This window comes from Nicotiana tomentosiformis, chromosome 10, assembly GCF_000390325.3.
Source record: "Nicotiana tomentosiformis chromosome 10, ASM39032v3, whole genome shotgun sequence".
Taxonomy (NCBI): domain Eukaryota; kingdom Viridiplantae; phylum Streptophyta; class Magnoliopsida; order Solanales; family Solanaceae; genus Nicotiana; species Nicotiana tomentosiformis.
Genome location: NC_090821.1, coordinates 56561164 through 56849521, shown reverse-complemented (window position 1 = coordinate 56849521; position 288358 = coordinate 56561164). Strand labels below are relative to the sequence as shown.

The following is a 288358-nucleotide window of genomic DNA, read 5'->3' as shown; positions in this document are numbered from 1 at the left end:
AGTAAATTGAAGAACTTGAAGTTCTTAAGTTTGAATCAATTTGGTTTAGGGTATGATTCTTAGATTTGATATTGTTTTACACGTTCCGAGAGTTCGAGCGAGTCCGTTTTATGATTTCGTACCTGTTGGTATGTGCGGGCGGGTCCCTGAGGGCCCCGAGTGTTAATCGGATGAGACTCGGACCAATTTTGGAAAAATTGAGCAAAGACTAAAGCTCCCAGCTACTGTCATAATCGCACCTGTGCTTGGACAGCCGCAGGTGCGAGCTCGCAGGTGCGAGCCACCATTCGCAGGTGCGAAGGAGAGGATCCTGCACAACCATCACAGATGCGAAGCAATTTGGAGCACCTGCGAACGCGCAGGTGCGAATGAATGGGCGCACCTGCGCTTGTGCAGAAGCGAGCAGCTCGTCCGCAGGTACGGAGCCAGTCCAAGTGGAAAAATCTCGCACTTGCGAGGCATTTCCACAAGAGCGAAAGCCGCAGGTGCGAATACCTTCCACATGTGCGAAAAATCTGTTTGGGCAGAACCTTAAAATGGACGAAGCTCAGTCCATTTTTGTTTATTTTTCTTCCATGTTTGGGCGATTTCAGAGCTCTTTGTGAGGAGATTTCAACTAACAACTTGGAGGTAAGTTAATTCTACATACCTTGAGTTAAATACATAGATTATATGTAGATTATAACTAGTAAATCTTAGAAATCAAAGGTTTAGATGAAAAACCTAGATTTTTATAGAAATGGGATTTTAACCACGAAAATGATTATGGAATTAGGTAAAAAGTATATATTTGAGTTCTTGATATTATGGGTAACGTTTTCATCCGAAAATTTCCAGAATCCGGGCACGTGTGCCCGGGGTGAATTTTAGGAATTTCACTATTTTGGTTAGGGTAATTTATTTAATAGCTTAAATTCGAATTATTGAATACATATTAATTATTTTGTATAACATTTGGATAGTTTCGAATTTTCAGCATTGAATCAAGAATTTAACGCGACGTGGTGATCGAAAAGTGGACTTTGAGACAATGTAAGTCTCTTGTCTAATCTTGTGAGGGGGAAATTATCCCATAGATAATTAAAATAATAATTGTTGCTAATTGTGGGGGCTACGCACGAGGTAACGAGAGTCCGCGCGTAGCTACTATTAATGCTAAAGTCCGGGTAGCTTAGGACTCACAGTATGAATTATTTGTGCAAATTGTATTCTTTGTTAATATATATATATATATATATATATATATATATATATATATATATATATATATATATATATATATATATATATATATATATATATAGTGAATTGTTAGATAAAAATATTAAAGGATGAAAATCTCATATGCTTAATTTTCTGTTTAAATTAATTAATTATTAAAAGAAATTATTCAATTCTCCCGAATTTATCTTAATTTTCTGTTTTAATTAATTAATTATTCCGCACGTCCCTTGGCAATGTACACGACACCCTGGATCGGGCCGTATGACCTCGGCAGAAATCGTGCCTAATAATAAAAATTACACGATATTTTGATAGTTTATTGTAGCTTGTGAAGATAATCGATAAATGGAAAATCTTTGGAATTTAAAGAATTATTATCCCTGCTTGTTAAAGATTTATTGTTATCCCTGTAAATGAGACTAATTGATAAATTAGAAATTTATTGGAATTTGAGTAATTTAATTAATATATTGAGAATTGTTGCATTTGAAGGAATTTAATTATTTTGGCTGATTAAATAAAATTATTGTTGACTTTGTGAATCATGTTGCGTTAAATAAATTCTATTTTATGCTATTTAATATTGTTGACCCTTAGTGAGTGTTAAAGTTGACCATCTCGTCTCTACCACTTCGAGATTAGGCTTGATACTTACTGGGTACACGATATTTACGTACTCATACTACACTTGCTGCACTTTTTGCGCAGGATCTGAGACAGGCACTAGTGGAGGATCTATCATCGCATATCCATGTTATCCAGAGGCGTAGTGTTGAGCTGCCTTTCTGAGCCATTCTGCAGCTACCAATGCCTTTTCTTGCATTTTTATTCTGTCTATTCTTATTTCAGACAGTATTTGAAGTTTTGTATAATCTACTAGATGCTCATACACTTGTGACACCAGGTCTTGGCATACACATTGGTAGAATTTGGAATTGTATTATTTTCTTGGATTTAAGTTAATAAGTGTATTTTAAAATTTCTTTAATATTTCAAGAAAAATAATAAAATTAATTAAAAAAATTATTCTGAAAATAATTGATATATGTTTAATTTATTTGTTGGCTTGCCTAGCTGTAGTGTTGGGCGCCATCACGACCTATAGGTGAAATTGGGTCGTGACAGGAAAATACACACAATTGAAGAAGAAATAAGAATCCCTCTTCCTCTCTTTGTTTCTATATCTCTTAGCTTATTTTTCCTTTTTCTATATTGTTACTTTGAGTAATATTTATAATACGTTATCAGCATGAATTAGCTTCTACTCAACTCAGATCTAGCACACAATAGCTACCACCACTCTGCTTTCTGGTATGTTTCTTTTAAAGTTGTCATATCATTGTTATTACGCCTGGGGTTTTTTCTTTTTTCCAAGGTTGATTGCTAATCTGCACATATACCAGTTAATTTAGATTGTAAGATCATTAAAAAATTATTATTAAGATATTATAAGAAAATATAGAATATGTATATTAAATTATTTCGTAACAAGACTTTGCCATAATTATAGCTGAGCTTTGACCTCTATTTCTTTTTATTTTTCTCTTAATTTAATTAAGAATTTTCCATAGAAAGTTTCGGTTAATTTTATTGATTGAAAAATTTGGCGAATTCTGTTTATATAAATATGAATACCATATTACATGACTTATTATTTTTTTTTCTTGTTTCATAATTACCCAAATTGCTTCCAATTTATCTATTTTTTTTAATGATAGTTTTCATTATGTCGAATTTATCAAAGCTTGAATTTGTGGCACTTGACATCTACAGAAAGAATTACTTATCATGGGTCCTTGATGCAGAAATTCACCTTGTTGCAAAAACTCTTGAAAATACTATTATACAAGGAAATGAAACATCAAGCCAGGATAAAGCAAATGCTATGATTTTCCTTCGTCATCATCTCGATGAAGGGTTAAAGACCTAATACTTAGCCCTAAAGGATCCATTTGAATTATGGAGCAGTTTGAAGGAACGATATGACCATCTTAAGGCAACAATATTGCCAAGAGGTCGATATGAATAGATTCACGTACGGTTACAAGTTTTTAAAACTGTAAGTGAATATAATTCTGTTGTATTCAGGATAAATTCCCAACTTAAATTATGTGGGAAAATTATGAATGATGAGAATTTACTGGAAAAGACTCTTTCTATTTTTCATGCATCAAATATGGTATTGCAGCAATAATACCGTGAAAAAGGTTTAAAGAAATATTCCGAATTAATATCATGCCTCCTAGTGGCTGAGCAACATAATACCCTTTTAATGAAAAATCATGAAACTCGTCCCACTGGATCTGCACCATTTTCCGAAGTGAATATGATAGCAGCTACTCAATAGTCTGAAAGAAGACAAAATCATTATCGTAGTCGTGGCTGTGGCCATAGTCGTGGACGTGGACAAGGACATGTAAGGGGACGAAATAGTTACCGTCATCATGGCGGAAATAAACAAGAGAACAATAAGGATCCTCAAAATAATCCTTCGAAATGCAGAGTTAATATTTGCCACAGGTATGGTATGAAAGGTCATTGGGCACATGTTTGTCGTACACCTGACCATTTTATCAAACTTTATCAAGCATCTTATAAAAGAAAAGATAACAATGTGGAGGCACACTTGATTTTTCAAAATGATGATGATAAAGCAGGCCCCTCAAACAAATATGATGATGCTGAGGCAAATCTTGTATATATAGATTATAATTTTGGAGGTCTTGCAAATATTACTTATTTAGAAGCTGGAGACTTCTTTGAGGATATTGACTGAGGAATTGATTATCTTACTGGGGAATACAGTCATAGCACCCTGGCACAGCTGTTCAAACTCCGCGCGCCATGAGTCTCTGAGGCTCTGAGGGATATACTCTCTCAAAAATATGTCCAAGAACTGAGTCCACGTAAGTGAAGCTACCTTATCCAGACTACTCAACTCATAAGCACGCCACCACTGATAGGCTGCCCCTCTAAGCTGGAAGGTGGTAAAAGAAACCCCACTGGTCTCTGCTATGCCCATAGTACGGAGAATACGATGACACTCCTCCAGAAAACCATGAGCATCATCTATAGCCAATTGGCTGAAGGAATGTGGGTGGTACTTCTTGTACCTCTCAAGTCAGAGCTGCTCCGCCTCAGAAGCTGCTGCCCTAACCTCGGGCTGAGTTGGAGCTACCGGTTGCATTGGTACAATCTCTGGAACCTGGTCGACCTGAACCCGCTGCTCTGGAGTACCGGCGACGGGAGTCTGTGCTCCTCCCCCGGCCTAAGATGTTGCAGGAGCTAGTGGAATCAATCCATCCTGAGCTAAGGTGCTGAACATGCTGAGAAACTAGGCTAGAGTCTCCTGGAGGGATGGTGCAAAAATAGGTGCCTCAGGTGTGTGCCCTCCAGTTGGAGCTACTGGGGGCTCCTCTGTAGCAGCTCGTGTGGATGCTCTGGCTGCACCACATTGATTTCATCGACCTCCACCCCGGCCCCGGCCTCTCGCGGCTCTAGCAGGGGGCGCGGGTGCCTGGTCATCAGATCCGCCTGTACGTGTCCTTACCATCTGTGAGAGAATGGAATACAAAAGTTTAGAATTTTCTTGATGTCAACAATTTTTGCACGAAAAGGAATCAAAGTAGTGAAGTTTTCCTAACAGTTCCATAGCCTCCCAAAGATAAGTGCAGATGTCTCCGTACCGATCCGTGAGACTCTAATAAACCGGTTTGTGACTCACGACACCTATGAACCTAGAGCTCTGATACCAACTTGTCATAACCCAATTTCCCTTATGTGTGACGTCGTGACGACACCTAGTCTCTATGACTAGGTAAGCCTAACATTTGCGGAATAATGAAATAAAGACATAAATTTAACAACTAACTGGGTACCATGCCGCTTGGCAGGTACAATAACCAACTATTCAAAAATACACAACAATCCCAAAACCTGAAACAACGTGAATCACAAACTATAGAAGGAAAATCTAGTGTCTCTATACATCAGAGTCGAACAAAAGCAAAATACAGAAGATAATTGACATGGGGAAGAGTAGAAAGAGACTCCGAAGTCTGCGGACGCGACAGATATACCTTGAAGTCTCTAAAGTTGTCCCGGCTCACTGATAACGTGGCTGATAAGGAACGTCTGGATCTGCACATGAAAAACATGTGCAGAGAGTAGAATGAGTACACCACAATCGGTACCCAGGGTACGACCTCGGCAGAAATCGTGCCTAATAATAAAAATTACACGATAATTTGATAGTTTATTGTAGCTTGTGAAGTTAATCGATAAATTGAAAATCTTTGGAATTTAAAAAATTATTATCCCTTCTTGTTAAAGATTTATTGTTATCCCTATAAATGAGACTAATTGATAAATTAGAAATTTATTGGAATTTGAGTAATTTAATTAATATATTGAGAACTGTTGCATTTGAAGGAATTTAATTATTTCTGCTGATTAAATAAAATTATTATTGACTTTGTGAATCATGTTGCGTTAAATAAATTCTATTTTATTCTATTTAATATTGTTGAGCGTTAGTGAGTGTCAAAGTCGACCATCTCGTCTCTACCACTTCGAGATTAGGCTTGATACTTACTGGGTACACGTTATTTACGTACTCATACTATACTTGCTGCACTTTTTGTGCAGCATCTGAGACAGACACTAGTGGAGGACCTATCATCGCACATCCACGTTATCTAGAGGCGTAGAGGTGAGCTGCCTTTCTGAGTCGTTCTGCAGCTACAAGTGCATCTTCTTGCATTTTTATTCTCTCTATTCTTATTTCAGACAATATTTGGAGTTTTGTATAATCTACTAGATGCCCATACATTTGTGACACCAGGTCTTGGCACACACATTGGTAGAATTTGGAATTGTATTATTTTCTTGGATTTAAGTTAATCAATATCTTTTCAAATTTCTTTAATATGTCTAGAAAAATAATAAAATTACTTAGAAAATTATTCTGAAAATAATTGATATATGTTTAATTTATTTGTTGGCTCTCCTAGCTGTAGTGTTGGGCGCCATCACGACCTATAGGTGTAATTGGGTCATGACAGGAAAATACACACAATTGAAGAAGAAATAAGAATCCCTCTTCCTCTCATTCTCTCTATATCTAATAGCTTATTTTTACTTGTTTTATATTGTTACTTTGAGTAATATTTATAATATATTATTAGCACGAATTAGCTTCTACTCAACTCCGATCCGGCACACACTAGCTACCACCACTCTGCTTTCTGGTATGTTTCTTTTAAAGTTGTCATATCATTGTTATTACGCTTGGAGATTTTTCTTTTTCCCAAGGTTGATTGCTAATCTGCACATATACCAGTTAATTTAGATTGTAAGATCATTATAAAATTGTTATTAAGATATTATAAGGAAATATAGAATACATATATTAAATCATTTCGTAACAAGACTTTGCCATAATTACAGTTGAGCGTTTACCTTTATTTGTTTTTATTTTTCTCTTAATTCAATTAAGAATTTGCCACAGAAATTTTAGGTTAATTTTATTGATTAAAAATTTGGTGAATTCTGTTTATATAAATACGAATACCATATTACATGACTTATTATTATTTGTTTTCTTGCTTCATAATTACCCAAATTGCTTCTAATTTATCTATTTTGTTTAATGATAGTTTGCATTATGTCGAATTTATCAAAGCTTGAATTTGTGGCATTTGACATCTCCGGAAAGAATTATTTATCATGGGTCCTTGATGCTGAAATTTACCTTGCTGCAAAAGCTCTTGAAAATACTATTATACAAGGAAATAAAACATCGGGCCAGGATAAAGCAAAGGCTATGATTATCCTTCGTAATCATCTCGATGAAGGGTTAAAGACTGAATACTTAACTCTAAAGGATCCATTTGAATTATGGAGCAGTTTGAAGGAATGATATGACCATCTTAAGGTAACGAAATTGCCAAGAGCTCGATATGAATGGATTCACTTACGATTACAAGATTTTAAAACTGTAAGTGAATATAATTCTATTGTATTCAGGATAACTTCCCAACTTAAATTATGTGGGGAAATTATCAATGATGAGGAATTATTGAAAAAGACTCTTTCTACTTTTCATGCATCAAATATGGTATTGCAGCAACAATATCGTGAAAAAGGTTTAAAGAAATATTCCGAATTAATATCATGCCTCCTAGTGGCTGAGCAACATAATACCCTTTTAATGAAAAATCATGAAACTCGTCGCACTGGATCTGCACCATTTTCCGAAGTGAATATGATAGCAGCTACTCAAAATTCTGAAAGAAAACAAAATCATTATCGTGGTTGTGGCCGTGGCCACAGTCGTGGACGTGGACAAGGACATGGAAGGGGAAGAAATAATTACCGCCATCATGGCAGAAATAAACAAGAGAACAATAAGGATCCTCAAAATAATCCTTTGAAATGCAGAGTTAATAGTTGCCACGGGTGTGGTATGAAAGGTCATTGGACACATGTTTGTCGTACACCTGACCATTTTGTCAAACTTTATCAAGCATCTTATAAAAGAAAAGATAACAATGTGGAGGCACACTTGATTTTTCAAAATGATGATGATAAAGCAGGCCCCTCAAACAAATATGATGATGCTGAGGCAAATCTTGTATATATAGATTATAATTTTGGAGGTCTTGCAAATATTACTCATTTAGAAGCTGGAGACTTCTTTGAGGATATTGACTGAGGAATTGATTATCTTATTGGGGAATAAAGCTTTAAGAAAAGTTGTTATTTTCATATTATGTCTTTATGTAGTTTGTTCTTCTTAAGTGTACTTTCCTAAAGTATCATATAAGCTAGTTTGTATATTACTCGTGTAATTTCTAATGTTTTTTTTATTTATAGTATTTCGTATTTCTTATGATGTACTTTTTGTTTATTTATGAAGAATATGGAAATTCCACAGTCTTCAGTTAGATCCAAGATCAATAAAGATGATATATGTCTTTTGGATAGTGCTACAACACATACTATTTTAAGAGATCCAAGATATTTCTCTTATTTGGCGATGTAAGAAGCCAATGTTAATACAATATCTGGCAGTAAGAGATTAATTAAAGGCTCAGGAAGAGCAAATTTATTACTACCCGGAGGAACATCCTTCTTCTGCATAAATAAGATAAGAGCACCCCAAGGTGACACACTGAGCCAAATGAAGCCCTTATCAAGCAATTCCTGTAACTGGTCCTTCAACTCCTTTAACTCAGGAGAATCCATATGATATGGAGGAATAGATATGGACTGAGTGTCCGGCAACAAATCAATGCCAAAATCAATATCTCTGTTGGGCGGCATGCTCGGAAGATCAGTTGGGAACACATCAGGAAAGTCCCTCACTACTGGAACTGACTCAACCGTAGGGGTATCAATACTGACATCTCTCACATAATCTAAATACGCGTCACACCCCTTCTCAACCATTCGTTGAGCTTTAAGAAAAGAGATAACTCTGCTGGGAGTATACTCTAAGGTACCTCTCCACTCTAATCGTGATAAACCTGGCATAGCCAGCGTCACGGTCTTAGCGTGATAATCAAGAATAGAATAATGGGACGACAACCAGTCCATGTCCAAAATAATATCAAAGTCCACCATGCTGAGTACTAATAAATCGGCTATGGTCTCAAAACCACTAAGAGGAATCAAACACGACCGATACACGCTGTCCAAAACAAGAGAATCTCCCATAAATAGGGGAACTCAAAGAATCCCGAGATACGCTCAAATACGGGGAAAACTAAGAGGACACATAAGAATATGTAGATCTTGGGTCAAATAATACCGACGCATCTCTATGACAGACCGGGACAATACCTATAATGACAGAATCAGAAGCAACTGCCTCTGTACGAGCAGGAAGGGCATAATATCTGGCATGGCCTCCCCCTCTAGGGCGACCTCTTCCTCCCCAACCTCTACCCCGGGCTGGCTGAGCAGGTGGGGTGGCAGCTAGTGCTATAATCATAGCGTGAGGACCCGGTGGAGAACGATGTGGCTGAGAAGCCTGTGGAGATGCACCCCTCCTAAATTCGAGGCAATTCCTCACCATATTGAGAGTGTCGCCACACTCAAAACAAACTCTGGGAGGGCGTAGCTGCTGTGACTGGCTCGGGCCAGGTCTGCTGGACTGGCCACTAGGAACACCCCGTGAAGGAGGCACACTAGATACTAGCGGTGCATAATAAGGCTCCTGGGGCCTAGAAGGAGTTGTAACACCACTGTCGGATGGAAGAGCTGAATGAACGGGTCAACTCACATAACCCCTACCATGGCAAGCTGCTGGGACACGAGCTTCAGAATAATAACCAGACTCTCGAGACCTCTTGGCCTCTCTCTCCTCTCTATCCCGGGTAAGCATGCCCTCCAATCTCCTGGCAATACTCACAACCTGCTGATAAGAAATATCCATCTCCAACTCCCTGGCCATACTAATCCTGATACTGGTGTGGAGTCCCTCAATAAACCGTCAAATCCTCTCTCGGACTGTGGAAACTAAGGACGGTGCATGTCGGGCCAAATTACTGAAACGGACTGCATACTCTGATACAGTCATAGCACCCTGGCACAGCTGTTCAAACTCCGCGCGCCATGAGTCCCTGAGGCTCTGAGGGATATACTCTCTCAAAAATATGTCCAAGAACTGAGTCCACGTAAGTGAAGCTACCTTATCCAGACTACTCAACTCATAAGCACGCCACCACTGATAGGCTGCCCCTCTAAGCTGGAAGGTGGTAAAAGAAACCCCACTGGTCTCTGCTACGCCCATAGTACGGAGAATACGATGACACTCCTCCAGAAAACCCTGAGCATCATCTGTAGCCAATTGGCTGAAGGTAAGTGGGTGGTACTTCTTGTACCTCTCAAGTCAGAGTTGCTCCGCCTCAGAAGCTGCTGCCCTAACCTCGGGCTGAGTTGGAGCTACCGGTTGCATTGGTACAATCTCTGGAACCTGGTCGACCTGAACCCGCTGCTCTGGAGTACCGGCGACGGGAGTCTGTGCTCCTCCCCCGGCCTAAGATGTTGCAGGAGCTAGTGGAATCAATCCATCCTGAGCTAAGGTGCTGAACATGCTCAGAAACTAGGCTAGAGTCTCCTGGAGGGATGGTGCAAAAATAGGTGCCTCAGGTGTGTGCCCTCCAGTTGGAGCTACTGGGGGCTCCTCTGTAGCAGCTCGTGTGGGTGCTCTGACTGCACCACATTGATTTTCTGGACCTCCACCCCGGCCCCGTCCTCTCGCGACTCTAGCAGGGGGCGCGGGTGCCTGGTCATCAGATCCGCCTGTACGTGTCCTTACCATCTGTGAGAGAATGGAATACAAAAGCTTAGAATTTTCTTGATGTCAACAATTTTTGCACGAAAAGGAATCAAAGTAGTGAAGTTTTCCTAACAGTTCCATAGCCTCCCGAAGATAAGTGCAGATGTCTCCGTACCGATCCGTGAGACTCTAATAAATTGGTTTGTGACTCACGACACCTATGAACCTAGAGCTCTGATACCAACTTGTCATAACCCAATTTCCCTTCTGTGTGACGTCGTGATGACACCTAGTCTCTATGGTTAGGTAAGCCTAACATTTGCGGAATAATGAAATAAAGACATAAATTTAACAACTAACTGGGTACCATGCCGCTTGGCAGGTACAATAACCAACTATTCAAAAATACACAACAATCCCAAAACCTGAAACAACGTGAATCACAAACTATAGAAGGGAAATCTAGTGTCTCTATACATCAGAGTCGAACAAAAGCAAAATACAGAAGATAATTGACATAGGGAAGAGTAGAAAGGGACTTCGAAGTCTGCGGACGCGACAGATATACCTTGAAGTCTCCAAAGTTGTCCCGGCTCACTGATAACGTGGCTGAAAAGGAACGTCTGGATCTACACATGAAAAACATGTGCAGAGAGTAGAATGAGTACACCACAATCGGTACCCAGGGTACGACCTCGGCAGAAATCGTGCCTAATAACAAAAATTACACGATAATTTGATAGTTTATTGTAGCTTGTGAAGTTAATCGATAAATTGGAAATCTTTGGAATTTAAAGAATTATTATCCCTTCTTGTTAAAGATTTATTGTTATCCCTATAAATGAGACTAATTGATAAATTAGAAATTTATTGGAATTTGAGTAATTTAATTAATATATTGAGAACTGTTGCATTTGAAGGAATTTAATTATTTTTGCTGATTAAATAAAATTATTATTGACTTTGTGAATCATGTTGCGTTAAATAAATTCTATTTTATTCTATTTAATATTGTTGAGCGTTAGTGAGTGTCAAAGTTGACCATCTCGTCTCTACCACTTCGAGATTAGGCTTGATACTTACTGGGTACACGTTATTTATGTACTCATACTACACTTGCTGTACTTTTTGTGCAGTATCTGAGACAGACACTAGTGGAGGACCTATCATCGCACATCCACGTTATCTAGAGGCGTAGTGGTGAGCTGCCTTTCTGAGCCGTTCTGCAGCTACAAGTGCATCTTCTTGCATTTTTATTCTCTCTATTCTTATTTCAGACAATATTTGGAGTTTTGTATAATCTACTAGATGCCCATACATTTGTGACACCAGGTCTTGGCACACACATTGGTAGAATTTGGAATTGTATTATTTTCTTGGATTTAAGTTAATCAATATCTTTTCAAATTTCTTTAATATGTCTAGAAAAATAATAAAATTACTTAGAAAATTATTCTGAAAATAATTGATATATGTTTAATTTATTTGTTGGCTCTCCTAGCTGTAGTGTTGGGCGCCATCACGACCTATAGGTGTAATTGGGTCATGACAGGAAAATACACACAATTGAAGAAGAAATAAGAATCCCTCTTCCTCTCTTTCTCTCTATATCTCTTAGCTTGTTTTTACTTATTCTATATTGTTACTTTGAGTAATATTTATAATATATTATCAGCACGAATTAGCTTCTACTCAACTCCGATCCGGCATACACTAGCTACCACCACTCTGCTTTCTGGTATGTTTCTTTTAAAGTTGTCATATCATTGTTATTACGCTTGGAGATTTTTCTTTTTCCCAAGGTTGATTGCTAATCTGCACATATACCAGTTAATTTAGATTGTAAGATCATTATAAAATTGTTATTAAGATATTATAAGAAAATATAGAATACATATATTAAATTATTTCGTAACAAGACTTTGCCATAATTACAGTTGAGCGTTTACCTTTATTTGTTTTTATTTTTCTCTTAATTCAATTAAGAATTTGCCACAGAAATTTTAGGTTAATTTTGTTGATTAAAATTTTGGTGAATTCTGTTTATATAAATACGAATACCATATTACATGACTTATTATTATTTGTTTTCTTGCTTCATAATTACCCAAATTGCTTCTAATTTATCTATTTTGTTTAATGATAGTTTGCATTATGTCGAATTTATCAAAGCTTGAATTTTTGGCATTTGACATCTCCGGAAAGAATTATTTATCATGGGTCCTTGATGCTGAAATTTACCTTGCTGCAAAAGCTCTTGAAAATACTATTATACAAGGAAATAAAACATCGGGCCAGGATAAAGCAAAGGCTATGATTATCCTTCGTAATCATCTCGATGAAGGGTTAAAGACCGAATACTTAACTCTAAAGGATCCATTTGAATTATGGAGCAGTTTGAAGGAATGATATGACCATCTTAAGGTAACGAAATTGCCAAGAGCTCGATATGAATGGATTCACTTACGATTACAAGATTTTAAAACTGTAAGTGAATATAATTCTATTGTATTCAGGATAACTTCCCAACTTAAATTATGTGGGGAAATTATCAATGATGAGGAATTATTGGAAAAGACTCTTTCTACTTTTCATGTATCAAATATGGTATTGCAGCAACAATATCGTGAAAAAGGTTTAAAGAAATATTCCGAATTAATATCATGCCTCCTAGTGGCATAATACCCTTTTAATAAAAAATCATGAAACTCGTCCCACTCGATCTGCACCATTTTCCGAAGTGAATATGATAGCAGCTACTCAATAGTCTGAAAGAAGACAAAATCATTATCGTGATCGTGGCTGTGGCCATAGTCGTGGACGTGGACAAGGACATGTAAGGGGACGAAATAATTACCGTCATCATGGCGGAAATAAACAAGAGAACAATAAGGATCCTCAAAATAATCCTTCGAAATGCAGAGTTAATATTTGCCACAGGTATGGTATGAAAGGTCATTGGGCACATGTTTGTCGTACACCTGACTATTTTATCAAACTTTATCAAGCATCTTATAAAAGAAAAGATAACAATGTGGAGGCACACTTGATTTTTCAAAATGATGATGATAAAGCAGGCCCCTCAAACAAATATGATGATGCTGAGGCAAATCTTGTATATATAGATTATAATTTTGGAGGTCTTGCAAATATTACTCATTTAGAAGCTGGAGACTTAATTGATTATCTTACTGGGGAATAAAGCTTTAAGAAAAGTTGTTATTTTCATATTATGTCTTTATGTAGTTTGTTCTTCTTAAGTGTACTTTCCTAAATCATCATATATGCTAGTTTCTATATTACTCGTGTAATTTCTAATGTTTCTTTTATTTATAGTATTTCGTATTTCTTATGATGTATTTTTTGTTTATTTATGAAGAATATGAAAATTCTCCATTCTTCAATTAGATCCAAGATCAATGAAGATGATATATGTCTTTTGGATAGTGCTACAACACATACTATTTTAAGAGATACAAGCTATTTCTCTTATTTGGCGATGAAAGAAGCCAATGTTAATACAATATCTGGCAGTACAAGATTAATTGAAGGCTCGGAAGAGCAAATTTATTACTACCCGTAGGAATAAATTTGGTTATTAATGAAGCATTATGTTGTAGTAAGTCTCAAAGAAACTTACTAAGTTTCAAAGATATTCGCCAAAATGGATATCACATTGAGACTACAAATAATGATAAGATTGAATATCTTTATATTACTACAATAAAGTCGGGTAAGAAATATGTGCTTTAAATATTACCTGCTCTGTCCTCCGGCTTATATTATACAAGTATTAGCGGGATTGAAATGCATGCCATAGTAAATGAAAAGTTTACTAATCAAGATAATTTTATTATTTGGCATGACCGGTTGGGTCATCCTAGTTCTACTATGATATGTAAAATAATTGAGAATTCACATGGACATTCAATAAAGAATCAAAAGATTTTCAATTTAAGGAATTCTCTTGTGCTGTATGTTCTCAAGGTAAATTAATTATTAGACCATAAACTATTAAAGTTAGGATGAAATTCCCTACATTTCTAGAACGTATACAGGGTGATATATGTGGGCACATTCACCCTCCATGTGGACCATTTAGATATTATATGATTTTGGTAGATGCATCTTCAAGATGGTCACATGTGTGCTTTTTATCAACTTGCAATATGACATTTGCGAGATTGTTGGCTCAAATAATAAATCTAAGAGCACAATTTCCAGATTATACTTTTAAGACAATTCGTCTTGATAATGCTGGTGAGTTTACATCTCAGGCCTTTACTGATGAGCATCCGGTTGCTCATGTTCATACACAAAATAGTCTAGCAGAATCACTGATCAAACGCCTCCAATTAATTGCTAGACCAATGTTTATGAGAACAAAACTCCCTATTTCAGTATGGGGTCATGCTATTTTGCATACAGCAACACTTGTGCGGATACGACCTGCAAGTAATCATAAAGTCTCCCCATTGCAATTGTCTTTTGGTCAGGAGCCAAATATTTCCCATCTTAGAATCTTTGTGTCACGACCCAATTTCTCCTCCGTATGACGTCGTGATGGCACCTAGTCTCTACGACTAGGTAAGCCTAACATTTGCGGAATAATAAAATGAAAACATAAATTTAACAACTAATTGGGTACCATGCCGCTTGGCATGTACAATAAACAACTATTCAAAAATACATAACAATCCCAAAAATCGGAACATCGTGAATCCCAAACTACAGAAGAAAAATCTAGTGTCTCTATACATCAGAGTCTAACAAAAGAAAAATACAGAAGATAATGGACATGGGGAAGAGTAGAAGGGGAATCTGAGGTCTGCGGACACGACAAATATACCTTGAAGTCTCCAAAGCTGTCCCAGCTCACTGATAACGCGACTCATAAGGAACGCCTGGATCTGCACATGAAAAACATGTGCAAAAAGTAGCATGAGTACACCACAATCGGTACCCAGTAAGTGCCAAGCCTAACCTCGGTCGAGTAGTGACGAGGTCATGTCAGGGCCCTATTGGTATATATATAATAAAACAAGGCAAGAATGAAATATCAAAGTAAAATAAAGACTGAAATTTAACAAGAAAGAATTCATAGAAGGTAGCAACTCAATAAACAGAAATACAACAGGGAATCTCCCGAGATACCGTCTCGTAGTCCCAAACGTAAATGTGTAAGGGGATCTCTCAGAATACCGTTCCGTAGTCCCAAAGTAAATATACAAGACATGAGGATATCCAGGAATACCGTTCCGTAGTCCCAAAGTAAGTATGCAAGACAGGGGGATCTCCCGAAATACCGTTCCGTAGTCCCAAAATAAATATGCAAGACAAGGGGATCTCCCGTAATACCGTTCCGTAGTTCCAAAGTAAATATACAATACAGGGGGATCTCCCGGAATACCGTTCCGTAGTCCCAAAGTAAATATGTAGGGAGAACTCCCGAGGAACCGCTTCGTAGTCTCAAAAGTAAATACACAGATCAAACGACAAATTTAATAGTTAATAGTAAGATTTCTACGGCTATACTGATGAAGAACAAGGAAAAAGCAGGAAAACAACTAGGCATGCTTCACATAGTTCATGTAAGCAGTTAAAGCACGTAGACAGGCGATATTAGACTAAACAGGATAGCTACACATATTGTAATAACTCAATTAATAATGAAAACAGGTTAATACTCATTAAAATGGTATAACTCAATTTAAAAGAAGAACAAATTACTACTTAGTAAAATAAATCGGGGTTTTTACAACAATTAGCTTCTGTACGTACTCGGTACCTCATGTACACGGCGCTCACATATCACAATAGTTCTAAATCCTATGGGGATTTCCCCCACACAAAGTTAGGCAAGCCTCTTACCTCGAGTCAAGCTCAATCAATCCGTAAGAATGCCATTTCCTCGATTATCTGACTCTAAATGGCCCAAATCTAGCCAAACACAATTGCATATCATGAATACAACCATAATAGACTCATATAATTAATGGGCCCACATATCGGAATCAGGTCAAAGTTACAAATTACGAACACCCATTCACTCACGAGCCTAACCATACAAGAATCACTCGAATCCGACATCAAATCGCCTTCCAAAACTCGAAATTATGGCCTATGAGGTTTCTACCTTTTTCCCCAAAATTTCCAACTCAAATCCCTAATTAGAAGACAAAAATAAGGATATATTCATGAAATATAAATTTAAAGATGACACTTTGGGTCATCACATTCTCCACCTCTAAAACAAACGTTCGTCCTCGAACGGAGTTAGAAAAAAAAATACTTGAGCTGGTGAATAAGTGTGGATATTTACTCTGCATGTCCGACTCGGACTCCCAGGTAGATGCCTCTACCGGCTGACCTATCCAATGCACCCGAACCGAAGGATAACTCTTAGACCTCAACTGCCGGACCTGCCGTGCTAGAATAGCCACCGACTCTTCCTCGTAAGTCAAATCTTTGTCCAATTGGACTGAGCTGAAATCTAACACATGGAATGGATCACCATGATATTGCCAGAGCATAGACACATGGAACACCAGATGAACTGCTGATAAACTAGGTGGTAATGCAAGCCGGTAGGCTACTTCACCCACCCTTTCAAGAATTTCAAAGGGTCTGATATACCTAGTGCTCAACTTGCCCTTCTTTCCGAACCTCATTACACCTTTCATAGGTGAAACCATGAGCAATATTCTTTCTCCAACCATGAATGCAATATCACGAACTTTACGGTCGGCATAACTCTTTTGCCTAGAATGAGCTGTGCGAAGTCGATCCTGAATAATCTTGACCTTATCTAAGGCATCCTGTACCAAATCGGTACCCAACAACCGAGCCTCTCCCGGTTCAAACCAGCCAACTGGCGAACGACATCGCCTTCCATATAATGCCTCATATGGAGCCATCTGAATACTCGACGGGTAGCTATTATTTTAAGCAAACTATGCAAGTGGCAAGAACTGATCCCAAGAACCTCCAAAGTCTATAACACAAACGTAAAGCATATCTTCCAATATCTGAATGGTGCGCTCTGATTGTCCGTCTGTCTGTGGATGAAATGTTGTACTCAACTCAACCCGCGTACCTAACTCATGTTGTATAGCCCTCCAGAAGTGTGAGGTAATATGCGTACCTCGATCTGAAATAATAGACACGGGCACACCATGAAGGCGGACAATCTCACTAATGTAAGATTTAGCTAACCTCTCTGAAGAATAGGTAACTACCACTGGAATGAAATGTGCTGACTTGGTCAACCTATCCACAATGACCCAAAATGCGTCAAATTTTCTCTGAGTCCATGGGAATCCAACAACGACATCCATAGTGACACGCTCCCACTTCCACTCAGAAATTTCTAACTTCTGAAGCAAACCACCAGGTCTTTGATGCTCGTACTTAACTTTCTGACAATTCAGACACTGAGCTACATATGCATCTATATCCTTTTTCATTCTCCTCCACCAATAATGTTGCCGCAAATCTTGATACATTTTGGCGTTACCTGGATGAATAGAAAACCTGGAACTGTGGGCCTCTTCCAGAATTAATTCATGAAGCCCATCCACATTAGGCAGACAAATACGACCCTGCATTCGCAGAACTCCATCGTCCCCCAAAACAACCTGTTTGGCATCATCGCGTTGCACCGTATCCTTAAGGACAAGAAAATGAGGATCATCATATTGCCGCTCTCTGATGCGCTCATATAAAGAAGACCGAGCGACTGTGCAAGCTAGAACCCGATTGGGTTCTGAAACTTCTAACCTCACGAACTGATTAGCCAATGTCTTAACATTTGCAACTAACAGCCTCTCACCAACCAGAATATACACAAGACTGCCCATACTCACAGCCTTTCTACTCAAAGCATCGGCCACCATATTGGCCTTTCCAGGGTGATACAAAATTGTGATATCATAGTCTTTCAACAATTCCAACCATCTTCTCTACCTCAAATTAAGATATTTTTGTTTAAACAGATACTGAAGGCTACGATGATCAGTAAATACCTCACACGAGAAACCGTTGAGGTAATGCCTCCATATCTTCAGCGCATAAATAATGGCTGCCAATTCTAAGTCATGAACAAGATAATTCTTCTCGTGAACTTTCAACTGCCGCGACGCATATCCAATCACCCTGCCATCTTGCATTAATACTGCACCAAGCCCAATGTGAGATGCATCACAATATACTGTATACGATCCTAAACCTGTGGGTAATACCAACACTGGCGCCGTAGTCAAAGCGGTCTTGAGCTTCTGAAAGCTCAACTCACACTCGTCTGACCATCTGAATGGGACACCTTTCTGGATCAGTCTGGTCAATGGGCTTGTTATAGATGAAAACCCTTCCACGAACAGACGATAATAACCTGGCAAACCCAAGAAACTCCGGATCTCTGTAACTAAAGTAGGTATAGGCCAATTCTGACCAACCTCAATATTCTTAGGATCCACCTTTATGCCTTCTGCCAATACAACATGCCTCAAAAAGGCGACTGAGTCTAACCAAAACTCACATTTTGAAATTTTGGCATATAACTGATTATTCTTCAAAGTATGAAGCACACTCCGAAGATGCTGCTCATGCTCCTCTTGACTGCTGGAGTAAATCAATATATTATCAATGAATACAACCACAACAGAATACAAATAGGGCTTGAACACCCGATTCATCAAATCCATAAATGTTGCTGGGGAATTTGTCAACCCAAATGACATCACTAGGAATTTGTAATGCACATACCGAGTTCGAAAAGTTGTCTTAAGGACATTAGATGCCCTAATTTTCAACTGATGGTAACCAAACCTCAAATCGATCTTCAAAAATACCTTGGCACCCTGAAGCTGATCAAATAAGTCATCAATTCTTGGCAACGGATATTTGTTCTTAATAGTAGCTTTGTTCAACTGCCGATAATCTATACACCTTCGCATTGAACCATCTTTATTCTTAACAAATAATACTGGTACACCCCAGGGCGAGACACTAGGTCTAATGAATCCCTGATCAAGCAAGTCTTGTAACTGCTCGTTCAATTCTTTCAACTCCGGCGGGGCCATACGGTATAGTGGGATAGAAATGGGCTGAGTGCCCGGAGCCAAATCAATACAGAAGTCGATATCTCTGTCGGGTGGCATCCTAGGCAAATCTGCAGGAAATACTTCTGGAAATTTACGAACAACTAGTACTGAGTCCATAGAAGGAACATCTGCACTGGGATCTCGAATATAAGCCAAATAGGCTAGACATCCTTTCTCGACCATACGCCGAGCTTTCATATAAGAAATAACCCTGCTGGCAGAATGACCAGGAGTTCCTTTTCACTCTAACCGAGGTAACCCCAGCATGGCTAGGGTTACTGTCTTGGCATGATAATCCAATATAGCATAATAAGGTGACAGCCAATCCAGACCCAAGATGACATCAAAATCTACCATATCAAGAAATAAAAGATCTACACTAGTCTCAAGACTACCAATAGTAACCACACATGAACGATAGACATGATCTACTATAACAGAGTCTCCCACCGGTGTATATACACACACAGAAACACTCAGAGAATCACAAGGCACAACCAAATATGAAGCAAAATCGGAGGACACATAGGAATAAGTAGATCCTAGATCAAATAGAACTGAAGCATCTCTATGGGAAACTGGAATAATACCTGTGATCACAACATCAGATGACTCGGCCTCAGGCCTAGCTGGAAAAGCATAAATTTGGGGTTGAGCCCCACCACTTTGAACTGCGTCCCTGGGACGGCCTGTAACTGGCTGGCTTCCACCTCTAACGGTCTGACCTCCACCTCTAATAGTCTAACTTCCACCTCTAGCTGCCTGACCCCTACCTCTATCTAACTGAGCTGGTGGCGAAGTAACCGGTGCCGGTATGATGGCACGAGAATCCTGCCGAGATCTGTTACTCGCCAACCTAGGGCAATACCTCCTGTGTGACCAATGTTCCCATACTCATAACACACATCCTGATTTCGTGGCTTCTGAAGCTGAAGCTGACCCGAATGGGCCGGATAACCGTTGTAGTAACTCTAGAGTGGTGGTGCACTGATAGGGGCTGAATGTGCACTAAATGCTGGCTTCCCAGAGTAAGGAATAATAGGACCGTGACTCCCTAAAGCACCGTGAGAAACGGTATGGGAGGATAACCCCTACCAAAATTACCCCTGCCTCCATGCGAGGCACCACTAAAACTACCAAACTGACGAGGCCTCTTATCAGACCTCTGCCTACTCTCCTATGCAAGAACCATCTAAACCCTCCTCGCGACATTAGCAGCTGCCTGAAAAGAAATCTTACTTCCGGTCTCCTTGGCCATTTGAAGCCTGATAGGGTGAGTGAGTCCCACAATAAACCTCCTCATTCTCTCTCCCTCAGTAGGTAGTATAAGAAGAGTATGATGGGCCAAATCCACAAAACGGGATTCATACTAAGTAACAGTCATACTGCCCTACTATAAACGCTCAAATTGCTTACAAAAATCCCCTCTCAGTGTGATAAGAAGGAACTTCTCCAGAAATAACAGAGAGAACTGCTCCCAAGTAAGTGCAAGCGATCCAACTGGTATGTTCAATGTATAATCTCTCCACCACCTCTTGGCGGAATCCGTCATCTGAAATACAGCAAAATCAACCCCATTAGTCTCAACTATACCCATGTTCCGCAGCAGCACATGGCAACGGTCAAGATAATCATGTGGGTTCTCAGAAGGTGTACCACTGAAGTGAACTGGAAAGAGCTTAGTAAACTTATCCAGTCTCAATAAGGCCTCAAAAGACATGGCGTGCCTATTACCGTTCTGTGCCGCAACAACTGGCTGAACTACCCAACTGGTGGGGCTGTTGGAGCCTGATTCTGGGGAGCCATCTGCTCGGGAGCGGGAGTAATGGGAGTCTATGCTCCTCCCCCAGCCTTTGAGACGGTTGGTGCAACTGGAAATATACCATTTTGAGCCACGCCCTCCATAAGACTCACCAGACGGACTAGAGCATCTTGTAGCACTGGAGTAGCTATAAATCCTTCCGGGGCCTGAACTGGTCCAACTGGTATATTCTGAACTGGAATCGCCTCCTGAAGATCCACCCGAGGTTCTACAATAAGTGCAGCTGCTCGAGCTCTAGATTGAGCTCTACCTCTGCCTCTACCTCGGCCTTTAGCACGACCTCGACCCCGACCTCTACCCCTGGCCATAGTTGCCACCGGGTGCTCTGGTCCCTATCCATCGGTAGATGTATTACGTGTTCTCACCATCTGCGAGAGAAAATAAGAGTAGAATCATTCAATTATCTATGATAGAATAAAATCGCACGACAGAATAAGAAAGAAGTGATATTGTTCCTAAACTTCATAGCCTCTGAGAGATAAGTACAAATATTTCCGTACCGATCCTTCAGACTCTACTAAGATTGCTCGTGACTCGTGAGACCTATGTAACCTAGGGGTCTGACACCAACTGTCACGACCCTAAATTCCCACCTTCAAGACCGTGATGGCGCCTAACATTTCATTTGCTAGGCAAGCCAACGTTAGAATAATATTAACCATTTTTAAATAATTTTAAAATTTATTTAATAACAAAGAAACAAATGCGGAAGTAAGTTTGAAATGAAGTGAATAATCCATAAAAATAGCGGAGTCTAAATACCATCCCAGAATTGGTGTTACAAGTGCACGAGCTTCTAGAATAATAAAAATAAGGCCTGAATAAAATAAAGCTGTCTGGAAACAAACACACGGCTAAAGTAAAGTAGACGGGGACTTCAGAACTGCGGACGCCGTGCAGTTATACCTCAAGTCTCCTCTGGTACCTGAAATCCGAGCAAGTCTATGGTACGCCGCTGGGACCAACTCCGAAATCTGCACAAGAAGTGCATAGTGTAGTATCAATACAACCGACCCCATGTACTGGTAAGTGCCGAGCCTAACCTCGACAAAGTAGTAACGAGGCTAAGGCAGGTTACTTACATTAACCTGTACGCAATAATAGTAATAACCACAATAATAGAATTAAATTAGGTAACTCATTTCTAATAGTTGAAGCCAACTCAACAGTCATAACCAATTATTATCTCAATCAATTTCCGTTGCAGCGTGCAACCCGCTCCCACAATATATTCATTTTCAATCCTCCCATATATTTATTTTAATTAAGTATATATAGACTTTCAAATAAGTCTGTTGCGGCGTGCAACCCGATCCCCCATTATGGACTTTTAATAAGTCGGTTGCGGCGTGCAACCCGATCCCCCATTATGAACTTTTAATAAGTCTGTTGCAGCGTGCAACCCGATCCCCTAATATATTCATTTCATTCAATTCTGTTATGGCGTGCAACCCGCTCCTCCAATATATTCATTTCAATCAATTCTGTTGCGGCGTGCAACCCGCTCCTCCAACATATTCATTTACCAATTCTTACAAAAGAAATTGCCCAATAAATGCAACAATTAATATAAAAATTATAAGACAACAAGTATACTATAATTATGATTTAATTATGAAGCAAACAATGACAAATAGCAATTTATTATGGAAATCAGGGAGTAAATAAGCAGTTTAATATTTAGTATGCTAAATGTCAAATAGAAATTAATGTACATAAATCAAATAAACATGTAGCATTTATTACAGGAATTCAAGAATTAATATTTGGCAAAGAATAGGAGAGAAATAATTATTATAATAATTAATTCGTGTATTAAAACAAATTTAGGATTTTCAAATAATTATAAAAATAATTAATTTGACGACGTATACACACTCGTCATCTCGCCTATACGTCGTACACATGTATTTCACATAACAAATAATTTAAGGGTTCTATTCCCTCAAGTCAAGGTTAACTACGACACTTACCTCGCTTTGCAATTTCAATCAATTACTCGACCACATCTTTTCCTTTTAAATTTGTCTCCAAAAACTTCAAATCTATTCACAAACAATTCGATATACTCAATACAAATCGTAGGAATTAATTCCATACGAATTTACTAATTTTTCGGATAAAATACGAAATTCACTTTAAAAATTGAGAGTGGGGTCCACGTCTGAAATCTCGGAAAAACTTATGAAATCCGAACACCCATTCCGAGACGAGTCCAACCATACAAAATTTATCAAATTCTGATGTCAAATGGACCTTCAACTCTTAAATTTTATTTTTGGAAGATTTTACAAAAATCTGTTTTTTCTCCCAAATTTTTACGGATTCATGATATAAATGAGTATGGAATCATAAAATATAATCAATATAGGATAAGGAACACTTACCCCAATGTAATCCCGTGAAAATCGCCCAAGAATCGCTTTACCCGAGCTCAAAAATGGAAAAGGGTTGAAAATGGGACGAATCCCATTTTCCAGAACTTAAATTTTGTTTCTAGGATTTTTACCCTTTGCGAACGCGGTCAGTGCCTCGCGTTCGCGAATCACAAATTTGGGATGTCTAATTTTACTCTTCGTGAACGTGATAGCTATCTCGCGAACACGAAGCTTGCATGGCTTGGCCTTCGCGAACGCGAAGGCAAATTGCCTGGCCAACCTCTTTCCCTTCGCGAACGTGAGGCTTCGATCGCAAACGCGAAGCTTTGCACCTTAACTCTTCGCGAACACGTTCCCTCTGTCATGAACGCGAAGCACAAAACGTGCCTGCCCAATTTACTCTTCGCGTTGGCGAGATTACCTTCGCGAACGCGAAGAAGAACATACCAGTAGCCTAAAGTCTGCAAAAAACCAGATTTCCTAAATTTGAAATCATTCCGTAGCCTATCCGAAACTCACCCGAGCCCTCCGTGCTCCAAACAAAATATGCACACAAGTCTTCAAATATCATACGAACTTGCTCGCATGATCAAATTACCAAAATAATACCTAGAACTATGAATTGAACACCAAATCGAATGAAATTTTCAAGAAAGCTTCAAAACTTATATTTTCACAATCGGACATTCGAATCACGTCAAATCAACTCCGTTTCTCACCAAATTCGACGGACAAGTCATAAATATTATAGTGGACCTATACCGGGCTCAGAAACCAAAATACAGACCCGGTGTCAATAAATCCAACATCAGTAGATTCTTAAAAATCATTAAGCTTTCAAACTTTTAATTTTTCAAAATTAAAATTCCATATCTCGGGCTAGGGACCTCGGAATTCGATTCTGGGCATACGCCCAAATCCCAAATTATGATACGGACCTACCGGAACAGTCAAAACACCAATTTGAGTCTGTTTGCTCAAAATATTGACCAAAGTCAACTCAGTTGAGTTTTAAAGCTCTATTTCACATTTTAATCCATTTTTTACAGAAAAACTTTCCAGAAAATTATACGAACTGCTCACGCAGGTCGATAAATGATAAAATAGTATTTTTCAAGGTCTTAGAACACAAAATTAATTATTAAATTTAAAGATGACACTTTGGGTCATCACATATTACTACTCAGTAAAATAAATCGAGGTTTTTACCACAATTAGACCGTGTACGTACTCGTCACCTCACGTACACGACGCTCACATATCACAATAGTTCCAAATCCTAAGGGGATTTCCCCCACACAAAGTTAGGCCAGCCACTTACCTCGTGTCAAGCTCAATCAATCCGTAAGAATGCCCTTTCCTCGATTATCCGACTCTGAATGGCCCAAATCTAGCCAAACACAATTGCATATCATGAATACAACCATAATAGACTCATCTAATTAATGAAATCAATATTTTAACAAAAATTCCGAAATTCGCCCTAAAAAGTCGATCCGAGCCCACGTCTCGGAATCGGGTAAAAGTTACAAATTACGAACACCATTCACTTACGAGTCTAACCATACAAGAATTACTCGAATCCGACCTCAAATCGCCTTCCAAAACTCGAAATTATGGCCTATGAGGCTTCTACCATTTCCCCCCAAATTACTAACTTAAATCCCTAATTAAAAGACAAAAATAACAATATATTCATGAAATAATATAACCCAATCTGAGTTAGAACCACTTACCACAACAATTTCCTTGAGGAAGCCTCGAAAAATCGTCTCCCACCGAGCTGTCAAACTCCCAAAATCGAAATGGGAAATTAACTCTCGGAACCCCTCTTTTCTGCCCAGCAAACTCGCTTATACGAGCCTTCAACTGCACCTGCGGTACCACACCTGCGGAAATTCCATCGCAAGTGCGAAAATCACTTAAGGGGGACTGGGTCTGCATCTGCGAACAAGGGCCGCTTCTGCGAGTCCGCATCTGTGCTCCTCTTCCGCACCTGCGCGTCCGCTTCTGCGGACCACTCGCTGTACTTGCGGCCCCAGTTGGACATGGCCAATTCCGCTTCTGCGGTTCCATGGCCGCTTCTGCAGCTCCGCATCTGCGGCCCAATGTGCCCAGGTGTGATTACACCAGGTGCAACAGCTTCAACAATTACATAAGTCCAATTTTCCATCCGTTAAGCATCCAAAGCTCACTCGAGGTCCCCGGGACCACAACCAAACATACCAACAAATCCTAAAATACCATGAGAACTTAGTCGAGTTCTCAAACCACATGAAACAACATTAAAATCACAAATCATCCTCCAATTCAAACTTAAAGAACTTAGAATTTTTCCAAATTCAACAGTCGATGCCGAAACCTATCAAACCACGACCGATTGACCTCAAATTTTGCACACAATTCATATTTGACATTGCGGACCTACTTCGACATCCGGAATCGGAATCCGACCCTGATATCAAAATTTCCACTACACAATCCGGACACGCCCCTACGTCCAAAATCACCCAACGGAGCTAACGGAACCGACAAAAATCCATCCCGGAGTTCTCTTCACAGAGTTCCGACTACAGTAAAAATCCTAAGACTTAAGCTCCCGTTTTAGGGACTAAGTGTCCCAAAACACTCCAAAAAGTGAAACGAAGCCTCCCAACAATTCACATAAGTAGAAAAAGATGCAGGGGAAACAGTAAATAGGGGATCAAGGCTATTACTCTCAAAATAAACAATCGGGTCGTTACATCCTCCCCTTCTTAAAACAATCATTCGTCCTTGAATGAGTATAGAGACATACCTGAAGTGGTGAAAAGATGAGGATAACGGTTGCGCATATCCTGCTCGGTCTCCCAAGTCGCTTCCTCTACCGGCTGTCCCCTCCACTGAACCATCACAAAAGCAATGTTCTTTGACCTTATCTTTCTAACATGACTGTCCAAAATAGCCACTAGCTCCTTAACATAAGATAGATCCTTGTCCAACTAGACTGAGCTGAAATCCAACATATGGGATGGATCGCCGTGATACTTCTGGAGCATCGAAACATGAAATACCGGATGAACTCCTGCTAGGCCGGGAGGTAAGGCAAGCTCATAAGCAAATTCCCCAACTCGCCGCAATACCTCAAAGGGAACATTAAACCTAGGGATCAGCTAGCCCCTCTTTCTGAACCTCATAACACCCTTCATAGGCGAAATCGAAGCAAGACCCACTCTCGAACCATGAATGCAACATCGGGAACCTTTCAGTTCGCGTAACTCTTCTGTCTGGACTGGGATGTGTGAAGTCTATCTTGAATCACCTTAACCTTCTCCAAGGCATCCTAAACCAAGTCTGTACCCAATAATCTAGCCTCACCCGGCTCAAACGATCCTACCAGGGACCGACACCGCCTATCATACAGAGCCTCATACGGTGCCATCCGAATGCTGGACTGATAACTGTTGTTGTATGCAAACTCCGCAAGTGGCAAGAACTGATCCAAATACCCCCAAAATCTAGCACACATGCACGGAGCATATCCTCAAGTATCTGAATAGTGCGCTCGGACTGTCCGTCCGTCTGAGGGTGAAATATCGTGCTAAACTCAACCCGAGTACCCAACTCCTACTGTACAGCTCTCCAGAATCGTGATGTAAACTGCGTACCCCGGTCAGAGATAATAGATATCGGTACGCCATGAAGCCTGATAATCTCGCGGATGTAAATTCGAGCTAGCTGCTCAGAAGGATAGGTAGTCATCACATGAATGAAATGAGCTGACTTGGTCAGCCTATCCACAATCACCCAAACTGCATCAAACCTCCGCTGAGTCCGTGGGATTCCAACAACGAAATCCATAGTGATCCGCTCCCATTTCCACTCCAGAATCTCTAACTTCTGAAGCAACCCACCCGGCCGCTGATGCACATACTTCACCTGCTGGCAATTTAGGCACCAAGTCACATACTCCACTATGTCCTTCTTCATCTTCCTCCACCAGTAATGCTGCCTCAAGTCTTGATACATCTTCGCGGCACCCGAATGAATAGAGTACCGCGAGCTATGAGCCTCTTGAAGAATCAACTCACGCAAACCATCTATATTAGGCACACATAGCTTGCCTTGCATCCTCAATATGCCGTCATCCCCAATAATGACCTCCTTAGCATCACCGTGCTGAACCATGTCCTTAAGGACAAACAGATAGGGGTCATCATACTGACGCTCCCTGATACGATCATTAAGAGAAGACCAAGAGACCACATAAGTCAATACTCGACTCGACTCAGAAATATCCAATCTCACAAACTGGTTGGCTAAGGCCTGAACATCCAACGGCATGGGCCTCTCTGCTGCTGGTAGATATGCAAAACTCCCCAAACTCTCCGCTCGGTGACTCAAAGCATCGACCACCACATTGGCCTTCCCCAGGTGATATAAAATAGTGATATCATAGTCCTTAAGTAGCTCCAACCACCTCCGCTGACGCAAGTTAAGATCCTTTTGCTTGAATAGATGCTGCAAACTCCGATGATCGGTGTAAATCTTACAAGGAACATCGTACAAATAATGCCGCAAAATCTTCAAGGCATGAACAATAGCTGATAACTCAATGTCTTGGACATGATAGTTCTTTTCATATACCTTCAGTTGTCTGGATGCGTAGGCAATCACCCTATCGTCCTGTATCAACACCGCGTCGAGACCAATCCGCGATGCATCACAATATACAGTATAAGACCCTGAACCTATAGGCAATACCAATACTGGGGCTGTAGTTAAAGATGTCTTGAGCTTCTGAAAGCTCTCCTCACATTCCTTTGTCCACTTGAACGGAGCACCCTTCTGGGTCAGCCCGGTCATAGGTGCTGCAATAGATGAGAATCCCTCTACAAAGCGACGGTAATACCCCGCCAAACCAAGAAAACTCCGGATCAGTGTAGCTGAGGATAGTCTGGGCCAACTCTGCACTGCTTCAATCTTCTTCTGATCCACCTAGATCCTATCACTCGATATTATATGACCCAAGAATGCCACTAAGTCTAGCCAAAACTCACACTTTGAAAAAAGCGGTACGTTTCAACCAATTAAACTATAAGCCCCTATGGATCTCTACATGCATTTTGCATATAACTTCTTTTTTCTCAAGGTCTGAAGTGCAGTCCTCAAGTGTTGCTCATGATCTTCCCGAGTTCGGGAGTACACCAGAATGTCGTCAATAAACACAATGACGAATGAGTCAATATAAGGCTGAAACACACTGTGCATCAAGTGCAAAAAAGCTGCTGGGGCATTGGTCAACCCAAAAGACATAACAAGTAACTCATAGTGACCATATCTGGTCCTGAAAGCAGTCTTCGGGATATCTTGCTCACGAATCTTCAACTGATTATATCCTGAACGTAAGTCAATCTTGGAAAATACTCTGGCACCCTATAATTGATCAAATAAGTCATCAATATTAGGCAATGGATACCTGTTCTTCACTGTGACTTTGTTCAACTGGCGGTAATCAATACACATCCGCATAGAACCATCCTTCTTCTGCACAAATAAGACAAGAGCACCCAAGGTGACACACTGGGTCGAATGAAGCCCTTATCAAGTAATTCCTCTAACAACTCCTTCAACTCCTTTAACTCAGGAGGAGCCATATGATATGGAGGAATAAAGATGGGCTGAGTGTCCGGCAACAAATCAATGCCAAAATCAATATCTCTGTCGGGCGGCATGCCCGGAAGATCAGCTAGGAACACATCTGGAAAAATCCTCACTACTGGAACTGACTCAACCGTAGAGGTATCAATACTGACATCTCTCACATAATCTAGATACGCGTCACACCCCTTCTCAACCATTCGTTGAGCTTTAAGAAAAGAGATAGCTCTGCTGGGAGTATACTCTAAGGGACCTATCCACTTTAATCGCGGTAAATCTGGTATAGCTAGCGTCACGATTTTAGCGTGACAATTAAGAATAGCATAATGGGGCGACAACCAGTCCATGCCTAAAATAATATCAAAGTCCACCATGTTGAGTAATAATAAATTGGCTCTGGTCTCAAAACCACTAAGAGCAATCAAACACGACAGATAAATGCGGTCCACGACAAGAGAATCTCGCACAAGAGTAGACACATAAACAGGGGAACTCAAAGAATCCCAAGATACGCCCAAATACGAGGAAAAATAAGAGGACACATAAGAATATGTAGAGCCTGGGTCAAATAATACCGACGCATCTCTATGACAGACCGGGACAATACCTGTAATGATAGAATCAGAAGCGACTGCCTCTGTACGAGTAGGAAGGGCATAATATCTGGCATGGCCTCCCCCTCTAGGGCGACCTCTACCTCCCCGACCTTTACCTCGGGTTGGCTGAGCATGTGGGGGTGGCAGCTGGTTCTGTAATCATAGCCTGAGGACTCGGTAGAGCATGTTGTGGCTGAGAAGTCTATGAAGGTGCACCCCTCCTAAATCCGGGGCAATACCTCACCATATGGCTAGTGTCGCCACACTCAAAACAAGCTCTGGGAGGGCGTGGCAACTCACATAACCCCTATCATGGCAAGCAGCTAGGATACAAGCTCCAGAATAATAACCAGTCTCTCGAGACCTCTTGGCCTCTCTCTCCTCTCTATCCCGGGCAAGCATGCCCTCCAATCTCCTGGCAATACTCACAACCTGCTGATAAGAAATATCCATCTCCAACTCCCTGGCCATACTAATCCGGATACTGGGGTAGAGTCCCTCAATAAACCGTCGAAACCTCTCTCGGACTGTGGCAACTAAGGACGGTGTAAGTCAGGCCAAATCACTTAAACGGACTGCATACTCTGACACAGTCATAGCACCCTGGCTCAACTGCTCAAACTTCTCGCGCCATGAGTCCCTGAGGCTCTGAGGGACATACTCTCTCAAAAACATGTCCGAGAACTGAGTCCACGTAAGTGAAGCTGCCTCATCCGGACTACTCAACTCATAAGCACACCACCACTGATAGGCTACTCGTATAAGCTGGAAGGTGGTAAAAGAAACCCCATTTACCCCACTCGTCTCCGCTACGCCCATAGTACGGAGAATACGATGACACTACTCCAGAAAACCCTGAGCATCATCTGTAGCTAATCTGCTAAAGGTATGTGGGTGGTACTTCTTGTACCTCTCAAATCTGAGCTGCTCCACCTCAGAAGTTATTTCCCTAACCTCGAGTTGAGCTGGAGCTACCGGTTGTATTGGTACAACCTCTGGAACCTGGTCGACCTGAACCCGCTGCTCTGGAGTACCAGCGACGGGAGTTTGTGCTCCTCCCCCGACCTGAGATGTGGCAAGAGCTAGTGGAATCAATCCAGCCTGAGCGAAGGTGCTGAACATGCTCAGAAACTAGGCTAGAGTATCTTGGAGGGCTGGTGCAGAAACAGGTGCCTCAAGTGTCTGCCCTACAGTTGGAGCTACTAGGGGCTCCTCTGTAGCAGCTCGTGCGGGTGCAGGATCCTGGTCATCAGATCCGCCTGTACGTGTCCTCACCATCTATGAGAGAATAGAATACAGAAGTTTAGAATTTTTTTGAAGTCAACAATTTTCGCACGACAAGGAATCAAAGTAGTGAAGTTTTCCTAACAGTTCCATAGCCTTTCGAAGATAAGTACAGACGTCTCCGTACCGATCCCCGAGACTCTAATAAACCGGTTTGTGACTCACGACACCTATGAACCTAGAGCTCTAATACCAACTTGTGACGACCCAATTTCCCTTCCGTATGACGTCGTGACGACACCTAGTCTCTACGACTAGGTAAGCCTAACATTTGCGGAATAATGAAATAAAAACATAAATTTAACAACTAACTGTGTACCAAGCCGCTTGGCATGTACAATAACCAACTATTCAAAAATACACAACAATCCCAAAACCCGGAACATCGTGAATCACAAAGTACAAAAGGAAAATCTAGTGTCTCTATACATCAGAGTCTAACAAAAGAAAAATACAGAAGATAATGGACATGGGGAAGAGTAGAAGGGGACTCCAAGGTCTGCAGACGCGGCAAATATACCTTGAAGTCTCCAAAGTTGTCCCGACTCATTGATAACGCGGCTGATAAGGAACACTTGTATCTGCACACGAAAAACATGTGAAGAGAGTAGCATGAGTACACCACAATCGGTACTCAGTAAGTGCCAAGCCTAACCTCGGTCGAGTAGTGACGAGGTCAGGTCAGGGCCATACTGGTATATATATCATAAAACAAGGCAAGAATGAACTATCACAGTAAAATAAAGATTAAAATTTAACAAGAAAGAATTCATAGAAGGTAACAACTCAATACATATAAATACAACAGGGGATCTCCCGAGATACTGTCTCGTAGTCCCAAACGTAAATGTGCAGGGGGATCTCCCAGAATACCGCTTCGTAGTCCTAAAGTAAATATGCAAGATAGGGAGATCTCCCAGAATACCGTTTCATAGTCCCAAAGTAAATATGCAAGACATGGGGATCTCCCAGAATACTGTTCCGTAGTCCCAAAGTAAATATGCAAGACATGGGTATCTCCAGGAATACCGTTCCGTAGTCCCAAAGTAAATATGCAAGACAGAGGGATCTCCCGGAATATCGTTCCATAGTCCCAAAGTAAATATGCAGGGAGAACTCCCGAGGAACCGCCTCGTAGTCTCAAAAGTAAATACACAGATCAAACGACAAATTCAATAGTTAACAGTAAGATTTCTACGGCTATACTGATGAAGAACAAGGAAAAGGCAGGAAAACAACTAGGTATGCTTCACAGAGTTCAAGTTGGTAGTTAAAGCACGGAGACATGCAATATTAGACTAAACATTATAGCTACACATATTGGAATAACTCAATTAAGAATAAAAATAAGTTAATACCCATTAAAATGGTATAACTCAATTTAAAAGAAGAACATATTACTAATCAGTAAAATAAATCGGGATTTTTAAAACAATTAGCTCGTGTACGTACTCGTCACCTCACGTACACGACACTCATATATCATAATATTTCCAAATCCTACGGGGATTTCTCCCACGCAAAGTTAGGTAAGCCACTTACATCGAGTCAAGCTCAATCAATCCGTAAGAATGCCCTTTCCTCGATTATCCGACTCTGAATGGCCCAAATCTAGCCAAACACAATTGCATATCATGAATACAACCGTAATAGACTCATCTAATTAATGAAATCAATATTTTAACAAAAGTCCGAAATTCGCCCTAAAAAGTCGACCTGGGCCCACATCTCGAAATCGGGTAAAAGTTATAAATTATGAACAACCATTCACTCACGAGTCTAACCATACAAAAATCACTCGAATCTGACCTCAAATCGCCTTCCAAAACTTGAAATTATGGCCTATGAGGTTTCTACCATTTTCCCCCAAATTTCCAACTCAAATCCCTAATTAGAAGACAAAAATAACTATATATTCATGAAATATAACCCAATTTGAGTTAGAACCACTTACCCCAACAATTTCCTTGAGGAAGCCTCAAAAAATCGTCTCCCACCGAGCTCTCAAACTCCCAAAATCGAAATGGGAAATTAACTCTCGGACCCCCTCTTTTCTGCCTAGCAAACTCGCTTTTGCGAGCCTTCAACCGCACCTGCAGAAATTCCATCGCAGGTGCAAAAATCACTTAAGGGGACTGGGTCCGCATCTGCGAACAAAGACCATTTCTACTAGCCCATATTTGCGCTCCTCTTCCGCTCCTGCACGTCCGCTCCTGCGGACCACTCGCCACACCTACAACCCCAGCTGGACAAGGCCAATTCCACTTCTGCGGTTCCATGGCCACTTCTGCGTTTCCACATCTATGGCCCAATGTGTGCAGGTGCGATTACACCAGGTGCAACAGCTTCAACAATTGCGTAAGTCCAATTTTCCATCCGTTAAGCATCCGAAACTCACCCGAGGTCCCCGGGACCTCAACCAAACATACCAACAAATCCTAAAACACCATGCGAACTTAGTTGAGCCCTCAAACCACATCAAACAACACTGAAATCACAAATCATCATCTGATTCAAACTTAAAGAACTTAGAATTTTTCCAAATTCGACAACCAATGCCGAAACCTATCAAACCATGTCCGATTGACCCCAAAATTTGCACACAAGTCATATTTGATATTATGGACCTACTCCAACTTCCGGAATCGGAGTCCGGCCCAAATCTCTAAAAAATTCGACTTTCGCCATTTTAAGTCTAAATGGGCTACAGACCTCCAAAATACAATCCGGACATGCCCCTACGTCCAAAATCATCCAATGGAGCTAACGGAACCAACGAAACTCTATCTCGGTGTCGTCTTCACACAGTTATGACTACGGTCAAAATCCTAAGACTTAAGCTCCCGTTTAAGGGACTAAGTGTCCCAAAATACTCCAAAAAATGAAACGAAGCCTCCCGACAATTCAGATAAGCAGAAAAAGATACGGGGGAAACAATAAATAGGGGATCAGGGCTATTACTCTCAAAACGACCGGCTGGGTCGTTACACTTTGGATGTGCGGTATATGTTCCAATTGCTCCACCACAACGCACAAAGATGGGTCCCCAAAGAGGTTTGAGGATATATGTTAGATAATGAATCTCCTTCTATTATAAAATATCGGGAGCCTATGACTGGAGATTTATTTACTGCAAGATTTTCTGATTGTCATTTTGATGAATCAGTATACCCAATATTAGGGGGAGAAAATAAGCAACAGAGAAAGGAGATAGATTGGAATGTATTATCACTATCTCATTTAGATCCTCGAACAAATCAATATGAACAAGAGGTTCAAAAGATAATTCATTTGCAAAATATTGCAAATCAATTGTCAGATGCATTCACTGACCTGCCAAGGGTGACTAAGTCACATATTCCAGCTACTAATGCTCCAATTCGAGTTGATATCTCAGTAGGACAATCAATTAAAACAAATGAGTTTAAACTACGCTTGAAACGTGGTAGACCAATCGGTTCTAAGGATAAAAATCCTCGAAAAAGAAAAGGAGAAAATGATCATAATACGGAGGTAGTGGCTCAAGAAGAGCACAGAGACATAATAAATGATAAAACCTCAAGTGAGGTTCAGGTACCTGAAAATGATGAGAATGGAGAGATCTCAATAAGTTATGTCTCAACGGGAAAATAATGGAACCGAAATAATATTGTTATCGATAATATTTTTGCTTATAATGTTGCTGTTGAAATAATGCAACAAGATGAGGATCTTGAACCAAAATCTGTTGCTGAATGTAGACAGAGAAATGATTGGCCAAAATGGAAAGATGCTATCCAAGCAGAATTAACTTCACTTACGAAACGTGAAGTTTTTGGGTCTGTAGTCCAAACACCAAATGGTGTTAAGCCTGTTGGCTATAAATGGGTATTTGTACGTAAAAAGAATGATAAAATTGAGGTACAAAGATATAAGGCACGCCTTGTTGCACAAGGATTTTCACAAAGGCCGGGTATCGATTATGAAGAGACGTATTCTCCTGTTATGGATGCTATAATATTTCGTTATCTCATTAGTTTTGTTGTCCATGAAAATCTTGACATGCATTTAATGGATGTAGTTACAACCTACCTTTACGACCCACTTGATAATGAGATATACATGAAAATTTTCGAGGGATTTAAAATGCATGACACACATAATTTGAAGTCCCGGGAAATATTTTCAATCAAACTGCAAAGATCTTTGTATGGTCTAAAGCAATCAGGAAGAATGTGGTATAACCGCCTTAATGAGTATTTATTAAAGAAAGGTTAGATAAATGATACCATTTGTCCATATATTTTTATAAAGAAAACAACATCGGAGTTTGTTGTACTTGTTGTATATGTTGATGACATAATCCTTATTATAACTCCTACAGAACTCCAAAAGGCAATTGATTATTTAGAGAAGGAATTCGAGATGAAAGATCTCGGAAAGACAAAATTATGTCTTGGTTTGCAAATTGGACATTTGGCAAACGAAACTTTTGTTCATCAATCTGCCTACATAGAAAAGGTATTGAAACGGTTTTACATGGATGGAGCACATCCATTAAGTACTCCGATGATTGTTCGATCACTTGATGTGAATAAGGACCGGTTCCGACCTCAAGAAAAGAATGAAGAGCTTCTTGGTCCCGAAGTACTATATCTTAGTGAAATTGGTGCACTAATGTATCTTGCTAACACTACAAGGCCCTGACATAATTTTTTCAGTTAATGTCTTAGCAAGATATAGCTCTGCTCCTACAAGGAGACATTGGAATGGAATCAAACACATATTACGGTATTTAAAAGGGACTACCGATATGGAATTATTTTATGGCAATGATTGCAGTCCCGATCTTGTTAGTTATGTCGATACTGGGTATTTATCTGACCCACACAAGGCTCGATCTCAAACAGGCTATGTGTTTACATATGGAGGCACTGACATATCTTGGCGAGCGACTAAGCAATCAATCATGGCTACTTCATCTAATGATGCTGAGATAATTGCTATTCATGAAGCAAGTCGAGAATGTGTACGGTTGAGGTCTATAATACATCTTATTCGAGACAAATGTGGTTTGAAGTGTGACAAACTACCCACAATTTTGTATGAAGACAATGCAACATGCATAGCCCAATTGATGGGAGGATTCATAAAAGGGGATAGGACAAAGCATATTTTACCAAAGTTATTTTTCACACATGATCTTCAAAAGAATGGTGATATCAATGTGCAACAGATCCGTGCAAGTGATAATATGGCTGATTTGTTTACCAAATCTCTACCGATGTCAACCTTCAAGAAACTAGTGTACAAGATTGGGATGTGAAGGCTCAAGGATGTGAATTGATGCTCTCATCAGGGGAGTTAATATGTGTTGTACTCTTTTTCCCTTACAAGGTTTTGTCCCACTGGGTTTTCCTTGCAAGGTTTTTAACGAGGCAACCAAAAGGCGTATTTCGAAATATGTGTACTCTTTTTCCTTCACTGGAATTTTTTTCCCACAGAGTTTTTTCCTAATAAGGTTTTAACGAGACACATTATCTATGGACATCCAAGGGGGAGTGCTATAAGAAAAATCAAATTATAGTGGATGTCTACTCTTCCTCCATGATCTTCTCAAATGCTTAATGATATATTCAATGACATATTTCTATGCTTAATGACATATTCAATGATATATTTTTTTTCACTTTTCATGCCTATATAAAGGCCTTGTAATAGATAGGAAAATACACACAATTAAAGAAGAAATAAGAATCTCTCTTCCTCTATTTCTCTCTATATCTCTTAGCTTGTTTTTTCTTGTTCTATATTGTTACTTTGAGTAATATTTATAATACGTTATCAACACGAATTAGCTTCTACTCAAGTCCGATCCGGCACACACTAGCTACTACCATTCTACTTTCTGGTATGTTTCTTTTAAAGTTGTCATATCATTGTTATTACGTATGGAGAATTTTGTTTTTCCCAAGGTTGATTGCTAATCTACACATATACCAGTTAATTTAGATTGTAAGATCATTATAAAATTGTTATTAAGATATTATAAGAAAATATAGAATACATATATTAAATTATTTCGTAACAAGACTTTTCCATAATTGCAGCTGAGCATTTACCTCTATTTTTGTTTATTTTTCTCTTAATTCAATTAAAAATTTGCCACAAAAAATTTTGGTTAATTTTATTGATTAAAAAATTGGTGAATTCTGTTTTTATAAATATGAATACCATATTACATGACTTATTTTTTTTTTCTTGTTTCATAATTACCCAAATTGCTTCTAATTTATCTATTTTTTAATGATAGTTTTCATTATGTCGAATTTATCAAAACTTGAATTTGTGGCACTTGACATCTCCGAAAAGAATTATTTATCATGGGTCCTTGATGCTGCAATTCACCTTGCTGCAAAAACTCTTAAAAATACTATTATACAAGGAAATGAAACATCAAGCAAGGATAAAGCAAAGGCTATGATTTTCCTTCGTCATCATCTCGATGAAGGGTTAAAGACCGAATACTTAACCCTAAAGGATCCATTTGAATTATGGAGCAGTTTGAAGGAACGATATGACCATCTTAAGGCAACGATAATGCCAAGAACTTGATATGAATGGATTCACTTACGGTTACAAGATTGTAAAACTGTAAGTGAATACCGTGTGAGCTTCACAGGAATTAAAACGACGCCTGGAGTGTCTGATGAACCAAGATATAGTGGGCGTGTATACAGAATTGTTGATTCCACCATGAATGAATCTCTTATTCAAAAATAGGGAGAATTGAAAACTGAAAAATGTCAAAGAATCATTTGACAATTGAGAATTTATCTGGCTCGTACCCGCTCTGATACCATGCAGGAAAATAAATCAAAATAGTGGTCGAACATAGTGGCCTCAAAATGGATCATTTGTGAAAATTCGCTATTATTTATATCATATCAAATACTATTAAAATTTAACAGTTAAAATTAAAGTAACAAAAAATCCTACTATTTAATTATGATTTTGGCCTCTCTGGAGCCAATTCATGAATTCACCCTTGGAAAAATAATTTTGGAATAATTTGAGAAAAGCCCGCAGTGGTCCCTCATCTTTGACGATACATTCAAAATGATCCATATCTATATAATAGTCTTTTTAGAAATTTTTTATTTTGCGCATCACACAACTGATATTAATTGTGTGAGGTCTTTTTTTTTGTCTTACAATTTTGTGGATCCAGAAATGTAAGATATAAGTTTATAAATTTATGAGATAAAAAAAGATCCCACACAACTAATATCAGTTGTGTGACGCACGTCATAAAACTTTTCGTCCTTTTGGGTGTATCAAAATAAAAAATGTTCTAGTCCTGCCTAACAGAAACCGTCTATGTGATACGCTACCACTTCAAAATTCCAGAATAGTTCTTTACCTTTTGATAACATTTTAAAGTGGTTCTTAAAATCAGCCACAAATAATGCATGTGAACTATTTCCACAAGTTACACGATTAACAAATTACACTAACATTTTTAACAATATATTTTCACATTTTTAACCTCTCAAAAATGCATTTATCTTTATCCCCCCATATCAACTTGGTTGCGACACCACATTGAAATCGTTTTAAAAAGCACTGTTAGTTCTTTCCAATGTAAACAGTTCTTTTACAATCATTCATAACACAACAATAGATCATTTATACTTCTTTCTTTCCTATAAACACTAAAGTAGTACATATGAATTAATTTTCGTCAATGAAAACATATTAAGTGATGAACATGTAATTTCCTTTAGCTTTATTTATAAAGTTAAAATTAATTTTATTTAGCTCGTTAAATTATAGTATAATCTTTCTACACTTGGTGGTGCAATATAAAATTATTTTGGCTTCTAGAAGTTAAATATAAGTGTATTATAATTCATTGTGTTACATAATAAAAAAACTTGGTTAGCTAGAGACGATAATTAGTTGCCAATTGCTATTGTATATATCACTATTTTATTATGAATCTGCTACACGTGAACCATATTAAGATGCACAGTTTCAGAAAATGAACCAATCGTTTATTAAATAGCTACTGATGTATATGCATTTAACTTATTATTAATCTCACCAACTGCATAATACCACTTTCATAATTGAGATACTTGTGAAATCAACTCTGAAAGTTAAACGAAAATTTTGATCTCTAACATACGAATTTTTTTTTTTTTTTTTTTTTTTCACAGAAAAAGGAGTACTACTAAATGTAGCAAACCATTAATTCCATGATAACTTAGACTAGCTTTTGTACCAGCACCAGAAAGAGTAATTCGGTGTACAAAGTATCTTACGTTCACGCATGATTTAGGGAAGGGCCGCACTCCAAAAGTGTGACGTAGACAATTCATCATATTGCAAGCATTAGTGTCTGCTGATTCTGCAGCTCTAACCCCTAACCTTTAGGTGAGACACTACATACGAGCACCATTAAGACATAAAATAAACTTTGACATATCTTATTGTTATGGTGGTCTTAATATGCACAAAATTGGGTGCCAAAATTAGTTGTGAAGTTGTGTTTGAAGTAGTAAATTATAATTCTCTCTACTTCATGTAAATTTGGGAGGGCCACCTTATTCCACCACTGTTGAAATAAAAGAGCAAAATTGATGCCCACAAGGTGTTTGCTAAAATATTTAAGAGAGTAAATTTGAACACTGGTAAAGTCTAAGTAGCCGAGTGTAGTTGTATATAAGGTTGGGCAAAGTGTGAAGTGTTTGGGGGTATTGTATCTTGTTGTAAACTCTTGTAAGTAGTAGTTAGTGTACTAAATTAGTGTAGTAATGTAGATTTTAGCTTTGTTATACTTGCACCATAGTTAAGTTACGGTTATGTTAGACTATTTGAATTGTATGGCATAGGGATGTCTTGAGTACCTATAGCCTTGTGATGACACATTGGTGCATGTTGAATCAATATTATGATTCGATACATAGCCTTCGACTTTAAGTGTTAGCCAATTGTACAAAACATAAAGCTCAAACACCTCAACATTTTATTTGTATCTTCTAATTAATCAAACATTTCCAGAATCAATCTTTGCTAACATCACCATTTTTCTTAGTACCATTACTCTCTGACTTCTCATTCTTGTTTACACCATCAGTATCCTAGGCTTCTTCAGCATCAGCTGCTAATTCTTTCTTTTTCTCCTCTTTCTCTTCCTTCTCCTTCTTGGCCTTAGCTCTCTCTTCTTCTTCTTCCTTGGCCTTCAATTTTGCTTCCTCCTTTGCAATTTCAAGAACTTTAATCAATCTCTTCAAGCAAGTGTCTGCATTTTCCTTTGAAGACTTAGGCATCAAATTCTCAGCAATATCAGCAGGAGTCATATTAGTTTCCCCCAACAAACGACGAATCTCAGGAAAATGATCATGGGATTCGACGTCTAGATAATTACGTGCAAGCACCTTGAACGACTCAAAGCAACAGTAAGATAACACAATATGTTTATCCATTCTACCCCTCCGAATTAGAGCAGGATCAAGCTTTTCCACATAGTTAGTAGTGAAAACAATAAGCCTTTCACCACCAATAGCTGACCATAAACCATCAATGAAGTTCAAAAGCCCAGATAAAGTTACCTCACTTTTCTCTTTCGCCTCTCCTTTTTTCATCTTTTCCACAATGGCATCTTTCTCATCTTTTTCTTTATCTTCCTCGTCTTTCTTCTTCTTCTTCTCCTCCCTTTGACCGGTAAGGTCAAGGGAACAATCAATGTCTTCTATTACAATAATAGACTTACTTGTAGTGTCTATCAATAACCTTCTTAACTCGGTATTGTCCTTAACCGCTGTCAGTTCAAGATCATAGATATCATATTCCAAGAAATTAGCCATAGCCGCAATCATGCTGGACTTACCTGTTGGGATCGAAAATAACATAGCATCAAGCGGAAGCTAATAAAACAAACAGTAAATCACATGACAAAGAGAATTATACTAAAATGACATAATATACTATAATATAGTTACGCCAATTAACCTACATCAATCTACTATAAAAGAAAAAGAAAAAAACTTTGAGAGAGAATAAAAGAAACTCTCTAAAAGACTACATTGTGGATATTGTTATTCTTGTGAGAAGAAGCAGAGATCCTCAATTTATAGATGAGCAAGACTTTTTCGCCAAGAAAAGAATAAAGCATATGAAAGAAATTTATTCCTTTTATAAGTCTTTTTTCATTCTTTCAAGAAAGAAATTTCTAATAGATTAAAGATTCAGAACAAAATCCTAATATTACCTGTCCCCGGAGGACCATAAAGAAGATAACCACGCTTTCACGCCTTGCCAATCTTGGCATAATAATCTTTTGATTTGCTAAATGTTTGGAGATCATCCATAATCTCTTGTTTCTTGTTTGGATCCATAGCCAAAGTATCAAAAGTTGATGGATGCTCAAACACTACTTGGCTCCATATCCTCCAACCCCTATATCTATAACCACCTGACTCCCCCTTATTGTTTGTGTACAACTTCCTCTGCCTTTCTCTAACAGCAATCGCCTTCCCTTCGTCCAACACATATTTCAAGTATGAATTTGTGATAAGCTCGCGATTCTTTCTGTGAAATTTGAGCTTGAAATACCTCTTGTCATCCTCCTTCCACAAAGAAATTGTCTGTTTGTTGGCTAATTGTTGGCTCGAAATCCACCAAACTTTCTCGCCTTTATATTCATCGGTTATCTCCTCGTGATCATCCATTGTTAGGACAAGAGATTGACCATCTTTCACTACGTTGGCTTTGAGACGCTTAGCTTGTGTGCAGGAGTTCTTACTCAGGTATCTTTCGATTGCAACATAAGCTTTGCTCCGCTCGAACCAGCCATCAGTATCATACTCATGAAAAATAATGTGCATATAAGGGTAGAAATAGCCCACGAGTTTATCAGTGTACCTCCTAATATATATATATATATATATATGCAAAGAAACTCACGGGGGCTTAACAATATTTGTGGTCTAAAGCCAAAGTTTAATTGGAGGCCTTCAACTTAAACAAAAACTTTTAATTTTTATTTGAAGTCTATTTTTTAGTTTTTTGAGATGCAAAGTTATTAATAATTTTTTTTATAATCGATTTCTTCTAATAATACTCTCTCGAATGATAATATAGCTAATCTTTTTAATCTTTCTTGAGACATTGTTGATCTTAGGCAATATTTTATTACCTTTCGGTGAGGCAACTGTTACATAAACAGTTAATATTATTCTATAAGCAATATAAGCATTTGAGGAAGAATCAAGTTTTATTATCTAATTGAATATAAATCAATTAGAGTATTATCTTCAACTTGACTCGATTTTTAACCACAAAATTTAATCTTTCTTGAGACATTGTTGATCCGTTAACCATCCGAAACTCAACCGAGCCCCTCGGGACCCCGTCCTAACATACCAACAAGTTCCATAACATAACACAGACCTACTTCAAGCCTCAAATCATATCAAACAACATCAAAACGACGAATCGCACCTCAAATCAAAATCTATGAACTTTGAACTTTCAATTTCTATATTTTGTGCCGAAACACATCAAATCAATCCGGAATGACTTCAAAGTTCGCACACAAGTCATAAATGACATAACGGAGCTATTCAAATTTCCAAAATCAGATTTCGATCATGATATCAAAAAGTCAACCCCCGGTCAAACTTCCCAAAAATAATTTCCGGATACGCTCCTAAGTCCAAAATCACCATGCGAAACTATTGGAATTATCAGAATTCAAATCCGAGGTCTTTTACACATAAGTCCACATCCGGTCAACTTTTCTAACTTAAATTTTCAATTATGAGACTAAGTATCTCATTTCAATCCAAATTCCTCCTGGATTCGAACCAACTAACCGGGTACGTCTTACAACGATTGTGAAGCATAAATTAAGCAGTAAATGGGGGAACGGGGCTGTAATAATTGAAGCGTCCGATCGGATCGTTACAATAGTACTCAATATTTTCTGCTAAATAGTAATTTAAATTTCCATACAAAAAGAATATATAAGCCTACTATTTCTAAAAATGGAGCCCTCAAATTTGGGAGCTTCCATCACGTTGAACCGCCCCAGAAGAAACTGCTGAGTAAATGCCACGGTGGGACTAGTGTTTTACCAGTTAATCTTGAAATACTCTAGTAGTACAAAATTTCTTGTCCTGATCAGGAGACTTATTCATTTATAGTCAAGTTCCTTGAGAAAATTAAATTAAGATTAAGACCCAGAGCTGGATCCACTTATATACGAATGCATATGAACATTTTGTCTTTTTCCAAGGGGATCATATATCATCTTAATTAAGATGTCATTGTGCTTACGTTTGGTAGATTGAACAATGATCATATTGCTAATAAAATAGTAGTTTTTATTTTAACTATCTGGTATTCGATGTTCCAAATGCACAATATTGAAAAGACCAAAGAGGGGTCACAAAAGTTAGATAATTAACGTACCATAAAGTTCAATCTTTTATAAGAAAAATCAAGATGGATGTCTACTCTTCTTTCATGATTTTCTCAAATGCTTAATGATATATTCAATGACATATTTCTATACTTAATGACATATTCAATGACATATTTTTCTTCACTTTTCATGTCTATATAAAGGCCTTGTAATAGATAGAAAAATACATTAATTGAAGAAGAAATAAGAATCCATCTTCCTCTCTTTCTCTCTATATCTCTTAGCTTGTTTTTTCTTGTTCTATATTGTTACTTTGAGTAACATTTATAATACATTATCAGCACGAATTAGCTTCTACTCAAGTCCGATCCGGCATACACTAGCTACCACCACTCTGTTTTCTGGTATGTTTCTTTTAAAGTTGTTATATCATTGTTATTACGTCTAGAGAATTTTTTTTTTCCCAAGGTTGATTGCTAATCTGCATATATACCAGTTAATTTAGATTGTAAGATCATTATAAAATTGTTATTAAGATATTATAAGAAAATATAGAATACGTATATTAAATCATTTCGTAACAAGACTTTGCCATAATTACAGCTGAGCGTTTACCTCTATTTTTGTTTATTTTTCTCTTAATTCAATTAAGAATTTGTCGCAGAAATTTTTGGTTAATTTTATTGATTAAAACATTTGGTGAATTCTGTTTATATAAATATGAATACCATATTACATGACTTTTTTTTCTTGTTTCATAATTACAAAAATTGCTTCTAATTTATCTATTTTTTTTAATGATAGTTTTTATTATGTCGAATTTATCAAAGCTTAAATTTGTGGCACTTGACATCTCCGAAAAGAATTATTTATTATGGGTCCTTGATGTTGAAATTCACCTTGCTGTAAATGTTCTTGAAAATACTATTATACAAGGAAATGAAATATCAGGCCAGGATAAAGCAAAGGCTATGATTTTCCTTCGTCATCTTCTCGATGAAGGGTTAAAGACCGAATACTTAACCCTAAAGGATCCATTTGAATTATGGAGCAGGTTGAAGGACCGATATGACCATCTTAAAGCAACGATATTGCCAAGAACTCGATATGAATGGATTCACTTATGGTTACAAGATTTTAAAACCATAAGTGAGTATAATTCTGTTGTATTCAGGATAACTTCCCAACCTAAATTATGTGAAAAAATTATGAAAGACGAGGATTTACTGAAAAAGACTCTTTCTAGTTTTCATGCATCAAATATGGTATTGCAGCAATAATACGGTGAAAAAGGTTTAAAGAAATATTCTGAATTAATCTCATGCCTCCTAGTGGCTGAGCAACATAATACCCTTTTAATGAAAAATCATGAAACTCATCCCACTGGATCTGTACCATTTTTCGATGTGAATATGGTAGTAGCTACTCAAAAGTCTGAAAGAAGATAAAATCATTATCGTGGTCGTGGCCATGGCCATAGTCATGGACGTGGACAAGGACATGGAAGGGGACAAAATAATTACCGTCATCATGGCGAAAATAAACAAGAGAACAATAAGGATCCTCAAAATAATCCTTTGAAATGCAGAGTTAATATTTTCCACGGGTGTGGTATGAAAGGTCATTGGGCACGTGTTTGTCGTACACCTGACCATTTTGTCAAACTTTAGCAAGCATCTTATAAAAGAAATGATAACAATGTGTAGGCATACTTGACTTTTCAAAATGATGATGATAAAGCAGGCCCCTCAAATAATTATGATGATGCTGAGGCAAATCTTGCATATAAAGATGATGATTTTGGAGGCCTTGCAAATATTACTCATTTAGAAGCTGGAAAATTCTGTGAGAATATTGACTAAGGAATTGATTATCTTACTGGGGAATAAAGCTTTAAGAAAAGTTATTATTTTCATATTATGTCTTTATGTAGTTTGTTCTTCTTAAGTATACTTTCCTAAAGCATCATATATGCTAGTTTCTATATTCCTCGTGTAATTTCTAATGTTTCTTTTATTTATAGTATTTTGTATTTCTTATGATGTACTTTTTTGTTTATTTATGAAGAATATGAAAATTTCCCAGTCTTTAGTTAGATCCAAGATCAATAAAAATGGTATATATCTTTTGGATAGTGCTACAACACACAATTTTAAGAGATACATGATATTTCTCTTATTTGGTGATGAAAGAAGCAAATGTTAATACAATATCTGGTAGTACATGGTTTATTGAAGGCTCAGGAAGAGCAAATTTATTACTACCCGGAGAAACAAATTTGGTTATTAATGAAGCATTATATTGTCGTAAGTCTCAAAGAAACTTACTAAGTTTCAAAGATATTCGCCAAAATGGATGTCACATTGAGACTACAAATAATGAAAAAATTGAATATCTTTATATTACTACAATAAAGTCGGGTAAGAAATATGTGCTTGGAATGTTACCTGCTCTTTCCTCCGGCTTATATTACACAAGTATTAGCAGGATTGAAACGCATGCCATAGTAAATAAAAAGTTTACTAATAAAGATAATTTTATTATTTGGCATGACCAGTTAGGTTATCCTAGTTCTACTATGATGCGTAAAATAATTGAGAATTTACATGGACATTCAATGAAGAATCAAAAGATTCTTCAATTTAAGAAATTCTCTTGTGTTGTATGTTCTCAAGGTAAATTAATTATTAGACCATCAACTATTAAAGTTAGGATGGAATCCCCTACATTTTTAGAACGTATACATGGTGATATATGTGGGCCCATTTACCCTCCATGTGGACCATTTAGATATTATATGATTTTGGTAGATACATCTACAAGATGGTCACATATGTGCTTATTATCAACTCGGAATATGGCATTTGCGAGATTGTTGGCTCAAATAATAAATCTAAGAGCACAATTTCCAGATTATATAATTAAGACAATTCGTCTTGATAATGCTGGTGAGTTTATATCTCAGGCCTTTACTGATTATTGTATATCAGCATGGATAACAATTGAGCATCTGCTTGCTCATGTTCATACACAAAATGGTCTAGCAGAATCACTAATCAAACGCCTCCAATTAATTATTAGACCAATGCTTATGAGAACAAAACTCCCCATTTCAGTATGGGGTCATGCTATTTTGCATGCAACATCACTTGTACGGATAAGGCCCACAAGTAATTATCATAAAGTCTCCCCATTGCAATTGTCTTTTGGTCAGGAGCCAAATATTTCCCATCTTAGAATCTTTGTGTCACGACCCAATTTCTCCTCTGTATGACGTCGTGACGGCACCTAGTCTCTACTACTAGGTAAGCCTAACATTTGTAGAATAATGAAATGAAAACATAAATTTATACATCTTATATAGAGTTCTATAATATATATATATATATATATATATATATATATAGAGAGAGAGAGAGAGAGAGAGAGAGAGAGAGAGTTCTATAATGTATATATAGTATAGTGTATATATATATATATATATATATATATATATATATATATATATATATATATATATAAAAGCTATATTCGATAAGCTATATATATACGTCTTATATAGTATAGTATATATACTAAGTTTATAGTATTAAGATGTATAGTATAGTATAGTATAGTATATATATATAAAAGCTATATTCGATATTAAATATTGAATATTAAAATTTAGGATGTTAAATCAATTAAATATTATGTACATAAATGTATATATATATCAATTAAGTATTAAATATTATTTATTTAAAATCTATTTATATAAAGGTTGACAAAAATCGACCGACAAATGTCGGTAATATTATTAAATTTATATTTTAATTATTTTAAAATTATTTTTCCGACTGAACTCGGTCGGAAATATTTAATTATAACTTATTCTGATTGATAAATTAAATACATATAATTTTTGTTATATTAAAAATCAATTGCCTTGGGCGGGAAGCATAATTTTAAATATTCCAACCGAAATCAGTCAGAAATTTTGAAAATATTTAATAAAAAATTATTTGTGTAGATTATATACAAGTATGACCAGGTTTTGGCCAAATATTGACCAAGTTCCAATCGAAATCGGTCAGAATTTTTATTTTTTTGCCGTGGGACCACTATTTTCGTTGTGAGAAATATTTTCTTTGACTTTTGCGACCAATTTACTTAATTTCGGACCGATTTCGGTCGTATTTTTTTCGACCGACTTCGGTCGGTATTCTTTGGATGAATTTTGCCAGTTTTCTAGTAGTGAAACTTTTAATTTTTATTTGAAGTCTATTTTTAGTTTTTTGAGATGCAAAGTTGTTAAAAATATTTTTATAATCGATTTCTTCTAATAATACTCTCTCTAATGATAATATAGCTAATCTTTTTAATCTTTCTTGAGACATTATTGATTTTAGGCAAGATTTTATTACCTTTCGGTGAGGCAACTGTTACATAAACAGTTAATATTATTCTATAAGCAATATAAGCATTTGAGGAAGAATCAAGTTTTATTATCTAATTGAATATAAATCAATTAGAGTATTATCTTCAACTTGACTCGATTTTTAACCACAAAATTTAATCTTTCTTGAGACATTGTTGATCCGTTAACCATCCGAAACTCAACCGAGCCCCTCGGGACCCCGTCCTAACATACCAACAAGTTCCATAACATAACACAGACCTACTCCAAGCCTCAAATCATATCAAACAACATCAAAACGACGAATCGCACCTCAAATCAAAATCTATAAACTTTGAACTTTCAATTTCTATATTTTGTGCCGAAACATATCAAATCAATCCGGAATGACTTCAAAGTTCGCACACAAGTCATAAATGACATAACGGAGCTATTCAAATTTCCAAAATCAGATTTCGATCATGATATCAAAAAGTCAACCCCCGGTCAAACTTCCCAAAAATAATTTCCGGATACGCTCCTAAGTCCAAAATCACCATGCGAAACTATTGGAATTATCAGAATTCAAATCCGAGGTCTTTTACACATAAGTCCACATCCGGTCAATTTTTCTAACTTAAATTTTCAATTATGAGACTAAGTGTCTCATTTCAATCCAAATTCCTCCCGGATTCGAACCAACTAACCGGGCACGTCTTACAACGATTGTGAAGCATAAATTAAGCAGTAAATGGGGGAACGAGGCTGTAATAATTGAAGCGTCCGATCGGATCGTTACAATAGTACTCAATATTTTCTGCTAAATAGTAATTTAAATTTCCATACAAAAAGAATATATAAGCCTACTATTTCTAAAAATGGAGCCCTCAAATTTGGGAGCTTCCATCACGTTGAACCGCCCCAGAAGAAACTGCTGAGTAAATGCCACGGTGGGACTAGTGTTTTACCGGTCAATCTTGAAATACTATAGTTGTACAAAGTTTCTTGTCCTGATCAGGAGACTTATTCATTCATAGTCAAGTTCCTTGACAAAATTAAATTAAGATTAAGACCCAGAGCTGGATCCACTTATATACGAATGCATATGAACATTTTGTCTTTTTCCAAGGGGATCACATATATCATCTTAATTAAGATGTCATTGTGCTTACGTATGGTAGATTGAACAATGATCATATTTCTAATAAAATAGTAGTTTTTATTTTAACTATCTGGTATTCGATGTTCCAAATTCACAATATTGAAAAGACCAAAGAGGGATCACAAAAGTTAGATAATTAACGTACCATAAAGTTAAATCTGTTATAAGAAAAATCAAATTATGGTGGATGCCTACTCTTCCTCCATGATTTTCTCAAATGCTTAATGATATATTCAATGACATATTTCTATCCTTAATGACATATTCAATGACATATTTTTCTTCACTTTTCATGCTTATATAAAGGCCTTGTAATAGATAGGAAATGTAATGACTCAACCGGTCATTTTTACAATTAGAACCCCGTTCCGTAAAATAAAACTCCATGTATGTGCTTTTATTGATTCGGGATTTGGAAGTGTTTGGGTTGAAATCGGAACACTTGGTTCTTTAAGTTAGCCTTGAAAGGGAAAGTTTGACTTCGGTCAACAATTTGAGAAAACGACCCCGGAATCGGGATTTAACGGTTCCAATAGGTTCGTATGATGATTTTGGAATTTGGGCGTATGTTCGAATCAGATTTTTGATAACCCGAGAGCGTTTTGGCGCTTAATGGTGAAAATTAACTATTTGAAAGGTTTAAAATTCTTTAAATTTAGTTTGGAGTAGATTTTTGAGAAATCTAAGTCCGTTTGGAATTTCGAGTTTGGGAATAGTTTCGTATTAAGATTTAAGACTTGCACGCAAATCTTCGTAGCATTCCGAGTAGTTTAAGTATGTTTCGGCGCATTGGAAGTAAATTGAAGAACTTGAAGTTCTTAAGTTTGAATCAATTTGGTTTAGGGTATGATTCTTAGATTTGATGTTGTTTTACACGTTCCGAGAGATCGAGCGAGTCTGTTTTATGATTTCAAACCTGTTGGTATGTTCGGGCGGGGCCCCCGAGTGTTAACCGGATGAAGCTCGGACCAATTTTGGAAATATTGAGCAAAGACTGAAGCTCCCAGCTACTGTCATAATCGCACCTGCGCTTGGATAGCCGCAGGTGCGAGCCACCAATCGAAGGTGCGAAGGAGAGGAGGCTGCCCAGCCATCGCAGATGCGAAGCAATTTGGCGCACCTGCGAACGCATAGGTGCGAAGGCCTTGTGCGCAGAAGCGGAGGGATGCGCAGGTGCGAAGGAATGGGCGCACCTACGCTTGCGAGGCTTTTCCGCAGGTGCGAATACCTTCCGCAAGTGCGAAAAAATTCTCTGGGCAGAACCTTAAAATGGACAAAGCTCAGTCCATTTTTGTTTATTTTTCTTCCATGGTTGGGCGATTTCAGAGCTCTTTGTTAGAAGATTTTTACTAACAACTTGGAGGTAATTCTACACACCTTGAGTTAAATACATAGATTATGGGTAGATTATAACTAGTAAATCTTAGAAATCAAAGGTTTAGATGAAAAAACTAGATTTATTGAGATTATGGGTAACGTTTTCATCCTCAAATATCCAGAATCCGGGCATGTGGGCCCGGGGTGAATTTTAAAAATTTTACTATTTTGGTTAGGGTAATTTATTTAATAGATTAAATTCGAATTATTGAATACGTATTAATTATTTTGTATAACATTTGGATAGTTTCGGATTTTTCGGTGTCGAATCAAGAATTTAGTGCGACGTGGTAATAGGAAAGTGGACTTTAAGACAAGGTAAGTCTCTTGTCTAATCTTATGAGGAAAAAATTACCCCATAGGTAATTAAAGTAATAATTGTTGCTAATTGTGGGGGCTACGTATGCACGAGATGACGAGAGTCCGTGCGTAGCTACTATTAATGTTAAAGTCCGGGTAGCTTAGGACTCACTGCATGAATTATTTGTGCAAATTGTATTCTTTGTTTAATTGATATTATTTGATATATATATATATATATATATATATATATACACACACACACACACACACACACACACACACACACACACACACATCTCATGAGCTAACTTTTGGGGTTGAGTTAGGCCCAAGGTCTATTTTCTTTATTATTGTGTGATCAAGTATCCAACGTGGCAGCTAACTTATGGGGTTGAGTTAGGCCCAAGGTCTATTTTCTTTATTATTGTGTGATCAAGTATCCAACGTGGAAGCTCTATTGTTAGATGTTAGTTTTAAGTGTGTCAGCTCATAAGTTAATAGTTAGTTAATTAGTTAGTTAGTGGTTTGTACAGTATAAATACAATGTAACCAACTGAGAATGAAATGAGAATCATTTCACAAAATATCTGCTTCTTCTTTGTTTCTCTGCTCCAGAAGCTTTCGCCGTTGGAGAATCATATAGCTCCTCTAAATCTTCTCAGTGAAGGTACAGATTTTAGCATGGTATCAGAGCGGATACAAACCAGATAGATTTTCAATTGTCAGTTGATTTTTGACATTTTCGAGTTTTCAATTCTCTCTATTTTTGAATAAGAGATTCATTCACGGAGGAATCAACAATTCCGTATACACACCTACTATATCTTGGTCCATCAGACACTTCAGACGTCGTTTTAATTCCTGTGAAGCTCACACAGTGTGAGGTTATGAAGTAGAATAATGAAAGTTTCCCTGTTAGAGAAGCGGAAAGGTTTTGTGAATAGTACATGCAAGAAGAAATCATATAAAGCAGAGTTACAGGACCAATGGGAGACTTGCAATGTAATTGTTCTCTCATAGCTTATAAACACAATATCTACAGAACTCTTTTGTGAAAATGTAATGACCCGATCGGTCATTTTGAGCATTTGCATTCTGTTTAGTTGTTTGAAGTGTTGAGTAGATTCATATGACATATTATGACTTATGTGAATCGTTGGGTGGTACGGGATTGATTCGGAAGAAGGATTCTCATGTTAGAAGTTTTGAGTTGGAAGAGTTGACCAAGTTTGACTTTTATTTATTTGACCCGGACCGGAAGTTTTATGATTTCGTTAGGCCCATATGGTGATCTTGCATAATTTCAATCGGGTGCTTCTAGAAGGTTTTGGCGCAATTTGGCGAAAGTTGGCAATTTGGAATTTTGGAATGTTCATAAATTTGACCGGGAGTTGAGTTTGATGATATCGGGTTTAGATTTTTGTTCCGGGAGTTGAAAACGTTTCGTTATGTCATTTGGAACTTGAGTGCAAAATTTGAGGTCATTCCGAGTTACTTTGAAATGGTTCGCCGCGAGTTTTGGAAGTTGAAAGTTTATTTACTTTGATTTGAGGTATGATTCGTGGTTTTGATATTGTTATGCATGATTTGAGACCTCTAGTAAGTCCTTATTAGGTTATGGGACTTGTTTGTATGTTTGAGAGGGGTCCCGAGGGGTTCGAGTGTATTTCAGATTGATTTCGGACCATTTCGAAGTTGCATTAGATTGCTAGTTTACTGGTGTTTCAGATGTGCTTCACGTTCGCGGGAGAGGGGACATGTTCACGATGGGTATTTTTGTCAGTGGAGCTGTTTGCTCAACGCGTTCGCAAAGGAGACATCGCGTTCGCATATAAGGAATTTGGTCGGAGGAGATTCGTGATTCGCGTTAGCGATGGAGCTTACACATTCGCGGAGGGTAGCCTGGTTTGTGCATCACATTCAGGGGAGGGGGGGGGGGGGACTATACCACGAATGCGAAGGGTTATTCAGGAGCTTTGAAGATGTGCTTCGCGAACGCGAGGCTGTTACTGCGTTCCCGAAAGGTATTGCCGGGCCTTGGTTATATTGCGGTTTTGATCATATTTCGTGATTCCATCTTCATTTTTTGGCATTTGGTTATGATTTTAAAAGAGAAATTGAGGGGTTTTGTCTAAACTTTCCTAAAGTGAATTTTTGAGTTATGAATATCGACTCGGAGTCGAAATTGAGTAAAATTAGTATGGTTGGACTCGTAATTGAATTTCGGCATGTGTTGTGAAAAAGGTTTAAGTTATATATACTTAATAGTGTAAATAAAACCCTATTCCACTAGATATTTATTCAATTATTCTTTTAATTCCTTGAACTTTGATGGGCCATTCTGTATGGTGGAATTAATATAGGTTGTATCCGATAAAACATTGATACCAAGATCAATCTCCCTATTAGGTGGTATTTCGGGAAGGTTCTCTGGCAAAACTTCTGGAAACTCATCCACAACTGGCACTGAATGAAGAATCGGTGCTTCAACACCGGTATTAGTAACCTGATTTAAGTGGTAGATACATCACTTGGTAATTATATTTGTCGCCTTAAGGTATGAAATATCCTTTGGCATGACATAACTTCCCTTACATTCGACAATAGGTTTATTCGAAAATTCGAACCTAGCAATTCTGGATCGACAATCTAACTTGGCATAGTATGAGTAGAGCCAATACATTCCCATAATTACATCAAAATCTATCATTCTTAACTCGATGAAGTCGACAACGGTGTTTCGGCTATACATTAACAATACAATTCCTATAAAACTGCATGGCAACTATAGATTCACAACCAGAATAGATATAGAGAACGGCTCACGAACATGTTCCTATCCTATCCTGAATCTCATGGCAACATAAGGGGTGACGTAAGACAATGTGGAGCCCGAATATATGAGAGCATACACATGAAGAGAGTGAATAGTTAGTATACATGTGATGATGTCTAGAGATGCCGCTGAACTTTGATGACTCGTCATTGCATAGAAAAGCTCAGGTCCTTCTGAACCCTGTGCAACACCTCTAGTTGCGCCCCGCCCAACAGGCGTCTGAGTGCCACGAACTGGGAGAGGTACCGCGAAATGAATGCCCCCAACCTCTGATTTTGTCAAGTTTCTAAAAGTGTTAAACTTAGAGTTCACCATAATTGATTCTTTTCCAACTGAGCTAGTTTTCTTGAGGTATATATTTTGCTGCATGAACTGCTCGGAAGTCAATTACGTCATCCGTTCGGAACCTGGAAATTTTGATCGTCAAACCAATGGGAAGAGAATTAATACCGCCATCACAATTTCAAGATGGTTAAATTGAGACGTCTGCATATTTACAACAAAGCCAATTTCACTTTAAATGTTGCAAAAGAATTACGTGACTACTCAAAATTCAATTATCTGGAAACTCTTTCCTTTCCATGTTTTGATTGTTGGGAGGATGCAGAACTGATGTTGAGAAGACCACCTAATCTTCAGAGGCTCATTTGTGTATTGTCATTGTCTTGGTCTTGTAATGAATTTTTTAACACGACTTGAGACGCTTAATGTTTCTTCTGGAAGTAATGTATCCAACTTTCCACCAAATCTCAGAAAATTCACCATCCAACTTTACTATATATCAGTCGATCACAAATGTAATGAATATATTTCCTTTCGTATGATTTAGATTTATCTTTTTGAATATTTAATCTTCTATATACTTTATTCTTGAATCCAAGCTTGGTTTATATCTTTCCACTCGTGTGATTTTTATTTTCTCTGTATTTGCTTCATGTCATTTATGCTGCTATAAAATAGTTGATGGATCTGTACTCTAGCCATCTTTCATATTCTCTTAATTCATCACATTTTAAACCGTAAAATGTCTAGAGAGTTTTGCTAAGTCCTATAAAAGTACGTATGTTATTGCATTTTACTTCTACTAGTGATATTTGCTTGACATTTAAAAAAATAATCAAAAATTAATCGAACCGTACGGATACCGAAGAAACCGACATGATTGGAACGGTTTCAAATAGTCTAATTTTAATTATACATAATAGAATAACCAAAAAATTAGTATGATACAAATTTTATAATATAACCGGCCAAACTGAAATATTGACACCCCTAGAATTGACGAGAAAATGAAGATGGAATGAGAAGTAACCCTAGTGTCTAAGACAGAGAGAGAAGATATTAGACACATAATGTAAATAAAAGAATGATTCTCATTAACTAAAAATAGAACTGATGGTTCTAGTTATATGTACAGTGTTGGTCTAGTGTAGTAAGTAAACCGGACAAGGGCCACGTCCATAAAATGAAAATAAGGCCCAAATGATAAGAGGCCCAATATGAAAAAGGCCAGCCTACATCTGGGCTTAATAGTTGAACTCTATCACCCCCCTCAAGCTAGAGGGTGAGAACACACCCAGATTGCACATCAATATGTGAAGAGGGACATAACGCACATAGTGACAATCAACCTCAATATGCTTGGTATGCTCGTGGAACACTTGATTTTTAGCAATGTGAAGTGCAGTCTGACTCTCACAAAAAAAAACAGGAATAGGGGAAGTGATCGCCATGCCCATATCAGAAAGTAAACGAACCAACCAGGTTACTTCAGCAACAACCTTTTTGAGAGCTCGATATTCAACCTCTACGGTAGATAAAGAAACAGTCTGCTGCTTCTTAGATTTTTAGGAAATGGGAGAAACCCCAAGAACAATGTAGTACCCCGTGACAGACTTCTTGGATATAGGACAGGCAGCCCAATTTGAATCAGAGTAGGCCTTCAGAGAAATATCAGTGGTGTTGTTGAGCAAAATACCCTCGGCATGATCAGTGAGAAGATATATAAAGAGAAAAATCAGTGGTGTTGTTGAGCAAAATACCCTCGGCAGGATCAGTGAGAAGATATCTAAGGACTTGTAGTGAAACCAACATGTGAGGCACATTAGGAGAGATCAAAACTTGGCTGAGATGTTGTACTGAAAAAGAGATATCTGGCCTTGTATGTTGAAGGAAGTTGAGCTTGCCAATAAGCCTCATATACAAGAAGGGATCAGGAAATGGATCCTCAATATTAGGTGAAAGCTTAGAGCGTGGATCAAGAGGAGTAAGGTCAAGCTTAACATCAAGGCAGTGAAATTCCTGGAGAAGATCCATTGTGTACTTGTGTTGATTGACAATATAACCTTGAGGAACGTTGTTGACCTCAAGACAAAGAAAATACTGTAATAAACCAAGATATTTTATCTTAAATTGTTGGTCCAGAAAATACTTCACGGTAACTATTTTATTAGTGTCATTGCCAGCAAAAAGTATGCCATCTACATAAACAGCCAATAGAACAATGGTGGAAGCAGACACTTTGGTAAACAAAGAAGAATCATTCTTGCTAGGTGAATAACCTCTTGAAATGAGATAGGCAGAAAGCATGGAAAACCGTTGCCTTGAGGCCATAGAGAGATTTCCTCAACCTACAGGCCAAAGGAGGATCATAGGATGTGGTGTTGACAGTGATACCCAAGGGGGTTTTCATGTATACCTCTTTATGAAGATCACCATGTAAAAATGCATTGTTGACATCCAATTGGTGGACAATTCAGTTATGATTGATTGCAATAGTCAGAAGACATTTGATTTTACCATTAGACTGAAAGTTTCATTATAATCTATGCCTTCCTATTGAGACTTGCCCATGATAACAAGCGTGACCTTATACCTTTCAATGGAGCCATCACTCATCTATTTGACTTTATACACCCATTTGCAAGGAATAACCTTCTTGCCAGATGCCAAAGGCACAATATCCCAGGTATGATTGGCATCCAAGGCCTAAAATTCCTTGAGCATAGTATCTTCCCATGCAAGATAAGGTGCAGCCATCTAAAAATGTTGTGGCTCATGTAGAGGAGAAGGTGGTAGAGAATGTTTGGATGGAGCAACATGACTGACAGATGTGCAGATGTAGTCCTTAAAGTAACTAGGAGGATTAGAGACTCTAGTGGATTGTTTGAGAGGAGCTAGATCTGGGCAAGAGGCAAGAGGAATGACAGAGAAAGGAGAAGCTAAAGAAGGATGAGGTACCTCAGGAGGAGGAGGAGAAGGAATTTTGAAATATTTTGTTAGTTATACTTTTTACCCCACTGCTACTGTTGTACTTCATATCTATTTTTGATTTATCATACTGATTTATTGGACCACTAGTAAGTATCGATGTTGAACCCTCGTTACTACTTCTCCGTGGTTAGTCTAGATACTTATTAGGTATGCGTTGATTTACGTACTCATGCTACACTTCTGTACTAAATGTGCAGGATCTAACAGGTTTATTTAGCGGTTATCTTGGTGCGTAGGCACACCTGCTGAGGAGACTTTATGGTGAGCTACATTCCAAGCTACGTATCGTAGCCCACAAAATCTCCACCGTACTATTTACTTTATCATGTCTTATTTACATTCCAGACAGATTATGTATTATTGTTGTACTCCTTAGTAAATGCTCATGCACTTGTGGCACCGGGTTCTGGGGATATTCTAGTTGATGCTTACGGATTCGCATATTATCAGCACCTTTTATTTTTATACAATACTAATTATGTATGTACCCGTGATTTTAAAGGTGAAATTTTCTTACTTAATAAAATTTATGATTTCGAAAGTAAAAAAAATGAACAACTAACATGATATTTCACCGTTGGCTTGCCTAACGACGATGTTGGGTGCCATCACGACCTATAGTGAGTTTTGAGTCATGACACAATTTGTCCTTGAAATTATAATTTTACATTTATGAAAGTTTTCACAAAATTCTCATTTTTTTCTCATTCAATTAACTAATTTAATGATAAAAATAATTATAGAATTGTGAAATATAGTCAATTTCGGATAAATAACACTTACCCAAATCCAACACGTGAAGAACCTCTCTAAAATCGCCTAAACCGATGTTTACAGCTCAAAATATGACTTCATTTCTATGACTGCCTTCCTAGCCATTGAAAGACTGAGCGAGAACGGTAAAGGGCGACCCAGTACAACAAAGTAATAGAAGAGAGTTAGTGCTCATTTAATTGACCTCCTTTTCGAAGTCAATGAATTTCTTTCTTTTACTTTTATTTTATTCAAGTTGCTTTAGTGAATGAAAATGCTCAATAAAACGGGTAGGTCTTACTAGCCCTTACACTCGTCAAACTTATTTACTCATTCTCCACAGATTTTAAGCGAAGTTGGGTCTTCCGGTATGCTTTCCCAAAGGTGTAAAAGATGTTTTTAAGTTTGATCCTTTTTTCAGTGCAACACAGGAAAGCGCCCTCTTTTTGTCATCCCTGCAGCTTTTCAGATTTTGTTCCCACCAGGGAATCACTTCACTCCAGCGCCTCGTTAGTCTTCTTGCATCTTTTCCAGCTTTGAAAATCGACTAAGCATTGCGCCAAGCCTACTTGTGAAGAGAAGAGTCATCGGGCTATTGCAGAGTGAAGGAAGGTGTCTTGTCTTGGCCTAGGCCTACTTGTGTCAACACCCATAAATTTTCAAAAATTTGAATTTTGGATTTTGTGACTGAAAATCCACATTTGATGTTTCAATAGAAAGGTAAGAGAAAGCTTTGAACATTATGAATTTGGAGATAAACTCAGTCGAAATTAAAAAGATGAATCAAACCCAATCAAAAGGGAAGTAGGATTAGGATTTCTTTGACTTTTAATCGAGCATGTTATCCCATTTTGAAATTGGTTTATTCTGCAGCGTTTGACTTTGAATGCCGAAACCTTGAAAGCAAGGAAGGGCCTCTTTCCATCCATAGAATATCTTCCTTATGCTAGCAGATATTTTTTTCAGGGGAGGACTTTCTTGATCGCCTCATTCTTCAACCATGGGTTAAGAGAAAGAAGTGGGCTATTTCTTTGCAAAACTTAAAAATAGGCAAACCCTCGAATTTAAATCTTCATGCTAGAGATTCCGCATTTGCGGACAAAGAAATGCATCTGTGCTCTAGCACCTGCGAGAAAATGCTCGCATCTGCGACAACATCCTACTAGTCCAAACTTCGCATCTGCGCAAGGAAGGTCACACCTATGACACCGCAGAAGCGAGACAAAAACCACAGAAGTGGACAGTCACCATGAGCCACAAACTCACATCTGCGATGGGCATACCACAGATACGGCCACGCCCCTGCGTTCACCAACCCGCAGAAGTGGAACTCCCTCCAAGGCCCAACATCGCAAAAGTGACAAAAAATTTTGCACAAGCAGCTCCGCACCTGCGCTCCAAAAATGCGCAGGTGCGACACACCAGAAACAAACTTGCAAAAACATGGGAACAAATTCGAAACTCGTCTTAAACACACCCGGGCCCCCGGAGACCCTGTTCGAACATACCAACAAATTCCAAAATATAGCGTGGACCTGCTCGAGGCCTCAAATCACATTGAGCAATATCAAGAATACGAATCACACCACAAATCGAACTTAATGAACTTATGAATTCTCAACTTCTTCAACTCGCGCCAAAACATATCAAGTCAATCCGGAATGACGTCAAATTTTGTATGCAAGTTCCAAATGACACAATGGAGATATACCAACTCACGGAATCGAAATCCGAACCCGATATCATCAAATTCAACTCTCGGTCAAACCTCTTAACCCTCTAAGTCTTCAACTTTTCAACTTTCGCCAAAATGCATCAAATCAACATACGAACCTCCAAATTTAAATCCGTACATACGCCTGAGTCCAAACTCACCATACAAAACTATTGGAATCATCAAAATAACATTCCGGAGTCGTCTACACAAAAGGCAAACTCCGGTCAACTCTTACCGGTTAAGCTTCTAAAACAAGAATCCTTCTTCCAAATTGATCCTGAATCATCCGAAAACCGAAACCGGTCACACACACAAGTCATAATACATAATATGAAACTGCCCGAGAACTTAAGCTGCCAAACGGGACGCTAATTCTCAAAACGACCGCCAGGGTCTTTACAGTGCTCAGAGCAGAGGATTGACTTGACTACTGTAGTTGATGTTTTTCTTAGGACTTGTTGTGTTAATAAATTTGTTTGTTCACCTATCAAAATTAAGGAAAATAATTAAAATAGTTTCATTTGTACGATAATGAAGTTCAGCTTTTGTGGATGATCGTATTCTGGTCTACACCTTTTCTTTATGCCTGTTATGCTCTTCGCCTAATTTGAATGCTTTCTTTTATCATGGATTGAGGGTGTATCAATGGTTAAAAGAAAATCATGAAGTCAATTTAAGCCTTCATATTCAGAGGCGGCTCAATAACGCTTGGGCCTAAAGCCAAAATTTAATTGAAGGCTCTTAAATAATAATTTATAGATATTTTTATTTAGAATCTATTTTTTTTAAACTTTTTATGATAAAGAGTTGTTAGTTAGTTTTCTATAATCGATTTCTTCGAATATATATATATATATATATATATATATATATATATATATATATATATATATATATATATATATTTACATATAATCCATTTAATCTTCTTCTTCTTCTTGGATTTATATTATCATCTAGCTCAACTAGGTTAGTCATGACTTGTTCATCTAAAAAACACTCCCCTGTATTTTTTAATTTAGTTTTTCTATTATTATGAAAAATTTATCAAGAGCTCTTTTTTGAGATTGTATCAAATTTTTTAATTCTTCTTTTTTTTTTTTATGACAAGATTTATATTTTCTAATTGACATATTTTAATTCTAATAAATATCTAAAACATATACCTATGAAGTGAAATAACAAATATAAGATAAAAAGATACTAGAAAATTAGAATGAAAGAACCCGATTCAAGAAGTTTGAAAACTTAATTTCAAATTTGACATTGCTGCTTCAAATATTCTCCGCATGCTTTAAACGTGAGAAAGAATACAAAATGAGATACAATATATTGTATCGAAAGTAAACATTAACTATGTTTTTGCAGAAGCAATAGAAATTATCAGAAGTTTTGAACAACTAATAGTTGGTCTTAGAAAAAGTAAGAAAGGATATAAGACAAAGTATGTAAATTGATCGAAAATGTGAAATGAAAGATTGTGGCTCTTGCATAAACTAAGAAAGAGAGTGTAAAGTTTTAATATGTTTCTTACTAAAAAAAGTAAAAAATTAAATAATATATAATTTTCCTTATCAAATCCATTTCTCATTAGTGTTTTGTTGATTTATAAAGTTATTCGTATTTTCCTATTTTTTAAGTTAAACATTCACTTATTCACAAAGCTAAAATTTTGGCTTTCCTTTGTATGAAAATTTTAATTTTCTTTTGAGTAGTACTCAATATTTTTCCACGAAAAGAAAATATAAGCCTATATTTCTAGAAAATGAGGCCCCCAAATTTGAGAGCCTAAAGCAACAACTTTAGTTGCTTCATGGTTATGCCGGCACTGTTCGTATTTTTACAAGATCGCCGTTTACTGTTATGTTTTGGAGCCAGATGTATAATGAATGAGTTGACTAGTGGTTTCTGTATTCGGATGATTTTAATATTTTCATTTATCATGGATTGAGGGTGTATCAATGGTTAAAAGATAAAATGTAAGAGCATGGTGTTTCACCCGCCAATGTCAAGCTAGTTAATTACACGATTTCCGAGTAAATTCTTCTTCTACTAGTACTGCTACTACTATTAAAGACGGAGTAATACAAAGGTATGATTTTTTTTTTCATCTGTCTAAGTCGTTATAGACAGGTAGCACTGATGGAACGGGCAAGCTGGCCCGGACTGATTATGACTTGGTTAAAAATTGGGATTCCTATTCTAAAGAGCACGACATGATTCATGCATGTTAGTTAAGCATTTTCCAGGAAACTGCGTGCATGCATGCGTTACTAAACTGCTGTAAAGAAACTGTGTGGCATACCCCTTATTTTGTTGTTATTAGAGATCATTAGCATTTTAATATATTAAAAGTGATAATATTAAATTGTGTGACCTTTTCATATATCTTAGTAGCTATAAAATTTCATGACCTTTCATAATTTCTGATTTTCTTCCAAATACTATCCAATGATCTTTTCCTGATCCATCCATTTACTATCCCATATTAACTTATTATTCACCAATCCATGATCTCATGTTGTTTAACTTTACTACTCTAATACCTTCTTATTTATTCGATAGATGAAACCTACACCTATAAATACAAAATTTTCTTCTTCTTTTTTGTTAGTGGATGGAAAATGTGGTAGTGTGTATCAAAAGTGAGGTGTAAATTGAGTTTTGAGAAATAGAAAAGGTCTAAGCCTACAACTTGTTCACCAAAAAATGGATACTATTATTTGTTGAAGGAATTTGTTTTTGTGTGTGATGGTGCTTTGGACTCAATATAATTGGTCTAGAGTTTATTTGAGTAATTTGTATCTTGAAAAGGACAAGTCAGAAATTAATACTCGATCACTGAAGATTCTACTGCAATGCACTTGAATCACCTTAAAAAGATTTTCGCACCGACCAGCATGACAATATGAATAACTTTTATGGATGTTTAACCGTAAAATGATACCGTTGAATTTGTACATGGTTTATAGACAAGCGAATTGATTTGATCTAAAAATAATAAATAAATTAAATAAAAATATAAAACTTAACGTTGAAATCGAGATAAGACAGCAGATAGCTTAGTTCCGGGAGTAGAGCTTCTGTAGGAATTAATAATAATTCCAATAGACAAGAAATAAAGTGTTATTGAGCTTAGAATAATATGTAGCATACGTTTGTCAGAAAATTACTCCCTCTAATGGTTGTAGAAGCCACTATTTATAGTTTCACCTAGGGAACAAGGTCCTAGGATCAAGCCCCTCTTAAATGACAAGTGTGGGGGCTATTGAAGAATGTGTAACGACGGGCTATGAATGTCATATTCTCTATAACGGACTATGTACTTAATACTGCAGAATATTATTCATTGAATGCTATCGGGTGGCAGGCATTCATTTGTTTTCATGAGCAATATTCCCTTTCGGGGGCTTTCCGGTGCCAACCGAAATTACTGCCCCCGGTCTTGATTTTGACTTGTCTCGTTTTTCATCTGTCTCTAGTTCCACGTGTTACTATATTATACGAGTATTTAATATGAACTAATTTTACCATATACATATAGCCCCCTGCTTTCCGATGGCACATCTTTGTGTCATCGAGAAGTTGGTGAAGATACCTTTCTTGGCGGAAAATTTTCTGATCCCCTCTGAAAAATTTCTGACGCTTGATTAGACGCACGTCTTTCCGCATTTAATGTCCGAAACACGTGTCACTCCACGATTCAACAATACTTTCTCCGGTTCTTGAGGTAATCATGGCCACGATTTTAGCCGCCTATTCCTTTACTTATACGCCTCATTCTCCTTCATTTATACTTCATAATTTATCGAACTCTCTTAACTTTTCTTACTAAAATCTCTCTTGTTTTCATATTTCTTTAACCTTCTTCTTCAAAGAAATTCTCACTTGCTTCTGCTAACCATGGCATCCACTTCCAAGAACTCTAGCTCTTCAAAGAACAAGGAAAGTACTGACAATACTGCTCCTCCTACGGTGAGTACCATTATCCCCAGAAGGCTTAATACAGCCAAGGCTTAACATAGGTTGTTTGTGTATACCCCTCTTCCATCCGTCCTTCTAGCATTCTTTATGTAAAGAAAGACTGTGGTTGCCAAGACTTGAACATCATCGCTCCCGATCTGGTGGAGTGGGTAACCTTCCCTAGGAAAGGTTTTACGTATGTTTACATGTATTCCTTCACCTTGGCCCCATTTCCATTGAGCGAGAGACTTGACCGAGTAATCTTGGAATTTTGCTTTCACTATCAAGTCTACTTGGAATGGGAGAGCCCTTCTATATGGTGGAAGGTAGCTTGTCTTCGGCGGTTATGTCAGGGGATAGGAGAAGAGCTCTCCCTGGCTCGAATGATGAACTTTTATTCCCCCAAGATTTTCCGTGTGGGAATGATAAACTTTAGCAAACTTGGTCACAATGCTTTGCTCACTAGCATGGATGACGACAATGACACATATGGATTGAGCAGTTCGTTGTAGTTTTCACCAAGGATATCATCTCCACAACAAATCCATCCTTTCCTGAGTATTGGACTCGTACACGTAAGTTCAACGTCTATCTTTTATCTTATTAAAGAATGTTTCATGTTGTTATTGATCTTTCTTTTTTCATTATTTTAACAACTCAGTGGACACCACCAAGGGTTGAAGGCTTAGACCAGTGGGTCCAGAAGATTTTGGATATTACTACACCTGAGACCCGCTGGTAGAAAGAACTGGACCTCAAATACAGGTGGAAGGCCAAATATTAAGGTAAGTTGATTCCAAACTAATCTGGTTTTTACCTTGCGTATAAGAAAACTAACTAACTTCTCTTTTTGTTTAATCCAGGTCTTCTGCGGGGTTCTATTAACGTCTCCGAGGAGAATGTTTTGACTGATCCCACAGATGCAGTGAGGTTGCTGCAAGAGGCCTTCGTGCGAACGGGTGTCACCGGACCTGCTTCCGGTGCAGGTGCTTCCTCTCGGAGTCCCCGACTGGAGAACAAGCAACCAAAAAGGCAATGTTCCTCTACGACCAAGGGTAAAAATAAAGGGTTGAAGAATGCCGTGCTCGAGCCAGCCACCGCTAGTATGGTGATTGATTATGATAAGGGAGCTAGTGATGAAGGGGCTTCCCTACAAAGGAGACAACAACCTTCATCAGCTTAACAGAATGCTCAGTCTGAAGAGTTAATAACATCAACCGATGACGATGTCCAAGTGCTCTGGGAGAGTGTGATATAGTGAAAGATGCTAATTATCGCTTTCGATCCCCAGTCATTGATCCCGGTACTATGAGGCTGCGTACCGAGCCCCTTCCGTCTTCAGTTTATGAGCAACCAATATCTAGCACTGCTTTTGATGCATCTGCTTCTTAACCCACAATGTCATCAGCTTCATCTCATTTTTTGCCAACCATGCCTTCGCCACTAGCAACGACTACATCATCCCCACCCGCCATAGACATCCGAGAGGAGGATGTCCCTCCTTCCCAGTCCCCAGTCCATGGGAATTTGGGGAATAACTATTTGCCCCCCTCCACAGATCCTCGGAGGATGAGGAGCGTCTCCCTCTCTCTATGTACCAAGTTCCATCTTTTGTCCCGGCAGGTGGAACTCGCCAATTACCTGAAGTCTCTGGCTTTAGAGAAATATAGAATAAAATACATTCTCTCTCGTGGGAGTGTATGATAAACAATGCCATGCACAACTCAGCAGTGGCACGATATTTGTTCCCTTTATTGTTTCTTCTAGATTCTTTATGACGTGATTTTTTATTTGAACTTTTTCTTTGCAGGATAACTTCCTTGCTTCTGAGGGACTTCATAGGTTGATCCTTGATAAAGAGAAATTCACAAATGAGCGGGATCAACTGTTGGACGAGCGGGAGAAAATTGTTGCTCGCCTCCCGCCATTGGAAGCACAGGTTGCCGAAGTCATTGACTTGGAGGCTCAATTGTAGTAGAGCGAACAAGAGGTGGTGACCCTCATCCAAGTGGCCTCCTTGTTAAGGGTACAATTTCAAGAGGCCAAGGAAAAGTGGCACGAGGTCCAAAATGATGTTCTTGTTGCTGCCGAGTGTGAGGTTGCCTCTACTAAAAGACTAAATAACTTGGAGGCAACCTTGAACTCCAAATATGAAGAGGCTGTTGCTACTGAGGAGAAGCATGCCTGTATGGAAGAGAAGTGTAAGAAGGTCATGGAGCACAATAAATTTTATAACTCCACTATCCGTGACCTTGACGTCAGCCTTCAGGCCACTAGATTCGAGCGGAATAACCTTTCAACTTAGGTTGACCATCTTAAGGAAGATCTTCAGCACCGAGCGGCTTCCCTGAATATTGAAAAAATATATTCTATGTATAGCATGAGGAGAAACACCTTGGAAGAGGCCAAAGCGGGCATCATTGAATTTGATGCCGAGATCGCAAAGGTCCGTGAGCTGGAGTCAACTGCCAAAGGGTCAGCTTCATGTAATTGACTCTTTTGGTTTCGGTTCAACATTCTCGAGAATGGAGGAGGAACTTGAAGGGGATAATGATGAAGGCCAAGGTCATGAGCCGGCGGCAGATCTGCCTACTTCTCCTTGGGGTGCAGATGCTTCTATTTTCCCAATTTGTGGGACGAAGTAGTTTAGCCTTTTATTTTCTTTTCCAATTGTCTTTCTTTTTTATACTTTTGTACTTGTGCTGCTTGGCACATTTTTTATATATAAAAGTGCTTTTTTGCTTAAGCATTGCGCAAATTTTACTTTTTTGCATCGAGTTATACAAGGCTTCGGGTATATTTTTCCTCGATGATATTTGTATTCCGGGCATAAGTTCATCCTCAACCAACCCTTTATTGTGAGGGTTTTATAAGAGAGGGCTCTCTTATATTTACGGTGCTCTTGAAGAGTACGTCTCGTGTTTATTCCGGCACTAGCATTTGAAGTACTTAATTAATTTTCAAATGATAAAATTAACTCATTGTTTGGAGAAGAAACAAGATAAAAATAAAAGAACTTTATATTATTCCTTCCATTTTCAAAAGTATATAAGCATTTGTTGTGCTAAAAAGAAATTGTCATTACTTGCGGCTAATTTGTACAACTTGTTTATATATAACTGGTCGTGCAATCCTCGATCCTGATGATACTTCTTTGTTCCCAGCTTTCGTAGTCCCGGTTTATGTGGCAATCATGTTACCGTATTCTCATATCATCCCCCCTAGTATTCTAATGCGTAGAATGGGAATTTGAACACTGAAAGTCTTACTCCTTTGAATATCCCACTAGTGAATGGTTGGATAATTTTTAAGTCCTATAGCAAGCTTCATTTCCCGTTAGGAACTTTGCAATAGAGTCAAATACTATCGAACCACCCCCCCAGTGGCTTGCACTCGTGAGCAGTCGGGTAACCTTTGGCCCGATAGCAAACTTTATTTCCCAGTAGGAACATTGCTATTGAGAAAAAGATTATCTAACTGTCTCGTAGTGGTTCGTTGCTTCCATGACTTGTCATTTAAAGGTCTTATTTCTATTGATAGCATTTCCTTCGTAGTATACTTTCCGTTGGTACCTCGTTAAAAACATTGCTAGAAAAATCCGATTGGGATAAAAATTGGACGAAAGGAAAAAGAGTGCAGCACATACTTTCAGTATGAGTTGTCCCCATCAGCAATAGTACCTTTTGGGGTGGTCTACGTTCCAGTTGCTCGATAATTTTACTCTATCTTGATTTTACAACTCGTATGACCCTTTCCCTGTATAGCTGAAACCCGGTAGGGGCCTTCCCACGTTGGACCTATCTTTCCTGCGTTGAGCTCTCGGTTGTTTTGAGTTACTTTCCTTAAAACCAAGTCTTCTACTTTTAAATAACGGAGATTGGCTCTTCGATTGTAGTATCTTTCCATTCTTTATTTCTGGGCCACCATCCTTATATGTTCCAAGTCCCTGAATTCGTCGAGCAGGTCTAATCTGACCAATAATGCTTTGTTGTTTGCTTCTTTGTCCACCCGGAAGTATCTCATGGTAGGTTCTCCCACTTCCACCGGGATTAGGGCTTATGCTCCGTACACGAGAGAGAAAGGTGTCTCTCACGTGCTTAACTTGGTCGTCATTCTGTATGCCCATAGCACTCCTGGTAACTCTTCGGGCCACTTACCTTTAGCTGTTTCCAATCTATTTTTGAGATTTTGAATAATCACTTTATTTGTTGATTCTGCTTGGTCGTTTGCGCTCAGGTGGTATGGCGATGATGTGATTCTTTTAATTTTCAAGTCTTTAAGGAATTTTGTTACCTTTGTGCCTATAAATTGCGGCCCATTATAACAGGCTATCTCTTTTGGTATCCCGAACCTGCAAATTATGTTCTCCCACAGGAAATCGACCACTTCGCACTCGTCGATTTTCTAGTAATGACCTACTTCAACCCACTTAGAAAAGTATTCAATAAAAATCAAAAGAAACCTTAAGCATCCAATACCGAGTGCATAAGCTACACGATCGTACCACAGTCTGATCCCTTCATTTTCGTGGACGAGCCCAGATTGGCAAGTGCATCTGCTTTCGCGTTTTCATCCCTCGGGATGTGGGTGATTGACATTTCCTGAATCGTGCGAGCAGAGTCTGGACTTTTACTTCATATTGTTGCATGCGTTCTTCTTTGTTGTCGAAGATCCCATAGACCTAATTTACTACCAGTTGGGAATCACATTTGATTTCTATGACCCCCGGAGTCCAGTCCCTGGGCTAACTCGAGTCCTGCAATTAAAGACTCATACTCGGATTCATTATTAGTCAAGGAAACAGTTCTTATGACCAGTCTCAGGGTTTCTCCCGAGGGCGTAATTAGTACTACACCGAGCCCTAACCATTTCACATTAGAATCTTTGTCCGTGAACAAGGTCCAGACTCCCGATGTTGATTCTGACACCATCACCGCTTCTTTGGTGGCCTAAGGTAGCAGTCCATGACTGAAATCGGTCACAAAGTCTGCCAAAACTTGTGTTGAATATAGTCCTAGGTTTATACTCTATGTCAAATTCACTCATCTCGACTGCCCATTTGGCTAGTCAACCTGAAAGTTCAGGTTTGTGAAGGATATTCCACAGGGGAAAGGTTGTCACCACGGCTATCAGTGTGACATTAAAAATAAGGCCTAAGCTTTAGAGTGGCGACTACGAGAGCTAAGGCCAATTTTTCAAGGTGCGGGCAGAGAGTTTCCGCTCCTGTTAAAATTTTACTAACATAATAGATTGGAGATTGCGTACCTTCATCTTCATGGACTAAAATGGCACTTACCGCTGCCTCCGAGACTGCTAAGTAAATCAGCAAATGTCTGCCTTCCTCCGATTTCGATTGTAACAGTGGGCTTGATAAATACCTTTTCAAATCTTTCAGAGCCTACTGGCATTCCGGAGTCCATTCGAAATTGTTCTTCTTTTTCAGAAGTTAGAAAAAATGATTGCATTTTTCTAAAGAATAGGAAATGAACCTGCTCAACGCATCCACTCTTCCTGTTAAACTTTAAACCTCCTTCATATTTGATATCTGGACGGGAATGTCCTCGACGGCTTTAATTTTATCGGGATTGACTTAGATCCCCCTTTGTGACACCGAAAACCCCAAAAACTTACCGGAGCTTACTTCAAATGCACATTTTTCGGGGCTAAGCTTCATGGTATGCTTCCTTAGGATGTCAAAGGTTCCGTGTAGGTGTTTAAGATGATCACTTGCGTTCAAAGACTTAACCAGCATATCATCTACATACACTTCCAAGGTTTTCCCTATTTATTTTTCAAACATTTTATTAACAAGCCTCTAATAAGTGGCTTCGGTGTTCTTAAGCCCGAAAGACATCACATTATAGCAATATGTGCCAAAGTTCGTTATGAACGAAGTTTTTTCCTGATCCTCAGGGTTCATTTTAATTTGGTTTTACCCAGAATAGGCATCGAGTAAACTCATCAACTCATACCCGGTCATCGCATCAATCATTTGATCAATATTTGACAATGGGAACGAGTCTTTTGGCCATGCATTATTCAGATACTTATAATCTACGCACATGTGAAACTTATTATTCTTTTTTGGAACTACTACTACATTAGCAAGCCAGTCAGGATACTTTACCTCCCGTATTGAACCGATATCAAGCAATCGAGTTACCTCTTCTTTGACAAATTTGTTTCTGACCTCGGCAATAGGGCGTTTCTTCTGCCTTACCGGATGTATGTTAGGATACAGACTTAACTTGTGCACGTCCACCTCTGGTAGAATATATGTCATATCTGCATGCGACCACACAAAACAGTCAATTTTAAATTTAAGAAATTCTATAAATCCTGACCTGAGCACGGGGTTTAGTCCTGTCCCCAAGTGAAACTTCCTCTCCAAGAATTTCTCGAACAATGCGACTTGCTCGAGTTCTTCCGTTGTGGAGTTGGTTGCGTCTGTTTCTTCTGGTACCTGGAAATATCTTAGTACCTGATAGGATTCCGATGACTCCTCCCCCTTAATAACTTCGTTCGGCTCGAGAGCAGGTGTCGGTTCCTGTAATTGCTATGCCGCATTCACCTTCCCTTTGCTACTAAAAACTGAGATCGCGTTCATCTCCCTTGATGCCGGTTGATCTTCTCTTATTTGTTTAATTCCCTTTGAAGTTGGGAATTATAGAAGTTGATGGTATGTTGACGGCACAGCCCCCATATCGTGCAACCACGGTCTTCCAAGAATAATTTTGTATCCCACATCACCATCTACTGCTTCAAAAAGGGGTCGTCTTCATTACTCCTTCGGTATTCGTGGGCAGAAGAAATTTCCCTCGGGTTGTCACGCGTTCTAAATTGAACCCGACGAGAAGCTTTGTGGCCGGAATAATGCTTCTGCTTAGCTTGGATTGTTCCAACACTCTCCATTGGATAATATTGGTTGAACTCCCCTCGGCCAAAATACATTTAATTTTAAAATTTAAAACATTAAGAGAAATTACTAGGGCATCATTGTGCGGTAGTAGGAGTCCATTTGTGTCCTCCTCTATGAAGGTGATGTCGTCCTCGGTGACTTACCGTAGCCTCTTGCTATGGGTCATCGATACATTTATCTTTTTCGCTGCCGAAAAGTTTTCACCATTAATCTCGTTCCCTATGAAAATCATGTTGATAGTTAGACGAGGAGGATGGTCTCCTGTTTTCAAGGATTCCGTATTTTCCATGTTGCGGGCGTAGTTTTTCTTAGCCCGGTCGCTTAAGAATTATCTAAGATGGTCTTTCTTCTGCAATATCGTCACCTCCTCACACAGATTTCGGCAATCCCCAGTCCGGCGGTTATTGGTCCTATGGTACTCACACCATAGATTAAGACCCCTCTAACTGGGATCAGATCTCATCGACCTCGGGAATCGTACTTCCTTAATGTCCTCATCACCGATACCAGTTCCACTACACTGACATTGAAGTTATATCTGTACAACCGGTTAGGTGGAATCCCGGGAGCCCGATACCTCTTTATCCTGCAATGATCTGTTATTTTGGCCACGATCAGCTCTCATATCGGTATCGAACCTATCCGCCGACTGGAAAGCCATGTCACGTCCTTCGGCCCTTTCGTAGGTCAAAACCTAACCTCTAGAAGACTGTCGAAATAAACTTTCACCTTTTCCTTATTCTTTTCTCGGTCCCGACCCTTGGTTGATTCCGGAAAACCAAGTTGGTCATCCTCTATTCTTATCTTCGACTCGTAGCGGTTGTGGATATATGCCCATGTTGTTGCCTAGAACTCGAGCAGACTTTCCTTCAGTTTTTGGGAAGCGTCTGAAATCCTCGGATTCAGTCCTTTAGTAAATGCCTCAGTTTCCCATTGGTCCGGCATGGCCGGTAGCAGCATCATATCCTTCTGAAATCTGGTCACGAACTCCCGTAGCAATTCGGACTCTCCTTGTGCAATTCTGAATATGTCAGCCTTTTGGGCATGTACCTTCCTGGCCCCGGCAGAGGCCTTGATAAAAGAATCCACGAGCTTCTCGAAGGAATCTATTGAGTGCTCGGGCAAAAATGAATACCATGTCAGGGCCCCTTTAGTGAGGGTCTCCTTGAACTTCTTCAACAAGACTGACTCAATCTCGTGTAGAGCTAAGTTGTTTCCTTTCGCCGCCATTGTATAGGTGGTGATGTGCTCCTGAGGATCCGAAGTCCCATCATATTTTGGCACGCCTAGAATTTTGAACCACTTCGGGATCAACTCCGGTGTCGCGCTTGGTTTTAACAGCAACTGGTTGTATTTCTTTGAGTCTGTTCCTTTCAACACTCGTGGTGCGCCTAGGATTTGATCCATTCTAGCATTTATTTCCCTCATAAACCGCATGAGTTTGGTTTTAAAGGGATCATTCTCGTTATTATTCTACCGTTTCCCCCAGCCTTATCGAAGACGACCTCACCCCTCGGGGTGTTGTTATCAACCCTTTGTGTTGTCTAGTTTGCGGGAGCACCGGGAGGAACTAGACCTCTTCCATTTGTGTTGTTGGAAGCACCCGACAATGCCTGCCTCAATTCCATCATGACCTGATCTTGTTGCAAGAGATAGCCCATAATAGGATTCTCAGGATTCCTTTGGGATTCTTACTGTTTCCGCGACATGCTCGTCTTCAGCATAATCCGGAGTTGCCTCCCGAACATGTCATGGATATTTCCTTCCATGGACCAGTGTGGCCTCATCCCCCTCATTGCTGGTATCACTAATCGAATCTTCGTGTTGAGGCTGATTTCCTTGGGTATCAACATTGTACGTGATGTTGATATCGTTATATTTGCCTTTTTCTTTTTACGGTTTTTTGCTTAGAAACAAAGAATTAAACAAGTTAGTAATAAATGCAAGGATCAACTCAATTATGCAACTGTCTAAGCCCCACGGTGGGCACCAAACTGTTTACGCGAAAAACGGTACAGTTAAATTTGTTCGTGGTTTATAGACAAGTGAATCGATTTGATCCCAAAATGATAAATAATTAAATAAAAATGCAGATTCCGGGAGTAGAGCTTCTGTAGGCAATAATAATACCAATAGACAAGAAATAAAGTGTTATTGAGTTTAGAATAATATGTAGTATAAGTTTGTCGGAAAATTCCTCCCTCTAATGGCTGTTGAACTCATTATTTATAGTTGTACCTAGGGAACAAGGTCCTAGGATCAAACCCCTCTTAAATGACAATTATGGGGGCCATTGAAGAATGTCTAACGGCAGGTTATGAATGTCATATTCTCTTTAACGGATTATGTATTTAATACTGGAGAATATTCTTCATTGAATGCTATCAGGTGACAGGCATTTATTTGTCTTCATGAGCAATATTCCCTTCGGGGGCTTCCCGGTGCCAACCGAAATTGCTGCCCTCGGTCTTAATTTCGATCCACTTTTCTCATTTTTTATCTGTCTCCGGTTCTACGTATCACTCTATTATACGAGTATTTAATATGGGTGGATGGGTGGGGCACCTTCACCTAAACAAAGTGTAGTCTTATGTAATAAATTAAACAAAGACAATAATGAAGACTGAACTATATGATACATTAATTATCTAACTTTTGTGACCCTCTTTTTGGTCTTTTCAATATTGTGAATTTGTTTTTGTTGGGTTCGTGAATTTGGAATATTGAATACCAGATAGTTAAACAAAATTATTTGATTAACAATATGATCATTAGTTACTCTACCATACGTAAGCACAGTGACATCTTTTAAGATGATATATGATCCCCTTGGAAAAAGACAAAATGTTCATACGCATTCGTATATTAGAGGATCCAGCTCTGGATCTTAATCTTAATTTAATCTTCCTATTTCTCAAGGAACTTGCCTATGAATGAATAAGTCTCCGACAAGAAATTTTGTACTACTATGTATTTCAAGATTGGCCGGTAAAACACTAGTCCCACCTTGGCATTTACTCAGCAGCTTCTTTGAATATATTTATGTATATGGTCAGCACACCCAATTTTTTAATAAAGAAATCTCCCCATATACCAATATATGTAAAAGCAACGCCCACATGCGGGGTCCGAAAAAGAGCCGAAACATATGGGTTTATTGTACGCAACTTTACCATGTATTTCTGCAATAGACGGTTTTCACGGTTCGAACTCGTGACTTATATGTGATAGTAATTTTTCTTTATACTTTGTCCCAAAAGAATGATATATTTTTACATTTAGAAACCATTTTAACTTTAAACTTTTATACCACAAATTTCAAAAAATCTTTCGCTCTCTTCGATTTTTTAAACAACAAAACATCACATAAAGTATTGTTCAAACTTGGCGAGCAAGGAAGATACAACAACGCTGGTGTTTCTTATATAGTACAGTACTATATAAGAGACCATCATTTAGTGAACAAACATTCGCATACACTTGATCAAGTGTTGTTATATATTATTTCTAAGTGAAAAAAGGAGAGAAATTAATTAAGAAAATGATGATGCAAGATGTTTGGGCTCAGTTGGGTCCAACCATTGCAGCAATCATGTTCACTTGGACTATGTACCAGAACTATTTTCCTCACGAACTTCGTGGTCATATTAGGAGGTATACCGATAAAATAGTGAGCTATTTCTACCCTTATATGCACATTATTTTTCATGAGTATGATACTGATGGCTGGTTCGAGCGGAGCAAAGCTTATGTTGCAATCGAAAGATACCTGAGTAAGAACTCCTGCACACAAGCTAAGCGTCTCAAAGCCAACGTAGTGAAAGATGGTCAATCTCTTGTCCTAACAATGGATGATCACGAGGAGATAACCGATGAATATAAAGGCGAGAAAGTTTGGTGGATTTCGAGCCAACAATTAGCCAACAAACAGACAATTTCTTTGTGGAAGGAGGATGACAAGAGGTATTTCAAGCTCAAATTTCACAGAAAGAATCGCGAGCTTATCACAAATTCATACTTGAAATATGTGTTGGACGAAGGGAAGGCGATTGCTGTTAGAGAAAGGCAGAGGAAGTTGTACACAAACAATAAGGGGGAGTCAGGTGGTTATAGATATAGGGGTTGGAGGATATGGAGCCAAGTAGTGTTTGAGCATCCATCAACTTTTGATACTTTGGCTATGGATCCAAACAAGAAACAAGAGATTATGGATGATCTCCAAACATTTAGCAAATCAAAAGATTATTATGCCAAGATTGGCAAGGCGTGGAAGCGTGGTTATCTTCTTTATGGTCCTCCGGGGACAGGTAATATTAGGATTTTGTTCTGAATCTTTAATCTATTAGGAATTTCTTTCTTGAAAGAATGAAAAAAAACTTATAAAAGGAATAAATCTGCTTCATATGCCTTATTCCTTTTTTGGCGGAAAAGTCTTGGTCATCTATAAATTGAAGATCTCTGTTTCTTCTCACAAGAACAATAACAATATCCACAATGTAGTCTTTTAGAGAGTTTCTTCTATTCTCTCTCAAAGTTTTTTTCTTTTTCTTTTATAGTAGACTGATGTAGGTCAATTGGCTTAACTATATTACAGTATATTATGTCATTTTAGTATAATTCTCTTTGTCATGTGATTTACTGTTTGTTTTATTAGCTTCCGCTTGATGCTATGTTATTTTCGATCCCATCAGGTAAGTCCAGCATGATTGCGGCTATGGCTAATTTCTTGGAATATGATATCTATGATCTTGAACTGACAGCGGTTAAGGACAATACCGAGTTAAGAAGGTTATTGATAGACACTACAAGTAAGTCTATTATTGTAATAGAAGACATTGATTGTTCCCTTGACCTTACCGGTCAAAGGGAGGAGAAGAAGAAGAAGAAAGACGAGGAAGATAAAGAAAAAGATGAGAAAGATGCCATTGTGGAAAAGATGAAAAAAGGAGAGGCGAAAGAGAAAAGTGAGGTAACTTTATCTGGGCTTTTGAACTTCATTGATGGTTTATGGTCAGCTATTGGTGGTGAAAGGCTTATTGTTTTCACTACTAACTATGTGGAAAAGCTTGATCCTGCTCTAATTCGGAGGGGTAGAATGGATAAACATATTGTGTTATCTTACTGTTGCTTTGAGTCGTTCAAGGTGCTTGCACGTAATTATCTAGACGTCGAATCCCATGATCATTTTCCTGAGATTCGTCGTTTGTTGGGGGAAACTAATATGACTCCTGCTGATATTGCTGAGAATTTGATGCCTAAGTCTTCAAAGGAAAATGCAGACACTTGCTTGAAGAGATTGATTAATGCTCTTGAAATTGCAAAGGAGGAAGCAAAATTGAAGGCCAAGGAAGAAGAAGAAGAAGAGAGAGCTAAGGCTAAGAAGGAGAAGGAAGAGAAAGAGGAGAAAAAGAAAGAATTAGCAGCTGATGCTGAAGAAGCCAAGGATACTGATGGTGTAAACAAGAATGAGAAGTCAGAGAGTAATGGTACTAAGAAAAATGGTGATGTTAGCAAAGATTGATTCTGGAAATGTTTGATTAATTAGAAGATACAAATAAAATGTTGAGGCATATTTGAGCTTTATGTTTTGTACAATTGGCTATTAGGTGTACTTGTGAAGTTTATTTTATGTCTTAATGGTGCTGGTACATAACTGTGTGACTTATAGGTCAGGGGTTCGAGCCGCAGAAGTAGACACTAATGTTTGCATTAGGATAGACTATCCACGTCACACATTTGGAGTGCGGCCCTTCCATAGACCCTGCGTGAACGTGAGATACTTTGTACACCGCACTACTCTTTTTTGGTGCCGGTACAAAAACTTGTCTAAGTTGTCATGGAATTAATGGTTTGTTACATTTAGTAGTACTCCTTTTTCTATTTAAAAAAAAACATTTTCGTATGTTAGAGATATCAAAATTTTCGTTTAACTTCCAGAGTTGATTTCACAAGTATCTCAATTATGAAAGTGGTATTATGCAGTTGGTGAGATTAATAATAAGTTAAATGCATATACATCAGTAGCTATGTAATAAACGATTGGTTCATTTTCAGCAACTGTGCATCTTAATATGGTTCACGTGTAGCAGATTCATAATAAAATAGGGATATATACTATAGCAATTGGCAACTAATTATCGTCTCTAGCTAGCCAAGTTTTTTTATTATGTAACACAATGAATTATAATACATTTATATTTAACTCCTAGAAGCCAAAATAATTTTATGTTGCACCACCAAGTGTAGAAAGATTTTACTATAATAACGAGTTAAATAAAATTAATTTTAACTTTATAAAATAAAGCTAAAGGAAATTACATGTTCATTACTTAATATGTTTTCATTGACGAAAATCAATTCATATGTACTACTTTAGTGTTTATAGGAAAGAAAGAAGTATAAATGATCTACTGTTGTGTTATGAATGATTGTAAAAGAACTGTTTACATTGGAAAGAACTAATGGTGCTTTTTAAAACGATTTCAATGTGGTGTCTCAACCAAGTTGACATGGGGGATAAAGATAAATGCATTTTTGAGAGGTTAAAAATGTGAAAATATATTGTTAACTTGTTAGTATAATTTGTTAATCGTGTAACTGATGGGTCCATCTCATTCAAAAGCCAAAGTAATAGGCATTTGTATAAGGAAAATATTTAGCTGGGATTTTCTTTGGTTTGGAAACTAACTTAGTTGAATTTCTTTGATTTAGTAGTCAACTTTGTTGAATTTCTTTGGTTTGGTAGCCAACTTTGTTGAATTGTCAACATTGAAGAAAAAAAAAGAAAAGTATGTGCAAATTGTCAAATATAGTAGGCTTTAGAGAGTGAGGCTTCGGCTATAAAAGGAGAGCTTCGACTCTCATTTCTATACACCAACAAAGAGAGAAATAAAGACTGAGGTTTCACAAACAAGATATAAGAAAATAGTGTGTGAGAAAACTAGAGAGTAAGCGATATTGTAATGCGGTGGGAATTTCAAAAGAGGGTTATTTCTTTTGAGTGTTGTAGTGATCTTTGGAGTATTTTACTCGGACCTACAAAGTGTAAAATTTCTTGCTATAGTGATATCAGTTGCTCGTCTCGGGGACGTGATTTTTTTCCTTATTCAAAAGGATTTTTAACGTAAAATTCTTGGTGTCGTTGTCACTCTTTTATTCTTGTTAATTATCCTATCTCGGTGTTACGTTATTATTCCGCTTTTATTACTGTGAATATTATTTATATAGGGGATTTATTCAACGGAGGGATCTACTCATTCAACAAGGATTACACAAGGTACTTGATGCTGATGCCAAAAAGCCTAATACCATGAAAGCTGAGGATTGGGCTAACTTGGATGAAAGGACTGCAAGTGCAATTAGGTTGCACTTATCAGATGATGTGGTAAATAACATCATTGATGAAGACACCGCACGTGGCATTTGGACAAGGTTGGAAAGCCTATACATGTCCAAAACGCTGACAGATAAATTATACCTGAAGAAGCAGCTATACGCCCTATACATGGGTGAAGGTACGAATTTTTTGTCATATTTAAATGTGTTTAACTGACTAATCACACAGCTTGCCAACCTCGGAGTGAAAATCGAGAAAGAAGATAAAGTCATCTTGCTATTGAACTCGTTGCCATCTTCGTACGATAATTTGGCAACAATCATCCTGCACGATAAGACTACCATTGAGTTGAAAGACGTTACATCGGCTCTTCTACTCAATGAGAAGATGAGAAAGAAGCCTGAAAATCAAGGACATGCTCTCATCACAGAAGGTAGAGGCAGGAGTTATCAAAAGAGTCCGAGTAACTATAGTAAATCCGGAGCTCGTGAGAAGTCTAAGAACCGATCCAAATCAAGAGCTAGAAATTGCTATAATTATGATCAACCGGGTCACTTTAAAAGAGATCGCCCAAATCCATGGAAGGGCAAAGGTGAAACCGGTGGGCAGAAGAATGCCGACAATACAACCTCCATGGTGCAAAACAATGATAATGTTGTCCTCTTTATAAACGAGGAAGAGGAATGTATGCACTTATAAGGTCCAAAGTCGGAATGGGTAGTTGATACAATAGAATCTTACCATGCCACACCGGTAAGAGATCTTTTTTGCACATATGTAGCATGTGATTTCAGCACTGTGAGAATGGGTAACACAAGTTACTCAAAGATTGAGGGGATTGGTGATATTTGTATCAAGACAAATATCGGATGCACATTTGTTCTAAAGGAAGTGTGACATGTACCTGATTTGCGGATGAACTTGATCTCGGAAATTGCTTTAGACCGAGATGGATACGAGAATTATTTTACAAATCAAAAGGGGAGACTCACCAAGGGATCATTGATGATTGAAAAGGGAGTTGCTTATGGCACGTTGTACAGGACAAATGCAGAAATATGTCAAGGTGAATCGAATGCGGCACAAGATGAGATTTCTGAAGATTTGTGGCACAAAAGGATGGGTCCTATGAGCGAGAATAGATTGCATATTCTTGCCAGGAAATCACTCATTGCTTATGCCAAAAGGTACAACGGTAAAACCTTATGACTACTATTTATTTGGTAAGCAGCATAGAGTCTCATTTCAGACATCGTCTGAAAGAAAATTGAATATACTTGATTTGGTATATTCTGATGTTTGTGGTCCAATGGAAATTAAATCGATAGGCGATAACCAAATTTTAAATTTTCCAGAAGTTTCATGCTATGGTGGAAAGGGAGACACGCCAAAAGCTAAATCATCTCCGAAGTGACAATGGAGGTGAGTACACTTTAAGGAAATTTGAAGAGTACTGTTTGATCCATGGGATCATACATGAAAAGACAGTTCCTGGAACCCCATAACACAATGGCATAGTCAAAAGGATGAACCGCACAATTGTGGAGAAGGTGAGAATCATACTCATAATGGCTAAATTGTCTAAGTCATTCTGGGGTGAATCAGTTCAGACAGCTTGTTACCTGATCAATAGGCGTTCATCAGTTTTGTTGGTGTTTGACATCCTAGAGAGAGTTTGGACCAACAAGGAGGTGTCCTACTCGCATCTGAAGGTGTTCAGTTGTAGAGCTTTGCACATGTACCAAAGGAGCAGAGAATAAAGTTGGATAATAAATTTGGTCCCTAGATATTCATCGGATATGGAGATGAAGAGTTCAGATACAGATTGTGGGATGCTGTAAAGAAGAAAGTCATCAGAAGCAGAGATGTAATCTTCAGAGAAAGTGAAGTTGGAATTGTTGATGATATGCCATTGAAGGCAGAGAATGGTATAATTCCTAACCTTGTCACTATTCCTTCTCGTTCCAACTCTTAAGTTTTAATATTATAGTTTTGTTTGTTTTATTTACTTTGCTTGATTAATTAAGATGGCTTATTCCCTAAAAAAATATTTAGTAAAAATAAGGGAAAATCCAAGAGTGGTGAATCTAGTGGCCAATATGTTCCTCCTCCACTTCCCCCGGCTCCCCGGCCGAAACCTGTTACCCGTCCTATACCTGCTATTCTTGATAGCGATAATAGTTTATTACAATTTATCGAGAGTCAATTTTGCCATAATATTGCACCCGGTGAACAATTAAACCATAAATATATGAATGCTCTTTATGGTAATCCAACTATTGATGAAAATGATGATGAAGAAATAGATTTTGATGAAACGCAACCGGATGACGATACACCCACTAGTCCTGCTCCTGAAGTTAACTCAACTAATAATAATTCAAATGATCCCCCGTCTGACCCTCCTGTTACTGCCCATACTCTTTCTAGACAACCTTCTAAACTTGCAGAAATATCTCTTGTTTGGCCATTTTTTACTCAACTAAGAGAAAAAAATAGGGCTAAGTGTAAAACTTGTGGCAAAGAGTTAGTTTTTAAATATGTTGAAAGTCGGGAGGGAGGAGGGGAGTTTGACTAGACACATATTGCTACACCCTCAAGATAAAGCTAGATATTTTCGTATGAAAGTTTTGGCCGAGGGGACAAGTGCACCTAGTATGGCTGACCTTAGTACCAGGTCAAATCAATTTCAACCGGGAATTAACACTGTTACTGGTGGTATTTTATATTATGATCCAAAAAAAGATCGAGAAGAATTGCCAAAAATGGTTACTGTTATGTGCTTACCCTATAGTTTTCCTTCTAACCCTCACTTTGTGCATTATATTAGAAAAGTTTATAATCCTACTTATAAAGGTTTTCCTCGCACAACCGTAAAGAGTGATATTTATAAATATAAACATGAATATGAACAATATTTGCGCTATTTATTTACTCATATAAATTATCGTGTTGCTATTACAACTGATATTGGTAGAAGTGGTAATGACTGTGATTACCTTACTGTTACCAGTCATTGGATTGATGAGGATTGGATAATGTAAAAATGCATTATTGCTTATAGAATAATTAATTCACGTCACACAGGGCAGTTTATTTCTAGCACGATTATAGATATTTGTAGATATTTTTGTATTAGTGATAAAATAATGTCAGTTTCAATAGATAATGTTACTAGTAACATAAATATTGTAGCATTGCTTATCACTACACTAAGTCCTGCATTTAGTAACATTTTTCATGTTAGATGTATTTGTCATATTTACCATTTAATTGTGGGTGATGATATGCGAATTTTAAATGTTGAAATTGAAAAGGTTAAAATGGCTATTAATTGGCTTTTTTATTCAAACCGTAGAAGTAGACTTAGAGAATATTTTAAAAGATGCGATGAATTTGGCCTAAGAGAAAGAAAGGTTCCTAAACCTTGTCCAACTAGATGGAATTATATGTATGAAAGTTTAGTTATTGCATATGAATATAGAAATCCCATAAACTCAACGTTTAATGCTCATGTAAGTGATGATGATGAGCACCTTACAAATGCGGATTGGGCTAATGTTAAAATGCTTGTAGATTTATTAAAAAAAATTTATATTGCTACAAATGAATTTTTTGGGCAATATTATCCTACTATTTCTAACTGTTTAGTTTATATTGCAGAACTTGCAAATTTGTTTGATCATTTTTCAGAGGGTGGGGAAATCTATCAACTTGCTATTGATTCCATGAGAAAAAAATTTAAAAAATATTTTTTTCCTATTCCCCTTATTTATGGTGTTGCTGCATTGTTAAATCCTACTATGAAATTAGGAGGTCCTCAATTTTTGTATGAAACTGTTTATAATGGTTTAGCACTTGAAGATGAGGAGTTGTCTAAACTTCCGAACGCAATAGCCTCAATTAAAATAAATGTTCAAACTATTTATAATGCTTATCAAGTTGCATTAGATCATGCTAGACCAAATGTTCCAACTCCTTCTTCTTCTAGTTCTCAATCATCTAAAAGAACTGCGGGAGTAAGAGCACTTAGTGCTTGGGCAGGGTTCAGGGGTTCTCAAGGTTCTAGTACTAGTGATTTTTCACAACTAAATGAGCTTGAAGTTTATTTGTCACAGGGAATTGAGGAAGTGAATCCCGACGGCTCCTTTAATATTTTGGAATATGGAAGGACAAAGAAAAATACTTTCCGATTCTTTCAAGGATGGCCCGAGACATTTTAACTATTCAAGCTTCAACAGTGGCATCAGAGAGCGATTTCAGTCAAGCAAGACTTCAACTCGGTGATTATAGAGCGTCTATAAGGGAGAGCTTGGAAAAATCAGTACTTTTCAGAGATTGGATCCGTTCGGAAAGAAGAAATTTTGGACTTGCTGAATCACAACAAGAGGTAGACGAAACTTATGAAGAAATGCTAGCTGAACTTGCGGAGGATGATGCTTCGCCTGGATTTCTGCAATAGACGGTTTTCACGGCTCGAAATCGTGACTTCTTGCCATATACCAATATATGTGATAGTAATTTTTCTTTATAGTTTGTCCCAAAAGAATAATATATTTTTACATTTAGAAACCATTTTAACTTTAAACTTTTATACCACAAATTTCAAAAATCATTCTCCCTCTTCGATTTTTTAAACAACAAAACATCACATAAACTATTGTTCAAACTTGGCGAGCAAGGAAGATACAACAACGCTGGTGTTTCCTATATAGTACAGTACTATATAAGAGACCCTCATTTAGTGAACAAACATTCACATACACTTGATCAAGTGTTGTTATATATTATTTCTAAGTGAAAAAAGGAGAGAAATTAATTAAGAAAATGATGATGCAAGATGTTTGGACTCAGTTGGGTCCAACCATTGCAGCAATCATGTTCACTTGGACTATGTACCAGAACTATTTTCCTCACGAACTTCGTGGTCATATTAGGAGGTATACCGATAAAATAGTGAGCTATTTCTACCCTTATATGCACATTATTTTTCATGAGTATGATACTGATGGCTGGTTCGAGCGGAGCAAAGCTTATGTTGCAATCGAAAGATACCTGAGTAAGAACTCCTGCACACAAGCTAAGCGTCTCAAAGCCAACGTAGTGAAAGATGGTCAATCTCTTGTCCTAACAATGGATGATCACGAGGAGATAACCGATGAATATAAAGGCGAGAAAGTTTGGTGGATTTCGAGCCAACAATTAGCCAACAAACAGACAATTTCTTTGTGGAAGGAGGATGACAAGAGGTATTTCAAGCTCAAATTTCACAGAAAGAATCGCGAGCTTATCACAAATTCATACTTGAAATATGTGTTGGACGAAGGGAAGGCGATTGCTGTTAGAGAAAGGCAGAGGAAGTTGTACACAAACAATAAGGGGGAGTCAGGTGGTTATAGATATAGGGGTTGGAGGATATGGAGCCAAGTAGTGTTTGAGCATCCATCAACTTTTGATACTTTGGCTATGGATCCAAACAAGAAACAAGAGATTATGGATGATCTCCAAACATTTAGCAAATCAAAAGATTATTATGCCAAGATTGGCAAGGCGTGGAAGCGTGGTTATCTTCTTTATGGTCCTCCGGGGACAGGTAATATTAGGATTTTGTTCTGAATCTTTAATCTATTAGGAATTTCTTTCTTGAAAGAATGAAAAAAAACTTATAAAAGGAATAAATCTGCTTCATATGCCTTATTCCTTTTTTGGCGGAAAAGTCTTGGTCATCTATAAATTGAAGATCTCTGTTTCTTCTCACAAGAACAATAACAATATCCACAATGTAGTCTTTTAGAGAGTTTCTTCTATTCTCTCTCAAAGTTTTTTTCTTTTTCTTTTATAGTAGACTGATGTAGGTCAATTGGCTTAACTATATTACAGTATATTATGTCATTTTAGTATAATTCTCTTTGTCATGTGATTTACTGTTTATTTTATTAGCTTCCGCTTGATGCTATGTTATTTTCGATCCCAACAGGTAAGTCCAGCATGATTGCGGCTATGGCTAATTTCTTGGAATATGATATCTATGATCTTGAACTGACAGCGGTTAAGGACAATACCGAGTTAAGAAGGTTATTGATAGACACTACAAGTAAGTCTATTATTGTAATAGAAGACATTGATTGTTCCCTTGACCTTACCGGTCAAAGGGAGGAGAAGAAGAAGAAGAAAGACGAGGAAGATAAAGAAAAAGATGAGAAAGATGCCATTGTGGAAAAGATGAAAAAAGGAGAGGCGAAAGAGAAAAGTGAGGTAACTTTATCTGGGCTTTTGAACTTCATTGATGGTTTATGGTCAGCTATTGGTGGTGAAAGGCTTATTGTTTTCACTACTAACTATGTGGAAAAGCTTGATCCTGCTCTAATTCGGAGGGGTAGAATGGATAAACATATTGTGTTATCTTACTGTTGCTTTGAGTCGTTCAAGGTGCTTGCACGTAATTATCTAGACGTCGAATCCCATGATCATTTTCCTGAGATTCGTCGTTTGTTGGGGGAAACTAATATGACTCCTGCTGATATTGCTGAGAATTTGATGCCTAAGTCTTCAAAGGAAAATGCAGACACTTGCTTGAAGAGATTGATTAATGCTCTTGAAATTGCAAAGGAGGAAGCAAAATTGAAGGCCAAGGAAGAAGAAGAAGAAGAGAGAGCTAAGGCTAAGAAGGAGAAGGAAGAGAAAGAGGAGAAAAAGAAAGAATTAGCAGCTGATGCTGAAGAAGCCAAGGATACTGATGGTGTAAACAAGAATGAGAAGTCAGAGAGTAATGGTACTAAGAAAAATGGTGATGTTAGCAAAGATTGATTCTGGAAATGTTTGATTAATTAGAAGATACAAATAAAATGTTGAGGCATATTTGAGCTTTATGTTTTGTACAATTGGCTATTAGGTGTACTTGTGAAGTTTATTTTATGTCTTAATGGTGCTGGTACATAACTGTGTGACTTATAGGTCAGGGGTTCGAGCCGCAGAAGTAGACACTAATGTTTGCATTAGGATAGACTATCCACGTCACACATTTGGAGTGCGGCCCTTCCATAGACCCTGCGTGAACGTGAGATACTTTGTACACCGCACTACTCTTTTTTGGTGCCGGTACAAAAACTTGTCTAAGTTGTCATGGAATTAATGGTTTGTTACATTTAGTAGTACTCCTTTTTCTATTTAAAAAAAAACATTTTCGTATGTTAGAGATATCAAAATTTTCGTTTAACTTCCAGAGTTGATTTCACAAGTATCTCAATTATGAAAGTGGTATTATGCAGTTGGTGAGATTAATAATAAGTTAAATGCATATACATCAGTAGCTATGTAATAAACGATTGGTTCATTTTCAGCAACTGTGCATCTTAATATGGTTCACGTGTAGCAGATTCATAATAAAATAGGGATATATACTATAGCAATTGGCAACTAATTATCGTCTCTAGCTAGCCAAGTTTTTTTATTATGTAACACAATGAATTATAATACATTTATATTTAACTCCTAGAAGCCAAAATAATTTTATGTTGCACCACCAAGTGTAGAAAGATTTTACTATAATAACGAGTTAAATAAAATTAATTTTAACTTTATAAAATAAAGCTAAAGGAAATTACATGTTCATTACTTAATATGTTTTCATTGACGAAAATCAATTCATATGTACTACTTTAGTGTTTATAGGAAAGAAAGAAGTATAAATGATCTACTGTTGTGTTATGAATGATTGTAAAAGAACTGTTTACATTGGAAAGAACTAATGGTGCTTTTTAAAACGATTTCAATGTGGTGTCTCAACCAAGTTGACATGGGGGATAAAGATAAATGCATTTTTGAGAGGTTAAAAATGTGAAAATATATTAGTGTCATTTGTTAATCGTGTAACTTGTGAAAATAGTTCACATGCATTGTGTAATTAATGGCTGATTTTAAGAACCATTTTAAATGTTATCAAAAGGTAAAGAACTATTCTGAAATTTTGAAGTGGTAGCGTATCACATAGACGGTTTCTGTTACGCAGGACTAGATCATTTTTCATTTTGATACACTCAAAAGGACGAAAAGTTTTATGACGTGCGTCACACAACTGACATTAGGTGTGTGATGCATCTTTTTATCTCATAAATTTATAAACTTATATCTTACACTTTTGGGTTCACAAAATTATAAGATAAAAAAAAAAGACCTCACACAATTAGTGTCAGTTGTGTGAGGCGCATAATAAAAAAAAATTAAAAGAACTATTATAGATATGGGTCATTTTGAATGTACCGTCAAAGATGAGGGACTACTGCGGACTTTTTTCAAATTATTCCAAAATTGTTTTTCCAAGGGTGAATTCATGAATTGGCTCCAGAGAAGCCAAAATCATAATTAATTATTATTTATTGTTACTTTAATTTTTAACTGTTAAATTTTAATAGTATTTGATTTGATATAAATAATAGCGAATTTTCACAAATGATCCATTTTGAGGCCACTATTTGGATTTATTTTTCGCATTCAGTGGCCGAAACTAAGATTTTCACCGAGAGGTGTCAAAATATAAAGAGTTATATATGAAGAAATCAAGAGGAGACAACATATATATAATCTTCACCTTATGAGCTAGCTTTTGGGGTTGAGTTAGGCCCAATGTCTATTTTCTTTATTATTGTGTGATTAAGTATCCAACGTGGCAGCTCTATTGTTAGTTGTTAGTTTTAAGTGTGTCACTTCATAAGTTAATAGTTAGTTAGTGCTTTGTACAATATAAATACAATGTAACCGACTGAGAATGAGATGAGAATCATTTCACAAAATATCTGCTTCTTCTCTGTTTCTCTGCTCTAGAAGCTTCCGTTGTTGGAGAATCATATAGCTCCTCTGAATCTGCTCAGTGAAGGTGCAAATTTTAGCATAGTATCAGAGTGGGTACGAGCCAGATAGATTCTCAATTGTCAGCTGATTCTTCGACATTTTCTAGTTTTCAATTCTCTCTATTTTTGAATAAGAGATTCATTCATGGCGGAATCAACAATTCTGTATACACGCCCACTATATCTTGGTCCATCGAACACTCCAGGCATCGTTTTAATTCATGTGAAGCTCACACAGTCTGAGAATTACAGGTTATGAAGTAGGACGATGAAAGTTGCCCTGTTAGGGAAGCAGAAAGGTTTTGTGAATGGTACCTGCACAAAGGAATCATATAAGCAAAGTTACAGGACCAATGCGAGACTTGAAATGTAATTGTTCTCTCGTGGCTTATAAACATAATATCTATAGAACTCTGTTGTGGAAATGTAATGACCTGATCAGTCATTTTAAGCATTTGTATTCCGTTCAATTGTTTAAAGTGTTGAGTAGATTCATATGACATATTATGACTTATGTGAATCGTTGGTTTTGGTTTTTAGGTGGTTCGGGATCAATTCAGAAGAAGTATTTTCATGTTATAAGCTTTGAGTTGGAAGAGTTGACCAAGTTTGACTTTTGTATATTTGACCCCGGACTGGAAATTTTATGAATCTGTTAGGCCCGGATTGTGATTTTGCGGATTTGCAATCGGGTGCTTCTAGAAGGTTTCAGCATAATTTGGCGAAAGTTGGCAATTTGGAGTTTTGGAATGTTCATAAGTTTGACCGGAAGTTGACTTTGATGATATGAGGTTCAGATTTTTGTTCTGGGAGTTGAAAAGGCTTTGTTATGTCATTACTCCAAGTTAATTTGATTTGGTTCGGCGCCAGTTTTGGAAGTTGAAAATTCAAAAGTTTATTTACTTCGATTTAAGGTGCGATTCGTGATTTTGATATTGTTATGCGTGATTTGAGACTTCGAGTAAGTACTTGTTAGGTTATGGGACTTGTTGGTATGTTCGGGCGGGGTCCCGAGGGCTCGGCTGTATTTCAGATTGATTTCGGACCATTTCGAAGTTGCATTAGATTTCTTGTTTTCTGGTGTTTCAGTTGTGCTTTGCGATCGCAGGAGAGGGGACGCGTTCACAATGGGTATTTTTGTCAGTAGAGGTGTTTGTTCAACGTGTTCGTGAAGGAGACATCGCGTTCGCATATTAAGGAATTTGGCCGGAGGAGATTTGTGATTCGCGTTCGTGATAGAGCTTACGTGTTCGCGGAGGGTGGCCTGGTCTGTGCATCGCATTCGCGGGGACTAGGATGCGAACGCGAAGGGTTATTCAGGGGCTGTGAAGATGTGCTTCGCGAATGCGAGGTTGTTACCGCGTTCCCGAAGAGTATTGCTGGAGTAGTATTATAAAGTACTCTAGTTGGAGGTTTCAAACATTTTATCATAATTTGAGCTATGGAGCTCGGATTTGGGCGATTCTTTAGGTAATTTTCACCACATGAATTGCGATTTTGATTATATTTCGTGATTCCATCTTCATTTTTGGCATTTGGTTATGATTTCAAAAGAGAAATTGATGGTTTTTGTCTCAACTTTCCTAAAGTGAATTTTTAAGTTTTGAACATCGATTCAGAGTCGGAATTGAGTGAAATTAGTATGGTTAGACTCATAATTAAATGAGTTGTCAGATTTTATGAGTTTCGTCGGGTTCCGAGGTGCGAGACCAGGTTTGACTTTTTGGTTGACTTTGAGTAAATATGTAAAGATTCAACCTTTATCGATTGGGTTTGCTTCCGATGGCATTATTTGATGATTTTGAGTTGCTTTTGGCTAGTTTCGAGCCGTTCAGAGGATGATTTGAGGGGGATGGCGCTTCTAGTATATTGACTTGGCTTGTTTGAGGTAAGTATCTTGCCTAACTTTGTTGGAGAAATTTTTCCTACTAATTGTCGTTGTTTGCTACATGGGGGTGATGCATATATGAGGTGACGAGTGTATATGCATATGCCAGGGTTAATCATTTTCACGATCCCAAATTCCCTCTGTAGGATGTCGTGATGGCACCTAGTCTCTAAGACTAGGTAAGCCTATCAATGCGGAAGAATAATAAATATCTGAAATAAATAAACTACAGTTCAAACAATTTCAACTCCCAAAACCCGGTAGAAATAAGTCACAAGCTTCTAAGAATTTTATCCTCAATGTCTCTATATATCAAGGTCTAAAGAAAAATAAGGAAGCAACATAATAATAATAGAAGGATACTCCGGAGTCTGCGAACGCTGGCAGATATACCTCAAAATCTCCTCGTATAGTTAGTTTACTAATGCTTGATCTGATAAGATGTACCTGGATCTATACAAAAAGATGTGCAGAAGCGTAGTATGAGTACACCACAGCGGTACCCAGTAAGTGCCAAGCCTAATCTCGGTAGAGTAGTGACGAGGTCAGGTCAGGCCCTACTGGAGAATAACTGTCACGACCCGAAATTCTCACCTTTGGACCGTGATGGCGCCTAAGATTTCACTTGCTAGGCAAGCCAACGTTAGAATAATATTAACCATTTTTAAAATAATTTTAAATTTATTACTAACAAGGAAACAAATGCGGAAGCAATGTTTGAAATATAGTGAATTAATCCATCAAAACAACTGTGTCTAAATACCATCCCAGAATTGGTGTCACAAGTGCACGAGCTTCTAGAATAAATACAAATAAAGGTCTGAATAAAATAAAGCTCTCTGAAAATAAACACACAGTTAAAGTAAAGTAGACGGGGACTTCAGAATTGCGAACGTCGTGCAGTTATACCTCAAGTCTCCTCTGAATAGCTGAAATCCGAGCAAGTCTACGGTACGCCGCTGGGACCAACTCCAAAATCTGCACAAGAAGTGAAGAGTGTAGTATCAGTACAACCGACCTCATGTACTGGTAAGTGCTGAGCCTAACCTCGACGAAGTAGTGACGAGGCTAAGGCGGTTCACTTACATTAACCTGTACGCAATATTAATAACAACCACAAATAATAGAATTAAATCAGGTAACTCATTTATTATAATTGAAGCCAACGCAGCAGTCATAATCAATTATCATTTCCATCAATTCTGTTGCAGCGTGCAACCTGCTCTCACAATATATTCACATTCAGTTCTGTTACAGCGTGCAACCCGCTCTCACAATATATTCACATTCGGTTCTGTTGCGAAGTGCAACCCGCTCCTCCAATATATTCATTTTAAATAAGTCTGTTGCGGCGTGCAACCCGATCCTCCAATATGGACTTTTAATAAGTCTATTGCGACGTGTAACCCGATCCTCCAATATGGACTTTTAATAAGTCAGTTGCGGCGTGCAACCCGATCCTCCAATATATTCATTATAATCAATTCTGTTGCGATGTGCAACCCGCTCCTCCAACATATTCATTTACCAATTCTTATAGAAGAAATTTCCCAAATAATTGCAATAATTGATATAAAATTATAAGACAGCAAGCATACAATAATTATGATTTAATTATGAAACAAACAATGTCAAATAGCAAATTATTATGGAAATCAGGGAGAAAATAGGCAATTTAATATTTAATATGCTAAATGTTAAATAAGAATTAAAATACATAATTCAAATAGCATTTAACAATTAATGCAGGAATTCAAGAATTAATATTTGGCAAAGAATAGGAGAGAAACAATTATTATAATAATTAATTTATGATTTTTCAAGTAAGCACGCAAACAATTAATTTGACGACGTATAGACACTCGTCACCTCGCCTATACGTTGTTCATATGCAATTCACATAACAAATAATTTAAGGGTTCTATTCCCTCAAGTCAAGGTTAACCACGACACTTACCTCGCTTTGCAAATTTCAATCAATTACTCAACCACAACTTTTCCTTTTAAATTTGCCTCCGAAAGCTTCAAATCTATTCACAAACAATTCGATATATTCAATATGAATCATAAGAATTAATTCCATATGAATTTATAAATTTTCCGGATAAAAATCCGAAATTCATTAAAATATTCGGCAGTAGGACCCACGTCTCAAATCCCGAAAAAATTTCCGAAATTCGAACACCCGTTCCGATACGAGTTCAACCATACAAAATTTGTCCAATTCCGATATCAAATGGAGCCTCAAATCTTAATTTTTCATTTTTGGAAAGTCTTACAAAAATTCCAATTTCTTCCATCTAAATCCGAGATAAATGATGAATATAGATATGGATTTGTGAAATATAATCACTTTTAGTTAAAGAACACTTACCCAATTTAAAGTCGCGAAAATCACCCTTGAAATTTCCCAAATCCGAGACTTAAAACTCAAAAATGAATAAAAATGGCGACTTCCGAATTTATGGGTTCTGTCCAGTCATTTTCGCATCTGCGGACAAAAGTTTCGCATTTGTGATACAAAGCTCGCATTTGCGATGCCAGGCTGCCAGTGAAGTTCTGCATCTGCGGACACCCCTGTCGCACCTGCGCAAAAGGGCCGCACCTGTGAAGACCACATTTGCGATGGGAGGCTCGCTTCTGCGAGCTCGCACATGCGGTCAAAATTCCGCAGGTGCGATTACACCAGAACCCAAAATTTCAGATTTTGCTTAAGTCCAATTCTTGTTCCGATTTCGATTCGAATCACACTCGGGGTACTCGGGACCCAGTCCGAATATACCAGCAAGTCCCATAACATAATATGGACTGACTCGGGGTCTAAAATCACGTCAAACAACACTCGATTTACAATTCACACCCCGATTCGAACTTTGAGTTTTAAACTTTCAATTTGCAAATCTCGTGCCAAAACATATTAAATGAATTCGGAATGACTTCAAATTTGGTACACAAGTCATAAATGACATACCGGAGCTGTTCAAATTTCCAGAATCGAATTCCGGCTCCGATATCAAAAAGTCAACTCCGTGGTCAAACTTGGAATATTTAGCCTTTAAATTGCTAGTTCTGTTAAATGGTCATAACTTAAGCTAGGGACCTCCAAATTAAATTTCGGGCATACGCCCAAGTCCCAAATCACGATACGGAGCTACCGGAACTGTCAAAACACTGATTCGGGTCATTTTGCTAAAAATGTTTACTAAAGTCAACTCACTTGAATTTTAAAGCTCTATTTCACATTTAAATTCATTTTTTCACATGAAAACTTTTCGGAAAATTTTACGGACTGTACACGCAAGTCGAGGAATGATAAATGATATTTTTCGAGGTCTTAGAACACATAATTACTTATTAAATTTAACTAATGACAATAGAAATAAATCAATTAGTATGTCACATTTAACTAAACCAAATAATGGCAATTAATATCTCTTGGAAACAAAATAAAATTTCCTTTCAACTTCAAGAAAATCACAACATATAATCAAAGGCAAATGCGGCCATAAATCAATATCAACAAGGGAACTCCCGAGATACTGCCTCGTAGTCCCAAATCATAAATAAATTCACAATATCTCATTTTCTTATCTCACCGCGGGAGACTTCACAATTTATTTGAAAGAAAATATTTTTTCCGAAATAGCATCTCGCGTTTTAGCCATCCTTATCACACCGCATGACTTCTAGTAGTTCTCTCTACTAGCCACGCATATCAAGCCACCCTTATTTCACCGCATGCGTTTCAATACCCAAACCTTATACCACCGCATTTGTATCAATATCACAATATATCACAATTTACACCTCAAGTGCTCAAATAATTTAACTTGCCAAAATAAATCATAAATAATATTTTTCTACAATAAAGAGCTCACGGCTCCATCACAATGAGTACGAAAATATTACAAAAATATTCAGGAATAAATAATTTAGGAAAGTAATATTTTAAAATCTTTAATACGTTGTTTCAGTATCAAGTTTACAATTGTCAAATACTTCATATTAAAAATATTTAATTTAAAGAAAATCAACCTTCAAATAATGCACAGAATAAAAGAAACTAAGTTTCAACTAAACATGTAAAACAATTAGCATGAAAAGGTCAAACAAATTTAAGGTATATATTTCAGATCAATGATGAAGAATATAACAAGATAAAATAATTTAATAAATATGCAACAGTGATCTACACAATTTAAAAATATAATCTTTCACATTTAGGCCGTGTACACACTCGTCACCTCGTGTATACGACTTTTAACACATTTCAATAATCACATCAATACCAATCCTAGGGGAAATATCCCCCACACAAGGTTAGATAAGTCACTTACCTCGACTTGCTCTAATTTAACCAAGTATTATGCTTTTTCCTCGATTTTCCGACTCCGATCGACTCGTATCTAGTCATAATTAATTCGATACAGTCAACAAAAATTATTGGAATCAATTTGATAAGAAAATATTACATTTTTCAATAAAAACCAAAATTTGCTCAAAAATTGCCCATGGGGCCCACGTCTCAGAATCCGGCAAAACTTATAAAATCCGATAACTCATTCAATTACGAGTCCAACCATACCAGTTTCACTCAAATCCGACTCTGGATCGATACTGAAATCTCAAAAAATCGTTTCTATGAGATTTCTAAAAAATTTCCAAATTTCTATCTCAAAACACTAATTAAATGGTGAAAACAATGATATATTCGTTTATATTGACCAAATCTGAGTTAGCATCACTTACCCCCATGTATTTCCTTGAAAATATATCAAAATCGCCTCTCCTCAAGCTCCAATTCGTAAAAAATGGCAAATAGGACGAAGTCCCCTGTTTTAAAACTTACAAATCTGTCACGGAGCCCGATTTGCCAGGGAACCCGATTTGTCAGGGAGCTCGATTTGTCCGGGAGCCCGGTTGTCACGGAGCCCGATTTGTCAGGGAGCCCGATTTTGACAGCATTTCCAGCAGAAATATTGCAGCAGCTTTTGCAGCAGCTAAGTCCCACTTTTGATCCGTTAACTATCCGAAACTCACCCGAGGCCCTCCTGACCTCAACTCAATACACCAACAAATCCTAAAATATCATGCGAACTTATTTGAAACCTTAAATCAAATCAAACAACGCTAAAATCATCAATCACACCCCAATTCAAGCTTAATGAAACTTAAGAATTTCCAACTTCTACATTCAATGTCGAAACCTATCAAATCAAGTCCGATTGACCTCAAATTTTGCACACAAGTCATAAATGACATAACGGAATTGTGAAAATTTTTAGAACTGGATTCCGACCCCGATATCAAAAAGTCAACTCCCCAGTCAAACTTCCAAACTTAAATTCCTATTTTAGCCATTTCAAGCCTAATTTCACTACGGACTTTCAAATAAAATTCCGATCATACTCCTAAGTCCAAAATCACCATACAGAGTTGTTGGAATCATCAAAATTCTATTTCGGGGGTCGTTTGCACATAATTAGATATCCGGTCACTATTTGAACTTAAACTTTTAATATTTTATCAAAATTCCATATCTCGGGCTAGGGATCTCGGAATTTGATTCTAGGCATACGCCCAAGTCCCAAATCACGATACGGACCTAGCGAAACTGTCAAAATACTGATCCGAGTCTGTTAGCTCAAAATGTTGACCAAAGTTAACTCAGTTGAGTTTTAAAGCTCTAATTCACACTTTAATCCATTTTTCACATAAAAACTTTCTGGAAAATTTTACGGAATGTGCACGCAAGTCGAGAAATGATAAATAGTGCTTTTCGAGGTCTTATAACATAGAATTAATTATTAAATTTAAAGATAATATTTTGGGTCATCACATTCTCCACCTATAAAACAAACGTTCGTCCTCGAACGGAGTTAGAAAAAGTACCTGAGCTGGTGAATAAGTGTGGATAACAGTTGCGCATATCATGCTCGGTATCCCAAGTCGCCTCTTCGACCGGATGACCCCTCCACTGAACCTTCACGGAAGCAATGTTCTTTGACCTCAGCTTTCGAACCTGCCTCTCTAAAATAGCCATTGGTTCCTCAACATAAGGTATATCCTTGTCCAACTAAACCGAACTGAAGTCTAACACATGAGATGGATCGCCATGATATTTCCGAAGCATAGAAACATGGAATACCGGATGAACTGCAGAGAGACTAGGTGATAGTACAAGTTTATAAGCCACCTCTCCAACTCTCTCAAGAATCTCAAAAGGCCTAATATACCTAGGGCTCAACTTGCCCTTCTTCCCGAACCTTATCAAACCCTTCATAGGCGAAACCAGAAGAAATACCCGCTCACCAACCATGAATGCAATATCATGAACCTTTCGATCCGCATAACTCTTCTGTCTAGATTGGGCTGTACGAAGCCGATCCTGAATCAACTTAACCTTTTCCAAGGCATCTTGAACCAAGTCTGTACCCAATAGTCTAGCCTCCCCTGGTTCGAACCAACCCACTGGAGACCGGCACTGCCTACCATACAAGGCTTCATACGGAGCCATCTGAATGCTCGACCGATAACTGTTGTTGTAAGCAAACTCCGCAACACACGCACGAAGCATATCCTCCAGTATCTGAATAGTGTGTTCGGACTGCCCGTCCGTCTGAGGGTGAAATGTTGTACTCAACTCTACCCGAGTACCCAACTCATGTTGTACTTCCCTCCAGAACCGTGATGTAAAATACGTACCCCGGTCAGAGATGATAGATACCGGTACGCCATAGAGTTTGACAATCTTGTGAATATAGACCTGAGCCAGCTGCTCCGAAGAGTAAGTAGTAACCACAGGAATGAAATGAGCTGACTTGGTCAATCTATCCACAATCACCCAAGATGCATCGAACTTTCTCTGAGTCTGTGGTAGTCCAACAACGAAATCCATAGTGATCCTCTCCCATTTCCATTTTGAAATCTCTAACTTCTGAAGCAATCCACCCGGTCAATGATGCTCATATTTCACCTGTTGACAATTTAGACACCAAGCTACATACTACACTATGTCTTTCTTCATCCGCCTCTACCAATAGTGATGTCTCAAGTCCTGATTCATCTTTGCAGCACCCGGATGAATGGAGTACCACGAACTGTGACCCTCATAGAGAATCAACTCGTGCAATCCATCTACATTGGGTACACATAGCCTGCCCCGTATCCGTAATACACCGTCATCTCCAATAGTGACTTCCTTGGCATCACCGTGCTGAATTGTATCCTTAAGGAAAAGCAAATGGAGATCATCATATCAATGCTCCTTGGTACGATCATAAAGAGAAGACTGAGAACCCACACAAGCCAAAACTCGGCTCGGCTCGGAAACATCCAGTCTAACAAATTGGTTGGCCAAGGCCTGAACATCCAAGGCTAAAGGTCTCTCTGCTACCGGTAAATATGTTAAGCTGCCCAAACTCTCCGCCTTACGACTCAAGGCATCGTCCACTACATTGGCCTTCCCAGGATGATAGAGAATGGTGATATCATAATCCTTAAGCAACTCCAACCATCTTCGTTGTCGCAAATTAAGATCCTTCTGTTTAAACAGATGTTGTAGACTTCGATGATCGGTGTAGACCTCGCAATGGACACTGTACAAATAATACTTCCAAATCTTTAAGGAATAAACAATAACTGCTAACCCAAGGTTGTGTACATGATAATTCTTCCCATGTACTTTTAATAGTCTGGACGCGTAAGCAATCTCCCTACCATCTTGCATCAACACCGCACTGAGACCAATACGTGACGCGTCACAATACACAGTATAAGACCCTGAACATGTAAGTAATACCAATACTGGTGCCGTAGTCAAAGTGATTTTGAGCTTATAAAAGCTCAACTCACACTCGTCTGACCCTGTAAATGGGGCACCCTCTTGGGTCAATCTAGTCTTAATAGTTGTTCATAATCAATTACAGATTCGTCAATTAACCTCATGTTAACAAAAATCTCATTGCAAACCTTCACAATACTGATAACGAGATGCAAGGCATGAAGATCTCATAATTATTTACCCGAATTAACGAGTCACATCTAATGCCACCTGGGCGGGCACCTACCTCGTAGGTCAAAAATTAATAATTACAACATGAATTTGACAACTATGCACAAAGAATTTTATATAAGAATTTTCAAATAAGCCTAACAGGCATGACTCCCTATTTTACTATAGTACAAATTTAATTTGACAAGGGAGAATTTAAACACAAGAATTTTCCTCACGCGAATCTCGTCCTTATATAACTTCCACCGCAGCTCGTAGCCCGGTTTAAACATATCAATTTATATAAAAATATGAGGATCTCGTCCTCAGTTCAGAATCACAAGTAAAATCCACTTTGTGCCAACCGAAAATTTCCATTTTCTCCTTTTAAATAGTTTCGGTTACACCAAATCACAACACATAATGAACTACACACCGGTAGGGCATATAATTCACAATTTATAATTAATTATTCAGAATTTACATCAAAACTTACTGAAATGAGTAACAGAAAGCCACATTTAGCCTCGCAGCTTTTATTAGTGACCAACACAAAATGATAGGCGTAGTTATCTCCATAGAATCTCCCAACGGGAGTAAATACATAAGTAGATTATAGAATTACGAAGCTCACTCATAAATGGAGCACCATAGGAGGATTCGTTTCGATACTGAGAACCGAATCAAGTTAAGGAAATTATTCCTTTATATTAAATCGAGGTAGTACTTGTAATGACACCATCTGATGTCGCGACCTCCGCCATACCATAAAACAAATATATCAACGGCTGGGTCTCCACCTCTAGGACGCCTTCTACCCGCCTATCCTCCACCCCTAACTGGTCGTGTGGGTGGTGTAGTAATTGCAATGGGACACATAGCCTGAATGCTTTGATGAAATATGTCTCTCCCAAGTTTGGGATAATTTTTTCATGATGTGCCTAGTATCACCGTATTCATACCAACTCCTTTGCGGGTTAGGCTGCTCATATTGAGTCTGTGCCAGATAACTAGAATAACCATTGTAGGAAACTCATGTCGATGGTGCATTAAAAGAACTTACTGGAGAACCCCAAGTAATTCGATGTGCAGACTGGGCTGGCCGACTGCCTGAGCCCCCGCCATAATGACTTATACTTGCAGAGTAGAATTCACTGAATCCCCCAGAACCACGAGTCGTCTTGTTCTCCTTAGTTTCCTTTTTCCTCACCCCGAACACGTTCTAATATCTTGGCAATTTCTACCACTAACAGAAATGAAGTATCAGCCTATAGCTCCCGAGTCGCATAAAATTTTACGATTATAATTGGGTCCTTTAATGAGTCTGTGGACTCGCTCTCTGATTGTAGGAAGCAAAGTAGGAATATGACGGGCTAACTTATTGAACCTGATGGCATATTATGACATAGTCATGGTGACCTGACGTAACCGTTCAAACCCTATGCGCCACGTATTATGGAGAGTCTGGGAAACAAACTCTTTTAAAAGCATTTCTGAGAACTAAGCCAAGTGGGCGGTGTTGCATTGGCTGGTTTGCCCTCTTAATAAGCTTGCCGCGAACACCGGTGGAGAATTATCTCTCCCAAGGCCAATTTCTTCTGTTGTTATGCTGACTCAACACTGTTGAGCTGACCCATTTCTTAACATACTCTTCGATTCTTCTTTGGGGTAACCCTTACCGCTATTTATATACAACGATCACAAAAGTAGAGCTCCATACAGACAAATCTTGGCACGAACCACATAGTCCAGAATCTCGTCAACAAATGTACTTCCTCTGAAGCACCCCAAAATCTGCAACTGTAACATCCACACTGAGTAGACCTTCTGTAATTTAGAGTTGTTTCTATACCGCAAGTCCCAAACTTATCCTCTACAAAATATCAGGCCTTAAACATGTGTAAATTTTAGGGTACCTTACAGTACCACATATATACATTTTAGGCCAAAACTGATATAACACATGACACCGCAATCCACCTATTGATAGTGGACTCCCTCCTACTCGGCGCGAACTCATAGGTCACAACGTCTGATGATCCACAATAATAACCTTCACAGTTCGTACAAATCAACCAGACGCCAACGTCCGTTGCACCCCCACATGATTCACTAGGTGATCTCTCAATATGCATGCATCTTCAGTCGGAACCACACACTGAGGCAATGTTTGAGCATCTCTAGCTCCCTCGTAGTCCATCTGCGGCATTACGAACCGTCGACGCACAACTGATACCGAGTGCGCAATGTCATACATGAGTGGATACAAAGGAATATAAGATATATGTTTCAAGCTAAATCAATTCCGCACGATAAGGAATCAAAGAAGTGAATATTTCCTAACAGTTCCATAGCATCTCGAAGATAAGTACAGACGTCTTCGTACCGATCCGCAAGACTCTACTAAACATGTTTGTGACTCATGACACCTATGAACCTAGAGCCCTGATACAAACTTGTCACGACCCCAAATTCCCTCTGTAATATGTCGTGATGGCACCTAGTCTCTAACACTAGGTAAGCCTGTCAATGCGAAATAATAATAAATATCTGAAATAAATAAACTACAATTCAAACAATTTCAACTCCCAAAATCCGATAGAAATAAGTCACAATCTTCTAAGAATTTTATCCTCAATGTCTCTATATATCAAGGTCTAAAGAAAAATAAGGAAGCAACATAATAATGATAGAAGGGAACTCCGGAATTTGCGGATGCTGGCAGATATACCTCGAAGTCTCCTCGTACAGTTAGTTTACTGATGCCTGGTCTGATAAGATATACCTGGATCTACACAAAAAGATGTACAGAAGCGTAGTATGAGTACACCACAGCGGTACCCAGTAAGTGCCAAGCCTAACCTTGGTAGAGTAGTGACGAGGTCAGGTCAGGCCTTACAGGATAATAAATAATGACATGGTAAAATGTTTAAACAATATAATAAGATAAAATGACAATGAAAATAAATCAAGTAGTATGTCACATTTAACTACACCAAATAATGGCAATTAATATCTCGTGGAGACAAAACAAAATTTTCTTTCAACTTCAAGAAAATTACAATATATAATCAAAGGCAACTACAACCATAAATCAATATCAACAAGGTCACTCCCGAGGTATCGCCTCGTAGTCCCAAATCATAAATAAATTCACAATATCTCATTCCTTATCTCACCGCGGGAGCCTTCACAATTTATTTGAAAGAAAATATTTTTCCCGAAATAGCATCCCGCATTTTAGCCATCCTTATCACACCGCTTGACTTCTAGTAGTTCCCCCCTACTAGCCACACGTATCAAGCCACCCTTATCTCACCGCATGCGTTTCAATACCCAGACTTTATACCACCGCATGCGTATCAATATCACAATATATCACAATTTGCACCTCAAGTGCTCAAATAATTTAACTTGCCAAAAATAATTCAACAACAATAGTTTTCCACAATAAAGAGCTCACGGCTCATGCCAAAATAAATCATCAACAATATTTTTCCACAATAAAGAGCTCACGACTCCATCACAATGAGTACGAAAATCTTACAAAAATATTCAGGAATAAATAATTTAGGAAAATAATATTTCAAATTCTTTAATATATTGCTTCAATATCAAATTTAAAATTGTCAAATACTTCATATTAATAATATTTAATTTAAAAAAAATCAACCTTCAAATAATGCACAGAATAAAAGAAATCAAGTTTCAACTAAGTAGGTAAAACAATTAGCACGAAAAGGTCAAACAAATTTAAGGTATATATTTCAGATCAATGATGAAGAATATAATAAGATAAAATAATTTAATAAATGCGCAACAGTGATCTACACAATTTAAAAATATAATCTTTCACATTTAGCCCGTGTACACACTCGTCACCTCGTGTACATGACTTTCAACACATTTCAATAATCACATCAATACCAATCCTAGGGAAAATATCCCCCACACAAGGTTAGACAAGTCACTTACCTCGACTTGCTCCAGTTTAACCAAGTATTATATTTTTTCCTCGATTTTCCGACTCTGATCGACTCGTATCTAGTCATAATTAATTCGATACAGTCAACAAAAATTATAAGAATCAATTTCATAAGAAAATATATTATATTTTTCAATAAAAACCAAAATTAGCTCAAAAATTGCCCGTGGGGACCATGTATCAGAATCCGGCGAAACTTATAAAATCCGATAACCCATTCAATTACGAGTCCAACCATACCACTTTCACTCAAATCCAACTCCGGATCGACACTGAAATCTATCAAATCAAGTCTGATTGACCTAAAATTTTGCACACAAGTCATAAATGACATAACTGAGTTGTGAAAATTTTCAGAACTGGATTTCGACCCCGATATCAAAAAGTCAGCTCCCCGGTCAAACTTCCAAACTTAAATTCCTATTTTAGCCATTTCAAGCCTAATTTCACTACGGACTTCCAAATAAAATTCTGATCATGTTCCTAAATCCAAAATCAACATACAGAGCTGTTGGAATCATCAAAATTCTATTACGGGGGTCGTTTGCACATAATTAGATATCTAGTCACTATTTGAACTTAAACTTTTAATTTTTCATCAAAATTCCATATCTCACGCTAGGGAACTCGGAATTTGATTCCGGGCATACGCCCAAGTCCCAAATCATGATACGGACCTATCGGAACTGTCAAAATACTGATCCGAGTCTATTTCCTCAAAATGTTGACCAAAGTCAATTCAGTTGAGTTTTAAAGCTCTAATTCACATTTTAATCCATTTTTCACATAAAAACTTTCTGAAATATTTTATGGACTGCACACGCAAGTCGAGAATAATAAATAGTACTTTTCAATGTCTTAGAATATATAATTAATTATTAAATTTAAAGATGACATTTTGGGTCATCACAATCATGCTCGGGGTAAATATATGATTAATTGTGCCTTGTAGAATTACGCGATTTTCTTGTTCTATGTCTTACTTGACTTCTAGATTACTAAAAATATGAAGTTAAATACTAGAAACCAAGATTTAGATTATAATAAATTGATTAAAATTTGACGGATTTTTATGAGACTATTGATGTGTGTAATTCGGTCCTCACTATGCTTAATCACTAATACATTGTTACGACTGTTATTTTTGAGATATTAGATTCTATACTTAAGTTGAAGATCAGTTTTTAGATTTGTGGAAATACTTTGACAATAAGGTCCTTGTAAGTGTGCCAGCTCAAAAGTTAATAGTTAGTTAGTGCTTTGTACAATATAAATACAGTGTAACCGACTAAGAATGATATGAGAATCATTTCACAAAATATCTGTTTTTTCTATGCTCTACAAGCTTCCGGCATTCATAGGCGGAGCTAGGATTTGATGTGTGTATGGGTTCTAAATTTTAAAATAAAACACTGCTTTTAAAGGGAATCGAACCCCCATCTTTCCTAGCGAACCCACATCCATTACCATTGAACTAAGACCCCTTTTGTTACTGGGTTCGACAGTATATATTTATATAGATTTAGTAAATCTTTCAATACAAATACAGTGTTTCGGAAAAAGTCACTGGGTTCGCCCGAACCCTCACCCACTACTGTAGCTCTGCCCCTGTTGGCATTGGAGAAGCATAGAACTCCTCTAAATCTGCTGAGTGAAGGTGCAAATTTTAGCATTTATCATGGCATCAGAGTCGGGCCCATCCCGATTTATTGTTATCGATGTTGGACTCCCATTTTTGTTGTCCAAGCTCCAATTTGCAGAGGGGAGGTATTGAATCTCACATTGGTGGGGTTGGGAGGCCATTTGTCTTGCCTTGGTCGATTATCAACTCATGAGTTAGTTTTTGGGATTGAGTTAAACTAAAGATCTATTTTCTTTTATCATTTGTCTGCTATTATTTTTAAGAGCGACTTTATTATAAACTTTCGTTAAAATGGCCAAAATATTTAACTTACTTTAAAAAATGAGTACGAATCCCCACACGCATCGATGAAGTTGCCATATTTCGGTGCCTCAATATTCGTGAAGCATAAGATGCTTCTTAGAAAAATTTACTCACTGTTTTCAATCACTTTTTTTCGTACTTTCCTTAAATCACTCTTTTTTCCACTAACCTTTTTGACTCCTTTCCGTATAAAGTCCATGCATTTACATTATCAAGAGGTTTTCCCTTGTGTTTTTCGCTTCATTCTCTGACCTCTTTCTAATACAGTTTCTTAGTTGAGACTTGAGACTATCAAACATGGGTTCAGACAACAATGTTCTTGCTGTAATAGCCAAGAATATTGATGTTCTTGCTTTGTAAGCATTCTCTCTTCATGTATATGTATTGTAATAATAACATGTATTTAATTTCTTGCCAAGTAATTTTGTTTGGTAATTGCAAGCAAAATATATTCAAGATTTTTGACATTATTTATTTTTTGTTCCTCCAGGCCTCTAGTCTCTCTTGTTTACCCTCTGTAAGTTAATTTACAAATCTCTTCTTCTCTATATAATAAAGTTAATGGGGTAGCTTTTTATATCATAATTTTAGGATACGTGCCTTTTCCGAACCCTACATGAATGCTAAATGCTTTGGTCTGCCCTTAGTAAAGTTAATGGCATAGTCTGTTCTTTTATTTTCTGTTAGTTGACATTAATTTTGTTTTTTGGCTGATTTTTGTTGAATAATTGGGAATAAATTTGGCAGGTATGCTTCAATTAAGGCAATAGAGACAAAGTCTCGAGCAGATGATCGGCAATGGCTAACTTATTGGGTTCTTTATTCTTTGATTACTCTCTTTGAGCTTACCTTTTCTAAGGCCATTGAGTGGTAAGCTTCACTTTTCAATTTACTTCTGCAGTTTCAGGCATATATATATATAGAGAGAGAGAGAGCAGCTTCCGCGAGAGGACTTCCTGGGCTCTCTCTATATATATACCTTAAAATACTTCTGATTTTAGGAAAAGAAATTTACTAAGAATATTGTTGAAATGAGTTGAGTGTGTATTATGTTCTTAAGATGAGTTTAACTTCTATATAATGAGTATACACTATCAGATTATTTAAAAAAATAATCATAGGCAATTGTTCATAAAAAGTTAGATTTATAATCTAGAAAACGTTGAGATACATTAGTAGTTTTTTTTACACTGTCTACATGTATATAAATTAAATCTTTTTAAGATAGCTAGCTAAATAAACTGATACATTTTCTGCTCCTCAGATCAAACTGCCTTGTTCATGTATCATAGTACCTTGCCCTTCTTTATATCTAAAAGAACATGAAATAAAATGAATTAAGCAAAAAAAAAAAAAAAAGAAGGAAAACAACTTTGACCTAAATACTTTAGTTTGGAAAAGGTGAAACAAAAATGATTCCAAGTGCAGAGATCTAAAACTGTGAATTCAAGTTCAGTACGATTCCGGAAAAAAAAAACCCTTGATTTGGTTTTAACAAATATTCTTCTTTTTTATTTTGGAGTCGAACAATAATGTAAAGCACACACAATATATAGGTAGTCATCAATACTTTCAAATTTAGTAGTAATTCAGTATCACTGTTACTACTTTGTATCCAAATAAAATTTTCACGACACTTTTTTAAAAAAATCAAGAGAAAAAATAAAGATTCACGGGACTAGCAGGCACGCTGTTATAGGCAACTGCAGCTTGGTATACGCAATTTTATCTTATTTCTCTGTAAGAAGTTGTTTCTACGGCTTCATTGACTAGAATTTCCTTTTGTAAACATTAGTAGCATTGCAATAATAGCACCTCAAGACACAAGTATTGTAGCTGACTTTTTCTTAATTCAGGTTTCCAATATGGTCATATGCTAAGCTAGCTGCAATATGTTGGCTGGTTCTACCTTACTTCAATGGAGCTTCCTATGTTTATGAGAATTTCATAAGACCTTTTTATAGAAATCCACAAGTCAAAATCTGGTATGTTCCTCTGAAAAAGGACATTTTTAGTAAGCCAGATGATGTCTTAACTGCTGCTGAGAAATATATTGAAGAACACGGACCACAAGCCTTTGAAAGGATTTTAGCCAAGGTAAATTTAATTATATCAATATTGCATTTTGTCCTTTAATCTCTGATCTTCTAGATCTACATATTCTTAATTAATATTTAAGAAAAGTCTACTTCGATCATTCAATCATATCTATTAATATTGGTGTTTCCTTACCAACGAGGATTGTGATGGAGTGTTAAGTACTCCATTATCCTTAACCAGAATTCGAGCCATGGGTTTGTTATGGATCACTTCACCCCCAAGGTGGCGCAAATCCGGATTTATTCGGGGCCCAATGTTGATATCGAACACGGGGTGAAAGACCAAAAAAAATAATATTGGTATTTTCTTGACTTTTTTTTTCTTCAAAAGATGTACTATAAATCTTTAGGTTGGCTCAATTGCAAAGTTTTTGACTATAATATCGTTTTTCATGAAGATGAATTTAGAATTTTAACTCGGTGGGTGTGAAGTACTACTTTACTTATTAGATAATGGATACATACTTAGTATATACGCTTAACACTATTTGTGGCCTAAAGCCAATGTTGATAAGAGGTCCTAAACTTTATTTATTTTTTAAAAAAATCACACACATACGTGTGTGTGTATATATATATATATATATATATATTCTATTTTTCTAATATTTTGATATACAAAATTATTAATAACTTTTTATAATCGATCTCTCCTAAAAATATTTTGGACAATATTATACTCCCTCCGTTTCAATTTATGTGAACCCATTTGACCGGGCACGGAGTTTAAGAAAAGATAGAAGACTTTTGAATTTGTGGTTTAAAATGAGGCACATATATTTTGTGTGCCTATAAATCATTGCATAAAGGTAAATTGTTTTCAATAGGGAAAGAAGTCATTCTTTTTGGCACGGACTAAAAAGAAAATAGGTTCACATAAATTGAAACGGAGGTAGTAATAGTTTTTAACTCTTTTATTTTAGTTTTGAACAACTTGATTCATATTTTTTGTGGCATATTTAAATTCTAATAAATGAATAAAAGACGCTATATAACTATGAAGTAAGAATAAAATGAGATGATAATAACACTTGAAAGTTATAATAATAGAATTTAATTCAAGAAAAATGATTGACTTGATTTCAAGAAATCTTTTTGCTCCTTCAATAACACAAAATGCTTGAAAGAAAATGAATAGTGTAAAAATATGATTTAGTACTACATATTTTCTGATGAAAAAATGGGTAAAAAGTGGAATATAATAATTTCACTTGTTAGATTTTTTGTTCATACAAAAAAAGATTTGAAAGAAATTCACATTTATAAAAAGTATTACGCTTACTTCAATTAGTTACACATCTATTCTTTTCTTTTATAAAAAAAATCTAATTTTCAAGGTAAAAACTACTCATTATTTTTCTAAAACAGCCTATAAACTTATTTTGATATTAAAAAAAAAATGGGGCCCCCCAAATTTGGGGGCCTCAAGCAAATGCTTTAGAGGCTTTATCCTATAGCCGGCCCCGAGTATACATATAAAAGAATTTATTGCATATATAATTCGAGATGAATAAAGTGAATGTGTCTATGGTAGCTTGTCGCAAAAAGCTACATGCGCCCCTCCCCCTTCTTTGTCTTCCAATCATCCAAATATATATGGTCTTAAATTCATAATAGAATAGGGATTTTTGTGTAGTATATATAGTTGCTTTTACATGCATCTTGAATTGAATTTATTGTTGATGGTGTTGATTTAGCAGGCTGATAGAGATGCAAGAGGCAGGAGGAATAACTACATGATTTTTGATGATGATTATCGATATTGACTGGCCTCTCTCTTTGCACTTTAAAATTATTTATTAGTTATGTATGTTGGTATGTCATTTTAATGAGCTATGTTTGGGTATCTTGATTTTCCACTCTATGTAAGAGTATTTCATTTGCTCTTTTATTCTTTTTTGGCTTTTTGAGATGAGACTTTGAGACCTATTTATATATTTCTGGTTCATAAAAGCCAATTTGCTATCTCGTTTGAAATTGAACTAACAGGAATTGAGTAGTAACTTGCGGATAGAGATGTTACTTTTCATTGTACAGACATTAGAGATGACAACGGGGTGGGGTGGGTTTAGCCTTAACCCACAAAGTCTTCAACCGCCCCGCCCTACCTTGCCACGCCTAGCAACATTTTCTGTTTTCAACCCGCCCGCATCAACCCGCCCCTCAAAGCAAAATAAAATCGTTTCTTTCCCTCTAGATTCTTAAATCCCTCATATGATAGAACTCAACTCTTTATTTATTTGAAGGTGATTTTTCTTCTCTTATGATACAACAGTCAACATGGTTATTCACCTTCTTTTTTTACTTTCAATGAAAAAAAAAAAAATGTGAAGGAAACCAAACAAAAACTTGTGCTGGCAAATTATAAATTTGTGTCATATAATGCTAGCTCATATTTTTGAATGCCATCACCTTTTACAACTAAGATATACTACTATTGTTTTCTCATTATAAAGATCTTCGATTCTCTTGGAATCAAGATGCTTTACGGGTTAAAGTAGGGGTATACAAAGAAAATCGACAAATCGTACCAAATCGAAAATTCAAGTCAAACCGAAATTAAAAGAAATCCGACTATGGTTTGGCTTGATTTGATTTGGTGTTAGAAAAAAAAAAACTGACTATAATTGGTTTGGTTTAGTTTTAACTAAACAAAATCAAACCGAAACCAATCCAATCCGACATTACATGTATACAAGTTTTAAAATTATTTTACATAAAAATAATTATTGTAATATAATTTATAAATATTTTTTAAACTTTTTTATAGTTATCTCTTTTAATGTATTATTTAAGCTTGGACTTAGATTTTTTGACTGGTCAAATATGTTTTATAGCCCATAAAAGTTAGTAACTCAAATAAAAAGCAAAATCAAATAAATACTAATGCTAATAAAAAAAATCAATTCAATACTAGAAATGACAATATTATTAATTTTTTTTTTTTTGCATTGGTTTAAACAGTGAAAATGCATAACTTATTTTTATTACTATTTATTTATGTAATTAATACTTAGTACTTATTAGTCGTACTTATTTTAGCATGACTAAGTACTTTTTAATTATGTTTATTTTCATTATGGCTTATTAATTAGCAATATTTATTTTATGCGACTTATTGAATATCTTAGTATAATATCATGACTCATCTCATATTATTTTATTATTTTATTAGATAATATCTTATATAGTTTTATCCTACTAGGACATAAGAAATATTAGAGCACAAGTTATATATTTTATGCTATAAAAATTTTATCGGAAAACCCCCCGAATAATCCGAGAAAATCTAAAAACCAAGAAAAATCGAAATTGAAAAACCCAATTTTTGTTGGTTTGATTTGGTTTATAGATTTAAAAATCCGAAACAATTGATTCGGTTTGGTAATTGAGTCGTACTTATTTTAGCATAACTAAGTATTTTTTAATTATGTTTATTTTCATTATGGCTTATTAATTAGCAATATTTATTTTATGCGACTTATTGAGTATCTTAGTATAATATCATGACTCATCTCATATTATTTTATTATTTTATTGGATAATATCTTATATAGTTTTATCCTACTAGGATCTAAGAAATATTAGAGTACAAGTTATATATTTTATGCTATAAAGATTTTATCGGAAAACCCCCCGAATAATCAGAGAAAATCTAAAAACCGAGAAAAATCGAAATTGAAAAACCTAATTTTTGTTGCTTTGATTTGGTTTATAGATTTAAAAATCCGAAATAATTGATTCGGTTTGGTAATTGAGTCGTACTTATTTTAGCATGACTAAGTATTTTTTAATTATGTTTATTTTTATTATGGCTTATTAATTAGCAATATTTATTTTATGCGACTTATTGAGTATCTTAGTATAATATCATGACTCATCTCATATTATTTATTATTTTATTGGATAATATCTTATATAGTTTTATCCCACTAGGACCTAAGAAATATTAGAGCACAAGTTATATATTTTATGCTATAAAGATTTTATCGGAAAACCCCCCGAATAATCCGAGAAAATCTAAAAACCGAGAAAAATCGAAATTGAAAAACCCCAATTTTTGTTGGTTTGATTTGGTTTATAGATTTAAAAATTTGAAACAATTGATTCAGTTTGGTAATTGAAAAACCCGAACCAACCAGACTTATGTACACCCCTAAGTTCAAGTCTTTTGGTATCTTTATTTCTTTTTAATAAGATAAATCTATGACATAGTGCACTATTATAACTTTGACTACTACATAGCACATTATGACCGAAAAAAATTTAAATAGTGTAATCATGGGTTAATGATATAAAGAAATCTTTACTTTAAAATGTTTAAAAATAAAGAAGCAAAATTAAACAAGAAAATGCTTTGCAAGTTGTAGCGAAAAAGAAAAGCAGAAAAATCGAAGAGGAATGGTTGCTTTGTATACTACAGTCTAGAGGAAACCCGCCGAAAGTTGCAACTAGGAACGGCAATCGGGCGGGTCGGGTTGGATATGGTTTGGGTCGAAAACGGGTAATGAAAAACGAATAAATTATCTGACCCGACCCATATTTAATATGGATAAAAAATGGGTTAACCAACGGATAATATGGGTAACCGTATTATACATAATTTCTTGAATATGACACTTTTGGAAGAATTCCTAGTCTCCCAAACTTAAGGAACCCCCAATTTGAGGCTTTACAAATATAAAAGTTAAACTCATTAGTTATCCATTTGTTACTTATTGGTTATTCATTTTCTAAATGGATAATATGGTTCTTATCCATATTTGACCCATTTTCAAAAAGTTCATTATTAAACCCATTTTAGTGGATAATATGAATAGTTAACCGTGTTCTTTTAACCATTTGTCACCCCTAATCGCAACCACCCCGCATTAGATTTTAAAAAAACAGTTTCAACCCGCCCGCATAAGATCAAGTCTGCCTCGGCTCGTCCCTTTGGAGTGGTGTATTGGAGGACGTAGATGAATATATGAACAAAACATCTCAAGTTGTCGTATATTATTTTATTCTCTATTGTGTTACTTGTACCTTCAACCGAATGTGATCATTGTTAATCTTGTCTGGTGATCTTGTAACCTCATATTCTTACGTATATATATGCATTATGCAATGTTCATCTAGGGGATATGTTGGCCTTTTAGGACCCAACATTCACATTCACAACAATGTTGATTTTATAATTGTTTTTGTAGAACTTATTTTTCACTTTGATAAATATTCTTTTATTACATAACACTCTAATAATACTTCTCCCATCCTCCCAGATTTGCCAGTTGAGGTCCAAGAAAAAAATTTCGATAAAAGTTCAGTGGAGGGGCCAACCAGTCGAGGAGGCGACTCGAGAGGCCGAGGAGGACATACAGAGCAGATATCCAGACTTATTCAGCACTTCAGGTATGATTCTAGACCCGTTCGAGGACGAACGTTTGGTTAAAAGGTGGAGAATGTAATGACCCGGCCGGTCGTTTTTTCATATGACTTCCCGTGTGTGCTTTTACTGTTATATGACTTACGGGGATGGTTATTACGGGATTTGGAAGGGTTCGGGTTGAAATCGGAACACTTGGTTCCTTAGTTTGGCTTTAAAAGGCTAAGTTTGATTTCGGCCAACGTTTTGAGTAAACGACCTCGGAATCAAAATTTGACGGTTCCAATAAGTTCGTATAATGATTTTGGACTTGGGCGTATGTTCAAATCGGGTATTGGACGACCCGGGAGCGTTTCAACGCTTAATAGTGAAAATCGACTATTTGAAGGTTTTAAAGTTCTTTAAATTTGGTTTAAAGTAGGTTTTGGTGTTATCGAGGTCCGTTTGGAATTATGAGACCAAAAATAGTTCTGTATCGTGATTTAAGACTAGCACGCAAAATTTGGTGTTATTCTGAATAGTTTAAGTATGTTTCGGCACGCTCGGAGTAAGTTGAAGAACTTAAAGTTCCTAAGTTGATTCAATTTGGTTTGAGGTGTGATTCTTCGTTTTGAAATTTTTTATGTGTTCCAAGGGTTCGAGCGAGTTCGTTTTATGATTTCAAACTTGTTGGTATATTTGGGCGGGGCCCCGAGTGTCAATCGGACTAGGCACGGACCAAGTTTGGACTTAGGGGCAGCAGCTGAAGCACCAGGTTCTGGTGTAACCGCACCTGCGGAGGGCTAGCCGCAGGTGTGAACTCGCAGAAGTGAGCAAGAAGCCGCATAAGAAGCCCAGGAACCACAGATGCAGGTGGGTGTGCGCACCTGCGAACTCGCAGGTGCGATAGAAGAAATCGCAGGAGCGGCGTGTGTGTCGCAGGAGCGGACCCGCAGAAGCTGGCCAGAGGTCCACAGAAGGGGAAGTATGCCACTGGTCAAGGGCCTCATATGCGATGACTTTTCCGCTGATGTGGAGCCGCAGAAGCGGCCAACCCTCCGCAGGTGCGAAAATCGCAGAAGGCATAACCTCATTTAAGGCGGGACTTAGGCATTTTGAGCTCATTTATTTCAATCCTTGGGATTTTTTTGGATGCTCTTAGAGATGGGGTTTTCACCTAACACTTTGAGGTAAGTAATTTCTACACAATGTGAGTTAAATACATAGATTATGGGTTAATTTAACATGAAAATTTTGGGAAATCATGGGTTTAGATAAAAAACCTAGGTTTTTGATAAAAGTGAGATTTAACCACGAAAATGGTTATGGAATTTAGTGAAAAATATATATTTGAGTTCGTGAGGTTATGGGTAACAACTCCCTTCGAAAATTTCCGAAATCTAGTTACGTGGGCTTGGGGGTGAATTTTAGGAATTCTTCAATTGGATCACTCTAATAGTTATAATATGAACTTTTGAACATGTATTGATTATTTTATATAATATTTGGCTAGTTTCGAGTCGTTTGGCACCGAGTTGAAGATTTAAAGCATAGTTGTAGTCCGGAAAGTGGGCTTTGAGATAAGGTAAGTCTCTTTTTTAACTTTGTAAGAGGGAATTAACCCCATAGGTGAATTGAATTAATATGTGCTTCTATTTGTGGGGGCTATGTACGTACGAGGTGACGAGAGTCCGTGCGTAGCTACTAATATTGCTTATGTCTGGGTAGTTTAGGATCCAAATCATGTTATTCTTGCAATGTTTGTGCCCTACTTATTAATTTAAGTGCTTAAGTCATATTAGAACTTGATAAAGGAATTGTAAAAGGTCGAATTGCAATTACTTGAGTTTTGGACGGGTTACTTGGACATTAATAAGAATTTACGCTTATCTGAATATTAGCCTCTTAATAATCTTTGAATTGGTTGTTTATAAAGTATTTCTCTTCTTGTGGTGCGGGCCGAACGCCTCGGTAGTAGAATAGATGAATCTATGAGTTGTGTCGTTCGACCCTCGACAGTGCACAATATATATATATATATATATATATATATATATATATATATATATATATATATATATATTGGATCGGGTCGTATGACCTCGGCATAATTCGTGCGTAATAATACTTGGAGCCCAATTATATTTGATATTATTTCATTGGCATGAGTGGTTGAATTGTTAAAGGATGGAAATTGAACTGGGATTTACTATTAGTGAAAGGATTGTCCACTATATCTTGTTATTGGGTTTTTAGCTTCATTTATGTAGCCCATGCTTAATTATAAATTTTAGTATTTTATTATTAGCCCATAGTAAGTGTCGAAGTCGATCTCTCGTCACTACTTCTTCGAGGTTAGACTGGATACTTACTGGGTACATGTTGTTTATGTACTCACGCTACACTTCTGCACTGATCGTGTAGGATCTGAGGCAGGCGCATCTGGCTATCATCCCGGTGCGCATCCTTGATTCCACGAGACATTGCGGTAAGCTGGCTCCCGAGCCCATTCTGCAGAACCTAAAGTCTTTCTTTTGCTTTTATTTCCTGTCTATTTCACTTCAGACAGTAGTGTAGTATTTTTGTATATTCTACGAGTAGCCCATACACATGTAACACCTGGTCTTGGGGATCATCCTAGTAGACTATTGATGATTTTTGGTTATTTACTTCACTTCATTTGCTCTTAAAATTTGGTTTATCTCTCATTTTATTAAAGTTTCACATCTTATTTACTCAATAATTAAGAATCAGCTATTTCTAAACAGTTAAAAGAAATAATCACGCAGTTAGTTCACTGTTGGCTTGCCTAGCGGTAACGTTGGGCGCCATCACGACTTATAGGACAAAATTGGACAGTGACAACATGGTATGAGAGAACTAGGTTCATGTAGGTCTCACAAGTTATGAGCAAGCATAATAGAGTCCTGCAGATCGGCACGGAGACGTCCGTACTTATCTTCAAGAGGCTATAGGGTGTTAGAAAACTACTCTATTTTCATCTCCTATCGTGCAGTTGATGTTTTACTAAGTATCATTCTCTTATTCTCTCACAGATGGTGAGAACGCGAACATCGGATGTTCTAAACCCAGGAGGAGCTGCTCCCCCTGCTGCTAGAGGCCGAGGGAAGGCTCCATCCCGTGGTAGAGGACGAGGACGTCCCTGAGTTTCTCCAATTATTCCACCAGAGAATCTAGTAGAGGATCCCATTATTGAGGAGCAGGGCGAGGTGCCTATAGCAGAGCCAGCCCCGATAGATTCCATGTCAGCACCGGGCTTCCAGGAGGCCATGGGCCGTATGTTATAGTTCATGGATACTATGAGTCATGTTGATTTATTTCTAGCTGTCACAACCCAAGAATCACACGTGTCGTGATGGTGCCTATCTCAATACTAGGCAAGCCGACGCCGACATCATCAATAACCCACAATTTCTTTTAAATACTGAAAATATAATAATTAAGTTTAAGAGAAAATTCCACAAATACTGGATATAAATACACTCCCAAAATCCGGTGTCACTAAGTATATGAGCATCTAAATGAATATAAAGTCTGACTGATAAAAACATTGTCTGAAAGTATAGAACGGTACAATAACTGAAAGAAAGAGATTTAAGGTCAACGGACGCCAATCATCTATCTTAATAGTCTCTAATTGATAGCACTCTGAAAAACTAGCAGTCGTCATGTCCGAAAGCACATGGATCTGCACATGAGGTGCAGAGTGTAGTATGAGTACACCCAACTCAATAACTAACAAGACTAACCTTTGGGCTGAAAGTAGTGACGAACTTCGCAGGTACAGTCCAATATATAAATAACGGTACAGAAATGTAGGCATGCTTTCAAGTTCAACAGTTAAACTCAGTACAAGTAAAATAGCTCAATTCTAAATGATATGAGGAATATGACATCTCTATATCTATATGCCAATGTACATACTGTATGTGATGCACTTCAGTGGAACCCTCGTATACTCAAATCTCAAAATACTCGATCACTCAGTACTGTATATGGCCAATCGAGCAAAGGAAAGATTCATCCAATATATATATACCTATCGATTGATAGTCAGTCACTTAGTATTGTATAAGGCCAATCCAACCTAGGGGAAGATCCATCCCCAATATAAATAATTCGGGCAAGATCCATGCCCACGGAAGATCCATACCTCATTATAAATGATTCGGTCAAGATCCATGCCCAGGGAAGATCCATCCCTCAATATAAATACTTCGGACAAGATCCATGTCAAGGGAAGATCCATTCCTCAATATAAATGATTCGGGCAAGATCCATACCCAAAGAATATCCATCCCTCAATATAAATCATCTACGCTCACTGTTAGGGGTGTAGACTCCGGAGGGGCTCCTTCAGCCCAAGCGTGATATAAAGCTGATATGGCCTGCGGCAGGCGGGTAACCCCGATCCATATAATGATAAAGCCTATAAGTCCTGGTGCAGGCGGGCAGCCCCGTTCCATATAATAATAATATATATAAAGCCAATATGGCCTACTGCAGGCGGGCATCCCCGATCCCATAAATATCCTCACAATGGATAAACATGACTGAGTATGAATTATATATATATTTAAAACAATTAAATTCAACATCAACACAACCCTAGGAGTCCCAAAAATATCGGCACGTAGCTTAAACATGATCTTTAATAAGAGTCTCAGCCCAGTTTCCTAACACGTGGAGAATATTCGGCTAATAACATGATTATTTAAATTTGCAACTTCCTAGAATTTACTTAAGTCACAATTTATATGGTGCACGCCCACACACTCGTCACCTAGCATGTGCGTCACCTTCAAACAATTGATATAACACAAAATTCAGGGATTCATACCCTGAGAACCAAGTTTAGAAGTGTTAATTACCTCGAACAAGAGGAATCCAATGCCGAGCAATCTAAACAATACTCCGTAAATTCCATTTCACGCGTATCAACCTCCGAACGCCTTCATATCTCCTCAATTCCACGCCAAATGATTCGAAACTAGTCAAACAACGTGTAAATTAATCAAAATATACTCAAATGCTTGCAATTCAACAATTTATAAAAATTCATAACTCCACTCGAAATATCGGCAGTGGGGACCACGTATCGTAATCCGACGAAACTCACAAAATTCGACAACCCATCCAATTACTAGTTCAACCACACTAATTTCACTCAAATCCGACTCCAAATCGGTATTCAAAACTCGAAAATTTGTTTTATGAAATTATAGAAATTTCTTTTGATTTCTCTTGAAGATTCGATATTCATATTAATTCATGAAATATAATCACAAGGGAATCAAGAACACTTACCCCAAGTTGTGTGAAAATATTCCTCTCCAAATCACCCAAACAGAGCATTAAAATATCCAAACTGAGAAAAATCTCGAAAACCCTTGTTTTTAACACTGCCCAGGCATTCCCGCACCTGCGGAGCTGGGCTCGCACCTGCGCATCTTCCTTTACGGAAATAAATGCGCTTCTGCGGGCATCACTTACCCAGCGAGCCTCCGCTTCTGCGATCCCAGCCCATATCTGTGCAATCGCAGGTGCGGAAATCCCATTGTATCTACGACCTCTGCTAATATCCTCCAACTCCGCACTTGCGCTCGAGCTGCCGCACCTGCGGCCAAGACCCTCGCAGGTGCGATCACACCAGAGGGGTTACAGCTTCAGCAACCTCACAAGTCCAATTCTTGACCCGTTAATCATTTGAAACTCACCTGAGGCCCCCTGGACCTCAACCAAATACACCAACAAGCCCTAAAACATCATACGAACTTAGTCGAAATCTCAATTCACATCAAACAACGCTGAAACCACGAATCATACCCCAATTCAACTTTAATGAAATTAAGAATTTTCAGCTTCTACATTTGATGATGAAACCTAAGTCTGATTGAAATCAAATTTTGCACACAAGTCATAAACCACATAACAGACCTATTCAAATTTCCAGAATCGGATTCCGACCCCGATATCAAAAAGTAAACTCCCCGGTCAAACTTCCAAACTTAAATTTTTATTTTAGCTACGAACTTTCAAATAATTTTTTGGACATGCTCCTAAGTCCAAAAGCACCACACGGAGCTATTGGAATCATCAAAATTGTATTCCGGGGTCGTTTACATATAAGTCGACATCCGGTCAACTATTTTAACCTAAGCTTTCATCTTGGAGACTAAGTATCTCAATTCATTTCAAAACCTCATCGAACCCGTATAAATTACCCCGGCAAGTCACATAACAGCTGTAAAGCACAAATTGAGCAGCAAATGGGAGAACGAGGTTGTAATACTCAAAACAACCGGTCGGGTCGTTACATTCTCCCCTACTTAAACATATGTTCGTCCTCGAACGTGCCAAGAGTTGTTTCCAAGCCATCAAATCACTATTCCATATTATCACGCACGTACCCGGGGATGATCCCACGCCACCCTATTCCATATAGGCCTAACAATACAAAATAATTGAAGATCATTAGTTTAACTTTAGTCCGTAAAACTTAGAACCCAAATTTCCAACATCCAGGATTCTTTTCGAGACATGAATATCACATCTACACACTGTATGAGTCTGAACAAGCTGTATCAAGTCATAACAATAACCCTAGATATAATCACATAACATATTACACAACTCGCATGCTCGCAGTACCATTTCCGATCACAGTAACTACTCCAAACTAACCCGGTACTAGTATTAAACCCCATATCAAGCCAAACCTCGTTCCAAAACCTTCGTACACTGCTGATAATAAAATAAATACGTGAAATATCTTATCCCTTATCAGATCAACAAGTCATGGATCTCTCTCGCCCCAACCAGAACCATAATCACTTTTTAAGCTGACTTTCAATGTCATCATCCCAAATATACCGTAATCAAACTTGATAGTACCCATTTTAGGTCCAATGACCATATATTATTAAACACAACTATCCCACAGACATGCCACACCAATATAACTCAAGCCACAACTGTGCAATCCGTGTACCAAGAAACGGAAAATGTCTCAAAGAAGAGAACCGTATTGCAAGTTCAACAAGCACCACTACAACTGCAATGCTATAAACTCATCATATATAGTATAACCAAGACACATGAATCTAATAATGGTAACCAACTCTTCTATTGCTCATATTAACATCAACTGTACGGACAACTCACGTGCTATAGTATTAATATCTGGACCCGTACGGACAACTCGTGTTGCCAATAACATAAATGTCTAGACCCTCACGGATAACTCACGTGCAAATAATATTAATCGCCCGACATGGTCACATGCCTCCGGTCCAAGCATATCATACAGGAGCAATCAAATAAGTACATATGTATATGATAAATGAAATAAAACTTACATGTTCCTGGACTGGTATAAATAATAAGCCATAGAGTAAGCATGTGCAAAGTGTGCTATCACAACTCAAATCGGAAAGTTATCGCAGAAATAGTAACTACCCAATTTATTTTGGGAATTAGCCTCTTTGTAACCTCAAGTGTAGCCCAGATAGTTATCGACAAAGGTACGAATACGAGAAACATTATAATTTTATGCTTAACAGTCAACTCTAGGCATATCTTTGCCTAAGCATTCTTCCGACTATGAATACTTGCCCCGATACTCGCACATGGCTCAAACCTCACATATGTACGCACTCGTAGAGTGCAACTATCACAAATAATTAACGCAATTAGTACCTCCACTGAGTTTAAATAAAATACTTACCTCAAACACGCCACAAACCTGAACCAATTTGCTTCTGAGAACTCCGAGTCCCCCAAATTCATAGAACACATAAACCACTGTAACTCATCACAACTCCAGCACTCGAATGACTATCACAACCTTCATGCACGATCATCCCACTAGGAATACTTCCATAATTCTTCCGTGCCACATAACAATAATTTGAATATCAGCAGTCTATCAACTAGGTGACTACCGCAATACCAATGAACATCCGTAAGTCAAAACACAATGCGCCTTCTGAAATGCGCACCCTTCTCTAGAATTACCGAGCAGTTATAACATTCATCTAAATATCTGAAACTGGCCATGTTGTCCAAAATTCGGGACCTTCCCTTCAAGACTGAACTGCCACCTTGTACACGTAAATTTTAATCCCGCACAATACACCACATCTATCATGTAATCATATGAAAAGCACGAGAATCTCATTATCAACTCTGAGTCACCAGCAAATTACATACCCGGTTAGTTAGAAACTTTCCATTTGCTCTCATCCACGAGTAAATCACAATACACAACATGTCCCCTACACGGGTAGAAAATATATGGTTCGAACCATGGTAGCAACCAACAAGAACACTTTAAAATCTATTTGCACATAACCAAGCTATCAGAACTGAATTCCTCTAACTCAACCAAGACATGCAGGTCACCAACCTAAGAATATTTCCACTGAAACATCTGTATAGCCTCACTACTTCATAGGTACCCAAAGAATCGATTATACCATATTGGTCCAACCTACTACCCAGTCGTCCTATTTTATCCGAGTTTCTTCTGAATTACCCTCAAGTTGAAATTTCTCCCTATCAGAACTCCACGGTCCTTACCCAAAGCTCACTACAAGACATCTTAACATAAAACTGCACCGCCCTAAGGCCCATAAGCCATTGTATTCTTCTTAAGCACCTCCATAAATACCACAATCGTAACACTCACTATAAAAATACCTTATGTGAATTTAAAATTGTTCTTCTTACCTTTCTTATACTAAAATATAGAATCAATAGTCATACAGAATTACCGCAAGTCCCGGCACAATCAAATATAAATCTCAGATTTTTATCCATACACAAGTCCAGAGAAATTCTCAATTGCTGTATATAAATCTCGAACCCATTAGAACTTTCTCGAGAGTCACCCACTTTGCTCAAATCTAAATTGTACCACTCAAACGGGTCGAAAGACACATTCTCAATTAGTACAACAACACTCAAAGAAGTAACCCTGCTTTAATACCACCGATCAAATTCATACTCCGTGCGCACTACATCCTTCAGAAATAACAGCTCACTCATCCCATGATTTTCATATACTTCTAAAGTGAAATATAACTCGTATCCAGTCATTTCATTACTCGAGTCCTCCTCGATCTCAACCTCGGTAAGTCATAACTGATCCATAAGTATGCCTCAGGCAAAAACCAATACAACATATAACCGTGTAATCAAATCGTAGGTAGCAAACTCCCCTACTTAGCTCAAAGTCATAGATCATGACATTCAATAACTCACAATACCCATACCGTATTACTTCCATGATACTGAAGTGAGATTCGACCAAATTCTTCACAATCTCATGCAACACAACCCGTATAGTACCTCAATTCATCTGCTAAGCTTGTCTTTATTTCTCTAGACAGTGAAATCAACTTTCTCAACCAGATTCAAATTCAAATCTCAACACATACACCCTGCTGGTAAAAAAGAAACTCTCCACTCAACATTATAAGGAACACACTTACATAGATTACTCCGTAGGAGATAAATCACCTACTTAGTCTCAAATTGACATATCTCCATAACCTTTCACAGCCACAACTATTACGCCATCACTTAATCTTTTTGAGTCCAAACTCATTAACAAGGCATGAGAATTTAATTTGTTCCACAATTAAACAACATGAAAGATCCTTCAACACATTCATACTCAAGACTATACGTCAAATCAAGACAGACACCAAGCACCCAATAGCCCTTTTTTCATCACAAGAAAACACTTCTCGTCACATTCAAACCATCTTAACATATCCCGCAGTCACATCATACTTATCATATAATCATTTAACCGCTCACTAAGCCACAAATTCCACTCATAGGGACACTACTGGACATATGAATCCAAGTGTACAAGTTCACACAACTGAAGCTACCGAGCCTAAATTGCGGAATAAACCTGGCCTCAAGTCCTCCAGACTGGCCTATCACAAAAATACATGATACATATCTCGAACCTCCTTCATGGAATCATAAGTCGGCGATGCACAGCTAATACCGAGTGCTCACATGTGCACACGAATGCGTGGAAGGAATTCAAAGAGTTATATTTCAAGTTGAATCAATTTTGCACGATAAGGAGAGAAAGATGGGAAGTATATCCTAAAATTCCTTGTAGCCTCTCGAAGAAAGTATGGACGTCATCATACCGATCCGCAAGACTCTACTAGACACTTGCTCATGACTCATGAGACTTATGTAACCTAGATTTTGATACCAACTTGTCATGACCCAAGAATCACACATGTCATGATGGTGCCTATCTCAATATTAGGCAAGATGACAATATCAATAACCTACTATTTCTTTTAAATACCGAAAATATTATAATTAAGTTTAAGAGAAAATCCCACAAATACTGGATATAAATACACTCCCAAAACTCGGTGTCACTGAGTACATGAGCATCTAAATGAATATAAAGTCTGACTAATAAAATCACTTTTCAAAAGTATAGAACAATACAATAACTGGAAAAAAAAAAGAGTTAAGGTTAACAGACGCCAGGCAACTACCTTGATAGTCTCCAATTGATAGCACTCTGAAAAACTAGCAGTCGTTGTGTCCGAAAGCACATGGATCTGCATGCGAGGTGCAGAGTGTAGTATAAGTACAACCAACTCAATAAGTAACAAGACTAACCTTTGTGCTGAAAGTAGTGACGAGCTCCGCAGGTACAGTCCAGTATATAAATAACGGTACAGAAATGTAGGCATGTTTTCAACTTCAACAGTTAAACTCAGTATAAGTAAAATAGCTCAATTCTAAATGATATGAGGAATATGACATATCTATATCTATATGTCAATGTACATATTGTATGTGATGCACTTCAGTGGAAACCTTGTATACTCAAATCTCAAAATACTCGATCACTCAGTATTGTATATGGCCAATCAAGCCTAGGGAAGATTCATCCCATATATATACACATCGACTGATAGTCAGTCACTAAGTATTGTATAAGGCCAATCCAACCTAGGGGAAGATCCATCCCCAAATATAAATAATTCAGACAATATCCATGTCCAGGGAAGATCCATCCCTCAATATAAATGATTCGGGCAAGATCAATGCCTAGGAAAGATCCATCCCTCAATATAAATGATTCAGGCAAGATCCATGCCCAGGGAAGGTCCATCCCTCAAATATAAATCATCTACGATCACTGTTGGGGGTACAGACTCCGGAGGGGCTACTTCAGCCCAAGCGTGATATAAAGCCGATATGGCCTGCTACAGGAGGGCAACCCTGATCCATATAATGATAAAGCCTATAACGCCTAGTGCAGGCGGGCAGCCTCGTTCTATATAACAATAATATATATAAGGACAATATGGCCTACTGTAGGCGGGCAACCCTGATCCCATAAATATCCTTACAATGGATGAACATAACTCAGTATGACTTTTATATATATATATATATATATATTTAAAATAATTAAATTCAACAGCAACACAACCCTAGGGATCCCAAAAATATCGGCACGTAGCCTAAACGTGATCTTTAATAAGAGTCTCATCCCAGTTTCCTAACACGTGGAGAATATTCAGATAATAACATGATTCTTTAAATTTACAACTTCCTTGAATTTACTTAAGTCACAATTTCTATGGTGCACGCCCACACACTCGTCACCTATCATGTGTGTCACCTTCAAACAATTGATATAACACCAAATTAGGGGATTCATACCGTCAGAACCAAGTTTAGAAGTGTTACTTACCTCGAACAAGACGAATCCAATGCCGAGAAAGCTAAACAATACTCCGAAAATTCCATTCTGCGCGTATCAACCTCTTAACGCCTTCATATCTCCTCAATTCCATGCCAAATGATTCGAAACTAGTCAAACAACATGCAAATTAATCAAAATATACTCCAATGCTTGCAATTCAACAATTTATAAAAATTCCTAACTCCGCTCGAAAAATTGACAGTGGACCCCACATCTCGTAATCCGACAAAACTCATAATATTCGATAACCCATCCAATTATGAGTTCAACTCATCCACCAAAAATAAAGATTAATTCATGAAATATAATCACAAGGGAATCAAGAACACTTACCCCAAGTTGTGTGGAAACATTTCTCTCCAAAGTCGACCAAACCGAGCTCCAAAATGTCCAAAATGAGAAAAAACTCGGAAACCCTCATTTTTAACACTGCCCAGGCATTTTCACACCTGCGGAGCTTGGGCTTGTATCTGCGCATCCGCTTTTGCGGAAATAAATGCATTTATGCGGACATCACTTACCCAGTGAGCCTCTGCTTCTACGATCCTTACCCACATCTGCGCAATCGCATGTGCGGAAATCCCATCGCATTTGCGACCTTTGCTGAAATCCTCCAACTCCGCACCTGCGCTCGAGCTTCCGCACCTGCGGCATCGCACCTACGGCCAAGACCCTCACAGGTGCGATCACACTAGAGGGGTTATAGCTTCAGCAACCTTACAACTCCAATTCTTGATCTGTTAATCATCCGGAACTCACCCGAGGCCCCCGGGACCTCAACCAAATACACCAACAAGCCCTAAAATATCATACGAACTTAGTCGAACCCTCAATTCACATCAAACAACACTAAAATCATGAATCATATCCCAATTCAAGCTTAATGAAATTAAGAATTTTGAACTTTTACATTCGATGTCGTAACCTATCAAATCAAGTCCGATTGACCTCAAATTTTGCATACAAGTCATAAATGACATAACAGACCTATTCAAATTTCCAAAGTCAGATTATGACCCCGATATCAAAAAGTCAACTCCACGTCAAACTTCCAAACTTAAGTTTCTATTTTAGCCATTTCAAGCCTAATTTAACTATGGACTTCCAAAATAATTTTACGGGCACGCTCATAAGTCCAAAATTACCACAGAGCTATTGGAATCATCAACACTCTATTCCGGTGTCGTTTACACATAAGTCGACATCCGGTCAACTATTTCAACTTAAGTTTTCATCTTGGAGACTAAGTGTCTCAATTCATTTCAAAACCTCATCGGACCAGAACCAATTACCCCGGCAAGTCACATAATAGTTGTAAAGAACAAATTGAGGAGTAAATAGGGGAATGGGGTTTTAATACTCAAAACGATCAGCCGAGTCGTTACACCCGCAGACCCAGCCATATCTCAAGTAGGAGGGGGAGCACAGTCCCCTACTGCTCATGCTCCTTGGCATGCAGTTGTTGTATATCAAATCCCGGGAACAATACCTATGGGTGGAGCCCGGCCAGTAGAAGCAATTATACCGGAGCCCATACCAGCTGTGGTCGATATCCCGCATAGGCTATTAGACAGATGGACCAGGCTACAGCCTCCTGTCTTTGCGGGTGAGTGACACGGGGATCCCCAGGACTTTATTGATTGGTGCAGGGACAAACTGCACAACTTGAGGATATTGGAGTCTCATGGGGTGGATACTACCTTCCAACTTAAGGGCAAGGCCCGTAGGTGGTGGCAATCACATCTTCTTGGCAGACTAGCAGGTTCTCCTCTAATGACTTGGGATCAGTTTAACGTCTTTTATTGGATAGTTATATTCCACCCTCTCAGAGGGAAGCATTGTGATTTCAGTTTGAGCAGCTCCAGCAGGGTGAGATATTAGTGACCGACTATGAGGCGAGATTCTCTGAGTTATCTCGCCACGCACATATGATACTTCCCATTGATGCAGAGATAATGAATAGGTTTGTTTCAGAGTTGCATTCTGGTATCCAGGCCACCATGGCCCGAAAGTTTGATATGGGGACTTATTACGAGCTAGTTATAGTGATAGCGCGGAGGATCGAAGGTGTCCGTCAGTGGGGCCGAGAGCAGATGTTGTGGGACAAGTGCTTCAGTTATTCCGTAGGGTTCAGTAGTTCCCCATCTGGGGGCAGGGGTCAGTTTGGGAGAGGTCAGCCTAGCAGGTCCACATATCCAGCACTAACGCCTCCCCGAGGTGCTCCAGTGCGACCTTATTTCAGCGTCATGCCAAAGAGTTCCTATCGCCCACAAGCTATTCATGGTTCTTCCAGTGGGTATTCAGGCCATCAAGGTCAGACTTCAGTGTAGCAGTCCACCGCTCTTAGGGGTTGTTACGAGTACGGGGATCTCAGCCATGTGCTAAGATTCTACCCAGGCTTTGGGGCAAGGCAGTGCAGTAGGGTTCTCAGCCTATGATTACAACACCAGTAGCCGCACCAGCCGTCCGGCCTCCCAGAGGCAGAGGACAGGTAGGTACAGTCCATCCTAGAGGTGGAGGCTAGGCAAGTGGCACTCCAGCTAGATTCTATGCTTTCCCAGCCAGACCAGATACAGTGGCCTCTGATGCCGTGATCACATGTATTATTTCTGTGTGTGGTAGGGATGCTTCGGTATTATTTGATCCAGGGTCTACCTATTCATATGTGTCATCTCTGTTTTCTCACTTCCTGGATGTTCCACGAGAGTCCTTGGGTACTTAGGTTTATGTGTCCACTCCTGTAAGGGATTCTATTGTTGTGGATCGGATCTATCGGTCATGCATTGTTACATATTGTGATTATGAGACTAGAGCAGATCTTTTGTTTCTTGATATGACTGACTTTGAGGCCATCCTGGCATGGACTGGTTGCCTCCATATCGTACCACCCTTGATTGCCATGCCAAGACTGTTACCTTGGTGATGCTAGAGTTGCCTAGATTGGAGTGGAAGGGCTCATCTGTTAGTACATCTAGTTGGGTTATCTCTTTTCTGAAGGCTCGACATATGGTCGAGAAGGGTTGTTTGGCTTATCAGTGATGCCCCATCTAGGGGAAGGGGTTAATTTGGGAGAGGTCACCCTAGCAGGTCCACATATCCAGCATCGCCGCCTCCTCGGGGTGCTCCAGTGTGACCTTATTTCAGCATCATGCCAGAGAGTTCCTACCACCCACCGGCTATTCATGGGTTCTTTTAGTGGGTATTCAGGCCATCAAGGTCAGACTTCAATGTAGCAGTCCACCGCTCCGAGGGGTTGTTACGAGTGCGGGGATCTTATCCATGTGCGAAGATTCTACCCCAGGCTTCGAGGCAAGGTAGTGCAGCAGGGTTCTCAGCCTATGATTACAACACCAGTAGGCGCACCAGCCGTCCGGCCGCCCAGAGGCAGAGGTCAGGTAGGTAGGGGTCGTCCTAGAGGTTGAGGCTAGGCAGGTGATGCTCCGGCTAGATTCTATGCTTTTCCGTCCAGACCAGATGCAGTGGCCTTAAATACCGTGATCACAGGTATTATTTCTGTGTGTGGTAGGGATGGTTCAGTATTATTTGATCCAGGGTCTACCTATTCATATGTGTCATATCTGTTTGCTCACTTCCTGGATGTTGCTCGAGAGTCCTTGGGTACTCATGTTTATGTGTCCACTCATGTAGACGATTATGTTGTTGTGGATTGGATCTATCAGTCCTGCATTGTTACATTTTTTGGTTATGAGACTAGAGTTGATCTTTTGTTGCTTGATATGACCGACTTTGAGGTCATCCTGGCATGAACTGGTTGTCTCCATATCATGCCACCATTGATTTCCATGCCAAGAATGTTACCTTAGCAATGCTAGAGTTGCCTAGATTGGAGTGGAAAGGCTAGTCCGTTAGTACATCCAGTCGGGTTATCTCTTTTCTGAAAGCTCGACAAATGGTTGAGAAGGGTTGTTTGGCTTATCTGGCCTATGTTCAGGATACCACTGCAGAGACTTCAGCAATTAATTCAGTGCTAGTAGTCCAGGAGTTCACCGATGTGTTTCCTTCTGATCTTCCAGGCATGCCACCAAATCGTGATATTGATTTATATATTGATTTGGCTCCAGGTACCCAGCTGTAATACATCAAATTTAAAAATAAAGGTAGTTAAGTAATTATAAAAGAAAAAGACAAACTAATAAAAATAAAACCAACAAAAAAAAAAAATGGAAGATACACTAAAAAGAGCCGAAGCCCACCAGATGAGAATCTGGTAAAAAGGAAAAAGAAGAAACGAGACAAAGGGGAAGGGTCACGCAGCAGCAAATAGAGAAAAGGGGATTTGGTAAAATACTAATAAAGAAAAAAACTTTACAAGAACATAGAAGAGGAAGAAGAAGGTTTAACTCTTGGTGCTTGTTCATAATCCTTCTAGCGCAGCCTCTTCTCTGGTTAAAAGGTTCACTTCCTTTCTACAATTTTGTTTGAGTTGCTTCTTTTGTCTATGCTCTTATTAAGTCAGAAAAAAAAAAGTAAATAGTTATGAAACATTTATGTCTTTTTCTGGTTTTGGCTCATTGCTTAGAGTAGAAAAGAATCATGTGTGAAAAAATAATAATAATAATAATAATAATAATAATAATAATAATAATAATAATAATAATAATAATAAAGTAAAACGAAAACAGTGTAGTTGTATTATTTTTACTTAAATGGGTATATATATTGATCCTTATCAGATTTGAGATAAACTAATATATGAAGATTTAGTTTGGTGTTTCACAGTAATGCAAAGAAACAAGAAAATTTAGATGTTCTTTTTATTTAGCACAATCATGGATTCTCTATAAAGATTGAAAAAAAGAATATATTCTACTAGTTTATACCAAGAACTCTAAGGTACACGTTAACAATACTTGTAAAGTACTACAAGTGGGGTGTGGGAAGCTAGTATGTACGCAGGCCTTATCCCTACCTTCAAGAAGGCAGAGAGGCTGTTAATACTTGTAAAGTACTACATGAGAAAAAGATTCAAATAAATAAATATAAGAACAAACAGAGAACTATAATTTCTATCCACTTAAGTACTATTAAATTGCTTAGCAGAGAATCATTGGGCATATTTCAGAGGAGTGAAAACAGGGGAATTAATTAAAGGTGACAGGGACGGACCAATTATGTTGGTAACTCAGGAAGTTAATACATATATTGATTTTGTTGCAAGTAGGTAGTTGAAGAAGTGGAACGAAGTGCTAGAGGTGATGTGTTTGGTATTCTTGCACGAGTACGGTGAGTAGTAATCTTATCGCAATTTGTGTTTTCATAACATGCATGGTTTATATATGATTTTGAAAATAAATGTGTTACCGATGCTTTAAAATTGCATGTGGGACAAGTCATTTAATTGATATGGTACCGAACAGTTTACTTGAGATGTTTATCGGTTAACCTAAAATGTTTTCATCGTAACTAGATATGTTTTACCGTTACTTGAGATGTAACAGTCATTTAAAATGTTCTCACTATTACTAGACATGTTTTACTATTACTCGAGACATGATTACCGTTACCGAAATAAAATTACAAGATTTGATAAGAAATGATATGCCCTTTATTATTTTGAAAATACTTTTGTACGAGTATTTACTGTTTACAAGAAAGAATATTATTGGAAGAGACCTTGAAAGATCCCGTAGCTAACAGCGGGTTCGTTAGACCTGGTGCACCTTGTAATTACCGATTACCGTTACAACCCTCGCTAGTGGAAAGGTAGAACTAGCATACCGTTATATTTGACTTCTTGGGAAGAAGTCCACGGTTATACCGATTACATAATCCGTTCATTGCAACCTCCAAAACATGAATATCGATATTACATAGTATTTACCGAGCTTATTACCGAATTGTAAATTGATTTATATTACATGAAAAACATGATGAGACTGATTATTGCTTATTGTTTATGAAAGGGCATTCTTATGATATATTCTGTTTATTATATATACTAGCATATTTTCTGACTTGTCCCTAATAAAATGATTGTGGTTAAGTATTATTACTAACTGAGCTAGCGACTCATTCCCCGCTAATTATTTTTACAAAGACAGCAGTTGACGCGGGCGAGGATTTTGTTAATTTGAGCACACAAGTTGATAGTTCTTGGTGAGTCTCGCACTTGTTCGTGTGGGCAGATATTTTATTTATTTTTATGGTCCTTTATTTGAACTCTTAAAGTTGCTCCATAGTCATTATTTTAGTGTCATGAGTATTCTTTTGTTATTATAGACCTGTGTGGAGTATCGCTCATTCTTATCAAAGTTGGAGATAAATTAGTATTTGTAGCTGTTAAGGGGTGAACTATTAATGGTAGATATTTGCTTTGGTTAATTGATAAAGTTATTGTTGTTTGAATTGATATTAGGATGATGGTTGTTGATTTGAGATAGGGAAAAGTTTTTGGATAGTCCAAACACAGGGAAAACTCTGTCCGATTTTCTGTAAAATACCGATTAGGCTTACTTGGGGGCACTTGCTCCTAAGTGCCGGTCATGATCCTAAACTGGGTCGTAAAACAATTGGTATCAGAGCGCTAGGTTATTCTTGTGACTAATGGAGTACACGTCGGTAGTAGAATCTCAATTATGCTTATGTAGTCGGCCATTCCCATAATCATAATTCTGCAAGGACGTGATAGGATGTGTCTCTTGTAGTTCTTTCTTATTCCTCTGTACGTGTGTGGAGAATAGGGTCAAATAACAGAATCTGTCATTACATATCCTATTCGTGTATGGCTCGGACCAATTACCCTATAATAGAATTTGGATAGAGGTTCAAACTTCAAAAGCGTCAAATTTTGCCAATGGACATGCAACCATCTCCAAGCAAAACAATGCTACATAAGTAGTATACAAGACCAGTGAAAGGTTCATTGTGCCATATGAGGTGTTTCCCGATAAGATGCGTAATATAGTCCATTCCGTAAATTTATACTAGTCTACCACTACAGCGATAGAGGAGTGCTATCACAAAAAGGTACATACCTCAATGTAAAAGAAAAAGAAATTGAGATCTTTGTGGATATAATGGATAAACATAAGAAGAATGAGCAACAGAATAGGGGCTCTAAAGTCCTCATGCACCTAGAAGATTACATGGAACAACAAAATATTCTTAATAAAGTTCCTAAAGTTGAAACTACCAAGTTTACTATTTCTGATAGTTCAAAGGATCCTTACAGGTTTTAGAAAAATACTTACTAATTTATGAGCTATAGGATATTTCATGAAGAGGCCTATGGAGCAGACAACTGTTAGACTAGAGAACATGGCGAATACATGAAATGATATTGTACTCTTAGGGATGCCAATAAGAGCAACACAACTAATTTGGGAATAATTTTACTAAAGTATTTCTGAATCACTTCCTTCTTGACAATTTGTGACGTGAACTTGCCTGTTAGATCATTTAAGAAATTGAGTTAGAGGATGGGTATACGCAAGCAATATCTAAAGTTTAAAGGCTTATTGAAAGGTTGGTTAATTATTTAAACAAGGTAGTAACTGCATATATGAAGCCTTAACCCTATTCTGTAGCAGTTGCACTTACCAGAAATATTGGAAAGTTGACCACGATAGGCATGCAAGAACTCACATAAAAAGATCGAGATTAGAATATATTTTTGTATGTATTTTAATATGAGTCGAAGATCTAAATATCAAGGACTTTTTGAGATATTAAGCGATCCTTTTTGGATTACCACCTATGTGAAAAATCTATAATAGTTAGACATGTGTTTAAAGCTTTAAAGATTCAAGTTAAGAAAAGGAAACCCTAGCTAACCAAGTTGTACTTGATATGGTTGACTCTAATGTACTGATGGGTATTGATTAATTATCTTCTTATCAAGCTACCCAAGATTATTAAGTTTGGTGAACTTTAAAAGCTAGTTTTGTCCAAAAAGGGGATTATAGGTTTTAGATATGAGCAAAATATATATTTTGAAAGCTTAATGGTTATAAAAGAAAGGTTGTTTGGGTCTCATAGATACGGTAAGGGGCACAAGAGAAGAAACACTTAGTTTGAGAAAACATATCATAGTGAGAGATTCTCTAATGTATTCCTAAGGATTTACTAGGACTGACTCCAATAAGAGAAATAAACTTCGGCATTGAGTTGACACCTGACACACAAACCATATTATATGGCACCAATAGAGTTGAGATAGCTGAATGAACAATTGCGAAACCCACTGGATAAGGGTATTATCATACCGAGAGTTTCACCATGGGGTGCACCAATATTATTTAAAAAAAGAAGAAGAGAATAGGTCCCTAAGAATGTGCATCAACTACAGATAATTCGAAGTCCGCTCTAGAACCCAGTACATACATTAGGAGTTACTTGTGATGCCTTTGGACTGGCTAATGCTCCAGTTACATTGATGTATATAATGGATATGGTGTTCAAGTTGATTTTAAAAAAATAAATAAATTCATAGTTTTTACTTACTATATTATGGTATATTCTCGTAGCCAGTAAGAACACAAGAATCACTTGAAAGATTCGTTAATGACGCTGCAAGAAAATCAACTTTTTATCAAGTTCTTCAATTGTGAACTTTAGCTAGACTCGGTGGTATTAATAGGACACATTGTATCTAAGAATGAAAAGATGGTAGTTTCTGAGAAGATAGAAGCACTTCCTAAATGGCGGAGACCCATTTCTCCTACAGAGATTGACTTTTTGTTTTTGGCTTGACAGGCTACTATAGGCATTTGTGTAGGATTTCTCTAGAATAGTACCACCACTCACCAAGTTAACATAGAAAATCATTAAATTTCAGTGGATGGAGGAATGTACAACGAGATTCTAGAAGCCCAAGCCATGTTTGACAATCACATCAATATTAGCTTATTCTAATAGGCTCTAGTGGATTCACGATGTTCTATGATACTTCGATGGTAGAATAAGGATATTTTCTAAAGCAGAACGGTCATGTGATAGTTTATGCTTCAAGGAAATTGAAGAAGCTCAAGTCGTATTATGTCACTCATGATTTGGAGATGGTCATAGTGGTATTTTCTTTTAGGATTTAGAGACACTATTTATACGAAGAAACCTATGAGATTTATACCTAGAACAATAGCTTGAAGTACATTTATAACTAACAGAGATATAAATATTTAGCAATGCTGATGGAGGGAACAATTAACGATATAATTGTACTATTTTATATTTTTCATGAAAGATAAATGATGTGGCTTATACAAAACAAACATAGGTAATTTGGCAAATATATCTAATGTAAAGAGACGTTTGGTCAAGAATATGCACAGACTAAATAGAACAAAAAAAATATTTCAGAGCTATTGTTGGCTTGTATTCAAGAAAAGTATTCATTGGTAAAGCTAATAAAGGCCATTCAATATAAAGATGAGTGATTATGAAAATATGGAGATGAGTTCCTAACTAGTAAAAGCAAGGATAGGACTATTGGAAGAAATTGTATTCTTCGACTAAGTAACAGTTATATGTACTAGATGTAGATGTGTTAAGACGAATTATCCTTGCAGAGCTCACAACTCAAGATACATCGTACATTCGAGGTCTAGTAAGGTGTACCATGATTAGAAGAAAATTGTATTTGTAGGAACAGAAAGATGGAAGATTTCCTTAACCTTGTTTCTAACTGATTGACTTGTTAGCGTATCAACATTTGCAACTCTTCAGCCCTACTACAACAGCTTGAGATTTCAAAGTGGGGGATAGAATGGAATCAAAGTGAATTTTATGACAAAACTGTTGAAATAATTAGAGGTTATAATTATGTGGTAAATTACAAAATGGCTTCCATGGTAGGTACACTTTTTGCTCGCCAAAACTTCTCTTACTGAGAATGAATATGCACAAAGATACATGGATAGAAAATTGTCAAATTCTATAGGGTCTATTGTCTACTATTTCTGATAGAAGATGACAAATTACTGTACGATTTTAAAATTCTTCCCAAGAAATATTGGTTACATGAGTAAATCTTAATAGCGCATTCATCAGCAGACAAATAAGCAGTCTGAACGTACTATACAGATCTTGGAGGATATGATGAGAGCTTTCCTTTTGAGTTTGAAGGTAGTTTGTACACTCAGTAATATATCTATAACTGCATTTGCCTATAATGATAGCGTTCGGTCTAGTATATAGGTGGCACGGTATGGAGCCTTGTATAATATACGATGTCGTTCTCCTATCGGATGGTTTGAAGCCGATGAGGCTAACTTATTAGGATCTAACTTGGCACAAGAAGCTATTGACAAGTTCTAGTGATTGGATTAATCACCACTCAAAATAGACAAAAGTCAAGGGACTTAGTTTTCACAATTGGGGATGGAGTGTCCCTATGAGATTTCCCTATAAAATGCGTAATTTAATTTAAAGGAGGTAAGCCCGAGGTTTATAGGGTAGTACGAGATACTTGACAAGTCGGAGCTGTGGTATATCATTTAGAACTTCCTTATGAGTTATCTTTCATTGATAAAGTGTTTCATATTTCTATCCTAAGAAAATATATGTCAGACTCCTCTCATGTGCTTGTAGTATCGATAATAAAGTTAAATTGAACTTATCCTATGAAGAGGAGTCGGTATCTATTATTAACAGATAAGTAAGAAAGTTACGGTCAAAAGGAATTATGTGCGTGAAAGTCTTATGGAGAAATCATACCATTGAAGAAGCTACTTAGAAAGTAAAAGATGCTATGCGAGTCAAGTGTCCTCATTTAATTCAAAATACAAGTATGATTTTGAGTTAAATTCGGAGACCAAATTTCATAAGTTGGGAAGAATTTAATACATCATATTTAAAAATAAGAGCAGTTAAGTAATTAGCAAGAAAAAGACAAACTAATAAAAACAAAACAAAAAAAGAAAAAAAAGAAGGGAAGATGCACTAAAAAGGGTTGAAGCCCACCAGATGAGAATCTGGTAAAAAGGAAAAAGAAGAATCGAGACAAAGGGGAAGGGCCACGCAACAGAAAATAGAGAAAAGGGGATTTGGTGAAATCCTAATAAAGAAAAAAACTTTACAAGAACAAAGAAGAAGAAGAAGAAGAAGAAGAAGAAGAGAGGAGAAGAAGGAGGAGGAGGAGGAGTTTTTAATTCTTGATGCCTGTTCATAATCCTTATAGCACAGCCTCTTCTCTGGTTAAAAGGTTCACTTCCTTTCTACAATTTTGTTTGAGTTGCTTCTTTTGTCTATGCTCTTATTAAGTCAAAAATAAAATTAAAGATTAAATAGTTATGATAAATATTATGAAACATTTATGTCTTTTTCTGGTTTTGGCTCATCGCTTAGAGTAGAAAAGAATCATGTGTAAACAAAAATAATAATAATAATAATAATAATAATAATAATAATAATAATAATAATAATAATAATAATAATAAAAAAGTAAAACGAAAACAGTGTAGTTGTATTTTGTTACTTAAATGGGTATATATATTGATCCTTATCAGATTTGAGATAAACTAATATATGAAGATTTAGTTTGGTGTTTCACAGTAATGGAAAGAAACAAGAAACTTTAGGTATTTTTTTTTATTTATCACAATCATGGATTCCCTATGAAGATTGAAAAAAAGAATATATTCTACTAGTTTATACCAAGAACACTAAGGTACACGTTAACAATACTTGTAAAGTACCAAAAGTGGGGTGCGAGGGGCTAGTATGTAGGCAAGCCTTACCCCTACCTTCAAGAAGGCAGAGAGGCTGTTAATACTTGTAAAGTACTACATGGCAAAAAGATTCAAATAACAAAATATAAGAACAAACAGAGAACTATAATTTCTATCTACTTAAGTACTACTAAATTGCTTAGCAGAGAATCATTGGGCATATTTCAGAAGAGTGAAAACAGGGGAATTAATTAAAGGTGACAGGGACAGACCAATTATGTTGGTAATTCACGAATTTAATACATAGATTGATTTTGTTACAAGTAGGTAGTTGAAGAAGTGGAACGAAGTACTCGAGGTGATGCGTTTGGTATTCCTGCACGAGTAATGTAAGTAGTAATCCTACCTCAATTTGTATTTTCATAAGCTGCATGGTTTATATATGATTTTGAAAATAAATGTGTTACCAATGCTTTGAAATTGCATGTGGGAAATATTATTTACTTGATATGGTACCGAACAGTTTACTTGAGATGTTTATCGGTTAATCTAAAATATTTTCATCGTTACTAGATATGTTTTACCGTTACTTGAGATGTAACAATTATTTAAAATGTTATCACTGTTACTAGACATGTTTTACTGTTACTCGAGACCTGATTACCGTTATCGAAATAAAATTACAAGATTTGATAAGAAATGATATGCCCTTTATTATTTTGAAAATACTTTTGTACGAGTATTTACTGTTTACAAGAAAGAGTATTATTGGGAGGAGACTTTGAAAGATCTCGTAGCTAACGACGGGTTCGTTAGACCTAGTGCACCTTGTAATTACCGATTACCGCTACAACCCTCGCTAGTGGGAAGGTAGAACTATCATACCGTTATATTTGACGTTTTGCGAAGAAGTCCACGGTTATACCGATTATATGATCCGTTCATTGAAACCTCCCAAACATGAATATTGATATTACATAGTATTTACTGAGCTTATTACCGAATTGTAAATTGATTTATATTACATGAAAAACATGATGAGACTGATTATTTTTTATTGTTTATGAAAGGGCATTCTTATGATATTTTCTGTTTATATATATACTAACATTTTTTCTGACTTATCCCTAATAAAACGATTGTGGTTAAGTATTATTACTCACTGAGCTAGCGACTTATTCCCAGCTAATTATTTTTACAAAGACAGCAGTTGAAGCGGGCGAGGATTTCGTTAATTTGAGCGCACAGGTTGATAGTTCTTGTTGAGCCTCGCACTTGTTCGTGTGAGCGGAGATTTTATTTACTGTTATGGTCTTTTCTTTGAACTCTTAGAGTTGCTCCATAATCATTATTTTAGTGTCATGAGTATTCTTTTGTTATTATAGACCTATGTTGAGTATCGCTCATTCTTATCAAAGTTGGAGATAAATTAGTATTTCTAGTTGTTAAGGGGTGAACTATTATTGGTAGATATTTGCTTTGGTTAATGGATAAAGTTATTGTTGTTTGAATTGATATTAGGATGATGGTTGTTGATTTGAGACGGGGAAAATTTTTGGGATAGTCCAAAAACAGGGGAAACTCTGTCCGATGTTTTGTAAATTACCGATGAGGCTTACTTGGGGGCCCTTACTTCTAAGTGCCGGTCATGATCCTAAACTGGGTCGTAAAAAAGTTGGTATCAGAGCGTTAGGTTATTCTTATGATTAATGGAGCACACATCGGTAGTAGAATCTCAATTATGTTTATGTAGTCGGCCATTCCCATAATCGTGATTCTGCGATGACGTGATAGGATGTGTCTTGTATTTCTTTCTTATTCCTCTATACGTGTGTGGCGAATAGGGTCAAATAACGGAATCTGTCATTACTTATCCTATTCGGGTATGGATCGGACCAATTACCCTATAATAGAATTTGGCTTGAGGTTCAAACTTCAAAAGCGTCAAATTTTGCCAATGGACATGCAACCATCTCCAAGCAAAAAAATGCTACATAAGTAGTATACAAGACCGGTGAAAGGTTCATTGTGCCATATGAGGTGTTTCCCGGTAAGATGCGTAATATAGTCCATTTCGGAAATTTATACTAGTCTACCACTATAACGATAGAGGAGTGCTATCACAAAAAGGTACTTACCTCCATGAAAAAGAAAAATAAATTGAGATCTTTGTGGATATAATGGATAAACATAAAAAGAATGAGCAATAGAATAGGGGTTCTAAAGTCCTCATGCTCCTAGAAGATTACATGGAACAACAAAATATTCTTAATAAAGTTCCTAAAGTTGAAATTACCAAGTTTACTATTTCTGATAGTTCAAAGGATCCTTAAAGGTTTTAGAAAAATACTTACCACGTTATGAGCTATAGGATATTTCATGAAGAGGCTTATGGAACAGACAACTTTTAGACTAGAGAACATGGCGAATACATGAAATGATATTGTACTCTTAGGGATGCCTACAAGAGCAACACAACTAATTTGGGAATACTTTTACTAAAGTGTTTATGAATCACTTCCTTCTTGACAGTTTGTGACGTGAACTTGCATGTTAGATCATTTAAGAAATTGAGTTGGACGATGGGTATACGCAAGGAACATCTTAAGTTTAGAGGCTTGTTGAAAGGTTGGTTAATTGTTTAAACCAGGTAGTTACTGCATATATGAAGACTTAATCCTATTCTGTAGCAGTTGCACTTACCAGAAATATTGGAAAGTTGGAATTGATAGGCGTACACGAACTCACATAAGAAGATCGAGATTAGAATATCTTTTAGTATGGATTTTAATATGAGTCAAAGATCTAAAAATCAAGGACATTTTGAGATATTAAGCAATCCTTTTTGGGTTACTACTTATGTGAAAAATCTATAGTAGTTAGACATATGTGTAAAGCTTATAAGATTCAAGTTATGAAAAGAAAACCCTAGCTAACCAAGTTGTACTTGATATGGTTGACTCTAACGTACTGATGGGCATTGATTAATTATCTTCTCATCAAGCTACCCAAGATTATTAAGTTTGGTGAACTTTAAAAGCTAGTTTTGTCCAAAAAGGGGATTATAGGTTTTAGAGATGAGCAAAGAATATATTTTGAAAGCTTAATGGTTATAAAAGAATGGTTGTTTGGGTCTCATAGATACGGTAAGGGGCACAAGAGAAGAAACACTTAGTTTGAGAAAAAATATCATAATGAGAGATTCTCTAATGTATTTCTAAGGATTTACTAGGACTACCTCCAATATGAGAAATAGATTTCGGTATTGAGTTGACACCTGACACGCAAACCATATTATATGGCACCAATAGAGTTGAGAGAGCTGAATGAACAATTGCGAGACCCCTTGGATAACGGTTTTATCATACCGAGAGTTTCACCATGGGGTGCACCAATATTGTTTAAAAATAAATAAGAAGAGAATAGGTCCATAAGAATGTGCATCAACAACAGATAATTCGAAGTCCGCCTCTAGAACTCGATACATACATTAGGAGTTACTTGTGATGCCTTTGGACGGGCTAATGCTCCAGCTACATTGATGTATATAATGGATATGGTGTTCAAGTTGATTTTGGAAAATAACTAAATTCATAGTTTTTACTTACTATATTCTGGTATATTCTCGTAGCCAGGAAGAGAACAAGAATCACTTGAACAATACGTTAAAGTCGCTGCAAGAAAATCAACTTTTTTATCAAGTTCTTCAATTGTGAACTTTAGCTAGACTCGGTAGTATTCATAGGACACATTGTATCTACGAATGAAAAGATGGTATATTCTGAGAAGATAGAAGCACTTACTAAATGGCGGAGACCCATTTCTCCTACAGAGATTGACTTTTTGTTTTTGGCTTGACAGGCTACTATAGGCATTTGAGTAGGATTTCTCTAGAATAGCACCACCACTCACCAAGTTAACTTAGAAAATTATTAAATTTCAGTGGATGGAGGAATGTATAACGAGATTCCAGAATCCCTAGCCATGTTTGACAATCACACCAATATTAGCTTATTCCAATAGGCTCTAGTGGATTCACGATGTTCTGTGATACTTCTATGGTAGGATTAGGATATTTTCTAAAGCAGAATGGTCGTGTGATAGTTTATGCTTCAAGGAAATTGAAGAAGCTCAAGTCGTATTATGTCACTCGTGATTTGAAAATGGTCATAGTGTTATTTCCTTTTAGGATTTAGAGACACCATTTATACGAAGAAACCTATGAGATTTATACCTAGAACAAGAGCTTGAAGTACATTTATAACCAACAGAGATATAAATATTTAGCAATACTGATGAAGGGAACTATTAAAGATATAATTGTACTATTTTATATTTTTCATTAAATATAAATGATATGGCTTATGCAAAAAAAACATGGGTAATTTGGCAAATATATCTAATGTAAAGAGACTTTTGGTCAAGAATATGCACAGACTAAATAGAACAAAAACAAAAATTCAGAGCTATTGTTGGCTTGTATTCAAGAAAAGTTTTCATTGGTAAAGCTAATAAAGGTCGCTCAATATAAAGATGAGTGATTATGCAAACATTGAGATGAGGTCCTAGATAGTAAAAGCAAGGATATGACTATTGGCAGAAATTGTATTCTTCGACTAAGTAACAATTATGTGTACTAGATGTAGATGTGCTTAGATGAATTATCCTTGAGGAGCTCACAACTTAACATACATAGTGCATTCGGAGTCGAGTACGGTGTACCATGATTAGAAGAAAATTGTATTTGTAGGAACAGAAAGATAGAAGATTTTCTTAACCTTGTTTCTAACTGATTGACTTGTTAGCGTATCAATATTTGCAACTCTTCAGGCCTACTACAACATCTCGAGATTTCAAAGTGGGGGATAGAATGGAATCAAAGTGAATTTTATGACAAAACTGTTGAAACAATTAGAGGTTATAATTATGTGGTAAATTGCAAATTGGCTTACATGATAGGCACACTTTTTGCTCGCCAAAACTTCTCTTACTGAGAATGAATATGCACAAAGATACATGGATAGAAAATTGTCAAATTCTATAGGGTCTATTGCCTACTATTTCTGATAGAAGATGACAAATTACTGCACGATTTTGAAATTCTTCCCAAGAAATATTGGTTACATGAGTAAATCTTAATAGTGCATTCATCAACAGACAAACAAGTAGTCTGAACGTTCTATACAGATGTTGGAGGATATGTTTGAGAGCTTGCCTTTTGAGTTTGAAGGTAGTTTTTACATTCAGTAATATATCTATAACTGAATTTGCCTACAATGATAGCTTTCGGTCTAGTATATAGGTGGCACGGTATGGATCCTTGTATAATATACGATGTTGTTCTCCTATCGGATGGTTTGAAGCCGATGAGGCTAACTTATTAGGATCAGACTTGATACAAGAAGCTATTGACAAGTTCTAGTGATTGGATTAATCACAACTCAAAATAAAAAAAAGTCAAGGGACTTTGTTTTAACAATTGGGGATGTAGTGTCCCTACGAGTTTTCTTTATGAAATGCGTAATTTAATTTAAAGGAGGTAAGCCCGAGGTTTATAGGGTAGTACGAGATACTTGACAAGTGGGAGCTATGGAATATCATTTAGAACTTCCTTCTGATTTGTCTTTCATTGATCAAGTGTTTCATATTTCTATCCTAAGAAAATATATGTCAGACTCCTCTCATGTGCTTGTAGTAACGATAATAAAATTAAATGGAACTTATCCAACAAAGAGGAGTCGGTATCTATTATTAACAGATAAGTAAGAAAGTTACGGTCAAAAGGAATTATGTGCGTGAAAGTCTTATGGAGAAATCATACCGTTGAAGAAGCTACTTGGAAAGTAGAAGATGCTATGCGAGTCAAGTGTCCTCATTTAATTCAAAATACAAGTATGATTTTGAGTTAATTTCGGGGACCAAATTTCATAAGGTGGGAAGAATGTAATACATCATATTTAAAAATAAAGGCAGTTAAGTAATTAGCAAAGAAAAAAAACTAATAATAACAAAACAAACAAAAAAAAAAAGAAGGGAAGATGCACTAAAAAGGGCTGAAGCCCGCCAAATGAGAATCTGGTAAAAAGGAAAGAAAAGAAATGAGACAAAAGAGGAAGGGCCACGCAAAAAACTTTACAAGAACATAGAAGAAGGAGGAGGAGGAGGAGGAGGAGGAGGAGGAGGAGGTTTAACTCTTGGTGCTTGTTCATAAACCTTCTAGCGTAGCCTCTTCTTTGGTTAAAAGGTTCACTTCCTTTCTACAATTTTGTTTGAGTTGCTTCTTTTGTCTTTGATATTATTAAGTCAGAAAAAATAATTAAATATTAAATAGTTATGATAAATATTATGAAACATTTATGTCTTTTTCTGGTTTTGGCTCATCTCTTAGAGTAGAAAAGAATCATGTGTAAATAAAAATAATAATAATAATAATAATAATAATAATAATAATAAAGTAAAACGAAAACAGTGTAGTTGTATTTTGTTACTTAAATGGGTATATATAAAGATCCTTATCAGATTTGAGATAAACTAATATATGAAGATTTAGTTTGGTGTTTCACAGTAATGGAAAGAAACAAGAAACTTTAGGTGTTCTTTTTATTTAGCACAGTCATGGATTCCCTATGACGATTGAAAAAAGAATATATTCTACTAGTTTATACCAAGAACTCTAAGGTACACGTTAACAATACTTGTAAAGTACTACAAGTGGGGTGTGAGAGGCTAGTATGTACGCAAGCCTTACCCCTACCTTCAAGAAGACAGAAAGGCTGTTAATACTTGTAAAGTACTACATGGCAAAAAGATTCAAATAACAAAATATAAGAACCAACAGAGAACTATAATTTCTATCCACTTAAGTACTACTAAATTGCTTAGCAGAGAATCATTGGGCATATTTCAGAGGATGAAAACAGGGGAATTAATTAAAGGTGACAGGAACAGACCAATTATGTTGGTAATTCACGAAGTTAATACATAGATTGATTTTGTTACAAGTAGGTAGTTGAAGAAGTGGAACGAAGTGCTCGAGGTGATGCGTTTGGTATTCCTGCACGAGTAATGTGAGTATTAATCTTACCTCAATTTGTGTTTTCATAACTTTCATGGTTTATATATGATTTTGAAAATAAATATATTACCAATTCTTTGAAATTGCATGTGGGAAAAGTTCTTTACTTGATATGGTACCGAACAGTTTACTTGAGATGTTTATCGGTTAACCTAAAATATTTTCATCGTTACTAGATATATTTTACCGTTACTTGAGATGTAATAATTATTTAAAATATTATATCTGTTACTAGACATGTTTTACTGTTACTCGAGACATGATTACCGTTACCGAAATAAAATTATAAAATTTGATAAGAAATGATATGCCCTTTATTATTTTGAAAATAATTTTGTACGAGTATTTACTGTTTACAAGAAAAAGTATTATTGGGAGGAGACTTTAAAGGATCTCGTAGCTAATGGCTGGTTCGTTAGACCTGGTGCACCTTGTAATTAACGATTACTGTTACAGCCCTCGCTAGTGGGAAGGTAGAACTAGTATATTGTTACTTATTTCCCTCAAGTAGGGATTGCCGTTATATTTGACTTCTTGCGAAGAAGTCCACAGTTATACCGATTACATGATCCATTCATTGAAACCTCCCAAACATGATTATCGATATTACATAGTACTTACCGAGCTTATTACCGAATTATCAATTGATTTATATTACATGAAAATCATTATGAGACTGATTATTGTTTATTGTTTCTGAAAGGGCATTCTTGTGATAGTTTATGTTTATTATATATACTAGCATGTTTTCTGACTTGTCCCCAATAAAATGATTGTGGTTAAGTGTTATTACTCATTGAGCTAGCGACTCATTCCTCGCTAATTGTTTTTACAAAGATAGCAGTTGACGCGTGCAAAGATTTCGTTAATTAGAGCGCACAAGTTGATAGTTCTTGGTGAGCCTCACACTTGTTCGCGTGGGCGAAGATTTTATTTATTGTTATGGTCTTTTCTTTGAACTCTTAGAATTGCTCCATAGTTATTATTTTAGTGTCATGAGTATTCGTTTGTTATTATAGACTTATGTTGAGTATCGCTCATTCTTATCAAAGTTGGAGATAAATTAGTATTTCTAGTTATTATGGGGTGGACTATTAATGATAGATATTTGTTTTGGTTAATTAATAAAGTTATTATTGTTTGAATTGATATTAGGATGATGGTTGTTGATTTGAGACAGGGAAAAAAAATTTGATAGTCCAAAAACAGGAAAAACTCTGTCTGATTTTCTGTAAATTACCGATGAGGCTTATTTGGGGGCACTTGCTCCTAAGTGCCGGTCATGATCCTAAATTGGGTCGTGACACTAGCGTATATCTATTCCACTGTACCGTATGGCTGCGAAGGAGTTGAATGAGTTGAAGGAATAGCTTGAGGAGTTTCTAGCAAAGGGGTTTGTCAGACCGAGTGTATAATCGTGGGGTGTACCGGCGTTATTTGTGAAGAAGAAAGATAGGACTATGCGGATGTGCATTGATTACCGCCAGTTAACCAAAGTCACCATTAAGAATAAGTACCTATTTCCATGTATTGATGATTTGTTTGACCAGTTACAGGGTGCCACAGTGTTCTCTAAAATCGACTTGAGATCGGGGTACCATAAATTGAAGATTCGGGATTCGGATATTCCGAAGACTGCTTTTTGGACTAGGTATGTCCATTATGAGTTTCTAGTAATGTCCTTCGGTCTGACTAACGCCCTGGAGGCATTTATGTATTTGATGAATAAGGTGTTCAGGCCATACATTGATTTGCGTAGCATAGAGAAGCACGAGCAGCATTTGAGAGTGGTGCTTCAGACCTTGCGAGAATAGAAGCTATATGCTAAGTTCTCGAAGTGTGAGTTTTAGTTAAATTATGTGGCATTGTTGGGGCATGTTGTATCAGGCCAGGGTATTAAGGTGGATCCCAAAAAAACGAAGGAGTTCAGAGTTGGCCTTGTCCTACCACGACGACTGAGATTAGGAGCTTCTTAGGGTTAGCAGGTTATTATCGTCGGTTTGTGGAGGGGTTTTCATCTATTGCAGCACCTTTGACTAGATTGACCTAGAAGGGTACTCTATTTCGTTGGTCCGATGATTGTGAGGCGAGCTTTCAAAAGCTCAAGACAGCTTTGAATCTAGCATCGGTGTTAGTGTTGCCTTCTAGTTGAGGGATGTATACTATGTATTACGACGCTTCCCGCGTTGGTTTGGGTTATGTATTGATGCAGGAGGGGCCAGTTATTGCATATGCTTCACGTCAGCTAAAGCCACATGAGAAGAATTATCATGTACACGATTAAGAGTTGGACGCGATTGTTCATGCTCTTAAGATCTGGAGGTATTATCTTTATGGGGTGTCCTGTGAGGTTAACACTAATCATCGCAGCTTACACCGTTTGTTCAAACAAAGGGATATCAATTTGAGGTATTGTAGGTGGCATGAGTTACTAAAGAACTACGATATTACCATTCTTTACCATCCGGGCAAGGTGAATGTGGTCGCGGATGCCTTAAGAAAAAAGGCGGAGAGTATGTGTAGCTTGGCATTCATTTCGGCAGAGGAGAGGCCATTAGCTTTGGACATTCAGTCCTTGGATAACAGACTTGTGAGGTTGGATATTTCAGACCCCAACCGAGTTCTTGCATCCATCGTTGCCTAGTCTTCGCTATTGGAGCAGATCAAGGCTCGTCAATTTGATGATCTGCACTTGTTGGTTCTCAGAGACACGGTACTACAGGGTGGTGCCAAGGAGGTTATTATCGGCGAGGATGGTGTTCTGCGACTCCAGGGTCGCCTCTGTGTTCCTAACGTCGATGGCTTGAGGGAGAGGATTCTAGAGGAGGCACATACTTCTCGATATTCTATTCATCTAGGTGCTACGAAGATGTATCGCGACCTGAGGTGGCATTATTGGTGGCGGCGGATGAAGAAGGACATAGTTGAGTATTTTGCGAGGTGTCTAAATTTCCAGCAGGTTAAGTATGAGCACCAAAGGCCAGGTGGCCTACTCCAGCAGTTGACTAGACCTGAGTGGAAATGGGAGCGCATTACTATGGACTTCGTAGTTGGGTTGCCGCGGACCATGCGGAAGTTTGATGCAGTTTGGGTCATTGTCGATAGGTTGACCAAGTCGGCACACTTTATTCCTATTATGACCGCGTATACTTCAGATAGATTGGCCCACATTTATATTCAGGAGATAGTTCGGTTGCATGGTGTGCCAGTTTCCATCATATCAGATAGAGGCCCTCAGTTTACTTCACATTTCTAGAGAGTCGTACATAGTGAGTTGGGGACCCGGGTAGAGCTTAGCACAACTTTTTATCCGTAGATCGACTGGAAGTCAGAGTGGACAGTTCAGATCCGGAAGGATATGCTCATAGCATGCATGATTGACTTTGGAGGGAATATGATCGATTCTTTCCTTTGGCCGAGTTTGCTTACAACAACAGTTATCAGTCTAGCATTGATATAGCTCCATTTGAGGCTTTATATGGTCAGCGATGTCGTTCACCCATCGGATGGTTTGAGCCCGGCGAGGCCAAGTTATATAGTACTGATTTGGTGAGGGATGCCTTAGAAAAGGTAAGTTGATTGCCACGACCCAATTTCCCCTCTGTGTGACGTCGTGATGGCACCTAGTCTCTACAACTAGGTAAGCCTAACATTTTTGTGGAATAATGAAATAAAAATAGGAATTTAACCAATTATTCAAAAATACACAACAAATGCCAAAATTCGGAACATCGTGAATCACAAACTACAGAAGGAAAGATCTAGTGTCTCTATAAATCAGAGTCTAACAAGGAAAAATACAAAAGATAATGGACATGGGAAAGAGTAGAAGGGGACTCCGAGGTCTGCGGACGCGGCAGATATACCTTGAAGTCTCCAAAAATGTCCCGGCTCACTGATAGTGCGGCTGATAAGGTGCACCTGGATCTGCACACGAAAAACATATGCAGAGAGTAGCATGAGTACACCACAATCGGTACCCAGTAAGTGCCAAGCCTAACCTCGATCGAGTAGTGATGAGGTCGGGTCAGGGCCCTACTAGTAAATATATAAGAAAACAATATAGAGTGTAATACCGCAATAAAATAAAGGCTAAAATTTAACAACAATAAAATCATAGAAGGTAACAGCTCAGTACACAGAAACACAACAGGGGATCTCCCGAGATACCGTCTCGTAGTCCCAAACGTAAATGAGCAGGGGGATCTCTCGGAATACCGTTCCATAGTCCCAAAGTAAATGTGCAGGGGGATCTCCCGGAATATCGTTCCGTAGTCCCAAAGTAAATGTGCAAGGGGATCTCCCGGAATATCGTTCCGTAGGCCCAAAGTAAATATGCAAGACAGGGGGATATCCCGGAATACCGTTCTGTAGTCCCAAAGTAAATATGCAGTACAGGGGAATCTCCCGGAATATCGTTCCGTAGTCCCAAAGTAAATATGCAGTACAGGGGGATCTACCGGAATACCATTCTGTAGTCCCAAAGTAAATATGCAGCGCGAATGGTAGAAATACAACTACATCACAAAATTCGTACAATTTAGACTAAGTACCAGTCACGGAAGAAGCAGGAAATTCACTAAGCATGTTGCACATAATTCACATAAATAATTAAGACACGTAGACATGTTGTATTAGACTAAACATGATAGCTACACATATTGGATTAACTCAATTAAGAATGAAAATAGATTAGTACTCGTTAAAATAGTATAACTAAAAATAACAGGAAAACATGTTGCTGCTCGGTAAGAAAAATCAGGTTTTACCACAACTAGCCCGTGTACGTACTCGTCACCTCACGTACACGGTGCTCACATAGCACAATAGTTCCAAATCTTAAGGGGATTTGCCTCACACAAAGTTAGGCAAGCCACTTACCTCGAGTCAAGCTCAATTAATTGGTCACAATGCCTTTCCCACGAATATCCGGCTCTGAATGGCCCAAATCTAGCTAAAAGAAATTACGTATCATAAATACAACAATAATAGACTCATCTAATTAAAAATTTATAATTTAACGAAAATTCCAAAATTTAACTCAAAAATCGCCCGTGAGGCCCACTTCTCGGAATCGGGTAAAAGTCATAAAATACGAAAGCTCATTCACTCACGAGTCTAACCATATTAAATTTACTAAAATCCGACATCAAAATCTCGGTCAAAACCCCAAAATTCTACCTAAAAACTTTTCTCAATTTTTCACTCCAACTCCGAATTTAAACAATGAATTCAAGCATAGATTAGTGGAATATAACCATAAGGGAGTTAAGAATCATTACCCAACAACTTCCTCCGAAAATCTCTCCAAATTCCGCCTTCTACCGAGGTCTCAATCAAATTTGTGAAGTGAACTTCAAACCCTCAAATCTGCCCCTTTTCTGCCTAGCTGTTCTGCATCTGGGGACCTTGGGTCGCACCTGCGACGCCGCACCTGTGGAATTTCCTTCACGGGTGCGGAAATGACTTAAGAGGGCTAGGTCTACTTTTGCGGAAAAAGGGCTGCACCTGCGAGTGCGCGCCTGTGGACTATTGTCCGCTTCTGCAATCTCCTCCGCGCCTGCGGGTCCATTAGCGCATTTGCGGGCATCGCAAATGCGACATTTCCCTTCGCACTTGCGACCCCTGACCACACATCCCAAATCCGTTTCTGCGCTTGCCTCTCCGCACGTGTGATCACGCACCTGCGGTCTCTCCACCGCAGGTGCAAAAACGACAGATGCCTGAAGACTTCAACAGCAACACAAATCCAACTTTTGATCCGTTAAGCACTCGAAACTCACCCGAGCCCCCGGGACCTCAACCAAACATACCAACCAATCCTAAAACACCATACGAACTTAGGCGAGCCCTCAAATCACATCAACTAACGCTAAAATCACGAATCACCCTCCAATTCAAACTTAAAGAACTTAAAACTTCTAATTCCTACAAATGATGACGAAACCTATCAAACCACGTCCGAATGACATCAAATTTTGCACACAAGTCATATTCAACATTACGGACCTACTCCAACTTCCGGAATCGGAAAACGACCCCGATATCAAAACTTCCACTACCGGCCTAAAACTCTAAAAATTTGACTTTTGCCATTTCAAGCCTAAATGAGGTACAGACCTCCAAAACACAATCCGGACACGCCCCTAAACCCAAAGTCACCTAACGGAGCTAACGGAACCGACGGAATTCCATTCCGGAGTCGTCTTCATATAGTTCTGACTACGGTCCAAATCCTAAGGTTTAAGCTCTCATTTAGGGACTAAGAGTCCCAAAACACTCTGAAACTTAAAATCAATCATCCCAGCAAGTCACAATAGCAGAAATAGATATGGGGAAAGCAGTTAATAGGGGTTCGGGACTCTAACTCTCAAAATAACTGACCGGGTCGTTACATCCTCCCCCTCTTAAAACAATCGTTCGTCCTCGAATGGGCATAGAGACATACCTGAAGTGGTGAAAAGATGAGGATAACAGCTGCGTATATCCTGCTTGGTCTCCCAAGTCGCCTCCTCGACCGGTTGTCCCCTCTAATAAACCTTCACGGAAGCAATGTTCTTTGATCTTAGCGTTCTGACCTTCCTGTCTAAAATAGCCACTGGCTCCTCAACATAAGATAGATCCTTGGCCAATTGAACTGAGCTAAAATCCACCACATGGGACAGATCGCCGTGATACTTTCAGAGCATAGAAACATGGAATACCGGATGAACTACTACTAGACTGGAAGGCAAGGCAAGCTCATAAGTAACCTCCCCAACTCAACGCAACACCTAAAATGGACCAATGAACCTTGGGCTCAGCTTGCCCTTCTTCCCAAACCTCATAACGCCCTTCATAGGCAAAACCCGGAGCAAGACTCGCTCTCCAACCATGAATGCCACATCGCGAACCTTCCGGTCCGCATAACTCTTCTGTCTGGACTAGGCTGTACGAAGTCTATCCTGAATCACCTTCACTTTTTCTAAGGCATCCTGAACCAAGTCCGTACCCAATAATCTGGCCTCGCCGGGTTCGAACAAACCCACTAGGGACCGACACCACCTACCGTATAGAACCTCATACGGTGCCATCTGAATGTTGGACTGATAACTGTTATTGTAAGAAAACTCAGCAAGTGGCAAGAACTGGTCCCAAGCATCCCTAAAATCTATCACACACGCACGGAGCATATCTTCTAATATCTGAATAGTGCGCTCGGACTGCCCGTCCGTCTGAGGGTGAAATGTTGTGCTCAACTCAACCCTAGTACCCAACTCATGTTATACAGCTCTCCAGAACTGTGATGTAAACTGCGTACCCCGATCAGAGATAATAGATACTGGTATGCCATAAAGCATGACAATCTCACGGATGTAGATTCAAGCTAGCTGCTTGGAAGAATAGGTAGTCATCACAGGAATGAAATGAGCCGACTTGATCAACCTATCCACAATCACCCAAACTGCATCAAACCTCCGTTGAGTCCGTGGGAGTCCAACAACAAAATCCATAGTGATCCACTCCCATTTCCACTCCGGAATCTCTAACTTCTGAAGCAATCCACCTGGTTGTTGATGCTCATATTTTACCTGCTGGCAATTCATACATCGAGCCACATACTCTACTATGTTTTTCTTCATTCTCCTCCACCAGTAATGTTGTTTCAAGTCCTGATATATCTTTGCGACACCCGGATGAATAGAGTACCGTGAACTGTGAGCCTCGTGGAGAATCAACTCACAGAAACCATCCACATTGGGCACACATAGCCTGCCCCGCATCCTCAATGCACCATCATCTCCAATAGTGACCTCCTTAGCATCACCGTGTTGGACCGTGTCCTTAAGGACAAGCAGATGGGGGTGATCATACTGACGCTCCCTGATACGATCATAAAGAGAAGACCGAGAGACCACACAAGCCAATACTCAATTCGACACAGAAATATCCAATCTCACAAACTGGCTGGCTAAGGCCTGAACATCCAACGCCAATGGTCTCTCTGCTGCTGGTAGATATGCTAAACTCCCCAAACTCTCTGCCCGGCGACTCAAAGCATCGGCCACCACATTGGCCTTTTCAGGGTGGTAGAAAATAGTGATATCATAATCCTTAAGTAGCTCCAACCACATCCGCTGACGTAAGTTAAGATTTTTCTGCTTAAATAGATGCTGCAAACTCCGATAATCGGTGTAAATCTCACAAGGAACACCGTACAAATAATGCTGCCATATCTTCAAGGCATGAACAATAGCTGCTAACTCAAGGTCGTGGACAGGATAGTTCTTTTCGTGCACCTTCATTTGTCTAGACGCGTAGGCAATCACCCTACTGTCCTGCATCAACACCGCGTCGAGACTAATCCGTGATGTAGCACAATATACAGTATAAGACCCCGAACCTGTAGGTAATACCAATACTGGGGCTGTAGTCAAAGTTGTCTTGAGCTTTCGAAAGCTCTCCTCACATTCCTCTGTCCACCTGAACGGAGCACCCTTCTGGGTCATCCTGGTCATAGGTGCTGCAATAGATGAGAATCCCTCTACAAAGCGACGGTAATACCCCGCCAAACCAAGAAAACTTCGGATCTCTGTAGCTGAGGACGGTCTGGGCCAACTCTACACTGCTTCAATCTTCTTTGGATCCACCTAGATCCCATCACTCGATACTATATGACCCAAGAATGCCATTGAGTCTATCCAAAAACTCACACTTTGAAAATTTTGCATATAACTTCTTTTCTCTCAGGGTTTGAAGTGCAGTCCTCAGGTGCTGCTCATGATCCTCCCGACTCCAGGAGTATATCAGAATGTCGTCAATAAACACAATGACGAATGAGTCAAGATAGGGCCAAAACACACTGTGCATCAAGTGCATAAAAGCTGCTGGGGCATTGGTCAGCCCAAATGACATCACAAGAAACTCATAGTGACCATATCTGGTCCTGAAAGAAGTCTTCGGGATATTCGACTCCCAATCTTCAACTGATGATAACCTGAATGTAAGTCAATCTTGGAAAACATTCTGGCATCCTGTAACTGATCAAATAGTTCATCAATACGAGGCAATGGATACCCGTTCTTCATTGTGACTTTGTTCAACTAGCGGTAATCAATACACATCCGCATAGAACCATCTTTCTTCTTCACAAATAAGACAGGAGCACCCCAAGGTGACACACTAGGCCGAATGAAGCCTTTATCAAGAAATTCCTGCTCTTTCAACTCCTTCAATTCAGGAGGAGCCATACAATATAGAAGAATAGAGATGGGCTGAGTGCCCGGCAACAAATCAATGCCAAAATCAATATCTCTTTCGGGCGGCATGCCCGAAAGATCAGCTGGAAACACATCTGGAAAGTCCCTCACTACTGAAACTGACTCAACTGTAGGGGTATCAATACTGACATCTCTCACATAAGCTAGATACGCGTCATACCCATTCTCAACCATTCGTTGAGCTTTAAGAAAAGAAATAACTCTGTTGGGAGTATACTCTAAGGTACCTCTCCACTCTAATCACGGTAAACCTGGCATAGCCAGCGTCATGGTATTAGCGTGACAATCAAGAATAGCATAATGGGGAAGCAACCAGTCCATGCCCAAAATAATATCAAAGTCCACCATGCTGAGCAATAATAAATCGACTCTAGTCTCAAAACCACTAAGAGCAATCAAACACGACCGATGCACGTGGTCCACAATAAGAGAGTCTCCAGTAGGAGTAGATACATAAATAGGGAAACTCAAAGAATCCCGAGATACGCCCAAATACGGAGCAAAATAAGAGGACACATAAGAATATGTAGAGCCTGGATCAAAAAATACCGACGCATCTCTATGACAAACTAGAACAATACCTGCAATGATAGAATCAGAATCCACTGCATCTGTACAAATAGGAAGTGCATAATATCTGGCCTGGCCTCCCCCTCTAGGGCGACTCTACCTCCCCGACCTCCACCTCGAGCTGGTTGTGCAGGTGGGGTGGCAACTGGTGCTGTAATCATAGCCTAAGGACCTGGTGGAGCATGTTGTGGCTGAAAAGTCTGTGGAGGTGCACCCCTCCTAATCCGGGGGCAATACTTAACCATGTGGCGAGTGTCGCCATACTCAAAACAAGCTCTGGGAGGTCGTGGATATTGTGACTGGCTCGGGCCAGGTTTGCTAGACTGGCCGCTAGGAACACCCCGTGCAAGAGGCACACTAGATACTGGCGGTGCATAATAAGGCTCCTGGGGTCTAGAAGGAGTTAGAACACTGCTGGAGGCTGGAAGAGCTGAATGAATGGGGCGTCTCACATAACCCCTACCATGGCGAGCTCCAGAATAATAACCAGCCTCTCGAGACCTCTTGGCCTCCCTATCCTCTCTATCCCGGGCAAATATGCCATCGGACCTCCTGGCAATACCCACAACCTGCTGATAAGAAATATCCATCTCCAATTCCCTAGCCATACTACTTTGGATGCTAGGATGGAGACCCTCAATAAACCGTCGAACCCTCTCTCGAACTGTGGCAACTAAGGCCGGTGCATGTCGGACCAAATCACTGACGCGAACTATATACTCTGACACAGTCATAGCACCCTGGCGCATCTGCTGAAACTCCGCGCGCCATGAGTCCCTGAGGCTCTGAGGGACATACTCTCTCAAAAATATGTCCGAGAACTGAGTCCATGTAAGTGAAGCTGCCTCAGCCGGACTGCTCAACTCATAAGCACGCCACCACTGATAGGCTGCTCCTCTAAGATGGAATGTGGTAAAAGAAACCTCGCTAGTCTCTGCTACACCCATAGTACGGAGAATATGATGACACTCCTCCAAAAAACCCTGAGCATCATCTGTAGCCAATCCGCTGAAAATAGGTGGGTGGTACTTCTTGTACCTCTCAAGTCTGAGCTGCTGCCCTAACCTCGGGCTGAGCTGGAGCTACCGGCTGCATTGGTACAATCTCTGGAACCTGGTCGACCTGAACCCGCTGCTCTGGAGTACCGGCGACGGGAGTCTGTGCTCCTCCCCCTGCCTGAGATGTGACAGGAGCAAGTGGAATCAATCCAGCCTTAGCTAAGGTACTGAACATGCTCAGAAACTGGGCTAGAGTCTCCTAGAGGGCTGGTGCAGCAACAGGTATCTCAGGTGTCTGCCCTCCAGCTTGAGCTACTGGGGGCTCCTTAGTAGCAGCTCGTGCGGGTACTCTGGCTGCACCACGTGGACGTCCTCGGCCTCTACCCCTGCCCCGGCCTCTCGCATCTCTAGCAGGGGGTGCGGGTGCGTGTTCATCAGATCCGCTTGTGCGTGTCCTCACCATTTGTGAGAGAATAAAATACAGAAATTTAGAATCTCTGAAGTCAATAATTTTTGCACGACAAGGAATCAAAGTAGTGAAATTTTCCTAACAGTTCCATAGCCTCCCGAAGATAAGTACAGACGTCTCCGTACCGATCCGTGAGACTCTAATAAACCGGTTTGTTACTCACGACACCTACGAACCTAGAGCTCCGATACTAACTTGTCATGACCCAATTTTCCCTTCGTGTGACGTCATGACGGCACCTAGTCTCTACAACTAGGTAAGCCTAACATTTTTGCGGAATAATGAAATAAAAATAGGAATTTAACCAATTATTCAAAAATACACAACAAATCCCAAAACCCGAAACATCGTGAATCATAAACTACAGAAGGAAAGATCTAGTGTCTCTATAAATCAGAGTCTAACAAGGAAAAATACAGAAGATAATGGACATGGGAAAGAGTAGAAGGGGACTCCGAGGTCTGCGGACATGGCATATATACCTTGAAGTCTCCAAAACTGTCTCGGCTAACTGATAGTGCGGCTAATAAGGTGCACCTGGATCTGCAAACAAAAAATATGTGCAGAGAGTAGCATGAGTACACGACAATCAGTACCCAATAAGTGCCAAGCCTAACATCGGTCGAGTAGTGACGAGGTCGGGTTAGAGCCCTACTGGTAAATATATAATAAAATAATATAGAGTGTAATACCGCAATAAAATAAAGTCTGAAATTTAACAACAATAAAATCATAGAAGGTAACAGTTCAGTACACAGAAACACAACAGGGGATCTCCCGAGATATCGTCTCGTAGTCCCAAACGTAAATGAGCAGGAGGATCTCCCGGAATACCGTTCCATAGTCCCAAAGTAAATGTGCAGGGGGATCTCTCAGAATACCATTCCATAGTCCCAAAGTAAATGTGCAGGGAGATCTCCCGAAATACCGTTCCGTAGTCCCAAAGTAAATATGCAAGACAGGGGGATCTCCCGGAATACCGTTCCGTAGTCCCAAAGTAAATATGCAGTACAGGGGAATCTCCTGGAATACCGTTCCGTAGTCCCAAAGTAAATATGCAGTACAGGAGAATCTCCCGAAATACTGTTCCGTAGTCCCAAAGAAATATGCAGCGTGAATAGTAGAAATACAACTACATCACGAAATTCTTATAATTTAGACTAAGTACCAGTCAGGGAAGAAGCAGGAAATTCACTAAGCATGCTGCACATAATTCACATAAACAATTAAGACACGTAGACATGTTGTATTAGACTAAACATGATAGCTACACATATTGTAATAACTCAATTAAGAATAAAAATAGATTAATACTCATTAAAATGGTATAACTCAAAATAATAGAAAAACATATTGTTGCTCGGTAAGAAAAATCGGGTTTTACCACAACTAGACCGTGTACGTACTCGTCACCTCACGTACACGGTGCTCACATAGCACAATAGTTCCAAATCTTAAGGGAATTTCTCCCACACAAAGTTAGGCAAGCCACTTACCTCGAGTCAAGCTCAATTAATCGGTCACAATGCCTTTCCCACGAATATCCGTCTCTGAATGGCCCAAATCTAGCCAAAAGAAATTACGTATCATATATACAACAATAATAGACTCATCTAATTAACGAAATCAACATTTAACGAAAATTCCGAAATTTAACTCAAAAATGGCCCGTGGGGCCCACTTTTCGGAATCGGGTAAAAGTCATAAAATACGAAAGCTCATTCACTCACGAGTCTAACCATATCAAATTTACTAAAATCTGACACCAAAATCTCGGTCAAAACCCCAAAATTCGGCCTAAGAACATTTCTCAATTTTTCACCCCAACTCTGAATTTAAACGATGGATTCAAGCATAGATTAGTGGAATATATCCATAAGGGAGTTAAGAATCATTACCCAACAACTTCCTCCAAAAATCTCTCCAAATTCCGCCTTCTACCGAGCTCTCAATCAAATTTGTGAAGTGAACTTCAAACCCTCGAATCTACCCCTTTTCTGTCCAGTTATTCCGCATCTGGGGACCTTGGGTCGCACCTGCAGAATTTCCTTCGCCGGTGCGGAAATGACTTAAGAGGGATGGGTCTGATTTTGCGGAAAAAGGGCCACACCTGCGAGTGCGTGCCTGCGGACTATTGTCCGCTTCTGCGATATCCTCCGCGCCTGCGGGTCCTTTAGCGCATCTGCAGGCATCGCAAATGCGGCATTTCCCTTCGCACCTGAGACCCCTGACCACACATCCCAAATCCTCTTCTGTGCTTGCCTCTCCGCACGTGCGATCACGTACCTGCGGTCTCTCCACCACAGGTGCAAAAATGACAGATGCCTGAAGACTTCAGCAGCAACACAAATCCAACTTTTGATCCGTTAAGCACTCAAAACTCACCCGAGCCACTCGAAACTCACCCGAGCCCCCAGGACCTCAACCAAACATACCAACCAATCCTAAAATACCATACGAACTTAGTCGAGCCCTCAAATCACATCAACTAACGCTAAAATCACGAATCACCCTCCAATTCAAACCTAAAGAACTTGAAACTTCAAATTCCTACAATCGATGCCAAAACCTATCAATCCACGTCCAAATGACCTCAAATTTTGCACACAAATCATATTCAACATTACATACCTACTCCAACTTCCGGAATCAGAAAATGACCTCGATATCAAAAATTCCACTACCGGCCCAAAACTTCAAAAATTCGACTTTCGCCATTTCAAGCCTAAATGAGCTACGGACCTCCAAAATACAATCCGGACACACCCCTAAACCCAAAAATCACCTAACGGAGCTAACGGAACCGACGGAATTCCATTCCGGAGTCATCTTCACACAATTCTGACTACGGTCCAAATCCTAAGGCTTAAGCTCTCATTTAGGGACTAAGTGTCCCAAAACACTCCGAAACTTAAAACCAATCTTTCCAGCAAGTCACAATAGCAGAAATAGATATGGGGAAAATAGTACATAGGGGTTCGGGACTCTAACTCTCAAAACGACCGGCTGGGTCGTTACATTGATTTAGGAGGGACTTCGCACAACACAGTCCGGACAGAAGAGTTACACAGATCAGAAGGCGCATGATTTGTCATTTATGGTGGGTGATAAGGTTCTCTTGAAAGTCTCGTCGATGAAGGGGATCATGAGTTTCGGGAAGAAGGGCAAGTGGAGCCTAAGGTTTATATGTCCATTTGAGGCGTTGAGACGAGTTGGGGAGGTTGCTTATTGTCATGACCCAAAATCCAACTAGTCGTGATGGCACCTAACCCAACCCGTTAGGTAAGACAATTACCAACTATCCAATTCCAATAATAATCATTAAAGCAATTTAAGTGAATAAAGGTCTTAATCTTATACAATCCCCAAGAACTGGTAGTACAAATCATGAGCTTCTAAGAATAGAGTATACAAAGAGGAAATGAAATAAATATATAATATGTTTGAATAATACATAAACAGAGCTTTTATAAATCCAAGGCTACCCTGAACAAGAGGCAGCTACAACAGGAACGCAGGTACATCTTCAAGTCTCGCAACCATCGAGCACAACAACAACAACAACCAACATCTGCATGCAATGTGCAGAAGTATAGTATCAATACAACCGACCCCATGTACTGAGTAAGTAACAAACCTAGCCGTAGGTTGAAAGTAGTGACGGGTTTCCACCAAGGTCGGGTCCACAACCAATAGTCCACAACAGTCCATAACAACATAAAGTAAATAATACCATAAGTAACTCAGAGATAAAATGCTCAGCCAAATCATGATTTCAAAAATAATAGTTCTTCCTTTCAAATACATCAGTGAAAATCCAAATCGCTTGTCGAAGTTGCCAAAAATATAAATAGTTTGAAAACAATAAATTTCTCCCAAAAGCTTTTCAATAATAAATAAGATATTTCATTTTCCTTCTGGACAACCCGTGTAAAACAAATGCATCACTATGCCCATCTGTCAAAATGTGTGAGAAATCATGAATGATGTGATGTTGTACATCAAGAGGAAAATACATCTCTATGCATGTATGTCATGTGTGCATGCCAATGCGATGCAACTCAGTGATAAAATCATAAACAGCCCCTCGGGCAGAACATCACTCATATACAGTCCCTCGGGCAAACCTCACAGCCACGCATGCCTCTCGGGCATACCTCACAGTCACTCATGCAACTCGGGCATACCTCATAATCACTCATGCCACTCGGGCATACCTTACAATCACTCATGCCTCCCAGCCACTTAGCACTCGGCACTCGGCACTCGCACTCAATAGGTACATGCGTACAGACTCCGGAGGGGCTCCTTCAGCCCAAGCGCTATAATCTGCACGGATAACTCGCGTGCTATAATATCATATCAGAATCCGCACGGACAACTCACGTGCCATAATAAGCCAATAAGGCCTGCTGCAGGCGGGAAACCCTGATCGATATAATAGTAATAATATATATAAAACTAACATGTCCTGTTGCGGCGTGTAACCCGATCCCATAATAATCCTCACAATCAGGCCTTCGGCCTCACTCAGTCATCAATCTCTCCAGTCTCTCGGGCTCACAATGTCATGAAAATAGCCCAAAAATGATGATATGATGTATCAATAAATAACAACAGAGACTGAGATATGATATGCAATGAAATGAATATGACTGAATATGAATTTTTAATTTAAAACAAATAATTCACAACAATATGACCTCTGTGGGTCCCAATATTACTAGCACATAGCCTCAACATAATTTTTAATATGTTTTTTAGCTCAATTTCTTTAACTCATAAAACCGCATGGAAAATGCCAAGATCATTTAACTACAAAATTCTACAGAAATAATTATGTCACAATTTCTATAGTGCACGCCCACACGCCTGTCACCTAGCATGTGCGTAACCTCCTAACAATTCACGAAATACATATATTCAGGGTTCATACCCTCAACTCCAAGATTAGAAGAGTTACTTACCTCGAACAAGCTGAATCCAATGTCGAGCAAGCTAAACAATGCTCCAGAAATCCCATTATGCGCGTATCAACTCCCGAATGACTCGAATCTACCACAATTAATTTGATTCAGTCCACATAATTTATAGGAATTAATTTCATATCAAAATGCTAATATTTTCCACAAAATCTGAAATTATGCCCCAAAAATCACCCGTGGGGCCCACGTCTCGAAATCCAACGAATCTCACAAAATAAAATAACCCATCTAATTACAAGTTCAACCATACTAATTTCACTCAAATCCGACTCCAAATCGGTATTCAAACTTGAAAAATTCGTTTTGTGACATTATAGAAATTTCCTTCTATTTCTCTTGAAGATTCAATAATCTTACACCGAAAATGAAGATTAATTCATGGAATATAATCACAAGGTAGTTAAGAACACTTACCCTAAGTTGTGTGGAAATTTTCCTCTCCAAAATCGCCCAACCCGAGCTCCAAAATCCAAAAATGGGTGAAAAATGTCGAACCCTCGAATTTAAGGTTCTGTCCTAGCGATTTCCGCATTTGCGGACAAGGGGTCGCACCTGCGACCTCGCTTCTGAGGACAAATGGGCGCATTTGTTAGCCAGGCTGCTTCTGCGAAGAGCCAAGCGCGTATGCGACTCTGCACCTGCGGATAAAAATTCTGCTCCTGCGCTGCCCGGCTTCCTCGCCCTTTTCCGCTTCTGCGCCAACCCTTCACACATGCGGCCTCGCAGATGCGGGCGAATTCTTCGCACCTGCAAGCACTGCCCAGTTCCACTCTTGGCCGCTTCTGCGATTGATTTCGTGCACATGCGGCTTCGCACCTGCGATCAAAACTTCACAGGTGCGATCACCAGTAGGCAACAGATCCAGTATTTCCTTAAGTCCAAATTTGATTTGTTAACCATCTGAAACTCACCCGAGCCCCTCGAGACCCCGTCCGAACATACCAACAAGTCTCATAACATAACACGGACCTACTCAAGGCCTCAAACCTACATAACATCGAAACGACGAATCACACCTAAATTCGAAATCATTAAACTTTGAAACTTCAAATTCTATATCTTGTGCCGAAATACATCAAATCACGTCCGATTGACCTCACATTTTGCACACAAGTCACATTTCACATTACGGACCTATTCAAATTTCCAAAATTGGATTCCGACCTCGATATCAAAAACTCAACCCCCCGATCAAACTTCCCAAAAATTCATCTTTCGGCATTTCAAGCCTAATTCCACTACGGACCTCCAAATAATTTTTCTGACATGCTCCTAAGTCCAAAATCACCGTACGGAGCTATTTGAATTATCAAAATTCTAAATCCGGGGTCGTTTACACATAAATCCATATTCGGTCATTATTTTAACTTAAGCTTCAAACCTTGAAACGAAGTGTTCCAATTCATTCCAAAACCTCACCGGACCCGAACCAATTACCCGAGAAATTCACACAACAACTGTAAAGTACAATTTGAGAAGTAAATGGGGAAACAGGGTTGTAATACTCAAAACGACCGGCCGAGTCGTTACACTTATGAGCTTGCCTTGCCTCCCAGTCTATCGGGAGTCCATCCGATTTTCCACGTGTCTATGCTTCGGAGGTATCATGCCGATAGGTCGCATGTGTTAGACTTTAGCACGATCCGACTAGATGAGAGTATAGGTTATGAAGAGGAGTCAGTTGCCATTGTTGACAAACAGGTTCGCCAATTGAGGTCCAAGAAGATTTCTACGATAAAAGTTTAGTGGATGGGCCAACAAGTTGAGGAGGCAACTTGGGAGGCCGAGGACGATATGCGGAGCAGATATCCATACTTATTCGTCACTTCAGGTATGATTCTAGACCCATTTGAGGATGAACGTTTGTTTAAGAGGTAGAGAATGTAACGACTCGATCGGTCGTTTTGCCTTATAGATCCGCGTTCCCCTAAATAATACTTCACGTATGTGCTTTTACAGTTTTATGACTTGCGGGGATGGTTAGTTTGGGATTTGGAAAGGTTCGGGTTGAAATCAGAGCACTTGGTTCCTTAGTTTGGCTTTAAAAGGCTAAGTTTGACTTCGGTCAACGTTTTGAGTAAACGACCTCAGAATCAGGATTTTATAGGTCCAATATGTTCGTATGATGATTTTGGACTTGGGCGTATGTTCGAATCGGGTTTTGGACGACCCGGGAACGTTTCGACGCTTAATAGTGAAAGTTGACTATTTGAAGGTTTTAAAGTTTTTTAAATTTGGTTTGGAGTAGGTTTTGGTGTTATCAAGATCCGTTTGGAATTTCGAGTTCGGGAATAGTTCTGTATGGTGATTTAAGACTTGCACGTAAAATTTGGTGTTATTCCGAGTAATTTAAGTATGTTTCGGCGCGCTCGGAGTAAGTTGAAGAACTTGAAGTTCCTAAGTTGATTCAATTTGGTTTGAGGTGTGATCCTTACTTTTGATGTTGTTTTATGCATTACGAGGGTTCGAGCAAGTTCGTTTTATGATTTTAAACTTGTTGGTATGTTTGGGCGGGCCCCGGATGTCCATCGGACTAGGCACGGACCAAGTTTGGACTTAGGGGCAGCAGCTGAAGCACCAGGCTTCTGGTGTAATCGCACCTGCGGAGGGTTAGCCATAGGTGCGAGCTCGCAGAAGCGGCCTAGGAAGAGCAGCCTAGGAACCGCAGATGCGGGTGGGCATGTGCACCTGCAAACTCGCAGGTGCGATAGAAGAAATCGCAGGAGCGGCGTGTGTGTCACAAGAGCGGACCCGCAGAAGCGAGCCAGAGGTCCGTAGAAGCGGAAGTATGCCACTAGGAAAGGGCCACATCTACGATGACTTTTCCGCATATGCGGAGCCGAAGAAGCGGCCAACCCTCCGCAAGTGCGAAAATCGCAGAAGGCAGAACGTCATTTAAGACGGGACTTAGGCATTTGAGCTCATTTATTTCAATCCTTGGGCGATTTTTGGATGCTCTTAGAGAAGGGGCTTTCACCTAACACTTTGAGGTAAGTAATTTCTACACAATATGAGTTAAATACATAGATTATAGGTAGATTCAACATGAAAATTTTGGAAAATCATGAGTTTAGATGAAAAATCAAGGTTTTGATAAAAATGATATTTAACAACGAAAATGGTTATGGAATTTAGTGAAAATTATATATTTGAGTTCGTGAGGTTATAGGTAACAACTTTCTTTAAAAATTTCCGAAATCCAGGCACGTGGGCCCGGGATGAATTTAGGAATTCTTCAATTGGGGTTGGGTAATCACTCTAATAGTTATAATATGAACTTTTGAACATGTATTGATTATTTTATATAACATTTGTCTAGTTTCGAGACGTTTGGCACCGAGTTGAGGATTCAAAGCATAGTTGTGGACCGGAAAGTGGGGTTTGAAACAAGGTAAGTCTCTTTTCTAACTTTGTAAGAGGGAATTAACCCCATAGGTGAATTGAATTAATATGTGCTTATATTTGTGGGGGCTACATACGTACGAGGTGACGAGAGTATGTACGTAGCTACTAATATTGCTTATGTCGGGGTAGTTTAGGACCCAAATCATGTTATACTTGCAATGTTTGCGACTTACTTATTAATTTATGTGCTAAGTTATATTGGAACTTGATAAAGGAATTGTAAAAGGTAGAATTGCAATTACTTGAGTTTTGGACGGGTTACTTGGCCATTAATAAGAATTTGCGCTTCTTTGAATATTAGCCTCTTAATAATCTTTGAATCAATTGTTTATAAAGTATTTCTCTTCTTGTGAAGCGGGTCGAACGCCTCAGCAGTAGAATAGATGTATTTATGGTTTGTGTCGTTCGACCCTCGGCAGTGCACAATATATATATATATATATATATATATATATATATATATATATATATATATTGGATCGGGTCGTACGACCTCGGCATAATTCGTGCGTAATAATATTTGGAGCCCAATTATATTTGATTTTATTTCATTGGCTTGAGTGATTGAATTGTTAAATGATGGAAATTGAACTGGGATTTACTAATAGTGAAAGGATTGTCCACTATTTCTTGTTATTGGGTTTTCAGCTTCATTTATGTAGCACATGCTTAATTACAAATCTCAATATTTTATTATTAGCCCATAGTAAGTGTCGAAATAGATCACTCGTCACTACTTCTTCGAGGTTAGACTCGATACTTATTGGGTACATGTTAATTATGTACTCACGTTACACTTCTGTACTGATCGTGCAGGATCTGAGGCAGGTGCATCTGGTTATCATCCCGGGGCGCATCCTTGATTCCACGAGACTTTGCGGTGAGCTGCCTTCCGAGCCCGTTCTGCAGCACCCGAAGTCTTTCTTTTGCTTTTATTTCCTGTCTATTTCACTTGAGACAGTAGTGTAGTATTTTTGTATATTCTACTAGTAGCTCATACACTTGTGACACCTGATCTTGGGGATCATGCTAGTAGACTATTGATGATATTTGGTTATTTACTTTACTTCATTTGCTCTTAAAATTTGGTTATCTCTCATTTTATTAAATTTTCACATCTTATTTACTCAATAATTAAGAATCGGCTATTTCTAAACTGTTAAAAGAAATAATCACGTGGTTAGTTCATTGTTGGTTTGTCTAGCGGTAACGTTGGGCGTCATCATGACCTATAGGATAAATTGGATCGTGGCAAGGATAAAACGAACTTATTAAAAGAAGTACTAAAATTTTGAATGGAATTCTTTTCTAGAAAAACAAAACAAAATTTCATATACCGTCAAACGGTAAAAATTGAGAAATAAAAGTGTAGAAACCAAACAAATCAATCATTTATCCGGAGGATCCGATATTAATCCTCTCGTACCTATTAATTGATGTATCTGTAATGCATTTCCTTTAGCTCCCGAGAAAAATATTATATGAACTGGATTAAAAATGTTAATCATCCTAAAATTAAAATTTATTTCTTTTGTAAATATTCACTTGTAGCATATAATATTTTGAAGAATTGACGTAATTTTATTTCAATAATTAATTTTTGCTTACCACGTCCTTTAGGGGTCACCGAATCAATAGCAATAAGTCCGAGTTGAAGAGACTCATATAAGATGGTGCAAGATTTTTCTACTTGTTTCTTTCTCTTATTTTAGATAAGTTGTGAATCCAGAATATTGTAGTCTTCTGCGATGAAATAAGTTAAAGACGAAGTTTTTTTTCCAAAAGAAACAAAAAGGACTTTCAATATCTTTTTCTTTTTGATGAAGAAGTAGAGATGATTTGATTAAAGGAATATATTTAATTTAAAGTGAAGTATTAGAAACCTCTTTTTTGTTTGACTAATAGGGTCTCGGATACAAATACATATACTTTTTGGCCTTATTCGTCAAAAAGACAAAACCAAACATCTCAATCATCAAATCCGAGGTTGGTACTTTGTCAGGTCGCTGACATGTATTGAACTTCACCAGATAACATGAACAATAAACAAATAAATTAAAAAAGAGATCATTGGTACAAACAACACCAAAAAGAACATTAAGGGACGCACGAAAGAATTATTTTCCTTTAAAAAAAATTGTATTATTACTTTTACTATAATATGGGTTTCTAAAAATAATAAAAAAATTCAAGATTGAAATTAAAGCAAGAACGCATTCTTTTCAATTTTCATACTCAAAAAACATTCATTGTTTGCATGTTTGTATCCAATTTTTGGCTATTGGCTTAAGCTCCCAAAAGACATTTTTTTGGCTCATCAGATAAGTATCAACGGCTCAATCGTCTCAAAATTTTCAAGAAAAGAAGGTAAAACATGACCTTTTTTGTTATAGAATCAAATTATCCTGTTTAATTTCATTTCTTGAATTTATACAAAATTTTCATAAATGGTGACTTTCTGTTTTCAGCTGCTGGAGGAGTTGAATGTTGGTTGCTATTTGGACAAGGGAATGTTTTATTGAGAATTTTATGACTTGTACATACAATGGGATAAATGAAGGAATTGGGTGCTGTATTTAATGTAGCTGAGGGGATTGAGGGTATTAGTATATGGGGTATACTAGTAGGGGAAGGAGTTTTCCCTGTGGTTGTTCAGATGGGTGCTGGGGATTTTCACCTAATAGTATTACCACTTGAATGGCTGATTTCCAGAGGTCTAGTCTTGCTGATAGGGACATTGATCAGGTACTTATTTTGCTTCCTTTTTGTTTTATTCGCAAAACTACTATAGCGTAATTAGAGACGGGTCCAGGATTTGAAGTTATTAGTATTGAACTCATTATACTTTTAATAAATATGAGTTCAAAATCTAATATATGTTGAAATTTCAGTGGTTTTTCACCCACATTGATATACATGCATACGTTACAGAGGCGGACCTATGCTTGTAGAAGAGGGGTCACCAGACCCCGTTAACTTCGGCAAAATTCTAAATATATAAGTGTATATGTTGAAAAACCGTCATATATTTTGCTTGGAACCCTTAAGATCAAAAATCCGATGGGGGCACTGGTTGAGCAGTTGCTCTATGTCCCCGCCACCTTCACATCCTAGGTCTGCCTCTGCATACGTACCTAATATATATATATATATATGTGTGTGTGTTTTGCATCCAAAATATGGAGTTCAGTTAAGCCCATAGCATAGAGGCTCCCTCTGCCTCTGAGAGTAATTATGAGGTTCTAGATTTGGGAATGCAAAATGAATGTATTTATCACGCTGCATGTAGATATTAAGCTTAACTGTTTCTGCTTGCTATCTTTTCTTCTTGGCTTTGTTTCATTTGAAGGCCATTGCAGCGCTTAAGAAAGGAGCAAATCTGCTGAAGTATGGGCGCAGAGGAAAACCCAAGTTCTGTCCTTTTCGTCTTTCTAATGTGAGTTCTTTAATTATCTCATTTTCAATATTATTATTTTCCTTTGTGGGTCATGAGGCTAAAATGCATGCTGAAGGACATAATACAGTATCTATGCATTTAAGTTCTTAACATCTTCAGTCTGCAGAAAGACACATTAAAATTAGTGGTCTCGTTGGAAGTGAGTATGACGTTTGTATGATACTAGAAAAGTTAAGAACCACGGCATTATGTCTTTGCTGATATTCATTCTTATATGAACATTTTGTCAAAAGATAGAAACTGTTTGACGTTCAGGATCCCTTATAATTTGCACAGAGTATCATGCACAAAGTTAAGATCCACCGAGTTCTGAATCGTGCACAAGCTGTCCTCGGGGATTTTTTGATTATCAAAAAAATGTTGAATATGCATTTCAATAAGTACTAGTTCTTTTTTTACTTGTTGGAAACTTGATTACAAGTTGTATTTATGCCGTATCACTAAGGGCTTTCTTGGATATGTATCAGGACGAATCTGCGTTGGTATGGTATCACGGCAAAGAAGAAAAACAGCTTGAACTGTGTCATGTTTCAAGGATTATTCCTGGACAGAGAACTGTGAGTTTGACTATTTCCACATTTCTTCCCTAATAAAGGAAATTTTCTCCCTCAATTTTCTTGTTCTGGAGCTTTCGTTTCAAGTGGCTGAACAAAACAGCTTTAATATTTCTCCTCCTTAGGCAATATTCCAGCGATATCCTCGACCTGAAAAGGAGTATCAATCATTTTCTCTCATCTGTAATGACAGATCTTTGGACTTGGTAGGTTTCTGATTTGTCTCCTCAATGAAAATAAATATGCTTTCCTGCTGTAAAAAAATGAGCATTTTGATTTCTACAACATAGTCTTAAAAACATTTCTACAACTCTAATGATATCTGTGTAGATCTGTAAAGACAAGGATGAAGCTGAGGTATGGATTGCTGGGCTGAAGGCAATAATTACACGGGGACGCTCTCGCAAAGGAAGAAATGATGCAAGAAGTGAACCCGTGTTTCCTGATAGTCCGCATGGTGAACGAGTCACCACATCAACTTCATCTATTGTATGTTAGCATTTGTTGTACCTTCTTTAGTTGTGTGTGTTCATTCTTTCTCTCCTCTCACTCCTTCCCTCGTCCAACTGATTCAAGAATGCTGTATGACCATCTTTTTTTGCCTCAGGAACAAGGAGACAATCAGAGAACTGAGAGTCTACCTCAGAGCAGGCTCGGAAAAGCCTATGCTGACATTATTTCATACACTGCAGCTGCCAAGAGTCCTACACTTGCTGAAACAGTTGCCTTTAATCTTAGCTCGTTGTCTTCTGGAACAGTTGACAACTCAAATGCTCGAAGTTCTACGGCCGATACATTCCGAGTTAGTTTATCTAGTGCCATAAGTTCATCCAGCCAGGGTTCTTGCCTTGAAGATTTTGATAACCTAGGAGATGTCTTCATTTGGGGAGAAGGTACTGGCAACGGGCTATTGGGCGGTGGTAAGCACAGAATTGGCAGATCATCTGGCACAAGGATTAATGCGTATACCCCCAAGGCACTAGAGTCAACTGTGGTACTCGATGTTCAGAGTATTGCCTGTGGTACTAAGCATGCTATGTTAGTTACAAAACAAGGAGAGGTATTCAGCTGGGGTGAAGAAGCAGGCGGCAGGCTGGGGCATGGGGCAGAAACAGACGTTTCACATCCCAAGCTCATCAACAATCTCAGAGCAATGAATGTTGAGGTAATTGCATGTGGAGAATATCACTCATGTGCTGTTACATCCTCCGGGGATCTATACACCTGGGGTGACGGCGCCAAAAGCTCAGGTTTGCTTGGACACAGAAGTGAAGCCAGTCACTGGATCCCAAAGAGAGTATGTGGGCTCATGGAAGGTTTAAGAGTGGCTCATGTTTCCTGTGGGCCTTGGCATACAGCTCTCATAACATCTGCCAGCCGCTTGTTTACATTTGGAGATGGAACTTTTGGTGCGTTGGGTCATGGGGATCGTTCCGTATATATTACTCCTAGAGAGGTGGAAAGTTTTAAAGGACTGAGGACACTCAAGGTTGCTTGTGGTGTTTGGCATACTGCTGCTATAGTTGAACTAATGAGTGGATTGGATTCTGGACCATCCGATGGTCCGTCCGGAACGCTATTCACCTGGGGAGACGGAGACAAAGGGCGACTAGGACATGGTGGCGATGAACCGAGACTAGCTCCTGAGTGCATAGCTGCATTGGTTGGCATAAACTTCAGTCAAGTAGCCTGTGGCTATACCATGACCGTTGCATTGACAACTGGGGGCCGAGTATATACAATGGGTAGTACTGTTTATGGCCAGCTTGGTTTCCCTCTAGCAAATGGGAAGTTACCAATTCGTGTAGAAGGTAATATTGCTGACAGTACTGTGGAGGAAATTTCTTGTGGTTCACACCATGTTGCAGTTTTGACGTCCAAAACAGAAGTTTATACGTGGGGAAAGGGTGAAAATGGACAACTAGGTCATGGGGACTGTGAGAATAAGTATACGCCAACTCTAGTAGATATTTTGAGGGATAAACAAGTAAAGAGAATAGTGTGTGGTTCAAATTTTACTGCTGCTATTTGTGTACACAATTGGGCATTAAGTGCTGATAATTCTGTATGCTTTGGATGTCGTATCCCTTTCAATTTCAGAAGAAAACGTCATAATTGTTACAATTGTGGGTTTGTCTTTTGCAAAGCATGCAGCAGCAAAAAATCACTTAAAGCATCATTAGCCCCAAGCACAAACAAGCCATATCGTGTCTGTGATGATTGTTTTGACAAGTTACAGAAAACAATTGAATCAGAATCTATGTCTCGAGTTCCAAAAGTCAAAACTGGAATTTATAAGGCTTATGAACAGACAGATAAAGAGAGCGGGCTTCCTCTATTTGTAGGTCAAACTTCCAGACTCTCGTCTTCTGACTCATTCAACCGCATTCAGGGCAGAATTTCCAGGGTTGATCAAAATGAGAACCCTGCATTTTCTTTTCAAAGTGAAAATGCTCAGAGGGAAAGCTTTTCCTTACCTAAATCACCAATCAGTCCATTTCGAGTTTCAAAAAGTCTCTTATCAGCTTCTCTTCCGAGTGCGAGAGTGGTTTCTCAGTCGACATCTCCTTTGCCAGGAAAGACAAGTCCATCATGGCCTGCAATACCAACTCCGTATCGTCCTGTTCGTACAGCTGAAGTAGTTGTAGATAATTTGAAGCCTATTAATGAGAGCTTAAGCCAGGAGGTCAAACAATTAAAGGCACAGGTGAGCTATTTCTATGCGGGGGGGAAAATTTCCAGTTTCTTCATGCTAAATCCTAATGCTTGTGTTATTTCAACTCTATATCTCTTTATGGCTTCTTGCTAATTATAAATCTGTGTTCTGATGAGCACTCCGCCTGTAATTGTTTTTGCCTATTATTGAATTCATGAGGTGCTAATGCAAAGTTAAAAACAAATAGTCAGTTACTAACTTTCAGTTCGTTCTAAAACATTTAACAGCATCATAATGATGCTAAATTCATGCCACAACTTCTAATTTATATTCTTATATGGAAGATTCAATTATAAATATCCAATACAACTGTCATTGGAGCAGTTCAGTAGAGTATGTGATGTTCGCATTTCAAATTGCTCCTTCGATGTGAAAAAGATGTGTATGCATGCGGTGCGATAGATAGACATGACATGATTTCATGTCTATACACATTATGTTGATTTTAGGTGCTACAAGATTAGGTTCCTGAAATGATTGATGTTTTTTTATAAGCTTAAATGATTAATATTTTTATTTGAATTCAGCTCTCCTTACGAAAAGGTCTGTTTTTAATCTGCCTCCCAAAATCTCTTCCCTCCTGTATAACCATCCGTTATATCTGTTTCCAGATATCCAAGTTGTGTTATTGAGATAACTACGTTTCAAGAAATTATCTGTTGATTTTATGCGTGAAAATGGGCTAATGCTGTTTCTCATTTCGGTGTTACCTTCAACGGGATGTTGGACAGCCTATAAACCTACATGTCATGAACCGTCGTGTAGACACATTGACAAGAAGAAGATATGAGGAGAAAAAGATAGGAGAAAACCATTCTACACTTTATCCAGCGATTACTTAAGAATGAAGTTGTCCTACATCTGAAAAATAATTTTGAATCTTGTATGTGCAACCATCTGCTTTTAATTTGACGTGCAACTAATAAAAGAGCAGCCCGGTGCACTAAGCTCCCGCTATGTGGGGGGTCCAGGGAAGGGACGGACCACGGGTCTATTGTACACAGTCTTACCCTGCATTTCTGCAAGAGGCTGTTTCCACGGCTCGAACCCGTGACCTCCTGGTCATATGGCCGGACCACATGACGTGCAACTATAGTAGCATCTTAAAACTAGCAAACAAACTATTTCAGATAGCTAATTACATTGGTGGATGATCAGTAGCTTTGCATCTTTATTTAATAAGATAAAGGTCGATCAAGATGGAAACTTAAATCGATTAGTTTTGGACATGGGATTAGGTGCGAATTTCAGTGACTATGCTGTATGAATCATTCATCCCCTTGAATATGTGGTTGCAAGCTGTAGGTGAAGTAGAGGAGAATTAAATTGGAGGAATGTTCACCTCGATCGCTCATGCTATTGGATTTTAAATAGTGTTTAAACATGTTCTGAAGGATTAATAACAGTCCTTGAATCTCTTTGATTGATCCTGATAATAAATCAGCCTAAATGATCCTAACTGATATATCAATTCTCTTCTTAATTATTGTTTAATTAACAAAACATTCTTAATATCCTTTTAAATTTGACCTTAAATATTGTATGCTCCAAACTTGTTGTTAATGTATTCGACCCTGAAGTTTCGAAGTGATTTTGTGAGGATATCTGCTAACTAGTCACTTGTATTAACAAAACTGGTAGTTATACATTCTATTCAAAAAAATTGCCTGATAATGTAACAATCAAATTCTATGTCCTTTAGTATTTCATGAACCCCAGAATTTGAAACAATTTGTAATGCGGTTTGACTCTCACTAATCCGTTTCATATGTTCATTTCCTCCAATTTTCTATGAAACCAAGCTTCTTAAGTTTCCAAGATAGTAGGCCGCTGACAGTTAAGATGCAACACGTTAAGGTGGATCATCTATATGAAGGAGATCATTCAAGTCTGCGTCAGAATACCTAACACCTCTGCATGTCTCCTGTCCTTATGCAAAAAAATAAAAAAGAAGAAGCAATCGACGTAATAGAGGGGTATGATTAGAGGTATCTGAGACCAAAAGATCATAGGAAAATCTAATTTTGAAACAAGAAGAAAAAGTACCTGAATTTCCAAGTGAGGAATCACTGATAAACTAAACCATTGAGTTTCAAAGGGTGGTGATAGGTCAGTATGATGTGAAAGGCTCAGAGAACTAGGTGGAGTGGTTATCAACTAGATTGCCGATGCGAGAAGTTCATCAAGATTGGCTTGATTTTCTGTCCACCCTAGTAAAGCTAAAATTGTTACTCTCACTGAAAAGACTTGTTTGTGCATATTGTCTACGACACTTATTCTTGGCTTGAGAATGCGCTCTCTTTTCTGTTTTCAATGCTCTCTCTCTTCTGATAAGAGAAAGAGCAATAGGCTGAATGACTGTTATTCCACTTATAGTTAAAGTGCCATGCTTACAAGAAGTGGAGGGTGTACATGCTCCTCTTTTGTTCGATGGGATTTCCATTTTGGAGGCTGGGTTTGAAGCGGCAGTGCAGCCTAGAAATCACTTCCAAGAGACAAAATTAAGTCCTTGTTCGTCGAAAGCTTCTGTGTATCTGTTCTTTGGAAAATTTCCTGTTCTGGCCTTTTTGTCCTTTTGACGGTTGAACTGGAGATCTGGATAATGTACCAATTTTTCAGGGAAATGATTTCGTACCCTGGTTCTAATACCATGTAAAAAAGTAGTAGAGAAGAGAACTAGACGAATGTTCAGCTTGATTATTCGCTGAAGAAACCATGGCTTAATTAGTGTTGACAGTTGACACAGTCTAAATTAGGAAAGAATGCATAATTACAGTCATAACATCTTTCTGATTGATCCTAACTGATAATGTATCTTTTTAGTTGATCCTTACTAATATACACAATAGTTTAAATATTCTTGATGCATACCTCTGCGAGCAATTAAGTAACGTGATAACAAAGCTCCATACTGATGAGATTGACTCAAAAATGTTTGTAGTTGGAAGATCTTGCAAGAAAATCTCAACTTCTTGAAGTTGAACTTGAGAGAAAGACAAAGCAGTTGAAGGATGTTACTGCAAAAGCAGCTATTGAAGAAGAGAAAAGAAAAGCGGCAAAACAAGTAATCAAGTCTCTAACAGCCCAGGTTGGATGATCTTTATATTCAAACATTTTATCTCCAATGTTTGCATTGTTGTTGCACATAAAGATCTTGTAACCATTTTAGCGTTCTTCAGTTCAATCAAGTTTTAATAGCTTTATATTATCATACGCCCAGATCAAATTTTGTTCTGTTCTTGGCAAAATTTGTTATCTATTTGCTCATCAATTGCAGTCATTCATTTTCTGTTAGCAGTTACTGAAGCTAGTTCCAACTTGTGGGAACTCAATCTATTAGTTCGGATATTGTAGCGCTCACATTATTCATTCAACCGTATATGCTGCTCATCGCTGTTTTACCATGACATAAATTTACATGGTACACACTTACATGTGCATGACCTATAAGGTTCTCATTATGCATCGGCTAGCTATTTGAGATTCTCAGAAAGCGGTCAGAGTATGTCTTCTGTGTTTTTGTTTATTTGGTTAATATCTCATATTTTCCAGTCATTTCGTATACTCACTGCATAAAACGAATCACTTTCTTCATAAGCTTAACTAGCTGATGAGTAACAAGTAGTACAAATTGCTGTAAGATGGTTTAGTTGCAGAAAATCATCTCTTCTCGACTCAAGAGAGGAAAAACTTTATAGTTGAGAAGACTAAAAGATGGAGGACAGGCAGTTTTCATACTTCAAGAAGATGAAATTACATCTAGAAAAGAAAGTCTTCTAGTCTTGTCCCTCACAAATTAGTTTACCTCGATACCTCCCATCACCGATTGTCTCCTCGCTGGTCAACTATATTAGATGTGCTTTGCTTTTTTTCTTCTTCCCATCTCTTCTAATGTTTTCAGTTCATACTTGGATATCTGCTTATTCCTTTGAGATCGGTGTCCTGTATTCTAATGGCATGGATATTCCAATTTTCTACAGCTGAAGGAGATCACTGAAAGGCTTCCAGAAGAGCAGATCTCCACCGGCAATTTAGATTTTAATGCTGAACAAACATCGTGTGACCGTAGCCGTCCTTCTAATGGTAGTTGTATAAGCACCGCAGCCATAACCGAGTGCAGTGGTAGTTCTAATACTCCTGTCTCAGCCAAGGGTATTAAGTCTAGAAAGCAGAAGGCTGAGCGAATGATACAAGTTGAACCAGGCATCTACCTGTATCTTTTTTCCTTACCAGATGGAGGCAATGAACTGAAACGAGTTCGTTTCAGGTACTTATCTTTTTAACCTGTTTCATTTTTTGGGCAGTAAAAATAACTAACCACTCAGCAGTTTACTCTTTCCATTGAACAACTTCAGTAAGAGCTTATAATATGTGATATTTGACTTGTGAATCGGAGAATTAGCTAGCAATTTCTCTTTTCATGTTTTTGTATTCATCATATGTGCTGTCCAATTTAACAACTTATTATGCTTCCTGAATTGAAGGGGAATCTTGGAGCAACGGTCAAGTTGTCTCCGTGTGACCTATAGGTCACGGGATTGAGCCATGGAATCAGTCACTGCATACATGTGCGGCCCTTCCCCGGACCCTGCGTGAACGCGGGATGCTTTGTGCACTGCCCATTATGATTCCTGAATTGACGACTAGTCTGTTTTCGTCAATGCCAACTGATATCAGAAATGGTTCATTTGCATGCATGTATGTCCTTTTTATTTGGCATGATCATGTAAACCTCTGATCAATAGCTTCAAATTGCCGGAAGAGTCAGAGCATTTAGCGAGAGGAACAGAAAACTGTGATTTCAGCTAAAATACCTGTAAAAGTTGTTACTGTATACTTTTGTTTCTTGAAAAAACAGTATTCGACATCAAATAGGTGGAATAATTCTCTTCATACTTACCTAAAAGCGGAGCCTTGGAGCAATGGCTAAGTTGTCTCCGTGTGACCTATAGATCACGTGCTCGAGCCGTGGAATCAGCTACTAATGCTTGCATCAGGGTAGGCTGCCTATATTACACCCCTAGGGTGTGGCCCTTCCCCGGGCTCTGCGTGAACGCGGGATGCTTGGTGCACCGGGCTGCCCTTTTTATATGTACCTAAGTCCTAACTAAAAAGTGTCATTGCAGATCAAACAAAGACTCATGAAACATAAATGCATTGCAGATGAATCTAAATTAGTGTTTAATTATTAACTTTGCTTCGACTTGAATTATCTTGATTTGTTTGCTGAAGTTTCGTGTGCTTTCCTACAGCCGTAAAATCTTCACAGAGGAAGAGGCAGAAAAGTGGTGGAATGAAAATGGACAAAAAATCTGCGAGAAGTACAACATCACACCTAATGTCTAATTTGTAGCAACTGGGAATTTGTTACAGGAAAAGACGCTAAGGATGGATTTTGACGATCTTCTCTGCTCTTTGCTGTGGAAGTGTAAATTTTCTACTATCTTCGAGCAAGCTAGATTCTGCATTCAAACAACAAAGAGCAGCAGAAAATAGGAAAAGGTTAAATAGTATGTCTATATTTTCTTTGATGTGTGCATTTGTATATCAGTTTTTGATGCAGATGTCTCTATTTTTTGATGATCTCATTTCAACTAATGGCTAGTTTTCATGTAGAACAGTAGTGAGTGAGAAAATTAACAAATTTGTAGGTAGAGTTTTTTTTTCTTTTTTCTTTGACTTTTATTTATGAATTTGATACAATAGTCAGAGTTGTCGCATTCTTATGAATATACTCTGTGTAGAGAGGAAAGTTGTTTTTAGAGGGATGCTGTTTTGCATGCTTTCCTTTATGAGATTAATAACTTTAAATTACTTTTTAGAAACTGGCTATGTTTTAAACAATACCCTTAAAAGCAGTTACCTGATCCTGATGTCATTTCTACACTGAACTCTAAATTCCATAATAGAGTTTCTAAATTCTACAACTGAAACTCCATAATAATGTCGGGAATTTTACTTGTGAAATCTCAAACTTCAGGACATGGGTTATATTTTAAAGATATGGCCAGTGCGGGCTATTTTGTAGAAATGACACCAGATAGCCACTCTAAAGGGCTGCTATTTAGGAATTAACTAGTGCGTCCTGAATTTCATTTTTTCAACTCGACAAAAATATCCTTAAGTTAAAAAATTTAATTTAAAATTTCAGGACAAAAATAAGTATTGATTAATTTTTAAATAATATTCCTGAGAATGGCTATATGTGCACTTGCCCTGCCCCTACTATTTCTACATGACGGAATGCTAAGCCCTAGGTGAAAACAAATGGGGTAAAGGCCCATAAAGTACAAAGTGGGCCCAAATATGATTTTGTCAAATCCAAACAAGAAAGTCATATATGAATATTCATCTATAATATAAAACCATGAATATTCATCTATAATATAACTATGTACAGGCAACTATCAAGCGGTAAGTTTTAAAATAGGAATTTAACCCTTCCACCTAGTCGTTTAAATTTATAATAGCCGATAGATAAATCATATATGAATATTCATCTATAATATACGTATAATTATGTATAATTAATGTATAATTCATGTATATCATAAACAATAAATATGGCTACAGATTTCATTTTAAAAAGGAAATAAAAATGAAGGGTGACAAAGGAGGCCACGATCTGCCACTCTTTTATTGAAACGTGTGCGCTTACAGCCAATCAATATTTAGGCCATTAGGGAGTGTTTGGTATGACATTTTTACTGTTTAGTTGTACAAAATAGTTTGGAAAATATTTTCCTATAAATCATATTTCCTGAAGTTGGAGGAAAATAAAAAGTTAGGAAAATATTTTCTAAAAATTCTGCTTACCCTCACATCTAACCCCAACCTCCTCCAACCTCAATTTTTTATTTTTTTATTTTTCTGCGCCACTCATCCACCCTAACCCAATAACCCCCGCAAATTCTATTTTCTTTTTTTGGGTATTTTTAATTTTCTGTTTTCTATTTTTTCGTTTTTCTACACCACCCACTCACCCGCAAAAAAAAGTTATATTTTCAATTCTGGTTTTTTCATTTTCAGTTTACATGTTCGAAATTTTACGAGTTCCAAAGATATGGGTTCGGAGGTATATGTGTTTGGAAGTTTGCGGGTTTAGAAATTATAGAGTTTACGGGTTTAAAAGTTTAGCGGTTCAGAAGTTTATGAAATTTGTGGATTCGAAAAGTTGTTAGTTGGAAAGTTTATGACTTCATATTTATTGTATCTAAATTATTTATGAATACTTTTTAGAAGTTATTTTCCTTAATTTACGTATCAAATACCAAAAAATGAATAAAATTACTACTTGTTTTCCAAATATTTTCTTGAAAAATATTTTCCGCTGAAAACATATCCCGTTATACCAAGCACACTCTTAGTGACAAGACACGAGGAGTATGATTTTCGATTCACTTTTAATTCATTCATTTGTTTGGTCTGTCCTTTGAACAAGAAAAAAGGAAACAAACATGTCATATAATGATGTCCGCTACTCATTTCCGACTTTTCCAATTTTCAAACCATCATTTCACGAACATCAAATTAAGCCAGGACATAAATTAACAACAGTTTTTTAAGTTGCGTTGAAAATAATTTTTGTAAATAAAAATTTTGTTTGGACATACATTTTATTTGAAAAAAAAATTAAAATTTTGTGAGTAGAAGAAAAAATTTCACCTTTGATATTTTTTTCAAAAGTTTTTCAAAAACTGATCATATTTCATGAACAAATAGTATTTTCAATTATTATTATTTTGAAAAAGAATAGCCAAAATTTATGGCCAAAACAGGAGCTTCGCAAAACAAGGTTATCCTACTATTACAATCTCACAATTATATAGTTTCACCTCTTATATGATAGATAATATCAAGTTTTTATTATAAAATTTATTCGATATTAACTAAGACAAATAACCAAAACGGTAGATAAATTAAATTTTCAAATTTAATACCAAATTAGTATCATAATCGTGGTAATCGTACGGTCCCTAAAAAGCTACAAGCTTTGAAGGTGAATTGGATTATTAATACTCATTCCTTCTCAATTTATGTGGCATGTTGACTCAAGATATAGCTTGAGAAAGAATGAATTATCTTTTGCTATGTACCAAAAATACCATTAACTCTTTGTCTTAAGCATGTCATGATGATTATAAGAACATCTCATTAGAGATAAAATTCAGAGATTAAACTAAAAAGAATCTCTAAATATGGCTAGGTATATGCCATTTTTTCTAGTATGGGAGAACGTGAAGACCTGGGATTAGGATAGAATAAGGTAGCCAGCGATTATAATAGAAGTCTAGTAAATAATCGAGCGATTCCTATACTTTATGTGGAGGAGCATGGTTCTAGTTTATAGCACCTTAGTTGCTTCATCTTATCCTTGCTAATATTGTTGTTATTATGCTATCTTTATGTTCAATTTTATGACTACCGACATGTTTTTACTTTGATTAGCTTTACTATTTTTTGGTTGTCATTACTTTTCTGTTCTACAATATTTCCATCATAATTGTTTTACTCTTGTAGTTTTCAAACCTATTTTGAAATATATTTTTTTTAGTTGAGAGTATCGAAAATAACATCTCTACCTCACAAAGGTAGGGGTAAGGTCTGCGTACAACACACCATCCTCAGATCTCACTTGTAGCATCACACTGGGTATGTTATTATTGTTGATATGCCATTCATTTTTTAATAGAGGAATAGTGACATATAAAATAAAGGTGGTAAATGGCAAGGCAAGACCAATAGATATCACTATTTCTTTATACAACAATAAGTTCAAATTTAATATAAATGCAGGTACGTGTGTGTATATATTTATACCTAAAATAAATTCACTTGTATTTAAATCAAATCGATTGTATTCAATAAGCTCGTATCCACTACCTTGGATCTTCAATATCCATGTAAAAGTTTCATGTGCCAAAGCTGAAAGAGCACAACTTGTATATATATATATATATATATATATATATATATATATATATATTGATTCTCTTTGTAATTAACCAACGCAGGTTTTTCTCATGAAGAAGATTTTCATTGGATTACCCTGACTTTTGAAGCATGATAATAAATAAGCTAATTAGTCTGGCTCTTCCATTTGAATTTTGAACATGAATTTTCTTCTTGAAATGTCAATATAATTAATTATCATTCACGTCATTAAATTCTATAACATATTAGAAACAACTTTTCTATCTCCACCAGATAAGAATAAAATCTGCATATATACTACTCTCCCCAAACCACACTTGTAGAATTATACTGGATATGTTGTTGTTGTTGTTGTAATAAGATTAAAAACACATCAATTTTTGACCTATCACAATTGCTTTCATGACCATCTACGGTTTTGTACAAAAAATTGAAACTCAAGTGTATTTAACTTGTAATCCACTAATCTAATCTGTCAAATGTCAACTCTACGTCCATGGTCATCTTTTCACTTGAGTAATAACTTATAGGCTTAAACTATGTATTTATGAACATGCACATGCAAACAAATATAGAAAGCACACCAATTTGGCATATGAAGGCCCTTACCTATATGGCTATATGCTTAGAACTTTAAATACGTTAGTAAATTCTTTTCGCCATTAATTATTACATACATTAGTGGCAAATCAAGAATTTTACTAAGGGAGTTTAATACTCTATCCGTTCAACAATACATGATCATTTTACCTTTTTATTTTGGTTCAAAATAAGTGTTTATTTATATAATCAAGAAGATATTTTTTCAAAATTTGTCTTTATTTATTTCAGTGTGTCAAGGTAACAATTAATTAAGGTAAATGTAGTGAATATTTTTTTTTCTCTAGGAGTTTATATTTTCTTAATTGGTGTGCCAAAGTTAAAATAGTCACTTATTGTGGATCGCAGAAAGTAGTGTTTAAAACTTTATATATGTGTAACAACAATAATATTTGATGTATACATACCGTATAATTTTTATAAGAATATTTAACTGATCAATCTTTCGCCGCTGTAACTAACATAAGATAAGTTTGTGTTACAGTGTTAGTGATGGTATCAAGACTTTTTTTTTTTCTTTTTCGTGATCTGCATTTCTTGAAGATATCGACATTAAGAAAATCATGAAACTTGACTAAGAAGAAAGTCAAATTAAAAGAAATGAAATAAGTGAAAAGTGGAAAGAGGAAAAGGTGTTGAATATGTAGATATTTTATAGATACCTAACGTATTGGCAATAGGCAATTTGGCATACAATAATGGGGCAAAGAAAGGAGTGGTCCTCTGGCCATTGGATGCCAAATTATAATTATAATATTATAATATACTCTAAAAGGATCGGCTCGACGAACAAGAAGATCTACTTTGTGGGACATTTTCAGTCTGAGCCCCCAACCAAAAAACATATTACTACTTGTGTTACTGCTACAACTCAAATAAAAATTTGAGTTCCCATTAATTTAGGAACTGTTTGTCCATAGATATTTTTTTATTTTTTTTGTTAAAAATATGTTTGTCCATGAAATTTTGTAAGTTTTTGGAAATTTTTCGAAAATGAGTTTTTCAAAAAAATTCAAAATTTTTTGTTTCCCCACTCACAAAACAGCAACGTTTTTTCAAGTGAAATGCATATCCAAACACAATTTTAAATTTCAAACTATTTTTCAACCTAACTCCAAATACTATTTTTTTTCAAAAATTATAATTTTTATGTCCAAACACCTACTTAGATTTGCCCGGGTAAATCTCATTTAAGGAAAGAGTATTTTCTATCAGGAATTATTTTACACCTTTTTTCCAAGTATTCAATTAATGAGAGAAAAAGAAAAGAAAAAGAAAAAGAAAAAGAGAGACAAAAAGAGAGGCAAAACAACAGACGACAGACAACAAGTTGAGTTTGCACTACAAACTTTATGTCTCTTTGCAGACCCAAAATATGCATATGGAAAGTTAATACTTTTATTTGTATTTGTTCATCCACGGCCAGACAGCTTCTCCATGTGCATGTTGCACAAAATTTGGTCTCAAATCATGCAACTTTTGTTCTTTTTCTACGATTTTCTTTCTCTCTTCCTTTTTTCTTCTGCAACTTTCATTAGTATGAAAAAATGAACCACTGCTTACTCGGGAGAAGTGATAGTTCATTTCAAAACATAACAACAACAACAACAACATAATCCCACAAGTGGGGTATGGAGAGGGTAGGATATACGTAGCCTTACTCCTACCCTGATAGGGCAGAGAGACTGTTTCCGATAGACCATCGGCTAAAGATGGTGAAAGAAGGCCCGATAGCAAATAATAGCAAGACAAATAATTAGAAAACTAAATCGAAAATAGCAACAGAGAATATGAAAGAGGTACCGATAATAAGTAATAGCAAGACAATATATTTAGAAAACTAAGTCCAAGGCAGCAAACGAGAATATAAACGAAGTACTGCTAGCAAACTACGGAATTACTGATAGCAAGTAATAACGGAACAAGACATGCGAATATAGCAAACTAAGAAAAAAAAAAGGTATTATACTAGCACTAATACTATCGAACTAGAGAAGACAAAAGGAAACGCACGACTACCTACTAACCTTCTACCCTAATCTTCAACCTCCACACCCTTCTATCTAGGGTCATGTCCTCAGTTAGCTCAAGCTGCGCCATATCCCGCCTGATCACCTCTCCCCCAAGACTTCTTTGGCCTACCGCTACCCCTCCTCTCACCTCCCAAGGCCAACCTCTCACATCTCATGATTGGGGCATCTGTGCTTCTCCTCTTAACATGCCCGAACCATCTCAACCTCGCCTCACGCATCTTTGCCTCCACAGGGGATACTCCCACATTGTCCCAAATAACTTCATTCTTAATTCTATCCAACCTAGTATGCCCACACATCCATCTCAACATCCTCATTTCCGCTACTTTCATCTGCTGGACATGAGAGTTTTTGACTGGCCAACACTCTGCCTCATACAACATAGTCGGTCTAACCATTATCTTGTAGAGCTTACCCTTAAGTCTCAACGGCACATTCTTATCACACAAGACACCGAAAGCGAGCATCCACTTCATCCACCCTGATCCGATACGGTGTGTGACATCCTCATATATCTCCCCATCCTTCTGAATTATAGACCCCAGATACTTGAAACTCTCTCTCTCTCCTGGGAATGACTTTCGTATCGAGCCTCACATCCTCGTCCGCCTCCTGGGTAACACCACTGAACTTGCACTCCAAGTATTTTGTCTTGGTCCTGCTCAACTTAAAACCATTAGACTCCAGAGTATGTCTCCAGACCTCCAGCCTCTCATTAACGCCACCTCGCATCTCATCAATCATGACTATGTCATCCGCAAATAACAAGCACCAAGGCACCTCCCCTTGAATGTGTCGCGTCAATAAATCCATCACTAGGGAAAACAAAAACGGGCTAAGTGTTGATCCCTGATGCAACTCCATCTTAACCGAAAAGTAGTCAGAGTCTCCTCCTGCTGTCCTAACCTGTGTCTTAGCTCCATCATATATGTCCTGAATCACTCTAATATACGCTACATGCACTCCTCTAGCCTCCAAACATCTCGATAGAACCTCTATCGGGATTTTGTCATAGGCTTTCTCCGTGTCAATGAACACCATATGTAAATCCTTCTTCACTGCCCTATACTGCTCCACCAATCTCCTCACAATATGAATGGCCCCAGTAGTCGACCGTCCCCGAATGAAATCAAACTGGTTCTCGGAAATGGACACACTCCTCCTCAACCTCCCTTCAATCACCCTCTCCCACACTTTCATCGTGTGGCTTAACAACATTTCAAAACATAAATGAGAGGTTTTTTAGTTGGTTCAATAAGTGAGAGTTCATATCTCTTTTTACTAATTCTACTTAGATTTCAGAAGAAGGGAATGCTTGGCGTAACTGGTAAAGTTGCTACCATGTGACCGGAAGGTCACGAGTTCGAGCTGTGAAAACAACTTCTTGCAAAAATGCAGGGCAAGTCTGCCTACAACAGACCCTTGTGGTCTGACCATTCCCCGGACCTCACGAATAACGAGAGCTTAGTGGACCGGGTTGCCTTTTATTTTTTACTTAGATTTCTGACATGTAAAATATATTTCATTGTCATAGTAGCACTTTTAACCATCAAGGTAAGAGAACAAAGTCTAAAAATAGGTCAAACATAGCATAAGCAAGAACTATTCTTGAAATAAGCCAAAATAAGAATAAAGACAACCAAATTCAATTGATGAATGAGTGTCATTTTTGCTATGTGTTTAATTACTGTTTAAGTGTCGAAAAAATAAATTACTGTTTAAGAATCTACCTATCATAAAATTTAATACTTACCTCTTTCTTTTGGTCATAGATTTGGTTTTTCCAAAGTAAGAAATATAAAAAGGAGTAATAAATACCAAATATGCATAATGCAAAAGAACAATTTGGAACTAGTCGCAGATCGAGGATATAAGTGCACCAGTTGTTTTAGAATCTAACGACAATAATAATAACTATGTATCATATGCAAACAAATTAAGGTCGATTATATAAACTTATTTTTTATTTAAATTCATTTCAGGCTAAGTTTTACAATCAGACTATATATAGAAAAAGGCCCAAATTAATATAACCATATAATTGCTTTTCCAATGATAAAATTTGTCATACGAAAAAAAAAATGAAAATATTATGGGTTAGCCACTATTTTATGTAGAGATAAAATCTGGACAAAAATATTCTAACTAAAACAAGAAAAGTTCCAACATAATATGCTGGATTATTGAGCTCATGGATATAAACTTTCAGGCTCCAGCATATTATGTTGGAACTCCAGCAATTATGAAATTCCCGCGCATTATGCTGGAATCTCATATGTAAAAAATTTGAACTCCAGCAATTTTTCATGTAAAGATAAAATCTGAACAAAAACACATTTATGCTGGAGTTCGAATTTTTAAGGGTGTTTTTGTTCAAATTTTATCTTTACATGAAAAAATAACTAAATTTCGATTACTTTTGAAAATGTGGCTATTTTTCAATTACCAATTGTAAATTGGGATTTTTTTCCAAAAAGAATTATGAAACTAAGTTATGTTTCAATATTGCTTTCAGCTCCATACTATTGCAGCAGCTTCTAAATTTATGAGAAACAAGAAAAAATTAAAAATTCGTATCAAGCATATTGTCCACATTGAATTCAAATTAGAATAAAATAATCCTGGTATTATTGAAACCAATCTTTGGCGGTAATTTGCACTTTCCATTACTGCTATTTTCTTACTTACTGGACAAAAGGACCAATAAACAGCAGCAGCTCATAAACCATATTTTTCCACACTGCGCTTTAAAACCTTCCTTCTTCTTAACTGTTCCACTCCTCTAACTCTTGTAAGCACAACCCATCTACACTTTTCTCTTCTTCATCTCCTCCTTTAATCTCTCCCCTTCGTTCTTTTCTTGATAATTTGCTAATTTTCATTTTTTCTATTAATTTTAGTAAGCTCAATTTTGCTAACGCTTTGTTCATAAGCTACCGTAAGACCAAGATTTCACTAGCCAACTTGCAAGCCAAAGGTTTGGCCTTTTTTTTTTTGGTTGTTTTCTCCTTAGTATACAAACATTTCTTGAGTTGGTTTTTTTTTTTCTTCATTTAAAAAAAATGCTTTTATCTGCACATATTGTTGTTCATTTCTGAATTGGGTGTTTGATGCTACTGTTCATTTCTGGAAGAATTAATCCAAAAATAGTCCCCACCCAACTGGTAAACTAAAAATAGCAGGCGAATGTATAATATACGTATAATCCATGTATAATAAGTGTTTAATTGATATATACTGGCTAGGAACAATAAATAGTGAATTAGGCTGGCTATTTGTATAAAGATCTCTTATTTCTATGAGCTTACAAATTAAAGTTAGTATAAATCTGACCCCTTTGGTTAGAGATTTGTCAGACTGGTGTTTTGTATTGTTAAGAAATTTTTAATATTGTTAATTGAGTGATACTTTAAGTGTTGTTTGAATAACGAACAATCTTGATTTTGTGGAAAAATGAAATCTTGATAATCTTCTTGCTACTAGTTTTGAGATCTTTGAGAATTTTTACTTTTAAATGTATTTTTTTATGTTAAGCTGGAGGGGTTGTACTAGGTTCTTGCAATGTGAATATCTTTATTTTTGCCTAATTAGATAATGGTTGTTTTGATTTCTTATTTGGGATATCCCATTAGAGCTGTCTTTTAAAGCTCAAAGCTTTTGATTAAAGACATTCTAGATTTGTGTTAAAGTCAAGAATTTGGTAGAAAAGACTGAACCTTTTCTATAGTATTTATCTTTTTAGCAAGTTAAAGTCACACATTTGGTAGGAAAGTCTTAACCTTTAGTGGAGAATTTTCTTAACCTTTAGTGGAGAATTTTCCATTTTGGTTACTTGATTCTTTTTGTAACTTTTCAGGATTCTTTGTTATGGTATGTTAATCTCGTTAATGCGATGTTCGTTCACGCTAAAATTTGTTTGTTTTTGAATTTTTACTTTTGGGTCTCAGTAAGTAAGCATTCTGAAATTTTGAATGACTTTAAAAATGCATGAGAAATATAAATCTATTAGGACAGTGTTACACCCTTGTACCCCTTATCAATTGCCATTGTAGAGTAGAATTCAAAGAAAGAAAAACAAGGAGACAACTTTTTTGAAGCCATTCTCTATGTAATATTCTTCCAATCAAATTCTTTCCACTTTCAACAATACTGGCTCCTCCATTTGCCTTACTTGCATTTTTTGAAGATAGTGCAGCTTGAGCACCTTACAATGTAAAAGAGGCAAATCCAAGATTTAAGTTTGAAGGTAAGGAGAACAGGCAATTTTGGGATCAGATTCTTTGGAGAGGGACTAGGTAGTTACTTGAGGATATCGGGGCTTAATGAACAAAATAGACAAGATAAAAAAGAAAGTAAACATCAGACTCATTTACTATCCAGTGTAATAGGTTCCTTTCTATATTCTTATAGCTTGCTCGTTGTTTGGAATAAATTCTCTTCTTTTCAGTTTAACTTGTTTATGATCCATGGAACTCATTAAGTATCATGGATCAGTTCCAATGTGGGGAATGCGAGGTAATCTTTCTCACATTATCCTAAATATATCAGTCTCTTGCACTGAAAATGATGTTTGCTTTCTCAATTCTGAAATTTTATGCTAAACTTTAAATTTTCAATTGTCCTCTATCATCGTACTTCTGTGATTTTTACATCTTCTTTATTGATAGTACCTTTTATTCTCAGGTGATTAGTTCTCCCAGCTTTCCATAGAAGTAGTGAGACAACTTTCAGCGGTGGAATGTTGGAGCTTCATGGAGATATTTAATGCGCCTGAAGTTGACTAAAATGAAGACCGCACAGGTTATTTTATCTATTTTCAAACAGAGTTCCCTTTGCTGTGTTCGGATCTTTCATTTCTTGCTCATTACTTGGTTATATGTTGCATTATTTTGGCAATGCAACTTATCATTAGTGTTAAAATGCTTCTAATTGGTAACAATATTCGCGCTGTTAACTTGTGACCAACCTCTGTAACTTGTTATTTGAAGGGTGAGGGTTCTCTTATCTGCAATTACGTTATCTGTTTTGTTCTATAATAGTAAGTGATTACACACAGATAGTCTATACTAAATAGGTTATAGAATAAAAATTTCTGAAATTGTGAAACTCTTGTGATTTTTATTTAAAACATAGATTAAGTTGGTAAATGTTATTCAGCTATTGAATCATATTTTCTTAATTTTATTATTTCACTTTATATTGCAGGATCCACAAAACACTGCAGAAAAGAAACCGTCAACCCAGGCTTCTCATGAGACCCAAAATGACCCGCAGAACCATACAGCCGATACACCTGTAGCTGATGCAGGTTCTGTTTCTGCATCAGGCAATGATAACAGGAAAGTTTCACGTGAAGATATTGAACTTGTAAGACAGTCTTTAAGTTCTTATTTTTGCTTAGATCATACATTGGAAAGTTGTGCTCGGGGTCTTTTAACTTCATGATGACATATTGTTGCAGGTCCAAAACTTGATTGAACGGTGCTTGCAACTGTATATGAATAAGGATGAAGTGGTAAAAACACTTCTGAATCGTGCGAGGATAGATCCTGGATTTACAACTCTAGGTAGGTACATGATGTTACTGAGAATTTGTTTATGCTTTAGATATGCTATCTACTGTTTCATGTGTTTTTTGACCAAGTATTTTCTGGTTTATGTCTATGGTTACTGGGTGGTTACTTTAGGTTTTCAGTTCCAGCTTTTAAATCTTTTTCATATTGTATCCAGTTTGGCAAAAATTAGAAGAAGAAAATGCAGATTTCTTTCGGGCCTACTACATTAGGCTTAAACTGAAGAAACAAATCATCTTGTTCAATCATTTGCTTGAGCATCAGTATCATCTAATGAAATATCCAGTGCCTCCAAAGGTTCCATTGGCTCCTATGCAGAATGGGATTAGCACCATGCCAGGTAAATTTATTTGTCTTATGAAGGCGAAAGTTACTGCATTATTCTGCTTCGGAATTAGTTTTTGAAATTTTGAGATTGTCCAATCATCAATTAATTGAGCCTTTTCTAGGTCCGTCTTTCTGATCTTTTTGTTTTGTGAACAAGATGGAGTGGATGGTCTAGCTGAAGCTATGGCTTATTCAATTTTTCCAAGCTTCAACCGTACTAATCTTTATTAGCGAAGAAGCTTGAATATTTTGGTGGAAGAAACTATATCTTCTAGGAACTTGAAAATAATGTTCAACTGTATACAACATAAGGTTTTTGCAAAGTGTGTAGTTCATCTTGCCCTCTGCACTTCCTTTCATCTGCTTCCTTTCTTCCTCAATATTTATTAAGTAACATGGCCTTTCAAATTGTAGTCAAGCTACTTGAATAGAGTATGGGTATATTGTTATTTTAAGAACAGATGAATAGGTCTTTTATTTAGCTTTATTATCATTATATTTATTGCCACTTGTTTCCAGTGCAGTCAACAACTTACCCATGGGATATCCCGTCCTTCAGCAACATCCAGCTCCAGCTGCAGGTCAACCTCATCTTGATCCAATGGGCATGTCCAGCTGCCATGTGGTTAATGGTGTGCCAGCGCCAGGAAACTATCATCCGATGAGGATGAATTCTGGAAACGAGTGAGAATTTTTTCTTATATAGGAAGTAGTTTTCTTTGATTCTAAAATTGGAAATTTATTTCATACTTTGCCAAATTTGGTAGGAGTCGAAATAGCATTGAAGGTTCACATGGGTTAAAAATGAGTGTAGGTTGGTGAAAATAGTTACTTCATCTGAATATGTCGAACCTACTTGTATGTTGTAGCCCATGTCTAGTTTTAACTCTTCTATCAAGGAAACAAGGTTCATTTCTTCTTCTTTCCAAAGATGAATAAATAATAAATTTGATGGTTGAAGTGCATTGGCTTCGGGACTGTTTATATTTGTTGGCGGAGACACGGCTTGACAAATGACGCTTTACAATTTTTTTCTGCTGACAGTATGGTGATTGACACCAGTGCGTCGGATGTAGCACCAACTATTCCACCTAGCAATGCCATGTCATCAATGTCAGATATGACAGTAAGTCCTACATCAGTAGCTTCCAGCGGGCATTTTCCCTTTACGGCTTCAGAGATTTCAGGGATGGGAGTTGACACGTCAGCCCTTGATGCTGCTTTCCCATCTGATGTAGCAAGTTCAGTAGGATTAGAACTTCCACCAGATAATGGTGTTGGTAATTCTAGAGATTCACTGAGATCTTTCGCTCAGATTCCTTGGAATTTCAGTCTTTCAGATCTAACAGCAGACTTGTCCAACTTGGGAGGTAAGTTAGCTTATACACAACTCAAGCTTTTATTTTTAGTCATTAAATTTGCAATGAGGTTCTACTTCCCTCTCACTCCTTTTGTGCTTCCTTTGATGTTAAGAAGAGTATTTGATTTGAGAACTTTGTTCGTGTTGTCTTATTTGAAGCATTACAAATGAACTCTTTTAACAATTCATAATATGAAGTTATCATAGTTGAAGACACTCACCCAAAATCTGACCCAGTGGCTTGTAATATTATTCCAAATAAAGTCCAGTTACTAAAAAAGAGAATTTATTTTGCATTATACCTCTGGAGTACTAGATGAAGGTTACAATATGTTGCTCTCTTTAGCACCACTACATGTATAAACTTTAATGTTTATAGGTTCTATCAGCTGTGGGTTTCGTTAATTTCTTGATAAACAAAATGCTTGACAGGCAAACCAAAAAGAGATTCATTATATTTACAGATCAGATACATGATATGTGTTGGAATATATGACTTATAAAGTAAGTTGCAGAAGTACTAGTAGTGAGTACGATAATTTGTATGGGCTGCTTCTTCGACGATGATTTTATTGATTTGCTTTTCTGCTCAGATTTTTAGATTCTTTTCCTCTTTTATTCTGGCTGACGCTCATTTTTTCTCCACACCAATTACAGATCTAGGGCCTCTTGGAAACTATCCCGGTTCTGCTTTTTTGCCTTCTGATTCAGACATTCTACTTGACTCTCCTGAGCAAGATGATATAGGTGAGATTTTTTTGCTTTCTTGCCCATCTAATTTTAAGCTTTGAATCATAAACTGCGAGATGTTCAACAAAATGTCAGCATTAAGCATATCAACTTGTGTGCTGTTTTTTGCCTAAGTTATTAGATGCACTTTAATGGCTGATGCTATGGTCTTTCGTGATCCTAATCTTCTTTCACGACATTGGACTATAATAGTGGCTTTGTCTGGAATCTGACTTCTGATCCTTGTTTAGTGCATCCTGGCTTTCGTTTGTTGCATTTGCAGTAAACATGGTTTAATCATGTATAAATATATAAGTTAGAAGTAAACATTGATACATGAATGCACATTGGCATGCTTGGACCTATGCAAATATTATTAGTCTGCATTTCCATATGCTTAAGGGGCAGTCCGGTGTAAGTCATCCCGCGTTCACGCAGGATTCGGGCAAGGGCCGCATTCTAAGGGGTATGACCTTAATGCAAGCATTAGTGGCTGCTTACACAGCTCAAACCCATTTTCAGATGCTTTTCTTTGAAAATTCCAATTTTATGCTTTCCTCTTTGAAAAAGCTAGAGGTGGTTTAGCTGTAGGGGATATATACAGTAACCATCACAAGTTTTTTTCTTTTTAACTAAAACAAATGTTGTTTCATCTGCTTTATGTTTATAGATGACTGTTCTATTGCTTGATTTGTTTTTCTCTTTTTTTGGTCAGTAGAAGAGTTCTTTGTCGATGTTGATGCCGATCCAGGACCAACATGTCAGTCAGATGAAGAGAAGTCCTAGCTTAAATTGAGATATTAACGTTGCATTTGCGTTTGAAATTAGAATAAGTCTGTTGTAAAATGATTATAAACTGATAGATAGATTGATGAGCTGAACTATTGATTTAAATGTGCCGGATATAGTTATTAACCTAATTTAGATATACCTTAGCCTTGGGTTGTTATAACCAGATCTTTATTTCATTTAGTCGAAACAGGAGAGGATAAGTTAACTTCCCTCCCTCTTTGATAATGAAAGTTTGTATCTGAAGATAGTGAACTTAATCTTTCACAAAGGATATGTAATCCACATGTTGTTGTAGTTACCTAAACAGGTTATTATTGTGTTTTTTTGGATGATTGAGATATATGTTTATGCAAAGTTTGGTGTTTGTCAATTATAACTATTGTTGGTTTAATTAGTTGATTATATGATATATCAAATGTGGTAAGTTAATAGGTATCTGGTCAGATTATATCTTGGTCAATTATTAGGTATCTACCTTCTTCACTTTTTGGCTACTTTAACCCCTATCTAGAAAGAATTTCTAAACGACCTATTATAATAGGAATTGGTTTTTAGAAACTTTGAAGCTTCGATTTGTCATATTAACAAGCATAAATGGTTTTAGAAAGGCTAAATAATTGATTTTATATTTGCAATTCTTCTTATTTTCAGTAATCCTTTTAAATATTCTATAATAGTTTCATAAAGTTACTTATCCTTTTTTCCATAAAAAAACAGTCATCTATTAACTCATTAAGGACAAGATATGCCCAAATGAGCATACAACCTCATTTACAATCCAGCTTGGGAACATACTTTTCTCGGGAAAAAAAACATGTACTAAAGAAATAGAGAACTGCAAGTTATGAGCAACATAATTAAACATCTTAAAATATATTTTAAAAAAAAACATGTTCAACGTTTGAAGACATGTTTGAACATGTTCCAAATATCCTCATAAGCCACTTACATCCCAAGAAGCCTTCACACTTTTCTTCAAACATGTCTACTATTCCTTTCAAATTGCAAACGCCTCAGCAATGCCTTCCCAATAAACTGAATTGGGGATCCATGGGTATGAAGCAAAGTACCTTTGTTGTCTATAGCAATTAAACTAATGCTTGCCTTCTGTCACGACCCAATTTCACCTGTAGGTCGTGATGGCGCCCAACACTACAGCTAGGCAAGCCAACTAATAAATTAAGAATACATTGATAAAATTTAAAACCAAGAAAATATAAACCCAAACTCTACCAATGTGTGTGCCAAGACCTGGTGTCACAAGTGCATGAGCATCTAATAGATTATACAAAACTCCAAATACTGTCTGAAATAAAATAGACAGAATATAAATATCAGAAGAGACACTGGTAGCTGCAGAACGGCTCAGAAAGACAGCTCACCACTATGCCTCGGGATGACGTGGGTCTGTGATGATCGGTCATCCACTAGTACCTGTCTCAGATACTGCACAAAAAGTGCAGCAAGTGTAGTATGAGTACGTAAACAACGTGTACCCAGTAAGTATCAAGCCTACTCTCGAAGTGGTAGAGACGAGATGGCCGACTTTAACACTCACTATATGTCAATAATAATTGAAATAAAACTAGGATATTTAAATCAGCATGATTTATAGAATTTACAATAATTTATTTAATCAGCGAAAATAATCAAATTCCTTCAAATGTATAAATTCTCAATATATTAATTAAATTCCTTCAATTCACATAAATTCTAATTTATCAATTAAATCTCATTTACAGGAGTAACAATTAATTCCTTAACAAGCAAGAATAATAATTCATTAAATTCCGAAAATTTTTCAATTTACTAATTAGCTTCACAAGCTGAAATAAATTATTAAAGCATCGTATAATTATTATTATTATTAAGCACGATTTCTGCCGAGGACGTACGGCCCGATCCAAAGTGTCGTGTACACTGCCGAGGGACGTGCGGCGCGATCCATAGATGCATCTATCCTGCCGAGGCGTTCGGCCCGCTCCACAAGAAAGGAGGACATTTTCTTATGTGCCTCCGGAAGGACAGTATGTTATTATATGATAAATTTGGGAGGAGAACAATTTCTTTTGACAATTAATTGATTTAAATAGAAATCAAGCCTATGAGATTTTCATCCTTTAATATCTTTATCAAACAATTCATAATATATATTCATATATATATTCATATATATATATATATATCAATTAATATTAATTAATCAAAGAATATAATTTACACAAGTAATACATGCTTTGAGTCCTAAACTACCCGGACTTTAGCATTAATAGTAGCTACTCACGGACTCTCGTCACCTCGTGCGTACGTAGCCCCCACAATTAGCAATAATTATTTAATCTTAATCACCTATGAGGTAATTTCCCCCTCACAAGATTCGACAAGAGACTTACCTCGTCTTGCTCCAATTTAATCCACAATTTTGCCTTTTTCACAATTATCCAACATTGTCTGGCTCGAATCTAGCCAAAATAATTCGATACAATCACTAAAAATTATAGGAAATAAATTCTATAAGAAAATACTATATTTTTAATAAAAATTCCGAAATTAATTAAACATTCGCCTGCGGGGCCCACATCTCAGAATCCGGCGAAAGTTATGAAATCTGACAACCCATTCAATTATGAGTCCAACCATACCAGTTTCACTCAAATCCGACTCCGAATCGATACCGAAATCTCAAAATTTTGTTTCTATGAGATTTCTAAACTTTTTTCCAAAATTCAATCTAAAAACACTAATTAGATTGTGAAAACAATGATATACTTGTATATGTAGACCAAATCCGAGTTAGAATCACTTATCCCAATATTTTTCCTTTGAAAATCTGCCAAAAGTCGCCTCTGCTCAAGCTCAAGTTCACCAAAAATGGCAAATGGGACGAATGTCCTCTCTTTTTATAACTTACAGCTCTGCCCAGTTCGATTAAGGAGCTCGATCAGGGGAGCTCGATCTCAGGGAGCTCGATCTCAGGGAGCTCGATCAAGGAGCTCGATCTCAAGGAGCTCGGTCTCAGGGAGCTCGATCTCAAGGAGCTCGGTCTCAGGGAGCTCGGTCTCAGGGAGCTTGGTCTCTGGGAGCTCGATCTCAGGGAGCTCGATCTCAAGGAGCTCGGTCTCAGGGACATGGTCATGGCTTCGATACTGAGCCTCGTCCCTAGCTTCGACTCAGGCCTCGATTGTGGGCTCGATATCTGGGTTCGATCTGGGGCTCGATCACAGCCCAGAATATACAGCAGAAGGGAAAATTGCAGCACCTTTTTAAGTCCAACCTTTGATCCGTTAACCATCCGAAACTCACCCGAGGCCCTCGGGACCTCAACCAAATATACCAACAAGTCCTAAAATATCATACGAACTTAGTCGAACCTCTAAATCACATCAAACAACGCTAAAACCATGAATCATACCCCAATTCAAGCTTAATGAAACTAAGAGTTTTCAACTTCTACATTTGATGTCGGAACCTATCAAATCAACTCCGATTGACCTCAAATTTTACACACAAGTCATAAATTACATAATGGAGCTATGAAAATTTTCGGAACTAGATTCCGACTCCGGTATCAAAATGTCAACTCATCGGTCAAACTTCCAAACTTAAATTCTTGTTTTTAGTCATTTCAAGCCTAATTTAACTACGGACTTTCAAATAAAATTTTGAACACGCTCCTAAGTCCAAAATCACCATACGGAGCTATTGGAATCATCAAAATTCTATTCCGGGGTCGTTTCCACAAAAATGTTGACCGAAGTCAAACTTAGCACTTTAAGGCCAACTTAAGGAACCAAGTGTTCTGGTTTCACCCCAAACACTTCCAAATCCCGAACTAACCATCCCCGCAAGTCATAAATCATTACAAGCACCTATAGGAAGTTTTATTTTAGGGAACGGAGTTCTAAAAGTTAAAATGACTGGTTGGGTCATTACATTCTCCACCTCTTAAACAAACATTCGTCCTCGAACGAGTTTAGAATTGTACCTGGAGTGCTAAATAAGTGTGGATATCTGCTCCGCATGTCTTCCTCGACCTCCCAAGTCACTTCCTCGACTGATTGGCCCCTTTACTGGACTTTTACTGCAGAAATCCTCTTGGATCTTAACTGGCGAACCTGTTTATCAACAATGGCAATTGGCTCTTCTTCATAACCCAAGCTATTATCTAGCTGAACTGTGCTGAAGTCTAACCCATGTGATAGGTCGGCATGATACTTTCGGAGCATAGATACGTGAAAAATTGGATGAACTCCCGATAGGCTGGGAGGCAAGGCAAGCTCATAAGCAACCTCCCCAACTCGTTTCAACACCTCAAATGGGCCTATAAACCTTGGGCTCAACTTGCCCTTCTTCCCGTATCTCATAATTCCCTTCATCGGCAAAACCTTCAAGAGAACTTTTTCACCTACCATAAATGATATATCACGCGCTTTCTGATCCGCGCAACTCTTTTGTCTGGACTGTGCTGTACGAAGTCGCTCCTGAATCAACTTTACCTTTTCCAAGGCATCCCTTACCAAATCAGTACCATATAACTTAGCCTCACCTGGCTCAAACCATCTGATAGGTGAACGACATCGCCGACCATATAAAGCCTCAAATGGAGCCATCTCGATGCTGGATTGGTAATTGTTATTATAAGCAAACTCGGCCAAATGCAGGAAACGATCCCACTGACCTCCAAAGTCAATCACACATGCTCTAAGCATATCCTCCAAAATCTGAATTGTCCTCTCTGACTGTCCATCGGTCTACGGATGAAAGGTTGTACTGAGCTCTACACGGGTCCCTAACTCACTCTGTACTGCTCTCCAGAAATGTGAAGTAAACTGAGGGCCTCTATCTGATATGATGAAAATTGGCACACCGTGCAACCGAACTATCTCCTGAATATAAATCTGGGCCAACCTCTCTGAAGTATACGTAGTCACAACAGGAATAAAATGTGCCGACTTGGTCAACCTGTCAACAATCACCCAAACTGCATCAAACTTCCTCAAGGTCCGCGGCAACCCAACTACAAAATCCATAGTAATTCGTTCCCATTTCCACTCTGGTATGGTCATCTATTGGAGTAGGCCACCTGGCCTCTGGTGCTCATATTTAACTTGCTGGCAATTTAGACACTGAGCTACATACTCAACTATGTCCTTTTTCATTCGTCGCCACCAATAATGTTGCCTCAAGTCACAATACATCTTAGTAGCACCTGGATGAATAGAATATCGAGAACTGTGTGCTTCTTCCGGGATCTTTTTCCTCAGCCCATCCACATTAGGAACACATAGACGATCCTGGAGTCGCAGAACACCATCCGCTCTAATAGTAACTTCCTTGGTATCACCTCGTAGTACCGTTTCACGAAGAACCACCAGGTGTGGGTCATCATACCGGCGAGCCTTGATCTGCTCCAATAGTGAAGATTGGGCCACAACACATGCCAGAACTCGGCTGGGCTCTGAAATGTCCAGCCTCACAAGTCTGTTAGCCAAGGACTGAATATCTGAGGCTAATGGCCTTTCCTCTGCTGAAATGAAAGCCAAACTACCCATACTCTTCGCCTTTCTGCTCAAGGCATCTGCAACCACATTTGCTTTGCCCGGATGATACAAGATAGTAATATCATAATCTTTTAGTAACTCCAGCCATCTGCGCTGTCTCAAATTTAGGTCCCTCTGCTTGAATAAATACTGCAAACTGCGATGATCAGTGTAAACTTCACAAGACACCCTATTATGATAATGCCTCCAAATCTTAAGAGCGTGAACAATTGCAGCTAACTCCAAATCATGTACAGGATAATTCTTTTCGTGGGGCTTCAGCTGACGTGAAGCATATACAATAACTTTCCCTTCCTGCATCAATACACAACCCAAGCCAACGCGTGAAGCGTCGCAATACACTGTATACATCCTCGAACCAGAAGGAAACACTAACACTGGTGTTGTAGTCAATGATGTCTTGAGCTTCTGAAAGCTCACTTCACAATCATCGGACCATCGGAATGGGGCACCCTTCTGGGTTAATTTGGTCAAAGGTGCTGCAATAGATGAAAAAACTTCCACGAACCGACGATAATAACCTGCCAAACCCAGAAAACTCCTGATCTCAATCGCCGAAGTGGGACGATGCCAATTCTGAACTGCCTTAATCTTTTTGGGATCAACTTTAATACCTTCGCCCGATACAATATGTCCCAAAAATGCTACAGACTCAAGCCAGAACTCACATTTAGAGAACTTAGCATATAACTTTTGTTCCCGCAATGTCTGAAGCACTAATCTCATATGCTGCTCATGTTCCTCCTTACTGCGCGAATAGATTAATATGTCATCAATGAAGACAATGACAAACAAATCAATATATGGCATGAATACCCTGTTCATCAGATCCATAAACGCTGCGAGGGCATTAGTTAAACCAAAAGACATTGCCAGAAACTCATAATGACCATATCTAGTACGGAAAGCAGTCTTCGGAACATCCGAATCCCGAATCTTCAACTGATGGTACCCCGACCTCAAGTCGATCTTAGAGAATACCCTAGCACCCTGCAACTGGTCAAATAGATCATCAATACGCGGCAACGGGTACTTGTTCTTAATAGTGACTTTGTTCAATTGACGATAATCAATACACATCTGCATTGTTCCATCCTTCTTTTTCACAAATAATACCGGTGCACCCCAAGGTGATACACTCGATCTGACAAACCCTTTGGCTAGTAACTCTTCAAGCTGTTCTTTCAATTCTTTCAATTCTTTCGGAGCCATGCGATACGGTGGGATAGATATAGGCTGGGTATCTGAAGCCAAGTCAATACAGAAATCAATATCATGATTAGGTGGCATACCTAGAAGATCAGACGGAAACACATCGGGAAACTCCTGAACTACAAGCACTGAATCAATAGCAGGAGTCTCTGCAGTAGTATCCCGAACATAGGGTAGATAAGCTAAACAACCCTTCTCGACCATGTGTTGAGCCTTTATAAAAGAAATAACTCGATTAAATGAACTAACAAGCGAACCCTTCCACTCCAGCTTAGGCAATGCTGGAATAGCCAAGGTAATAATCTTGGCATGACAATCTAGAATAGCATGATATGGAGATAACTAGTCTATACCCAGAATAATTTCAAAATAGATCATCTCAAGCAATAAGAGATCTGCTCTAGTTTCATAACCACAGAATGTAATAATACAGGACCGGTAGATCCGGTTCATGACAACAGAATCGCCCATAGGAGTGGACACATAAACAGGAGTACTCAAGGACTCACGAGAAACACCCAGGAATGGAGCAAATAGAGATGACACATATGAATACGTAGATCCTGGATCAAATAATACTGAGGCATCTTTGCCACAAACAGAAATAATACATGTAATCATGGCATCTGAGGCCTCTGCATCTGGTCTAGCCGGAAAAGCATAGAACCGAGCTGAAGGGCCAACTGGCTGGCCTCCGCCTGGCTGACCTCCACCTCTAGGACGACTCCTACCCACCTGTCCTCCACCTCTGGGTAGTCGGACTACTGGTGGAGCAACTGGTCCGGTAAGCATAAGCTGTTGACCGTGCTGTACTGGTCTACCCCGAAGCCTGGGGCAAAACCTCCGCATGTGACTGGGATCCCCGTACTCGTAACAACTCTTCGGTACGATGGGCTGCTGACTAAGTGTCTGACCCTGGGGACCTGAATACCCACTGGGAGGACCCTGAATAGCTAGTGGGCGGTAAGAACTCTCTGGGATAGCATTGAGATAAGGTCGCACTGGAGCACCTCGAGGAGGTGGTGGTGCTGGATATGGGGGTCTGCTGGACAGTACCCTCACGAACTGACCTCTGCCCCCGGACGGAGCACCTCTGAACTCTCCAGAGTACCTGAACCGCTTATCTCTCATAATCTGCTCTCGGCTCCGCTGGCGTACACCCTCAATCCTCCGGGATATCTCCACAACTCGCTCATAAGAAGTACCCATCTCAACCTCTCGAGCCATAGTGGCCTGAAAACCAGTATGTAAATCGGCTACAAACATTCGCACTCTCTTCGCCTCAGTAGGGAGTATCATTAGTGCATGGCGAGATAATTCAGAAAACCTCGCCTCATAATCGGTCACTGACATCTGACCCTGCTGGAGCTGCTCAAACTGAAATCGCAACTCTTCCTTCTGGGAGGGTGGAATATACCTGTCCAAGAAGATACGGGTGAACCTGTCCCAAGTCATGGGAGGAGAATCTGCTGGTCTGCCAAGAGCATAAGACTGCCACCATCTACGGGCTCTACCCTATAGCTGAAAAGTAGCGAAATCAACCCCATGGGACTCCAATATCCTCATGTTGTACAGTCTATCCTTGCAACGATCAATGAAATCCTGTGGATCCTCATGTCGCTCACCCCCGAAGACAGGAGGATGTAGCCTAGTCCATCTGTCCAATAGTTTCTGAGGATCCGCGGCTACAGCTGGCCTGGGCTCAGGTGTAGCTGCTGCCACTGGTTGGACTCCACCCATGGGTAGTGCACCCTGGGTCTGATATATAGCAGCTGCTTGTCCATGAGCCTGCGTAGTAGGGGTCTGTGCTCCCCCGCCCGCTGAGATGTGGCTGGGTCTGCCGGAAATAAACCGGCCTGAGTCATATTATCCATGAATCGCAGCATATGACCCATGATATCCTAAAATCCCGGTGCAGATGTGAAGTCCACCGGAGCTGGCTCTGCCATAAACACCTCACCCTACTCCTCAATAATAGGATTCTCTGCTGGATCTACTGGCGGCATAACCGGAATAGTCCTGGGACGTCCTCGCCCTCTACCACGGGTTGGAGCCCTCCCTCGGCCTCTTCCTCGGCCTCTAGCAACTGGGGGAGTAGCTCTTCCCTGGTCTGGAATCTCATTAGAGCGCGTTCTCACCATCTGTGAGAGAATAAAAGAAGGATTTTTAGTACTACATCAATTGCACGATAGAATATGAAGAAAGGTAGTTTCCTAACACCATATAGCCTCTCGAAGATAAGTACAGACGTCTCTGTACCGATCCGCAAGACTCTATTAGGTCTGCTCATAACTTGTGAGACCTACGTGAACCTAGTGCTCTGATACCATGTTGTCACGACCCAATTTCACCTGTAGGTCGTGATGGCGCCCAACACTACAGCTAGGCAAGCTAACTAATAAATTAAGCATACATTGATAAAATTTAAAACAAAGAAAATATAAACCCAAACTCTACCAATATGTGTGCCAAGACCTGGTGTCACAAGTGCATGAGCATCTAGTAGATTATACAAAACTCCAAATACTGTCTGAAATAAAATAGATAGAATATAAATATCAGAAGATACACTGGTAGCTGCAGAACGGCTCAGAAAGGCAGCTCACCACTATGCCTCGGGATGACGTGGGTCTGTGATGATCGGTCCTCCACTAGTACCTGTCTCAGATACTGCATAAAAAGTGCAGCAAGTGTAGTATGAGTACGTAAACAACGTGTACCCAGTAAGTATCAAGCCTACTCTTGAAGTGGTAGAGACGAGATGGCCGACTTTGACACTCACTATATGTCAATAATAATTGAAATAAAACTAGGATATTTAAATCAGCATGATTTATAGAATTTACAATAATTTATTTAATCAGCGGAAATAATCAAATTTCTTCAAATGTATAAATTCTCAATATATTAATTAAATTCCTTCAATTCACATAAATTCTAATTTATCAATTAAATCTCATTTACAGGAGTAACAATTAATTCCTTAACAAGCAAGAATAATAATTCATTAAATTCCGAAAATTTTTCAATTTACTAATTAGCTTCACAAGCTGAAATAAATTATTAAAGCATCGTGTAATTATTATTATTATTAAGCACGATTTCTGCCGAGGACGTACGGCCCGATCCAGAGTGTCGTGTACACTGCCGAGGGACGTGCGGTGCGATCCATAGATGCATCTATCCTGCCGAGGCGTTCGGCCCGCTCCACAAGAAAGGATGACATTTTCTTATGTGCCTCCGGAAGGACAGTATGTTTATTATATGATAAAGTTGGGAGGAGAACAATTTCTTTTGACAATTAATTGATTTAAATAGAAATCAAGCCTATGAGATTTTCATCCTTTACTATCTTTATCAAATAATTCACAATATATATATATATATATATATATATATATATATATATATATATATATATATATATATATAATATTAATTTATCAAAGAATACAATTTATACAAGTAATACATGCTTTGAGTCCTAAACTACCCGGACTTTAGCATTAATAGTAGCTACTCACGGACTCTCGTCACCTCGTGCGTACGTAGCCCCCACAATTAGCAATAATTATTTAATCTTAATCACCTATGAGGTAATTTTTCCTCACAAGATTAGACAAGAGACTTACCTCGTCTTGCTCCAATTTAATCCATAATTTTGCCTTTTCCACGATTATCCAACTCTGTCTGGCTCGAATCTAGCCAAAATAATTCGATACAATCACTAAAAATTATAGGAAATAAATTCTATAAGGAAATACTATATTTTTAATAAAAATCCCGAAATTAATTAAAAATTCGCCCGTGAGGCCCACATCTCGGAATCCGGCGAAAGTTATGAAATCCGACAACCCATTCAATTACGAGTCCAACCATACCAGTTTCACTCAAATCCGACTCCGAATCGATACCGAAATCTCAAAATTTTATTTCTATGAGATTTCTAAACTTTTTTCCAAAATTCAATCTAAAAACACTAATTAGATTGTGAAAACAATGATATACTTGTATATGTAGACCAAATCCGAGTTAGAATCACTTACCCCAATGTTTTTCCTTTGAAAATCTGCCAAAAGCCGCCTCTGCTCAAGCTCAAGTTCGCCAAAAATGGCAAATGGGACGAATGTCCTCTGTTTTTATAACTTACAGCTCTGCCCAGTTCGATTAAGGAGTTCGATCAGGGGAGCTTGATCTCAGGGAGCTCGATCTCAAGGAGCTCGGTCTCAGGGAGCTCGATCTCAAGGAGCTCGGTCTTAGGGAGCTCGGTCTCTGGGAGCTCGATCTCAGGGAGCTCGATCTCAAGGAGCTCGATCAAGGAGCTCGATCTCAAGGAGCTCGGTCTCAGGGAGCTCGATCTCAAGGAGCTCGGTCTCAGGGACATGGTCATGGCTTCGATCAAGTTCGATCTTGGGTCTTGACCCTGGCCCTCGAGCCTTGCCTTCGATCATGGCTTCGATACTGAGCCTCGTCCCTAGCTTCGACTCAGGCCTCGATTGTGGGCTCGATATCTGGGTTCGATCTGGGGCTCGATCACAGCCCAGAATATACAGCAGAAGGGAAAATTGCAGCAGCTTTTTAAGTCCAACCTTTGATCCGATAACCATCCGAAACTCACCCGAGGCCCTCGGGACCTCAACCAAATATACCAACAAGTCCTAAAATATCATACGAACTTAGTCGAACCTCTAAATCACATCAAACAACGCTAAAACCATGAATCATACCCCAATTCAAGCTTAATGAAACTAAGAGTTTTCAACTTCTACATTCGATGTCGGAACCTATCAAATCAACTCCGATTGACCTCAAATTTTACACACAAGTCATAAATTACATAACGGAGCTATGAAAATTTTCGGAACTGGATTCCAACTCCGGTATCAAAATGTCAACTCATCGGTCAAACTTCCAAACTTAAATTCTTATTTTTAGTTATTTCAAGCCTAATTTAACTACGGACTTTCAAATAAAATTTTGAATACGCTCCTAAGTCCAAAATCACCATACGGAGCTGTTGGAATCATCAAAATTCTATTCCGGGGTCGTTTCTACAAAAATGTTGACCGAAGTCAAACTTAGCACTTTAAGGCCAACTTAAGGAACCAAGTGTTCTGGTTTCACCCCAAACACTTCCAAATCCTGAACCAACCATCCCCGTAAGTCATAAATCATTACAAGAACCTACAGGAAGTTTTATTTTAGGGAACGGAGTTATAAAAGTTAAAATGACCGGTTGGGTCATTACATTCTCCACCTCTTAAACAAACATTCGTCCTCGAACGAGTTTAGAATTGTACCTGGAGTGCTAAATAAGTGTGGATATCTGCTCCGCATGTCTTCCTCGGCCTCCCAAGTCACTTCTTCGACTGATTGGCCCCTCTACTGGACTTTTACTGCAGAAATCCTCTTGGATCTTAACTAGCGAACCTGTTTATCAACAATGGCAATTGGCTCTTCTTTATAACCCAAGCTATTATCTAGCTGAACTGTGCTGAAGTCTAACACATGTGATAGGTCGGCATGATACTTCCGGAGCATAGATACGTGAAAAACTGGATGAACTCCCGATAGGCTGGGAGGCAAGGCAAGCTCATAAGCAACCTCCCCAACTCGTTTCAACACCTCAAATGGGCCTATAAACCTTGGGCTCAACTTGCCCTTCTTCCCGTATCTCATAATTCCCTTCATCGGCGAAACCTTCAAGAGAACTTTTTCACCTACCATAAATGATATATCACGCGCTTTTTGATCCGCGTAACTCTTTTGTCTGGACTGTGCTGTACGAAGTCGCTCCTGAATCAACTTTACCTTTTCCAAGGCATCCCTTACCAAATCAGTACCATATAACTTAGCCTCACCTGGCTCAAACCATCCGATAGGTGAACGACATCGCCGACCATATAAAGCCTCAAATGGAGCCATCTCGATGCTGGATTGGTAATTGTTATTATAAGCAAACTCGGCCAAATGCAGGAAACGATCCCACTGACCTCCAAAGTCAATCACACATGCTCTGAGCATATCCTCTAAAATCTGAATTGTCCTCTCTGACTGTCTATCGGTCTACGGATGAAAGGTTGTACTGAGCTCTACACGGGTCCCTAACTCACTCTGTACTGCTCTCCAGAAATGTGAAGTAAACTGAGGGCCTCTATCTGATATGATGGAAATTGGCACACCGTGCAACCGAACTATCTCCTGAATATAAATCTGGGCCAACCTCTCTGAAGTATACGTAGTCACAACAGGAATAAAATGTGGCGACTTGGTCAACCTGTCAACAATCACCCAAACTGCATCAAACTTCCTCAAGGTCCGCGGCAACCCAACTACAAAATCCATAGTAATTCGTTCCCATTTCCATTCTGGTATGGTCATCTGTTGGAGTAGGACACCTGGCCTCTGGTGCTCATATTTAACTTGCTGGCAATTTAGACACTGAACTATATACTCAACTATGTCCTTTTTCATTCGTCGCCACCAATAATGTTGCCTCAAGTCACAATACATCTTAGTAGCACCTGGATGAATAGAATATCGAGAACTGTGTGCCTCTTCCGGGATCTTTTTCCTCAGCCCATCCACATTAGGAACACATAGACGATCCTGGAGTCGCAGAACACCATCCGCTCTAATAGTAACTTCCTTGGTATCACCTCGTAGTACCGTTTCACGAAGAACCACCAGGTGTGGGTCATCATACCGGCGAGCCTTGATCTGCTCCAATAGTGAAGATTGGGCCACAACACATGCCAGAACTCGGCTGGGCTCTGAAATGTCCAGCCTCACAAGTCTGTTAGCCAAGGACTGAATATCTGAGGCTAATGGCCTTTCCTCTGCTGAAATGAAAGCCAAACTACCCATACTCTTCGCCTTTCTGCTCAAGGCATCTGCAACCACATTTGCTTTGCCCGGATGATACAAGATAGTAATATCATATTTTAGTAACTCCAGCCATCTGCGCTGTCTCAAATTTAAGTCCCTCTGCTTGAACAAATACTGCAAATTGCGATGATCAGTGTAAACTTCACAAGACACCCCATTATGATAATGCCTCCAAATCTTAAGAGCGTGAACAATTGTAGCTAACTCCAAATCATGTACAGGATAATTCTTTTCGTGGGGCTTCAGCTGAGGTGAAGCATATGTAATAACTTGCCCTTCCTGCATCAATACACAACCCAAGCCAACGCGCGAAGCGTTGCAATACACTGTATACATCCTCGAACCAGAAGGCAACACTAACACTGGTGCTGTAGTCAATGATGTCTTGAGCTTCTGAAAGCTCACTTCACAATCATCGGACCATCGGAATGGGGCACCCTTCTGGGTTAATTTGGTCAAAGGTGCTGCAATAGATGAAAAACCTTCCACGAACCGACGATAATAACTTGCCAAACCCAGAAAACTCCTGATCTCAGTCGCCGAAGTGGGACGATGCCAATTCTGAACTGCCTCAATCTTTTTGGGATCAACTTTACTACCTTCGCCCGATACAATATGTCCCAAAAATGCTACAGACTCAAGCCAGAACTCACATTTAGAGAACTTAGCATATAGCTTTTGTTCCCGCAATGTCTGAAGCACTAATCTCATATGTTGCTCAGGCGAATAGATTAATATGTCATCAATGAAGACAATGACAAACAAATCAATATATGGCATGAATACCCTGTTCATCAGATCCATAAACACTGCCAGGGCATTAGTTAAACCAAAAGACATTACCAGAAACTCATAATAACCATATCTAGTACGGAAAGCAGTCTTCGGAACATCCGAATCCCGAATCTTCAACTGATGGTACCCCGACCTCAAGTCGATCTTAGAGAATACCCTAGCACCCTGCAACTGGTCAAATAGATCATCAATACGTGGCAACAGGTACTTGTTCTTAATAGTGACTTTGTTCAATTGGCGATAATCAATACACATCTGCATTGTTCCATCCTTCTTTTTCACAAATAATACCTGGTGCACCCCAAGGCGATACACTCGGTCTGACAAACCCTTTGGCTAGTAACTCTTCAAGCTGTTCTTTCAATTCTTTCGGAGCCATGCGATACGGTGGGATAGATATAGGCTGGGTATCTGAAGCCAAGTCAATACAGAAATCAATATCACGATCAGGTGGCATACCTGGAAGATCTGACGGAAATACATCGGGAAACTCCCGAACTACAAGCACTGAATCAATAGCAGGAGTCTCTGCAGTAGTATCCCGAACATAGGGTAGATAAGCTAAACAACCCTTCTCAACCATGTGTTGAGCCTTTATAAAAGAAATAACTCGATTAAATGAACTAACAAGTGAACCCTTCCACTCCAGCTTAGGCAATGCTGGAATAGCCAAGGTAACAATCTTGGCATGACAATCTAGAATAGCATGATATGGAGATAACCAGTCCATACCCAGAATAATTTCAAAATTGATCATCTCAAGCAATAAGAGATCTGCTCTAGTTTCATAACCATAGAATGTAATAATACAGGACCGGTAGATCCGGTTCATGACAACAGAATCGCCCACAGGAGTGGACACATAAACAGGAGTACTCAAGGACTCACGAGAAACACCCAGGAATGGAGCAAATAGAGATGACACATATGAATACGTAGATCCTGGATCAAATAATACTGAGGCATCTTTGCCACAAATAGAAATAATAAATGTAATCACGGCATCTGAGGCCTCTGCATCTGGTCTAGCCGGAAAAGCATAGAACCGAGCTGGAGGGCCAACTGGCTGGCCTCCGCCTGGCTGACCTCCACCTATAGGACTGCCCCTACCCACCTGTCCTCCACCTTTGGGTGGTCGGACTACTGGTGGAGCAACTGGTCCGGTAAGCATAAGCTGTTGACCGTGCTGTACTGGTCTACCCCGAAGCCTGGAGCAATACCTCCACATGTGATTGGGATCCCCGCACTCGTAACAACTCTTCGGTACGATGGGCTGCTGACTAAGTGTCTGACCCTGGGGACCTGAATACCCACTGGGAGGACCCTGAATAGCTAGTGGGCGGTAAGAACTCTCTGGGATAGCATTGAGATAAGGTCGCACTGGAGCACCTCGAGGAGGTGGTGGTGCTGGATATGGGGGTCTGCTGGACTGTCCCCTCACGACCTGACCTCTGCCCTCGGACGGAGCACCTCTGAACTCTCCAGAGTACCTGAACCGCTTATCTCTCATAATCTGCTCTCGGCTCCGCTGGCGTACACCCTCAATCCTCCGGGATATCTCCACAACTCGCTCATAAGAAGTACCCATCTCAATCTCTCGAGCCATAGTGGCCTGAAAACCAGTATGTAAACCGGCTACAAACCTTCGCACTCTCTCCGCCTCAGTAGGGAGTATCATTAGTGCATGGCGAGATAATTCAGAAAACCTCGCCTCATAATCGATCACTGACATCTGACCCTGCTGGAGCTGCTCAAACTGAAACCGCAACTCTTTCCTCTGGGAGGGTGGAATATACCTGTCCAAGAAGATATGGGTGAACCTGTCCCAAGTCATGGGAGGAAAATCTGCTGGTCTGCCAAGAGCATAAGACTGCCACCATCTACGGGCTCTACCCTATAGCTGAAAAGTAGCGAAATCAACCCCATGGGACTCCAATATCCTCATGTTGTACAGTCTATCCTTGCAACGATCAATGAAATCCTGTGGATCCTCATGTCGCTCACCCCCGAAGACAGGAGGATGTAGCCTAGTCCATCTGTCCAATAGTTTCTGAGGATCCGCGGCTACAGCTGGCCTGGGCTCAGGTGTAGCTGCTGCCACTGGCTGGACTCCACCCATGGGTAGTGCACCCTGGATTTGATATACAGCAGCTGCTTGTCCATGAGCCTGCGCAGTAGGGGTCTGTGCTCCCCCGCCCTCCTGAGATGTGGCTGGGTCTGCCGGAAATAAACCGGCCTGAGTCATATTATCCATGAATCGCAGCATATGACCCATGATATCCTAAAATCCCGGTGCAGATGTGAAGTCCACCGGAGCTGGCTCTGCCACAGGCACCTCACCCTGCTCCTCAATAATAGGATTCTCTGCTGGATCCACTGGCGGCATAACCGGAATAGTCCTGGGACGTCCTCGCCCTCTACCACGGGTTGGAGCCCTCCCTCGGCCTCTGCCTCGGCCTCTAGCAACTGGGGGAGTAGCTCTTCCCTGGTCTGGAATCTCATTAGAGTGCGTTCTCACCATCTGTGAGAGAATAAAAGAAGGATTTTTAGTACTACATCAATTGCACGATAGAATATGAAGAAAGGTAGTTTCCTAACACCATATAGCCTCTCGAAGATAAGTACAGACGTCTCCGTACCGATCCGCAAGACTCTATTAGGTCTGCTCATAACTTGTGAGACCTACGTGAACCTAGTGCTCTGATACCATGTTGTCACGACCCAATTTCACCTGTAGGTCGTGATGGCGCCCAACACTACAGCTAGGCAAGCCAACTAATAAATTAAGCATACATTGATAAAATTTAAAACAAAGAAAATATAAACCCAAACTCTACCAATGTGTGTGCCAAGACCTGGTGTCACAAGTGCATGAGCATCTAGTAGATTATACAAAACTCCAAATACTGTCTGAAATAAAATAGATAGAATATAAATATCAGAAGAGACACTGGTAGCTGCAGAACGGCTCAGAAAGGCAGCTCACCACTATGCCTCGGGATGACGTAGGTCTGTGATGATAGGTCCTCTACTAGTACCTGTCTCAGATCCTGCACAAAAAGTACAGCAAGTGTAGTATGAGTACGTAAACAACGTGTACCCAGTAAGTATCAAGCCTACTCTCGAAGTGGTAGAGACGAGATGGCCGACTTTGACACTCACTATAGGTCAATAATAATTGAAATAAAACTAGGATATTTAAATCAGCGTGATTTATAAAATTTACAATAATTTATTTAATCAGCGGAAATAATCAAATTCCTTCAAATGTATAAATTCTCAATATATTAATTAAATTCCTTCAATTCAAATAAATTCTAATTTATCAATTAAATCTCATTTACAGGAGTAACAATTAATTCCTTAACTAGCAAGAATAATATTTCATTAAATTCTGAAAATTTTCCAATTTACTAATTAGCTTCACAAGCTGAAATAAATTATTAAAGCATCGTGTAATTATTATTATTATTAAGCACGATTTCTGCCGAGGACGTACGGCCTGATCCAGAGTGTCGTGTACACTACCGAGGGACGTGCGGCGCGATCCATAGATGCATCTATACTGCCGAGGCGTTCGGCCCGCTCCACAAGAAAGGAGGACATTTTCTTATGTGCCTCCGGAAGGACAGTATGTTTATTATATGATAAATTTGGGAGGAGAACAATTTCTTTTGACAATTAATTGATTTAAATAGAAATCAAGCCTATGAGATTTTCATCCTTTAATATCTTTATCAAACAATTCACAATATATTCATATATATATATATATATATATATATATATATATATATATATATATATATATATCAATTAATATTAATTAATTAAAGAATACAATTTACACAAGTAATACATGCTTTGCGTCCTAAACTACCCGGACTTTAGTATTAATAGTAGCTACTCACGGACTCTCGTCACCTCGTGCGTACGTAGCCCCCACAATTAGCAATAATTATTTAATCTTAATCACCTATGAGGTAATTTTTCCCTCACAAGATTAGACAAGAGACTTACCTCGTCTTGCTCCAATTTAATCCACAATTTTGCCTTTTCCACGATTATCCAACTCTGTCTGGCTCGAATCTAGCCAAAATAATTCGATACAATCACTAAAAATTATAGAAAATAAATTCTATAAGGAAATACTATATTTTTAAGAAAAGATCCGAAATTAATTAAAAATTCGCCCGCGGGGCCCACATCTCGGAATCCGGCGAAAGTTATGAAATCCGACAACCCATTCAATTACGAGTCCAACCATACCAGTTTCACTCAAATCCGACTCCGAATCGATACCGAAATCTCAAAATTTCATTTCTATGAGATTTCTAAACTTTTTTCCAAAATTCAATCTAAAAACACTAATTAGATTGTGAAAACAATGATATACTTGTATATGTAGACCAAATCCGAGTTAGAATCACTTACCCCAATGTTTTTCCTTTGAAAATCTGCCAAAAGCCGCCTCTGCTCAAGCTCAAGTTCGCCAAAAATGGCAAATGGGACGAATGTCCTCTGTTTTTATAACTTACAGCTCTGCCCAGTTCGATCAAGGAGCTCGATCATGGGAGCTCGATCTCAGGGAGCTCGATCAAGGAGCTCGATCTCAAGGAGCTCGGTCTCAGGGAGCTCGATCTCAAGGAGCTCGGTCTTAGGGAGCTCGGTCTCAGGGAGCTCGATCTTAGGGAGCTCGATCTCAGGGAGCTCGATCTCAAAGAGCTCGATCAAGGAGCTCGGTCTCAGGGAGCTCGATCTCAAGGAGCTCGGTCTCAGGGAGCTCGATCTCAGGGACATGGTCATGGCTTCGATCAAGTTCGATCTTGGGTCTTGACCCTGGCCCTCGAGCCTTGCCTTCGAGCATGGCTTCGATACTGAGCCTCGTCCCTGGCTTCGACTCAGGCCTCGATCGTGGGCTCGATATCTGGGTTCGATCTGGGGCTCGATCACAGCCCAGAATATACAGCAGAAGGGAAAATTGCAGCAGCTTTTTAAGTCCAACCTTTGATCCGTTAACCATTCGAAACTCACCCGAGGCCCTCGGGACCTTAACCAAATATACCAACAAGTCCTAATATATCATACGAACTTAATCGAACCTCTAAATCACATCAAACAACGCTAAAACCATGAATCATACCCTAATTCAAGCTTAATGAAACTAAGAGTTTTCAACTTCTACATTCGATGTCGGAACCTATCAAATCAACTCCGATTGACCTCAAATTTTACACACAAGTCATAAATTATATAACGGAGCTATAAAAATTTTTGAAACTGGATTCCGACTCCGGTATCAAAATGTCAACTCATCGGTCAAACTTCCAAACTTAAATTCTTGTTTTAGCCATTTCAAGCCTAATTTAACTACGGACTTCCAAATAAAATTCTGAACACGCTCCTAAGTCCAAAATCACCATACAGAGCTGTTGGAATCATTAAAATTCTATTCCGGGGTCGTTTCCACAAAAATATTGACCGAAGTCAAACTTAGCACTTTAAGGCCAACTTAAGGAACCAAGTGTTCTGGTTTCACCCCAAACACTTCTAAATCCCGAACCAACCATCCCCGCAAGTCATAAATCATTACAAGCACCTACAAAAAGTTTTATTTTAGGGAACAAGGTTCTAAAAGTTAAAATGAGTGATTGGGTCATTACACCTTCTTTCTTTCAATATGTAGCCCTGCATTTACAAATAAACAAATCCCATCTTCCATTATAGTTAGCGAAGATTCATAACTTTCTTGTAAAGTACCATTTGGTGAGTTAGCAAACTTTATTTCAATTAATTCATTATATTCAAACAACGCTTTTGCAACAATATGAGGTTCATTTTTTTCATTACTAAAATACAAAGATTTCTAGTCTATATCTGTTAGGATTGGAAACCCGGGTAATGCGAAATATAGCCAAACAACGGTATACTGGTAATAACAAAGACAATAAAAGTTGATAACAACGACAATTAAAGTAGATAAAGAAGACACAAATTTATCGTGGTTCGGTCAAAGTGACCTACGTCCACAAGCGGAGATGATCAATTTACTATAACAATAAGAGTGCAAAAGAGAGTACAAAATTAGAGTAAATACTCTAATTAATCCCAAATATCCTAAGAGAATAACCTCACAAGATCACTCCAAAGAAAGGGTTCACACAAGTGCTTCCCAACACTAACTCTCATACAAAACACTCTTAATAAAGAAAGAAACAATAATTGAAGACAAGTCTTGTTGGTGTGTCTAAAATGAACTAATAGCCTTCCCTTTTATAGACAAAAAAGTCTTGGCCTCTTAGGTGTAAAAGAAGAGATACAACTTATGCAAATGATGTCCAACACACAATGCAATATTTTTGGGTCCCAAAAAATATTGCCAACAAAGTCTACACTTTGCAAAATGTTTATGCTTATGTGATATGGACTCTATTAGCTAAAATAATGGTCATATTACAATATCTATCTATACTAGTATATTAAAAGTACGAAGACCCTTAATGAAATGTCGTTCGCCTTTTTTACCCTTTAAAAATATATTTTATATTAGATATAATTATAATTTAAGTTACTTTCCTAATATTTAGGACTTTAAAAATTACTAAAATTTTATTTATTAAATCAATTCCTTATTTGAACTATGTATGAAGTCCTAATAATTAGGATTTAATAAGAAAACTATATAAAAAAAAAGAAGAAGAAAAACATGTAAAAGATTCTCCAACAAAATAAACAATCCGATTACACAGCATATTGTCTTCGATGAAAATTTTAGTTCCCGACAAGGATGGTGTTTTGAAGTCAAGTACAAATTATTTGACTTATAATTTAAAGATTTTTTAGTACTTAATAATAGTATAAATAAAAACAGATAATAGATAATACACTTCCATATAATATTTGAACTCCCTTCATATTCAAAAAAAAAACCCTTGATTTTTACTGTAATATTTAAAAACTATACTCAACTATTAGAACAAATAATTGAGTATTTTCTCTTCATCGATTTTATGTGTAATATTTTGAAAATTACACTCAATAATTAGATAAAAATAACTAAAAAATTTAAATATATTTTTTACATTCAACAAAATTGAAGGATAACAATTTTGGGATAAAAAGTGGGACTATTCAATTTCATGTTTGGTTATATTTTTTTTTTTTTGTATAAGAAATCACGAGAATAGTTATACCACAATCTTAATTAGTTGTTATTTTTGTTCTACATTCAATATGGGATAATAATTTGGGGATTAACTATCCCGGGATAAAATAATCAAATAACCAAAATATCCATCTCCAAAGCGCTTATTGCAAATCATTTAAGAAGGCAAGGTTAAGTTGAAAATAAAATTTTATCCAAATTTATATAGAAAAAAATCAAACACGGTTTCTGTTATTATTTGATTTTCGTATTATAATTCTCGCACTATAATCCCAATATAAATTTTTACGAATTAAAAGACCCCTTAGGCTACATAAACTTATGTTTATAAAGGAGAAGATTGATCCTGAAAATAATTAGACAATAGAGAAAATTTAATTAGAGTTTAATATTTAGAGTCAAATTGGTAAAAATGCGGACTTGAAACAATAAGGATAAGATAGTAGAAGATAATATTATGTATTCTAAATGAATTTATTAATTATTTTTCTTTACTTTTTATTTATTCCATCAAATGACAACTCCCGATATTGTTTTTATATATATTTCTAAGTTATTTGTTATAAAATATTAACTCAATATTTATCATTTTTAAATTTTACACTATAGTTATTAATTTTTCTTGAGCTATAAGGACAACCTCTTCATTCCCAAATCACTAGAGAGATAATTTTTTTTAATTTTCAATATATTTTATTTGACAAATCTTTAAAGAATCTTGATAACAATATTTATACATTACTTGCTTATTTTTAATATTAGATCACGTAAATGACAATAAACTTCATAAGATATACCCACAAAGGTCCTTAGAAATTAAAATAAAGCATTTAGAGAGTTTTATAAAGAAAGATTTTTTTTTATTGAGTTAGCTAAATGGGATTAACACTCATTATTTTCAAAAAGTCTACTCTTTGTTTTATAACCCAAAGACATTGTTTAAATATTATTTATATAATTTTTTAAAATTATATATTCAATGATATAAGTTATAGGCGCAAACCGCGTACTTTAAAATTAGTTTTCCAAATATGCCACGTGATGATTACAGTCAAATTTAGTACCATAACAGCATCAAAACATTTGTTTTTATCATTCCACTATAAAAAGAAATCAACAATATCATCAACGTCATTCCAATTAACAGGACTTAGTTTCCATATATATTTTTTATTTTAAATGTGACAATTAAAAAGCATATGTTCTGCAGTTTCATTTTCTAAGCCAGAAAATTACTTATCACTCCCTCTTAAAAAGACGTCACAATGTGTTCCCGTGGTAATTTTTGATTTATTCTGAAAGTAAAAACCAGAATGAGTGAAAGAGAAATGGTTGGTGGGAGGGTAAAATGTGGAGTATTGTTTAATACTACTACAAAATAAGGAGAGAGAGAGAGAAAGTAGCTACTTTCGCCGGCACTGGACTTTTGATTGAACGGAGAATTTAACGGCCGGTAGGTATTACTGGAAGCTTCTATGAGATTCCTTTATAGCTTTGGATTCCTCAACTGATTCATAAATTTGTTTTGATTTGTTAATTGCAAGGGAGGAGAGAAAGATGGTGAAAGCAATCATAGCGCCGTCGATGCTGTCATCGGACTTCGCTAATTTGGCATCTGAAGCACAACGCATGCTCAATTGCGGTGCTGATTGGCTCCACATGGACATCATGGTAACTTTGTTGTTTATTTTCCTCCTTCCTCTTTCTATTATTTTTTTCATTTCTCGTTATTGTTTTTTTTTTTAAAAAAAAAAAATTTAATGATGAATTTGTTTGATTGAAGTTGAAAATAAAAAATTTTACTACTACTTTTTAGCAGAAAAAGTTCTAGCTGTCTTGAATGCTGTTTAGTACTGACTTAATTTGCTCTTGTATTTACCATCTTCCAATTGAAAAGTTAGGAAACAGAATACTGTTAGTAGGATTCGTTTTGTCTTTTTTGTTTTTTAGTTCAAATGTTAGTTGTTATTAGCGTTGCTCCAAATAAAGTGGAGGGAATACAGGGGATTCATGAGGAAAAAAATACCGAGTATTCATATAGCTGACCCCAACTAATCCCGAACTGAGGCATAATTGATTGATTTAGTGTATTGGTATTAGCTAGGTAGTTAAAGACAATTTTCATGTTGAACTAGCCGAGTATTAGGAAAATAAGTGGAAACATGGTGTTGAAAACCTGGTGTGAGAAATTTTCCGAATTCCTCCAATACTTTCCCGCTTCCAATTTATTGCAAATAATGAGTATCAACGGAGTATAGGTTAAGTGACATATGCTGGAGCGTGTACAGGAAGACTGGGGGATAATCGATTTCTATGACTGCATATTTTACTTCGGGACCTTCTTGGTCCATTTAATGAAATATCTTTTACTTATCAAGAAAGAGACTGCATGGTTTACTATAGAATGGCAGTTAAGAAGGTTTATTATACTTTACAAGGGAAAGTAACTATAGGTTTCTGAGAACTTCTCAACATTTATTTTTAAAGAATACAGTGCTTGACTACCTTCTTTATTTAGGTAAAAGTGTGTTTCTCAGGCAGGCCATATAATGTGAACTCATCACTCCAGGATAAACTAGGTGGTTGTTCTAGCTCAGTTTCTTGTTTGCTAACTCTATAGCGTAATGACCTAGCTAAATCGATCATAGCCTCCTCATGGTGGATATTGATTGGTCTAGAATTCTATGCAAATTGTGCTTCATCTGCTTTCGTCTGGATTATGTTATTAGTATGTTCGGTCTTCTCTTCTTTATTAGCTCAATAAGTTTGGGACGTAAAGTGCTGTGGAAATTTGTTCCTTTACTTTACAAGGCACTTCATTCATCAGCAGTTACTGAAATGTTGTATTGGTGCATTGCAGGATGGGTAGGTCAGATAGTCACGTCAAGCTGGTTGGTTACAACATGTTAAAATGATGGGTGGATACCAATTGAATAATACTTTTTTTTTCTTTTTTTCCCTCCTTGGCTCTTTTGCAGTCACTTTGTCCCAAACCTTACCCTTGGTGCTCCAGTTATCGAGAGTCTGAGAAAGCATACAAAGTAAGGTTTCATGAATGCCCTATTTCAACTTTATGTTTCTTGTCTATTAGTTATCTATCGTACAGTGAAGTTGTTCTAAATGTTATTCTAAATTCCTCCAGGGCATATCTGGACTGCCACCTCATGGTCACTAACCCCCTTGATTATGTGGAACCGTTAGGCAAAGCTGGTGCCTCGGGGTTTACTTTCCATGTTGAGGCATCTAGAGGTGGGTTTACTTCCCATGTTAAGAATCAGTTTTTGGCATATGATTGGAAGGTAAATGTTAGTCGCTGTTCACTAGGATTTGATAGAGATAGATTGAGTGATGTATAGAAAGGATGTGATTCGGGGATAGATTATGACTAGTTAGTAGCTGAATATACATGTCTGTGCATATTGTATTGGTACTGGTGGAGCATCACCGCATCAATTGCTTTGTGTCTTCAACATATGAGTTGCTTTTCTCTGTTTGTTGTGAAACATTTTGATCAGCAAGTTCTTTTATTAGTTTATGCAACCAAAACCTGAAAATTGGACAACGTTTTCCAGTAAAATATTTTATGCTCACAAATGGATCCTTAATTTCTACTGACTTTGTTATCATTACTTTGATTTCTGTTACAATGAAGGTTCTACTCTTTGCAGATAATTGGCAAGAGCTTGTTCAACGTATAAAGTCTAAGGGCATGAAACCTGGAGTTTCCTTGAAGCCCGGTACACCAATTGAGGAAGTGTACCCACTGGTATATCTTCATTATCGCATTTGTATTAGTTTTATAAGCAAAATTCGTAGGATTTTCTTGGTAATTTGATCTCCTTGCTATGAACTAAGAGATTAAGACAGTTTTGAAAAGGAAATCACTTGTTGCCATTGCATTTAGTTGAAAAGGAACAAATTAGATGTCAATCTACAAAATACCTGTCATGATTCATCAGCTTGCTTGTATGTTTTACAGCTTGATGGTGAAAACTCTGTCGAACTGGTCCTAGTGATGACTGTTGAACCTGGATTTGGGGGACAAAAGTTTATGCCAGAGATGATGGATAAGGTGCAAATACAATTTGGCATTCTTGTATTGGATATCATTCATCAATTCTGCACTATAACTTAAGAGCCATTCTCTTTCAATATTCAGGTGCGGACTCTCAGAAAGAAGTATCCATTACTTGATATAGAGGTGAGCTTCCATTTGATGATGTTTTAATTCTGGTTTGAGATATTTAGACTTCCATCGTTTTTTCACCGACATTTCCCTCGTGTGTTTGTTCTTTTCTTGAGTTTATCATGTAATCGCTGAAAAAACTATGGCCTTTCTTGCACACTCAATATGCTGGCTATCTTTCTGGGTTTATCACTTCTTTTTTTTCTTTCCAAAGAGCATGCTGGATAAAGTCGACTTATCATTGCTATGGGCTATTGTGTTGCAGGTGGATGGTGGTTTAGGACCTTCAACCATTGAGGCAGCATCATCAGCTGGAGCAAACTGTGTTGTTGCAGGAAGTTCAGTGTTTGGAGCTCCTGATCCAGCACAAGTCATAAGTTTGATGCGGAATAGTGTGGAGGAAGCTCAGCAAAGGAGTTAAATACTGGAAAAGGCAAGCTCTCATGTTGTACTAATGGCTGTTCAAAGCAATTCGGATTATATATTTTCGATCACGTGCAGGCTATCAACATCTTGAGATACCTGCACTTGTTGAGTTATCCAAGTTGTATTTGTTGAATAATGTCGAACATGTACTTTGTCACATCATCTAAAATTTCCCACACATATTGAGTTAACCAAGTTGTATTTCTTAATAATGTGAAATTTCTGCTGCTGGATTTAGGTGACATTAATATCCAGCATTTCTTCTTACTTCTGGATTAGGTTGCATAACTTTTTCAACTCCCTAAAGCTAAAGGGAGTTGAACATTTTAGGAGGGACAATTAGCTTAAAAGGCTGCAATTGAAACTTGTTGAGACAAAAGGAATAACATGAGCATGAGGGTAACTTAGTCATTTAATGAATAACCGAAATCTTTTACTAAGTGGTTAGCAACTGTTAGATTTAAGAGATGGTCTGTATTGTGTATATATACATTTTGTAAAGTGATTATTATGCAGAGCTTTTCATTCTCTCATTCCCTGGGTTCCTCTCACTAAATCTGTAAGTTCTTGCAAAACTGGACACCAAGTTTCCAAGGACCAAATGGACGGATAATTATCTCAAGCTATCTTCCTCTAACGTTACAATTAAAAAATGAGCAATTCGTCATTGTTTGTGCTAATTCATCATTTTTAGGAACTTATATTTTTTCTTTAATTTTTATTTTATGAATCATATATGTTTTTTAATAATAATTATATTATTTTAAAAATTATTTATTCATTGATATGGGGACACTCCAAAGCACGTACTCAAAGGCTAGTTATATTGAAAATACAAGTCCCTTAACGAAATGTCATTAGTCTTTCTTACCATTTAAAATTCGAGTTCACACTGGGACATAATTTAATTCCTTTCATGTTATTTTTCCTAATATTTAGTGCCTTGAAATTAACAAAGTAATATTTTATTTATTAATTTTTTTTTAATTTAAACTATGTCAAAAGTTTTATGTCCTGTAAAGAATAGTTAGTCGTAGAAAGTATTTTTATGCAATGTCAAATCTTCATCGACTTGACAAACAAGAGGTATTATTTGCATAGAATGTTTTACATTTTTAACGAAACGCGACCGTTAAATGCCATACAAATTAGAATATGAAATCGGTTGTGGGTATTCCACATGACTTTAACAGATGAACACACACAAAAAAAAGATTAAAAGAAGAAAAACCAAAATAAAATGAAACATTCTTTACAAGAAAACCAAACTTACCGCATACACTAGAGATTGCATAATATTACAACTATGTCGATGAAGTAACCAAAACAGTAGAAAGAAACATACACCTGCTAATTAATAGCCTGTTTGGCCAAGTTTCTCCAATCCTATAAGTATTTTTTTTTTCAAAAAAAATATTTTTCTTCAAAGTTGAAGTATTTGAGCAAGCTTTTGAAAGAAAAAAAATGCTTTTGAGGAGGAGGAGAAGCAGGAAAAAATTAGCTTATCTCCAAAAATACTTTTTTGAAAAGCACTCTTGAGAAAAATATACTTAGAAACCGTTTTTAAAAGCTTGGTCAAACACTAATTGCTGCTTAGAAGTGCTTTTTAAATTAATTAGCCAAACACAAACTGCTTCACACCAAAAGTACTTTTGAAAAAAAACACTTCTCAAAATAAGCTGATTTTTGCAGCTTGGCCAAACGAGATATAAATAATATACCACTGTTTATTATATCAAGTTCATATATATGTTATTCAATCAATTTGAATTTAATTGCTAGGCCGTCAACATTAACTAATTATACATCTAATTTATATTTTTATCTTAAAAAAATGATTTTTAAAAGTAGTATGTGTTTTCAAATTTATTTTTTCGTACAAATTTTATAAGCACTAAACTAATTCTTTTTTCTTTAGTTTTTATCTATAACTCAATCACATTATTTTTAAAATTATTTGTTTAATCAATGGAAGACACGCGCTTTACGCGTACCGTAAGACTAGTATATAACTATATATAATAAAGATAGCACCAATATCAGCCCGTTTTTGCTAAATAAGTGAACAATTGAACAACATATGCATATTTAGTTCATGGGGGCTAAACTTGTAAACAATTTAACAAGATAAATAGAATGGAGATATATCAAGTTTAGGTCGTCACGACTAAACTTATTCTTTCCCCAAAGGTAGATAGAATGAAGATATTACATGTCTGAAATAGTTCAGAAGTGGGTAGTCGTCCAAATATTTTCAAAAACTGGTTACAAGATAAATAGCTGTGTCCAAATAGGGTACCCCGTGAACATTTTACCCTTAAACGAGACTATTTGTACAAATCTCCAAGTAATTTCTCATTTGGGCCAATGCTTTCATCCGCTACACACACAATTGGGCCGACAATTTTAAATCCAAACTAGAACCCATTTAAGTTGGGCTCTGAGGGACAATTTATAAGGCAACCGAAGAACTTCATTAAATCAAACCCTAGTGTCTCTCTAACCCTATCAGTTTCTTCTTTCACTTTCAGCAGGTACGTAGCCGATCTGAAGACGGCGCCGTCGACCGGTAAACATGGTACACGTCGCATTTTACCGCAACTGTAAGTTTCCTTAATCTCATTGTACATTTCCTATTATTAAGTTCTGTATTTGTCAAAAGCTCTTTTAGTTTTCTAGAAATTTGTATATCAATGATAAATGGGAGAAGATTTAGTGTTAGAAACCCCTAGTTTGAGTTAAAATATAAATTAATGAGTATTGGAATAAATCAGCTCCAAATGGAGCTGAGTGGATCAAACTTATGTTAGGGTTTGAGTAGTCATTACTGTAACTTCATGGTAATGCTGAGATTAGTTTGAATATAAGCAAAGCTAAAGTCTGTTCTGATAGTATTATGGCCTGATCTCAGTTGATTAACCTGCGACTGTATTAATATCTTTTGTATTATATGTTCCATCTTTTTAAAATTTTAAGCCTATTTGATGACAATGTCGGATAGGCTAGTGGGAAGAAACATCCATGTTGGGGGTTTAAGTCGCCAAGGGAAAAGTTTGGTAGCTCCTCTTTGCCTATGTTGATTTGCGACTTTGGTGTGTAATCAGATGGGAAGACCTTTAAGAAACCTCGACGTCCCTTTGAGAAGGAGAGATTGGATGCAGAGTTGAAGCTCGTTGGAGAGTATGGACTGAGGTGCAAGAGGGAGCTGTGGAGAGTCCAGTATGCTTTGAGCCGTATCAGGAATGCTGCAAGAATGCTTCTGACCCTTGATGAGAAAGATCCACGTCGTATTTTTGAAGGTGAAGCACTCTTGAGGAGGATGAACAGGTATGGTTTGTTGGATGAGAGCCAGAACAAACTCGATTATGTCTTGTCACTCACTGTTGAGAACTTCCTTGAGCGTCGTCTGCAAACCCTTGTTTTCAAGACTGGCATGGCTAAGTCGATCCACCATGCTAGAGTACTCATTAGGCAAAGGCATATCAGGTAAAAATAGCTTGTCTCTTTTAGTCACAAATTTCAAATAAGTAAGCTGTTCTTTTGCCCTGACTTTTGAGGTGTTTGCTAGAATTGCATGTTTTTCAGTTTAAATTTTGTTGAAAGACGTTTAGCACTTGTGTCTGATTTAGAATTACTACTTTGGCAGAAGTGCTTAGTAGATAGTTTGTCCTCCTTGTATTCTTGGCTTTTGTAAAGTATTTTTAGAAGCCCTATGGGTTGGTCAGGCTCATGCAATGCTGATGTCAATGAGGAATCCCTTCTAAAAAAATAAAATAAAGAGAAGTCTCATATTCTCACTGATATTTCTCAATAATAGAATAGGAATTTCCAGTCAAAATTGCAGAACAAGAATACTTGTTAGCAAGTAATTCTGTGATCTTCTGTCAATAGACAAAGTTGAGCAATATTAACACAGTGAGCTCTTTGTACTGCTAGTTTTCCAATATTGAATCTTGGTTGAACATTAAACTGTGTTTGCAAACTAGGATGTCATTTTGGTAAGGATTTGTTTAATCTTTTCACTTTGCTTTATAGGTCCTATTTAATCGTTTCATTTATAATCTTCATAGATGTGTTTTAGAGCTCTAAATTGCTAGGTTTCTATGAGCCAAATGTTTATTTGGACATTTCACTTGTTATAAGACCTCCATAGTTCGCAGAAAGATGGTAGAGGTGTATTTTATTGAATTGTTGGCTAAGCGTGGTGATAGATTAAAGGATCTTTGGAAGCTTGGGGGTAGCCCATATTTTTCTTAGCAGCACATATCAGATTCACACTTGGCAACGATCATTCTTTGGGGTGTCCCCCCCCCCCAAACTCCCTTTCCCTACCAATCTCCCAAAACCCCATGGACTCATTGATGTGCACACAAGTAAACAAAAAACTCCCTTTCCCTACCAATCTCCCAAAACCCCATGGACTCATAGTTTGTATATTTGACTAATTAGTTGTGCATTATGTGAACTATTTGTTTTTTGTTTACTTGTGTGCACATCAATGAAGTTAACCAGACTAACATTAACTGCATTGCAGAGTTGGAAGGCAAGTGGTGAATGTTCCTTCGTTTATGGTCAGAGTGGACTCTCAGAAGCACATTGACTTCTCCCTAACCAGTCCTTTTGGTAGCGGACGCCCTGGAAGAGTGAAGAGAAAGAACCAAAAGGCTGCTGCCAAGAAGGCTTCAGGTGGTGATGGTGACGAGGAGGATGAAGAATAAGCATTTGCACTAGAACCAAAAGGAAGCCGACGGTGATGGAGCTTGTGTTCGTTTTTAGTTACCCATGTAGTGCTTCCTTACATTCCTTTCTTCGATATTGTGTACCTTCATATGTTAGAAAGTAATGTTCTTAGCAGAGATTGGGAGAATGTTTTGAAGTTTGGATTTTGCACTGATGGTTAGAGTTTTGACAATTTGTTTTTGAACCAGACGATGTGTTATTTAAGTGGTAGAAGCGAGTCCAGCAAGATATATTGCCTAGCTTCAACCCTTTTCTTTAGATAGACCATTAAATATTTTTACTGAGTTTGCATGTTATTTTACTTTGTTGTAGAAACTGTCAGATCTGGAAGTCTGGACTATCTTCTTGGTCCATCTTTTGGTTTCTGGCAAACATTCTTCAGTCACCTGATAAATCTAGTGGTTTTTGAAATATAAGTTAGCCTTGTTGTTGGAGGTAATAGAGTTATAGATGTTCATTCTTGTCTTAGTATTAAATCTTTATAATATGGACGCTAATATGAAAGGTTTATCGTTCTTTTCCCCTTTTAACGAGACAAATGCTAAATAATCTAGTGCATTGAATTATTATGAAGTTTATTGGGTTTACCCTATCTTGGTTTTCCTGGATGGAATTTTCATAAAGCACTATAATTTAGAATGTAGTAGCTATAATTTATCTAATTATCATTCGTAACTATTATTAAATTGTTATTGGTTTGTATCACTTGTATTCAAACGTGCAATTAATACAACTTGTGTCAATTGTATTCATTGCGCATAGTGTATCAACTGTATTCATTCGTGCAACGAATACAATATGTATCAATTATAACCAATGCGAAATGTAAGGGTGTATACAATGGATACAACTTGTATTGACTGTATACATGGGTGTATACAAAGTATACAACATATATCGATTGTATTTGTTCGCGCAACGAACACAACAAAGACGAAATACAGAAAAATAAAATGTTCTTGTTGAGAGTCAAACTCAAGACCTTCGCTAATTAAACAAGCGCTCTAACCAACTGAGTTACAAGAGCTTGTTGTTCTCTTGTTTCAGTTCAAAACAATTAATCTCTTATTTCATGGATTTGCTATAAGATTCAAATATAGCTATGAATGGTAAATTTGGTGAAAGTATAGGTACGAATAGTAAATACAGTGTACATGTTTGACGTATCGCGTAAGTTTCCTAGATCAACTCTTAAGGGTGGCTTGGTTACAAGGATAAGGGATATCTCCGAACAAAATGTGTGATTATTAATCTCATGTTTCTTGGGATTTAGTTTCGAAATAAGTAATTTCGAGATTAACTATACCATAATTGTGAATCAATATTCTTTTTATACCACATTCAATATAGAATAACCATTCAGGTATTGTCCGAGATAAAATAATTTAGTGACAAAAATGTCCTTCTCCAAAACGTTTTCTCCCGAAGTTCTTTAAGAAGGCAAATAAAAGATTATTCGAGTTTATCTATTGTAAAACCAAACACGCGTTTTATATTATATATCACATACATTTTTTTTTAATTCAATGAACGAAACATCTACCAAGAAAAGTATCTTAACTACTCGGAAAATTGAGAACGAAGGATGTCCTACTCAGATGGGGCATGAGGCTTGATGGTGATTGTGTTCTGTGCAAGTCCCAACATGAAACTTCTCTACACTTATTCTTTTGAGTGCATTTTTTCAAGAATTTTCTGGCAAATATATTGGGATGGCTGAAATGGCAAAACAAAAAAATATTATGCCATGTGAATCAGAGTGGAGCAAGAAGGAGGACCTCTCAAGGAACATTACTTAAAGCCTGATTTGCTTTTGTAGTGTATGACATTTGGATCGAAAGGAATACTCTAAGTATTTCAAAATAGAGATACAAAAATAGAGACAATCTGAAAAACCTCTATGTGCATTAGAGTTAGGGGTAACAGGAAGTTGTTTGAGTTTATTTGTTCTTTGTAGGAGTTGTAGATAAGGTTGTTGGTGTCATAGGATAGTCATGGGAATAGTAACCTGGTAGGTTGCCTTTGTTTTGTACAGATTATCCGTTATTAATAATATTATTTTAATTGTCAAAAAAAAATATCTTCACTAGTTAATTGCTTCACTGTTTAACTCGATATTATAATACCCACATTATAATTCTGATATAACTTTTGGGATAATTATCAATATCTCTTTCTATCGAAACGAGATTAGGAGGATGCCAGTCATCTTAGAAATCAATTGTAAAAGAAATTAAGAGTGCTTAGTGCTTGGTCCCAGATAGCAGCTCCTGCTCTTGATAAACTGCTCAGCTAGGTATGATCGCAGACAGACACGTCAGGAATAACATGCTGATGACTCCCAAAAGTTCTTATAGACGGAATCTTTTGACACCTCGATATAGGCTCCTCAAATCCTGGGGTTGAAGAAGTTCCCAAGGGTTTACAAACTAAATGACTCCTTAGAACGCAAAAATGTCAGAGATCAACTAAAGGGTAATGGCCATCTAGCAAAATGAGCTTAATGTTAAATCAGATTGCCGAATGTGTATATCTTATCCGAAAATAATTCTTGTGATTCCAAATTTAAGTTTCCAAATTGTTGATAAAGATAGTGAAGACAAGAAGAATTTTAGAACAGTTTTTTTTTACTTGGGTTGATGAGCAGCAAGAAGTGGTAGGCTCTAAGTATATAGTTTGATTCTTAAGCTATATGAGCCGGAGAATATTTTATATGTCTAAACTTCACAATTATTATATGAATTTGACCTGAGATTCCAATTTTCAGGAATGAGAATCGAATGTGAGAGAAATCAAAAAGAAAAATATTATATATGCAAGTTAATTCCGGAGACTGCACATCCATGTTCTTCACAATTAATTTGTTCGAGTATTATCAAAATCAGATTCTAAATTAAGACTGCAAAATATAAAAAAAGTTGCTGATGAATTCATTTAGCCTTTAAAATGTAAATAATAATTTTCCCATAAGATATAAAATTACAAATATCAATATACTAAGAGAGCTCATTAATAAACTGAAAAAGTTTAAATATTAAGCAGAAGTCCACTAGAGAGAGATGATGAAAGATTTTGAGGGGGGGGGAGGGGGTTGTTCGGGCTGAGGAAAATGGAAGAGGGAGGGGAGTATTTATTTATTTTAAATAAATGAAAGAGATGAATTTGGGGTTGGGATTGGGGGTTTGAGGGGATTTGGGGGGAGGGGGGGTATTTAGTTGGAGAAGACGAAGGAATACGGGAAAGGGGGTCTTTGATCGGACAATACCGAACATCAAAGGTTGCTGGGGAGGGTGTGTGTTGTGAATACAAACACATTGGCAGGTAACAAGGGATTTAGTTGGAGAAGACGAAGGAAAACGGGAAGAGGGGTCTTTGATTGGACAATACCGAACGTCAAAGGTTGCTGCGGAGGGAGGGTGTTGTGAATACAAACACATTGGCAGGTAACAGGGGATTTAGTTGGAGAAGACGAAGGAATACGAGAAGAGGGGTCTTTGATCGGACAATACCGAACGTCAAAGGTTGCTGGGGAGGGGGTGTGTTGTGAATACAAACACATTGGCAGGTAACATGGGATTTAGTTGGAGAAGACGAAGGAATACGGGAAGAGGGGTCTTTGATCGGACAATACCGAATGTCAAAGGTTGCTGGGGAGGGTGTGTGTTGTGAATACAAACACATTGGCAGGTAATAGGGGATTTAGTTGGAGAAGACGAAGGAATACAGAAAGAGGGGTCTTTGATCGGACAATACCGAACGTTAAAGGTTACTGGGGAGGGGGTGTGTTATGAATACAAACACATTGGCAGGTAACAAGGGATTTAGTTGGAGAAGACGAAGGAATACAGAAAGAGGGGTCTTTGATCGGACAATACTGAATGTCAAAGGTTGCTGCGGAGGGTGTGTATTGTGAATACAAACACATTGGCAGCTAACGGGGAGGATGCCACAAGTGACCATCACATGGATCTGCCACGTAGGAGTTCTAGAATAGTAATTTTTCCTGTTAAAATTAGGGATTACGTTTGGAAAGGAGGGGCACGTAAGTAAAATGAAAGAGTTTGTTAGAAAGATAAAAAGCAACAATAATGCGACATTGCGAGGCAGGCAAAAATGTTATGAGTGGTTTCTCATTTTCTCATATCCTTTCTTCTGTTTCCTCATCCCCTTCTTCTACCTATCTTAGCTACTTTTCTTTATGCACTTTCATTTGTAATTCATCAATTTGACTGTTACAAGTTGTTGTCCAAATTATAATTGCCCTCTAGTTAATTAATATCAATTGTGAGTTTGGTTACTATTTCATTGAGTAATAGTTGTCATCACATAATGATTATTGCAATGGATTTTGTCACTTGTCTTCCAAGTTCAAAGGGGAAGTCTACAATCATGACAATAATTGATCGTTTATCCAAATATGGGCACTTTATTCCATTGCCATCTACATTCTCTACTTAGCTGGTTGCAGAAGCTTTTGTCGTTGGCGTAATTCGGCTTCATGGTCCACCAAGAACTATTGTAACTGATAGAGACCCCAGGTTCTTGCACTCTTTCTCGCAAGAACTTAATCGCTTACAGGGATCTACTTTGGCTATAAGTACTGCCTATCATCGCCAATCGGATGGGTAGTCTAAAGCTCTAAATAAATGTGTAGAGTAGTACCTCCGCTGCTATGTTGATGATGTACCTTCATAATGGTTAGCTATGCTTATGTGGGCCAAATTTTGGTACAACACTGCCTTCCAAACATCAGAGGCTTCGGTGGAGTTTGGGGACAGGGAGCAGCCACTCTTCGTCACAAGCCAGCTTCGGTGGAGTTTGGTAGATTTTGCGGAGAGAATCCAGAGGCTTGGTTATTTCAAGCGGAGCGCTACTTTGATCATTATGAAATTGCGGATGATGAGAAGCTTACTATTGCATCATCTTACCTCGACGACGATGCCTTAGAATGGTATTGATGGTTGTACCGGAATAAGCAATTAGCGGGTTGGGAGCACTTTGCAGAGAAGGTACAGATTCGTTTCCTACCTAAGGGGCTCGAATCTGCTGAAGGACGATTTGCCAAGCTTCAGCAAGTCACCACTGTGTCGGAGTTATAGCACCACTTTAAAAAGATAGCAAACGAGACTACTGACATCTCTGATCGGCTCTTGTTACGTCTTTTTGTTTCTAGGCTGCGTAATGATATTAAGAGTTTTGCTTTAGCCCATCGGCCCACTAGATTTGAGGATGTTGTAAATTTAGCCCATATTCATGAGCAACGTATCCTAGCTGAAAAAGGACCAACTCGACCTGCATCTTCCAATAGAACACTGCCTCTTTTACCCAACCCTAACACAGCCCCAAATAATATTTCCTCCACCTCCATCGGCCCTTCCAATTCACCACCGCAAACCCGCAAACCCCTTGACCGTTTATCCCATGCTGAGCTCCAAAGTCGACGAGAGCGAGGTCTTTATTATTACTGTGAGCAAAAATATCCAGCAGGTCACAAGTGTAAATCGCCTCCTCAACTATTGTTCCTTACTAATAAGCAGATATGGTTTTATTTATGTCGGAACCCTTCATCTCCGATAAAGTATTGACCGATGAACTGCAATGTTTAGAGATACAAGAGCAATCTAATATCTCGTATCATGCTCTAACTGGCGGTCATTCCCCATCTACACTTCTATTCACTGGGCATATTAATGGCTCCTCTGTTCAGTTCTTAGTGGATGGGGGGAGTACCCATAATTTCGTCCAGCCGTGAGCCGCAAAGTACTTATAACTGTCTGTTGAGACAATTTCCAATGTCGCGGTTATAGTGGGCAGCGACCATAGACTTAGGTGTGAAGGAGTGGCAAGGCAGATCACCCTTTTAATTCAAGGGAGCACGGTGGTAGAAGATTTATGTATTACCATTCGAGGGTTCTGATATGGTATTAGGGGTATCATGGCTCGCCAAATTAGGCCTCGTACTCACTAATTACGCCACCAGGGAATTTGAGTTCAATTGGAATGGGTGTCGAGTGAAGTTGCAAGGAGAACCCTCTATTGATATTCAATCGATACAGCTACATAGCTTGCGGGGGATGGCTGCCACCGATGCTATTTCTTCATTCTTTCGTCTGGAAATGCTTTGTGGGGAGGTAGCATCCGTGGAGGAACCTGCGGCAGAGGTGGTTGTTATAATTCTGCATTGCTGTAATAAACAATTAAACTTTCTGAAAAAATAAAACAGAAAGTTAGTAATAATTTTTTAACAAAATAGATTCTGAAAAAAAAAATAGTATAGGAATAAATCGAGCCCACTGAATACACAGTGTGTCCTTAAGGAAATTATTTCCCTTAAGTACTCGAGGTGCTGGAATATATTCTCCCAGGATAGAATGATTTAACTCACCGGAGTGTTGGTACCAAAACATCGGTGAACAGCGAGCCACTCGAAGGCTGTAAAACACACTGGAATTTTTGTGCAGAAGAAGAAGAAGAAGAAGATCAGAAAATTTCGTCAGGAAAGATTATGGGATTCAAACTCTATTTATAGAGTTGCTGGCATTGTTTCTGAAAAGGTTTGCAACCTTTCAGAAACAGCCATGGCTGTTGGAACAGGGTTGTTTGAAATATTGCGGGAAAATGTATTTAAAATAATTCGGGAAAGAAAACGAGCCTGACCGAACTGAGTCGCGGGTCATGGGTTATTCCGGATTAAATTTTTCGTTAATTATTTAATTAATTAATTAAATAATTAAAAGGAATTTTGTCCAAAAAGATTAATCAATCAATCTTTGACCAAATCCGAAGTCGAAGCCGAGCCGAGCGAGCGACGACGACGACGGCGCGAGGCTTGCCTTCTTCTTAACTCTTTAAGAACTAGAAGAAGAGCAATTATATATATACCCATCAAAAGCCTTTTCTTTCTCCGATATGGGACAATGTCCCTTTGCCAAGGAAAACTCAAATATTTTATTTTTTCTCCATTTCTCATTCACCCTCTTTAAGCTACACAAGCTTAAAATCTCAACAATCCCCCACATGAATGGGGAATGGCTAAAAAATAAAGGAATGCATGGACGCGTGTGTGTTTTACATGCAAGAATTAATTGCATCTGGATAAGTAGGTTTCCCTTTGAACTTTCTGTAGTGAACTTATATCGGATATACTCGGTCAATCAATAGATTTGATATCTTTGAACCGTCGAGCTTTGTTGTATACCTAGACAACATAAGTCATACAATCAATCCTTAACCATCTATGGTTCTCACGGTTGTGTTCGTTTCAGCCATGAACACCGCTTGGTTTCATGAGTGCTTAGAGAATGGGCCTTTACTTTCATTCCCCTTGAAGCGGCTTACACTTCACACTCACATAGGTGATTTCTAAACGTGTAATCCTATAGACATACTATCTGGTCATATCCTGCCAGACTTAGCAAATCATTAAAAAAAACCTTTAAGCTTTGTTGACTCATCAAAAAGCCTTAATGCTTTACCTCGATTTCTGAACATTGTCTTCATCACGAGAATGGGTTGAGTTATTTGACAATGCTGAACCGTCATTCATAACTTTGTTTGATCTCTTTGAACCTAGCTCGTGGGATCTCCAGTCTGCTAGGTAGAGTTACCGTCATGATGACTTGTCCTAGACCTTAACCCCATTCCCTTTGATGATCTTTCAACTGCCTCTCTAGATAGGCCTTTTATAAGTGGATCTGACACGTTATCTCTTGACTTTATGTAGTCAATTGTGATAACACCACTAGAGAGTAGTTGTCTAACGGTATTGTGCCTCCATCGTATATGACGAGATTTTCCGTTAGACATAACGCTCCCTGCCCTGCCTATTACCGCTTGACTATCACAATGTATACAAATAGGTGCCAAAGGTTTTTGCTAAAATGGAATATCTTCCAAGAAATTCTGGAGCCATTCAGCTTCTTCACCGGCCTTATCTAAAGCTATGAATTCAGATTCCATTGTAGAACGGGCGATGCACGTTTGTTTGGATGATTTCCAAGACACTGCTCCACCCCCAATTGTGAAAACATATCCACTCGTGGATTTAACTTCAGATGATCCAGTGATCCAATTTGCATCACTATATCCCTCGATCACGGAGGGATATTTGTTATAATGCAAAGCGTAATTTTGGGTATGTTTGAGATACCCCAAAACTCGTTTCATTGCCATCCAATGTATGTGATTGGGATTACTTGTAAACCAACTCAGTTTACTAATAGCACATGATATATGTGGTCGTGTACAATTCATGATATACATCAAACTTTCCAATACTCTTGCATAATCCAGTTGTGAGTCACTTTCACCTTCATTCTTTTGAAGTGCATAACTCACATCAATTGGAGTCTTGGCAATTTTGAAATCCAAATACTTGAACTTGTCAAGTACCTTTTCAATGTAGTGAGACTGTGATAATGCTAGACCTTGTGGAGTCTTGTGAATTCTGATTCCTAAGATCACATCAACAACTTCTAAATCTTTCTTATCGAATTTGCTAGCCAACATGCGCTTAGTAGCATTTATATCTGCCTTGTTTTTGCTCATTATCAACATGTCATCAACATATAAACAAACAATGACTTCATGACCTGGAGTGTTTTTAATGTAAACACATTTGTCGCACTCGTTGATTTTAAACCCACTTGCCAACATTGTTTGGTCAAATCTGGCATGCCATTGTTTGGGTGCTTGTTTAAGTCCATAAAACGACTTAACAAGTTTTCACACTTTCTTTTCTTTAACAGTTACCACAAAACCCTCAGGTTGTTCCATATAAATCTCTTCCTTTAATTCTCCATTTAAGAAAGCTGTTTTAACATCCATTTGATGGATTTCAAGACCATACACGGCCGCTAGTGCCACTAACACCCTAATAAATGTTATCCTCGTTACTGGCGAGTAAGTGTCAAAGTAATCAAGGCCTTCCTTTTGTCTATAACCTTTGACAACAAGTCTTGCCTTATATTTGTCAATAGTGCCATCAGCTTTCACTTTCCGTTTAAAGATCCATTTCGAACCTAAAGGCTTATTTCCCGGAGGAAGATCTACCAATTCCTATGTATGGTTATCCAAAATTGATTGAATCTCACTATTGACTGCCTCTTTCCAAAACGTTGAATCAGAAGATGACATAGCTGCTTTAAAAGTTTGAGGCTTATTTTCAAGCAAGAATGTCACAAAATCTGGTCCAAAGGAAGTAGATATTCTTTGACGTTTGCTACGCCTTGGATCTTTTATACTTGGAGTATTTTCCTTTGGTTCTTCCCGAGGTCGTTTAGGTCTTTCACTTAACGACTCACATTCAATTTTATACGGATAGATGCTTTCAAAGAATTCAGCATTATCTGATTCCATTACCGTATTAACGTGAATTTCGGGATTATCGGATTTATGAACCAAAAACCAACATGCTTTACTGTTTGTAGCATATCCAATGAAAACGCAATCAACTGTTTTTGGTCCGATTTTAACCCTTTTAGGTAAAGGAACTTGTACCTTTGCTAGACACCCCCACACTTTGAAATATTTCAAGTTGGGTTTTCTTCCTTTCCATTTTTCATATGGAATAGATTGCGTTTTGCTGTGGGGTACTCTGTTGAGTATTCGGTTAGCTGTAAGGATAGCTTCGCCCTACAAACTCTGCGGTAATCCGGAACTTATTAATAAAGAATTCATCATTTCCTTTAATGTCCGATTTTTCCTTTTCACAATTTCATTGGATTGAGGTGTGTAAGGTGCAGTAGTTTGATGGATAATTCCATATTCCGAACATATTTCTGCAAATGGAAATTCATATTCTCCACCCCTATCACTTCTAATCATTTTGATCTTTTTATTCAATTGATTCTCCACTTCATTCTTTTATTGCTTAAATGCTTCAATTGCTTCATCCTTACTATTAAGCAAATAAACATAACAATATTGAGTGCAGTCGTCAATAAAAGTAATAAAATACTTTTTCCCACCTCGAGATAGTGTCAACTCCATATCACAAATGTCATTATGAATTAAGTCTAAAGAATTTGAATTCCTTTTAATAGACTTATAGGGATGCTTTACAAACTTAGACTCAACACATATTTGACATTTTGATTTATTACACTTGAATTTAGGCAACACTTCTAAATTAATTAACTTTCACAAGGTTTTGTAATTGACATGTCCTAAACGAATATGCCATAAATCATTTGACTCCGATAAATAAGAAGAAGCTGCAATTTTATTCGTACTGTCAACAACCATTACATTTAGTTTGAAGAGGCCCTCTGTGAGGTAACACTTTCCAACATACATTTCATTCTTGCTTACAACAACTTTATCAGAAACAAATACACATTTGAATCCATTCTTAACAAGCAAAGAAGTAGAAACTAAATTCTTCCTAATAGTAGGAACATGAAGAAGGTTGTTGAGCATTAACACCTTGCCGGAAGTCATCTTCAGGAATATCTTCCCATAACCTTCAATCTTGGCTGTTGCAGTATTTCCCATGGAAAGCTCTTCTTCGGAACCAGCAGTAGAGTAAGTCGCAAATGCTTCCTTGACAGCACAAACATGTCGAGTGGCTCCAGAGTCAATCCAACACTCTTTCAGATTTCCAACTAGGTTGCATTCCGAAAGCATTGCACACAGATCACAATGTCATCATTCTTCTCCACTATATTGGCTTGTCCCTTCTTCTTATACTTTTTCGGGAGACGACAATCAGGGGCTTTGTGACCGGTTTTTCCACAATTGTAGCAGCTGCCCTTGAATTTCTTTTTATTCTGCTCCTTAGTCTGTCCAGAAGACCTCTTTCTCTTCTTACTTTTTGGAGTAGTCTCCTCAATGATATTAGCTCCCATGATCGTTGAATTTCCACGAGACTTCTTCTCGGCTGTTTTGTTGTCTTCCTCAATCTTGAGACGAATCACAAGATCTTCCAACTTCATTTCTTTGCGCTTGTGCTTAAGATAGTTCTTGAAATCTCTCCATGAAGGAGGCAATTTTTCAATCATTGCAGCCACTTGAAATACTTCATCCACGACCATACCTTCAGCAATAAGGTCATGAAAAATAAGTTGAAGCTCCTGAACTTAGGTTCCAACAGTTTTACTATCTATCATTTTAATGTCTAGAAACTTGACAACCACGAACTTCTTCAAGCATGCATCTTCAGTCTTGTACTTCTTCTCAAGTGCGTCCCATAATTCTTTCGAAGTATTCATCGCACTGTACACATTGTACAAGTCATCCTCTAAAGCGCTTAAGATATAGCCTTTGCAAAGAAAATCTGCCTGCTTCCACACCTCAACAATCATGAATTTCTCGTTGTCCGGCATGTCCGCAGCAGGCACTGGAGGTTTTTCACTAGTGAATTTCTGCATACCAAGTGTGGTAAGCCAGAAGAACACCCTTTGCTGTCATCCTTTGAAGTTGGCTCAGGAAAATTTCCCTGGTTTCTCTGCCGGTGGAATAGCAGTCCGGCTTGATGAGGCTATCGTTGTTGCCGCAATAGTCATAGAAGAATTTCCGTTATCAATTACCATTTCTCACTGTAAATAACAGAAGAGTTCAATTAATGGCAAAATCATAACAGTAAACAATACTGTTACTAACAAATACAGTATGTATAATAAATAAAATCGAAGTTTTTATATACTGTTTCACAGAAAAATGATGAAGTTTTTATGTTCTTCAAATCGTTTTATGAATTTCAATACTCTGATGAAGTTTTTTATATCTTCAAATCAGAATAGTAAAATTCAAAAGGAGTAGAAAACCACACAGGTTTTAATCTCCATAAACAAAATACAGAATATAATAAATTAATTTCCTTAAGAATGTTATAATTCTGTATTGCTGTAATAAATAATTAAACTTTCTGAAAAAACAAAACAGAAAGTTAGTAATACTTGTTTAACGAAATAGATTCTGAAAAAAAAACAGTATAGGAATAAATCGAGCCCACTGAATACACAGTGTGTCCTTAATAAAATTATTTCCCTCAAGTACCTGAGTTGCTGGAATATATCCTCCCAGGATAGAACGATTTAACTCACCGGAGTGTTGGTACCAAAACGCCGGTGAACAGCGAGCCACTCGAAGGCTATAAAACACATTGGAATTTTTGTGCAGAAGAAGAAGAAGAAGATCAGAAAATTTTGTCAGAAAAGATTTTGGGATTCAAACTATATTTATAGAGTTGCTGGCATTGTTTCTGAAAAGGTTTGCAACCTTTCAGAAACAGCCATGGCTGTTGGAACATGGTTGTTTGAAATATTGCGGGAAAATGTATTTAAAATAATCAGGGAAAGAAAACGGTCCTGACCGAACCGAGTCGCGGGTTATGGGTTATTACGGATTGAATTTTTCGTTCATTATTTAATTAATTGATTAATCAATCAATCAATCGATCTTTGACCAAATCCGTAGCCGAAGCCGAGCGAGCGATGACGACGATGGCGCGAGGCTTGCCTTCTTCTTAACTCTTTAAGAGCTAGAAGAAGAGCAATTATATATATACCCATCAAAAGCCTTTTCTTTCTTCGATATGTGATAATGTCCCTTTGCCAATGGAAACTCAAATATTTCATTTTTCCTCCATTTCTCATTCACCCTCTTTAAGCTACACAAGCTTAAAATCCCAACAGTGGTGTCCCTTTTGAACTCTTTTGAGGACGTTTTTCAAAAGCCAATAGGCTTACCCCCATCGCGTGCCCAAGATCATGATATACATCTCACTCCAGGTGCACAGCCGGTTAATGTTAAGCCATATAGGTACCCATATTTTCATAAGCAAATTATGGAACAACTAGTTGTTGATATGCTCAAGGAAAGTGTGATTCGCGTAAGCACTAGTCCTTTCTCTTCTCCAGTGTTGTTGGTCCATAATAAAGATGGCACATGGTGGTTTTGTGTCGACTATCGAGCATTGAATGCACTGACCATCCGTGATCGTTTTCCAATCCCTACCATAGATGAATTATTTGATGAGTTATTTGGGGCACAAGTTTTCTCCAAACTGGACCTGCTTTTTGGGTATCACCAAATAAGAGTTAAGCCTGACGATGTGGCTAAGACCACATTTTGCACTCATGAAGGTCATTACGAGTTCCTCGTCATGCCCTTTGGACTTACTAATGCCCCCTCTACATTCTAGGCGATAATGAATGACATTTTCAGACCATATTTACGATGCTTTGCCTTAGTATTTTTCAATGATATATTGGTCTATAGTCCAAATTGGAAGGCACATCTCGAGCATTTGGAACTTGTTCTGTCCTTGCTTAGAAAGCATCAGTTAGTCCAAAAGATTTGTGTGCCTATTTGGTTAGCCGTCGATAGATTATTTGGGGCCTATCATTTCTACTCAAGGGTTGTCTGTGGATCCTACCAAGATTGCTACAATTCAACAATGGCCTCCCCTCGCTCGATAAAAGATGTTCGTAGTTGTTTACTCGAAAAATCGGGAAATGTTGAATTTAGGTGTGGTTCTAAGGATACGTGAATTCCTTATGATACAAAAATGACAATACCAGTATCTTGCTGTAAAATGGGAATAATCAATAGGAAGGCTCAATGAGCAACATGAACTCTTAATGTATCTTGGGGAGGATGAGTCTATTGCAATCTATGTCCCTTTTTATAATAGAGGGTCACTACTTTATCTATAACAACATAATAAAATAATGCATATAGTGGAGGACCCATGATGGTTTGTCTTTTCCTTGATTCCTGCCAAGATTCTCTCCCTCGGTGCGGTTATAATGGCTTTTGTCGGCGAGCTCGGTACTGGCTCGGGCTTGGTGTTAGGTCGAACCCCTGGTCTTGGTTCGAGCCCGTTCTTCCTTGGGGTATCGATATTCGGGGCCTGTGCCGGTCGGAGTTGCTTCATCATTTGATTCGGATACGGCCTCGATAATGATACCGAGTTTTGTCGTCGATCGGTCTTATAGCTCGAAACTCGACGCTCTTACTTCGGAATTTGTCCGAGCTGGTTATGTGGATACCTTTTGATCGAGACGTCATCGTTTCGTTCAGTATTTATGACCGAGAATCGGTTTTGACCATACACAGATAGTCCCCTCGTTTCTCGGAAAGGATGTAGCGAGAAACGATATGATTTCTCTACGGCTCGATTAAATATATGTCGACATCTCTATTGACCTCGATCATGACGTATGTGATAACTGTCCCATCAGTTTGGTTTTATCGAGGCTTTTAATGCCTGTCAGATGGTGGTCGGCCACCGCTAATACCGAATCGTCATGCGTTAGCCTATAAATAGTCTTTCTATACAACTTATACCACTTTTGCGCCTTCTCTTCTTTCAATTTCTCTCATTTATTTTCTCTATTTCGCTACTTCAGGGCCGCTCATGCCAGGGTTTTTGGCGTTGTCCATCTTTTCACCTTCCTTCGCATTCTTTTCTCTCATATCAATGGCAAAAACTTCCAAAATTGTACCTCAGAAGGAGAAAGCTTCTTCTTCACGGCCGTTTGATGACAAGGCACCGGCGAAACCGTCCGTTCACGACTATGTTCCTGGCCCGTGTATTTTGAAGACCGATTTTAGGGTGGAGAATCTTTCGTCCATTCCGGGTCGATGTGAGCACGTATCGATGTATGCGTGCTCTATAACAGAGGATCATCTCGGGGCCGTTAGGAAAGACTGCAACTGGGGTTCCGAGGTTGTGTTGCAAATTCCATCCTCCGATGAGAGCGTCACTACTTATGTGGAGGGGTTTTTAAGTGTTTATACTTATCCCTTCATATTGGGACCCGTCGACCCGGTGATTATTGATTTCTGCAAAAGATATCAGGTCACTCTTGGCTAAATTCATCCTTCTTTATGGCATATAGTGATCTTGTTACGCTTCTTCTCTATCAAAGCCGGGGGGTTGGATTTTTCTCTGAACCACCTCATACAACTGTACCGGCCTCAGATTTTTCGAGGACTAATTAGACTTAATCGTCGAGCATCGAAGGCTTTGATGTCGAGCATCGATGAAGACAAGGATTGAGGTTGGATAGGTCGATATATTCGAGTGAGGACCCGTGATATTATTCCGGAGGAGAAGATGTCATTCCCTGAAGAATGGAATTTTGATCGTAAGTGATTCTCGTTTACCTTTCATGTCTTTTTTCAGATTTTTTCTGATGTCTTTTCCCGATGTTCAGCTACCCCATGGATACCGCAAGCAGTGCCTGACCTCGAGGACTGGGTTCGGAATTTAGCCTCGAGCTCCTCTTATGCTGAACGCGCTTGGCGTGATTTGGCAAAAGGCAGATGGGAGGCCAAGAATCACGGTGAGGTTTGCTTCCTGTTTTCTTCAAAGTGTCCTTCACTTTATTTTTTTACCGATTTTCTTTCATGCAGGCGTAACCAAGGATGCCGTTCTGAGGCCTTCGAGCGGTGAAGAAGGAAACAAGTCCCTGGTTCTCAAACAGGGGAAAGATAAGAAGCGAAGAGCTTCCTCTCGGTCAGAGGACCCGAAGCCCAAAACTCGAAGGGTGAGAAGAAAAGCAATCGCCCTTTCGATGGACTCAGTCCAACGACTGAGAGAAGAAGGAGAAGAAGATAGCTCTTCGTCTTTGGTGATTCGATCTACGGAGACCATCGAGGTTGCTAGAGCTCCCGAGCCGATGACGGTTGTGCCTGTCGGGGTTGGTTCCGAAGACCTGAGTTTCGACCGGAGTGCTCCGAGTGATTTGTTCGGGGCTATGACAATAGGTCATTCGCCTTCTCTTCCGTCTTTTTCTGAGGAGGCGTTGAAGGAAGCTCGAGAGTTGAAGACTACTGATATCAGCGCTGGCTCTGGTGTAGGGGATCCTTTTAGGGATTGTTTTACTGGGGTCGACGATGGTTCCAATATCGGTGATGCTTCTCTCTTATTAGAGGAGGCTCAGTATTTCATTACTCAGGTAATGATTTTTCCATACTTGGTTTCTCTGTTCTTTTCCATACTTGACTCTTGTTTCTTACTATGCAGGCTATTAATAGGTTTTGAGTCGATCTTAGCCAGTGTGAGGCCGAGTTATGGAAGGTCTCAGGTGAGAGAGATGCCCTGCGGCTTCTTTGCAGCCAAAAGGATGAGGCTATAATGATCTCCAAGCGGATTTGGCTAAGGTCCGTGAAGAAGGGGTCGAGCTTGATAAGCAGGTGAGCCTCGTTCTGTTAAAGTATGGGTCTAACTCAACCGTGGAAGTTAACCCTTCGTTGTCTCAGTTGCAGCAAAAGATCGAAAAGATTGGGTTACTTCGAGAAGAAGTCGACCAAATCCAAGCTGAATGCAATCGGTGGAAGGAGAACCTCGACCGCCTGGCAGCGAAAAAAGAAACCATCTTGACGAAATTATTATCGACCAACGTTCAACTTCGAAGTGTCAAGCAAAAGGGGCCAGTCCAAGCAAAGAAGATCGAGGAGCTTGAAACACGACTTGCTGAGGCTAAAGCGGAAGTTGAGTCGTCGAAAGTTTTAGCGGAAAACTCCATTGCTGTATATCGGGCTGATGCTGAGGCTGCTCAAATGGAGGCCCGAGAAGCGGTGAAGACCGTCGATACTCGAGCTCATTGGGTTGCCGAACTTGCCAAGTGTAGGTCTCGGAGGGAGGCCCTCGAGGAGATACACGCTCGAGGTTTCGACCTTACCAAAGAGATAAAAAAGGCAAAAGAGCTCGAAGCGAAAGCTGAAGCCTTGGCTTCTGATGACGACGACGATGATGGTAGTAAAAGCGGATCCGAGGATGGGGAAGAGCTCGACCAGAAAGCTTAGTTTCTAATTCTTCGTGTCTGTAAATTAGTCACATAGGCAATTTTTGTATATATGTGTATGACGAGGTCGACTTGTTTTTGTTTTGTGAAGGCTTTTAATCGAATGTTGATCTTGTAGTCTCTCTGATCGATCAGACTTGTAGCCCCTGGGTTTGCTCGTTGAGTCGATGAATCAAACTTTGAAGGAACATAATCTGTAGGTGATTTGTAAAAGTATCTTATTACCCATTGAGTGAATGTTTTGAAATATTGTAGCCCATGAGTGAGTGCTTGCTTGAACTCGGAATAACAGGAATAACAGTAGCCCGTAGGCTTAATAGTCGAGTGATTCGAACTTGAAGTAGTGTAGGTAGCCCGTAGGCTTAATGGTCGAGTGAGTGCTTGCTCGAACTCGAAAATAAAAATAGACCATAGGCTTAGTCGAGTGAATGATTCGAACTCGAAATAAAAATAGGCAGTAGGCTTAGTCGAGTGAATGATTCGAACTCGAAGTGTAAATAGCCCGTAGGCTTAATGGTCGCGTGAGTGCTTGCTCGAACTCGAAATAAAAATAGCCCGTAGGCTTAGTATTAATACAATAAATCTCAAGTCATTGCACATGTGTTTATGTTTGGGCCAATCTATATGAGCATGGTTCATTTTGACCATTTGGCTCTTACAATTTTTCCTGTTGGAACCCTATTGTTGTGAGATGACTTTCTTGCATCTGAATTCGATGTATTTGAGGGCCCTGATCCCCCCTCCCCCCCGGTATTCGAGGTCGATGGAAAGAGGCCTCGGATATTATTAAAAATACAACACGATCGATGGTTGGCTCATTAAAAACCTTGCCAAAAAACCCATTTGGGAGAAAACCGGTCTAAGGGAAAAAGAGTGCAACGCGTGCTTTTAAGCGAAAGATCTTCTTCAGCTCTTGTTCGTACTTCTGCATGGGTCAGTTAGATAAATATGGAAAGGCCGTACCTTAGCAGTAGTACCGTTTTAGATGTGATACATTCCAATTGCTTGATAGTTGTTTGCCGTTTATGATGCCGAGCATGTATGATCCTTTTCCAACGTTCTCCAGCACCTGGTATGGTCCTTCCCAATTTGGTCCTAATTTTCCTTCGTTTTGATTCTGAGTATTGATGGTGACTTTTCTTAACAATAAATCCCCGAGCTTGAAATGGCAAAGTTTAGTTCTTCGATTATAATACCTTTCGATTCGTTGCTTTTGGGCGGCCAATCGGATGAGAGCCGCTTTTCGTCCTTCGTCCGATAATTCAAGGCTGGTGTTCATAGCCTCGTTATTTGATTCTTCCGTCATGAATCAAAATCTGGGACTAGGTTCACCGATTTCGATTGGTATCAATGCTTCGGAACCATATACTAAGGAGAATGGGGCCGCCCCCGTACTGGATTTTGACGTTGTTCGGTATGCCCAAAGGATTTCGGGCAGGATTTCTCTCCATTTTCCCTTAGCGTTGTTCAATGTCTTCTTCAGGTTTTGAAGAATAGTCTTGTTCGTTGATTCGACCTGACCGTTCCCACTGGGGTGGTATGGTATCGATAATATCCTTCTTATTTTGTGATCTTCGAAGAATTTTGTGATTTTGCTGCCAACGAATTGCTTCCCATTATCGCATACTATTTCGGCTGGTATCCCGAATTGGCATATGATATGATCCCAAATAAAGTCTATAACTTCATTCTCCCTTATTTTCTCGAACGCATGCGCTTCAACCCATTTAGAAAAATAGTCAGTCATAAATAAAATAAATTTGGCTTTACCTGGGGTTGATGGCAGAGGGCCGACGATGTCCATTCCCCATTTCATGAATGGCCATGGGGAAAGGACCGAGTGAAGTTGCTCTCCGGGTTGATGGATCATTGGCGCAAACCTTTGACATTTATCACATTTACGAACAAATTCTTTCGCATCTTTGCCCATATCGATCCAATAATACCCCGCTCTGATTACTTTCCGAACTAATGTGTCGGCACCTGAGTGATTGCCACAAGTGCCCTCGTGTACTTCCCGGAGGATGTAATTGGTATCTCCCGGACCCACGCATACCACCGTCGGTCCATCGAACGTTCTTCGATATATTGTCCCGTCCGAAGCCAACGTAAATCGAGCAGCTTTAGTCCGTAGGGCCCTGGAATCTTTAGGGTCTGAAGGGAGCTTTCCGTTTTTTAAGTATTCAATATACGTGTTTCTCCAATCCCAGGTTAAGCTAGTAGAATTAATTTCGGAGTGCCCATCTTCGATTACTGATCTTGAAAGTTGAACGAAAGTCCCCGAGCTTAAATCATCTACCTCGACCGACGATCCCAGATTTTCAAGAGCATCAGCCTCATTATTCCGTTCTCGTGGAACATGCCGTAGGGTCCATTGTTTGAAATGGTGTAAAGTGATAAGAAGTGTGTCCAAATACTTTTGCATCCTACCTTCTCGGACTTCGAAGGTTTTGTTTACTTGCTCACCACCAGCAAAGAGTCACAATGCACCTCAATGACTTCTGCTCCCAAGTTTCTAGCTAGTTCGAGACCTGCAATCATGGCTTCATACTCGGCCTCCTTGTTAGTTAACCTGATAGTTTTAATAGCTTGCCTAATAATGTTACCCGTGGGGGGTTTCAAAACTATGCCTAACCCGGAACCCTTTACATTCGAAGCACCATCCGTAAAAAGGATCCATACCCCGGACGATGTACCTGATTTCAAAAGGAGTTCCTTTTCGACTTCAGGTATGAGGGTTGGCGTGAAGTCGGCCACGAAGTCTATTAAAATTTGGGAGTTGATGGCCGTACGGGATTGGTATTCGATATCGTACCCACTGAGTTCGATGGCCCATTTGGCCAATCGGCCTGATAGTTCGGGCCTATGTAAAATATTACGGAGTGGGCAGGTGGTTAATACGCTTATGGGGTGGCACTGAAAGTACGGCCTCAACTTTCTAGATGCGCTTACCAGCGCAAATGCTAATTTTTCTAAGTGCGGATACCTAGTTTCTGCTTCCCCTAAGGTCCGACTTACGTAATAAACGGGGAATTACGTACATTGCTCTTCTCGAACTAGGACACTGCTTACGGCGACTTCCGATACCGCCAAGTACAAGTATAGTTTTTCGTTGGTTTTTGGAGTGTGAAGCAGTGGTGGGCTCGATAGATATCGTTTCAATTCTTGTAATGCTTGTTGGCATTCCGGTGTCCAGGCGAAGTCGTTCTTCTTTTTGGGTAGGGAGAAAAATTTATGACTTCGATCTGATGATCTTGAAATGAACCGGCCTAAGGCTGCAATTCTTCTCGTTAACCTTGGTACATCTTTCACGCTGTCCATGATGGTGATGTCTTTGATGGCCTTGATTTTGTCGGGGTTGATCTCAATTCCTCGATTTGACACCATGAAGCCCAGGAACTTGCTCGAACCGACCCCGAAAGCACATTTTTTGGGGTTGAGCTTCATGTTGTATTTCCTCAGAATCTCGAACGTTTCCTGCAAATGGGCCAAATGGTCCTCTGCGCGCAGGGACTTAACTAGCATATCATCAATATAGACTTCCATTGTTTTACCTATTTGTTCTTCCAACATCCTGTTTACTAGGCGTTGATAAGTAGCTCCCGCATTTTTAACCCGTAGGGCATTACGTTATAACAATATGTTCCGTATCGGGTCACAAATGAAGTCTTTTCCCGGTCGTCCGGGTTCATCTGAATTTGATTTTACCCGGAATAGGCGTCGAGAAAGGTGAGGATCTCGTGGCTGGCCGTGGCATCAATCATGCGATCGATGTTGGGCAGTGGAAAGGAATCTTTGGGGCATGCTTTGTTCAAATCCTTATAGTCCACACACATTCTAAGTTTGTTCCCTTTTTAGGTACTATAACTACATTGGCTAACCATTCGGGGTATTTTACCTCCCGGATGGACCCTATCTTGAGAAGTTTGGTTACCTCGTCCTTTATGAATGCGTGCTTTTCCTCGGACTGGGGCCTTCTTTTTTGCTTCACCGGTCTGAACCTAGGGTTCAAGCTTAGCTGGTGCACCGTTATGTCCGGCGGGATCCCTGTTATATCTAGATGGGACCAGGCAAAATAGTCGATGTTATTGATAAGAAATTGAATGAGTTTCTTCCTGAGTTCGGGGATCAAACTCGTTCCCAGGTATACCTTTCGTTCGGGCCAGTGTTCGATCAGTATGATTTGCTCCAGTTCCTCAATTGTTGATTTGGTGGTATCGAAATCATCGGGGGTTACGAAGGATCGAGGGATCCATCGATCATAATCATCTTCTTCAATGTTCTGCTTATCTGGCTTGGTCGAAGCCGATGTCTGTGATTGCTATTTGGCGCTCTGCTCTCCGATTGTGTCTTCTTCTGATCCTGATCCTTTTATCGGCGAAGACGAGGGTATTGATTTTGCTTCTTCGATGGAGAACATTTCCTTTGCGGCCGGCTGTTCTCCGTACATAATTCTGACACCTCCCGATGTTGAGAATTTGAGGACCTGGTGTAGGGTCGAGGGTACGGCTCTCATGCTGTGGATCCACGGCCTTCCGAAAAGGGCATTATATCTCATATCACCTTCGATCACCTGAAACTTTGTTTCCTGGATGGTTCCGGCCACGTTTATCGGTAGGGTAATCTCGCCTTTGGTGGTTTCACATGCCATATTGAATCCGTATAGAACCAGAGCTGCGGGTACGACCTGATCCTGCAGGCCGAGCTGTTCTACGACCCTCGATCTGATGATATTGGCCGAGCTACCTAGATCAATTAACACACGCTTAATCCTGGTTTTATTCATGAGTACGGATATTACCAGTGCATCGTTATGGGGTTGGATGATTCCCTCTGTATCTTCATCACTGAAGGACAAGGTCCCTATGGGTGTATAATCTTGAGTTCGAGATCGCTTGTCCCTCACAATCGATGCTTTAGCGCGTTTAAGCATCGGTCCCTGAGGGGCATCGATGCCGCCGACGATCATGTGAATGACGTGTTGCGGTTCTTCTGGCTCGTTTTGCTTGCCGAATTCCTTATTCCTGAAATGGTTCTTCGCTCTATCACTCAGAAATTTCCGAAGGTGTCCTTTGTTAAATAAGTGGGCCACTTCTTCTCTCAGTTGTCTGCAATCTTCTGTTCCGTGGACATGGGTGCCATGATATTCGCACATCTGATTGGGATTCCTTTGGGCAGGATCTGTCGGCATGGGTCGAGGCCATCTGGTATCATTGATGCGTCCGATGGCCGATACGATGGCGGATGTGTCAATGTTGAAGTTATACTCCGATAATCGGGGGACTTCTATAGGATCGGCATATTTATCAAAGCCGCTCTTACTCATAAGTCCCCGAGAGTTTTGCCCCCGATCAGTCCTTCAGTTGTTCTGAACCGTATCACGTGTTGAACCGTTGTTTATGCGATCTGTGCCATACGGTTGGTATCGGTCTCTGTTCGACCCTTGTTCTCTATTGATTTCCCTCCGATATTTAGTGGTTGTGTGGTTCTGACGTACGGGCCCATACGGAGCTCCCAATTGATCATCTTCGACCCTGATTTTTGATTGGTACCGGTTGTGTACATCTGCCCAAGTTATTGGTGGATACTCGATCAAATTTTGTTTTAGCCAACGTGATGCTGTCGAACTTAGCCCGTTCAGTCCTTGGGTGAAAGCTTGTACGACCCAATTGTCTGTGACCGGTGGCAAGTCCATACGTTCCATTTGAAATCGGGATACGAACTCCCTCAGCATTTTGTTACCCCTTCGTTTTACTTTGAAGAGGTCTGATTTTCTTGTTGCAACCTTTATGGCACCAGCATGTGCTTTTATGAACGAATCTGCTAACATGGCAAAAGAATCAATGGAATTTTGTGGTAAGTTGTGATACCAGATCATTGCTCCCTTTGCGAGGGTCTCTCCGAACTTTTTCAACAACACGGATTCGATCTCATCATTCTCCAAATCGTTGCCCTTGGTGGCACATGTGTAGGAGGTGACGTGTTCGTTAGGGTCGGTCATACCGTTATATTTGGGAATTTCGGGCATACAGAATTTTTTTGGGATTGGTTTTGGGGCCGCACTCGATGGAAAAGGCTTTTGTGTGAATTTTTTTGAATCAAGCTCCGTTATCATTGGTGGAGACCCCGGGATTTGATCGACCTTGGCATTGTATGTTTCCACCCTCTTGTCGTAGGCTTCGACTCATTTTGTGAGTTCCTCGAGCAATTTAGTAATTCCGGGAGTAGTCCCCGATTCTTGCTCGTTAGATTTTACTATGGCGGGCTCTGTTCTGGGGGTGACTTCTCGAAGTGGATTGGAATCCGGCCTGCTCTGTGCGCGAGTCTGGCTCTGTAGCTGAGCTATCGCTACTTGTTGGGCTTGCAGCATTTCAAAGATCATACGTAAGCTGGCCCCAATTTCCCCCGCGTTCTGAGTGTCTCGGGCTACGGATCGAGTACCGCCCTGAATGCTTCTTTCCGGTTCGAAACGCTGGTTCGCCTCCAAAGCTATTTGTGAATTGACATCCAATGGTATTTCGGCTCGAATTTCGGGTGCTTCGATTTGAGATTCGGGTGCCAAGTTGTTGGTTTCATCCTAAAGGTCAGCTTCGAGGTCGATAGGTAGAGCCATTGCTGATTTGAAGTTATAAGCTGGAGTGTATTGTAGATTTATATCAAACAATCACTGTTACCCTTAGCCCCACGGTGGGCGCCAAACTGTTTACCCGAAAAATTGGGAAACGTTGAATTTAGGTGTGGTTCTAAGGATACGTAAATTCCTTATGATACAAAAATGACAATACCATTATTTTGCTGTAAAATGGGAATAATCAATAGGAAGGCTCAATGAGCAACATGAACTCTTAATGTATCTTGGGGAGGATGAGTCTATTGCAATCTATGTCTCTTTTTATAATAGAGGGTCACTACTTTATCTATAACAACATAATAAAATAATGCATATAGTGGAGGACCCATGATGGTTTATCTTTTCCTTGATTCCTACCAAGATTCTATCCCTCGGTGCGGTTATAATGGCTTTTGTCGGCGAGCTCGGTACTGGCTCGGGCTTGGTGTTAGGTCAAACCCCTGGTCTTGGTTCGAGCCCGTTCTGCCTTGGGGCATCGATATTCGGGGCATGTGCCGGTCGAAGTTGCTTCGTAGTTCGATTCGGATACGGGCTCGATAATGATACCGAGTTTTGCCGTCGATCGGTCTTATAGCTCGAAACTCGACGCCCTACTTCGAAATTCGTCCGAGCTGGTTATGTGGATACCCTTTGATCGAGACGTCATCGTTTCGGTCCGTCTTTATGATCGAGAATTGGTTTTGACCGTACACAGTAGTTTTTTGGGGTTAGCCGGGTACTATCAGCGTTTTATTCATCATTATGCTGCGATTGAGGGGCCGCTTTCAGACTTATTGCGAAAAGACTCTTTCAAATAGAGTGAGGCTGCACAACAAGATTTCGATGCATTGAAGTCTAAGTTGGTTGTGACCCCTGTTTTAACTTTGCCGAATTTCAACCAGGAATTCCAAGTAGAGACAGATGCTTCTGGGAAAGGAATTGGGGCTATCTTATCACAAAAAGGGTCATCATATAGCCTATTTCAGCCAGAAGTTGAGTTCGCGAATGCAAAAAGCATCGACTTATCATCGAGAAATATTTTCCATTACTCAAGCTGTGAGTAAATGGCGGCATTATTTGTTGGGGAGGAAATTTACCATTTATACGGATCAACCGTCATTGAAGAATCTGACAAATTAGACCATTCAAACACTTGAACAATAGAAATGGCTCACAAAATTGGTAGGCTATGATTTCCGCTTCATGTACCGGCCTGGCAAGCAGAACACTATAGTTGATGCCCTCTCTCATGCTCCTGATGTTTCTTTAATGGTTTTTTCTGTCAACACCTTCACGATCGAGCAAGAATTGAAAGCTTTAAATCAGTCCCACCCTACGTTATAGGATATACAACATCATTTACAGCAAAAAGAAGAGGACTTCTGCTAGTATCAATGGAAAGAGGGTCTTCTGTTCTACAAAGGAAGATTGGTGGTTCCTTCAGATTCACCACTCCGCCATAAGCTCATGTTTGAATTTCACTCCACGGCCATTGGCGGCCATGCTGGGGTGGCCCGAACATTTCTTTAGGAAACGAACGTGACTAGATGTTAAGTCCTTTGTAGCTGTATGCCAAGTTTGTCAGCAGATGAAAGATACTCATTTGCATCCAGCAAGGTTGTTACAACCCCTTCCCATTCCTGACCAAGTGTTTGAGGATATTGTTGAGGTTTTATTTTAAGATGTAATATTCTTAAAATGAGGGTGAATGGGAAATGGAGGGAAAATAAAATTTTGAGTAAAATTTTAAGTTTTCCCCTCTTAACAATGAGACATTGTCCCATATTGGAAGTGGAAGACATTTTTGGTGGGTATATATATAATTGCTCTTCTTGTAGCTCTTAAAGAGTTAAGAAGAAAGCAAGCCTCGCGCCGTCGTCGTCGTCGCTCGCTCGGCTCGGCTTCGGCTACGGCTACGGCTTCGGCTTCGGCTTCGGCTTTGGCTTCGGATTTGGATTTGGATTTGGATTTGGATTTGGTCAAATGATCGATTGATTGATTAATTTTTTGGACCAAATTTATTTGTTAATAGTAAATATTAACGTAAGATTATCCGTATTTGTAAACGGATATTTTCCAATCCGTGTATTGATAATTTGGCAGCCGGATAATGGTCTTCCCACCATGAAGTGCTTGCTCCACAAACATGAAGTGCTTGCTCCACAAACATGTAATGCTTGCTCCACCATGAAGGGTGGACGTTTGGTCTTGCACTCCTTCTTGGCTGCTATATATATGAGCAGCAAATGTTGAAGAGATACTCAACTCAACATACAATTCGCTCAACAAATTGGCTATACATTGCATTCCTTCCTCTCAGAACTTCCATACGTTTTTCTGAGTATATACTCCTTCGTTCTGCATTGTTTTTAACTTCAAACAAAGCAACTGTAAGTGTGATTTGCTACCGAACTTTGTGTTCGCCGAAACACTGGGGTTTGAAGTACCGCTACACCAGTGTGTTATTCGTTCTATCCTGGGAGGAAATAATCCATTACCTTGGGTACTAGGAGGGGATTAAATTCCTTAAGGAAACACTGTGAATTCAGTGGGCTCGAATTTATTATTATTGTTTCATTACGTTAACTTATATTTTGCAGAATTAATATTTACAAATACAGGAATATTGACGGGAATAACAATCTTAAGGAATTTAATATTTATTTCTGTACTTGTGTTATTCTTATTATTCTGCAAACTAAAACCTTTGTGGTTTGTGTACTCCCGTTTTGGAGAGTTAAGCCTTCGTGGCGTTTTGTTGGATATTAAAATCTACGTGATTTTTACTCCAGTTTGAAAACGTGTATTAAACGTTTGTTTGTGTCATTCTTTTCTGAAAAAGATGATGACTGAAAACGAAAACCAAGCTGTTCCGATGGCGACTGCCAACGCAACGACAAGCCGAACACCGGCGTTGGCACCGGCAGAAAAACCCGGAAAATTTTCCGGGATTGATTTCAAACGCTGGCAGCAGAAGATGTTCTTCTACTTAACTACGTTATGTCTACAGAAGTTCATCAAGGAAGATGTTCCTGATCTGCCGGATAAAACTCCAGATAATGAACGCTTTCTCGTGATTGAAGCGTGGAAGCATTCTGATTTTTTATGCAAGAATTATATTCTTAGCGGACTGGATGATAATCTGTATAATGTATACAGTAGCATGGAGACATCCAAAGAATTGTGGAATGCGCTTGAAAAGAAATATAAGACTGAAGATGCCGGGATGAAGAAATTCGTTGCCGCAAAATTTCTGGACTACAAAATGATAGATAGCAAGTCTGTTATTACTCAAGTCCAGGAATTGCAGGTGATTATTCATGATCTACTTGCTGAAGGTCTTGTAATCAACAAAGCATTCCAAGTAGCAGCAATGATTGAGAAGTTGCCTCCGTTGTGGAAGGACTTCAAAAATTATTTGAAACACAAACGAAAGGAAATGTCCCTTGAAGATCTCATTGTTCGGTTGAGAATCGAAGAGGACAATAAAGCTGCTGAAAGGAGAGGCCGTGGAAATTCAACAATAATGGGAGCAAATATTGTTGAAGCTAACAAAAAGAGGAAGAAGGCTTCTGGTCCGAAATACAACCCAAGCAAGAAGCGGTTCAGTGGAAACTGCTACAACTGTGGGAAAATCGGACACAAATCTACGGAGTGTCGTGCTCCGAAGAAAGACAAGAAAAGGGGTCAAGCAAACATGGTAGTAAACCATGATGATGTTGATAACTTGTGTGCCATGCTCTCTGAATGTAACTTGGTGGGAAATCCTAAACTGTGGTGGTTTGATTCAGGAGCCACTCGCCATGTTTGTGCAGTTAGAGAGGCTTTTGCTACCTATGCTCTTGCTGAACCCGGAGAGACAGTTTATATGGGAAATGCTTCAACAGCAAAAGTTGAAGGATATGGGAAGGTATTTCTAAAAATGACTTCTGGCAAGGTCATGACTTTGAACAATGTCCTTCATGTTCCCGAAATGAGAAAGAATTTAGTCTCTACTGGACTTCTTGTTAAGCACGGTTTTAAGTGCGTTTTTGTATCCAACAAGGTTGTAATTAGTAAGAATGGAATATTTGTGGGAAAAGGTTACCTCACCGAGGGCCTTTTCAATCTAAATGTAATGGTTGTTGAAAATAATAATAATATTTCAGCTTCTTCTTACTTACTTGAGTCAAATGATTTATGGCATGTACGTTTGGGTCATGTCAATTATAAAACCTTGCGGAAAATGATTAACTTGGAAGTACTGCCCAAGTTTGAATGCGAAAAATCAAAATGTCAAATATGTGTGGAATCTAAGTATGTTAAACATCCTTATAAGTCAGTTGAAAGGAATTCAAATCCTTTAGACTTAATTCACACAGATATTTGTGACATGAAGTCAATACCATCTCGCGGTGAAAAGAAGTATTTCATAACTTTTATTGACGATGGTACTCGATATTGCTATGTTTACTTACTGAATAGTAAAGATGAAGCAATAGACGCATTCAGGCAATACAAAAATAAAGTTGAAACGCAACTTAACAAGAAAGTAAAAATGATAAGAAGTGATAGGGGTGGTGAATATGAATCTCCTTTTGAAGAAATATGTTTAGAATATGGAATTATTCATCAAACAACAGCCCCTTACACGCCCCAATCTAATGGGATTGCGGAAAGAAAGAATCGCACATTAAAGGAGATGATGAATGCGTTGTTGATAAGTTCTGGTTTGCCACAGAACTTGTGGGGGAAGCCATTCTTACGGCTAATCGAATATTAAATCGAGTGCCCCATAGCAAAACACAATCCATTCCTTATGAACAATGGAAAGGAAGGAAGCCCAACTTGAATTATTTTAAAGTGTGGGGGTGTTTGGCAAAAGTGCAAGTTCCTAAACCCAAAAGGGTAAAGATAGGACCGAAAACCGTTGATTGTGTTTTCATAGGATATGCGACAAATAGTAAAGCATATCGATTTCTGGTTCATAAATCAGAAAATCCCGACATTCATAATAATACGGTTATAGAATCAGATAATGCTGAGTTTTTTGAAAATATATATCCGTATAAAAAGGAATGTGAGTCGTTTGGTGAAGGATCTAAACGACCTCGGGAAGAAACAAAAGAAAGTACATGTAATCAGGAGAATCCAAGACGTAGTAAACGTCAAAGAACGTCTACTTCATTTGGACCAGATTTTGTGACTTTCTTATTGGAGAATGAGCCTCAAACATTTAAAGAAGCTATGACTTCTTCGGAATCATTGTTTTGGAAAGAGGCAGTCAATAGTGAAATAGAATCCATATTGAACAACCATACATGGGAATTGGTTGATCTTCCTCCTGGAAATAAACCTTTGGGTTCTAAATGGATTTTTAAGAGAAAAATCAAAGATGATGGCACTATTGATAAATTCAAGGCAAGGCTCGTAGTCAAAGGGTATAGACAACGAGAAGGTCTAGACTACTTTGATACATACTCTCCAGTTACAAGAATTACGTCCATACGGATGTTAGTAGCATTAGCTGCAGTGTATGGTCTTGAAATTCATCAAATGGATGTTAAGACGGCCTTCTTAAATGGAGAGTTGGAGGAAGAAATTTACATGGAACAATCTGAAGGGTTTGTGGTTTCAGGTAAAGAAAAGAAGGTATGTAGACTTGTTAAGTCTCTTTACGGACTAAAACAAGCACCCAAACAATGGCATACGAAATTTGACCAAACAATGTTGTCAAATGGTTTTAAGATAAATGAATGTGATAAATGCGTGTACATTAAAAATGTTCCAAATCACATAGTCATTGTTTGCCTATATGTGGATGATATGTTGATAATGAGTAATGACATTGCCAACATAAATGCTACTAAGCGTATGCTCAATAGCAAGTTTGATATGAAAGACTTGGGAGTTGCTGATTTAATTCTGGGAATTAAGATCAATAAGACTCCTCAAGGTCTGGCATTGTCACAATCTCATTATATTAAGACAGTACTTGAAAAATTCAAGCACTTGGGCTTTAAAGTTGCAAAGACTCCAATTGACGTGAATCTTGCATTAGCAAAGAACAAAGGCCAAAGCATATCACAATTGGATTATGCTCGTGTATTGGGATGCTTAATGTATATCATGAATTGTACACGACCAGACATAGCTTGTGCTATAAGTAAACTGAGTCGATATACGAGCAATCCAGGCCAATCTCATTGGATGGCAATGAAACGAGTTTTGGGATATTTAGAACATACCCAGAACTTTGAATTGCACTACAGTAATTTCCCTGCGGTGATTGAGGGATACTGTGATGCAAATTGGATCACCGGTTCAACTGATTCTAAGTCCACGAGTGGATATGTATTCACTATTGGTGGAGGAGCGGTATCTTGGAAGTCGTCCAAACAAACATGTATTGCCCGCTCTACAATGGAGGCTGAATTCATAGCCTTAGATAAAGCCGGTGAAGAAGCTGAATGGCTCCGGAATTTCTTGGAAGACATTCCATTTTGGCCCAAACCGTTGGCACCAATATGCATACATTGTGATAGTCAAGCGGCAATTGGAAGGGCTGGGAGCGTCATGTATAACGGTAAATCTCGTCATATACGACGAAGACATAAAACCGTTAGGCAATTACTCTCTAGAGGAATTATCACAATTGACTATGTAAAGTCAAGTGATAATGTGTCGGATCCACTTACAAAAGGCCTAACTAGAGAGGTAGTTGAGAAATCATCAAGGGGAATGGGGCTATGGCCGAGAACAAGTCATTGTGGCGGTAACTCTACCTAGAAGACTGGAGATCCCAAGATCTAGGTTCAAAGAGATCAAACAAAGTCATTAATGACGGTTCAACATTGTCAAATAAAATTTTAGTCCATTCTCGTGATGAGACAATGTTCAGTACCAAGGATAAAGCATTAAGGCTTTTTAATGATTTCTAAATTTGATACGGGGTATATCAAATAGTGTATCTACAGGATGACACGTTTAGGAATCACCTATTTAAGTGTGAAGTGTGAGCCGCTTCAAGGAGAACTTTGTAAGGCCAGTTTTCTACGCACTTATGAAACCAGGCGGTGTTCATGGCTGAAACGAACACAACAATGAGAACCAAAGATGGTTAAGGGTTGATTGTGTGACTTATGGTTGTCTAGGTATACACCAAAGATCGACGGTTCAAAGATATCAAATCTACCGATTGACCGAGTATATCCGACATAAGTTTACTACGGAAAGTTCAAAGGGAAACCTACTTATCCAGATGCAATTAATCCTTGCTTGTAAATCACACAGTTTTTCATGCATACTTCCGTGATATAGCCATTCCCCATTCATGTGGGGGATTGTTGAGGTTTTATTTTAAGATGTAATATTCTTAAAATGAGGGTGAATGGGAAATGGAGGGAAAATGAAATTTTGAGTAAAATTTTAAGTTTCCCCTCTTAACAATGAGACATTGTCCCATATTGGAAGTGGAAGACATTTTTGGTGGGTATATATATAATTGCTCTTCTTGTAGCTCTTAAAGAGTTAAGAAGAAAGCAAGCCTCGCGCCGTCGTCGTCGTCGCTCGCTCGGCTCGGCTTCGGCTACGGCTACGGCTTCGGCTTCGGCTTCGGCTTCGGCTTCGGATTCGGATTTGGATTTGGATTTGGATTTGGATTTGGTCAAATGATCGATTGATTGATTAATTTTTTGGACCAAATTTATTTGTTAATAGTAAATATTAACGTAAGATTATCCGTATTTGTAAACGGATATTTTCCAATCCGTGTATTGATAATTTGGCAGCCGGATAATGGTCTTCCCACCATGAAGTGCTTGCTCCACAAACATGAAGTGCTTGCTCCACAAACATGTAATGCTTGCTCCACCATGAAGGGTGGACGTTTGGTCTTGCACTCCTTCTTGGCTGCTATATATATGAGCAGCAAATGTTGAAGAGATACTCAACTCAACATACAATTCGCTCAACAAATTGGCTATACATTGCATTCCTTCCTCTCAGAACTTCCATACGTTTTTCTGAGTATATACTCCTTCGTTCTGCATTGTTTTTAACTTCAAACAAAGCAACTGTAAGTGTGATTTGCTACCGAACTTTGTGTTCGCCGAAACACTGGGGTTTGAAGTACCGCTACACCAGTGTGTTATTCGTTCTATCCTGGGAGGAAATAATCCATTACCTTGGGTACTAGGAGGGGATTAAATTCCTTAAGGAAACACTGTGAATTCAGTGGGCTCGAATTTATTATTATTGTTTCATTACGTTAACTTATATTTTGCAGAATTAATATTTACAAATACAGGAATATTGACGGGAATAACAATCTTAAGGAATTTAATATTTATTTCTGTACTTGTGTTATTCTTATTATTCTGCAAACTAAAACCTTTGTGGTTTGTGTACTCCCGTTTTGGAGAGTTAAGCCTTCGTGGCGTTTTGTTGGATATTAAAATCTACGTGATTTTTACTCCAGTTTGAAAACGTGGCAAGAACTTAATCGCTTACAGGGATCTACTTTGGCTATGAGTACTGCCTATCATCCCCAATCGGATGGGCAGTCTGAAGCTCTAAATAAATGTGTAGAACAGTACCTCCGCTGCTATGTTGTTGATGTGCCTTCACAATGGGTAGCTATGCTTATGTGGGCCGAATATTGGTACAATACCACCTACCAAACATCAACATGGATGACGCCTTTCCAATCCTTGAATGGTCGTGAACCCCCAACTATTGCCCGTCATATACTAGGCAGCACTGCTAGCGAGCTGGTGGAGACTTATTTGCTACAGTAGGATGAAGTGCTGCAGTTTCTCAAGCACAACTTGGCCAAGGCGCAGACGCGCATGAAAACTCTGCCTGACAAGTCGAGGACTGGGATTGCCTCTGAGATTGGTGATTAGTTTTACGTCAAATTAAAACCCTATAAGCAGGTATCTCTTCGTTTGCAAAAGGATCACAAATTAGGTAGACGATACTTTGGTCCTTTCCAGCTCCTCAAGAGGATCGACTTAGTGGCCTATAAGTTGGAGCTTCCGGAGGCGGCTAAGATTCACCCTGTTTTTCACGTCTCCATGCTTAAACGACATGTGAGAAGTCCGGATCAACAAATTACACCGTTGCAGCTGCTTGATTGCGCCGATACCTCTTCCCAGCTTGATCCAAACCTTGAGGACAAGGTTGTTTTTCAGGGAGGGAGTAGTGTTGAGAATACAAACATGCTAGCAACTGACAAAGGTGACATGGAGGATGCCACAAGTGACCATCACATGGATATTCCACGTAGGAGTTCTAGAACAATAATTACTCCTGTTAAACTTGGGGATTATGTTTAGAAAGGAGGAGGGACACATAAGTAAAATGAAAGAGTTTGTTAGAAAGATAAAAGTAATAGTAGTGCGGCATTGCGAGGCAGGCAAAAATGTTATGAGTGGTTTCTGATTTTCTCATCTCCTTTCTTTTGTTTCCTCATCCCCTCCTTCTATATATCTTAGCTACTTTTCTTTATGCACTTTCATTTGTAATTCATCAATTTGACTATTGCAAGTTGTTGTCCAAATGGTAATTGCCCTCTAGTTAATTAATATCAATTGTGAGTTTGGTTACTATTTCATTGATTAATAGTTTTCATCATAGGGTGATTATTTTCTATTTTCTGTTTGCTTCACAAGCTTCTTTTTAATATGTTTTGGGCCCAAAATCCACATGGCATCGTCTCATTTGTCAAGATGACACGTCATTCGCGAGTGACTTACAAACATTTTAGGGCAAAGGTCCAAATATGCTCTTGTACTATACGAAATTGAGTACATTTGCCCTTCGTTAATATTTTAGCTCAAATATGCCCTTACCGTCACATAGTTGGTCCATATATGCCCTTAGAGTTACACAGTTGACCCATATATGCCCTTTTCGAAACGGAATTCACCCAAACTAATTATCTCTTTCGTTAATTGTATTAAATTATATTACAAATACTATTTTATTTTTATTAGTACCTTTTTTTCTTTACCTTTCTCTTTTCTTTCTTCTTTTTTTTTTCCCTTTTTATTTCCCCCTTGTCCGATTTCCTCAATTACTGATGTCTTCTCCATTTTCGTCACCAATTTCACTTGACAAAACTCATGAATTCCAATTACTAAGAAAATTCTCCCATAAGGTAATCAAGTTCCAATTTCACTGGCCATCTAATAAACGAAATTAAATTATTCCAAAAATTATGGTTTAAACTTTTAAAATAATAAAAATATCTCAATCTTTAACAATATTCAAAAGACCAAAATATTTAAATTATTTTCAGAAAGATAATTTAATGATTAAAAGCCTAGAGTTCAAGTTGTAGTGTTATAAATTTGAGTTGTTAGTCTTTATTCAGCTGGACATTTTCTATTTTTTTTTATTAACTATGTAAATTAGGGGTGTACATGGAACGAGTTGGTTCGATTTTTATCAAAACCAAACCAAACCTATTATATCAGTTTGGATTGTTCGATTTTGTTGGATTTTTCGGATTTTTTGTTACATAAATATTATTTCAATCTTACTTTGTTAAATATTTTAGAACTAAATATATGTTCAGTAAAAATTAAAAAATTGACAAACATATGATCTATAAAAATATTCTTATGGGAGAATTTTCTTAATAATTAGAATTCATGAGTTTTGTCAAGTGAAATTGGTGACGAAAATGGAGAAGACATCAGTAATGGAGAAAATCGGATAAGGGAGAAAGAAAAAGGAAAATAAAAAGAGAAGAAAAGAAAAAAGAAGAAAGAAAAAAGAAAGGTAAAGAAAAAAAAGTACTAATAAAAAGGAAATAGTGTTTGTAATACACTTTAATACAATTAACGAAAGAGCTAATTAGTTTGGGTGGATTTCGTTTCGAAAAGGGCATATATGGGCCAACTGTGTAACTCTAAGGGCATATATGGACCAACTATGTGACGGTAAGGGCATATTTGAGCTAAAGTATTAACGAAGGGCAAATGTGCTCAATTTCATATAGTACAGAGGCATATTTGGACCTTTTCCGAACATTTTATTTGTTTGACTCATTTTTGGTGAGTTGTTCTATAGGTACGCTTTTAGCATATATTAAGTGTCTAATAGGAAATAGTCTAGTTGAAGTGTCTAGATGAAAAAAATAGATAAGTTTAAGGGGATAGATATGTATTTCGCCATTTAGATGTGTATTGAGATTTAAACATCTTAATAAATACCCCATTACTCAGTTCTTTAAAGCCTAACTCGGTATATTTTAGTGTATGTCGCAGCGCTTCGCAAAAGTTATTCAAAGCTATGAAGATATTACTTATAGAGACTTATTGATAGCTTTGCAAGATTCAATTACTACCACTACTAGTTGTTATGCTGAAGTCTGCATGCATATGAACTCTAATCATTCTGCTTCGGCCTGCAGTTTAACGACTGGAAAGCCCTTCAATATGCATACAAATTTTTGGTGCTTTCCATACGAATGTATAATAATACTTGCCTTGTTGATGTTATTCAATCTCTATTACTATAATGAATAATAAAATAGTAAACTTTCTGAAACAGAAAACAGAAACAGAAAGTTAGTACCAACTAAATGTCAAAATAATATCTAAAAATAATTTCAGAATAAATCGAGCCCACTGAATGCACGCCGAGCCGAGCGAGTGAGCGAGCGACGACGACAACGCAAGGTTTACTTTCTTTCCAACCCATTTAACACCAAGAGAAGTGTTTTCTCAATATAAGCACATTCATGTTTCTTTCCATCACCAACGAGGGACACTTTGCTCTTTTCAAAGCAAAAGGGAGCTCACTTTCCCTCCACTTTGTTCCCTCAATTTTCCATTCACCAATCTTTTAATCCCAACAATCCCCCACATGAATGGGGAATGACTATAAGACAAAGGAATGCATAGACGAGTGTGTGATTTACATACAAGGATTAATTACATATGGATAAGTAGGTTTCTCTTTGAACTTTCCATAGTGAACTTATATCAGATATACTCGTTCAATCGGTAGATTTGATATCTTTGAACCGTCGAGCTTTGTTGTATACCTAGACAACATAAGTCACATAATCAATCCTTAACTACTTATGGTTCTCACGGTTGTGTTCGTTTCAGCCATGAGCACCGGCTAGTTTCATAAGTGCTTAGAGAATTGGCCTTTTCTTTCATTCCCTTTGAAGCGGCTTACACTTCACACTCACATAGGTGATTTCTAATCGTGTAATCATATAGACACACTATCTGAACATTTTCTGCCAGACTTAGCAAATCATTAAAAAGCTTTAAGCTTTATTGACTCATCAAAGAGCCTTAATGCTTTACCCTGATTTCTGAACATTGTCTTCATCACGGGAATGAGTTGAGCTATTTGACAATGTTGAAACTTCATTCATAACTTTGTTTTATCTCTTTGAACCTAGCTTTTGGGATCTCCAGTCTGCTAGGTAGAGTTACCGTCATGATGACTTGTCCTAGATCTTAACCTCATTCCCTTCGATGATCTTTCAACTGCCTCTCTAGATAAGCCTTTTGTAAGTGGATCCGACACGTTATCTCTTGACTTTACGTAGTCAATCGTGATAACACAACTAGAGAGTAGTTGTCTAATGGTATTGTGTCTTCGTCGAATGTGACGAGATTTTCCGTTATACATAACGCTCCCTGTCCTGCCTATTGTCGCTTGACTATCACAATGTATACATATATGTGTCAAAGATTTGGGCCAAAATGGAATATCTTCCAAGAAATTTTGAAGACATTCAGCTTCTTCACCGGCCTTGTCTAAAGTTATGAATTCAGATTCCATTGTAGAACGGTCAATGCACGTTTGTTTGGATGACATCCAAGTCACTGCTCCACCCCCAATTGTGAAAACATATCCACTCGTGGATTTAACTTCAGATGATCCGATGATCCAATTTGCATCACTATATCCCTTGATCGCGGAGGGATATTTGTTATAATGCAAAGCGTAATTTTGGGTATGTTTCAGATACCCCAAAACTCGTTTCATTGCCATCCAATGTATTTGATTGGGATTACTTGTAAACCGGCTTAGTTTGCTAATAGCACATGCTATATGTGGTCGCGTACAATTCATGATATACGTCAAACTTCCCAATACTCTTGCATAGTCCAGTTGTCAGTCACTTTTACCTTCATTATTTTGAAGTGCATAACTCGCGTCAATTGGAGTCTTGGCAAACTTGAAATCCAAATACTTGAACTTGTCAAGTACTTTTTCAATGTAATAAGACTGTGATAATGCTAGACCTTATGGAGTCTTGTGAATTCTGATTCCTAAGATCACATCATCAACTCCTAAGTCTTTCATGTCGAATTTTGTTAGCCAACATGCGCTTAGTAGCATTTATATATGCTATATTTTTGCTCATTATCAACATGTCATCAACATATAAACAAACAATGACTTCATGACCTGGAGTATTTTTAATGAAAACATTTGTCACACTCGTTGATTTTAAACCCACTTGCCAACATTGTGTGGTCAAATTTTGCATGCAATTGTGTTGGGTGCTTGTATAAGTCCATAAAGCGACTTAACCAGTTTGCACACTTTCTTTTCTTTAACCCGAACTACAAAACCTTCAGGTTGTTCCATGTAAATCTCTTCCTCCAACTCTCCATTTAAGAAAGCTGTTTTAACATCCATTTAATGGATTTCAAGACCATACACGACCGCCAGTGCCACTAACACTCTAATAGATGTTATCCTCATTACTGGCGAGTAAATGTCAAAGTAATCAAGACCTTCCTTTTGTCTATAACCTTTGACAACAAGTCTTGCATTATATTTGTTAATAGTTCCATCAGCTTTCATTTTCCGTTTAAAAATCCATTTCGAACCTAAGGGCTTATTTCCTGGAGGTTATTTCCTGGAGGAAGATCAACCAATTCCCATGTATGGTTATCCAAAATTGATTGAATCTCACTATTGTCTGCCTCTTTCCAAAATGTTGAATCATAAGATGACATAGCTGCTTTGAAAGTTTGAGGCTCATTTTCACGCAAGAATGTCACAAAATCTGGTCCAAAGGAAGTAGATGTTCTTTGACGTTTACTACGCCTTGGATCTTCTTTACTTGGAGTATTTTCCTTTGGTTCTACCCATGGTCGCTTAGGTCTTTCACTTGATGACTCACATTCAGTTTTATATGGATAGATGCTTTCAAATAATTCAGCATTATCTGATTCAATTACCGTATTAACATGAATTTCGGGATTATCACAATTATGAACCAAAAACTAACATGCTTTACTGTTTGTAGCATATCTAATGAAAATGCAATCTACAATTTTTGATCCAATTTTTATCCTTTTGGGTAAAGGTACTTGTACCTTTGCTAAACATTCCCACACTTTGAAATATTTCAAGTTGAGTTTTCTTCCTTTTCATTTTTTGTATGGAATAGATTGCATTTTGCTGTGGGGGTACTCTATTGACTATTCAGTTAGCTGTAATGATAGCCCTCCCCCCTAGCTTCGCCCCACAAACTCTGCGGTAATCTGGAACTTATTAATAAATAATTCATCATTTCCTTTAATGTCTGATTTTTCCTTTCCGCAATTCCATTGGATTGAGTTGTATATGGGCAGTAGTTTGATGGATAATTCCATATTCCGAACATATTTCTGCAAACGGAGATTCATATTCTCCACCCCTATCACTTCTAATCATTTTGATCTTTTTATTCAATTGATTCTCCACTTTATTTTTGTATTTCTTAAATGCTTCAATTGCTTCATCATTACTATTAAGTAAATAAACATAACAATATCGAGTACAATCATCAATAAAAGTTATAAAATACTTTTTCCCACCTCGAGATGGTGTCGACTTCATATCACAAATGTCAGTATGAATTAAGTCTAAATGATTTGAATTCCTTTCAACATACTTATAAGGATGTTTTACAAACTTAGATTCAACACATATTTGACATTTTGATTTATTACACTCGAATTTAGGCAATGCTAATAAATTAATTAAATTCCATAAGGTTTTGTAATTGACATGTCCTAAACGAATATGCCATGAATCATTTGACTCGAATAAATAAGAAGAAGCTGAAATTTTATTAATACTGTCAACAACCATTACATTGAGTTTGAAAAGGCCCTCTGTGAGGTAGCCCTTTCCAACATACATTTCATTTTTACTTACAACAACTTTGTCAGATACAAGTACACATTTGAATTCATTCTTAACAAGTAAAGAAGTCGAAACTAAATTCTTCCTACTAGTAGGAATATGAAGAACGTTGTTGAGCGTTAATACCTTGCCGGAAGTCATCTTCAGGAATATCTTCCCATAACCCTCAATCCTAGTTGTTGCAGTATTTTCCATAGGAAGCTCTTCTTCGGGACCAACAATAGAGTAAGTCGCAAATGCTTCTTTGACATCACAAACATGTCGAGTGGCTCTAGAGTCAACCTACCACTCCTTCGGATTTCTAACTAGGTTGCATTCCGAAAGCATTGCACACTGATCATCAATGTCATCATTGTTCTCCACTATGTTGGCTTGTCCCTTTTTCTTATCCCTTTTCGGGAGACGAAAAATTAGGGGCTTTGTGATCATCTTTTCCACAATTGTAGCAATTGCCCTTGAATTTCTTCTTGTTCTGATCTTTACTCTGTCTAGAAGACCTCTTCCCCTTCTTACTTTTTGGAGCAGTTTCCTCAACGATATTAGCTCCCATAATCGTTGAATTTCCATGAGACTTCTTCTCAGTTGTTTTGTTGTCTTCCTGAATCTTGAGACGAATCACGAGATCTTTCAACTTCATTCCTTTGCGCTTGTGCTTAAGATAGTTTTTGAAATCTCTCCACGAAGGAGGTAATTTTTCAATCATTGCAGCCACTTGAAATGCTTCATTCACTACCATACTTTCAGCAATAAGGTCGTGAAAAATAAGTTGAAGCTCTTGAACTTGGGTTCCAACAGTTTTGCTAAACATTCCCACACTTTGAAATATTTCAAGTTGAGTTTTCTTCCTTTTCATTTGTCGTATGGAATAGATTGCGTTTTGCTGTGGGGGTACTCTATTGACTATTCGGTTAGCTGTAAGGATAGCCTCCCCTCACAAACTCTGCGGTAATCCTGAACTTATTAATAAATAATTCATCATTTCCTTTAATGTCTGATTTTTCCTTTCCGCAATTCCATTGGATTGAGTTATATATGGGCAGTAGTTTGATGGATAATTCCATATTCCGAATATATTTCTGCAAACAGAGATTTATATTCTCCACCCCTATCACTTCTAATCATTTTGATCTTTTTATTCAATTGATTCTCCACTTCATTCTTGTATTTCTTAAATGCTTCAATTGCTTCATCATTACTATTAAGTAAATAAACATAACAATATCGAGTACAATCGTCAATAAAAGTTATAAAATACTTTTTTTCACCTCGAGATGGTGTCGACTTCATATCACAAATGTCAGTATGAATTAAGTCTAAAGGATTTGAATTCCTTTCAACATACTTATAAGGATGTTTTACAAACTTAGATTCAACACATATTTGACATTTTGATTTATTACACTCGAATTTAGGTAATGCTTATAAATTAATTAAATTCCATAAGGTTTTGTAATTGACATGTCCTAAACGAATATGTCATGAATCATTTGGCTCAAATAAATAAGAAGAAGCTGAAATTTTATTAATACTGTCAACAACCATTACATTGAGTTTGAAAAGGCCCTCTGTGAGGTAGCCCTTTCCAACATACATTTCATTTTTACTTACAACAACTTTGTTCGATACAAGTACACATTTGAATCCATTCTTAACAAGTAAAGAAGTCGAAACTAAATTCTTCCTACTAGTAGGAACATGAAGAACGTTATTGAGCGTTAACACCTTGCCGGAAGTCATCTTCAGGAATATCTTCCCATAATCCCCAATCCTGGTTGTTGCAGTATTTTCCATGGAAAGCTCTTCTTCGGGACCAACAATAGAGTAAGTCGCAAATGCTTCTTTGACATCACAAATATGTCGAGTGGCTCCAGAGTCAATCTACCACTCCTTCGGATTTCCAACTAGGTTGCATTCCGAAAGCATTGCACACTGATCATCAATGTCATCATTGTTCTCCACTATGTTGGCTTGTGCCTTTTTCTTATCCCTTTTCGGGAGACGAAAAATTAGGGGCTTTGTGATCATCTTTTCTACAATTGTAGCAATTGCCCTTGAATTTCTTCTTGTTATGCTCTTTACTCTGTCTAGAAGACCTCTTCCTCTTCTTACTTTTTGGAGCAGTTTCCTCAACGATATTAGCTCCCATAATTGTTGAATTTCCATGAGACTTCTTCTCAGTTGTTTTGTTGTCTTCCTGAATCTTGAGACGAATCACAAAATCTTCCAACTTCATTCCTTTGCGCTTGTGCTTAAGATAGTTTTTGAAATCTCTCCACGAAGGAGGTAATTTTTCAATCATTGCAGCCACTTGAAATGCTTCATTCACTACCATACCTTCAGCAATAAGGCAGTGAAAAATAAGTTGAAGCTCTTGAACTTGGGTTCCAACAGTTTTGCTATCTATTATTTTATAGTCTAGAAACTTGGCAACCACAAACTTTTTCAAGCATACATCTTCAGTCTTATACTTCTTCTCAAGTGCGTCCCATAATTTTTTTGAAGTTTTCATAGCACTATAGACTTTGTACAAGTCATCCTCCGAAGCACTTAGGATGTAGAATTTGAAAAGAAAGTCTGCCTGTTTCCACACCTCAACAATCATAAACTTCTCATTGTCCGGCATGTCGGCGGCAGGCACTAGAGGGTCTTTACTGGTGAACTTCTGTATACCAAGGTAAGCCAGAAAAATACCCTTTGCTTCCATCCTTTGAAGTTGGCTCCAAAATATTTCCCTGGTTTTTCGACCAGTGGCACAATTGTTTGGCTTGACGAGGCTATCGTCGTTGCCGCAACAATCGCAAAAGGATTTCCATTTCTCATTGTCAACAATAGAAGAGTTCAATTAATGACAAAAAAAATAGAACAGTAAACAGTACTATAATTAATTATAAACAGTACGTTTAATAAATAAAAACTGAAGTTTTTATATACCGTTTCACAGAAAACGATGAAGTTTTTATGTTTTTCAAATCATCTCTGAATTTTAATACTTCGATAAAAATTTTATATCTTCAAATCAGAATAGAAAAATTCAGAAGGAATAGAAAACCACACAGATTTTAATCTTCAAAAATAGAATACAGATTATAATATAAAAAATAATTTCCTTAAAATTGTTATTCAATATGTATTACTATAATGAATAATGAAACAGTAAACTTTATAAAACAGAAAATAAAAACAGAAAGTTAGTAGCAAGAGAATGTCGAAATAATATCTGAAAATAATTTCGGAATAAATCGATCCCACTGAATGCACAGTGTGTCCTTAAGAAGATTATTTCCCTCAAGTACATGAGGTGCTGGAATATTATCCTCCCAGGATAGAACGATTTAACTCACTGGTGTATTAGTACCAAAACTCTGATGAACTGCGAACCACTCAGTTGTTGTAAAACACACTGGAAGTTTTTGTGCAAAAGAAGAAAAAGATCGAAAAATTTCGTAAGGAAAGATTTTGGGATCAAGCCATATTTATAGACATTTTCTTGCACTGTTTCTGAAAAGGCTCGAAACCTTTCAGAAATAGCCATGTTTGTTGGAACAGGTGGGAACATTTCACGTTTGAAATATTCTGGGAAAAAAGGATTTAAAATAATCTGGGAAAGAACCGGACCGGATCGGCTCGCGGGTCCTAGGTTATTTCGTTAATTAATTAAATTAATTAATTAAATAATTAAACTAAATCCGAAGCTGAGCCGAGCGAGCGATGACAACGACGATGACGACATGTGGCTTACTTTCTTTCCAACCCATTTAACACAAAGAGAATTGCTTTCTCAATATAAGCACATTCACTTTTCTTTCCACCACCAATGAGAGACACTTTGCTCTTTTCAAAGCAAAAGGGAGCTCACTTTCCCTCAACTTTCTTCGCTCCATTTCTCATTCACCATCTTTTAATCCCAACAGTTGATTGACTAAAAAGTTATTGGCTTAAAAGAATTAGATGAATGGTTAAGAACTTTTTCTCTCTATGGCTCTTCAATTTTTATGTAATTTCTATAAATCAACAGTATTTTTATTATATAATCAAATATTAAACATTATTTGTTTATTAACTAGAGTGAGTTATTCTAGTGGTAAGCACCCTCCACTTTCAACCAAGAGGCTGTGAGCTCGAGTCACCCCAAGAGCAAGGTGGGGAGTTCTTAGAGGGAGGGAGCCAGTGTCTATCAGAAACAACCTTTCTATCCCAGGGTAGGGGTAAAGTCTGTGTACACACTACCCTCCCCAAACCCCATTAGTGAGATTATACTGGGTTGTTGTTGTTGTATTTATTTATTAACAAAAGTATAATTCAGTTTGTGCCAAAATGGCACCTTATTACATACATATACAATAAGACCTTTGCATAACAACTTTTCTTTTTAATTTGGAATCAATTTTTTATGTAATATTTTAGTACTATATAACCGTTTTTTTTTACTTATAACAACAAAAACCACATTACAATAGTTCACTCTTTATAAAACTATCCCTCTATAATATCCTTAATAAATATTAGTCGATTTTATCATTTTTTTTACTTCTGTTGCTAGTCATTTATTTTCAAAATAAAAAAGCACTACTAATAATTTGTTGTCATAAAGCCACATATAGAAATAAAATCTATATAGTATTTTGAAACTTTAATACAACATACCATTTTTGACAAAGAATATTACTTTGAGACAGACTTAAGCAATTAATTTTTTTTATTGAAAGATCTGCACATATTTGTATTTCATTGGATAAAAGATTTACATCTTATAAGGACCATATTTATTAATAATATGCAATAGCTAAATCTTTAATTTCTTTTTTTGAAATCTTAAATTTAAATAATCTTCTTATCTTTATAATCTTAGAAAACCAAATAATAGATTTTTAGATAATTTTTAGCTAGCCAAATAAGATTTAAATGTTAAATGTTGTTTATAGATATATAAATAGTTAATCCACATAAAACCAAAAAATATATTACAACAAATGAGGTTGTTATAAAAAAGTTTAATTGTACTCCATTATTTGTGTAAACAACAATGCTTTAGTTCTTTCTTTTTTACCTTCTCTCTTTTCTTCCCCTTTTTCAACTTACTACTTATACAAACTACAAAAATGGTAGACTTAGCCATGGGGTAAAACTTGTGAATAATTTAACAACATATATGTATAATGAAGATAGTGCCAATTTTAGCCAGTCCTTATTGCTAAATATTTGAATAATTGAACAACACATACACAGTTAGTTCATAGGGGTTAAATTTATAAATATTTTAACAAGATAAATAGAATGAAGATAATATCAAGTTTAACTTGTTGCGATTAAACTTGTAAACAATTTAACAATACAGACAAGATTAGCCCATCAAACTAAACTTGTCTAGAATCGCTAGCATATTCTCCGAGGCTATTTTTGCTAAATTTTATTAAATGGAAAAAAATATAAATAGTGGCATGAAGTGCACAAAAACCCAATGTTGGTGCCACTGTTTAAGTTTTGACCTAAATTTATAATTGTTTTGCACGTCTACCCACTTTGGAACAACTTTAAATATGCAGTACTATATGTGGCTGAAATTCAGTCGTTTTTGTCTGGCTTAAGCCATTTTTGCCTGAAGTTCATCTACATATGGGCTATGGCTGAAATTCATTTCAGACAATTAGGCCTAGCTTCAAATATCAAATGTATGAAGTAGTTATGAAGTAGGTAGGCGTGCAAAATTTTTTAAAAATTGGAGCACAAGTTAAATAGTGATGTTCAAATAGGGTACCTTGTGAAATTTTTACCCTTAACTAAGACTATTTGTGCAAATCTCCCAGTAATTTCTCATATGGGTCAATTTCAGTTGCTAAATATGTGAAATTGAATAACACATGCATAATTACTTCATGGGCTAAACTTGTAACTAATTTAACAAGATAAATAGAACGAAAATAGCTTGTCGCAGCTAAACTTATTTATTTTTCCGCCAAAGGTCGATAGAATGAAGATACTACATGTCTGAAGTCGTTCTGAAGTGAGTAGGTGTGCAAAATTTTTAAAAACTGGTTACAAGATAAATAGCGGTGTCCAAATAGGGTACCCGTGAAAAGTTTACCCTTAAACGAGACTATTTGTGCAAATCACCCGTAATTTCTAATTTGGGCCAATACTCTCATCCGCTACACACATACTTGGGCGGAAATATTTAAATCCAAACTAGCTTTGAGAATTAAAAGACCCGTTTAAGTTGGGCTTCGAGGGACAATTATAAGGTAGCCGCAGAACTTCATTATATTCAAACCCTAGTCTCTCTAACCCTATCAGTTTCTTTTTTCACTTTCAGCAGGTAGCCGATCTGAGTACGGCGCCGTCGACCGGTAAACATGGTACACGTCGCCTTTTACCGCAACTGTAAGTTTCCTTAATCTCATTGTACATTTCCTATTATTAAGTTCTGTATTTGTCAAAAGTTCTTTTAGTTTTTTAGAAATTTGTATATCAAGTGATCAATGTGGAGAATATTTGGTGTTAGAAACCCCTAGTTTGACTTAAAATATTAATTGTTGAGTATTGGAATAAATCAGGTCCAAATGGAGCTGAGTGAATCATACTTATGTTAGGGTTTGAGTAGTCATTACTGTAACTTTGTGGTAATGATGAGATTAGTTTGAATATAAGCGATGTTGAGACTCAAAAAAATGTTATGAGGGATGCTCAATCTGGCGCTGACACTACCGTCATTAAAAAAAGTGTAAATTGCCACATCTAGTATTTTATTACCACTTATACCACTACACTAAAAGCCTTATTTTATTTTACGGTATTTATATATTTGCATAATTTTGGCATGAGATTAGTTTAAATGGAGTATCGTGGTCAGTGCAGACTCAAAAAAGTTTTGCCTGCACATTGTAATTTTCGAATGAAGGGGATTCTTCCTGACATGTGACTTTGCCACTGCTGAGGATGCCTATTGAATTCTTCCTTCTAAAATTGGATGCTTATTAGTACTGTATGTTTCATAGCTATTATCTGCTAATGAATATAGTGGGTTATTAAAAAACAGAAAAGTTGAAAGCTTGCTAATCATTCTGTTTCAGTTTTGATCTTAGTGTAGTGTGATGGTATTTTCAGCTCAAGTGACAATTGCCACAGTATAGGAAGATATCCAATTGTTTGGTTAAAATTTTACATTTGGAAATATTCCTAAAAGCAAATTTTGATTCGCTAAATCTGGAACTTTTTGTTTGGTTGTGTAACTTGTATCTCTCTTTCATTTACAATGGGAAGCCATATCAGCAGTCTCGGCTAATTAACCTGCAACTGCATAAACGTCTTTTTTTTTTTTGATAACCGTGGTGTCCGGGCTAGCTTGCGCGCACCTCGACTAATTTCACGGGATACCTGCCACTTCCCACCAGCAATAGGTACTAGGTAACTCTATCCACCAAGGCTTGGATAGATGGGAAGAAATCACCTAGTATTTGCCTCCGCTGGGATTTGAACTTGAGACCTCATGGTTCTTCCCACTTCATTGACCAATAGGCCACACCCTTGGGTGTTAAACGTCTTTTCTATTATATGTTCTTTTAAAATTTAATCCTCCTGAGCCGATGGTCTATTAGAAACAGTCTCTCTACTTCACAAGGTAGGGTAAGTTCTGCGTACACACTACCCTCCCCATACCCAACGATGTGGTATAATACTGGGTATGTTGTTGCTTTTAAAATTTAATCCTATTTTCATAACAATGTCGGATAGCCTAGTGGGAAGGAAACCTCCATGTTGAGGGGTTTTGGGGAATGGGGCAGACTTTACTATGTCACAAAAAGGGGTTTTAAAGCTTATGTTGATTTGTGATTCGGGTTTGTCATCAGACGGGAAGACCTTTAAGAAACCTCGACGTCCCTTTGAGAAAGAGAGATTGGATGCAGAATTGAAGCTCGTTGGAGAGTATGGACTGAGGTGCAAGAGGGAGCTGTGGAGAGTCCAGTATGCTTTGAGTCGTATCAGGAATGCTGCAAGAATGCTTCTGACCCTTGATGAGAAAGATCCACGTCGTATTTTTGAAGGTGAAGCACTCTTGAGGAGGATGAACAGGTACGGGTTGTTGGATGAGAGCCAGAACAAGCTCGATTATGTCTTGTCACTCACTGTTGAGAACTTCCTTGAGCGTCGTCTGCAAACCCTTGTCTTCAAGACTGGCATGGCTAAGTCAATCCACCATGCTAGAGTGCTCATTAGGCAAAGGCATATCAGGTAAAAATAGATTATCTTTTTTAGTCACAAATTTCAAAAAAATAAACTGCGCTTTTACCCTTACTTTTGTGGTGTTTTCTAGAAGTTCAATGAACGGCCTTTAGCACTTGTATCTGATTTAGAATATCTATTTTGGCTGAAGTGCTTGTTAGAGAGTTGTCTTTCCTGTATTCTTGGCTTTTGTACATTATTTTTAGATTTCCCTTTGGGTTGTCAGGCTCATGCGATGCCGACGTCAATGAGGAATCCCTTCTAGGAAAAAAGATGTCTCATATTCTCAGTAATATTCTCAATAAAATAGGAAGTTCTAGTCCAAATTGCAGAATAAAAATACTTATTTTATTAGCAAGTAATTCTATAATTTCATCTCTGTCAATAAACAAAGATGAGCAATGACACAGTTAGCTCTTTGTACTGGTAGTTTTCAAATATTGAATCTTGGTTGAACATTAAACTGCAGTTGCAAACTAGATAGTCATTTTGGTAAAGATTTGTTTAATCATTTCACTTTGTTTTATAGGTCATATATAATCGTTTCATTTATAATCTTCATAGATGTGTTTTAGAGCTCCAAATTGCTAGGTTTCTAGGAGCCAAATGTTTATATTGATATTTCACTTGTTATAAGACCTCCATAGTTCTTGCAGAAAAGTGGTAGAGGTGTATTTTATTGCATTGATGGCTAAGCGTGGTGATAGATTAAAGGATCTTTGGAAGCTTGGGGGTAGCCCATATCTTTTCTTAGCAGTACATATCAGATTCACACTTGGCAACGGTCATTCTTTGCACCCCCCCCCCCCCCCAAACCAACCTCCCAAAACCCCATGGGCTCATAGTTTGTATATTTAACTAATTAGTTGTGCATTATGAACTATTTGTTTTTTGCTTACTTGTGTGCACATCAATGAAGTTAGCCGGACTAACATTAACTGCATTGCAGAGTCGGAAGGCAAGTGGTGAATGTTCCTTCGTTTATGGTCAGAGTGGACTCTCAGAAGCACATTGACTTCTCCCTAACCAGTCCTTTTGGTGGCGGGCGCCCTGGAAGAGTGAAGAGAAAGAACCAAAAGTCTGCTGCCAAGAAGGCTTCAGGTGGTGATGGTGACGAGGAGGATGAAGAATAAGCATTTGCACTAGAACCAAAAGAAAGCCGTTGGTGATGGAGCTTGTGTTCGTTTTTGGAGTTTTTAGTTACCCATGTAGTGCTTCCTTACATTCCTTTCTTCGATATTGTGTACCTTCATATGTTAGAAAGAAATGTTCTTAGCAGAGATTGGGAAAATGTTTTGAAGTTTGGATTTTGCACTGATGGTAAGAGTTTTGAAAATTTGTTTTTGAACCAGACGATGTGTTATTTAAGTGGTAGAAGCGAGTCCAGCAAGATATATTGCCTTGCTTCAACCCTTTTCTTTATATAGACCATTAATTTTTTTTACTGAGTTTGCATGTCATTTACTTTGTTGTAGAAACTGTCAGATCTGAAAGTCTGGACTATCTTCTTGGTCCAACTTTTGGTTTCTGGCAAACATTCTTCAGTCACCTGATAAATCTAGTGGTTTTTTAAAATATTAGTTAACCTTGTTGGAGGTAATAGAGTTATAGATGTTCATTCTTGTCTTAGTATTAAATCTTGATGCGATACGTTTGACATGATTATAAGAACTGAGTTTATGCTTCTATAATATGGACACGCTAATATGAAATGTTAATCGTTCTTTGCCCCTTTGAACTAGACAACGTAGATGCTAAATAATCTAGTGCATTGGGTTATTATGAAGTTTATTGGGTTTACCTTGTCTTGGTTTTCTAAATTGGATCATCACATCCTGGGGTTGAAGAACGTCCCATGGGTTTGCAAACTAAATGGACTCCTTAGAACACAAAAAAGTCACAAATCAACTGAAGGGTAATGACCATCTAGCAAAATGTGCTTAATGTTAAATCAGAATTTCTTGAACTATATCATAAACAGATCTTTCTAAATTATATCTATTTGAAAAAAATTCTTAACACTGATTTAGGGATCTGCTTTGAAAATCTCAAAACTGCATTGTTGGTCCTAGAAAGTGTTGAAGAAGACAGAGCGGGTCTTCTTGATTTGATATTATTTGATGTTGGTGGATGAGAATTATTTGTGTTGGTATTTATGAGCTTTATTTCAAATTTGAGTTTATTTGGAGCAAATTTGGGGTGGTTTGATCGAAATTAGAATTGTAAATTCGATTAGCACATTATTTAACTACACATACAAATTATGGCCAATCAGGTAAACATTGATGAGCAATTTAACAGACAAGTCGATTGCAAATAACGTAAAGTCTGTTGAGGTTTTATTTTTTAAGATGTAATATTCTTAAAATGAGGGTGAATGGGAAATGGAGGGAAAATGAAATTTTGAGTAAAATTTTAAGTTTCCCCCTCTTAACAATGAGACATTGTCCCATATTGGAAGTGGAAGACATTTTTGGTGGGTATATATATAATTGCTCTTCTTGTAGCTCTTAAAGAGTTAAGAAGAAAGCAAGCCTCGCGCCGTCGTCGTCGCTCGCTCGCTCGGCTCGGCTTCGGCTTCGGCTTCGGCTTTGGATTTGGTCAAATGATCGATTGATTGATTAATTTTTTGGACCAAATTTATTTGTTAATAGTAAATATTAACGTAAGATTATCCGTATTTGTAACGGATATTTTCCAATCCGTGTATTGATAATTTGGCAGCCGGATAATGGTCTTCCCACCATGAAGTGCTTGCTCCACAAACATGTAATGCTTGCTCCACCATGAAGGGTGGACGTTTGGTCTTGCACTCCTTCTTCTCAGAACTTCCATACGTTTTTCTGAGTATATACTCCTTCGTTCTGCATTATTTTTTTAACTTCAAACAAAGCAACTGTAAGTGTGATTTGCTACCGAACTTTGTGTTCGCCGAAACACTGGGGTTTGAAGTACCGCTACACCAGTGTGTTATTCGTTCTATCCTGGGAGGAAATAATCCATTACCTTGGGTACTAGGAGGGGATTAAATTCCTTAAGGAAACACTGTGAATTCAGTGGGCTCGAATTTATCATTATTGTTTCATTACGTTAACTTATATTTTGCAGAATTAATATTTACAAATACAGCAATATTGACCGGGAATAACAATCTTAAGGAATTTAATATTTATTTCTGTACTTGTGTTATTCTTATTATTCTGCAAACTAAAACCTTTGTGGTTTGTGTACTCCCGTTTTGGAGAGTTAAGCCTTCGTGGCGTTTTGTTGGATATTAAAATCTACGTGATTTTTACTCCAGTTTGAAAACGTGTATTAAACGTTTGTTTGTGTCATTCTTTTCTGAAAAAGATGATGACTGAAAACGAAAACCAAGCTGTTCCGATGGCGACTGCCAACGCAACGACAAGCCGAACACCGGCGTTGGCACCGGCAGAAAAACCCGGAAAATTTTCCGGGATTGATTTCAAACGCTGGCAGCAGAAGATGTTCTTCTACTTAACTACGTTATGTCTACAGAAGTTCATCAAGGAAGATGTTCCTGATCTGCCGGATAAAACTCCAGATAATGAACGCTTTCTCGTGATTGAAGCGTGGAAGCATTCTGATTTTTTATGCAAGAATTATATTCTTAGCGGACTGGATGATAATCTGTATAATGTATACAGTAGCATGGAGACATCCAAAGAATTGTGGAATGCGCTTGAAAAGAAATATAAGACTGAAGATGCCGGGATGAAGAAATTCGTTGCCGCAAAATTTCTGGACTACAAAATGATAGATAGCAAGTCTGTTATTACTCAAGTCCAGGAATTGCAAGTGATTATTCATGATCTACTTGCTGAAGGTCTTGTAATCAACGAAGCATTCCAAGTAGCAGCAATGATTGAGAAGTTGCCTCCGTTGTGGAAGGACTTCAAAAATTATTTGAAACACAAACGAAAGGAAATGTCCCTTGAAGATCTCATTGTTCGGTTGAGAATCGAAGAGGACAATAAAGCTGCTGAAAGGAGAGGCCGTGGAAATTCAACAATAATGGGAGCAAATATTGTTGAAGCTAACAAGAAGAGGAAGAAGGCTTCTGGTCCGAAATACAACCCAAGCAAGAAGCGGTTCAGTGAAAACTGCTACAACTGTGGGAAAACCGGACACAAATCTACGGAGTGTCGTGCTCCGAAGAAAGACAAGAAAAGGGGTCAAGCAAACATGGTAGTAAACCATGATGATGTTGATAACTTGTGTGCCATGCTCTCTGAATGTAACTTGGTGGGAAATCCTAAACTGTGGTGGTTTGATTCAGGAGCCACTCGCCATGTTTGTGCAGTTAGAGAGGCTTTTGCTACCTATGCTCTTGCTGAACCCGGAGACACAGTTTATATGGGAAATGCTTCAACAACAAAAGTTGAAGGATATGGGAAGGTATTTCTAAAAATGACTTCTGGCAAGGTCATGACTTTGAACAATGTCCTTCATGTTCCCGAAATGAGAAAGAATTTAGTCTCTACTGGACTTCTTGTTAAGCATGGTTTTAAGTGCGTTTTTGTATCCAACAAGGTTGTAATTAGTAAGAATGGAATATTTGTGGGAAAAGGTTACCTCACCGAGGGCCTTTTCAATCTAAATGTAATGGTTGTTGAAAATAATAATAATATTTCAGCTTCTTCTTACTTACTTGAGTCAAATGATTTATGGCATGTACGTTTGGGTCATGTCAATTATAAAACCTTGCGGAAAATGATTAACTTGGAAGTACTGCCCAAGTTTGAATGCGAAAAATCAAAATGTCAAATATGTGTGGAATGTAAGTATGTTAAACATCCTTATAAGTCAGTTGAAAGGAATTCAAATTCTTTAGACTTAATTCACACAGATATTTGTGACATGAAGTCAATACCATCTCGCGGTGAAAAGAAGTATTTCATAACTTTTATTGACGATGGTACTCGATATTGCTATGTTTACTTACTGAATAGTAAAGATGAAGCAATAGACGCATTCAGGCAATACAAAAAATGAAGTTGAAACGCAACTTAACAAGAAAGTGACCTACCGGAACTATCAAAATACTGATCTAAGTCCGTTTGCTAAAAATGTTGACCAAAGTCAACTTAGTTGAGTTTTAAGGCTCTATTTCTCATTTTAATCAATTTTTCATATAAAAACTTTCTGAAAAATTATACGGAGTGCGCACGCAAGTCGAGAAAATAATGAATAGTAATTTTTTTTCAAGGTCTTAGGACATAGAAATAATTATTAAATTTAAAGATAACCTTTTGGGTCCTTACAAAACCCTTCAAAATCGGTGGTGCTCCCGGAATTTGATCAACTCGGGAGTTATATGTTTCCACTTTTTTGTCATTTGCTTCAATCTTCTTCTCCCTCGATTCAATTCGCTTTGTCATCTCCTCGAACATTTTCAAGATAGCGGGGTAGGTTCCTGACTCATTCACATTTGACCTCCCCAGCACTGGTTCGGCCCTGTGAACAATTTCCTGTGATGGCTCTGGTTCGACCATACTCGGTGTGTGGTTCTGATTTTGAAGTTGTGCTATTGTAGCTTGTTGAGCCTGCAGCATTTTGAATATTATTTGAAGGCTGATCCCGCCTTCTTCGCTGCCCTGTGAGTTCTGGTCGGCTGATCGAACGTCTCTACGGACGTTATTTTTGGGGTCGACGCCCAGATTTGCATTCAGGGCAACATGGGAACTGGCGTCTATGGGGTATGCAACTGGTACTCCCTCGAGGTCAACTAAAAGAACTTCATTTCCTGGGGCGGCTACGTTGTCATTTTCGCCATGAAAACCAAGGCCGTTGTCGATGTGTGTGGGTACTGCTTGAGAGTTCTACATGCTGGTCCAGGAATCAAAAACGCTTACAAGAACAAGTGTAAAGCAGTGTGTGTTATGAAAATTAGCACCAGGAAATCACAATTATCCTTAGCCCTACGGTGGGCGCCAAACTATTTACCCTAAAAATGGATAACAATTGAATTTATATGTGGTTTTAAGGACATATGATTTTACTTGGCACAAACTGAGAAAATATGCAAATTGATATTAAAATTGACTGTAAAGAAAAATAAAGCAAATCAAATGAGATGTGCAGCTTTGGCCCTCGAACCATATGAAATAGCAAATGAAATATGAGCAGAGTAACAGAGTATTGAGAACCTAAAGAAAAGAATAGTATATTGCTTTTTACTGCTTGAGTCTGCCTTTACAAATGATCAGACCCCCTTTATATAGTAAAGGAGTCCTATTCTTGATATAATTCTAAATACAGTAAGCAGTCTCATGATAGGCTAATTAATCTGCCTCTTCTTGATATGTGTCGTGATTTTCGCCGAGATTCTCCCCGTAATTGCGGCTATAATGGCTTTTTTGTTTCTTGGCTCGATCTTGATCCTGGCCAATCTCGATCTTGGCCGATCTCGATCTTGATCGGTCTCTGGGTCTCGAGCTCGACAACATATACTTCGCATCATGGCTCGATATTACAATGATGAACTTTCGACCATCTTGTTCCAATCTCGATTAATCATACGAAAGGCAAAACTCAGTTTTGACTCTATACAGACCCAATTGATTTGGATTTGCATCGTGAGAAATTAAAAAATAGTCATTTTTAACTCACGCAATTAGAGGTTAACCAATATTTAAAAAGCTTTTAGCATTTAACTATTCTTTTGATACAAGAAAAAATTAAACAAGAATCTCCACCTAAAACTGGGACACCACCAGCAATCAGTGCTAGAGTTTGAAGCTTTGAAAATTGTGGAACCCTAGTATACTTTGCTGCAGTTCAAACATTAACTACATGTAAAATTCCAGCACTGCATGCTGGAGTTAAGAACTTTTAAAAGTGAAACTTCAACGTCGTATACTTGAGTTTATAACTTTTAGAGATGAAACTCGAGTTCGAAACAATTAGGTGAAACTTTAGAATTTTAAAAAGATCATTTTTTGTTAATCGGCCATCTATCTCTGCCATTTCTCTTTTATAATATGGATGCACCACTAAAGAAAAGAGAAAAAAGAAAGTGTCAACTATCAAATCGGAATTGATCCGTGCTCCTCTAGTTAAAAAAACTAAGCATTCAACCAAATGTACCATTTAGCCTCCTTAGAGCATATGTGCCAGAGGATAATATTAGATCAATTATAACAAATATGTACATAAATACTTAATTTGGCAAAGAAATCACGTGCTGACATGCCCCATAAAATAGGCTATAAATCTGCCCCGGACAAGGTTAGAGAAGGAGTCATTACTCCATCGGGTGTTAATATTGACGCTTATATTATTCCTTCCCAAGATGCCCATTAGGTCATCACCATCTAAGGGACCATTACAAAATGAACATAAGCTTTACATAAAAGATCAGCAAGAAATCACCTTTAAAAAAACCTAAAGTTTGCACTAGTAAAGGTTCAAAAATTAAAAAATTATTTCTAGAGTTTGTACTGTTATTTTCAGGACGAAGAGGATACCGAATGAGTGGAGGTGGAGTACAGTGGTACTATTATACAATAACAAAGGTGATATCCAGTGTTGTAACAACTATAGGTATATCAAGTTACTAAGTCATTCCATGAAAGTTTGGGAGAGGGTGGTGGAAGTGAGGGTGAGGAAGACGATGTCTATATCCGACAACCAGTTCGGGTTCATGCAGGGTCGTTCGACTATGGAAGTTATCCACCTTATTAGGAGGTTAGTGGAACAGTGCAGAGATAGCAAGAAGGATCTGCACATGGTGTTTATTGACTTGGAGAAAGCGTATGACAAGGTCCCTAGGGAGGTTCTTTATAGATGCCTGGAGGCAAAAGGTGTGATGGTAGCTTACATTAGAGCGATCAAGGACATGTATGATGGAGCTAAGACTCGGGTTAGGACTGTGGGAGATGACTCATAGCATTTTCCAGTTGTTATGGGGTTACACCAAGGATCTGTGCTTAGCCTGTTCTTATTTGCCCTAGTGATAGATGCATTGACACACCATATTAAAGGGGAGGTGCCATGGTGTATAATATTCATTGATGACATAGTTCTGGTTGAATAGACGCGAGGCGGTGTTAACAAGAGGTTGACGATGTGAAGACAGGCTCTCAATTATAAGGGTTTTAAGTTGAGCAGGACTAAGAAAGAATACCTGGAGTGCAAGTTCAGCGCTGAGTCGAGGGAAGTGGGCATGGATGTCACAGGTCAACCCCAAGAGAGGTAATTTCAAGTACCTTGGGTCAGTTATACAGGGGGGAGAGATCGACGAGCACGTCACACACCGTATAGGGGTAGGGTGGATGAAATGGAGGCTAGCATCTAGAGTTCTGTGTGGCAAACAAATACCACCGATACTCAAAGATAAGTTTTATTAATCGGTGGTTAAACGGCCATGTTGTATGGGGCAGAGTGTTGGTCGATTAAGAAATCTCATATCAAGAAGATGAAAGTAGCAGAAATGAAGATGTTGAGGTAAATGTGTGGGCACACTAGGATGGATAAGATTAGGAATGAAGATATTCAGGAGAAGGTGGGTGTGGCCCTTGTGGATGATAAGATGCGGGAAGCGAGACTTAGATGGTTCGGGCATGTACGGAGGAGAAGCCCTGATGCTCCAATGAGGAGGTGTGAGCGGTTGGCTTTGGCGGGTACGAGAAGAGGTAGAGGGCGGCCTAAGAAGTATTAGGGAGAGGTGATCAGGCAGGACACGGCATGGCGGTAGATTTTCGAGGACATGGCCCTTGATAGGAAGGTGTGAAGGTCGAGCATTAGGGTTGTTGGCTAGGAGGTAGTCGAGCTTTTTTCTACTTCAAACCGGGGGTGAGGCTAGTTTGATAGGGTTGATCTTAGACGGCTAGTGGTTAATGTTGTGTTCACACTATCCTTATATTTTTCATAGCTCCGAACCTTAATTACTAGTTATTGTTATTGCATGTCATCTATTTTCTGATTTTTATAATGCTGTTACTATTTCTATGGTTTCTGTTGACGGTATTGATGTATTGTCTCTTCTCATTTTCTTTCCGTCTTCTTGAGCCGAGGATCTATCAGAAACAGCCTCTCTGCCCCATCGAGGTAGGGGTAAGGTCTGCGTACACACTACCCTCCCAGGCCTCACTTGTGAGATTTTACTGGGTCGTTGTTGTTATTTCTAGACTTTGTACTGATAAAAATTCAAAAATAAGGAATTATTCTTGGAGTTTGCACTAGTAAATGTTGAAAAATCAGGAATTGTTCATGAAGTATATACTAGTAAAGGTTCAAAATCAAGAATCGTTTCAGAAGTTAATACTAGTAAAAGGTCAAACACCAGGAATTGTTGCTGGGGTTTGAACCCCATGAATCGTTCATGGGGTTCCACTCGATCGTCAAAGCTTCAAACTCCAATACCAATTGCTGGAGTTATGTTTTGTGCTTTAGTTAGGGGCAAAGACGTCATATCAGTGGCTGCTTTGTTAATGCATTTGAAAAATTGGCTAAACTCTACTAACCGGTCTAAAACGTGGCTAACCCAATTAATTTTTCATTTGCGTCGCACTATGTCCATTAAGGGGGAGACATTTCCTACTAAGATTTTTGAGATTTTTACACAGTAATGTTGCCCTCGAAATAATGACTGAGAAAATATAATTTTTTTTTGTATATTAATATTATATATATATTACATAAAAAAATTATTTTTTGTATATTTAGCTAACGAATATAATTATATTTGATAGGCCGAATAAATGTATAAAAAGCCGAAGATTTCTCAAAGCTAGAACCTCATTTCTTTGATTAAGATTAAAGGATTTTTATCCGTCCCATGACAATCTTTAATGGAATGAATGTATGGGCTATCGCCAATCCACGAGGTATTTTAAAGAAATATCAAAAACCGATTACGAATATATCAAACGGAGCCCTACTTTTCCGTGATATACTATCTTCCACGTCAAGTGTAAGAAATGGGTAATAAAGTAGTGAAGGAGAAAGAAAGGAACAAAAATGTAAACTGGCATTGGTAGTATGAAAGCGAAAGCTAGCTTTAGAATCATATGCTGTGGGTTGTGCCACTTAATTTTCTTTCGTTTTCCTCTATAAATTTTAAAAAAGAATGATGAAAACTCATTCCTCCACGTTTTCTAATTTCTACGCACAAAAAATCTAATATTATCACAAAATAGTAGAAGAGATTTATAGCATGCTTGGCTAAGCGTCTAAAATTAATTTATTTTGAAATATATTTTTTTAAAAGTATTTTTGGTAAAAAAAAAAATATGTTTGACTAATTAAATTAAAAAATAATTTTAACAATTAGTATTTGTCCAAACTTTTAAAAAATATTTTTAAGTGTATTTTTCTCAAAAATATTATATAAAAAAGCGCTTCTAGGAGAAACTATTTTTTTTTATTCTCAATATTGCTTCCGCTTCTATTAAAAAAATACTTCTTTTCCTTCTAAATGCTTAATCAACCACCTTTATTTTGAAGAAAAAAATACTTTTGGCTAAAAAATAATATTTTTGACACAACAAAATTAGCCAAATATGCTATTATTAGTGTGGAGTATGTGAAATTAATAGCGGTCCATTTTCCTACGCCAAAAAGAGTAAGTTAAGTAGATAAATATGAAGCATCTCACGAGACAGTTCAGTAGTCACGAGTACATAATTTGAAATAGAATAACACGAGTTTAAGACGAATGTATACTTATTGAAGTTGACGTTGACGTACACGAACCACTGATTCCCTTTCAAACTCTGTAGTTAAATGATTTAAATTATAGTAATTATTATTAATAGTATAAAGATATTTTATATTATTATTAAATTTAAATTTATGATAATAGATTAGTTACTATTTTTACGAGCTTACAGTTGATCTTTATCATAAAGATTTACCTAAATCTGTAATTATCTTAGAAGTACCACTAAGGTTATGGTGGGATTGAATTGAATCCCTAACCCTTAACTAGAGGTTTAATGATCGCATAATGAAAATATCCTAGTAGGGAATGTTTTTCCCTTTGATAGATTTTAAGCGGTATAAAACCGGATTAGTCAGGACCCCTATATATATATATATATATATATATATATATATATATATATATATATATATATATGGATACTCAACACCCAATATCAAGTAGAAAATCAAAAACAAATTATAGATATATATCCCTGTAGTATCAATTAATATTTTTTACGTTATCAGTAAACATATACTTAAACTCATGGTTAAAAAAAAATAGTTAGAAAAAATATTTTCTAATAACTTTTAATCTTGCCTAAACGGATCTGATCTTCTTCTATTTATTCTGTGCGGAAAAAAGAAACGATAAAGTTAGGCATAAAGTTCCAAACATCTTTTTTGTAGAGTTTCTTTGTCTTTGATTTTGACAAGGAGACAAGTTAGTTAAACTTTGAAGAAAAGATCGTAACGTGGGCTGCTGCGTAAGATCTGACTCAGAAAATCAGTAGCCCCATAAAATTAGTCATTCTTTTTGAATAAGGAAATCTCAAAATTGACTAATACTTAACATTATGGTGATAGGAAATAGACATTTCTAGACTACCACTAAATAGCCCGTGCAAAAATCAAGAAGTTCTTTTTCTCAAAAGTGTATTTTTGGTGAGAAGAAGTTTGTGTTTGGATAATTCATTTGAAAAGCACTTTTGAGCGGTAATTAGTGTATGGCCAAACTTTAAAAAACTGCTTCTAAGTATATTTTTTTCAAAAGTGATTTTCAAAAAATTAATTTTGCAGAGAAACTACTTTTTTCACTTCTCTAAAAGTGACTGTTTCTGCTTCTTATCAAAAGCAATTTTTTTAAAAAAAAATCTTGGACAAACATCTTAATTTTAGAAAAAATACACTTTTAACCAAAAAAAAATATTTTTGTATCAAAAGAAGCTTGGCCAAACAGGCTATAAAACAGCAAAAAGGGTGTCTACTTTGAACACTGGTTTGATAGTTGACTATAGATATTAAGGCTTTCTTTTTTTATACGTAATTTTCCGGTATATAGACCACTGGTTTGATTAATTTGGATTTACACAGCGTAAGGCTCGTAACATGAAAGCGTTATCTATCAAAAAAAATATTCCCAGAGTTTAAATTCAAGACTTTTATCAAAAAGTAGAGTTACTATCAACTACATATATTTTTGGACGGTATTTTTTATCAAATTATTGAATACAAGATATGTTGATTTCAACAATTACGTTTTAATCTGTTTGTGTGTGAGGATACAAAAGGAAAAGAAAAGTCGCCCAATATTTTGCATTATTTTGAAATTTATCCACTTTGATATTTTCTTTCTTACCTGTTTACCTCAAAGATATTTTTCAGAAAATATTTTCCAAGTTTTTTATGTTTGGTTGGCTTAAATATTTTGGAAAATATTTTTCTTATGAACTCATTTTCCTCTAATTGGAGAAAAATATTTTTCCAATCAAGAGAAAGAAAAATATTTTTCAAAATTCGTTTTCAACCTTCCCTACCCTATTCTCATCCCGTCAACCCCCACACCCCCACCTACCAATCCCTCTCCCTCCAACCCCCACCTTGAACACCCAATCTCTAGCCTAAATAAAAATATTATTAATACTACTTTTTTTTCATGTTATAGATAGCGTACTTTTTTTATTTCAACAAATGAATATTTTTTTTTCATGATATAAAAAAATTATTGTTATTATCAAAAAAAGTATTTTCTTTTCACGATGTAAAAAAAGTATTTTTTTTATTTCAGCAAAATGATGCAGTAAAAAGTATTTTCTTTCATTTCAACAAAATGAGTATTTTTCTTTTCATGATTTAGAAAAAGTATTTTCTTTCATTTCAATAAACTGAGTATATTATTTTTATGAAGTAGAAAAAGTATTTTCTTTCATTCCAACAAAATGATGCAGTAAAAAGTATTTTCTTTCATTTCAACAAAAATAGTATTTTCTTTTCATTATATGGAAAAAGTATTTTCTTTCATTTCAACAAAATGAGTATTTTTTTTCATGATGTAGAAAAAGTATTTTTTTCATTTCAACAAAATGAGTACCTTATTTTCATATTATAGAAAGAGTACTTTCTTTTTCAATCAAAAAATGAGTATTTTCTTTTTAGTTATGGTGCACAAATTTCAACATTATTTTTGCGTAAAAGAAAATAAAGCAACACATTAGTTCCTTTGGATTGTGTGAATTTTTAAAAGAATAATTAAATTCTTGAAGAAAATAGAATCCTGAAAACGCTGGGTATTTGGGAGGGGGGAGGGAGCACAGAAAATATGGGGACTTGGGAGAAGGAGGGTGAGGAGAGTAGCATAAATAATTATTTTTCTAAAAATATTTTCTACTCTCTAACCAAAAACTAGAAGAAAATTTCAAGAAAAAGTTTTTCACTCACCAACCAAACAAGGAAAAATAAATGGACATGGTTATCTATACATATTGTTATATATATATATTGTAAATAACAATAATTTAAATTCATCTTATAGAACTATACATTTTATTTTTAAATGTGTTATAGTAAGTTTTAATCGAATATAATTGAACTTTTAATTGATATACTGATGAAGTATTCGAGCAAAGTACTAATAAGGTGATCGAGAATAAAACATTCAAGACTCTGTGTATGTATATGTGTGTGTGTGTGTGTGTATTTATATTGTTATATATATATATAGAGAGAGAGAGAGAGAGATTATAAATAACAATAATTTATAAGTGGTTGACCATTTTTTACCACTAATACTGACCGATGTCGGTCGGTTTATTTGAATTTTTCTAATTAAACTATTTTTTTCGAAGATAATATGCAAGTCTGATCGGGTCTTGGTCAAAGATTGACCAATTTACGACCGACATCGGTCGAAAATTTTATGTGTCAGACATAGCAGTATTTTTTTTATTATTGTGGGACCATTTTTTTCCGACCAAAGTTGGTCGGTATCTTTGCGTAAAATTTTTAATTTGACTTCTGCGACCAATTTAAATAATTTTCGACTGATTTCAATTGATTTTCTCTTTCGACCGATTTCGATCGAAATGATGTTGACGGGTTTTGCCATATTTCTAATAGTGTTTCCACTTTGATATTTTCTTTCTTACATGTTTACACCAAGTCTTTTCCTATTCATATTTCCCCTTTTTATTATACTTTTTGTCGAATATAATAGTATTTTTAAAGATTGAAAGATTGATTAATTCAAAATAAAAATTAATATATATGTGTTGTTTCTATCAAACCAATGAATTAATGTATATATTTTGCCACTCCTAAAAATAGTGGCCGACAAAATATATTTCTTTTGTATCTATGTGCATTATATACATATTGTATATACTTTTTAGCTAGCGAATGCAATTAATTTCGACCGTTTGGCCAATTTCATATTTTGCAAGATATGTGTCTTTCATAGATAAATTTATTTTTTAACTTTGGTAAAGTGATATGAATTCCAACTTTACTCATTAGTAATTGTAAAGGTCAAACTATTTAATTTGATGTAAACAACGAATGCGGATAAGTATTTTGCACCCACTAATATATGCGAATTCTTTTCCTCTTTTACTTATTTCTTTTGTGTAGGGAAATAATTTTTAAAATATATTTTTCCATATCAGACAGCTCAATTCAATATTAGTGAAAGCTCATTTAAACAAATAAAGTAAAATAAATAGATAACGCCTTATTGCTTGCAAGATTCCTTTGCAAAGTTCCTTTTTCTTTATCCTAACCCTCTAAACAAAGGAAATAGAGCATAAAAAGAATATAGTAGTAGTTCTTTTTCAAAAATTTAAGAGAACCTTAATCAAAAATTTCAAGGAGGAATAAATATCCAGAGCACTTGTTCTGTCAAAATGTAACTTTACTCAGATGTTGCAATTATCGAGAACCTTATCCTGATGTGTTTTTGTTCTTTTACGTAGTTTTAGTTTGTTTTACATAAATTGCTCCGTCCGTTTTTATTTATCTGATTCGGTACGGAGTTTAGTAAACGAAAAAAATACTTTTAAAACTTTTATTTAAAAATAAAAAATAAAAAATTTACATAGTTATAAATTTTTATTAAAAATAAAATAAAAAATTTAAAATTAGATTATTTTTTAAGATATATTAATTTTTTTAAGACAAACTAAAAAGAAAATGCATCACGAGACTTAGGAAGTGACAAAAGGATATTTGATTGACCAAAAGTATTCTTTTTTTCTCTTCTTTGTTTGGCGCTGCTTAAATCACTCTAGAGACTCACTTATACAAAATATTAAAAAAATGAGGAAATGGCTCAACATATATAACCCTTTATAATATCTTAATTATAAATTTCCACGTCTTTTCACGTGTGAGCTAATTTTTTTCCTCGACCAAGTATATGTTTTTTTAAATTCAAAAAAAAAAAAAAAAACTCTTTGCCTCCTCTTGCATCTCTCTTTAAAAAAATTACCTGTTCGACATGAGTTTTTTTATAATTTTACTTTACTATATCCTTGGAAAATTCCACTTAATATAATTCTACTGCCAAAAATTTAAATGGATTGAAGTAGAACAACTCCATCTAAAGATCTGGAACATTCGCCTCCACTGTTGCGATGTGAAATCATCGGGGGCAAAGCATAATTCATAAAACAAGACTAGACCGAAGGGCTCTTGAGAATTTGTCCTGAATTACATTTTACCAACAGGACAATTGTTTTTTTTTTATATAAACATAGTATTCGAGTCAACTTGTGCGTGCCTCGGCCAGTACCACGAAATACCTGTTACGTACATTGGTACAAGTTTCGGATAACTCTGTTCATCGAGGCATGTACATATAAATAAAAAATCACCTAATGTGCTTGCCTTTGAGGGTTGCGTCCGGTGTTTTTTTACGTGATAAGAATATGACACCAAAACTTAAAGGTAAGTTTTATGTGACCGAAGGGCTCTTGAGAATTTGGCCAGTCAAGAACTCCCATGTTCAAAAGATTAAAGTAGCAGAAATAAGGATGTTAAGATGGATGTGTGCGCATACAAGGATAGATAAGATCAGAAATGAAGATACTTAGGACAAGATGAGAATGGACCCTTGGAGGACAAGAAGCGGAAGCGAGGCTAAGATGGTTCAAGCATGTGAAGAGCAGATGCACATATGCCCTCGTAAGAAGGTGTGAAATGTTGATCTTGGTGGATATGAGGAGAGGTAGAGGTAGACAAAGAAACATTTGAGAAAGATGATTAGGTAGGACACGGCGATGCTTCAGCTTACAGAGGACATGACCCTTTATATGAGGGTATAGAGGTCGAGAATTAGGGTAGAGGTTAGTAGGTAGTCAAGTATTTTTCTTTTCTATACTAGTAGTATTTATAATGTTAGCCTTGTATTTTCTTATTCATAGATTTCTATTACTACTTTGTTATCTTGTTGTTTTTCTTCTTTTTTTGAGCTGAGGGTGATCAATCCCTATAGCCAAGTCGGATTAGGAATAGGAGAACTTTGGCCCACGACTTTTGTACGCAATATATAAGCTAAAAACGCCTCTTTTAGGGCATCTAACATATTAGGAAGGGGGAAAAAGCCACGACAAAGTTGTGGAGGCCGGAATTCATCAAGTTTCATCTTTCTCCTACCAAACTTAGTAATCTTTATGTTTCTTTGTATGATTTGTTGTTTGGCTACCATGTCTATGTGGAGCTAAACTTCACGTTCTAGGGTTGTGGTTCTTTCATGACTATTGTTATTCTGATATTGATTTTGCCTTCTTGATTTATCATATTGGTTTATTTATTCAATCTTGCGCTTAATTATTTAATTACTTGATCACCAATTGAATACTATCTACGAATCTAGAATTGAACTCGAAAGTGGGAATTCTAGATTGCATATAGGATTGAGTAGAGCAAGTTCTTGAACTCGGGCATCGGGGAACGGATTCGTGGTTAGGATAGACATATACCTAATTGCCTTGCTTGGTTGATTTACAGGAATTATAAATGCGTTCTTGTTGATTCTAACTCCATAGACATATAGGCGTTAGGTTAGTTTGAATAGGCGAGTAAGAACTCGACAGATTCTTATGAGCAATATTAACCCTGTCAACCAATAAGCTAGATAAATTAGCTGGTCAATTCAATTTAAGAATACAATATGATTGTTAGATAGCCCATAACCCTAGATCGTTTTCATTACATTGATATCATAAAAAAAATTGCTCTTTCTCTGTTCAAAGTTTATTATTTATATTTTTCTTATTTAATTAGTTGGAATAAAATATTTTTAGATTTAATTCTTGTTTAGATAATAAGGATAGTCTAATTTAGTTAATAGTTAATCATAAGTCCTCGTGGGTTCGATATCCGACTTTTAGTCACTTTATTACTTGACGACCGCGTATACTTGCGTGAGTGTGTTTGGTCGCAACAAGTTTTTGGCGCCGTTGCCGGGGATCGAACCCGGGTCACTCGCGTGAAAATTAACATGGCATCTTGGAATGAAAATTATTCGAATGATGGTTATTCTTATTTTGATGATCCTTGTCCATATTTGTGAAAGACCCCACTGGTGGAAAAATTATCAGAATATTCCCGGGACCGATTTGTGCGCACAATCTCAATCCTTTGAGTGGAATATTTGTACTATGTGTGGTGGTCAAGATGGCCATTGGGATGGTTGTCCTAATCCTGTTCATCCTTCTCTGAGCCCTTATTATGATCTTTCTAATGATGTTTCTGAGTTTGATAGGGGCAATGAAGTGCAGGATATGGAGCCTGATGCATATATTAGGAATATTCTGAGGCAAGTAGCAGAGCAACAGGATGAACTCAAAAAAGATATGAAAAGAATGAGGGCAGCAATCACAAGAATGAAGGCCAATATGGAAGAATTGAATGAAGAGAGCGAGTACTAGCAAATAGATAATTTTGAAAAAGTGGAGATTTTGAGCCATATGTCGCTGGTGGAACAATCCGAAAGATTAGAAATATATGAGGCTCAATGTGAGGAAATTACAAATGAGATGAGATACTTTATAGAAGGAAGAGCCAAATTGGGACAAGAGATCGATAAATTTGGCACTACTATTCACGACTTAGAGGCTCAATTGAATACAAAGGTTGATGCGTCTAACGCCCAACAAAACAGTAATGAGTTGTGTAAAGCTGAAAATGAGCTTATACGCCAAATTGAGGAGCTAAAAGTGGAGAGCCAATCGCTCGAGAATATTTTTGTTGATGATGCCCATGTTGAGAAAAGTACACTAGAGCCATGTGAGGAAGTAGATAATGTTATATTTGAAGATTCTTGTGTATGTAAATATGAGGATGTAAAGAGTAATACAATTCTAGAGTTAGGGCGTATTGTTCCTCATTCCAATCATTTTTCCACATTGTATTTAGATAGTAAGATAGTAATCAAGACATCTGATCCTATGGGGGAGTCAAAGAGTGAGGATGAGAGTGCTTGTATTCTTGAATTTGTCATGCCAAAAAGCAAAAAATGCATTCCTCATCTAAAGGCCGAGAAGTGTAGAGTGAAAAATTTATTACTTGGCCTGGTTATCTTTGTAGCCCCACCACTGGAGCATAGCCGCAAACTGGATGCCATGTTAGGGGCTCAATTCATAAGTTCGAGGTGGAGGCAAAAAGTGGTTCACGTCGTGCCGCTACGTTAAATCAGGCGCTTGTTGGGAGGCAACCCAGCGTTACTGCTTTCTTTTATTTTTGTTTACTTTTTATTTTATTTTATTTTTATTATTTTGTAGTATTTATTTTTGTTTTGTAGGATTATGAGCATAGGAAGCAAAGCCATTAGAAGAGTGCAAAAGCGAGCTAGATGGTGAGGACTAAGTGTGGGGTGCCCACACAAAGGACGATGCCTGGGGGAAGTCTGAGTACCTCGTGAGCCGCTATTGCTTCGGCCTTTGGCCTACCAGGGAGTCTCGTTTACCCTCTTATTATTTATAGTGTGCATTGAGGACATTGCAAAATTTTAAGTGTGGGGTGAGGAGATCGTTTGGATGAGTTTCTGTGCTATTTTAGCTTAGTTGTAGTACTCATTCTTAAGTGTAGTAGCTTTTGTAAAAAAAAAAAACGAAAAAAAGTAGAAAAATTGGACTTTTCCCGATGATTGATCTCCTAGACAATTTTCTTGAGGGATTAAAGTCTAAACAAAAATACAAAATATGTCTTTTAGCTTTCTTTAGGTAGTAATAATCCCCTGTGGTTTTTCTTTGTGCCTCGGTTCTTTTCCATGGGATGTAGTTTGAACCGGGTAGATTTTTTTTTTCCAAGTAGATTAGGAATTTAGGGAATAAAAGGAGCAAGAATGATGAACCTAGGCGCCCTTGACTTGTTTGATAGTAACATATTTATGCTTTGGCATGTGTAGTATCTTCTGTATGATTTGAATTTATTGATGATGCCTTGTTAAATTGGATAGCATGTTTTGTGGCGCCTATGTCTCGTTTACATGACTTATGTTCACCTTGTGTTTAATACTTAATATCTCGTGGCTCCGTGAATACTTGCATTGCTTGAGAGTCGGAATGTGATCGTCCTTAGTGAGTCATGTGCCATGTGTGGTGAGGTTTTTGTGTTGTCCATGTATTGTACTTGTGTATAGAACTTGCCCGGTATGTGAGTTGAAGCGAAATTTTAGGTGATGCTCGGTTTGAAAAATGATTTTAGGCTTTCTTTGATCTTTTTGAACTTATTGCTTATCACAAATAAAATCTATCCCTAGTTAACCCTTTTGGGCCTGTAGACCTTTTATTTGGTACCCACATTACAAGCCTATACCCTTTTTATTCTTAATTGACATTGTTTTGATCCTTTTACCTCTTAAAGCACTTTAATTGTTAGATGAGCGCTAAAAAAAGTAAGAAGGGACTAAGTGTGGGGTGACTTTTGAGTGGAACCAATGAAAGAAAGAAGGGTGCACTTATTTTATAAAATAATACACCACTAGCGGAAATTGAAAGAAAAAAAAAAGAAGAGAAAAATCTGGAAAAAAAAGAAAGAAAAATATAGATGAATAAATTGTTGTCTTATTCTTGCTAGTGGGTATGAATTAAAGTAGTGCTTAAAGAAAGAGAAAATATTGTTGGGGTGATATTATTTGTGAAATTGAAGTGGTGTTGAAGAATTTGCGCTTAAGTTATTTGATGATGTGTTAAAGTGCTTAGGAGGTTGAGTCACTATTCCTAAAATATATCCTACCTTTCCCTTAGCCCACATTACAACCATGAAAAAGTCCTAATTGATTTTAGATCGAGCGAGCTTACATTAGTAGAGATTTATATTAAGGGCAAGCATATAGTACCAATTGCATGCATGTGACTTCTCTGTGAGAGTGAGCGATTTTTTTTGATATATGTGAGTCATTAAAATATTTGATCATGAGATTCGAATGTGTGGATTGAACTCGCTCTCTTATTTTTGTTGTGAGGGCACATGGTTTCACGAGGGATAGGTAACGTTATTAGACTTCTCTATGATGTTGGGTGTTCAAGCCATGAGTGCATTGTGACATTGAGTCGGTTTTTGAGGCTAGGATTGTTGTGAGCATGTTGTCTTTATTTGAATATTTTTAAAAGAATGACACAAGTAAAGGTAAGTGCATATGATGCATATTCTAGAGCCTAGTTGTGGCAAATGACCATGGTCATAGGTGTAGTATGCTTTGAATGATAAGAGCTTAATTTTGTTTCGTCCACTATAGGATGGTTTGTTCGAGGACGAACAAAGGTTTAAGTGTAGGGTAGTGATGTTTGGCATATTTCGATATGTGTTGATGTTACTTTACCCATGTTTTAACCGCTTTTTAATGCTATTTGATCTTTAAAATGCCCAACATGATTTAATTATTAGTTTTATGACTAATTGAGTTGTGTGTGATGAATTAGGGTATTTGGAGTACAAAAATATGAAGAAAAGTTGCTCTAGGTAGAGGAAGAGGGGTTGGATTTCGTGCACCCTTAGCAGTGAAGTCGGCCCATAGCATCCGACATAGCATCCGCACCTAGGCAAAGCTGAGAAGGAGGAACAAAGGGTGGATGCGACGCATCCACCCTAGCATGCGAAGCTGAGAAGTGGAGGATGAGGTGGATGCGTCAGCATCAATCCCTGTAGCCAAGTCGGATTAGGAATAGGAGAACTTTGGCCTACAACTTTTGTACGCAATATATAAGCTAAAAACGCCTCTTTTAGGGCATCTAACATATTAGGAAGGGGGAAAAAGCCACGACAAAGTTGTGGAGGCCGGAATTCATCAAGTTTCATCTTTCTCCCACCAAACTTAGTAATCTTTATGCTTCTTTGTATGATTTGTTGTTTGGCTACCATGTCTATGTGGAGCTAAACTTCCCGTTCTAGGGTTGTGGTTCTTTCATGACTATTGTTATTCTGATATTGATTTTGCCTTCTTGATTTATCATATTGGTTTATTTATTCAATCTTGCGCTTAATTATTTAATTACTTGATCACCAATTGAATACTATCTACGAATCTAGAATTGAACTCGAAAGTGGGAATTCTAGATTGCATATAGGATTGAGTAGAGCAAATTCTTGAACTCGGGCATCGGAGAACGGATTCGTGGTTAGGATAGACATATACCTAATTGCCTTGCTTGGTTGATTTACAGGAATTATAAATGCGTTCTTGTTGATTCTAACTCCATAGACATATAGGCGTTAGGTTAGCTTGAATAGGCGAGTAAGAACTCGACAGATTCTTATGAGCAATATTAACCCTGTCAACCAATAAGCTAGATAAATTAGCTGGTCAATTCAATTTAAGAATACAATATGATTGTTAGATAGCCCATAACCCTAGATCGTTTTCATTACATTGATATCATAAAAAAAATTACTCTTTCTCTGTTCAAAGTTTATTATTTATATATTTTTATTTAATTAGTTTAGAATAAAATATTTTTAGGTTTAATTCTTGTTTAGATAATTAGGATAGTCTAATTTAGTTAATAGTTAATCATAAGTCCTCGTGGGTTCGACATTCGACTTTTAGTCACTTTATTACTTGACGACTGCGTATACTTGCGTGAGTATGTTTGGTCGCGTATACCTGTTACGTACATTGGTACAAGTTTCGGATAACTCTGTTCATCGAGGCATGTACATATAAATAAAAATCACCTAATGTGCTTGCCTTTGAGGGTTGCGTCCGGTGTTTTTTACGTGATAAGAATATGGCACCAAAACTTAAAGGTAAGTTTTATGTGACCGAAGGGCTCTTGAGAATTTGGACAGTCAAGAACTCCCATGTTCAAAAGATTAAAGTAGCAGAAATAAGGATGTTAAGATGGATGTGTGCGCATACAAGGATAGATAAGATCAGAAATGAAGATACTTAGGACAAGATGAGAATGGACCCTTGGAGGACAAGAAGCGGAAGCGAGGCTAAGATGGTTCAAGCATGTGAAGAGCAGATGCACATATGCCCTCGTAAGAAGGTGTGAGATGTTGATCTTGGTGGATATGAGGAGAGGTAGAGGTAGACAAAGAAACATTTGAGAAAGATGATTAGGTAGGACACGGCGATGCTTCAGCTTACAGAGGACATGACCCTTTATATGAGGGTATAAAGGTCGAGAATTATGGTAGAGGTTAGTAGGTAGTCAAGTATTTTTCTTTTCTATACTAGTAGTATTTATAATGTTAGCCTTGTATTTTCTTATTCATAGATTTCTATTACTACTTTGTTATCTTGTTGTTTTTCTTCTTTTTTTGAGGTGAGTGTCTATAAAAAATAGCTTATGTACCTTCTCAAGATAGTCATAAGATTTGCGTATACACTACCCTCCACAGATCTCACTTGTTAGATTACACTAGATTTATTATTGTTATTGTTTGTTACCTAATGTGTTTGCCTCCAATAAAATTTAAACATAAAACATTATTTTTTTTTATCGACCACTAAACTAGACATCTCAAATGTTTCACTAGTATTTCGCAGCTAAGTCAAGGCACAATAATCTCGTGGAATTGACCACAAGCAAGTACTATTTGCCATGAGAAAGCATTTTTCTGCATTAGATTATACGACTAAAGCTTACTTAATTAGTAGATGCTATAGACTTTAGGATTCTACCCCCACTACTTGTTGTCTGCCAGCATATCAATTTTGAGTGGAAAAATGTAGACCTTAATAAAAATGATAATCTCGTGAAGTTGAAGAAGAATATGCTACACAAAATAGCAAATGGCTAAAATAGAAACTTGCTTAATCTGTCACCTCAGTAATTGATTGGAGTGAATAACACATTTAAGAAATGGTTTCAAAATTTAGAACTTGGAATAGTGTCTATTGGCATCTAGTTTCGTGAATACCGTGATTAAAAGCAGAGTGTTTTAGACGCACTCAAAGAATTGTTTAATGTGTAGAAGATTTCCTATTAATGTGTGTAAAAGTAATTTGATCTAGTCATGGATTACTCGTTCATAAATTCTACCCGGTTGGCTTGGCATGACTTTTCGATTATTCAATACGCCACGAAGGCTTAACTCTCCAAAACGGGAGTACACAAACCACAAAGGTTTT

General features: G+C 37.8%; 10 protein-coding genes, 1 long non-coding RNA gene and 1 pseudogene across 14 annotated transcripts; 10 read left to right on the top strand and 2 right to left on the bottom strand.

Moving 5' to 3' along the window:
- The first annotated feature begins 6889 nt into the window (after positions 1 to 6889).
- LOC138900214 (uncharacterized) lies at positions 6890 to 7939 on the top strand. The gene is made up of 2 exons (XM_070186934.1): positions 6890 to 7080; positions 7252 to 7939. Exons 1-2 carry the CDS (start codon positions 6890 to 6892, stop codon positions 7937 to 7939), a joined length of 879 nt encoding a protein of 292 aa, XP_070043035.1.
- A 32361-nt stretch (positions 7940 to 40300) lies between these two features.
- LOC138900583 (AAA-ATPase At3g28580-like) lies at positions 40301 to 42237 on the bottom strand (annotated as a pseudogene).
- A 31677-nt stretch (positions 42238 to 73914) lies between these two features.
- Positions 73915 to 76061, top strand: LOC138900561 (AAA-ATPase At3g28580-like). The gene is made up of 2 exons (XM_070187605.1): positions 73915 to 74731; positions 75116 to 76061. The coding sequence occupies exons 1-2, from the start codon at positions 73966 to 73968 to the stop codon at positions 75943 to 75945; spliced, it is 1596 nt and encodes a 531-aa protein (XP_070043706.1). The 5' UTR covers positions 73915 to 73965; the 3' UTR covers positions 75946 to 76061.
- Positions 76062 to 82512: 6451 nt separating this feature from the next.
- On the top strand, positions 82513 to 84684 carry LOC104113240 (AAA-ATPase At3g28580). The gene is made up of 2 exons (XM_070187601.1): positions 82513 to 83353; positions 83738 to 84684. Exons 1-2 carry the CDS (start codon positions 82588 to 82590, stop codon positions 84565 to 84567), a joined length of 1596 nt encoding a protein of 531 aa, XP_070043702.1. The 5' UTR covers positions 82513 to 82587; the 3' UTR covers positions 84568 to 84684.
- A 17934-nt stretch (positions 84685 to 102618) lies between these two features.
- Positions 102619 to 106481, top strand: LOC104094481 (HVA22-like protein c). 2 transcript variants are annotated; one of them, XM_009600422.3, is made up of 5 exons: positions 102619 to 102773; positions 102908 to 102934; positions 103165 to 103287; positions 104274 to 104514; positions 106214 to 106481. In XM_009600422.3, the coding sequence occupies exons 1-5, from the start codon at positions 102715 to 102717 to the stop codon at positions 106280 to 106282; spliced, it is 519 nt and encodes a 172-aa protein (XP_009598717.1). In that variant the 5' UTR covers positions 102619 to 102714; the 3' UTR covers positions 106283 to 106481. The 2 variants fall into 2 exon arrangements, with proteins under 2 accessions (XP_009598717.1, XP_009598718.1); XM_009600423.4 differs by having other exon boundaries at positions 102620 to 102773; positions 106217 to 106481.
- A 26057-nt stretch (positions 106482 to 132538) lies between these two features.
- LOC104094480 (uncharacterized) lies at positions 132539 to 161097 on the top strand. The gene is made up of 5 exons (XR_685906.4): positions 132539 to 132812; positions 133606 to 133667; positions 140284 to 140345; positions 159955 to 160026; positions 160857 to 161097. It is a non-coding gene; the product is annotated as an uncharacterized lncRNA (long non-coding RNA).
- An 851-nt stretch (positions 161098 to 161948) lies between these two features.
- On the top strand, positions 161949 to 172421 carry LOC104094479 (PH, RCC1 and FYVE domains-containing protein 1-like). Its single transcript, XM_009600420.4, has 10 exons — positions 161949 to 162407; positions 162509 to 162785; positions 163390 to 163476; positions 163965 to 164054; positions 164177 to 164257; positions 164382 to 164540; positions 164659 to 166758; positions 169709 to 169855; positions 170748 to 171034; positions 172020 to 172421. The coding sequence occupies exons 2-10, from the start codon at positions 162738 to 162740 to the stop codon at positions 172111 to 172113; spliced, it is 3093 nt and encodes a 1030-aa protein (XP_009598715.1). The 5' UTR covers positions 161949 to 162407; positions 162509 to 162737; the 3' UTR covers positions 172114 to 172421.
- Positions 172422 to 178387: 5966 nt separating this feature from the next.
- On the bottom strand, positions 178388 to 178810 carry LOC138900213 (uncharacterized). Its single transcript, XM_070186933.1, has one exon. It carries the CDS (start codon positions 178808 to 178810, stop codon positions 178388 to 178390), a length of 423 nt encoding a protein of 140 aa, XP_070043034.1.
- Positions 178811 to 181041: 2231 nt separating this feature from the next.
- On the top strand, positions 181042 to 187469 carry LOC104094478 (uncharacterized). Of its 3 annotated transcripts, XM_009600418.4 has the most exons (10): positions 181042 to 181125; positions 181235 to 181311; positions 183018 to 183134; positions 183540 to 183701; positions 183796 to 183901; positions 184065 to 184247; positions 184759 to 184918; positions 185279 to 185604; positions 186252 to 186341; positions 187039 to 187278. In XM_009600418.4, exons 3-10 carry the CDS (start codon positions 183099 to 183101, stop codon positions 187107 to 187109), a joined length of 1134 nt encoding a protein of 377 aa, XP_009598713.1. In that variant the 5' UTR covers positions 181042 to 181125; positions 181235 to 181311; positions 183018 to 183098; the 3' UTR covers positions 187110 to 187278. The 3 variants fall into 3 exon arrangements, with proteins under 3 accessions (XP_009598713.1, XP_009598714.1, XP_009598712.1); XM_009600419.4 differs by having other exon boundaries at positions 181057 to 181311; positions 187042 to 187469; XM_009600417.4 differs by having other exon boundaries at positions 181057 to 181311.
- A 22562-nt stretch (positions 187470 to 210031) lies between these two features.
- On the top strand, positions 210032 to 213615 carry LOC104094477 (ribulose-phosphate 3-epimerase, cytoplasmic isoform-like). The gene is made up of 9 exons (XM_009600415.4): positions 210032 to 210189; positions 210281 to 210407; positions 211597 to 211601; positions 211715 to 211777; positions 211879 to 211985; positions 212405 to 212502; positions 212716 to 212808; positions 212896 to 212937; positions 213188 to 213615. The coding sequence occupies exons 2-9, from the start codon at positions 210294 to 210296 to the stop codon at positions 213341 to 213343; spliced, it is 678 nt and encodes a 225-aa protein (XP_009598710.1). The 5' UTR covers positions 210032 to 210189; positions 210281 to 210293; the 3' UTR covers positions 213344 to 213615.
- A 2184-nt stretch (positions 213616 to 215799) lies between these two features.
- On the top strand, positions 215800 to 218275 carry LOC104094476 (small ribosomal subunit protein uS4y-like). Its single transcript, XM_009600414.4, has 3 exons — positions 215800 to 215951; positions 216453 to 216834; positions 217883 to 218275. The coding sequence occupies exons 1-3, from the start codon at positions 215924 to 215926 to the stop codon at positions 218064 to 218066; spliced, it is 594 nt and encodes a 197-aa protein (XP_009598709.1). The 5' UTR covers positions 215800 to 215923; the 3' UTR covers positions 218067 to 218275.
- Positions 218276 to 262815: 44540 nt separating this feature from the next.
- Positions 262816 to 266185, top strand: LOC104099477 (small ribosomal subunit protein uS4y-like). The gene is made up of 3 exons (XM_009606482.4): positions 262816 to 262995; positions 264462 to 264843; positions 265784 to 266185. The coding sequence occupies exons 1-3, from the start codon at positions 262968 to 262970 to the stop codon at positions 265965 to 265967; spliced, it is 594 nt and encodes a 197-aa protein (XP_009604777.1). The 5' UTR covers positions 262816 to 262967; the 3' UTR covers positions 265968 to 266185.
- Positions 266186 to 288358: the final 22173 nt, after the last annotated feature.

Coding starts and splice junctions, on each gene's coding strand:
- LOC138900214 (XM_070186934.1), top strand. CDS start 6,890: ATGTCGAATTTATCAAAGCTTGAATTTGTGGCATTTGACATCTCCGGA. Junction 7,081..7,251: donor CGTAATCATCTCGATGAAGG/GTTAAAGACTGA, acceptor TATTGTATTCAG/GATAACTTCCCAACTTAAAT.
- LOC138900561 (XM_070187605.1), top strand. CDS start 73,966: ATGATGATGCAAGATGTTTGGGCTCAGTTGGGTCCAACCATTGCAGCA. Junction 74,732..75,115: donor TTATGGTCCTCCGGGGACAG/GTAATATTAGGA, acceptor CGATCCCATCAG/GTAAGTCCAGCATGATTGCG.
- LOC104113240 (XM_070187601.1), top strand. CDS start 82,588: ATGATGATGCAAGATGTTTGGACTCAGTTGGGTCCAACCATTGCAGCA. Junction 83,354..83,737: donor TTATGGTCCTCCGGGGACAG/GTAATATTAGGA, acceptor CGATCCCAACAG/GTAAGTCCAGCATGATTGCG.
- LOC104094481 (XM_009600422.3), top strand. CDS start 102,715: ATGGGTTCAGACAACAATGTTCTTGCTGTAATAGCCAAGAATATTGAT. Junction 102,935..103,164: donor GTCTCTCTTGTTTACCCTCT/GTAAGTTAATTT, acceptor TAAATTTGGCAG/GTATGCTTCAATTAAGGCAA. Junction 103,288..104,273: donor TTTTCTAAGGCCATTGAGTG/GTAAGCTTCACT, acceptor TTCTTAATTCAG/GTTTCCAATATGGTCATATG.
- LOC104094479 (XM_009600420.4), top strand. CDS start 162,738: ATGGCTGATTTCCAGAGGTCTAGTCTTGCTGATAGGGACATTGATCAG. Junction 163,477..163,964: donor GTCCTTTTCGTCTTTCTAAT/GTGAGTTCTTTA, acceptor GATATGTATCAG/GACGAATCTGCGTTGGTATG. Junction 164,055..164,176: donor TTATTCCTGGACAGAGAACT/GTGAGTTTGACT, acceptor TCTCCTCCTTAG/GCAATATTCCAGCGATATCC.
- LOC138900213 (XM_070186933.1), bottom strand. CDS start 178,810: ATGAAGTGGATGCTCGCTTTCGGTGTCTTGTGTGATAAGAATGTGCCG.
- LOC104094478 (XM_009600418.4), top strand. CDS start 183,099: ATGCGCCTGAAGTTGACTAAAATGAAGACCGCACAG. Junction 183,702..183,795: donor CACGTGAAGATATTGAACTT/GTAAGACAGTCT, acceptor ATATTGTTGCAG/GTCCAAAACTTGATTGAACG. Junction 183,902..184,064: donor TCCTGGATTTACAACTCTAG/GTAGGTACATGA, acceptor TATTGTATCCAG/TTTGGCAAAAATTAGAAGAA.
- LOC104094477 (XM_009600415.4), top strand. CDS start 210,294: ATGGTGAAAGCAATCATAGCGCCGTCGATGCTGTCATCGGACTTCGCT. Junction 212,503..212,715: donor TTGAGGAAGTGTACCCACTG/GTATATCTTCAT, acceptor TATGTTTTACAG/CTTGATGGTGAAAACTCTGT. Junction 212,809..212,895: donor TGCCAGAGATGATGGATAAG/GTGCAAATACAA, acceptor TTCAATATTCAG/GTGCGGACTCTCAGAAAGAA.
- LOC104094476 (XM_009600414.4), top strand. CDS start 215,924: ATGGTACACGTCGCATTTTACCGCAACT. Junction 215,952..216,452: donor CGTCGCATTTTACCGCAACT/GTAAGTTTCCTT, acceptor GTGTGTAATCAG/ATGGGAAGACCTTTAAGAAA. Junction 216,835..217,882: donor ATTAGGCAAAGGCATATCAG/GTAAAAATAGCT, acceptor ACTGCATTGCAG/AGTTGGAAGGCAAGTGGTGA.
- LOC104099477 (XM_009606482.4), top strand. CDS start 262,968: ATGGTACACGTCGCCTTTTACCGCAACT. Junction 262,996..264,461: donor CGTCGCCTTTTACCGCAACT/GTAAGTTTCCTT, acceptor GTTTGTCATCAG/ACGGGAAGACCTTTAAGAAA. Junction 264,844..265,783: donor ATTAGGCAAAGGCATATCAG/GTAAAAATAGAT, acceptor ACTGCATTGCAG/AGTCGGAAGGCAAGTGGTGA.